Raw genomic sequence first — 288,358 nt, 5'->3', positions numbered from 1 at the left:
CCCCTCCATCCTAATAAACATGACTGATACTCTATAAATCCCCCCCATCCTAATAAACATGACTGATACTCTATAAATCCCCCCTCCATCCTAATAAACATGACTGATACTCTATAAATCCCCCCCCATCCTAATAAACATGACTGATACTCTATCAATCCCCCCCCATCCTAATAAACATGACTGATACTCTATAAATCCCCCCCCCATCCTAATAAACATGACTGATACTCTATAAATCCCCCCCCCCATCCTAATAAACATGACTGATACTCTATAAATCCCCCCCCCCATCCTAATAAACATAACTGATACTCTATAAATCCCCCTCCATCCTAATAAACATGACTGATACTCTATAAATCCCCCCCCCCCCATCCTAATAAACATGACTTATACTCTATAAATCCCCTCCATCCTAATAAACATAACTGATACTCTATAAATCCCCCTCCATCCTAATAAACATGACTGATACTCTATCAATCCCCCCCCCCATCCTAATAAACATGACTGATACTCTATAAATCCCCCTCCATCCTAATAAACATGACTGATACTCTATAAATCCCCCTCCATCCTAATAAACATGACTGATACTCTATAAATCCCCCTCCATCCTAATAAACATGACTGATACTCTATAAATCCCCCCCCCCCCATCCTAATAAACATGACTTATACTCTATAAATCCCCTCCATCCTAATAAACATGACTGATACTCTATAAATCCCCCCCCCCATCCTAATAAACATGACTTATACTCTATAAATCCCCTCCATCCTAATAAACATGACTGATACTCTATAAATCCCCCCCCCCATCCTAATAAACATGACTGATACTCTATAAATCCCCCCCATCCTAATAAACATGACTGATACTCTATAAATCCCCCCCCATCCTAATAAACATGACTGATACTCTATAAATCCCCCTCCCCCCATCCTAATAAACATGACTGATACTCTATAAATCCCCCTCCCCCCATCCTAATAAACATGACTGATACTCTATAAATCCCCCTCCCCCCATCCTAATAAACATGACTGATACTCTATAAATCCCCCCCCCCATCCTAATAAACATGACTGATACTCTATAAATCCCCCCCCCCATCCTAATAAACATGACTGATACTCTATAAATCCCCCCCCCCATCCTAATAAACATGACTGATACTCTATAAATCCCCCCTCCATCCTAATAAACATGACTGATACTCTATAAATCCCCCCCATCCTAATAAACATGACTGATACTCTATAAATCCCCCCTCCATCCTAATAAACATGACTGATACTCTATAAATCCCCCCCCATCCTAATAAACATGACTGATACTCTATCAATCCCCCCCATCCTAATAAACATGACTGATACTCTATAAATCCCCCCCCCCATCCTAATAAACATGACTGATACTCTATAAATCCCCCCCCCCATCCTAATAAACATGACTGATACTCTATAAATCCCCCCCCCCATCCTAATAAACATAACTGATACTCTATAAATCCCCCTCCATCCTAATAAACATGACTGATACTCTATAAATCCCCCCCCCCCCATCCTAATAAACATGACTTATACTCTATAAATCCCCTCCATCCTAATAAACATAACTGATACTCTATAAATCCCCCTCCATCCTAATAAACATGACTGATACTCTATCAATCCCCCCCCCCATCCTAATAAACATGACTGATACTCTATAAATCCCCCTCCATCCTAATAAACATGACTGATACTCTATAAATCCCCCTCCATCCTAATAAACATGACTGATACTCTATAAATCCCCCTCCATCCTAATAAACATGACTGATACTCTATAAATCCCCCTCCATCCTAATAAACATGACTGATACTCTATAAATCCCCCCCCCATCCTAATAAACATGACTTATACTCTATAAATCCCCTCCATCCTAATAAACATGACTGATACTCTATAAATCCCCCCCCCCCATCCTAATAAACATGACTTATACTCTATAAATCCCCTCCATCCTAATAAACATGACTGATACTCTATAAATCCCCCCCCCCCATCCTAATAAACATGACTGATACTCTATAAATCCCCCCCATCCTAATAAACATGACTGATACTCTATAAATCCCCCCCCATCCTAATAAACATGACTGATACTCTATAAATCCCCCTCCCCCCATCCTAATAAACATGACTGATACTCTATAAATCCCCCTCCCCCCATCCTAATAAACATGACTGATACTCTATAAATCCCCCTCCCCCCATCCTAATAAACATGACTGATACTCTATAAATCCCCCCCCCCCATCCTAATAAACATGACTGATACTCTATAAATTCCCCTCCCCCTCCATCCTTATAAATATGACTGATACTCTATAAATCCCCCTCCATCCTAATAAATATGACTGATACTCTATAAATCCCCCTCCATCCTAATAAATATGACTGATACTCTATAAATCCCCCCCATCCTAATAAATATGACTGATACTCTATAAATCCCCCCCATCCTAATAAATATGACTGATACTCTATAAATCCCCCTCCCCCCATCCTAATAAATATGACTGATACTCTATAAATCCCCCCCCCATCCTAATAAACATGACTGATACTATATAAATCCCCCCCATCCTAATAAACATTACTGATACTCTATAAATCCCCCCCCATCCTAATAAACATGACTGATACTCTATAAATCCCCCCCCATCCTAATAAACATGACTGATACTCTATAAATCCCCCCCATCCTAATAAACATGACTGATACTCTATAAATCCCCCTCCCCCCATCCTAATAAACATGACTGATACTCTATAAATCCCCCTCCCCCCATCCTAATAAACATGACTGATACTCTATAAATCCCCCCCATCCTAATAAACATGACTGATACTCTATAAATCCCCCTCTACCTCCATCCTAATAAATATGACTGATACTGTATAAATCCCCCTCCATCCTAATAAACATGACTGATACTCTATAAATCCCCCCCCATCCTAATAAACATGACTGATACTCTATCAATCCCCCTCTACCTCCATCCTAATAAATATGACTGATACTGTATAAATCCCCCTCCATCCTAATAAACATGACTGATACTCTATAAATCCCCCCCCATCCTAATAAACATGACTGATACTCTATCAATCCCCCCCCCCCCATCCTAATAAACATGACTGATACTCTATAAATCCCCCCCCCCATCCTAATAAACATGACTGATACTCTATAAATCCCCCCCCCCATCCTAATAAACATAACTGATACTCTATAAATCCCCCTCCATCCTAATAAATATGACTGATACTGTATAAATCCCCCTCCATCCTAATAAACATGACTGATACTCTATCAATCCCCCTCTACCTCCATCCTAATAAATATGACTGATACTGTATGAATCCCCCCCATCCTAATAAACATGACTGATACTCTATAAATCCCCCCCATCCTAATAAACATGACTGATACTCTATAAATCCCCCCCATCCTAATAAATATGACTGATACTCTATAAATCCCCTCCATCCTAATAAACATGACTGATACTCTATAAATCCCCCCCATCCTAATAAACATGACTGATACTCTATAAATCCCCCCCCCCATCCTAATAAACATGACTGATACTCTATAAATCCCCTCCATCCTAATAAACATGACTGATATTCTATAAATCCCCCCCCCCATCCTAATAAACATGACTTATACTCTATAAATCCCCCCCATCCTAATAAACATGACTGATACTCTATAAATCCCCTCCATCCTAATAAACATGACTGATATTCTATAAATCCCCCTCCATCCTAATAAACATGACTTATACTCTATAATTCCCCCCCCCCCCCCCCCCCCCCCATCCTAATAAACATGAATTAGCCTATCTTTCTAATGCCGCTTTGAACTTCTAATGCAGTAGTGATAATACACAACGTGGTTGGTGACACAACAGAGCAGCCGCTCACCGACTTGTCACCAGATACCAAGGATGTCAGCCAACGCAGGTTAATGCTTGATCTGATTTAATCGAGGATTAAAAAAAATTACAAAATAATTGTAAAATACTGAACATCCCCTTTAACATCACAGTCATTGGGGTTTATTCATCCTTTTGAAAAAAAAATAATTGAGTTGAAGGGTCAACAGGTCCAGGCGCTTTACATGATGCAGGTTTTATGCAAATGGTCATTTTCATCGTGTTGATTTAGTCTTAGTGGCTTACAATTCAATGTGTCCAACTTAGGTCGGTGATATCAAATCAAATCAAATCTTTATTTGTCACATAAACATGATTAGCAGGTGTTCATGCGAGTGTAGCGAAATGCTTGTGCTCCTAGTTCCCGACAGTGCAGTGACATCTAGCAATACATCTAACGAGTAAATCTAACAATTTCACAACGACTACCTCATATACACAAATGAAAAGGGATGGAATAAGAAGAGTGTGTACATATAAATACATGGGCGGGCGATGGCCGTGCGGCACAGATGGTTTGACATACAGTATGAGATGCGTAGGATATGTAAACATCATTAAAGTGGCATTATTTAAAGTGACTACTGATACCTTTTATTAAATAAATGTATCCATTAAAGTGGCTTGTGATTTGGATCTGTATGTTGGCAGCAGCCTCTCTGTGTTAGTGATGGCTGTTGAACAAAAGCTGTTTTTTCAGTCTCCCAGCTTTGACGCGCCTGTGCTAACCTCGACTTCGGGATGACGGCTCGGGTGGTTGTTGTCCTTCATGATCCTTCATGGCCTTCCTGTGACATCAGGTGCTGTACAACCACAGTCACATATAGCACAGTCACGTAGTACAGTCACGTAGTACAGTCACGTAGCACAGTCACGTAGTACAGTCACGTAGCACAGTCACATAGCACAGTCACATAGTACAGTCACGTAGCACAGTCACGTAGCACAGTCAAGTAGTACAGTCACGTAGCACAGTCACGTAGCACAGTCACGTAGCACAGTCACATAGTACAGTCACGTAGCACAGTCACATAGTACAGTCACGTAGCACAGTCACATAGCACAGTCACGTACCACAGTCACATAGCACAGTCACATAGCACAGTCACATAGTACAGTCACATAGCACAGTCACATAGCACAGTCACGTAGCACAGTCACATAGTACAGTCACGTAGCACAGTCACATAGCACAGTCACGTACCACAGTCACATAGCACAGTCACATAGCACAGTCACATAGTACAGTCACATAGCACAGTCACATAGCACAGTCACGTAGCACAGTCACATAGTACAGTCACATAGCACAGTCACGTAGCACAGTCACATAGTACAGTCACGTAGCACAGTCACATAGCACAGTCACGTAGTACAGTCACGTAGCACAGTCACATAGCACAGTCACATAGCACAGTCACATACCACAGTCATTGCAAGTGAAGCTTTCCTCAATAAAGCAGTTATTAAGAGTCTTTTGTAACCTTTAACCTTTGTTTAACTAGACAAGTTCTTAATTACAATGACGACCTGGGGGCAGAGCAACATGGGGCAGAACATCCGATTTTTTACCTTGTCAGCTCAGGGATTTCATCTAGCAACTCTTTTGGTTACGGGCCCAACGCTCTAACCACTAGGCTACCTGCCACACCCCGAGAAACCAAGTGTACGTGAGAAACCAAGTGTACGTGAGAAACCAAGTGCACGTGAGAAACCAAGTGCACGTGAGAAACCAAGTGCACGTGTTATTGCAAGAAAGACAAGTGAAGGCCATTAAGGTTGTTGGATTTAGATATTTATTAGCCCCAGAATTCATCTTGGAATTGTAGTTACTCATTTTGGACACCTACTGTGTATCAACAGGTTGTCATAAGGCAATGTATAACTGTGATGTTGTGTATTCAAATACATGTGGGGTAAAGTATGTTGATGCACATTATGCATTGATCCCTGCCTACTTTAATCAGCTCATTCTCACTGCCTTTGTTTGTTTGGGAGAACTGTATCAGGTCTCGCGCTTAGCTCCAAACCATTCAGTTTCTCTCAGCAAATATGAATGAGAGATTGGATTAGTTCAAGGTCAGACAGTCCAAATCTATGGGACTGAATTGTGTCACACGGTTGGAAAGCTGATAGACAGAATACAAGGTCTGTGCCATGAAAGGTTCACAAACCAAGAGACAGCTAAAATAATCAGTTACTCTCTCTCTCTCTCTCTCTCTCTCTCTCTGTCTTTCTCTGTCTTTCTCTCTCTCTCTCTCTGTCTTTCTCTCTCTCTCTCTCTCTCTCTATCTCTCTCTCTCTCTCTCTGTCTCTCTCTCTCTCTCTCTGTCTTTCTCTCTCTCTCTCTCTGTATCACACTCATTCTCTCTCTCTCTCATTCTCTCTCTCTCCACTATTTATTTCATTATTCTCATGGAACCAGCTAAAGTGCCTTCAGAAAGTATTCATACCCATTGACTTATTCAACATTTTATTGTGTTACAGCCTGAATACAAAATGGATTAGTAGGTTTTTATCTCAGCAATCTACACACAATTCCTTGTAATGACAAAGTGAAAACATGTTTTCAGAAATGTTTGCAAATTTATTGAAAATTAAATACAGAAATATATAGTTTACATAAGCATTCACACCCCGTATTCAATACACGTTAGTGTCACCTTTGGCAGCAATTACAGCTGTGAGTCTTTCCGGATAAGACACTAAAAACATTAACACACCTGGATTGTGCATCATATGCCCATTATTCTTTTCAAAATGGTGTTGATACACCATCTAAAGTGTAATTATTAACTTCACCATGCTGAAAGGGATGTTCAATGGCTGCTTAAAAAAACCTCCCTGTTTTTTTTGTGGTTGAATCTGTCTTTGAAATTCACTGCTCGACTGAGGGACCTTACAGATAATTGTATGTGTGGAGGTACAGAGATGAGGTAGTCATTCAAAAATCATGTTAAACACTATTATTGCACACAGAGTCCACGAAACATGTTATTTCACTTGTTAAGCAAATGTTTACGCCCGGACTTATTTAGGCTTGCCATAACAAAGGGGTTGAATACTTAAAGACAATTCAGCTTTTCATTTTTTAAATAATTGGTCTTAGAGACTGGTCTTAAAAGCCGTGTGTTGTACTACGGCCTCCAGATCACATGTCTAGGTCTCAGATCAAATTTTCTACTAGTTCAACTAGTAATTTAACTACATGTTGCAGTAGGTTGGTGGTAGTTGAACTAAATTCTAATCTAGGTAGTGTTTTCAATAGTTCATTACTTTCTTAGCCATGTAGCGGTCTAGCTAACTACACACTACTGTTTTACCATGTAGCGGTGTAGCTAACATTGACTGGTAGTCTATGGGTATCTGCTAGCATGCTACTTACTATACTATACTCATGTATAAATTGTCGATAAGTAGATATAATAAAGTAATGGAAGATTATTAGGGACAATCTGCAGTTCAAAACAATAACTGTTCTGGTCAAGGGATGAGGCTGGAGAAATGTAACCACTCTCAAATGCATAGACTACGCTATGGATGCTTGTGTGGCTGGCTCTTTTTGTTAAAGGAGATATCTTAATCCCAACGAGACTGACTGGGGGCGAAAAGGGGGAAAAAAAGATAACTAAAGTAAAAAACAGTCGGACTGAAGCCACGTTACCTGGACCCGTTACCAAGCAACAAGGGAACCAAGCAACTATTTCCAGAATTGAACGTGTCCTTGTGTTGTTATGAAGACGGCTCTGCTTGGGGAGGCCAGGAGTGCGTTCAATGAGGTTAAACGTTCAGAATGTAGCAGATACAACTTTTAACATGAATAATGCTGACACTGACAATTCAATACATTTTATTCATCTCTTGAGGGGGGGGGGGCACTTATTGTGCCTATGACAGCCAACTGTATCTGTATTACGTAATACATTTCTATAAGAACGTTCCGTAACGTTCCGTGGTCCGTTTTTGAACAGACCACCTGTTGGCTCATGGGACTCTCCCACAAGTTGTTCTCTGTAAACTTGGATCCCTTCTACCCGATGACTCTGGCATTGTTGGCAGCAGCAGCCATGCCCCTGTCCTTACGTGAGACTCAACAACACAACTGACTCTGTAGTGACCCTGGAGTTTAACAGTAACTGGGGAACTAAAACAGATGAGACGCAAGAGCTGCCAAAAGAAAGGTATATTACTGGAAACTTTTGAAGTTTACCGGTAAACTACCAGAATTTTGGTATCTTTCAAAGGACTTCTACTTCAGATTATCACAGGTGTCTGCTGTTATCTGTGGCCTTATCACATAAATATATGACATAATTAAGTAAGAAAATTAAAAAATTAGAATGACAAACCTATAAAACATTATCCTAAATATAAACCATCAACTTTGTGAACACCATTGGTGTTTAATGGGAGTGTTTCAGTACGTCACGTCCTTCATATTATTGCTTCGTTTACACACGTATTTATTACTTTATTTATTTTATAATATCATTATTGTTGTCAGTGTTTTGGCATCAAACTGGCAGCAGTTGTGAGGGGGGAAAAAAGTCACAGGTCTGAAGGAATTTTGCAGAGTTAATTTCAAATAATGCCATTGTTGGTTAGATTATTTTTTTCCCCTCATTAATTAGGACATTTGTTATTGAACCATATGGTTCCATCTACTACAGTAGAAACTCATGGACAAAGATATGAAAAATGAATACTATTATCACGTTTTAAGGTATGACCCAGGTGCAGACAGTGTTGAAGAAACAAAAGTGTATTCTTTAAACAGGGGAAGGCAAACGACAGGTCAAGGCAGGCAAACGACAGGTCAAGGCAGGCAAATAACAGGTCAAGGAAGGCAAACGACAGGTCAAGGCAGGCAAACGACAGGTCAAGGAAGGCAAACGACAGGTCAAGGCAGGCAAACGACAGGTCAAGCCAAGCAAATGACAGGTCAAGGCAGGCAAACGACAGATAAAGGAAGGCAAATGACAGGTCAAGGAAGGCAAACGACAGGTCAAGGCAGGCAAACGACAGGTCAAGGCAGGCAAACGACAGGTCAAGGCAGGCAAACGACAGGTCAAGGCAGGCAAACGACAGGTCAAGGCAGGCAAACGACAGGTCAGGGAAGGCAAACGACAGGTCAAGGCAGGCAAACGACAGGTCAAGGCAGGCAAACGACAGGTCAAGGCAGGCAAACGACAGATCAAGGAAAGGACACGACAGGTCAAGGCAGGCAAACGACAGGTCAATGCAGGCAAACGACAGGTCAAGGAAGGCAAACGACATGTCAAGGAAGGCAAATGACAGATCAAGGCAGGCAAACGACAGGTCAATGCAGGCAAACAACAGGTCATGGCAGGCAAACGACAGGTCAAGGAAGGGACACGACAGGTCAAGGCAGGCAAACGACAGGTCAAGGCAGGCAAACGACAGGTCAAGGCAGGCAAACGACAGGTCAAGGCAGGCAAACGACAGGTCAAGGAAGGCAAACGACAGGTCAGGGAAGGCAAACGACAGGTCAGGGAAGGCAAACAACAGGTCAAGGCAGGCAAATGACAGGTCAAGGCAGGCAAACAACAGGTCAAGGCATGCAAACGACAGGTCAGGGAAGGCAAACGACAGGTCAGGGAAGGCAAACGACAGGTCAAGGCAGGCAAATGACAGGTCAAGGCAGGCAAACGACAGGTCAGGGAAGGCAAACGACAGGTCAAGGCAGGGGTCAATAATCCAGAGACGGTGGAAAGCACCGGAACGGCAGTTAATTTCAAATAATGGTCTCAGGGTCAGGTCAGGCAAAGGTCAGTAATCAAGAGGAGTTGAGGCAGGCTCAGGGTCAGGTCAGGCAGAGGTCAGTAATCAAGAGGAGTTGAGGCAGGCTCAGGGTCAGGTCAGGCAATGGTTGGTAATCAAGAGGAGTTGAGGCAGGCTCAGGGTCAGGTCATGCAAAGGTCGGTAATCAAGAGGAGTTGAGGCAGGCTCAGGGTCAGGTCAGGCAAAGGTCGGTAATCAAGAGGAGTTGAGGCAGGCTCAGGGTAGGTCAGGCAAAGGTCGGTAATCAAGAGGAGTTGAGACAAGCTCAGAGTCAGGTCAGGCAAAGGTCGGTAATCAAGAGGAGTTGAGGCAGGCTCAGGTTCAGGTCAGGCAAAGGTCGGTAATCAAGAGGAGTTGAGGTAGGCTCAGGGTCAGGTGAAGACTTACAGAAAACGTTTGACCTCTGTCATTGCCAACAAAGGGTATATAACAAAGTATTGAGATAAACTTTTTTTATTGACCAAATAAGTATTTTCCACCATAATTTGCAAATAAATTCATTAAAATGTCCTTATTTTGTCTGTCATAGTTGAAGTGTACCTATGATGAAAATTACAGGCCTCACTCATCTTTTTAAGTGGGAGAACTTGCACAATTGGTGGCTGACTAAATACTTTTTTGCCCCACTGTATGCCTATTGCATCTACACCAAAGCCTGCCATTTATAAACAAACAATGAACCAGACTCAAATTATAGCTATGCTAGTCAGTGCACCAGACACATTTGAATCTGTTACCCAAAAGAGAAAGTGAATGCAGGGGTAGCTGTGTATAGTGTTCCCACTTCCCAGCAATTTTGTCTCCCTATTCTTATTACAATGTCCAATTAAAATTCACAGACAGATTATCTGACTCTTAGTACTGGGGGCCAATTCTCTGCTTCAGAAAAAAAACGGATGTTACTAAGATTGTCCTTAGCCCCTATTCTATTACAGACAAAATGAAAAGTTGCACTGAGGGTTTAACTCCCAAAATGTGCTGTAGCAAAGCATTTTGAAAAAAAAATACATTTTTTAAATGCCCCCAGAGAACTGTAGACTGTACTTTACCACTGTAGGTAAATGCTGACTCATACTCAGTGTGTTGGGGAGAGCTAAGTGTTCCTCCAGCTTCACTAAACATAAAGATATACTGTATACACAGCTAAAAAAAAGACTCAGAGAAGACTATGAGACGATTTGACTGACGAACACATGGCAAAAAAAAAAAAAAACTTTATTAACAGACTATTTGCTAAGTAAGTAAACGAGTATGATATTTATGATCAGATTTATTATGCTGCATAAGACTTGTCATGAGCATGTATGACCCACTATAACGCCTTATAGTCATGTCATAAGGATCCTAACAAATACCAGCCTTTTGGAGTCAGTTAATATGTTGATACATGTTACCTATTGAGCTCTAGTTTAACAAAGTTAACGCAATGGTAAATCTTGGTAGCGCTATAGGTTCGGGGGTGTGAATTTTTTTTGGGGGTGGGGGGGATATTTTCACAATCGGAATTATTGACACAGTAGCTGACGGTGACACGAAAGGGCTGGGTTTTAATGAACAAACAAGTTGTGGCAATTCAATCTGGAAGAACGAGAATAGAGACATGACCACGGTCTGAGGACCACGCCCCCCCCCCCCCCCCCCCCCCCCCCACCCCAAATCAAAAAGAGACATGAGGTTGTATTAAGTGTCACAGTAGAGTGCTGATTAGAATCAGTTTGAACCTTTTCAGATCACGATGAGAAAGGTAACATGGGCAGGGAAGATCTGATCCTTATATTCTGAAATGCTTGTGACATACGGCTCCTGGCGTTGACTAAAAGGAAATGTAGGGCACACTGTCGTTTTTCTTGGTGAGTCAGCTCATCCACAGACGCAATGTAAATAATTGTGGCCATGATGCTGCTGTATTTCCTGGTAGCTATGGAGACGCAGCGGTTGTCCTGAAAACATATCCGTAAAGGAACTGCTGAAGACATTATGTGGTTGAGCTCCTGGATATATTCAGCTCAAGATCCCTCTGAATAACCCCCCAGACTTCTTGTTTTGCTAAAAGAGACATAGAATTAGATTCAAATTACATTTGATCAAAATCGGTAAAAAAAAAAAACATAAACCGAATATACCGAAGATGTTGATAAATGAGGTCCATTGTTGGAGCTGAAACTGGGTAAAACTATGAATTGGAGCTGAAACTGGGTTCAGCCATGAATTGCTAACATGCACTAGTGGTACTGTACGGTGCCTTCAGAAAGTATTCATACCCCTCGACTTGTTCCTCAATTCAAAATGTATTAAATAGATGTTTTTCTCTTACCCATCTACACACAATAACCCGTAAAAAATGAGTCCATGCCGATGACAAGCACACCCAGAAAATGATGCAGCCACCACAATTCTTGAAAATATGAAGAGTGGTACTTAGTACTGTGTTGTGTTGGATTTGCCCCAAACATAACGCTTTGTATTCAGGATATAAAGTTAATTTCTGTCACACATTTTTTACTTTAGTGCCTTGTTGCAAACAGGATGCATGTTTTGGAATATTTGTATTCTGTACAGACTTCCTTTTTTTCACTCATTTAGGTTAATATTATGGAGTAACTACAGTGTTGTTGATCCATCAGTTTTCTCCCATCACAGCAACTCTGTCATTTAGGTTAATATTGTGGAGTAACTACTGTGTTATTGATCCATCAGTTTTCTCCCATCACAGCAACTCTGTAACTGTTTTAACATCACCATTGGCCTCTTGGTGAAATCTCTGAGCAGTTTCCTTCCTCTCCGGCAACTGAGTTAGGAAGGACGCCTGTATCTTTGTAGTGATTGGGTGTATTGATACACCATCCAAAGTGTAATTAATAACGTCACCAAAAAGATATTGCTTTTTTTTTTTTTTTTTTTTTTTACCCATATACCAATCTTCGTAAGGCATTGTAAAACCTCCCTGTTCTTTGTGGTTGTGGAGTCCATGCAACTTACGATGTGACTTGTTAAGCACATTTTTAATCCAGAACTTATACAGGCATGCCATAACAAAGGGGTTGAATACATATGAACTTTACTTTTTATTTTTTATTAATTTGTAAAAAAAAAAAAATAATAATAATTAAAAACATAATTACACTGACATTATGCGGTATTGTGTGTGTAAGCTGCGTAGGCTGTGACTGTAGGTATATCATCTCACTGTGTTATTGATCATCTATAAAGGTAGTTTGTACGGATGTGTGTTATGACACCATGTTTTTTTGAAAAAACCTTTTACACAACATTGTGGGAGCATCTTGGTCAGTGAAACTGACAAACAGTCACATGTTCACCATACGGACATGACAGCCAACATCCCCAACGCCTCACTATGCTGGAGGCAACAATGTCCAGTGACAAACCAGGTCTGATGGGTAACGGGTACGCCAAAATATGTTTTCCTTCTCCTCGCCATTGTTGCCGTGACAAACTGTTTTATTGCATCTGCCCCCCCCCCCCCCCCCCCCCCCCACACACACACACACACACACACACACAACCTGGGACACTGTAATTACAGCTTGTCACGCATATCTGACCACACAATAGCTTGTTCGTTGTCTTTGTTGTGGATGGTGTTACACACACACACACACACACACACTCACTGACAAATATACTCTCATTCACACACACACACACATTGACAAATATGCTCTCATTCACACACACAACACAAAACACACACAAACACTGACAAATATACTCTCATTCACACACACACACACACACACACACACACACACACACACACACACACACAGAGAGAGAGAGAGAGAGACAAAACACACTCACTAACACACTCAGTCTCCTTTCACACATACATTTACAGAACACACTCACACAGGGGACACACTCACACAGGGGACACACACTCTACCACATCAGAGGGGGAGGGCCCGGCTAGTGCAGCTCGCGGCCTGTGGGCCACATGCTAACTTACGCATGTTAATCTTTTCCCGGGTTGTCTCTCATCTCTGTGACTCAGATGCTGAACCACACACTCGCTCCAAATTCCCTTAGGTCTCCTTAATGAACATGTTTTGGTCAGTTCCAAGCCTGTAGCTTTAAAAGCCCCTGATAACTTTTTTTTGGTTTTTCACCCAATACAAAAAAAGTGTTGTCAAAAAGTTCAACCCTCATCTAGTATGGATTTTAACTTGGCTCGTTGTTCGATGGTTGTGCTATCTTACACAGTGGGGGAAACCAGTGTCTTCAGGCTAGTCGTCAGGCTTCAGGCTAGTCGTCAGGCTAGTTATATCCAGTCGGAGTCATCAGGCTAGTTATATCCAGTTAGAGTCGTCAGGCTAGTTATATCCAGTTTGAGTCGTCAGGCTAGTTATATCCCGTTGGAGTCGTCAGGCTAGTTATATCCAGTCGGAGTCGTCAGGCTAGTTATATCCAGTCGGAGTCGTCAGGCTAGTTATATCCAGTTTGAGTCGTCAGGCTAGTTATATCCAGCAATCTGAAACAAATGGAAAAGTTTAGGACTATGTGATTTCTAGATTTTGTGGTGATTATCTTTTCCATTCAGTCTAAAACCATGATGATGTGGTGATCCGGCGAGACTGTCCTTGTTTTTTCTTGAAGTCCGTAAAATAGTTTCAAACCAGCCAACTCATTGCTCTCTCTACTGTTTCGTGGTGAGTGGTCTTACCCAGTCAAGTCACTCTTTGAAGCAGGGTGTCACGAGGGACCTTCTCACAGCTGGAATCCCCTTTCAGGGTTTCATGTGGTTCTGTGATGTGGGAGACAGGTGTCAGAGAAGAAAGCATTAGTCTTTAGAGGGATTTAGTGGCAGCTGTGGGACCCACAGGCCTTGCGGCAGGGTAGCCTAGTGGTTAGAGCGTTGGACTAGTAACCGGAAGGTTGCAAGTTCAAACCCCCGAGCTGACAAGGTACAAAATCTGTCGTTCTGCCCCTGAACAGGCAGTTAACCCACTGTTCCTAGGCCGTCATTGAAAATAAGAATTTGTTCTTAACTGACTTGCCTAGTTAAATAAAGGTCAAATAAAAAAAATAAAAAAAAAACCTAGTATGACACGATAGGGAATGTTTGACAGGTCGTGTGGTAGCCAGTATTGTGGAGTAGTGAACTACTGTACATTTACAATTCAACTAATAATTTAATAACAAAGTTTCATCACGTTGTTAAGAGTCCATGTTACCGTAGAAACGGACTCAACCGAACGATTTCCCAGCGTCTCAAGTCAGCTGTTTGTTCCACACTAAACGTTACGAAACTCAGCAAAAAAAAAGAAACGTCCTCTCACTGTCAACCGCGTTGATTTTCAGCAAACTTAACATGTGTAAATATTTGTATGAACATAACAAGATTCAACCACTGAGACATAAACTGATCAGGTTCTACAGAAATGTGACTAACAGAAATGGAAGGGGGGGTCAAAATCAAAAGTAAAAGTCAGTATCTGATGTGGCCACCAGCTGCATTAAGTACTGCAGTGCATCTCCTCCTTATGGACTGCACCAGATTTGCCAGTTCTTGCTGTGAGATATTACCCCACTCTTCCACCAAGGCACCTGTAAGTTCCAAGACATTTCTGAGGGAATGGCCCTAGCCCTCACCCTCCGATCCAACAGGTCCCAGACGTGCTCAATGGGCTCTTCGCTAGCACTGGCAGAACACTGACATTCCTGTCTTGCAGGAAATCACGCACAGAATGAGCAGCATGGCTGATGGCATTGTCATGCTGGAGGGTCATGTCAGGATGAGCCTGCAGGAAGGGTACCACATGAGGGAGAAGGATGTCTTCCCTGTAACGCACAGCGTTGAGATTGCCTGCAATGACAACAAGCTCAGTCCGATGGTGCTGTGACACACCACCCCAGACCATGACGGACCCTCCCACCTCAATCCCGCTCCAGAGTACAGGCCTCTATGTAATGCTCATTCCTTCGACAACAAACGCAAATCCAACCATCACCCCTGGTGACACAAAACCGCAATTCGTCAGTGAAGAGCACTTTTTGCCAGTCCTGTCTGGTCCAGCAACGGTGGGTTTGTGCCCTTAGGCGACGTTGTTGCCGGTGATGTCTGGTGAGGACCTGCCTTACAACAGGCCTACAAGCCCTCAGTCCAGCCTCTCTCAGCCTATTGAGGACAGTCTGAGCACTGATGGAGGGATTGTGCGTTCCTGGTGTGACTCGGGCAGTTGTTGTTGCCATCCTGTACCTGTCCTGCAGCTGTGACGTTCCAATGTACCTATCCTGTGCAGGTGTTACACGTGGTCTGCCACTGCAAAGACGATCAGCAGTCCATCCTGTCTCCCTGTATTACTGTCTTAGGCGTCTTACAGTACGGACATTGCAATTTATTGCCCTGGCCACATCTGCAGCTCTCATGCCTCCTTGCAGCATGTCTAAGGCACATTCACGCAGATGAGCAGGGACCCTGGATTCTTCGGGTATTTTTCCAGAGTCAGCAGAAAGGCCTTTTTAGTGTCCTAAGTTTTCATAACTGACCTTAATTGCCTACCGTCTGTAAGCTGTTAGTGTCTTAACGACCGTTCCACAGGTGCATGTTCATGAATTGTTTATGGTTCATTGGACAAGCATAGGGAAACAGTGTTTAAACCCTTCACAATGAAGATCTGTGAAGTTGTTGTCAAATCAAATCAAATGTATTTATATAGCCCTTCGTACATCAGCTGATATCTCAAAGTGCTGTACAGAAACCCAGCCTAAAACCCCAAACAGCAAGCAATGCAGGTGTAGAAGCACGGTGGCTAGGAAAAACTCCCGAGACATGAATGAATTATCTTTGAAAGACAGTGTCCTGAAAAAGGGACGTTTCTTTTTTTGCTGAGTTTATATTTTCAGAGTAGCTTCCCCAACACGATAGCGAATGTTTGACAGGTTGTCCAGCCATTTGCACCACAGCACAATGAATCATCTGGGGATTTTGACTTTTGGATGTGTCACTGGTAAAGTCCCCCATAACCTCAAACGTATGGTGTACATTTTAGGACAGCCTGACCCCTTCTTGAGTCAATCAACAGCTGAGGATGTCCTAAAATGTACAACACACTAACCTGTGATCCGGCATGTCAATGCCGGGTGTGTGTGTGATGCTGCAGTTTGGTGTACAGCAGCCCCCAGAGGCAGCATCTGTGTTATGAGTGCCAACCATGGTTCTGACTCAAGGTTGTGGTTTTCTCACTCAGCCCCCTCACTGTGAAAACAAAGCCTGTTTAGTTCTCTGATCTTCTGACACCCTGGCCTCCTCGTGGTGGAGGACAGATGTACCCTGGGTCGTCTATTTGATCTCTCAGATGTACTGAGGAGCCTATCAACACTTTAACATTAGAATGTGGTGAAGTGCTGATAAATCATATTTTCTCACATTTGTCAGTTATGTGGTAGGCATTACCAGTAGCAAATAGCCTTTTGAAGTGTATGTTGCCTCACCAACCACATGTTGACTGATCCAGAGCAAAGTACAGGATAAATTAGGGTTAAGGACACAACAGAAAGTTGGTTTGGGTATTCGAACCAGCAACCTTTCAGCTACTGGCCCAACTGCTAGGCTACATGCTACAACAACAAAGATGTTTCTGGAAACAATAAATACTGTTTTTTTCACTCACACCCCTTACTGAAAAAATAGGCTCTGGCAAAAAGCTGTGGCAAACCTTTGGCATAAAATTTGCAGCAAGCTCATATTTTCACAATCAAATTCGTTGTGGCAATCTATTGTGGTAAATTTGCAGCACCTTGTGAACTTCTGGCAAACAATTATGGGAAACTTGTGACTAACATTCTGTTTGCTGCAAACTCAGTATGAATAGGCAAATTAAATTAGGTTTTTGGTTAAACAACATTGAAATATATCTACATTAACCAAATCAAATAGCTTTAAATGAACTTACTTCACAGAGGAAACTAAACACGCTATATGTAGTAAATATACTAAACATGTATTCAATGTCTTTAACAGATTAAAAAATATATTTATATATTTATACAACATGAAATCAGCATGGTAATGAAGAAAATGAAAGTCCTTCGTCCAACGCTTTGGCGCCCAGGAAGTAGTTGTTGTTGGTGGTTAACTGCCTTGCTCAAGTGCAAATTGGCAGATTTCTCTGGATTGCGGTCTCCCTTATGTACACCGCAACCTAGTTTTCCAGCCAGATGTTGTTCAGCCGCTTGGTCATCTAGGCTGCCCTTTCACATTTGACTCTGTTATGAGCACAAAGTATTCAATTAATTATAATTCCTTTTAACAATCAGTTTTCAAAATACACAACAAATCTTTCAACATGTACCTGGCAAGACCCGGCTACTGCTCAAGCTTGGTGTGTCCAGAGGACTTCCCCTTGTGTATAAAAAAAAGATGGCGTTTACAAGACACTCACTGCGTGTAAGTCGTTTATGTTCTTCTTTAACTTCAGGCTATAGTCAAGTCGTCCAAAAGCAAGAGTGTTTCCTGAACCATATCCTCCGCTGCAAAAATAGAGTACCTAATCAGTTACTCAACCGAATGCATTAAACTAAAATGTGTCTTCCGCATTTAACCTAACCCCTCTGAATCCGAGAGGTGGCGGGGCTGCCTTAATCCACATCAACGGCGCCAAGGAACCAGTTGTTGTTGGGGGTTAAATGCCTTCCTCAGGGGCAGATAAGGGCAGATTTCTACACCTTGCTGGCTCGGGGATTCAAACCAGTGACCTGTCAGTTACTGGCCCGACGCTCGTAACCACTAGGCTTCACTGCTACGGGGGGAGATTTTAAAGGATAGTTTCACCCTGACATTTCTAAATGAAATACTTTGAGGGAAGGGTTGATAAGGCAGATCAAATGGTTGAACAAAGGGAGGGGAGTGAGGGAAGAGCTAAATTAATGAATAGGGGCGGCAGTAGCGGTCCCGGTTAGAAAGAAAGGTCAATATTCGAACCCCCTGAGCTGCCTGCGAGGAAATCTGGAAATCTCCGTCAGCCAGAGAGTTACCAGCTACAATATCGCTGTATACTACCTACTGCTGTGGTGCCCTTGAGCTGCTCACAGCCTCTGATGTGTGTGTTGTGTGTCATGTTGGTCACTGTGACAGATTATCTGTGCGAATGACCCAATAAAGCAAGCTATGTTAAAAATGAAGGCCAGACTATCTCGTCCCAAAGTGGCTGCAAGAGGTGAAGTTAAGTCTTTCAAGTTTCCATTAAGGTTGTGAAAGACGTAGATGCTGTTTTACACACGGTCAATGAAAATCTGTGTTATTTCCCCCCCCTAACCCTAACCCTAACCATCTAACCCTAACCCTAACCCCTAACCCTAACCCCCCCCCAAAGCTCTGTCCCTAGTCTCAAAAAAGGAATGTCTCAGTTTTACCTACCCCAAAACTTTGGAATCAAAGAGACCATACAGGTTCCACTCAACATATATTTACAAAGTTGTCCATTCATTGGCCTTGACCTCTGCATTTAAGTACAGAAATAAAGACATTTTAGAAACATAGCTAGTAAGCTAAACTAACTTCGCTACATCAAATTTAAGGTAAACTCTAACGTTAGCTAGCTAACCCGAATTTGCGTCCATCCTCCTCAACGTCACAAGTCTGACTGAAGCTGCCATTTTCAGAAACCATTGAAAACCAATACAGTAACGCTAGCTAACTCAATAAATCCCCATGCAAGCATGAGTTAAGACTGCCCATTTTTTTTATTAACCCAGATGGAGAATAAGTCAAATCTAGCTATGGTAACGTAGCTAGCCAGCTAACTTAGCTAATGAGTAAAACAGTGTCCGTGACTTTAGCTAGCTACCGTTACAGACACTGACATAGTTAGCTAACCAAACGTTGACTAAAAACGTGCATTTAGTTATATTCTGCGACAGCACTTCAGTAAACTAGCATGGTTGCGAAGGCTAATGTTAGCTAGCTAGCTAACGTTACCACAGCCAGGGATATCAGCACAGAAATAACTAGCTAGCTAACGATCAAGCTAATGTTAGCTAGCTACCTAATTATGATCGCACAATGTATTTAACCTGAATGACCATCAAATTCATAATTCATAACGTTTGTTACTTACTGTTTTCACTGTTTTCAGTCAGCCAAAATACCCTTAGTCTGTCAAAATAACATTAGCCCAACCTTAATAATAACCCAGCACCAACAACTCAACCTCGCTGTATTTACAGAAAACAACCAAACTATTGACCGAATGCCTGTAACCCAGCAATTGGGTCATCCAAACAACCAAACATTTTTTTTTTGAGTGTAACTTACATCTCATGCATGCAAGAAGCCTTGATCTTTTCGTTGCACACATATTTCTGCTAGAAAAGAGAGAAGGAACATCACATGATGAAGATGAGCTAGCTACTAGTTTAAAGCAATGAAAGATCGATATTGTGACAAATAATTAATGTATGGACTACATTAATGAGAATAAGACATGCATTTACGTACTTTATCAATCTTGAATACAAAACACTCATTTATTAAATCTATTTATGTTTTATTGAACCTTTATTTAACTAGGCAAGTCATTTATCACTCAAAGTGTTATGAGTGAGGTCACCACAAACATATTTCCAGGGTGTCAATGCATCCTCCTCCCAATACAGCCTTTTCCAACACTACGGGTAGGGTAGGTTTTGCTCTGATGTGAAATCAACTCATATTTTTGCAAGCTAGCTACCTTAGCTGTGGTGCTAGCTAACATGTTACTGAACCGTGACACTAGCATATTGACAGGCATATTGGTATTAAAAGACAGCAACGTATTCACCTACCTAAGTGTTTTGGCAAATCATCAGTTAGCTAGCTAGCTACCAATCACATGAATTTTGGAAGAATATGTTAGCTACATTAGTCAGTCAGTGGCGCTGACCGATTGAAACTAGACATCATCACGCGGGATAGAACAGCAGAATGTACTGCAATATTTTTTTTTTTTTACCCACAATGCTCCACTCCGTTTCATCCACAAAACAAAAACAATAACAGTGGTGCTGGGGACGGACATTGGCACCTGTTCCACTAATGCAGATTCCACCCTTAAATGAACAATAACTTTTAAGCTTTATTGATTTAAATACTTCATAATCCCTTTTATAAAACCAGATTCTACAACAACAAAAAAAAATCATAACCAAATATCATCACAAGGGGTAGCAAAAGGGGTATGCCATATTTGGCAAAGCACCAGAGGAAGACATTTTGATATTTTTATTTAACTAGGCAAGTCAGTTAAGAACAAATTCTTATTTACAATGACGGCCCTAGGAACAGTGGGTTAACTGCCTGTTCAGGGGCAGAACAACAGATTGTCAGCTCGGGGGTTTGAACTTGCAACCTTCCGGTTTCTAGTCCAAAGCTCTAACCACTAGGCTACCCTGCATATTTTGCTTTATGTCGTATCACTTTGCTGATACAGTATTTTAAAGCATTTAAAGTGTCTGTAAAGACTTTAAGAACACTTTACAAAAGCGTTTATACGTTTCTGTACTTTTAACCAGTGGGTCTGGAAATAAAAGCCATGAATCAAAAAATCTCTCTGTAGTCTCATCACAACAGCGATGCCAAGTTAGACAGGATATCGCCCATTCACTGTCCCCGTAGGCCCTCACACATACTCACATTCTTAAATAGGCAGGATTCATCCAGCCATCCTGTTTCTCTGTGTGTTAAAGAGATTACGCATGCAGGGAGAGAATTACTATATTTGGCACTGGCTGCCAAGTAAGCTGTAAAAGATCACATGCGAGCTCCATGTGTCTGTAGGACGGTGGTGCGCCCCTCTCTCTCTCTCTCTCTCTCAATTCAATTCACTTTATTGGCATGACATAACAATGTACATATTGCCAAAGCTGTTTTTGGATATTTACAATATGAAAATAAATAAAACTGAGAATCAAAATTGTCAACGGGACAACAGTAACAACAATAACTAAGGGTCAAAAATAACCATACAATCAACAATAACAATAAGCATACAGTAGAGGACATGTGCAGGTTGACTGGTCTGTCAGACACTGTCCCTCAACTTATGGCAGGCAGCAATGTAGTGCGCTGCCAAACCACAGCTCTCTGCGTCCTCCCCCAACAGGACGGGTAGGCTAATCTCACCAGAGAGGTCTTTGAAACCTATAAGGGTTTCAAATTTGGGAAAATGACACTATTTGTTTTATATTTTTTACATTTTGTCAGGAAATGCAGCTCCGTCTCAGGTTCTGCTGTGGTGCAATGGTTGCACAGCCTTTCCTCTACAGGGAGCCAGGTTCTGCTGTGGTGCAGTGGCTGCACAGCCTTTCCTCTACAGGGAGCCAGGTTTTCCTGTGTCTACCCTTCTCAATGACAAGGCTGTGCTCACTGAGCCTGTAATTTGTCAACGTTTTTCTAAGGTTTTGATTCCTAACCATGGTCAAATATTGTGTTTCCCAATAAGCAAAATACAGTGGGGCAAAAAAGTATTTAGTCAGCCACCAATTGTGCAAGTTCTCCCACTTAAAAAGATGAGAGAGGCCTGTAATTTTCATCATAGGTACACTTCAACTATGACAGACAAAATGAGAAAAAAAATCCAGAAAATCACATTGTAGGATTTTTTATGAATTTATTTGCAAATTATGGTGGAAAATAAGTATTTGGTCACCTACAAACAATCAAGATTTTTGGCTCTCACAGACCTGTAACTTCTTCTTTAAGAGGCTCCTCTGTCCTCCACTCGTTACCTGTATTAATGGCACCTGTTTGAACTTGTTATCAGTATAAAATACACCTGTCCACAAACTCCAACAGTCACACTCCAAACTCCACAATGGCCAAGACCAAAGAGCTGTCAAAGGACATCAGAAACAAAATTGGAGACCTGCACCAGGCTGGGAGGACTGAATCTGCAATAGGGAAGCAGCTTGGTTTGAAGAAATCAACTGTGGGAGCAATTATTAGGAAATGGAAGACACACTGTTAATCTCCCTCGATCTGGGGCTCCACGCAAGATCTCACCCCGTGGGGTCAAAATGATCACAAGAATGGTGAGCAAAAATCCCAGAACCACACGGGGGGACCTAGTGAATGACCTGCAGAGAGCTGGGACCAAAGTAACAAAGCCTACCATCAGTAACACACAACGCCGCCAGGGACTCAAATCCTGCAGTGCCAGACATGTCCCCCTGCTTAAGCCAGTACATGTTTTTACCCATGAGCCCCTCATGTTTACCCATGAGCCCTACATATATCCCAATGAGCCCTACATTTTTACCCATGCTTATGTTTTGCCTTTCACTAATGTGAATGCACTGACTCAGTTTCTTCTGACATTGCATTGAGGAAATGTTTTCCTCCCCTGTCCACCATGTCAGTATATAGTAATCGTGGGCTTGTTGGAATAGTTTGAAAATGCATTACTGGTGTCCATAGGCTTTATTCACCGTAACATCAAACAGTGGGTACCACACAACTAAGACGTTACTGTGCTTAGTTGGCTCACTCACGCAGACAGACACCACACACACACTCGCCGTCTCTGATAGAACTGTCCACACCTCTCCGTCTGTCACCCTGTATGACCCATCCCTGCTATGAAGGAGATGCTGTGGATGAGGTGAGGTGAGGTTATAGGGGGGGGGGGGGGGTTATTCCTCCTGCGTCATCTACAACGTGGTTCTCTCTGCGTCGATTCCTTCTCTGTCCTCCGTCCAGTAGCCGTGAAAAAAAAGCTGCCCAGTGGGAGGTGTGTTACTCACAGCTCAAGTCATCTTCGGGGGGGGGGGGGGGGGGGGGGGTGTTGGAAATCGGGACACCAGGTGGCTACAATGTGAACTTTTTTCTGAGTTGAACCCACTGGTGTGGGTGTCTTCAAAGTCCTGTTAAAAAGAGAGGTGTAGGTTTGCAAACAAAGTAGCCCACTTTCATGTTTAATGTTGCAGCAGTACATTCTTGACTTTCTCCTTAAATGTGCTAATGATAATAATAATAATAATAATAATAATTAATAATAATAATAATGTTTTATTCACATTTTGAGCAAACCTGTGTTCTGGTGAAAATGTTATGAGTGGGAAAGTGTCTTGTTCTCCAAGCCTTGTAGATACAGTATACGGTTTCTTAGTTGAAAGACCAGTTTCTGTATGTTTAAAATGTTATTAAACAACAGCAGCTTTTAATATTATCTTTTTTTTTGGACTAATATCAGTAGCTTCAGTCCTGTCAGTTCAATTCCCACTTTGGTAGAAACCCAGAGGGTGATTTGACATGTTGGGGATTACTTCCCTGACGACTCAGTGCACCATTTGACATGATGGGACTCTACTTGCCTGACGACTCAGTGCACCATTTGACATGATGGGGATTACTTGCCTGACGACTCAGTGCACCATTTGACATGATGGGACTTTACTTGCCTGACGACTCAGTGCACCATTTGACATGATGGGGATTACTTGCCTGACGACTCAGTGCACCATTTGACATGATGGGACTTTACTTGCCTGACGACTCAGTGCACCATTTGACATGATGGGACTTTACTTGCCTGACGACTCAGTGCACCATTTGACATGATGGGACTTTACTTGCCTGACGACTCAGTGCACCATTTGACATGATGGGACTCTACTTGCCTGACGACTCAGTGCACCATTTGACATGATGGGACTTTACTTCCCTGACGACTCAGTGTACCATTTGACATGATGGGGATTACTTGCCTGACGACTCAGTGCACCATTTGACATGATGGGACTTTACTTGCCTGACGACTCAGTGCACCATTTGACATGTTGGGGATTACTTGCCTGACGACTCAGTGCACCATTTGACATGATGGGGCTCTACTTGACTGACGACTCAGTGCACCATTTGACATGATGGGGATTGCTTGCCTGACGACTCAGTGCACCATTTGACATGATGGGACTCTACTTGACTGACGACTCAGTGCACCATTTGACATGTTGGGGATTACTTGCCTGACGACTCAGTGCACCATTTGACATGATGGGACTCTACTTGCCTGACGACTCAGTGCACCATTTGACATGATGGGACTCTACTTCCCTGACGACTCAGTGCACCATTTGACATGATGGGACTTTACTTGCCTGACGACTCAGTGCACCATTTGACATGTTGGGGATTACTTGCCTGACGACTCAAACTGAATTATTTCCGCTGCTCTATGTTCGCTACAGACTTCAGTCTGAGACTGACATCATCAAAGTCAGTTTGTGGTGATGTCAAAATGAAGGGGATGTCGTACAAAACAAAGTATGTAGCTCAGTTGGTAGAGCATAGCGCTTGCAACGCCGAGAACGTGTATGTGTGCATGGCTGTAAGTCGCTTTGGCTAAAAGCATCTGCCAAATGGCATCTCTGGTCCAAACCCATCGGTTTCTGGGACCAATCAGAACGGTTAGAATGTGTTTGTGTTCTATAAATTGTTTTCCAGTATTGGGGAGGTATTCAGATCCAGACTCATTGCGGAGAAGAAGTGTTGTGGGCGTGGCGTTTGGCCAGGTAAGGGATTTACACCACAATAAGGATATTTTTTTGCACTTATTGGTGTTTTGACCGATCAGATCAGCTCTGAAAAATATCTGATGTGATAAGATCTTATGTGATTAGTGGGAAAAATATCAGAATTGGCCTGCCTGTTTAAACGCAGCCTATAGACCCATACACAATCAGCGTACAACAGTGAAAAAAGAAGAGACTCCTATCTCAATTTTCTTCATTACATAAGTATTCCTCCATTTTTGTAGAATGACAATATATATTGCCACAAATGGTACTACGCCCGAGATGTGCTGAACGTTTTCAAAATCTCAACATGTAGCCTATAGCCTGTTTCATCCTCACACAATCAAACACAGATGAATCCAAGCTGTCTAGACCATGAATTAACATCCACCTGTTTTCTATAAAACATTTCCTTACCACGTCGGAAAACGGGACTCCAACCTGAGGCTGCAGCTGACAGGGACGGCAATGGAGAACGGGACTCCAACCTGAGGATGAGGCTGACAGGGACGGCAATGGAGAACGGGACTCCAACCTGAGGATGAGGCTGACAGGGACGGCAATGGAGAACGGGACTCCAACCTGAGGATGAGGCTGCAGCTGACAGGGACGGCAATGGGGAACGGGACTCCAACCTGAGGATGAGGCTGCAGCTGACAGGGACGGCAATGGGGAACGGGACTCCAACCTGAGGATGAGGCTGACAGGGACGGCAATGGGGAACGGGACTCCAACCTGAGGATGAGGCTGACAGGGACGGCAATGGAGAACGGGACTCCAACCTGAGGATGAGGCTGCAGCAACATGTCATTACCACGTCGGAGAACGGGACTCCAACCTGAGGATGAGGCTGCAGCTGACAGGGACGGAAATGGAGAAACGGATCTCTGTGCTAATGGTACATTTCCACTAAAGCATTTAAGTATGTTATCCTCTGAGGCCTGACCCAAAACCAGTCAACGTACTTGGGTTGTGGGTTTAGTAGTGCTCCTATGGAAAAACACCTTTAAAGAGACATGGTTTCTGATTTGAGATTTGATCTTATTATAATAGTGTTTTCTTTTTTACATTAGTCTCTCATGTCCATTGTTGTTTTACTCTTTTGTCTCATTTTGAAAAATATGAATGTTTTTATTTTTCTCATCTTGTATTTTTTTTTTTTGATTTGTTAAGCACTTTGAAATGAATCCGCTGTAAGATATGTGCTCTAAAAAAATTACGTTGGATTTGATTTGATGTTTCTCCCGAAGACAAAAAATGCAGATTGCCGTTCCCATGATTTCATCCTTTGGAATGACATTCAGGATTACAGGTGTGGGTTTAGATGCTAATCCGTGTCAATAGACAAATACGTCTCACAGGTCCTCCACTGTAATCCTCCACTAATGTTTCCAGATGGACCCACGGTATGGTTACCTCATGAGCAACGGTGGAAAAAGTACTCAATTGTCATACTTGAGAAAAAGTAAAGATACCTTAATAGAAAATGACTCAAGTAAAACTGAAGGTCATCCGGTAAAATACTACTTGAGTAAAAGTCTAAAAGTATTTGGTTTTAAATACACTTAAATATCAAAATGTAAATAGAATTGCTAAAATGTACTTAAGTATAAACCATTTCAAATTCCTCATATTAAGCAAAGCAGATGGCATCTTTTTCTTTCTTTCTTTTTATTGGCGGATAGCCAGGGGCACATCATTTACAAACTAAGCCTTTGTCTTTAGTGAGTCCGCCCGATCAGAGGAAGTAGGGATGACCAGGGATGTTCTCTGTTTAGTGAGTCCTCCAGATCAGAGGCTGTAGGGATGACCAGGGAAGTTCTCTGTTTAGTGAGTCCTCCAGATCAGAGGGTATAGGGATGACCAGGGATGTTCTCTGTTTAGTTTCATAACATTTACATACCAATAAAAATAATACCTCAACCCATATACCCACCCCCTCAACCCATATACACACCACCCCACCATATTCCCACCACCTCAACCCATATGCCCACCACCTCAACCCATATACCCACCACCTCAACCCATATACCCACCACCTCAACCCATATACCCACCCCCTCAACCCATATACACACCACCCCACCATATTCCCACCACCTCAACCCATATGCCCACCACCTCAACCCATATACCCACCACCTCAACCCATATACCCACCACCTCAACCCATATACCCACCACCTCAACCCATATAACCCACCACCCCACCATATACCCACCCCCTCAACCCATATACACACCACCCCACCATATTCCCACCACCTCAACCCATATGCCCACCACCTCAACCCATATACAAACCACCTCCTCAACCCATATACCCACCACCTCAACCCATATACCCACCACCTCAACCCATATAACCCACCACCCCACCATATACCCACCACCTCAACCCATATACCCACCACTTCAACCCATATACCCACCACCTCAACCCATATACCCACCACCTCAACACATATACCCACCACCTCAACCCATATACCCACAACCTCAACCCATATGCCCACCACCTCAACCCTTATAACCCCCCACTCAACCATATACCCACCACCTCAACCCATATACACACCACCCCACCATATACCCACCACCCTTATATACCCACCACCTCAACCCATATACACACCACCCCACCATATACCCACCACCTCAACCAATATACCCACCACCTCAACCCATATACCCACCACCTCAACCCATATACCCACCACCTCAACCCATATACCCACCACCTCAGCCATATATTCACCACCCCACCATATACCCACCACCTCAACCCACATACCCACCACCTCAACCCATATACCCACCACCTCAACCCATATACCCACCACCTCAACCCATATACCCACCACCTCAACCCATATACCCACCACCCAACCATATACCCATCACCCAACCATATACCCACCACTTAACCATATACCCACCATCCAACCATATACCCACCACCTCAACCCATATACCCACAACCTCAACCCATATACCCACCACCTCAACCCATGTACCCACCACCTCAACCCATATACCCACCACCTCAACACATATACCCACCACCTCAACCCATATACCCACAACCTCAACCCATATGCCCACCACCTCAACCCTTATAACCCCCCACTCAACCATATACCCACCACCTCAACCCATATACACACCACCCCACCATATACCCACCACCCCTATATACCCACCACCTCAACCCATATACACACCACCCCACCATATACCCACCACCTCAACCCATATACCCACCACCTCAACCCATATACCCACCACCTCAACCCACATACCCACCACCTCAACCCACATACCCACCACCTCAGCCATATACCCACCACCTCAACCCATATACCCACCACCTTAACCCATATACCCACCACCTCAACCCATATACCCACCACCTCAACCCATATACCCACCACCCAACCATATACCCATCACCCAACCATATACCCACCACTCAACCATATACCCACCATCCAACCATATACCCACCACCTCAACCCATATACCCACAACCTCAACCCATATACCCACCACCTCAACCCATATAGCCACCACCTCAACCCATATACCCATCAGTGGGGGCTGCTGAGGGGAGGATGGCTCATATACACGTCTGGAATGGAGTCAATGCAATGGTATCAAACACATTAGAAATGTGGTTTCCATGTGGTTGATACCATTTCATTTACAGTCCTCCCCTCAGCAGCCTCCACTGATACCCACCACCCAGACCCCTATACCACCACCCTTATACCCACCACCCCTATACCCACCACCCAAACCCCTATACCCACCACCATTATACCCACCACCCCTATACCCAGACCCCTATACCCACCACCCTTATAACCACCACCCAGACCCCTATAACACCACCCTTATAAACACCACCCAGACCCCTATACCACCACCCTTATAACCACCACCCCAACCCCTATACCCACCACCCCTATACTCACCACCCCAAACCCTATGCCCACCACCCCTATACCCACCACCCCAACCCCTATTCCCACCACCACTATATCCACCACCCCTATACCCACCACCCAACCCCTATACCCACCACCCCTATACTCACCACCCCAAACACTATACCCACCACCCCTATACCCACCACCCCAACCCCTATACCCACCACCACTATACCCACCACCCCTATACCCGCCACCACTATACCCAACACCCCTATACCCACCACCACTATACCCACCACCCCTATACCCACCACCACTATACCCACCACCCCTATACCCACCACCCCTATACCCACCACCCCAACCCCTATACCCACCACGACTATACTCACCACCCCAACCCCTATACCCTCCACCCCTATACCCACCACCCCAACCCCTATACCCACCACCACTATACCCACCACCCCTATACCCACCACCCCAACCCCTATACCCACCACCACTATACCCAACACCCCTATACCCACCACCACTATACCCACCACCCCTATACCCACCACCACTATACCCACCACCCCTATACCCACCACCACTATACCCAACACCCCTATACCCACCACCACTATACCCACCACCCCTATACCCACCACCACTATACCCAACACCCCAACCCCTATACCCATAACCACTATACCCACCACCCCTATACCCACCACCCCAACCCCTATACCCACCACGACTATACTCACCACCCCAACCCCTATACCCTCCACCCCTATACCCACCACCCCAACCCCTATACCCACCACCACTATACCCACCACCCCTATACCCACCACCCCAACCCCTATACCCCCCACCCCTATACCCACCACCCCAACCCCTATACCCACCACCACTATACCCGCCACCACTATACCCAACACCCCTATACCCACCACCACTATACCCACCACCCCTATACCCACCACCCCTATACCCACCACCCCAACCCCTATACCCACCACGACTATACTCACCACCCCAACCCCTATACCCTCCACCCCTATACCCACCACCCCAACCCCTATACCCACCACCACTATACCCACCACCCCTATACCCACCACCCCAACCCCTATACCCACCACCACTATACCCAACACCCCTATACCCACCACCACTATACCCACCACCCCTATACCCACCACCACTATACCCACCACCCCTATACCCACCACCACTATACCCAACACCCCTATACCCACCACCACTATACCCACCACCCCTATACCCATCACCACTATACCCAACACCCCAACCCCTATACCCATAACCACTATACCCACCACCCCTATACCCACCACCCCAACCCCTATACCCACCACGACTATACTCACCACCCCAACCCCTATACCCTCCACCCCTATACCCACCACCCCAACCCCTATACCCACCACCACTATACCCACCACCCCTATACCCACCACCCCAACCCCTATACCCCCCACCCCTATACCCACCACCCCAACCCCTATACCCACCACCACTATACCCACCACCCCTATACCCACCACCCCTATACCCACCACCCCAACCCCTATTCCCACCACCCATATATCCACCACCCCAACCAGGCAGCGCTTTCAATCAAGGGCTCTTTTTCCCTCACGTCCTCCACTGACCTCTCAATGTTTAAGGTAGGCTAACTGCCCCCTTTGATCACAACAGAAATGAGTCCCAGTCCAAGGAAGAAGAAAGGGTCTGCACTTTCCCTAACAGCAGTGTTTCTCAGCTTTTTACCGTATAACTACAGGACCACAATCTCACCATGTACAGTGGGGTCAGAGGTCACCACAATCTCACCATGTACAGTGGGGTCTGAGGTCACCACAATCTCACCATGTACAGTGGGGTCAAAGGTCACCACAGTCTCACCATGTACAGTGGGGTCAGAGGTCACCACAATCTCACCATGTACAGTGGGGTCAGAGGTCACCACAATCTCACCATGTACAGTGGGGTCAGAGGTCACCACAATCTCACCATGTATGTATGATGCAAAAACACAACATCAGCTGGGTAATAGGCAAGGCAGTGAGAACATCTTGTTCCTCTGATATACTCAGAAGAGATCAACTGAAAATGCCTTTGTAACTGGTCTTCAGTACGGTGTACATTTTAGGGCACCCACAGCTTCAAGCCTCACCCTTCCTTGCTGAGGAGGTCCTAAAATGTACACCGTACGACAGACCTAGCATGCCTCGGACATCAGAGGTTCACATCTGGAAACCTTTGCTACTTATTAAACATTTCCCCATTAAGTGATTTCTCTCTGGTGGTTTTGCCTTTTTTCTTTCTTACTAAAACTTTTTTTTATTTTTTTTTACGACATATATTCATTTTCACAGCGTTTTTTTTTTTTTTTTCCACGGGGCAGATGTGAAAATTGTCCTGTTTTAAATCCACATATGTTTTGAGTCAAGTGAAAAGAGTTCACAGTGTGTTTCTTTTGAGTGTGTGTGTGTGTGTGTTAAAATCCTTTGTTTCCTTTGTTTCACCAGCATGATAAGGATAATGTCATTTTCAACCTTAAAAGGTTTCACCATCCCTACCACAGACAATACAGCTCCACTATATGAATTTGGCATCAGTGGGGGGAAACATCATTTCAGTACAGGGATGAGCAACTAGTCCTCGGGGTCCTGATTGATGTCACACTTTTTCCCCCAGCCCCAGCTAACACAGCTGACTTTAATAATCAACCTAAGTTTAGAATGCAATTTGTTTAACACGAGGACTGGCGCTGCCCATCCCTGCTTCAGTACTCATTTGTATTACTCTATCTGCAGGCTGTTTCATTTCTTTCCCTCTAGTGTTATACTATAATACAGGAGGTTGGTCCAAAACCCAGTACACTCAATGTGGACCCCTGGTTGGTATGACAGCATTCACATCTCACAAAATGGAGAGCTTGGGATATTCTGTGCCCAATCAAATGAATGGAATATTCACAAAAAGTGCAATCCCGTTCATCTGGCCTCCCAGACAACGCTGGACTCTGATGATCTGTTATTCGTTTTTCAGTTCAATTAACAAGTTTAATCTATACTCTTTAGTTGAAACAATAACAAAATGTCACCTGTTTTGGTAAAAAAAAAAAAGCTGAGGGATGGGCCTGGAGAAATGTAACCACTCTCAAATCTATAGACAGAGCTATGGATGCAAGGACTGACAATCCATGAAATCTAAATGATAGTTATAACCATGTTGAGGTTATACAGCGTTTGTTTATGTAGCACACGGGAGTGTGTGAAACGCATTCCTCAGCCTGAAGTGTCCCGTTTGTGTTGCCTCATTAGCTAGCTTGAAGTGGCGTGATCAGCTAGCTTGAAGTGGCGTGATCAGCTAAGGTGCTTAAGGAAGGACAGTCACTTGAGGCAGAGGGTCTCAAGTTCGTGCCAGCATGGGCTGAATCGGGAGGAAGTGGTACTTGCTAAGCGTGCAGTGTGATGTCCTTTACAGTGGTGCCGTGACCCCGGATCTACACATGCACTGGGGTCGCTGTTGAGTAAGTTTGAGGGGTCAATGTAACACATGGGGGGGGGGGGGGGGGGATGTGTGAAACGTATTCCTCAGCCTTTAGTGTCCCGCTTGCATCGTTCATCATTAGCTACCTTGGGATATTCTGTGCCTTATTATACAAACTATAAGCATGTACAGTTGCGGGTGTTTGAAAATTGTTGCAATTTGTGTCTGAAAAAAATTTGGATTCCCTTTTAATATGCATGGAGAAATCCTGGTTGGAGGATTCCGGATTTCTCTCCTGAGGAATGTATTGAATGTTCCCAGAATTTTGCAACCCTTGGCACACATAACTCACATTTTTAAATGACTGGATCCTAGTGACCTTATAAGGAGCTACCTACCGGAGGACACAAGACCGGAAATAAAACTGGCCAAGACCGCATTTGAGGGTAACAGTTTGGTTTTCAAATCTGCACACTGCTGAGAGTAAGAGGAGGCCTAAGCAGAAAACCGTGGGACAGTCATATCCTGTATGAAAACCTGGGGTCAAATAGTATTTGTTTCCATTCAAATACTTTCCGTGTTTGATCAAGCCTGCCTGGAGTGCTAGATGGGTGGGGTTTGAACCTTTGGGACTATTCCATTGGTTCTGTTACTCCAAGCTAGCTTTAGCAAGCAACGCTAAAGAAAACAAAGAAAAACTAATACTACTTAACCCCAGGTCTGATGAACACATGTGGAATCCAGAATGAAATGTAGAAAAACAGAGAGCATCCAAGAGATAGATGCTGATAAGAGCACTTGATGTGCTGCAGGTGCTGCTGTTGTCAATGAAGGGAGGAAGGCTGAATGGAAATCCCCCTACAGGCTTGACATATCTGTTGAAAGGAGAGCACATGCTTCTTACAAATGGGGAAAGATAATGTGTTCCTTCCCCAACAATCAGATCTGTTTGCGAAATATGTCCAGTTAGGTATGTTAACATAACATTTAAAGTTCAGGTTTTTCCATGAGATGAGAAGTGTTGAAATAACGACCCCCCCCAAAAAAAACACCCAGGTCGTGTTCATTAGGCCACAGACAGAAGAAAAAAGGTCAGACACTAAGTGAAACGGGAAGGTACGAGCTGAACATGTCAAATTAGAAAACACTTGTTTTTGTTTTCCATTGAAAAACATTTTGGTACAGTCTGCCCTAATGAACACGACCCAGTGCAGCAGACCTGAACTAAATTAGAATTCAATTTTCTTTCAGTGACATAAGCTCCACTCTATTGACCTATTGAGGACGGTCACTTGTGTTTGGGAGGCAGAGGTCCCGAGTTTGCACCAGGTATGGGCCGAATTAGGGAGGAAGTGGTTTTACATTTACAAATATTGGAGTAAAACAAGCTTGTATTTTGGTTTTAGTAGGGAACAGCAGTTGAACTAAGCTCACGAGGCATTTATAAGTTATATTCTGCAAGAATCAATGGGTATATATATTGAATTTATAAGTCCAAAAATGGATCGAGAAACTAAGGATTCTAGCTTTAAGGACAATCAATTAGTCTATAAGTCACTGTGATGGTCACATACTGTGCATCCTGCTCTATGTCCCAAAAAAATAAGTGAGAAATGGAGAGCGAACAAAGTGTTTTTTGACAACCACACACAAAGTCCACGGAAAAACACTTGCAAACGACGTGCATCACTGAATGAAGTGCTATGGGTGGGAGTGCTGAGACCAAAGGAAATCCTTATAGGAAGTTTCATCGGCTGACAGAAATGATTAGGCGCTCTCTCTTCACAGATGTCTGACCTGCGAAGTCACTCAGGTGCTTTTTTAAAGCAGGTTCAAGTTTCTATTTAATAAAAAAAAAACGATTAAATTATAATATTGTTTTAACGGCCTTTTTCCCGGGTGTCTCCCATGTGTTGCGGTATTCGGTCCAACTGTTTCCTGTGTAAATAACATAAACACACAAGGAGACTTAAGGGCTTGAGCTGTTTTAAGATGCGTTGGGTAACTAACTTCCTAAACAGATGCATGCTCTGTCCTTCCTTGTCCTCTCAAGAGTTGTGCAACAAACTCGAGGTCCATTTTCTTGCACAATCTATGGGAGAATCCCAATTGATTTTGGTCAGCTGCTCTCTTCCGTTGTTTTCCTCGACAAGGTAATCTCCCCCAAAATCATCAGGCTAGTGACGTCAACAGGGGTGCAACCCCCTCCTCCAAAAATCATCAGGCTAGTGACGTCAACAGGGGTGCAACCCCCTCCTCCAAAATCATCAGGCTAGTGACGTCAACAGGGGTGCAACCCCCCTCCCCCAAATTCATCAGGCTAGTGACGTCAACAGGGGTGCAACCCCCTCCCCCAAAATCATCAGGCTAGTGACGTCAACAGGGGTGCAACCCCCCTCCCCCAAATTCATCAGGCTAGTGACGTCAACAGGGGTGCAACCCCCTCCCCCAAAATCATCAGGCTAGTGCTGTCAACAGGGGTGCAACCCCCCTCCCCCAAAATCATCAGGCTAGTGACGTCAACAAGGGTGCAACCCCCCTTCCACGCTAGTGGCGCCGGAGGAGATGGCCGCCGTTTTACGGTCTCCTAACCAATTGTGCTATTATGTGTTTCTTTTCGCGATATTAGTAAATTATTTTGTACATAATGTTCTGAAACGGTATCTTATGGAAGAAAAGAGCTTCTGGATATCAGGACAGCGATCACTCACCTCGGATTAGACAAAGATTTCTTCAACAACAACAACAAGCAGGACTCATGCGATATTCTCCAAACACCCCACAGGGTAGACATCCCAATTATTTGCAAAAGGAAGCGACACAGAGGGTGAAGAGCCGGATGCCTCGTCCGGACCCGTAGAAGACAACTAGGAAAGCTGCCGTTACCGTCAATATTACTCGCCAACGTTCAAACATTGGACAATAAACTAGACGAGGTACGATCACGAATATCCTACCAACGGCACATCAAAAACTGTAATATCCTATGCTTCACGGAATCGTGGCTGAATGACAACATGGATATTCAGCTAGCGGGATACACGCTGCACCGGCAGGATAGAACACTCCGGTAAGAGCAGGGGGTGTGGTCTGTGCATATTTGTAAACAACAGCTGGTGCACAAAATCTAAGGAAGTCTCTAGATTTTGCTCACCTGAAGTAGAGTATATTGTGATAAACTGCAGGCCACACTACTTGACTAGAGAGTTCTCAGCTATACTTTTCGTGGCTGTTTATTTACCACCACAGACAGATGCTGGCACTAAGGCCGCACTCAGTCAGCTGTATAAGGAAATAAGAAAACAGGAAACCACTCACCCAGAGGTGGCGCTCTTAGTGGCTGGAGACTTTAATGCAGAGAAACTTAAATCAGTTCTACCAAATCTCTATCAACATGTTAAATGTGCAACCAGAGGGAAAACAATTCTAGATAACCTGTACTCCACACACAGAGACGAGTACAAAGCTCTCCCTCGCCCTCCATTTGGTAAATCCGACCACAACTCTATCCTCCTGATTCCTGCTTACAAGCAAAAGTGAAAGCAGGAAGCACCAGGGACTCGGTCTATAAAAAAATGGTCAGATGAAGCAGATGCTAAACTACAAGACTGCTTTGCTATCACAGACTGGAACATGTTCCAGGATTCTTCCGATGACATTGAGGAATACACCACATCAGTCACTGGCTTTATCAATAAGTGCATTGAGCACTTTGTCCCCACAGTGACTGTACGTACATACCCCAACCAGAAGCCAAGGATTACAGGCAACAGTCGCACTGAGCTAAAGGGTAGAGCTGCCGCTTTCAAAGTGTGGGACTCTAACCCGGAAGCTTACAAGAAATCCCGCTATGCCCTGCGACGGACCATCAAACAGGCAAAGCGTCAATACAGGGCTAAGATTGAATGCTACTACACCGGATCCGATGCTCGTCGGATTTGGCAGGGCTTGCAAACTATTACAGACTACAAAGGGAAGCACAGCCGCGAGCTGCCCAGTGACATGAGCCTACCAAATTAGCTAAATTAGCTTGAGGGTAGTGCGTACGGTCCAGTACATGACTGGGGCAAAACTGCCTGCCATCCAGAACCTCTACACCAGGCGGTGTCAGAGGAAGGCCCTAAAAATTGTCAAAGACCCCAGCCACCCCAGTCATAGACTGTTCTCTCTACTACCGCATGGCAAGCGGTACCGGAGTGCCAAGTCTAGGACAAAAAGGCTTCTCAACAGTTTTTACCCTCAAGCCATAAGACTCCTGAACAGGTAACCAAATGGTTACCTGAACTATTTGCATCGTGTGCCCACCCCTCTTTTACGCTGCTGCTACTCTCTGTTTATCTTATATGCATAGTCACTTTAGCTATACATTCATGTACATACTACCTCAATTGCCCCGACCAACCAGTGCTCCCGCTGGCTAACCGGGCTATCTGCATTTTGTCCCGCCACCCGCCAACCCCTCTTTTTACGCTTCTGCTACTCTCTGTTCATCATATACACATAGTCAGTTTAACGATACCTACATGTACATACTACCTCAATAAGCCTGACTAACAGGTGTCGGTATAGAGCCTTGCTACTCTTTTTTCAAATGTCTTTTTACTGTTGTTTTATTTCTTCACTTACCTACACACACACACACAAACTTGTTTTCCGCACCATTGGTTAAAGCCTGTAAGAAAGCATTTCACTGTAAGGTCTACACTTGTTGTATTCAGCATTTCACTGTAAGGTCTACACTTGTTGTATTCAGCATTTCACTGTGAGGTCTACACTTGTTGTATTCAGCATTTCACTGTAAGGTCTACACTTGTTGTATTCAGCATTTCACTGTGAGGTCTACACTTGTTGTATTCAGCATTTCACTGTAAGGTCTACACTTGTTGTATTCAGCATTTCACTGTGAGGTCTACACTTGTTGTATTCAGCATTTCACTGTAAGGTCTACACTTGTTGTATTTCGGCGCACGTGACAAATAAACTTTGATTTGATTTGATTTTGTGAAGTCAACAGGGGTGTAACCACCCCCCCCCCCCCCAACAACATCAAAAAAACATGTGTAAAGTGATCAAAACCAGTTAGTTCTGCAAGACATTTGCAGATGAAAGGCAGATGAAAGGATAGGTAGTGTATAGTTTCTCCTCTGAGAAAAACAGTTGATTTAAAGGGGGAGCTGTTAAGCCAAGAGATGATGAGGTTGCTAGCTATATGTTTACAGTATATGTTTACAGTATATGTTTACAGTATATGTTTACAGTATAAACAGAATTAAACAAGTATACAAAAAATACATTATAACACAAGCATCATTATACAAAAATGTCAATAGTCTATTACAGTGTATTAGACATAACATCTGCATTCAAAGTTGATAGCATTGTTGTCCTAGTCGTAGAACTGTATGTCCAGGATGACTTAGTGCCTCTCCATGGGAATATGTCTCAGTTTTCCTCTCCGCTGCTGTACCTGTAGAGGGGGAAAAAATGAACAGGGGGGGTGAGGAGAGAAGGAAGAATGGAGAAAAGCGCATTTAATGACCTCATAAATCTGTCTCCACATCGTTTGTAGCTGAGCTCTCCAGCCCAGAGGCTAAAGGCAGAGGCTAAAGGCAGAGGCTAAAGGCAGAGGCTAAAGGCAGAGGCTAAAGGCAGAGGCTAAAGGCAGAGGCTAAAGGCAGAGGCTAAAGGCAGAGGCTAAAGGCAGACGCTAAAGGCAGACGCTAAAGGCAGAGGCTAAAGGCAGAGGCTAAAGGCAGAGGCTAAAGGCAGAGGCTAAAGGCAGAGGCTAAAAGAGTATTGAGACTTTTAGTTTCACGTCTTTGAAATGTCAGATAAATGTATAAGGCATCCCTGGACAGTGCATCAAAAAAAGTAAAACATGTTTGACGTTTTGACCCACTACGGAAAAAACTAGTGGTCTGGTTTCAATATTTCCCTTTTACCTGACGTAAAAATCGAAATCTAATTTTATTTGGTAAACAACAGGCGTAGACTAACAGTGAAATGCTTCCATAACCTTGTTAATTGGTGTACACAATGGTTGGTGGGTGTACAGGCCTCCCTTTTGCACTGTATAAGACCATTGGAACCAGGGAGAGCATGAAATAACACGTGTATCTGCAATACACCTCTATTATGACATGGGTTTAGTCTTCGCCAGCCATATTCTATAAAGTGGGTAACTCTAAAGCTAGTCCTCTTTGTTAAAACGTCATATATTTAAAATTCTACATGTTAATTCCCCCCCCCAAATAGGCCAATGGAACCTATGCACTTGTGACAATTGGTACCTACCTATCCCCTATCACAGATCCCAATAGTGAATAGGGGGTAGGGTCTGGGGTTCGGTTTAGAATTAGGATTGGGCAAAAGTTGTTGCAGTTTATGCACATTGCTTGGAGTGCCATAGTTGTGGTCACAAACAAGACACTCTGGGAAGTCCTTATTTTTGAACGTTGATTGAGTGCTCATGGAGTTTTTAACCAGACAGTAACTCAGTGGTTCCCAAACTTGGGGTCAGGTCCCATGAAATAGAAATAGGGCCCCTTGAGAAAATCTGTAATCGTATCAAACACGTTAATAACTTGTTTCTCTTCTAATGGGTGGTAGAATACAACGTTTTAGAGTCAACTAAGGACACTAAAAACATATCTGTGTATATATGTACATAAGTATCAAATGAAAAATGTTACACTCTATATTAAACAAACCAGTTAGTGCCATCTACCATACTACTCAATATTACTCACAACAAAGTCTTTTTTTTTTTTTTTTAGTTCACCTTTATTTAACCAGGTAGGCAAGTTGAGAACAAGTTCTCATTTACAATTGCGACCTGGCCAAGATAAAGCAAAGCAGTTCGACACAACAACAGAGTTACACATGGAGTAAAACAAACATACAGTCAATAATACAGTAGAAACAAGTCTATATACGATGTGAGCAAATGAGGTGAGGTAAGGGAGGTAAAGGCAAAAAAAGGCCATGGTGGCAAAGTAAATACAATATAGCAAGTAAAACACTGGAATGGTAGATTTGCAGTGGAAGAATATGCAAAGTAGAAATAAAAATAATGGGGTACAAAGGAGCAAAATAAATAAATAAATATAATTAAATAAATAAAGTAGGGAAAGAGGTAGTTGTTCGGGCTGAATTATAGATGTACAGGTGCAGTGATCTGTGAGCTGCTCTGACAGCTGGTGTTTAAAGCTAGTGAGGGAGATAAGTGTTTCCAGTTTCAGAGATTTTTGTAGTTCGTTCCAGTCATTGGCAGCAGAGAACTGGAAGGAGAGACGGCCAAATAAATAATTGGTTTTGGGGGTGACCAGAGAGATACACCTGCTGGAGCGCGTGCTACAGGTGGGTGCTGCTATGGTGAACAGTGAGCTGAGATAAGGGGGGACTTTACCTAGCAGGGTCTTGTAGATGACATAGAGCCAGTGGTTTGGCGACGAGTATGAAGCGAGGGCCAGCCAACGAGAGCGTACAGGTCGCAATGGTGGGTAGTATATGGGGCTTTGGTAACAAAACGGATGGCACTGTGATAGACTGCATCCAATTTGTTGAGTAGGGTATTGGAGGCTATTTTGTAAATGACATCGCCGAAGTCGAGGATTGGTATGATGGTCAGTTTTACAAGCGTATGTTTGGCAGCATGAGTGAAGGATGCTTTGTTGCGAAATAGGTAGCCAATTCTAGATTTAACTTTGGATTGGAGATGTTTGATGTGAGTCTGGAAGGAGAGTTTACAGTTTAACCAGACACCTAGGTATTTGTAGTTGTCCACATATTCTAAGTCAGAGCCGTCCAGAGTAGTGATGTTGGACAGGCGGGCAGGTGCAGGCAGCGATCGGTTGAAGAGCATGCATTTAGTTTTACTTGTATTTAAGAGCAATTGGAGGCCACGGAAGGAGAGTTTTATGGCATTGAAGCTTGCCTGGAGGGTTGTTAACACAGTGTCCAAAGAAGGGCCAGATGTATACAGAATGGTGTTGTCTGCGTAGAGGTGGATCAGAGACTCACCAGCAGCAAGAGCGACATCATTGATGTATACAGAGAGTCGATCCAAGAATTGAACCCTGTGGCACCCCCATAGAGACTGCCAGAGGTTAGAGTTAGAGCCATCCACAATACTACTCAGTACTACTCAATACTACTCAATATTACTCTCAACAAACCAGTTAGTGCCATCCAAAATACTACTCTGTACTACTCAGTATTATTCTCAACAAACCCGTTAGAGCCATCCACAATACTACTTAATACTACTCAGTACTACAATACTACTCACCAGTACTACTCAGTACTACTCTCAACAAACCAGTTAGTGCCATCCACAATACTACGCAGTACTACTCAGTACTACTCTCAACAAACCAGTTAGTGCCATACACCACACTACTCAGTATTACTCTTAAACCTTTGGATGCCGTCTACCATAGCGGCCTCCACTTTAGAGGTGACAGTTTTAATACTCATCACTGAATACTGTATCAGAAGGTAGGATATACCTCATTACCTCCCGTCTTGTTCACAAAGCTCTGCTACACAAGCTTCCAACATACCCCATTTATATGAGAGACCAAACCCGTTTGCAGGGTTGGTTAACTCTTGAGGTCCCGTTTGTCTCCACATAGTTTGGTAAATCCACCCCTTGGTTTTAATGCACCACAGTAATGGAATACATTACAAAACAAATTCCACCTGGATTCCCTGCTGCCGATAGGGCAGTTTATAATATATATATATATATATATATATATATATATATATATATATATATATATATATAAATCTCTGTTGTTAAATGAGTTCACTGCAATTGTTTCAGTCAATTATTAGAACTTAAACTGTAAAAAATGGATGTTATGCATTCATAGCTGCCTTGTAGCTTTTATCATTTTGGTTGTTCTTGTTGTTGTTGTTGTTGTATTGATGGGTTTCTTTTTGTCCTCAGGGCACCATTGTAGGCACTGGTCTCAATTGGGTTTGAATAAATAAAAGTGAATGAGAAAAAAATAATTAAACTCTGAAACGCTGACCTCTGAATTAGAGTACATGTATCTCAATCTCAACATTGAACAAAGCTATGATGATAATGCTGCAAAAATATAATCAGTTAGTTATGTCTTTGAAATATAACCTAAGTAAGTTCTCTGGACAGAAACTAGAAACACCAAATCTGGAGGTTTACCAAAGGTAGCCTTCCGATTCTTTGATGTTGTTCATGAAGTGTTTTCCTACTGCCCTCAATATGTAGTATAACCTCGAGGATTTTGGGTCTGGCTATTACATTTCCTTTCAAAGTAGCTACATCTATTAATAGATAGGAAGCAAGAGCACTATTGGTCATGGATGAAATCACAAAATTGTACAGTGATATTAAAATGAACCATATGGGTTTTAGGAAATCTCTCAAACAGCTGGAAGTGGGTTTATACCTAGGCTGGTTAGAACTAGCAGTCGACAGATACAGTATCTATATTATAATACCGTAAGACACTTAACAGCGGGTGAATCTCCAACAATTTTGCGCCAGTTTCCTTCATTTTTCTGCTCAAAAGGAGCTCTTTATCCTGTTTTATACAACGGGTGGTTCTAATCCTGAATGCTGATTGGTTAAAGCCTCATTCCAGCCGGTGTCTATTTCACGTGTTACCACCGACTATGATGTTAAAATGCCTATTTACTCGGTTCCGTCTGACTGCGCAATCCACTGTCTCATCAGCCCACTCCACTGTCCCATCAGCCCAATCCACTGTCTCATCAGCCCAATCCACTGTCTCATCAGCCCAATCCACTGTCTCATCAGCCCAATCCACTGTCTCAGCCAGGCAAGTTATCAACTTGATCTCTACTATAAAAAAGCATCTAGATATTATCTCACATTTCTTTTAGACTAACATTTAGTTTTCAACAGTGTAGATGTATAAACCTTGTTGTCTGTCTCTCCATCATCTGCAACATTGTTTCAATGTCCAAATTCAATCTCCAGCTGTCCCATAGTAATGAACGTGTCAGGAGTCAGGACGAGATTGGCTGAGAAACGCTGCCTGCCAGTCTGTCTAAATCATGAATCAGCTGGTATCATTTTTATGGATATATACAAAGAAATGTCAATTGAAAAAAGTTAAATGAAATGAAGTTTCAACAAATTATTTTACTGTGCCTGGTCACATAGAGACTTTGATTTCCATATCTGATACTGGATATACAGTGGTTCCTCCTTTAAAAGTTGCGGCATACTACGGCACACCTTGCATGCTGCCGCAGAATTCTGTGGCATGTCATTAAATTGTCAGCCATTTTTTCTGTTATTGCAAGTGTTTGCTAGTGACCACCAGAGGGCATCTTTAAGAAGCATTTGAAAGTGTTTTGTATTGGCATAACCAGAGAAATTAAAACTTTTTTTTTGTAATAACATTGTATATGGGATTAATTAAGAAATTTGGCTTAATTAATTTGATTAATATTATGGTGTTTCTATTAAGAGAAAAACGAAACCCTCAGGATTTCCGTTAGGATGGAATGGAAAATATGGCGCTGTACAACTTGACGGTAGGGAGTAGGCTACTGGATTGGAGGAATCTAAATTGCATTCATTAGACAACTTTGTTCCAATATTTATGTAAATCAGTGATATTTATTCAAACAGTAATTCGTTATGGATATATCATTAAATCAACATCTGCAATTTTAAAGATAATCTTTTAATCATTATTTTATTAACAAAATGTGTTTATTTGTTTATTAGGCTACTGTGCACTCTACAATACGTACTGTTGTAAACATGGGAAAGTGCCTAATTCCTTACATAAGAGAGAGCAAATCAAATCAAATCCAAATCAAATTTTATTTGTCACATACACATGGTTAGCAGATGTTAATGCGAGTGTAGCGAAATGCTTGTGCTTCTAGTTCCGACAATGCAGTAATAACAAGTAATCTAACTAACAATTCCAAAGCTACTGTCTTGTACACAGTGTAAGGGGATAAAGAATATGTACATAAGGATATATGAATGAGTGATGGTACAGAGCAGCATAGGCAAGATACAGTAGATGGTATCGGGTACAGTATGTACAAATGAGATGAGTATGTAAACAAAGTGGCATAGTATAGTATAAAGTGGCTAGTGATACATGTATTACATAAGGATACCGTCGATGATATAGAGTACAGTATATACGTATGCATATGAGATGAATAATGTAGGGTAAGTAACATTTATATAAGGTAGCATTGTTTAAAGTGGCTAGTGATATATTTACATAATTTCCCATCAATTCCCATTATTAAAGTGGCTGGAGTTGAGTCAGTGTCAGTGTGTTGGCAGCAGCCACTCAGTGTTAGTGGTGGCTGTTTAACAGTCTGATGGCCTTGAGATAGAAGCTGTTTTTCAGTCTCTCGGTCCCAGCTTTGATGCACCTGTACTGACCTCGCCTTCTGGATGATAGCGGGGTGAACAGGCAGTGGCTCGGGTGGTTGATGTCCTTGATGATCTTTATGGCCTTCCTGTGACATCGGGTGGTGTAGGTGTCCTGGAGAGCAGGTAGTTTGCCCCCGGTGATGCGTTGTGCAGACCTCACTACCCTCTGGAGAGCCTTACGGTTGAGGGCGGTGCAGTTGCCATACCAGGCGGTGATACAGCCCGCCAGGATGCTCTCGATTGTGCATCTGTAGAAGTTTGTGAGTGCTTTTGGTGACAAGCCGAATTTCTTCAGCCTCCTGAGGTTGAAGAGGCGCTGCTGCGCCTTCTTCACGATGCTGTCTGTGTGAGTGGACCAATTCAGTTTGTCTGTGATGTGTATGCCGAGGAACTTAAAACTTGCTACCCTCTCCACTACTGTTCCATCGATGTGGATAGGGGGGTGTTCCCTCTGCTGTTTCCTGAAGTCCACAATCTCCTTAGTTTTATTGACGTTGAGTGTGAGGTTATTTTCCTGACACCACACTCCGAGGGCCCTCACCTCCTCCCTGTATGCCGTCTCATCGTTGTTGGTAATCAAGCCTACCACTGTTGTGTCGTCCGCAAACTTGATGATTGAGTTGGAGGCGTGCGTGGCCACGCAGTCGTGGGTGAACAGGGAGTACAGGAGAGGGCTCAGAACGCACCCTTGTGGGGCCCCAGTGTTGAGGATCAGCGGGGAGGAGATGTTGTTGCCTACCCTCACCACCTGGGGGCGGCCCGTCAGGAAGTCCAGTACCCAGTTGCACAGGGCGGGGTCGAGACCCAGGGTCTCGAGCTTGATGACGAGCTTGGAGGGTACTATGGTGTTGAATGCCGAGCTGTAGTCGATGAACAGCATTCTCACATAGGTATTCCTCTTGTCCAGATGGGTTAGGGCAGTGTGCAGTGTGGTTGAGATTGCATCGTCTGTGGACCTATTTGGGCGGTAAGCAAATTGGAGTGGGTCTAGGGTGTCAGGTAGGGTGGAGGTGATATGGTCCTTGACTAGTCTCTCAAAGCACTTCATGATGACGGATGTGAGTGCTACGGGGCGGTAGTCATTTAGCTCAGTTACCAGGCCATGTCTGTACTACAGATTGCGGGACATGCGGGACACCGGTGTTATTTCAAAGTTGTGATCCTGGAATGAGTAGGTGTCCCAACTTTTGATTGGTACTTGCTTAATTAATGACTAATAATATGGTGTGAAAAATGAAAAACCCTCAGGGTTTCCATTAAGATGGAACAGAAAATATGGCGCTGTACAACTTGATGAGATTGCTCTGAAATCGGTGTTGATAGCCAGAGCGAATTTACGAGAGCACCCGAATGTCCATTGAGAACGCACAATGACTATACCATTTAGCTAAGCTAAGAATGACGGGAATAATCAAGTCAATAACCGTTGGGTAGTTAGATAGTCTATAGTTAACATACTGGCAAGTTTGATGTATATCTACTAAAGTTTGGTAGCTAGCTAGCATACCGGTACATGCAGCTGTAATGGTATGCTATGTGGTTCGTGAGGACAGCATAGCTAACAAATTAGCTAATGTAAGGTAACTTATTTGAAAAGTCATTACTTTATTACATTGAGTAGCAAGCTACCCCTTGGTCGTTAGGGCAAATCTGGTCTGTGATAGGAGGGGGGGAGGGGGGGGGGGGGGTTCACACCTAGCTCGGCTATTAGACTATTCTTTAGTAAAGGTTGGATAGTCTATTGTTCAGCTATTAGCCCCCCTCCCCAACTTCCAACAAATGGTTGTTGTTACCATCTCATTCCTTTCCCTCTTCCATGCGTCATCATTCTGCGCCTGAGTGGCTCGCTTGTGGGCGTGCTGGCAGGATATGGCAGCATCTTCGGTTGTGCGTCAAGAATTCTGCACGTTTGTATGAAGGTGTGGTTATTCACGGGCAAATTGTTATATGCCTTGGAGGTACATTTGTGTCTTTTTGTCGAGAGCAAAACTTATTTTATTTTCAATCAAAAATAATTGTTCTGAAAGCAACTTTTTTCCGACACAAAGGAAGTCATAGCCGACACCTACGAAGAAGGACTGTGTGATGATGGCATCTCAGGTAAGCGGCACTGGGCGTTCTTCTGTCCAACTTTTACATAGCTAGTAGTTAGCTCCTACGATTCAGTGTCGGCTCATTACATTCTACTATATTACATACATACCGTAGAATGATGAATCATTATTCTCAAGCTAACCAAAAGCATTTAGCTACTAACGCCTGTTCTCGCCATTTTCAGTTGAATTAATTTAACTTTATTTCATGGCAACTCATGAGCAGGCCATGTCATATTTGTTTCATAGTCGATATATAATCATATTTCATTTCATGACAGTGTAACGGTTAGTTTTTTTTTACAGAAGGATGAAAGAACACAATATGTCTGTCACGAAGAGTTAGAGTCTGTGCAGCGTGTAGATGGTGCAGGAATCATATTTCCCTTCACCTAATGAACAGCCACAACACCAGTCTGGTGTTAATCTTTCTGTGCTGTATTGACGTATCCTGAAAATTAAATCTGCTGCTTTAGATTGAACGGTCATATCTGTTATTGTTTTCATATCTACAAAAAAAATAAGCTATTGTCTTTACTTTCAGAGTGCGAGCTGATCAAGGGGTCGAATATATACAGTGCCTTGCGAAAGTATTCGGCCCCCTTGAACTTTGCGACCTTTTGCCACATTTCAGGCTTCAAACAAAGATATAAAACTGTATTTTTTTGTGAAGAATCAACAACAAGTGGGACACAATCATGAAGTGGAACGACATTTATTGGATATTTCAAACTTTTTTAACAAATCAAAAACTGAAAAATTGGGCGTGCAAAATTATTCAGCCCCTTTACTTTCAGTGCAGCAAACTCTCCAGAAGTTCAGTGAGGATCTCTGAATGATCCAATGTTGACCTAAATGACTAATGATGATAAATACAATCCACCTGTGTGTAATCAAGTCTCCGTATAAATGCACCTGCACTGTGATAGTCTCAGAGGTCCGTTAAAAGCGCAGAGAACATCATGAAGAACAAGGAACACCAGGCAGGTCCGAGATACTGTTGTGAAGAAGTTTAAAGCTGGATTTGGATACAAAAAGATTTCCCAAGCTTTAAACATCCCAAGGAGCACTGTGCAAGCGATAATATTGAAATGGAAGGAGTATCAGACCACTGCAAATCTACCAAGACCTGGCCGTCCCTCTAAGCTTTCAGCTCATACAAGGAGAAGACTGATCAGAGATGCAGCCAAGAGGCCCATGATCACTCTGGATGAACTGCAGAGATCTACAGCTGAGGTGGGAGACTCTGTCCATAGGACAACAATCAGTCGTATATTGCACAAATCTGGCCTTTATGGAAGAGTGGCAAGAAGAAAGCCATTTCTTAAAGGTATCCATAAAAAGTGTCATTTAAAGTTTGCCACAAGCCACCTGGGAGACACACCAAACATGTGGAAGAAGGTGCTCTGGTCAGATGAAACCAAAATTGAACTTTTTGGCAACAATGCAAAACGTTATGTTTGGCGTAAAAGCAACACAGCTGAACACACCATCCCCACTGTCAAACATGGTGGTGGCAGCATCATGGTTTGGGCCTGCTTTTCTTCAGCAGGGACAGGGAAGATGGTTAAAATTGATGGGAAGATGGATTGAGCCAAATACAGGACCATTCTGGAAGAAAACCTGGAGTCTGCAAAAGACCTGAGACTGGGACGGAGATTTGTCTTCCAACAAGACAATGATCCAAAACATAAAGCAAAATCTACAATGGAATGGTTAAAAAATAAACATATCCAGGTGTTAGAATGGCCAAGTCAAAGTCCAGACCTGAATCCAATTGAGAATATGTGGAAAGAACTGAAAACTGCTGTTCACAAATGCTCTCCATCCAACCTCACTGAGCTCGAGCTGTTTTGCAAGGAGGATGTGCAAAACTGATAGAGACATGCCCCAAGCGACTTACAGCTGTAATCGCAGCAAAAGGTGGCGCTACAAAGTCTTAACTTAAGGGGGCTGAATAATTTTGCACGCCCAATTTTTCAGTTTTTGATTTATTAAAAAAAGTTTGAAATATCCAATAAATGTCGTTCCACTTCATGATTGTGTCCCACTTGTTGTTGATTCTTCACAAAAAAAAAATACAGTTTCATATCTTTATGTTTGAAGCCTGAAATGTGGCAAAAGGTCGCAAAGTTCAAGGGGGCCGAATACTTTCGCAAGGCACTGTAGATATTGCCAGATGTTCACTGTCTGAGGAACAGGCCGTGGAAGCTTTATTGCTGGCGAAAGTGTCCATAACCAGAGGTTATTAAACTGTTCTGTGTTCTTCATCTCTGCATGTCTTGTGGTACATGGAACCTGTCTCACATGCATTAATTAAAAACCCTTAAGATGTGTCAGCTGCAAATTTTCAGATTTACACCACATAAACACAGCCATTTTCACTGGACTATCTGTTGCTATCTGTTTCTGCCAAGTCATGATTTTCTTTGAGGGTTAGTCTTGCAATAACCAAGTGGTAAGACACATAGCCTTCTATATTTAAATGTTTCAGGTACACTCCGACAGGTGTCTGCATCACATACAGTATCTTCTATTGACATTATCTTCTAATATTTGTCCACATCTGTTTTTCAGCATAAAGTACTCTGTAGCCACTTAGTGTGGACACCAGGTGAGACCACACACACAGTAACAGTCTCTCTTCTTCACTTCATCCCTCTCCCCCTTCTCCCTAAATCCTCTAGGTTATATCAGCTGTTTTGGTGAACCCCTCCCGCATCTGAACTGGCTGATACAGGGGGCACAGAATGATCATAGGTGAGATGTCACTTGGTCAGGTCAACAGGAAGTATTATTAAAGATATGCTTTACATTGAAATACAGACAGAGATGTAGTAGTCCCAGAGTTAATGATCCAAGGTCAGTTTATATTATACAGGAAGTATTATTAAAGAGATGTAGTAGTCCCAGAGTTAATGATCCCAGGTCAGTTTATATTTTACAGGAAGTATTATTAAAGAGATGTAGTAGTCCCAGAGTTAATGATCCCAGGTCAGTTTATATTTTACAGGAAGTATTAAAGAGATGTAGTAGTCCCAGAGTTAATGATCCCAGGTCAGTTTATATTATACAGGAAGTATTATTAAAGAGATGTAGTAGTCCCAGAGTTAATGATCCCAGGTCAGTTTATATTTTACAGGAAGTATTAAAGAGATGTAGTAGTCCCAGAGTTAATGATCCCAGGTCAGTTTATATTATACAGGAATTATTACTAAAGAGATGTAGTAGTCCCAGAGTTAATGATCCCAGGTCAGTTTATATTATACAGGAAGTATTACTAAAGAGATGTAGTAGTCCCAGAGTTAATGATCCCAGGTCAGTTTATATTATACAGGAAGTATTATTAAAGAGATGTAGTAGTCCCAGAGTTAATGATCCCAGGTCAGTTTATATTTTACAGGAAGTATTATTAAAGAGATGTAGTAGTCCCAGAGTTAATGATCCCAGGTCAGTTTATATTATACAGGAAGTATTATTAAAGAGATGCTTTACATTGAAATACAGACAGATGTAGTAGTCCCAGAGTTAATGATCCCAGGTCAGTTTATATTTTACAGGAAGTATTAAAGAGATGTAGTAGTCCCAGAGTTAATGATCCGAGGTCAGTTTATATTATACAGGAAGTATTATTAAAGAGATGCTTTACATTGAAATACAGACAGATGTAGTAGTCCCAGAGTTAATGATCCAAGGTCAGTTTTGCATTTCACCTCCTGATGATTATGATTGACCGTGTTAGAATGAAAAAAAACAAGGCTTAATCATGTTCTCTCTCTATCCATCTGTCTCTCATCTGCAGGTATGTTTTCATGCTCTCTCTCTATCCATCTGTCTCTCGTCTGCAAGTATGTTTTGATGTGAGAGAGGATGCCAGTCCCGTCATTGCCACCTCACCCGCTCTTAAGATAACCTTTGGGCCAACTGGGGGCCCAAGGCTGGTTAGGAGACACCGCAATTGTGATGAACTGAGAGAATATTAGGGTAGCACTGTAATTCATGAATCATATACTGCCTGCCACTGTTCTCACCTCTCCACACCGTCTTTCTTCCTCGTTTTATAATGCACACCATATGTGCATTGAGGTACAGATTGAACTTCTATTTACAATATATTACAATTATCATAATCATAATGCATGTATTATGTATTTATAACACCTGGATAATGAACTTCTTTCAATAAATTGATCATTAGAAAACCATTTTGCAATTATGTTAGCACAAAAATAAAACTGGCCTTCTTTAGGTTGAGTATCTGGAGCATCAGCATTTGTGGGTTTGATTACAGGCTCAAAATGGCCAGAAACAAAGACCTTTCTTCTGAAACTCGTCAGTCTATTCTTGTTCTGAGAAAAGTAGGTTATTCCATGCAAGAAATTGCCAAGAAACTGAAGATCTTGATGAGATACAGCACCTTCAGAAAGTATTCACACTCCTTGACTTTTTCCCACATGTGTTACATCCTGAATTTAAAATGTATTACATTTACATTTTGTATCACAGACCTACACACAAAACCCCTTAATGTAAACGTGGAAATATGTTTAGAGATTTTTTACAAATTAATAAAAAATGAAAAGCTGAAATGTCTTGAGTCAATAATTATTCAACCACTTTGTTATGGCAAACCTAAATAAGTTCAGGAGTAAAACTATGCTTAACAAGTCACATAATACATTGTATGGACTCACTCTGTGTTCATTAGTGTTTAACATGATTTTTGAATGACTACTGTCAATCTTCTAGGTGAATGGAATAAGGCGGAGTCAGGCGCAGGACACGGGTATGAGTAAAGCCACGATATTTACTCAAATTCAACAATAATCCAACAAGGGTAAACAAACAAACCAGGACACGGAACCACTTGACAAAAACAATCACGTGCAAAATAACAGGGGAAGCCAGAGGGTTAAATAAGGAACACTGATTATGGAATGGAAACCAGGTGAGTATAATGAAGACAAAACGAAAATGAAACATGGATCGCTGGTGACTAGAAAGCCGGTGATGTCGACCGCCGAATGCCGCCTGAACAAGGAGAGGGACCAACTTCGGCGGAAGTCATGACAACTACCTCATCTCTGTGCACCACACATACAATTATCTGTAAGGTCCGTCAGTCAAGCAGTGAATGTCAAACACAGATTCAACCACAGAGGTGGGCACCTATTAGTAAATGGGTAAAAAATAAAAGCAGACATTGAATATCCCTTTGTGCATGGTTAAGTTTCTCATTAAACTTTGGATGGTGTATCAATACACCCAGTCACTACAAAGATACATGCGTCCTTCCTAACTCAGTTGCCGGAGAGGAAGGAAACTGCTCAGGAATTTCACCAAGAGGCCAATGGTGATGTTAAAACAGTTACAGAGTTGCTGTGATGGGAGAAAACTGATGGATCAACAACACAGTAGTTACTCCATAATACTAGCCTAAATGACAGAGTGAAAAAGTCTGTACAGAATACAAATATTCCAAAACATGCATCCTGATTGCATTAAGGCACTATAGTAAAACTACAAAAAATGAGGCAAAGAAATGAACTTTATGTCCTGAATATAAAGCGTTATATTTGGGGCAAATTCAACACAACACTTCAGTGTACCACTCTGCATAATTTCAAGCATGGTGGTGGCAGCGTCATGTTATGTGTATGCTTGTCATCAAGGACCAGGAAGTTTATGATAAAAAGAAACAGTAGAACGAATCATTGGCAAAATCATAGAGGAAAACTTGGTTCAGTCTGCTTTCCAACAGACACTGGGAGACAAATTCACCTTTCAGCAGAACAATAAACTAAATCATAAGGACAAATACCAAGACAACATTGAATGTTCCTGAGTGGCCTAGTTACAGTTTTGACTTAAATTGTATTGAAAATCTATGGCAAGACTTGAACATGGCTGTCTAGCAATGAGCAACAACCAACTTGACAGAGCTTGAATAAAAAAAATAAAAAGAATAGTGTGCAAATATTGTACAATCCAGTTGTGCAAAACTCTTAGAGACTTACCCAGAAAGACTCAGACGTAATCACTGCGAAAAGGAGATTCTTACAACTATTGACTCAGGGCTGTGAATACTTGTGTGAATGAGCTATTGCTGTATTTCATTATTAAATAGATTTGCAAATATTTCTAAAAACATGTTTTCACTTTGTCATTATGGGGTAATGAGTTTAGATGGGAGATAAAAAAAAATATATAAATTTAATCCATTTTGAATTCAGGCTGTAACAGCGAAATGTGGAATATACGTCAAGTGATATGAATATTGTCGACGGATTGGACTACTTTTGGGGTCTCAAAAACATCCGACAAATGTCTATTTTAGAGTTAGTGACCTTTAATTTTTGGTAGCCTTTAATGTCATCCGTTCTGTGCCGCTCCTCCCTGTTCTGCTCACAATCGTAAGGTTTGTCCTGTTACGAATCCCTTTTGGCCCGACAGTCTGGGGGGGGGTGGTAATGAGACGCGTAACAACTCATGCAAATTATAATTGTGACAAAGTAAAAGTGTGAACGAAATAACCAGGACAACTGAAATCTACCGTCAAACTCAAGGTTTATTTATAAAACACACGGTAATGGGGGGAGCAGGAAAAGGGGCTGAGCTGGACCCAAGGAAAGAAACAATACGTATTCAAAACACCCCTAAGCTAGACTACTTCAACAACAGCTAACTAACTAACCAAAAACACCCCTAAGCTAGACTACTTCAACAACAGCTAACTAACCAAAAACACCCCTAAGCTAGACTACTTCAACAACAGCTAACTAACTAACCAAAAACACCCCTAAGCTAGACTAGCCTACTTTAACAACAGCTAACTAACTAACCAAAAACACCCCTAAGCTAGACTAGCCTACTTTAACAACAGCTAACTAACCAAAAATACAGTGGGTGGTCCGCCCAGTTCTAACTAGTGTATTTAACAAAGTTACCTACGGGTAGTGTATGCCCATGGGCGACTTGTCTTGTTTTCCCCTTTTCCCACCAGCAACAAACAAACACCATAACCAAAAACAATACTCACAGGTGATGGCAAAGTGATATGGAGATGCTCAAACAAAAGGCGAGGTTAAGACACAGAGAGATCTACATACATGGCATTTACAGAGAGATTGAGCTCTAGAGCAAACAAATGATGAGGTTTTTAAACCATGGGGAAGGAACTGTGATAGGGTAGGAAACAGGAGGAGGTGTGTCTTCTGATTGATGATTGATTGTTGACTGATTGGGGAGTGATGATTTTCACCTGTGAGGGGAGAAGGAGAGAAAAGAAACACACAGGATACACACACACACACAGGATAACTGTATCCGTAACATCCTAATTGATGTGATTTAGACTCTACCATCTGCAGGTCTGCACGTCCTTGACCATTCTGTGGCAGGAAAGGGGAGTTGCCCCGACCATCTCTTACAGACTCAGATAAAAACCGGCAGACTGTGGCAGGAAAGGGGAGTTGCCCTAACAATCTCTTACAGACTCAGATAAAAAACACCAGACTTGTCCAAGGTAAATTGGGTGTTTCGTCAATGTAAACTTCCACAAGGAGGTGTGAATGTTATTCTTCACTGTTGGTCTGGATCGCTTTTCTTCCCCTCGCTCTCTTCCGGAGGGAGACACCCTCTCTGACACGGGGTGAGGGAAACTACGCTCATGTACATCTCTGTGATTACCAATAATGACTACATAGAATTAAATTTTTTTTTTTTTTACCTTTATTTAACTAGGCAAGTCAGTTAAGAACAAATTCTTATTTTCAATGATGGCCTAGGAACTACCTGTTCAGGGGCAGAATGACAGATTTGTACCTTGTCAGCTCGGGGGTTTGAACTTGCAACCTTCCGGTTACTAGTCCAACGCTCTAACCACTAGGCTACCCTGCCGCCCCACTTCATAGAACAAGGGAAGAAAAAAATGCCACATGATACTATTTTGCTGAAAATGTTGCATCATACACTTTGGTCATATAATGCATCCCAGTTATGTATTATACGGTTGTTATACCTGCCTATGAGTTGTTATGACGGCTTATAGCAAGTGTTATAATGCTCTATGAGGCATTATGTTTGTGCCTCGTAGAAAGTGTTAACTTTTTTGTTTTGTTTTATTGTCTTCCACGACAAGCTTTCTACTGCTAATAGTTGATAACGTTATTTAATAGGAAGCATTGTTTTTCAGTTAGGCAAAGAGAAGAAGAGCATCACTGTTAGAACAGCCGTGGGTATTACATAAAGCCACAGCCAGTACAGGATGGCAGTCAGTCAAGACCAAAGCTATCTCATTATGTAATGTTTACAGAGCTATTCTTTGCTAGCATCCAATTTAGCATCCTTTTGTTTTCAGGAATGTCTCTTCTTATGCCCCCCCCCCTCCCCCCCCTCCCTATGAGACAATGGGACACGCATCAGACCGGAATACCTTTTCAGTCATCGCTATTACCATACGACAAAGCCCGAGGGGATAAAATACGATCTATTCAGGACGTTTTGCCGATCCGTTTCTAAATAAGCCCACACTGATCAATGGGCTTCTCTGTACCACGTCGTTGTCATCCCCTTTCATATTAAAATAACTCAATAATACATTACACGTTTTACTGGAGGACTTGTGAACTATTGACCAAGCTCAGATGAAAACAACAAACTGAATGCATTAGCCAACTGTGGTTGAACACAAAGATTTATTAGTTTAAATGTGATTTGGATGATTTTTTTTATTTTTTTATGGGCAGGTTCATTTCTACACCTTTCTCAGGTGTATTCCCTCATCACAGTGTGTGTCAGATCTGACACCATAAGTACCAGAGCACGTGTGTAAGTCTTAGAGACGTTCCATATGTTTGACAGAAGAGAGCTCAATCCGGTTTCTTAAATTTGGACTACAACTAAAGTAAGACTATAATCCCCCAGTTTTACGGGAACGACCGATCTAGCAGAATCACACCGACGCCAGAGCTCTATTTTGAAAAGTTATATTATCTTAAAGTTGATTGCTGACATGCAAAACATTTTTGGGACTATATCAACAATGGACTAATGAAACAAATATCAAAATACAGTTTTTTTTTGGGGGGGGGGGGGGGGGGGGGGTAGAGTTTTCCTTTAAGGGAAAATGTAGATTTTTCCATTTGCTGTATTCTATTTATGTTGGTTTAACATCAGGGCCAGTTTAACATCAAGGCCAGTTTAACATCAAGGCCAGTTTAACATCAAGGCCAGTTTAACATCAGGGCCAGTTTAACATCAAGGCCAGTTTAACATCAGGGCCAGTTTAACATCAAGGCCAGTTTAACATCAGGGCCAGTTTAACATCAGGGCCAGTTTAACATCAAGGCCAGTTTAACATCAAGGCCAGTTTAACATCAGGGCCAGTTTAACATCAGGGCCAGTTTAACATCAGGGCCAGTTTAACATCAGGGCCAGTTTAACATCAGGGCCAGTTTAACATCAGGGCCAGTTTAACATCAGGGCCAGTTTAACATCAGTGCCAATTTAACATCAAGGCCCTGGAGCTCTGAATGACTTCGAAAGGCAGCCTTCATGTGCCCCTTCTACTTATCTAAGAAGGAAGCGGCAGGGCCGGCAGGGTAGCCTAGTGGTTAAACTGTTAGACTAGTAACCGGAAGGTTGCAAGTTCTAACCCCTGAGCTGACAAGGTACAAATCTGTTGTTCTGCCCCTGAACAGGCAGTTAACCCACTGTTCCTAGGCCGTCATTGAAAATAAGAATTAGTTCTTAACTGACTTGCCTGGTTAAATAAAGGTTTAAAAAAAAGGCCTGGTGAGAGTTATGCAGTGGAAACACTACCTTCACGTATCCAAATCACTTACTGAATTCACTTCAATGAATGCAACAATTACCCCTTCTCAATCCGCATGCGAAAGTTATAAAGTTATATAGCATATTGCGGCTGTCGTGTAGGCCTTGTACAAACCCACGGTGTTGGATGGCCATCCATCTTGTACGGTGTTTACTGCCTCTGTCTCAGGAGCACTTCTTGAGGCTGTCCTAATATGGATACCTTAATCCTGGGTTATACAAGCTTCACCAGGGGATTCAGAGTCTGCCAACATACAGTACTTTTCCAGAGGTACACAGAAGCACATTGCCTCATATACCCCAGTAACCGAAAGGTTGCTGGATCGAATCCCTGAGCTGACAAGGTAAAACATCTGTCGTTCTGCCCCCTGAACAAGGCAGCTCACCATCTGTGAAGACGTGGATGTCGATTAAGGCAGCCCTCTCTGATTCAGAGGGGTTGGGTTAAATGTGAAAGACACATTTCAGTTGACTAGGTACCATTCCCCCTTTCCCTTCACGGTGACTCATTAAATTGTGTCCAAGGTTCTGGGTCCCAATAGCATGTGAAGCCAGATGACTCCATTTTACTATTAGAGCACGTAACTGCTCTAGTGCTGAGACTCACCGCTTTAAATAAACGGTCTGTACTTTGGGGGGGGGGGGGGGGGGGGGGGCCAGACGGGGAGCATTCGCTCCATATTGGATCGTATCTGGGGTACAGACCGTTCAGTGATAAGACAAAGACAGTGATAGGACACACACACACACACACACACACACACACACACAGGGCACAGTGTACCAAATACCAGGAAGCCAAGCTGATGCCTTCAAATCGCTCCCTCTTTGAAACAAAGGCACCATCCTTCTGTTATGATCGAGTTTGACTGATGGCTGCACCGCTCACCTACTGACAAAATGGCGTAAACTTCATATGGCTAATTCCGATTATGTAGGCATTATGCCAAGCCACTTTCAGTTCCAGTTCAGTGGTACTGTAATGGTGGCCTGGTTAAACCAGACTGGACGCTGGTCTAAGTGATGTCAAACAATGGTGAGAGAAGTGATCAGTCTGGTTGAAACCACCAAAGCTACCATGACAACCTGGCTAACGCAATTACAGACACAAAGCTACCATGACAACCTGGCTAACGCAATTACAGACACAAAGCTACCATGACAACCTGGCTAACGCAATTACAGACACAAAGCTACCATGACAACCTGGCTAACGCAATTACAGACACAAAGCTACCATGACAACCTGGCTAACGCAATTACAGACACAAAGCTACCATGACAACCTGGCTAACGCAATTACAGACACAAAGCTACCATGACAACCTGGCTAACGCAATTACAGACACAAAGCTACCATGACAACCTGGCTAACGCAATTACAGACACAAAGCTACCATGACAACCTGGCTAACGCAATTACAGACACAAAGCTACCATAACAACCTGGCTAACGCAATACAGACAGGATGGAAATGGTTCCTGTGACCTCACAGTTCATCTTGTACGACCACAAATTAATATTATAGTCCCAATATGTAATTTCAACAGCCTGACCTTGAACACTGTGTTTGGCAAGTTGAGAAATGGGGCAAACGCTCTCAAAAATGTATTAATAGACAGAGCTACGGATGCAAGGGTTGACGGTCAATGAGATGGACATAATTCTAAGTCTATTTTGAAGCTATACATTGTGTACATACAGTGAGTGTACAAAACATTAAGAACACCTGCTCTTTCCATTACATTGACTGACCAGGTGAATCCAGGTGAAAGCTACGATCCCTTATTGATTTAACCTGTTAAATCCACTTCAATCAGTGTAGATGAAGGGGAGGAGACAGGTAAATATATATATATATATATATATATATATATTTAAGTCTTGGACTGTGTATGTGTGCCATTCAGAGGGTGAAGGGGCAAGACAAAAGATTTAAGTGCCTTTGAACAGGGTATGGTAGTAGGTGCCAGGTGCACTGGTTTGTGTGAAGAACTGCAACGCTGCTGGGGTTTCCCCCCTCAACAGTTTCCCATGTGTATCAAGAATGGTCCACCACCCAAAGGACATCCAACCAACTTGACACAACTGCGGGAAGCATCCCGTTGGACTGCTTTAGACACCTTGTAGAGTCCATGACCCGACGAGCTGAGGCTGTTGTGAGGGCGAAAGGGGGGGGGGGGGGGGGGGGGGGGGGGGATCAGTGCATACATTACATATTGTATACTTTACAAACACAAATTACAACAAAAAAAATCACTAACTAGAGTAATACAACCTTTGGCTTATGATGCGGGCTAAAATATTGACCCCACGTAGCTTGCCCACATCGGCACCATATGGGCCCGATGCAGGCTAAAATATTGACCCCACGTAGCTTGCCCACATCGGCACCATATGGGCTCGATGCAGGCTAAAATATTGACCCCACGTAGCTTGCCCACATCGGCACCATATGGGCTCGATGCAGGCTAAAATATTGACCCCACGTAGCTTGCCCACATCGGCACCATATGGGCTCGATGCAGGCTAAAATATTGACCCCACGTAGCTTGCCCACACATTGGTTGTGGAGAAAAGTAACTAATAAATGCCATCTAGCAGATGCTTTGTTCCAAAGCCAGTTAGACTTATTGGTGCGTGCATATAGTATGAACTGGGTGAAATGGGAATCTAAACCACAACCCTGTCATTGCAAGCGCCATGCTCTTACCAACGGAGCCACACAGGACCTACAGAGGCTTTGGGAAACCCAACCCTCGTTGGTTAGCCAATCAGGCGGGTTAGTTTGCCCTATAAAACATCCCGTTCGGTTGTTTTGTGACAGGAGGACAAAGGACAAAGGGGAGATTGCATGTGCCAGTCTGTTGTGTGTATGTTGTTTGCCCAGATCCGACAATGAGACTGCTATTAACCTTTGGCCCAGTAATGGGCTGTTTTTGTGGTTTCTCCTCAGGATTGGAAATCCAGTGTACTTTCTAATGAGAACAGCTTTGTTGTCGCGAAAGCAGTGTGAGTAATGCTGAACCTCAAAAGGATGAGATCTAGGTCACCTAAATAGGGAAATATTCCTAATTCCTTCCTAATTACAGCGTTGGAAGTGTTATATAAAGTTACAAGTGGTTCTGAAAATATGAAACGGTTAAAAAGTTAACTCCTTTATGACATCAGGCAAATGTATTCATGAACCAGATTAAACAGAGAGGGAAGACAGTGACTGTGTTGGAATATCCATACTAACATACGGTATACTACACACTTAATGAGTATTTACTACAGTTAGTGTGAGTATTCGAACACAGCTAGTGGTCTGTGTCCCAAACAACACCCTATTCCCTAAATGGTGCACTACTCTTGACTAGAGCCCTGGATAAAAAGTAATACACTATGTAGTGAATAGGGTGCCATTTTGGGAAGCGTCCAGTATTAGCCTGTTAAACTCAGACCCAGTACCCGGTCCAGGCCCCCCCGTAAAGGCCATAAATCTATGCACTATGCTCATTTGCATAGAGTATGCTCGATTTACCAAAAGTGCAAACATTTAGTATGCATGGACACCCTGACGGCCATTGTAAAACAATGCATTTACTTCTGCATCCATTTTACCTTGTACGCATCATCCACATGCGCCGTTTAGGTCATCGTTTACAACAGGAAAAGTGAATTGGAAAAGACTTTGGACGTTTCCTAAACCTGTCTGTTGTCTTATTTTTTTGTATATTTTTTTACTCCATAACTTAAACGCCGATTGCTGCGGTCACTTTAAGAGGTCAGGCTTGACAATTCCTTCAGCCGTTTTGGTACATTGACTCACTATCAAAACCAGACGCAACTGGTTTAAAGTGGCCAAGAGACAGTCATGTGATCTCCTACCGCTATCTAGTGGACAAACTGGGAATCGGACAGGAGATATATTTACATCAATGGACAGATAAGAGGCTTCACCTTTCTCCTCATATGTGTAGCATTCCTGTAAGAAGAAAAATAGCACGTTACACAAGCCCTGCGTTTTTTAAATGCTATGTTCCTATGGGAATTTGCACATTTAGAGAGCCACCAAAAAAAGATTGATCAAATGTTTTTTTCTTTATTTTTACTAAAAATATTTTTGGAACAGTAAATGCTGACATGTTATTTCAAATCTTGCCTTTTAAATCTCTTATTCTCCAACATGGGGACAAACGGTACATTTCTGGGGGGTTTTGGGCTCTGTAGTAATGACATTGTTTCGACACCTATATCAGAATCCCAGAATTTGTTGGCCGTATCGTTTTAAAACTGAAATGTACTTTATGAAAGTAGTATAAAATATGAATTGTTTAGAAAAATCCACCAGAGGGTGTCAGAGTTAAAGAGGTTTACTGTAGCTCAGTGTTCTGATGTGAGGTCAGAGTTAAAGAGGTTTACTGTAGCTCAGTGTTCTGATGTGAGGTCAGAGTTAACGAGGTTTACTGTAGCTCAGTGTTCTGATGTGAGGTCAGAGTTAAAGAGGTTTACTGTAGCTCAGTGTTCTGATGTGAGGTCAGAGTTAAAGAGGTTTACTGTAGCTCAGTGTTCTGATGTGAGGTCAGAGTTAAAGAGGTTTACTGTAGCAGAGGTTTACTGTAAAGAGGTTTATTGTTGCTCAGTGTTCTGATGTGAGGTCAGAGTTAAAGAGGTTTACTGTAGCTCAGTGTTCTGATGTGAGGTCAGACTTAAAGAGGTTTACTGTAGCTCAGTGTTCTGATGTGAGGTCAGAGTTAACGAGGTTTACTGTAGCTCAGTGTTCTGATGTGAGGTCAGAGTTAAAGAGGTTTACTGTAGCTCAGTGTTCTGATGTGAGGTCAGACTTAAAGAGGTTTACTGTAGCTCAGTGTTCTGATGTGAGGTCAGAGTTAACGAGGTTTACTGTAAAGAGGTTTATTGTTGCTCAGTGTTCTGATGTGAGGTCAGAGTTAAAGAGGTTTACTGTAGCTCAGTGTTCTGATGTGAGGTCAGAGTTAAAGAGGTTTACTGTAGCTCAGTGTTCTGATGTGAGGTCAGAGTTAAAGAGGTTTACTGTAGCTCAGTGTTCTGATGTGAGGTCAGAGTTAAAGAGGTTTACTGTAGCTCAGTGTTCTGATGTGAGGTCAGAGTTAAAGAGGTTTACTGTAGCTCAGTGTTCTGATGTGAGGTCAGAGTTAAAGAGGTTTACTGTAGCAGAGGTTTACTGTAAAGAGGTTTATTGTTGCTCAGTGTTCTGATGTGAGGTCAGAGTTAAAGAGGTTTACTGTAGCTCAGTGTTCTGATGTGAGGTCAGACTTAAAGAGGTTTACTGTAGCTCAGTGTTCCTGCCGAATCCACTGATTTGAAGGGGTGTCCACATACTTTTGTACACAGTGCATTCGGAAAGTTTTCAGATCCCTTGGACTTTTTCCACATTTTGTTAAGTTACACCGTTATTCTAATATTGATAGATTATTTATTTTTTTATCACCATCTACACACAATACCCCACAATAACAAAGTGAACGCAGGTTTTAAGATATTTTTGTAAATGTATTAAAATTTTAAAAAACAGATACCTTCTTTACATAAGTATTCAGACCCGTTGCTATGAGCCTCGAAATTGAGCTAAAAGTGCATCCTGTTTCCATTGATCTTCCTTAAGATGTTTCTACAACTTGGAGTCCACCTGTGGTAAATTCAAATGATTGGACATGATTTGGAAAGCCACACACTTGTCTATATAAAGGTCCCACAGTTGACAGTGCATTTCAGAGCAAAAACCAAGCCATGAGGTCGAAGGAATTGTTCGTAGAGCTCCAAGGCAGGATTGTGTCGGGGCCCAGATCTGGAGAAGGGTAACAAAACATTTCTGTAGCATTGAAGGTCCCCAAGAACACAATGGCCTCCGTCATTCTTAAATGGAAGAAGTTTGGAACTACGAAGACTCTTCCTAGAGCTGGCCGCCCTGCAGAACTGAGCAATCAAGGGAGAAGGGCCTTGGGCAGGGAGGTGACCAAGAACTCGATGGTCACCCTGACAGAGCTCCAGAGTTCCTCTGTGGAGATGGGAGATCTATCCAGAAGGACAGGCATCTCTGCAGCACTCCACCATTCAGGCCTTTGTAGTAGAGTGGCCAGACACAAACCACTCCTCAGTAAAAGTCACATGACAGCCAGCTTAGAGTTTGCCAAAAGACACCTAAAGGACTCAGACCATGAGAAACAAGATTCTCTAGTCTGATTAAACCAAGATTGAACTCTTTGGCCTGAATGCCAAGTGTCATGTCTGGAGGAAACTTGGCACCATCCCTACAGTGAAGCATGGTGGTGGCAGCATCATGCTGTCGGGATGTTTTTCAGCTGCAGGGACTGGGAGACTAGTCTGGATCGAGGGAAAGATGAACGGAGCAAAGTACAGAGAGATCCTTGATGAAAACCTGCACCAGAGCGCTCAGGACCTCAGACTGGGGCAAAGGTTCACCTTCCAGCAAGGACAACGAACCTAAGCACACAGCCAAGACAACGCAGGAGTGGCTTCGGGACAAGTCTTTAAATGTCCTTGAGTGGCCCAACCAGAGCCCGGACTTTAACCCGATCTAAAATCTCTGGAGGGACCTGAAAATAACTGTGCAGCAATGCTCCTCGTCCAACCTTACAGGGCTTGAGAGGATCTTCAGAAAATAATGGGAGAAACTCCCCAAATACAGGTGTGCCAAGCTTGTAGTGTCATACCCAAGATGACTTGAGGCTGTAATCGCTGCCAACGGTGTTTCAACGAAGTACAGAGTAAAGGGTCTCAATACTTATGTAAATGTAATATTTCTGGGGTTTTTTTTTTCTAAATTTGCACAAAAAAACTAAACACCTGTTTTTGCTTCGTCATTATTATTGTGTGTAGATTGATGAGTAAAAAACAACAATTTCATCAATTTTAGAATAAGGTTGTAACGTCACAAAATGTAGAAAAAGTCAAGGGGTCTGAATACTTTCCAAATGCACTGTCTATAGTGTATTAGTGTATGTGTCAATTTCCTCACTACACGCAAATACGAGTGTTTCTGAATCTCACCGGTGGTATTGGGCCAGCGACTGTCCATTGTAAGCAAACCACAACATCCAAAATTCAATAGGGATTTCAAGATGTGGAGGACCACCCCGTGGAGATGTGAGAAATATAAAAACACCACCCACTCGTCACTCATAATTATGTAGGGACACTGGAAAAAACACTACCCTCTCGTCACTCATAATTATGTAGGGACACTGGAAAAACACCCCAAATACTGTCTAGCGGTAGTTTTCCGAAACCTTTCCGAAGTGTAACCATTAGCAGGGGCTACTATGCATCTCAAATGGTACCCACCCATTGTCCTGCTGGAAAAAAATAATCCTCAGAGTTGGGGAACATTGTCAGAGCAGAGATCCTCACCGATCCTCCACCAAATGTCACAGTGGGTGGGAGACCTGGAGAGGCCTTACAAGCCACAGTGTCTCGCACCCTCTGTGAAATTTGGTGGAGGATCGATGATGATCTTGGGGGGTGCTTTCAGCAAGGTTGGAATCAGACAGATTTGTCTTTGTGAAGGACGCATGAATCAAGCCACGTACAAGGTTGTCATGGGAAGAAAAATTGCTTCCTTCTGCTCTGACAATGTTCCCCAATTCTGAGGATTATTTTTTTTCCAGCAGGACAATGCTCCATGCCACACAGCCAGGTCAGTCAAGGTGTGGATGGAGGACCACCAGATCAAGACCCTGTCATGTCCAGCCCAATCTCCAGACCTGAACCCCATTTAAAACCTCTGGAATGTGATCAAGAGGAAGATGGATGGACACAAGCCATCAAACAAAGCCGAGCTGCTTGAATTGTTGCACCAGGAGTGTCATAAAGTCACCCAACATCAATGTGAAAGACTGGTGGAGAGCAGGCCAAGACGCATGAAAGCTGTGATTGGAAATCAGTGTTATTCCACCACATATTGATTTCTGAACTCTTCATAAATTAAAACATTAGTATTGTGTTGTTTAAAAATGAATATGGACTTATTTTCTTTGCATTATTCAATGTCTGACAACAAAATTGACCAGTTGTCATTTTCTGCAAATAAATGCCCTAAATGACAATATTTTTATTTGGAATTTGGGAGAAATGTTGTCAGTAGTTTATAGAATAAAACAAAAAAGGTTAATTTTACCCAAACACAAACCTATAAATAGTAAAACCAGAGAAACTGATAATTTTGCAGTGGTCTCTTCATTTTTTTCCCAGAGCTGTACGTATGCAATATAACTTCCAATAAATAGCATCTGAGAAAATGCACATATCTGCTGAATCTGAGTACTCTTTTTGTCTTGTTCTTTACAGTTTGTCTTCCGTCTTCAGGCTCCAGACGATGCGAGGTAACCAAACCCAACTGGGAAATTCATCTTAACGTTATGTTTGAAATACGTATGGCTTGAAGATTGTACTGCAATGTATTTAAACCCATTCTCACAAAGTCTGCACTTCAGTAAAGATAGTCTACTAAGCTGGTTGGAAATACATATTCAGTTTGCATAATTTTACATTGACAACAAAGTGAACAATATATTGCTTCGGCAATGTCATTGAATATACAGGATATTCAAAATACACTGATTAAACTCTCAAATGTTGTTTTTTTTTTTTCTATCTCTGTACCCCACACATACAATAATCTGTAAGGTCCCTCAGCTGAGCAGTGAATTTCAAACACAGATTCAACCACAAAGACCAGGGAGGTTTTCTAATACCTCGCAAAGGAGGCCACCTATTGGTAGATGGGTAAGAAAAATGAAAAAGCAAACATGGAATATCTCTTTGAGCATGGTGAAGTTATTAATTACACTTTGGATGGTGTATCAATACACCCAGTCACTACAAAGACACATGCGTCCTTCCTAACTCAGTTGCAAGAGAGGAAGGAAACTGCTCAGGGATTTCATCATGAGGCCAATGGTGACTTTAAACCAGTTACAGAGTTTAATGGCTGTGATAGGAGAACACTGAGGATAGATCAACAACATTGTAGTTACTTCACAATACTAACCTAAATGACAGAGTGAAAAGAACAATGTCTGTACAGAATAAAACTATTTTAAAAAACAAACATCCTGTTTGCAATCAGGCACAAAAGTAAAACAACAAAGAGTGTGGCAAAGAAATGAACTTTATGTCCAGGAATAAAGAGCGTTATGTTTGGGGCAAATCCAACACAACACATGACTGAGTACCACCCTTCATATTTTTAAGCATGGTGGTGTCTGCATCTTGTTTTTCAGGATATAAAAAGAAACGGAATAGAGCTAAAGCTTAACCTTGGAAAAAAACCTGGTTCAGTCTGCTTTCCAACAGACACTGGGAGACAAATTCACCTTTCAATAGGCCAAACACAAGGACAGATATACACTGGAGTTGCTTACCAAGACGACATTGAATGTTCCTGAGTGGCCTAGTTACAGTTGTGACTTAAATCGGCTTGATAATCTATGGCAGGACTTGAAAATGGTTGTCTAGCAATGATCAACAACCAACTTGACAGGGCTTTAATAATTTTTTAAAGAATAATCTGCAAATATTGTACAATCCAGGTGTGCAAAGCTCTTAAGAGACTTAGAAAGATTCACAGCTGTAATTGCTGTCAAAGGTGATTCTAACGTGTTGACTCAGGGCCGTGAATACTTATGTAAATTACATATTTCTATAAATATGCAAACATTTCTAAAAACATGTTTTCACAATGTCATTATGGGGTGTTAAAAAAATCATATTTAATGCCTTTTGAATTCAGGCTGTAACATAACAAAATGTGGAATAAATCAATGGGTATGAATACTTTCTGAAGGCTTTGTATGATATTATAATAAATTATAATAATACATCAATTATTATAATAAAAATCCCCATCAAAATCCGTCAATTTAAACTAGAGATATCTGTTTATTGAATGGGTTGATTCTCAATCCACCACATCCGGCTGTGGCGCTCTTCCACATCTGCAGTGGAAGGTAGCCGAGCTACCTGTCTGTCAGATCATGAGAGTTCCCGAAAATCGGTTTTCACATGAAAACGCCTGTAGTGTCCTAACGGTTTGGCCTACAAACTAGTATGACCACTCTACGGACTCGTTAAAAAAATGAATGGAAGTATGGAGGTCGTTTTGTGCCTACCTCAAAAAAAGGGGCTAAATATGTGTACAAAATATATATAAATATGCTAGATGTAGGACAGATACTTCAAAAACGTATTCCTTATTATTTATTTTTTGTATGTGTTTTTGCCATTTATATATGTGTTATTCCCATGCATTTGTATGGGATATGGTATTAAAGGCCAAATTCAATATTTAATTATAATGTTTTATATATATTTGTATATATACCTAAAGGGCTCCAAAAATGCCAAATCAAATAGCTAAATGCTCCATGGTTTGACTGCCAATGTTTTTAACGAACGAAATAATTGCTTGATGACCTCTACTCGCTTTGGTTGCTTACTGTTGATCCCTTTCCACCTGAAGGTGGCAGAACACAAGTAATTGTTGATATTGTTTAAAACGCCAACGACGGAGAAGGATACGTTTTCCCTTCTTCCCGTTTATAGTATTTCCTGTTCCGGTTTTCTAAACGCGTAAACAGAGGTTTGAAAACATACATTTGGCATTTGCTTCCAAGAGAGCAAAGATAGTTTTTTTTCTCTTAGAAATAGCTTAGGTTTAGATTTTTGGAAATGTACAGACCGGATTTCAGACAACCCGGTCCGGGCGGAATGGGATCGCGAGGTGGTTTCAGAAGCCCGACAGGATTCGACAACAGCGCGGTGGGAATGCATCCTTCTCCACCGTGGGGATTTCGTGGTGGTCCCCCTCCGTCTTTTGGACCGCCTAGATTTGGCCAGTTTGATTCTCCAAATACTCCTCCAAGAGACTTTAGTGGTAACGGTAATAGGGGTTATCACAGTGGAAGTGGGGGTAAAGGAAGATTTAACAACGGCTCATCTCCAGCGTATACACCGCGTAGACAGAATCCGAGTCCTCGTGGCGCTTCGTACAGAAATTCTCCATACCACTCACAAAGTCCTGGACAACATATGGGTTATCAGGTAACTATTGAATGTTTTTTTTTGTTGCTTACTAAGTAACCCTTTTTGTTATAAGTTGTTATTTATTTTAGCGCCTCTGGTCTGTGTTCTCGTAGATCGGGTTTTGTTTCACCTGCTATTTCCCACTCGGACGCCTCCGAATTGACGCAGGCGCGGTGTAATTAACGTTACACATTTGATATAACAAATATATTTGTCTGTCCAACGATAACCTAAATGATTCGTGAGTAGAAGACGACGAAACGCCATTTTTACCATCATGATGATTTGAGTAGATAGTATGTTTTGGCGTTTGTCTCGTTTATTTTTAGTTTCGATACCACGGCGCTTCTGTTTCTCACACGTGTCTGTAATTGACCTCCCGACGCCTCCATCATTTTATTTAATCTAATTGGTTTATAGTTTCGATGTCTCATAACGTGATGGTTCTTTCCCCCTGAAGGGTTCCCCTCGGCATTCCACTCCGTTTGGGCCGCGTGGTGGCAGAGGCCAGGGGGCACAAGGTGGTGTGGAGAAGTTTTACAACGCTTCTATGCTGCAGGACCCATGGGCTAGCCTACAGCCAGTGCCGGTCACGAGCACAACCAGCTCCCAACAGCAAACCACACATACAGGCAGGCCAGGGAGATATTTCAACTAGGACTTTCCCCTTCAAACCATGCAGATGAGGCCTCAAACCTTTCCGTTTCATATTTGCCCTGTCCTTTTCTTTTGTTTCGGACTATTACCAAAAACCATTGAAGTGTGGTAAAAGTTGCCTATAACACAGACTATATAGTACAGCAGTCTTTGAAGATGTCAGAGGATTCACCAGCAATTGTTAGCGGACACACACTGTCCACTATCTGAAGCTCTTTTCCAGCACACCTTGTGATCACACCTTTACTTTTTAAACCTGATCGTGAGACTTTCTCAATTTCAGGGCAAATGGCAGCATACTAAAAACCAAACACAGGGAATCAATTATATTCAAAAAATTCTTTAGTGAATTTTGTTTTATCCATTTTTGCAGGCTAGTTTAATACCATATATGGTATGTCTGTGTACCTTTTTAATCATATGTTTCCCATTTTTAACATTGTGTCAGTATAAAGTGTTGATTAGTAAGGGGACTTTTTTTATTTACTTTTACCCCTCAGAAGGACAGCTGTGAATCTCTAGGTCTGTATCCACAAAGCATATCCCAGTGGGAATGCTGCTCTACAATCAGTGTTGCCTTGTTTTTAAAAAATAAATAAAACCATAGTGAATAAGATTACGTGGACAGATCCTAGATCAGCACTCCTACTCTGATGTTTTTGTGGATACGGGCCCTGATCTCCACAGGTTAGCATTGCGTTGGAAGAACTGATTGATTAGTTGGGTCTAGCCTGTTATGATGGACTGTATAAACCTCTAATTTGTTCTAGGCCTATTTCTAATGATATTACATGTGAAATGTATTTTACTGCTATTTCAAGATGGGCAATATAAACCAGTGACTTGTCACTGCCTCAGGTTTCTACATGTGTAAATATGTATTCTAAAGGATATGTGTTTTCTTATTGTCGAGAAATATAATTTGGACGTTTGGTGTAATTGTTTGTAGTAAATTCAAAAAAATGGTAAAAAACGGTTGTGATTAGTTTGACTTAAGACAATTGCCCGCAGCGTATCACCCTTTGCCCCGTGTAGGGTGCAGTCTTTTGGATGGGATGTTAAATGGTTGTCCTGACTGTCTGGTCATGAGGTGTTAACCCTGGTGTCCTGGCTAAATTCCCAACCTCGCCCCATTTCCATCAAGGCCACCTAATCACCCCCCCTTCATTTCTAATTGGCATATCACTCCTCACCTGATGGGCGGTGAGCGTTGGTCGCTATGCATCACCCAGGTGGGCGAGGTGATTGTTTTTTTTCTCCCTCGTACTATGTGAAGTGCTTTGAGTACCTCGGTTGGTAGTAAAGCGTTTAAATAGACCTGATCCATTTATTACTTCATTATGATTGGCCAAAGACTTAGGCCTACTCGATTATGTAAATGCATGAGTGGCGTCCTTATATAATCTGTGTAACTTTTAAGTCTCGATATATGATTTTACAAATTGACATGGTGCTTGTCCCTTATGCAACAGTACTACATACTTTTGTCTATGTATATACACACACACACACCCATCACTCACATGTGAAAATGTAGTTTACTCTGGTTTGAAATTTCTATTAAAGTTTGCTTTAACTTTTTATAGCTGTTCATCTTGTAAGGTTGTCCCAAGAAAAAGACGAAACATTGACATTGTAAGTTATTTAATTTCCCCTTTTCCTTAATTTTCCAGTCAATTTACACTATTCCACATGTTATGAGTTGAAAGGACCTCTGCTACCAGCGGCCAGCATTAGGGCAGCGGGCGGCACAGACTTAATGATAGCGTCATTGCTCCTAGATATCAAGCCTCGTACAAACAGAACAATAGCATGGGATACCAGGGGGCGTGTTCATTAGGGCACACAATGGAAATGTTTTTCAACGAGAAACGGGTCTTTTCTTATTTGAGAAGTTCATAGTTCCTCACCAGTTTCATTCCATTCGGTGCCTAATGAACGAGACCCAGGTTACAATAATTGTCTTGGTAAAAAAAAGAAAAGTATTGGACCAGAGCCTAAGATATTATTTGCGGTGTGCGACTGTTAACTTCATTTAAAAAAAAAAAAAAAACGTTGTCAGTTCTCACATTTTCAAACAGGACGGAACCTTAAGCATAATGGGCCATTGGTGCAATAGTTTCCCATTTCAGTGCGTCTCCTCAAGTTCATTGGTACATTCCATCCAAGGACTGGAGTAAACACCCATCTATATGACACCGCAGCACAGTTATTAACGTGGAAGATTCTCAACTAGGGATGTTCACGCCATCATTTTCTGAAATGCATTTTCCCGTGTTAACTGTCTTCATATCAAAAGTAGCTTATTTTGAAATTAAAAGGTGTCTATGTTAACTACTTAAGTGTGTGTATATTGTAAATGAGAGTACATGGAACAATCAGTCGGGGTTATTGGTCTGTATAGCCTTGCCTTGACTCTCAACGGCACGATAGACGTTTGTCTAGCAGCAAGGTTTTCGGGTTGTGAGAAAATCCCAATGCCTTAAGGCGTCTGCATAGTACGTTCAGTTTTGTCATCGCAGAACTCGGCGAGGGGGGGGGGGGGTTGTGCACAAACGGCAGAAAAAAACCCATGCCGAAAAACAAAACAAAAAGGTTATTTATCAGACTATACAGAGGACCTCTGTGATATAAGGTATGTTTTATTTTTACCTTAACTAGGCAAGTCAGTTGAGAACAAATTCTTATTTTCAATGACGGCCTAGGAACAGTGGGTTAACTGCCTGTTCAGGTGCAGGACGACAGATTTCGGTTCCGGTTACTAGTCCAACGCTCTAACCACTAGGCTACCCTGCCTATAGTTAAAGGGATACAGATGTGCCTCGGGATAGAAACCTAAATTACATTTTCCAATTGCATTTTCTACACACTGATAGTTGTGTTATGGAATACTCTGAGGTGTATGATGATACGTACAATTTCATTTAGATGGATCTTTTAAGGGGCCGGGTTGAGCTTTAAGTCCATAATCCACGGGATAGAAACTGCAATCAATGGAATGATTCCCATTTTCTGTTATATGGAGGGGCCTGCACATTCCCCCTGATATTTTATAGCAGGATCTAAACAAGTGGAATATGGACTCGGCCGTTACAGAATGTACTGGTGTCTTAAATGGTAATGTACTGAAGTAGCCAGTCATAACCATTTTCCAGGACACCGATTTGTGCTTACAGGCCTAATTTTATCACCTAATTTATTAGGGAGTCATTGGAAATTCCTCCTTTCTATTTTCAGTCTTGATTACCTAGGCCAGGCTGAAAGACAAAACAAGACACTGCCAATTTTCTAAAAACAACCTCCTTTGCTTATTAATGTAACTATGGTCACCAAAAGACTATCCTCTTAAATGAAGGCGACTATATCGGCCTGGTTTCCCAGACACCGATTAAGCTTAGTGCTGGACAATAAAGCAGGCTCAGTGTGAACTGAAAACCCATTTTTAGTGGCTAAGGATTCACATGTCCAGGAAAACAGCCTATTGTGTAATCTTTAGTACAATCCCCTCAACCACTGGCCTGTATAGTATAAGCCCCTCAACCATTGGCCTGTTAAGTATAAGCCCCTCTACCATTGGCCTGTATAGCACGATCCAAAGTGTCACATTTCACAGCAGACTAACCAGATGGCAGAGAGACATTCCAGTGCAAGAGAGTTTAAGTTTGACTGTGGGATCCCATTCAATATCTTTCAATTAAACACCCTTAGGTTTCATGTCTATTCTGTGTGAAGTGGAGTATCCTGGAGTGACATTGAATGTAGCAGCATTTGAAATTAGCCATGAGATATAATAAATGTGCCCTTTTTTTAGTAGACTCTTTTATCCATAGTGACTTGGTCATGCGTGCGTATGGGTGGTCCCGGGAACAAATCGAACCCACTACACTGGCGTAATAAGCGCCACGCTCTACCAACTGAGCTATACAAAATGGGACTATAGTGATTTACTATCACACTGCAAACATTGCGTGAGCGTTCCGATAGCATCTTTTGTTTGTGACTGCTACACCAGTGGCATACCTCAGATGTCAGAGCCAGCCACTCGTTTTAAGTTTTCCTAAATTGACTATATCTCAGAACGATAATTTAAGAGGGGTCATTACTGTTCTTGGGATAAAATATTACAATTGAAAGTAAATGTAAAGTCTTGTCATTTGTGGCCTCAAATTCCTTTTTTGGTTTCAGTTGTAGTCTTACCATTTTAGTGTTTACTATAATTGGATGACAAACTCCCCTTTAGTGAACTCATCTTTAAAAATAATAATAATAAATAAAAAATACAGGATTTTCTCTCCCTTGGCCATGGCTTCTGAGAGGGAAACCTGGGTAATGTTCATTACAGAACGCAACAGATATTTTAACTTCTTGCAACAGAAAGCTAAAATGAGCAATTGTTATTAGACAAGTCCAGGTAGTCCCTCCCTGTTTCAGTCCATTTTCTTCCATTTGGTACCAAATGAACACGACCCAGAGGAATGGGCAAGGTGGAGGAGGGCTCGGGAAGGAAGCCGATGAACAGAACGCCTCATGCCACTATAAAATACAGCATCGCTCTCTGATTCTCTTGGCCAGGCTCTTCCTCTTCTTCTTTCCGTTCTTCTCTTTGCCATCCTCCATTTTTCTGGCTCTGATCTCACGCATCAGGTCAAAAAATACCTGCAAGGAAGAGAATTTTCTTGGTCACTGATTATTTTGTATTTCTCTCTGCTGGGGGGGGGGGGGGGGTCGCCAAATACTGAATATAGCTTCATGAACAGATACAAAAACAGGCCTAGTTATGATGCTGTAAAATCCTTTCTGTGCAGAAGTTTATAGACAGCATTAACATTTCTTTGGTAGTTTGCCTCCCTCCTATACTCATTTATATGACCTCACCCACCACATATCACAAACAATTGTTATGGCCAAATTAACTAGCGTTTCCTACACTGTAAGCAGTCTAAGGACAAGGTTTGACAGCAATCCATAACCCCCCCCCCCCCCCGTACTGTTTTCAAATGCTAACGTTACGAAACTGAAACCAAAGCATGGATTGCTGTCATTATCCCTTCAATTAAAATCATTGACCTATTACAGGTCTATCTCACGGTCGTTGGATTGCATTGCTAAGAACAATCATGAGTTGTCAAACCACACCCCACTAATTAGCTGATTGATCCAACAGCGAATCCACAAATACAGGTGATCACGGCCACTTGACTATCCGCATGGACATTTAGGTGGAGAGGGTCAGGTGAGTGTTCTATTGAGGATCTTGTATTTGTCAGTAAGCTACTGACAAATAGAAGTTACTTCTTTTTTTTTGGTCATGTGCACAAGTACAGTGAAATGCCTCTTGCTAGCTATTTCCCTACAATGCAGTAATATCAGGAGTACTTTAAAGTAAAAAAAGGAACACTAGAGTAATTACACTATATACAGGGTCAGTTAATACCATACTATATACAGGGTCAGTTAATACCATACTATATACAGGGTCAGTTAATACCATACTATATACAGGGTCAGTTAATACCATACTATATACAGGGTCAGTTAATACCATACTATATACAGGGTCAGTTAATACCATACTATATACAGGGTCAGTTAATACCATACTATATACAGGGTCAGTTAATACCATACTATATACAGGGTCAGTTAATACCATACTATATACAGGGTCAGTTAATACCATACTATATACAGGGTCAGTTAATACCATACTATATACAGGGTACAGGGTCAGTTAATACCATACTATATACAGGGTCAGTTAATACCATACTATATACAGAGTCAGTTAATACCATACTATATACAGGGTACAGGGTCAGTTAATACCATACTATATACAGGGTCAGTTAATACCATACTATATACAGGGTCAGTTAATACCATACTATATACAGAGTCAGTTAATACCATACTATATACAGGGTCAGTTAATACCATACTATATACAGGGTCAGTTAATACCATACTATATACAGGGTCAGTTAATACCATACTATATACAGGGTCAGTTAATACCATACTATATACAGGGTCAGTTAATACCATACTATATACAGGGTCAGTTAATACCATACTATATACAGGGTCAGTTAATACCATACTATATACAGGGTCAGTTAATACCATACTATATACAGGGTCAGTTAATACCATACTATATACAGGGTCAGTTAATACCATACTATATACAGGGTACAGGGTCAGTTAAAACCATACTATATACAGGGTCAGTTAATACCATACTATATACAGGGTCAGTTAATACCATACTATATACAGGGTCAGTTAATACCACACTATATACAGGGTCAGTTAATACCACACTATATACAGGGTCAGTTAATACCATACTATATACAGGGTCAGTTAATACCATATTATATACAGAGTCAGTTAATACCATACTATATACAGGGTACAGGGTCAGTTAATACCATACTATATACAGGGTCAGTTAATACCATACTATATACAGGGTACAGGGTCAGTTAATACCATACTATATACAGGGTCAGTTAATACCATACTATATACAGGGTCAGTTAATACCATACTATATACAGGGTCAGTTAATACCATACTATATACAGGGTCAGTTAATACCATACTATATACAGGGTCAGTCAATACCATACTATATACAGGGTACAGGGTCAGTTAATACCATACTATATACAGGGTCAGTTAATACCACACTATATACAGGGTCAGTTAATACCACACTATATACAGGGTCAGTTAATACCATACTATTACAGGGTCAGTTAATACCACACTATATACAGGGTCAGTTAATACCACACTATATACAGGGTCAGTTAATACCACACTATATACAGGGTCAGTTAATACCACACTATATACAGGGTCAGTTAATACCATACTATATACAGGGTCAGTTAATACCATACTATATACAGGGTACAGGGTCAGTTAATACCATACTATATACAGGGTACAGGGTCAGTTAATACCATTCTATATACAGGGTCAGTTAATACCACACTATATACAGGGTCAATTAATACCATACTATGTACAGGGTCAGTTAAATACCACACTATATACAGGGTCAGTTAATACCACACTATATACAGGGTCAGTTAATACCACACTATATACAGGGTCAGTTAATACCATATTATATACAGGGTCAGTTAATACCACATTATATACAGGGTCAGTTAATACCACACTATATACAGGGTCAGTTAATACCATACTATATACAGGGTCAGTTAATACCATACTATATACAGGGTACAGGGTCAGTTAATACCATACTATATACAGGGTACAGGGTCAGTTAATACCATACTATATACAGGGTACAGGGTCAGTTAATACCATTCTATATACAGGGTCAGTTAATACCACACTATATACAGGGTCAGTTAATACCACACTATATACAGGGTCAGTTAATACCATATTATATACAGGGTCAGTTAATACCACATTATATACAGGGTCAGTTAATACCACACTATATACAGGGTCAGTTAATACCATAATATATACAGGGTCAGTTAATACCATACTATATACAGGGTCAGTTAATACCATACTATATACAGGGTCAGTTAATACCATACTATATACAGGGTCAGTTAATACCACACTATACAGGGTCAGTTAATACCACACTATATACAGGGTCAGTTAATACCATACTATATACAGGGTCAGTTAATACCATGCTATATACAGGGTCAGTTAATACCATACTATGTACAGGGTACAGGGTCAGTTAATACCACACTATATATACCTGGGTGTCTGGTTAGACTGTAAACTCTCCTTCCAGACTCCCATTAAGCATCTCCAATCCAACTGACCATCCTACCGATCCTTGACTTTGGTGATGTCATCTATAAAATAGCCTCCAACACTCTACTCAACCAACTGGATGCCGTCTATCACAGTGCCATCCGTTTTGTCACCAAAGCCCCATACAGTACCCACCATTGCGACCTGTACGCTCTCGTTGGTTGGCCCTCGCTTCATACTCGTCGCCAAACCCACTGGCTCCAGGTCATCTACAAGTCTCTGCTAGGTAAAGCCCCGCCTTATCTCAGCTCACTGGTCACCATAGCAGCACCCACCTGTAGCACACGCTCCAACAGGTATATCTCACTGGTCACCCCCAAAGCCAATTCCTCCTTTGGTCGTCTTTCCTTCCAGTTCTCTGCTGCCAATGACTGGAACGAACTACAAAAATCTCTGAAGCTGGAAACTCACATCTCCCTCACTAGCTTTATGCACCAGCTGTCAGAGCAGCTCACAGATCACTGCACCTGAATATAGCCCATCTATCTACCTACCTCATCCCCATACTGTATTTATTTATCTTGCTCCTTTGCAGTTGCAAATGAGAACTTGTTCTCAACTAGCCTACCTGGTTAAATAAAGGTGATATTTTTTTGTATATTTAAAAGATAAATAAACAGGGTCAGTTAATACCATACTATATACAGGGTCAGTTAATACCATACTATATACAGGGTCAGTTAATACCATACTATATACAGGGTCAGTTCCAGTACCATATTAACAATGTGCAGGGTTACTGGAGTGATGGAGGTAGATATGTAGGGGTAAGGTGACTAGGCATCATGATATATGATAAACAGCAGTGTGTGTGTGTGGAGGCAGTATGAATGTGTAGAGGTCTGAGAGTGCATAATCAGTCAATTAAATAGAAAAACCATTAGGCCAAGTCCTGGAATGAAATGGCTTTTTTGGCCTGGAATGAAGGGGCTTTTTTGGCCTGGAATGAAGGGGCTTTTTTGGCCTGGAATGAAGGGGCTTTTTTTGGCCTGGAATAGGCTTTGTGCCTGGAAAACCAAATAAAATACAATTTTATTGGTCACATACACACATGGTTGCAGATGTTAATGCCGGTGTAGCGAAATGCTTGTGCTTCTAGTTCCAACCGTGCAGTAATATCTAACAAGTCATCTAACAATTTCACAACCCCCCTTGTATGTAAAATAAATAAATAATTAAATAAAAGCCCCATCACCTTGTCAACATTTGCACGGGTCTTGGCGGAGGTCTCCACGTAGCTGACGCCCCACTGCTCGGCCCGGGCCTTGGCCTCCTCGCCGCTCACCTGCCTCCGCTCCTCCAGGTCTGACTTATTACCCACCAGGAGGAAGGGAACATTCTCATCCTCCTTCACTCGCAGGATTTGTTCTCTGAAGAGGAAAGAGGGAGATCATGTCATCCTATAGATCTCTGGAGAGGAAAGAGGGAGGTCATGTCATCCTATAGATCTCTGGAGAGGAAAGAGGGAGGTCATGTCATCCTATAGATCTCTGGAGAGGAAAGAGGGAGGTCATGTCATCCTATAGATCTCTGGAGAGGAGAGGGGTCATCATCCTATAGATCTCTGGAGAGGAGAGGGGTCATATCATCCTATAGATCTCTGGAGAGGAGAGGGGTCATATCATCCTATAGATCTCTGGAGAGGAGAGGGGGAGGTCATGTCATCCTATAGATCTCTGGAGAGGAAAGAGGGAGGTCATGTCATCCTATAGATCTCTGGAGAGGAGAGGGGTCATCATCCTATAGATCTCTGGAGAGGAGAGGGGTCATGTCATCCTATAGATCTCTGGAGAGGAAAGAGGGAGGTCATGTCATCCTATAGATCCTCTGGAGAGGAAAGAGGGAGGTCATGTCATCCTATAGATCTCTGGAGAGGAAAGAGGGAGGTCATGTCATCCTATAGATCTCTGGAGAGGAGAGGGGTCATCATCCTATAGATCTCTGGAGAGGAGAGGGGTCATATCATCCTATAGATCTCTGGAGAGGAGAGGGGTCATATCATCCTATAGATCTCTGGAGAGGAGAGGGGTCATATCATCCTATAGATCTCTGGAGAGGAGAGGGGTCATATCATCCTATAGATCTCTGGAGAGGAGAGGGGTCATATCATCCTATAGATCTCTGGAGAGCGAATGGAACTCATTCCTGAATTGACCTACCCCAAAACCTGGTCTCTCCTTTTCATTTCAAAGCCCACCCTTATTACCTGAAGTCAACGGTGGCGGCGAACGACTCGGCCTCGGTGATGGAGAAGACGCAGAGGAAGCCCTCACCGCTGCGGAAGTAGTTGTCTCGGATGGCGGCATAGTCCTCCTGGCCCGCTGTGTCCAAGATGTCGATCTGCACCTCCTCTCCGTCCAATACCACCTTCTTCCTGTAGCTGTCCGCCTTGGTGGGCTCGTAGTCCTCCACAAACTGATGGAGAGAAGTAGGAGAAAAATATGGGACATATTGAGGAAGAGTTTCTTTAGAAGTCCAGGTTTACGTCATAGCAAAATGTTTTGAAGATTAAACCACAATGTAATTTTGGCCCAAGCAGACCATCACCTGACAGAATTGAGGAAGAGAAAAGTCCTTTTGAGAGTGGACGATGGGGCCTTAGTGGGGAGTTTCCACAATTGATATCAGTGACCAGGAGTGTCCATTTTCATGGACATCTTGGCCCCGTTTTTGAATATTCTTAAAAAAAAAAGCATTCTTCTTTCCTTGAAGTAATCACTGATCTGACTGGCTTTGTGTATGCAAGATTTCCATTGCATTGATTTCACTGGTTATGTCGTGTCAGAACAGTGAATTTATTTCAAGGAAGGAAACAACACGATGATTATTGTAACAGGTGTGTGGAGACCGTTGATGACATCAGTGGCTCACCTCGTCATACATGAACTGTAGGGTGAGGGCCGACTTGCCCACTCCTCCGCTCCCCACCATGATCACCTTGTGGAGGGCCAGAGAGTTCTGCCCCTTGGGCTTGTTGGTCGTCATGACTGCTCACACACAGACTCACTCACAGGGAGGGGAAAGAAGAGAGGGAGAGGAGGAGGAGGAGGAGGGGGAGAGGGGAGACGGAACCGAGGCAAAAGGTTGGTTTGAAAGTCAGGGAATCGGGAGAGGGTGGTAATGTCTCAGCATTAAGGTCCAACAGTCCCTGTGAAGAAGACAATGAAATAAATAAATGGCACTGTTCAAAGTAGTAATCTTTAAGCTTTAAAACTTTCCCATCATATAAAAAATAAATCCCCAGACATACAGTAGGCCAATGTTGGCATAGATCATTTAGATTACCTGAACTTTAGAAAACAAAAGTTTTTAATTCACCCAGTGTTTCATTCATGTCCATCTAGCATTTTAAGATGCTACTCTTAACATTGACGTAGCATTTAGTCCGTGTCGAACACCTTTTCACACGACCACACGTGCATTCTAAAATCAGACGGTTGATGGTTGCTCAGTTCAAGGTAGGAAAAGGAAAAGTATTGTCTTGTGAAGTCTAGGCCTACCTGTAACAATTTTTTTTATTTTTAAATGGACGATAAGCCCTATTTCATTTGAGGATCTGTCATAAAAGATGTAAAAAGAGGCTCGTCGTTATTTACAACAACAACAACAAGCAGCTGCAAGGTCCTCTGCCTCCAAAAACTGGTCAATGTGTCCTGAGGCCAAACCAGTTCTCCTAGCCATTGATAGGCTTAAAGGGTTGGTATTGTTTATATGCAGTTGTTGGGTTTGTTTTAAGCAAACACTGTTTAAGTGCTACATCAGGACACAATAACTCTTTTCTAAAGCCAGAGAGTAGGCGGGAGAGAGCACAACAACACCCCCTTTTGTCTCAGCAGCTGGCCATTCCCTCATTAAATTTCACATGAGTCAGAAGTGTAGTTTTAGGGAGGGGGGGGGGGGGATGTTTTTTCATTGTCAATCATTCAATTTTGCCCATATTCTTGAATGTTAAGATCACAAAATAAACCTAATCTGCTAATAATTCATTTAAATATTGTGATTGTAGAAAAATAGGTAAATTATTTCAAAAATATAGGTTTGTTATTTCTACATGTTTGAGTCTTAGGTTCAGACTGGAGTTTTCTTTTATAATGTCAATACTAGCTACAGTGGTTAGCAAGCTCGAAGGAAGTCTTTATTTATTTTACTAGGCAAGTCAGTTAAGAACAAATTCTTATTTACATTAATCGCCTACCCCAACCAAACCCTAACCCGGATGACGCTGGACCAATTGTGCGCCGCCCTATGGTACTCCCAATCATTGTGATACAGCCTGGAATCGAACCAGGGTCTGTAGTGATGTGTCTAGCACTGAGATGCAGTGCCTTAGACCGCTGTGCCACTTGGGAGCCCCAATACTTATCAGTGGGGATAAGGGGATTGGGGATTGGGGATTGCTAGCTATGATCCCATAACCTATATTGCCTATGAAGCGTGACTGTCTCATGACATTTAACCGTGGATGTACGGAGAAAATGCCCTCTGTCTCTTGTCACCCCTGTTGACTCCCACATGTGGGGAGTTTGTGCTCTCCGATATGCTAAGTCAAGTGGTCGGCCAATGACGATCATTGTGATTCTACAAGTAGAAAACAATAGATTCATCGCTACCGGGTCGGGCACGCAGCAGGTACCGCTTTTGTTCAGGCAAGAGAAGGAAACGGCCTCCCAACTGCGACAAGTACTTATCGGCAACGAGACTCTGGGGAATGTTTTAACGCTTGAGGGTTTAGCGGCACCTTCTAACAATACAGTACAAGCGATTTAGGCTAGGCTTATATAGTATAGCGTAGTGTGGTATAGTAGTAGCTTGTAGTATCAGGTCACTGTCGACGGCAGCAGACCACGACCGGGTGGTCCAGCCTGGGGACTGGCATAACAGATGCCATGACATCACCCCATGTGGGTGATGGGTCCAAGTTCGGAGGCTCACATTTAGGACAAAAGGCCTACATTAGAATCTAAAGTACAGGATAAGTGTGACAATGGGCTGATTGATACCCTGGCAGTGGAAATGTCAGCCATCACATTATCTAGCCCTAGGCTGTGTTTCTGGTGGTGGGGCCAATGGCCAATTGATCAACCATAAGTCCTTTAATAATCCTAGTCAATACAATATCTACTAAAGACTTAAGCATACTGATATTGGTTGATCAAAAACCCTCTTAACCTGGGTAAGGGTTTAGTCACCTCAAACGAGGCCATAACGGTATTTTTAAGCTGCACTATACAGAAATCGTTCCTCCATTTCCTGGTTGCTAAAATATCAAATATTTAGCCTGATTTCAGTTTGTGACAAAACAAGCAGGTACAGTGCCTTTGGAAAGTATTCAGACCCTTTGACATTTTCCACATTTGTTAGGTTACGTCCTCAGTAATCTACACACAATACCCTATAACAACGAAGCGAAAAAAGGTTTTTAGATATTTTTTGCTAATGTATTAAAAATATATATACATTATTTACATAAGTATTCAGACCCTTTGCTATGAGAGTCGAAATTGAGCTCAGGTGCATCCTGTTTCCATTGATCATCCTTGAGATGTTTCTACAACTTGGGAGTCCACCTGTGGTAATTCAATTGATTGGACATGATTTGAAAAGACACACACCTGTCTATATAAGGTCCCACATGTCAGAGCAAAAACCAAGCCATGAGGTCGAAGGATTTGTCCGTAGAGCTCCGAGACAGGATTGTGTCAAGGCACCGATCTGGGGAAGGGCACCAAAACATTTATGCAGCTTTGAAGGTCCCCAAGAACACAGTGGCCTCCATCATTCTTAAATGGTAGAAGTTTAGAACCAAATGAGCAATCGGGGGAGAAGGGCCTTGGTCAGGGAGTTGACCAAAAACTTGATGGTCACTCTGACAGAGCTCAAGAGTTCCTCTGTTGAGATGGGTGAGCTTTCGAGAAGGACAACCATCACTGTAGCACTACACCAATCAGGCCTTTATGGTAGAATAGGCAGACAAAAGCCACTCTTCAGTAAAAGACACATGACAGCCCGCTTGGAGTTTAGACACCTCAAGACTCTCAGACCATGGGAAACAAGATTCTCTGGTCTGATGAAACCAAGATTGAACTCTTTCGCCTGAATGCCAAGCGTCACGTCTGGAGGAAACCTGGCACCATCCCTACGGTGAAGTATGGTAGTGGCATGGACTGGGAGACTAGTCAGGATCGAGGCAAAGTTGAACGGAGCAAAGTATAGAGAGATCCTTGATGAAAACCTGCTCCAGAGCGCTCAGGACCTCAGACTGGGGCAAAGGTTCACCTTCCAACAGAACAACGACCCTAAGCACACAGCCAAGACAAGTCTCTAAATGTCCTTGAGTGGCCCAGCCAGAGCCCGGACTTGAACCCGATCTCTGGAGAGACCTGAAAATAGCTGTGTGTCATACCCAAGAAGACTCGAAGCTGTAATTTCTGCCAAAGGTGCCTCAACTTTGTACTGAGTATAAACTAAAATCATACAAACCTGTTTTTGCTTTGTCATTATGGGGTGTGTAGATTTGATGGGGGGAAAAAAACAATTTAATCCATTTTAGAATAAGGCTGTAACGTAACAATGTGGAAAAAGTCAAGGGGTCTGAATATTTTCCGAAGGCACTGTATAGTGTAGAGAATCATCGTACCAGTTAAACTGCTGTGAAATATATTTATCCACAACCAAAAATACTGTATTTTCAGCTGTTCTGAAGTCGGCGTACAAAACCGGATGTAAGACGCAAAAAAACAGAAACTTAAGAACGGGAAGCATAGAAATAACGTGAATAGATCAGTTCATACTGCTTCTTAGACCTGCTTTCAATGAGTGACAGATCTATATCTTACATTTCTATGTGAATCTGGACAAGTCGGACAAAAAGTTACATATTCATGTTCGGTACGAAACGGCTGAAAACGTTCCCGAAACTGTAAAGTATTGGGCTATCTGTACATTTTAAGAAACGGATCGATTTCTGTTGCAAAACATTTTTGCCTAAATGAAATGACCCTGAACATTATTACAAAACAATGATAAAAGGCCATTTGGATCAACTGTGAAAAACTAGAGAGGTAGGCCTATTTCTTGAACTGGACCGAGTGGAACTAGGGTGTCAAATCACTAGCTCTAACATCATCGATGGAATTCCAGAATTTCCCTGAGTTTTTAAAGCTGGCCCTCGAAATATGCAAGGGAGTGCCAATATTGGCAATGCATGCTACACCGGTCTGCCTTTTTTAATAGCTAATCAAATGAAGAGAACAGCCTAGACAGTTATGTCATCTGCTCACCATGTCCGTAATAGACATTGGTCTATACAGCAGTGAGGGGAATGTCAAGCAGGAGGACAGGATCTGTGGTAGCTCCCACCATAGAATAGCAATAGTTGAATCAGGAGTTGGAATCTAGCAAGTACGTGGAAACGCAAGGGGTACAGAGGGAGGTCTCAAGGATCAGTTTAGGAGAAGGAAGAGGAAGTAGTATTCTTTCCTTGCTATCTGCTGGAAAATCAGAGCTCACTTTATTAGCTTTATACATCAGCCATTAAAGTTGTCCCTACACACTGATCCTGGGTCAATTTACCATTCACCCCCCCCCCCCCCCCCCCCCTAAAGGTTTACTGGGGAAGCTGATCCTAGATCTGCACCTAGTTGAATCCTCACAACGGAGAGGTGAGAAATAGGGATTCCTTTGATCACGAACCCTGAGGGCAGTGCATGGATCTCTGTCGGGCTGGATGATATATCGTGTATACCTGTATGGATTTTTACAATAGTCAATAGCGATAGTTTTGATTCAATGTTAAAATGTTCTACTTCACTGTCAGTTTTGTCCTAGTTTGGTTGAGTATAAAACCCATCAAAATGGAGAAAGCCCATTTAAAATTAAAATACATCATTTTTCTGCTATTCAAGAGTCACGCATTACTCAGAAAATGTAATTCTAATCGTTCATTATTCAGAAACATACAATACCTTCATACCGCCCCCCCCCCAAAAAAATAAATAAAATGGATATATTTTTGCCCATATCGCTCATCCCTACCCTGAGGGCAGTGAGTGTATCTCCGTCTGAACAACACTGCCAAACCCATATGGCAAACAAGCTCAACCAACTGACAGTCTGTCATTTGCCTATGTAACCTATATGCCAATGACATTTGTGTGATGTAAATTGGGTGGTGTCTCCACTCCCCAGCCCTTGTGAAGGCTCCCGAGTGGCGCAGTGGTCTAAAGAACTGCATCTCGGTGCGAGAGGTGTCACTACAGACCCTGGTTCGATTCCAGGCTGTATCACAACCGGCCGTGATTGGGAGTCCCATAGGGCGGTGCACAATTGGTCCAGTGGCGTCCGGGTTAGGGTTTGGCTGGGGTAGGCCGTCATTGAAAATCAGAATTTGTTCTTAAGCGGCTTGCCTGGTTAAATAAAAGGTTGAATAAATATATATATATTTTTTTCAGTCTTCCCTTCCTCCTCTTACTAAAACTACATATTGTGTACTAATCGTACTACGTACTGTTTTGAACGTACTGTTTAGTAAACGTATGCAGTTATAAATAAAACATACTAGGCTCACGTATACTAAATGTGTTATCCAATTGCGTTGATTCATTCGTCCATTTTGCACCTCCCCAATTTATCTGATTTATTAGCAACGTCAAACACGAGTGGGTCCGAAAATATCTCTTCCTCAGTAGCATGCAGCAAATTCGTACTAGACGAATAGCCGAAATAAATGACATTCTGACATTTGAAGCATTACTACTGTTTCTTTTTATATTTCACATTGTATAAAACGTTCTTATTGTCACGTACACAATTAGTGAATTGAATGCAAATCAGAAGGCAAGTACTAGTACCTATTCCAACACGGACAATGGTTTTCCCCGTTGTGTGTTTAATAAATTGTAGGCCAAAAGAAACACTAGCACCTTCCCTTACTAGCACCAATTTTGCTGATGGCTACTTTGAGGAACATTTGACTTAGTATGACTGGGATGTGGTTGTCTTGCCTAGCTATCTTTAGTGCATTCATCTTAACTATAAGTCACTCTGGATAACAGCGTCTGCTAGGCTAAATGACCTAAAATGTTTATGGCAGCTGTGGCCTCCAAGCTTCACTGTAAATGGCAGCTGTGGCCTCCAAGCTTCACTGTAAATGGCAGCTGTGGCCTCCAAGCTTCACTGTCAATGGCAGCTGTGGCCTCCAAGCTTCACTGTCAATGGCAGCTGTGGCCTCCAAGCTTCACTGTCAATGGCAGCTGTGGCCTCCAAGCTTCACTGTCAATGGCAGCTGTGGCCTCCAAGCTTCACTGTAAATGGCAGCTGTGGCCTCCAAGCTTCACTGTCAATGGCAGCTGTGGCCTCCAAGCTTCACTGTCAATGGTAGCTGTGGCCTCCAAGCTTCACTGTAAATGGCAGCTGTGGCCTCCAAGCTTCACTGTCAATGGCAGCTGTGGCCTCCAAGCTTCACTGTCAATGGCAGCTGTGGCCTCCAAGCTTCACTGTCAATGGCAGCTGTGGCCTCCAAGCTTCACTGTAAATGGCAGCTGTGGCCTCCAAGCTTCACTGTCAATGGCAGCTGTGGCCTCCAAGCTTCACTGTCAATGGTAGCTGTGGCCTCCAAGCTTCACTGTCAATGGCAGCTGTGGCCTCCAAGCTTCACTGTCAATGGCAGCTGTGGCCTCCAAGCTTCACTGTCAATGGCAGCTGTGGCCTCCAAGCTTCACTGTAAATGGCAGCTGTGGCCTCCAAGCTTCACTGTAAATGGCAGCTGTGGCCTCCAAGCTTCACTGTAAAACACGTCTAGTACTGACTGACATTCTTATAATTCCACAAGGTTGTGCGGGTACTTCTGTGGGCATTGTTAACAGTGATGAAAAGTCCAGATGCCCATCTGTTTTGTTATTTGAATGACTGCCGGAAGTAGTTAGCTAGCGGTTGTGTTTTTAGAAAATAGTGTAGTGGCTAAACATCCTGTTAGAAGAACTATCCAACTTTGAATCCCAAATGGCACCATATTCCCTACATAGTGCCCTCATAGCCCATAGGGCTCTGGTCTAAAGTAGTGCACTATAGAGGGAATAGGGTGCCATAGGGCTCTGGTCAAAACTAGTGCACTATAGAGGGAATAGGGCTCTGGTCTAAAGTAGTGCAGTATATAAGGAATAGAGTCCCATTTAAGTTTCCATATTGGGAATAGGACTCTCCCTGGCCAATTGTTTCCCACATGGCCAACACACCCAAAACCATGGCCACCAAGTTTCGATTTGTTTTCATGCTAACTTGCAAATTATTCATTTATTACCCTTTTACCAGGTAAGTTGACTGAGAACACATTTCTCATTTACAGCAATGACCTGGGGAATAGTTACAGGGGAGAGATAAATGAGCCAATTGGACACTGGCCATGATTAGGTGGCCATGATGGTATGAGGGCCATGGATTCTTAAGTGATCAGAGTCAGGACACCTGTTTTAATGTCCCATTTGAAAGACAGCACAAGGCAATGTCCAGAGGAAAGAGTGCCTCCTACTGACACTCCAACACTTCCAGCAGCGTCTGGTCTCCCATCCAGGGACTGACCAGGACCGGCCCTGCTTAGCTTCAAAGGCCAGCCAGCAGTGGGATACAGGGTGGTATGCTGCTGGCAATCAGTTCAGTGATCAACTCAAATTCACACAGACAAGTGAAACACTACCTTGAAGACTATTAGGCCTTATGACTCCACAAATTAAATGTTCTGTAAAATTATTCTGAAACCAAATCTTTCTCTATACACAGACATTCTCCGAAATAAACCCCGGTCACCTCAAAACCTGTGCCCTGTCTTGACATCTCGTAGCCCCAGTATCAATGTAGGACTGTTCTAGGCTCTGTGGTGACATTTTTTAAAACGTTTTTGTTGTTGTTGTAATTACAAGGTGCACATGTGCTACTAAATGTAACATTTTTTGGAGTGCATAATGAATCGGACCACAATGGAAAAACACGGCAATCGGCATTTGAAACAATAAAGCACCTCTCCGCCACTGTTTCGGTAAAAGATTGAAGGATAGCGCTGGGGAAATGTAACCACTCAAATTCATAGAGCTATGGAATGCAAGGACTGACAATCCATGGTATCAACATACAGCAGGGTTGCCCAATAGGTGGTACGTGGGCCAAACTTTGCCTTCGGGTGAATCTATATGCTCGCCCCCAAAATGTTCTGAGCAAAAATACCATTTTCGTTTGGACACAAGACTCAAAATCACCAAGGTAAGGAGGTCAAAGTGATTTGCAGTGGCCATGTTTTTATTACTAATATCAGCCTTGTGTTTTGCGATGCGGAGTTTCAATGCTTGTTTAGTTGGACAAATATAAGCAGACCAGCAGATGCATTTGAGCATGTTTATACCATTTGTGGTGCTATAATTAATGAAGCTTTGGCTTTCTTTACCTGTTCTCGGGTGGTAAAACAGAGTTGGTATTGGTTGTGTTGTCAAAATATATAGCGCATTTGGAAAGTATTCAGACCCCTTGATTTTGTTACGTTACAGCCTTATTCCAAAATTGATAAAAATCCCCCAATCTCCACACAATACCCCATAATGACAAAGCAAAAACAGGTTTAGAATTTTTGGCAAATTATAAAAATAAGAAAAACAGATATCACATTTACATAAGTATTCAGACAATTTACTCAGTACTTTGTTGAAGCACCTTTGGCAGCGATTACAGCCTCGAGTCTTCTTGGGTATGACGCTACACGCTTGGCACACCTGTATTCAGAGAATTGTCCCAAAACCACTCCTGCGTTGTCTTAGCTTGTGTGCTTAGGGTCGTTGTCCTGTTGGAAGGTGAACCGTCGTCCCAGTCTGAGGTCCTGAGTGCTCTGGAGCAGGTTTTCATCAAGGATCTCTCTGTACTTTGCTCCTTTCATCTTTCCCTCGATCCTGACAAGTCTCCCAGTCCCTGCCGCTGAAAAACATCCCTACAGCATGATGCTGCCACCACCTTGCTTCACCGTAGGGATGGTGCCAGGTTTCCTCCAGATGTGACGCTTGGCATTCAGACCCAAGAGTTCAATCTTGGTTTCATCAGACCAGAGAATCTTGTTTTTCATGGTCGGAGTCTTTTAGGTGCCTTTTGGCAAACTCCAAGTGGGCGGTCATGTGCCTTTCTTTTTTTTTTGTGGCTTCTGTCTGGCAACTACCATAAAGGCCTGATTGGTGGAGTGCTGCAGAGATGGTTGTCCTTCTGGAAGGTTCTCCAATCTCCACAGAAAAACTCTGGAGCTTTGTCAGTGACCATCGGGTTCTTGTTCCACCTCCCCGACCAAGGCCCTTCTCCCCCGATTGCTCAATTTGGCTGGGCGGCCAGCCCGAAGAAGAGCCTTGGTGGTTCCAAAATTCTTCCATGTAAGAATGATTGAGGCCACTGTGTTCTTGGGGACCTTCAATGTTGCAAAAAAATATTGGTGCCCTTCCCAGATCTGTGCCTTGACACAATCCTGTCTCTGAGCTCTACGGACAATTCCTTCGACCTCATGGCTTGGTTTTTGCTGAAATGCACTGTCAACTGTGGGACCTTATATAGACCGGCATGTGCCTTTCCAAATCATGTCCAATCAATAGAATGTACCACAGCTGGACTCCAATCAAGTTGTAGAAACATCAAGCGGGGCGGCAGGGTAGCCTAGTGGTTAGCGTGTTGGACTAGTAACCGGAAGGTTGCGAGTTCAAACCCCCAAGCTGACAAGGTACAAATCTGTCGTTCTGCCCCTGAACAGGCAGTTAACCCATTGAAAATAATAATTTGTTCTTAACTGACTTGCCTGGTTAAATAAAGGATAAATAAATAAAAGGATGATCAATAACAGGATGCACCTGAGCTCAATTTGAAGTCTCGTAGCAAAGGTACAAGGTATCTTTTTTTAATATAAATTTGCAAAAATGTCTACCTGTTTTGTCATTATGGGGTATTGTGTGTATATTGATAAGGGGGGGGGAAAAGTCAAGGGGTCTGAATACTTTCCGAAGGCACTGTACACAGTGGCCACGTCGTGTGATCGAGGCGTTAGGATAACAAATGCGAGGGGGCAATATTGTTAAATCTCATAGATTTTCAGCAGGTATATATATCTCTCTGGTCACCCCCAAAACCAATTCTTCCTTTAGCCGCCTCTCCTTCCAGCTCTCTGCTGCCAATCAATGACTGGAACGAACTACAAAAATCTCTGAAAATTGAAAACACTTATCTTCCTCACTAGCTTTAAGCACCAGCTGTCAGAGCAGCTCACAGATTACTGCACATAGCCCATCTATAATTCAGTCCAAACAACTACCTCTCCCCCTACTGTATTTATTTATTTTGCTCCTTTGCTCCCCATTATTTATCTCTCTACTTTTGCACATTCTTCCACTGCAAATCTACCATTCCAGTATTTTACTTGCTATATTGTATTTACTTCACATCTATGGCCTTTTTTTGCCTTTACCTCCCTTATCTCACCTCATCTGCTCACATCGTATATAGACTTGTTTCTACTGTATTGTTGACTGTATGTTTGTTTTACTCCATGTGTAACTCTGTGTCGTTGTGTCGAACTGCTTTGCTTTATCTTGGCCAGGTCGCAATTGTAAACGAGAACTGGTTCTCAACTAGCTTGTTAAATAAAGGTGAAATAAATACAAAATAAAAATTTAATTTTGATGACTTGAGGATGTTCCAGTGTTTCAAAAACAATGGATTTGTCACGACTGGCACATTGCCGTTTTGTCTTGGTTTCTACTAGTGTCATTGAGTAGGCTTTTAACTTTCAGTCTCTCCCCAGGCCTGTTTGATCACACCGACAGCATCAGTGCATTTTGGTACACCAGAAATACATTCATTTTGCAATGTAAGGCTGCGTTTCAGAGGCAGTTGCAGTGCGTTCTGTGTGATGCATACGTTGGATGTATCAAACGTACGCATCAGACTGTATGTGTAGATGGCTTGACAGAAATGGTAGCAGGAGGTGAATTTTGAACTGTTGTTGTTGCATACATATCCAGATGATGCTGCGGAATGACGCTGTCTGTGTGATCAAGGCATAACACTTACTGTATCGGGTTGCAGGAAACTGGTGCGCAAAATCATGACCTTTTACACTTAACCTCTGTCTGTATTACAGTTACCTCAAAGTCTTAGGAATTGACCCACCGGTATGTTCTGCTTAAGGTGGTTACTGACTGTAAAAGTGTATTCCTACTCTGCAGCTTGCGGGAAGATGGTTGACTCCAATTTGTTTTCTTTATTTTTATAGATTGTAAGATCCAAGACGTCTATCCCCCCCCCAAATGTATACATGCTGTGAATTTGAGATTGGGGTCAGATAAGTTCATAAGAAATTAAATCTGAGAGAAGAGCGTCAGTACCGTTCTATACCATGAGGATGCAACTTTGCCAAAGCTTGCCATTCTGGAAATACATATCTTTTTTTTGTGTGAACATAATAAAACAGTCTCCTCTGCGTCCCATAAATAAATTAGCATCGTTAGGCGTGAATGCAGCTCTCATCACTCTGTCCCCAGAGTCTGTTGGTGGAAACTGCCCGCATATTGGAAGGCATTTGATGCGAGGGCTTTTCAGTGAGAGACAGAATAAAGAACTAGAATAAGGTAAGATACCCTCCGGTCTAGTGTTGAGAGAGCGCTCGTAGTCCTGCGTCATGCAGGATAATAGAGTAGAATGTCAAGTGTAACCAAGTTGCTTTCAGTGTCGCATCTCTAGTTATTGATGATCTTAAGCACGGCCCCGGTATCTCCTTAAAAAAAAAAAAGCTTGCAATGCTGGCACAATTTTAGAGATGAAAAACAAATCTATATACTAAGATAGGGGTTCAATAGGGGTTACTTTTACCTGACACACGGACGTAAAATATGTTTTTCCATGCTTTAGATTATTTTTCGGGAAGCCATAAATTGATTGTATCCCAATGGGCTCCCGAGTGGCGCAGCGGTCTAAGGCACTGCATCTCAGTGCCAAGAGGCGTCACTACAGTCCCTGGTTCGAATCACATCCGGCTGAGATTGGAAGTCCCATAGGGCGACGCATAACTGGCCCAGTGTTGTCTGGGTTAGGGTTTGGCAGGGGTAGGCCAGTCATTGTAAATAAGAATTTGTTCTTAACTGAATTGCCTGGTTAAATAAAATAAAATCAAGGTTGGAAATGATTGTGTTCGTCAAATACTATCTGTGTTATTTAGAGTCTACATTCGGGCTATATGAATCCTAGCTACTTTTGAAGCTCATCTCGTGAACAAGCTCTTCCTTTTGCTTTTCATTCTGTTCCACCACATATTTGCATTCTACAGAGGCTGCCTGGACAGCGAAGAAATCATGACAACAATTATTACATTGGTGATTTGTTACTCTCCGTAAGGGGCACAGGTGCTCCCAAATTTAAAAAAAAGTCCAGGTAGTGCAGCATACACTGTTCTCATTTTCACGACAAACGTTAAGTCATTCATGTCCATGCACCTAGCCAGGTTTCAAACACCTTATCCATTATAAACCTGCCTCTTCAGTCGAATGGGTTTTAATACAAAGGTAAGAGAAAACAAAAAGGTGAATCTTATTCCACATAACCAAGTAGCTTCGATCCCCACTTGCGAGACATTTCGCTTACCACCACAATTAAATCATAGGAAGAGCGCACAACATCTTTGTCCTGAGCTTCACATACAACAAGTGTCAAATCAACAGCCATTAGTAAACAAGTTGGCATCATGTAACTTATGCGCATATAAAGGAATGGGTGTGGTTGGTATGTTTACCCAGTGTAAGAGACGGACGTGTCTAGGAGATGAATATTTAAATACTGAACCGATAATCAAGCCTGTCAACCAGTTTGTTGGTGCATGCATTCAACAATATGGTTAGAAATCAATACATTACAAGTTGTTACTGACCATAATAAGCTAAAGCCTCAATGTTACACCGTGTCGTAATTTCATCAAATAGATTAGAAAATTAGCCATCGACAAGTGCATTTGCTTACTAGTTACTAGCTAGCCATGGGCTAGTTGTTCAGGCCGTTGTCGGTGACCACATCGCCAGCTAATAAAAGCATCCATTCATTGGCTACATTTGAATAGCTAGCTAGCTATTACCGTGGTTAACTAGTAATATACACCTAGTGTTATGCTTGCCATAATTTATAAACATTTTCAACAAACTGCTTTTATGTAGCTAGCTGACTAGTTAGTTATAGCGAGGCACCTGCTTACCAGAATGAAGGTGTCGTGTACCGTGTAAACAAACTCACTTGCTGCTCGGCTAACAACGTTAGCCGAAGTTAGCCGACGTTAGCCGAAATTAGCCGACGTTAGTTAGCTACTGTAACTAACTGGATTATAGTAGTTGGTCGCAAAACAAAATATCAGGTCAAACGACGACACTGTACGCACCCGTAGCTATTATGAGATATGCTACGTTTGTACCGTAAATATATATGTTTACCGGCTCTCAAGGCTCGTCCAAGTTAGTTTTGATTAAAGAAGAAAGAAAGAAAAAAAACCTCTGTCAAGTCCATCATTATTTATCAAGCTTGCTTAGACATTTCGCCCCCGCCGGTGATGGTGATGCTGAAGGCGTGCGTTGTTCAAGCTGTCCACAAATGTCGAATAAATCAAAATGCCAATAAATCTAAATCACATAGGCTTATAACTTTTTTTTTTCTCCGTTCACCTTATTGACTATGATCATTCGGGTATTTCTTCCAAATTGCTTCTAAAAAATAAATAATAATCCTTTGCTCCTACGCAGACAGGTGTTTTTCGTGGAATAAATGACTGTAGGCGAGGGGTGTGGCTATGGTTTGTGAACATCACTAAAATCATTCACCATCAAAGTTCCTCCACAAAATATGATGATGCCAGTATACATCGCATGTAGCTAGTGTTTATTCAAATATTTTATAGCCTATATTGTTGTAAACAACCGGGAAAAATAGACGAATGCTAGCTTCTTGCCTCTCCCAACCAATTATTTATATATAGACTATTCGACTGACGGGGCGACGCTTTGAAGCCACCGTGCCTCCATCTTGGCACTCACCACTTTAAATACTATTTTGGAAACAATAAATGCATTTGTCTACATTTTATTTTTTGCCACGTTTATTATATGACAGACACGCGATGCATACTTTTAAATGATATATGTGAGCTAAAAAAAAAAAAAAGTTTACTTTAAAATATAATTTTATAAAGTACTGTTACAAAGAATACTTCAATACATGCTATTTTGTCCCTTAAACATTTGAAATACTGTATATAGTGCCTTCTATATAGCTTTAAAAAAATGGAAGTCAGAGCCTAAAATGTTCCCTGTACCCTGCAATCACACCTGCAACCCTGTGACTAGTAAACACTCAATCTGTAGAATATCATTATTTTTTTTACGGAGGACAGACTGTTTCTTCTGGGGAGTGTCAATATCACCGACCAGAGAATTCAAAGCATCTCATTGGCCAATACATAGCATCAGCAATCCAGGGTTTATATACGTCATTGCTCCCAACAACTAATGATGAGTTCAACATTTTACATGTTAGTCATTTAGCAGACGCACGAGCGTTTATCCAGAGTGATTTACAATAGTGAGTGCATACATTGTCATACTGGTCATCCGTGGGAATCGTACCCACAACCCAATTGCAAGCACCATGCTCTACTTTTTATTTTTAATTAACAAATATCAACAAACAAAAGAGGAATAGTCACATGCAAACATACAAACTATTTACATTGCCAGGAATCCTAAACAAACAAATTATATTCATTAATCATACAACAAGTTTTAATTGGCTTTTTGTTTTTCATTTTAGTTAAAGTAGTTCCATATTGTTTAAAATCATTTATAAAGTGAAAAAAGTTAGGTTTTGAATTAGACCATTGCATTTGTGAATATGAACTGTACCTAGTATTATTAGCAGTTGAATTAAATATACTACATCTTTATGTCAGAATTTCTGAAATAAATCATCATATCAAAACCATTAAATAGTACAACCGGCCCTAAATAAAAAATGTAAACAAAATTCTGTATGTCAATCCAATAAATTCTACTATAAATACAGGCAAAAAACAAATGCAAAATGGTCTCCTTCATTCCACAGAAATCACATTTATTAGTCTAATATTCAGTGCACCATGCTCTACCAACCGAGCCACACAGGACTGTGGTGATGTCAGATGTTTTGCTATACAACATGATGTCATACGGTAATTCTACGAGCTTAACGTAGCTACAGATAACAGTATGACCATTTGAGTATGACATCTTTTTCCTTGACTCTCCATATCATCATGTGAGAAGCAACATTTGCACAATGACAACGTGTGTGTGTGTGTGTGTGTGTGGTTCGGTTCCAACTTGGGCCTCTGGAAAGAGCTCAGACTTTTCGACCTGAAGATTACTGACGTCATGATTACACCTCGTATTTTTCCAGAGTTCCCAGTTGTTTTGAATGTGGCACAATTCCTTCCAAACGGACAAATTATAACCCAGATACTCATAACACTGTACACGTAGCCTTATCCCATTGGACAGTTGATCTAGCCTCATTTTACATCTCAGATGTGTATAGTGTAAAGCTGGATTTATGAGTTAGCCAGCGAACTTTGATTAACAACCAGAAAGCTAAACTTAGATGTGTTTTTTGGTTGTTGACTGAATTAGACCATTCCCGTTTCAAGCCATCTTTCCTAAATAAAATAAAAAAGTGTTATTACAGACCATTTAGGAAAGTTTGCTGGCTAACTGAAAGATCCCGTTTTGTTGTATACCCCTCAGCTGAACAAGCAAGCGATATTTCAATATTAGCACTTGACAATTTCAAAACGGACCTAAAAAGATACCACCTGGGAAAAATATGCCCCCTTTCCAAACATATCCCCCAAAATATAGACAAGACAAAACATGTCCTCCTGAAAGGCAAGTAGATCGAGGAGCATTCTGAAAGGATTCAGACCGCTTCACATTATTACATTACAGCCTTGTTCTAAAATTGATTAAATTGCACCCCCCCCCCCCCTTCAAATCTACACACAATACCCCTTAATGACATCACAATAACCCATAACGAACAAACCATTTTTTTTGTTTAAATATTTGGGTAAAATGTATTACAAATGTAAAAAAAAATAAGTAAACATAAGTATTCAGACCCTTCACTCAATACTTTGTTGAAGCACCTTTGGCAGCAATTACAGTCAAGTCTTCTTGGGTATGACGCCACAAGCTTGGCACACCTGTATTTGGGGAGTTTCTCCCATTCCTCTCTGCAGATCCTCTCAAGCCCTGTCAGGTTGGATGGGGAGCTTTGCTGCAGTTATTTTCAGGTCTCCCCAGAGATGTTCGATTGGTTACAAGTCCGGGCTCTGGCTGGGCCACCCAAGGACATTGAGATTTGTCCCAAAGCCACTCCTGTGTTGTCCTGTTGGAAGGTGAACCTTCGCCTCAGTCTGAGGTCCTGAGCGCTCTGGAGAAGGTTTTCATCAAGGATCTATCTTTTCCTCGATCCTTCCAGTCACTGTCGCTGAATAACATCCCCACAGCACCTGACCAAGGCCCTTCTCCCCAATTGCTCAGTTTGGCTGGCTGCCAGCTCTAGGAAGAGTCTTGGTGGTTCTAAACTTGATCCATTTAAGACATTTTTTGGTACAATTTCCCAGATCTGTGCCTCGACACAATGCTGTCTCTGAGCTTTACGGACAATTCCTTCAACCTCGTGGCTTGGTTTTTGCTCTGACATGCACTGTCAACTGTGGGACCTTATAAAGACAGGTGTGTGTCTTTCTAATCCATTGAATTTACCACAGGTGGACTCCAAACAAGTTGTAGAAACGTCAAGGATGATCAATGGAAACAGGAAGCACCTGAACTCAATTTCAAATCCCATAGAAAATGGTGTAAATAAAGCTATTTCTGTTTAATTTGCAAAAAGTCTAAACACCTGTTTTCACTTTGTCATTATGGGGCAGATTGATTTGGGGGGGGGGGGGGGGATAATAATTGAATTAATTTCAGAATAAGGCTGACTTAATGTGGAAAAAGTGAAGGAGTCTGAATACTTTCCGAATGCACTGTAGGTACTAAACTCAGCAAAGAAACGTTCCTTTTTCAGGACCCTGTCTTTCAAAGATAATTTGTAAAAATACAAATAACTTCACAGATCTTCATTGTAAAGGGTTTAAACACAGTTTCCCATGCTTGTTCACTGAACAATGAATGAACATGCACCTGTGGAACAGTCGTTAAGATTACAGACGGTAGACAATTAAGGTCACAGTTATGAAAACATAGGACACTAAAGAGGCCTTTCTACTGACTCTGAAAAACACCAAAAGAAAGATGCCCAGGGTCCCTGCTCATCTGCGTGACTGTGCCTTAGGCATGCTGCAAAGAGGCATGAGGACTGCAGATGTGGCCAGGGCAATACATTTTAATGTCCGTACTGAGACGCCTAAGACAGCGCTACTGTGAGACAGGACGGACAGCTGATCATCCTCGCAGTGACAGACCAGGTACCACGTCGGTACATCTGAACATCACACCTGCGGGACATGTACAGGATGGCAACAACAACTGCCCGAGTTACACCAGGCACGCACAATCCCTCCATCAGTGCTCAGACTGTCCACAATAGGCTGAGAGAGGCTGGACTGGCAGGTCCTCACCAGACATCACCGGCAACAACGTCGCCTAAGGGCACAAACCCACCGATGCTGGACCAGACATGACTGGCAAAAAGTGCTTTTCACTGACAAGTCGCGGTATTGTCTCACCAGGGGTGATGGTCGGATTCGCATTTATCGTCAAAGGAATGAGCGTTACACCGAGGCCTGTACTCTGGAGCGGGATCGAGTTGGAGGTGGAGGGTCCATCATGGTCTGGGGTGGTGAGTCACAGCATCATCGGACTGAGCTTGTTGTCATTGCAGGCAACCTCAACGCTGTGCATTACAGGGAAGACATCCTCCTCCCTCATGTGGTACCCTTCCTGCAGGCTCATTCTGACATGATCCTCCAGCATGACAATGCCACCAGCCATACTGCTCGTTCTGTGCGTGATTTCCTGCAAGACAGGAAATGTCAGTGTGCTGCCATGGCCAGAGAAGAGCCCGGATCTCAATCCCATTGAGCACATCTAGGATGTTGGATCAGAGGGCGAGTTCTCCCAGAAATGTCCAGGAACTTGCAGGTGCTTTGGTGGAAGAGTGGGGTAACATCTCACAGCAAGAACTGGCAAATCTGGTGCAGTCCATGAGATGCACTGCGGTACTTAATGCAGTTGGTGGCCAGATACTGTTGATACATCAGATACTGACTTTTGATTTTGACCCCCCCCCCCCCCCCCCCCCCCGCAATTCAGTTGACAGTGAGAGGATGTTTTTTTTGTTGCCGAGTTTATATTAACCAGTAGGCCGATGTGATTGGTAATAACGAGAGGTTAAGTATCCAACAGTTTTGTTTTCAAGCATACTGTCTTAAATTGTAGGCCGACACAATAATATAGTGTGATAGCTTTGCCTTGAAATGGTTCATTCGATTAAAAAGTACTGTAAATTCAGCACTGGTCTCACATGATTACAATGAAGCGCCGTGGTCATCGGAGCAGTTTAGAACCACACACAAAATGTTTAATGAAATAGCTTAATTCAATAAAATTGCATGTCTACATTTTTTTTTTTAGAGATGCTTTATTCACATGTAATTCAGACTTGCAATACAATAAAACAAAATATACTTCACCCTCAGCACATTGGGCCAAAGCTGTTTTTTTTATATTTTTTTTAAATTGCCCTAAAATACAATAAGCTGATATTTCATCATATCAATAACTATTTTTGCATATACGGTATAGGCTACACAACAACTATCACCAATGTCTGCAGTTGTTGCAAAAAGAATGCTCCTGTACCGACTGCGTGTTAAACTAAACCAGTAGTGGTTTTTCAACTGAGCACAATGCCTTTACATTTCAGTGACACATAGCAAAAAAAGCTGTGATATATATTTTGTCTCCCTCCCCTCCCCTCCCCGCCCCCCAAAAAAGAAAAAGAAGAGAGTTCACTGTTCTGGCAGTCACCCAACCCATTTAATTACTCTTCAGTGGTATATTCCACACCCCTTTAATTAATGTCTGTTCAGTGGTACATTCCACAAACATTGTCTCCTTCCTTAATTTTATCCTTCCTGTTCGCTGTCGGAGCCCTTCGCTCATCATCAGTCTTCTTCCTCCTGCCGCTGTGGGGGTGTTAGTTCTCCCTCTCTCATATGGGCGTGGCCCTCCACTCCTTGCCCTCCGTCAAGGCGCGCGGTTGGTGTATGAACACGCTATACCGCACGCCCTGATTGGCCGCCGCCCTCACAAAGCCACTGTTCGCCGTCATTGTGACTGCCCGTAGTGTGTCGCCCGTGCCGAAAATCATGAGCGAGCGGGGGTTCACCTTGGAGCTGGCAGTGAGGCGCTGGGTGCGCTCCGACGGCTGGTCGGGTACCACCCGTAGCCGCCTCAGCAGCTCATCGGCGCGCGCCTTCTCGCCGGGGCCGCCGAGCGTGTCCAGGATGACGCGGAAGTCGTTTACGGCCGACTGGCACGCGTACAGCTCCTTGCCCGCCATGAACTCCTGGAGGCGAGGGAGGACCTTGTCCTGACGCTCCTGGGCTGCCTGCTCAGTCAGCACCTGCTCCTTGAAGGCCAAGCGGCAGTGGCCGTGGCTCAGTGACGACACGTACGTGATGAGTGTAGTGATGTCCAGGTTGGCCCGCCGGCACACATCTACCTTGACCCCGGTGGGGAATGCCAGGCTGGCCACGATGGTGTCGCGGTCAACTCGCGTGTGCTCGACATCTTCTGCGTCGTCTTCTTCTTCGACAAAGTTTTCAACGTCTTCCTCATCTTCCGCTGCCTTGCCTTCTCGCTCTTCCTCTTCGTAGCAGCGTTCCATACCCTCCTTGTTTGCTCCCTCTCCCTCTTCCTCCTCGCTTCCTTCCTCCTCCGCCATCACCAAGTTTACCGCCACGATGTCCCCGCGCACCGAGATGCCAATCTCTCTCAGGCGGTCGGCCATTGGGCTGGAGACGCCATTGTAGAAGGCAAAGATAATGTGTGGGTTGCTGTACTGCACAGGCTGCTGGCGGCTGGCCTGCAGGAAGTCCTCAGCTTGCTCCACCACACTCTTGTCGCCGTACTGGCCCCGACCCTGCCAGATGTTGTGCAGTGCCTCTGCCTTGCGCCCAATAGCCTTGACCCAGGTGTGCCCGCCGTTGGCCACCACGTCCACCACCAGCGTCTGCTTGGTGCCGCCGGCGTCCTCGTAGGCGAACACATGCAGCACGCTCACCACCATCTCCAGTGACTCCGCCGACTCCACAATGGCCTGTTTTCATATAGATTTGACAGATTTACAAAAACAAATACAAGTTGATGTGAATACAACGATAGACAGTAAAAAACCAGTGAAGATTAAACCAAAAAAGTCAACCAACACATTTCCAATATGGTCCTCGTTGTCAGATGGGTAAAACAATGGACAGCTATAGAGCAAGACTAATTGTCCACTGGGCACTCTAAAAATAGAAACCGTTTCAACATAATTCAATTGGAAAATACATACAATATATAAACAAGACCCACCTTCAGGTGGGTGAGGTTGGTGCTCTGCAGGTGGGACTCCTTGATGAGCACCTTGCCCGCCTCCACCTTGGTCAGGAACTTGAGCTCGGCTCGCAGCTTGCTGCAGAGCTTGGCCCGGCCCTCCACATCGCGCACCTGCCTCGCACAGAGCTGGTCCACACGCTTGAGCAGCTCTTGGGCCACCTGGATACGCTCCTGCAGCATGGAGTGTGTGGCGGCCATCTTCGGTGCATTATTCCTGAAGAGACAGGCCAAGGATAGACTCACACATTAGGGTGGTTGCTTACACCACCAATAACATAACTTTTATGTTCTTAAGCATGCAGACTCTGCATTGATCTGTAAAATGTAGTAAATGTGAAAAACGAATACAACCATTGGATTTCAAAAACATGATACGAACAACTACACAATCATTTTTTGCGTATCAACACAAACTACAACGTCTAGCCTTACTCAACATTCAATTTAACCAAAGCGCCTGAATATACCGTTTCTTTCAGCATGGGATGGAACATTCAAATCAATCAACAAACTCCACATTGAGCTATGTCAATTTACGTAATAACACTAGTGAGTGTTAGAATCACACGTGGCACTTTCAGAACTTAATCGTAAACGAGCCAAGCAGAGACGGAATTCCAACTGGGCGAGTAAACATCAGTATCCAAACCGTATTATTATTATTATTAGTAATAATTATTTGTAAGAGAATACTTTACAGGGAGCAGCAGATTGCCAGTTGTCTTAGATAAAATGCCTTCAGAAAGTATTCAAATCAAATTTATTTATATAGCCCTTCGTACATCAGCTGATATCTCAAAGTGCTGTACAGAAACCCAGCCTAAAACCCCCAAAACAGCAAGCAATGCAGGTGTAGAAGCACAGTGGCTAGGAAAAACTCCCTAGAAAGCAATGCAGGTGTAGAAGCACGGTGAAGCAGGTGTAGAAGCATGGTGAAGCAGGTGTAGAAGCAGGTGTAGAAGCAAGTATTCACATCCTTTGACTTGTTCCACATTTTGGTGCCTGGATTCAAAATTTATTTAAAATCGATATTTTCTCACACACACACACACAAAGTGCAAACATGTTTAGAAATGTTTGCAAATCTATTGAGATAGAAACACAAATCTCCTTTACATAAGTATTCACACCCCTCAGTCAATACTTTAGAAAATAACCGTTGGCAACGATTACAGCTGTGAGTCTTTTGGGGTAAATCTGAGGTTCACACCTGGATTTTGCTACATTTACCCATCATTTCTTTCAGAAGTCTTCAAGCTGTCAAATTAATTGTTGATCATTGCTAGACAACCATTATCAGGTCTTTCCATATACTTTGTTCAAGTATATTTAAGTCAAAACTAACTCGGGGTCACTCAGGAACTTTCCCTGTCTTCTGTTTCTTTTTTTTATTTTTATCCTGAAACTCCAGTCCTTATCGATTACAAGCATACCCATAACACGATGCAGCCACCACTACGCTTGAAAATATGGAGTGGTACTCTGTGTAATGTGTTGTATTTGCCCCAAACATAACACTTTGTATTCAGGACAAAAAGTGAATTGCTTTGCCACATTTCTTTTGCAGTATTACTTTAGTGCCTTGTTGCAAACAGGATGCATGTTTTGGAATATTTGTCATTTAGTTTAGCATTGTTGAGTGACTACAATGTTCTTGATTCATCCTGTTTTCTCCCATCACAGCAATTTTAAACTAACTGGTTTTAAAAAGTCGCCATTGGCCTCATGGTGAAATCATTCCTCTCCGGCGACAGAGTTAGAAAGGACGCCTGTGTCTTTGTGGATGGTGTATCTATACACCCAGTCACTACAAAGTGTAATTAACTGCTCAAAAGGGATATTCAATTTCTCCTTTTAATTTTTACCCATCTACAGAGGCATTGGAAAACCTCCCTGGTCTTTGTGGTTGAATCTGTCTATGAAATTCACTGCTCGACTGAGGGACCTTACAATTATTTTTATGTGGTAGGGTGCAGAGATGGAGGTAGTCATTCAAAAATCATGTTAGACTATTATAGCACATAGTCCATGCAACTTTATTATGTGACTTGTTATGCACTTATTTAACTCCGGAACTGATTTATTTTTGCCATTAATAAAAAGGGGTTGAAAACAAACATAATTCCACTTTGACAATATAGGGAGCTGTGTGAAGGCAGTCACCACAAAAAAATAATGAATTAATTTAAAACATTTTCACATTCAGGCTGTTAACATAACACAAATGTGGAGAAAAAAAAAGGTGTCAATACTTTCTGAAAACACTGTAGTTTTAGGACTAGAGCACCAGTTGCTTGCGGAGTTCATTGTTCCTAGTTCTATACGGAATGTTTTCCCTGATGCACCGCCTGTGACACAGCTAACTTTGTAACAAATTAACATCAGTTGAGTAGAAGCCCGTTATTACAGGTCAGCTATGTGTTTTATCGACAAACAACAACAAAAAACGCCCTTACAACATGCTAACAATTAGTATCTCGTTCGTTTTTCCCGTTTACTAGTGGTTGTCGGTAGCTAACATATGGTTTCATTAACCAGCTAGCTAGCTAGCTATAGCTAAAGTTTGCTTACACTACCGACTGTAGTGTGACTGTCAAATTGAAATTATGTTTGGGTTTTAATTTTAACAAAACGAAACACCGCACAGTATGAAAATGTATCATAATTATTCAAAAACACTTACGGTCAAAAAAAGCCGGTAAATTACTATGCTGCGTTGCAGCTACCTTGATACGTGTACCCCGGGCCCGGTGACGGTGCTTGTCCGCCTCTCTCAGCTGTCTGGTCGGTGGTCGCGCTCTGCTCATATCAAGCAGAATGCAGTGAAACAGTGGGGAAAAAATACCTCTGTCGCCATCTACCTTGGAGTTGAAGTAGGTCTACTCTCACACCATTTAAAATAGGCTTACTTTATTTGAATCTACAAATCACAAGTGAACGCCTTTTCATCAATGTATGTGCTATTTCCACCGAAAATTCAGCCTCTCTTTGAAAATGAAAAAAATAAAAATAAATCACAACTACACAATTCAACACACAGCAGACAACTGGTTCCCTTCTAACCATGACCACAATTGAGAGTAATAGTAATGTTGTCTTTTTGTAGGCACTGACTCTGCCATGGTTCTGTTGAACAAACCCTTTGGAGAAACGAATTCAGTTTTTGTATGGGTTTTGGAAAAACGCTGAAAATAAGGTCTGCTGTAAACAGACTTAGAACAAAACATACAAGATCTCAGGACTATGACATAATCTTCATCAGCTAACATCACTTTTGTTGGGGGGGGGGGGGGGGGCTTGAAATTTGGAAGCATTTATGAACAAATATATAATAGCAACATGTAACGTTTTGCTCCCATGTTTCATGAGCTGAAATAAAAGATTTCCCCCCCAAAAAATCTATCCACACAAAAAGTTATTTTCTTCTCAAATGTTGAGCACAAATTTGTTTACATCCCCTTCAGTGAGCATCTCTCCTTTGCCAAAATAATCCTTCCACTTGACAGGTGTAGCAAATCAAGAAGCTGATTAAATGGCATGATCATTACGCAGGTGCACCTTGTGCTAGGGACAATAAAAGGCCACTCTAAAATGTGCAGAAATTGAATGTTCATTTTCCCATAAGCCTCCTACAACATTGTTTTAGAGAATTTGGCAGTCCGTCCAACCGCCCTCACAACCACACACCACATGTAAACACGCCAGCTCAGGACCTCCACAACCGGCTTCTTCACCTGCGGGATCGTCTGAAACCAGAAAATGTTTATAGGGTGTAATACAATACAATACAATACAATTACAATGGGTCATTCCACAAAAAGAGTGCCTCTTGCAATCCCTTTGATATTTTTGGTTAGAAATGATGAGCTGAGATTGAATTTTAAAAGCCTGTTATTAAATGAAGTGGCCATTTTTATTATAAATAAAGGCCTGCTAAAGTGCCGAAACCCAACGGAGGGACAGTCAACCCTTTGTCACTTCTAGGAAGATTTTAATCCAATTAATCCCTACATTTCTCCAAGTTTCACTATCATTATAAAGCCCCAGTTGCTTTGACAAAGTCATTTCTGAAGATAATTTATTTAATGTGATTCATATCAAATCAAATTGTATTTGTCACATGCGCCGAATACAACAAGTGTAGACCATACCGTGAAATGCTGAATACAACAGGTGTAGGTAGACCTTACAGTGAAATGCTGAATACAACAGGTGTAGTAGACCTTACAGTGAAATGCTGAATACAACAGGTGTAGGTAGACCTTACAGTGAAATGCTGAATACAACAGGTGTAGTAGACCTTACCGTGAAATGCTGAATACAACAGGTGTAGGTAGACCTTACCGTGAAATGCTGAATACAACAGGTGTAGTAGACCTTACCGTGAAATGCTGAATACAACAGGTGTAGGTAGACCTTACCGTGAAATGCTGAATACAACAGGTGTAGTAGACCTTACCGTGAAATGCTGAATACAACAGGTGTAGGTAGACCTTACTGTGAAATGCTGAATACAACAGGTGTAGTAGACCTTACAGTGAAATGCTGAATACAACAGGTGTAGTAGACCTTACCGTGAAATGCTGAATACAACAGGTGTAGGTAGACCTTACCGTGAAATGCTGAATACAACAGGTGTAGTAGACCTTACCGTGAAATGCTGAATACAACAAGTGTAGACCTTACCGTGAAATGCTGAATACAACAAGTGTAGTAGACCTGTCATGTATTGTCATGTTGTGTCTTGTTTCTGTTCTTTCCCTTCACCCTGTCTCCCTCTGCTGGTCGTTATTAGGTTACCTTTTCTCCCCCTCTTTCCCCCAGCTGTTCCTTGTCTCCTCCTAACTACCTCGTCACCCCTTTTCCCACCTGTTCCCTTTTTCCCTCTGATTAGTCCTCTATATCTCTCTCTGTTTTTGTTCCTGTCTTTGTCGGATTCTTGTTTGTGTTTTTCATGCCTGAACCAGACTATCGTCATGTTTGCTGCAACCTTGTCCTGTCCTGTCGGAATCTGCCGGTCCATCTGAGCCTACCTATGTTTTGTTATTAAAGAAGTTCTGTTTACGTTAATTCGCTTTTGGGTCCTCATTCATGCACCTTAACAGAAGAATCCGACCAAGAATGGACCCAGCGACTTCGGATCCTCTCCACTCAGCCGTCGAGATCCAGGGAGCGATGCTAGGCAGACACGAGCAGGAATTGTCTGCTGCTCGACATGCCGTTGAGACCCTGGCCACCCAAGTCTCCAACCTCACAGAACAGGTTCACCATCTCCGCCTCGATCCACCGGCCACTTCCAGGACTTTCGAATCTCCGGAGCCCAGAATCAATAACCCGCCGTGTTACTCTGGGGAGCCCACTGAATGCCGCTCGTTCCTCACCCAGTGTGATATTGTGTTTTCTCTCCAGCCCAACACTTACTCCAGGAGCACTGCTCGTGTCGCCTACGTCATATCTCTCCTTACTGGACGGGCTCGTGAGTGGGGCACGGCAATCTGGGAGGCAAGGGCTGAGTGTACTAACCAGTATCAGGACTTTAAGGAGGAGATGATACAGGTTTTTGATCGATCTGTTTTTGGGGAGGAGGCTTCCAGGGCCCTGTCTTCCCTATGTCAAGGTAATCGATCCATAACAGACTACTCTATTGAGTTTCGCACTCTTGCTGCCTCCAGTGGCTGGAACGAGCCGGCTTTGCTCGCTCGTTTTCTGGAGGGTCTCCGCGCAGAGGTAAAGGATGAGATTCTCTCCCGGGAGGTTCCTTCCAGCGTGGATTCCTTGATTGAACTCGCTATTCGCATTGAGCGACGGGTTGATCTTCGTCACCGAGCTCGTGGAAAGGAGCTCGCGTTCTCCGTTGCCCCCCTCTCCGCATCACTACCATCTTCCTCTGCCGGCTCGGGTGCTGAGCCTATGCAGCTGGGAGGTATCCGCATCTCGACTAAGGAGAGGGAACGGAGAATCACCAACCGCCTCTGTCTCTATTGCGGTTCTGCTGGTCATTTTGTCACTTCATGTCCAGTAAAAGCCAGAGCTCATCAGTAAGCGGAGGGCTACTGGTGAGCGCTACTACTCCTGTCTCTCCTTCAAGATCCTGCACTACCTTGTCGGTCCATCTACGCTGGACCGGTTCGTCAGCTTCCTGCAGTGCCTTAATAGACTCTGGGGCGGAGGGCTGTTTTATGGACGAGACCTGGGCTCGGGAACATGACATTCCTCTCAGACAGTTAAGGGAGTCCACGGCCTTGTTCGCCCTGGATGGTAGTCCTCTCCCCAGGATTCAGCGTGAGACGCTACCTTTAACCCTCACTGTTTCTGGTAATCATAGCGAAACCATTTATTTTTTAATTTTTCGTTCACCTTTTACACCTGTTGTTTTGGGCCATCCCTGGCTAGTTTGTCATAATCCTTCCATTAATTGGTCTAGTAATTCTATCCTCTCCTGGAACGTCTCTTGTCATGTGAAATGTTTAATGTCTGCTATCCCTCCTGTTTCCTCTGTCTCTTCTTCACAGGAGGAGCCTGGTGATTTGACAGGGGTGCCGGAGGAATATCACGATCTGCGCACGGTGTTCAGTCGGTCCAGGGCCACCTCTCTTCCCCCACACCGGTCGTATGATTGTAGTATTGATCTCCTTCCGGGAACCACTCCCCCCCGGGGTAGACTATACTCTCTGTCGGCTCCCGAACGTAAGGCTCTCGAAGATTATTTGTCTGTAGCTCTTGCCGCCGGTACCATAGTCCCCTCCTCCTCTCCCGCCGGAGCGGGGTTTTTTTTTGTTAAGAAGAAGGACGGGTCCCTGCGCCCCTGCATAGATTATCGAGGGCTGAATGACATAACAGTGAAGAATCGTTATCCGCTTCCTCTTATGTCTTCAGCCTTCGAGATCCTGCAGGGAGCCAGGTTTTTCACTAAGTTGGACCTTCGTAACGCTTACCATCTCGTGCGCATCAGGGAGGGGGACGAGTGGAAGACGGCGTTTAACACTCCGTTAGGGCACTTTGAATACCGGGTTCTTCCTTTCGGCCTCGCTAACGCTCCAGCTGTCTTTCAGGCATTAGTCAATGATGTCCTGAGAGACATGCTGAACATCTTTGTTTTCGTTTACCTTGACGATATCCTGATTTTTTTCACCGTCACTCCAGATTCATGTTCAGCACGTTCGACGTGTCCTCCAGCGCCTTTTAGAGAATTGTCTTTTTGTGAAGGCTGAGAAGTGCTCTTTTCATGCCTCCTCCGTCACATTTCTCGGTTCTGTTATTTCCGCTGAAGGCATTAAGATGGATCCCGCTAAGGTCCAAGCTGTCATTGATTGGCCCGTCCCTAAGTCACGCGTCGAGCTGCAGCGCTTTCTCGGCTTCGCGAACTTCTATCGTCGTTTCATCCGTAATTTCGGTCAGGTGGCAGCTCCTCTCACAGCCCTTACTTCTGTCAAGACGTGCTTTAAGTGGTCCGTTTCCGCCCAGGGAGCTTTTGATCTCCTCAAGAATCGTTTTACATCCGCACCTATCCTTGTTACACCTGACGTCACTAGACAGTTCGTTGTCGAGGTTGACGCGTCAGAGGTGGGCGTGGGAGCCATTCTTTCTCAGCGCTCCCTCTCTGACGACAAGGTCCACCCTTGCGCGTATTTTTCTCATCGCCTGTCGCCGTCGGAACGTAACTATGATGTGGGAAACCGCGAACTGCTCGCCATCCGCTTAGCCCTAGGCGAATGGCGACAGTGGTTGGAGGGGGCGACCGTTCCTTTTGTCGTTTGGACTGACCATAGGAACCTTGAGTACATCCGTTCTGCCAAACGACTTAATGCGCGTCAGGCGCGCTGGGCGCTGTTTTTCGCTCGTTTCGAGTTCGTGATTTCTTATCGTCCGGGCTCTAAGAACACCAAGCCTGATGCTTTATCTCGTCTCTTCAGTAGCCTCCACTGACCCCGAGGGGATTCTCCCTGAGGGGCGTGTTGTCGGGTTGACTGTCTGGGGAATTGAGAGGCAGGTAAAGCAAGCACTCACTCAAACTCCGTCGCCGCGCGCTTGTCCTAGGAACCTTCTTTTCATTCCCGTTCCTACTCGTCTGGCCGTTCTTCAGTGGGCTCACTCTGCCAAGTTAGCCGGCCATCCTGGCGTTCGGGGTACGCTTGCTTCCATTCGCCAGCGTTTTTGGTGGCCCACCCGGGAGCATGACACGCGTCGCTTCGTGGCTGCTTGTTCGGTCTGCGCGCAGACTAAGTCCGGTAACTCCCCTCCTGCCGGCCGTCTCAGGCCGCTTCCCATTCCCTCTCGACCGTGGTCTCACATCGCCTTAGACTTTGTCACCGGACTGCCTTCGTCAGCGGGGAAGACTGTTATTCTTACGGTTGTCGACAGGTTCTCTAAGGCGGCTCATTTTATTCCCCTTGCTAAGCTTCCTTCTGCTAAAGAGACGGCACAAATCATCATCGAGAATGTTTTCAGAATTCATGGCCTTCCGTCAGATGTCGTTTCGGACAGAGGTCCGCAATTCACGTCTCAATTTTGGAGGGAGTTTTTCCGTTTGATTGGGGCTTCCGTCAGTCTCTCTTCCGGCTTTCACCCCCAGTCTAACGGTCAAGCAGAACGGGCCAATCAGACTATTGGTCGCATCTTACGCAGTCTTTCTTTTCGCAACCCTGCGTCTTGGTCAGAACAGCTCCCCTGGGCAGAATACGCCCACAACTCGCTTCCTTCGTCTGCGACCGGGCTATCTCCTTTTCAGAGTAGCCTCGGGTACCAGCCTCCGCTGTTCTCATCTCAGTTCGCCGAGTCCAGCGTCCCCTCCGCTCAGGCTTTTGTCCAACGTTGCGAGCGCACCTGGAAGAGGGTCAGGTCTGCACTTTGCCGTTATAGGGCGCAGACTGTGAGAGCTGCTAATAAGCGTAGAACTAAGAGTCCTAGATATTGTCGCGGTCAGAGAGTTTGGCTCTCCACTCAGAACCTTCCCCTTAAGACCGCTTCTCGCAAGTTGACCCCGCGGTTCATTGGTCAGTTCCGTATTTCTCGGATCATTAATCCTGTCGCAGTGCGACTTCTTCTTCCGCGATATCTTCGTCGCGTCCACCCGGTCTTCCATGTCTCCTGTGTCAAGCCCGTTCTTCGCGCCCCCGCTCGAATTCCCCCCCCCCCCATCCTTGTCGAGGGCGCACCCATCTACAGGGTCCATAGGATTTTGGACATGCGTTCTCGGGGCCGTGGTCAACAGTACCTAGTAGATTGGGAGGGGTACGGTCCTGAGGAGAGGAGTTGGGTTCCCTCTCGGGACGTGCTGGACCGTGCGCTGATCGATGATTTCCTCCGTTGCCGCCAGGTTTCCTCCTCGAGTGCGCCAGGAGGCGCTCGGTGAGTGGGGGGGTACTGTCATGTATTGTCATGTTGTGTCTTGTTTCTGTCCTTTCCCTTCACCCTGTCTCCCTCTGCTGGTCGTTATTAGGTTACCTTTTCTCCCCCTCTTTCCCCCAGCTGTTCCTTGTCTCCTCCTAACTACCTCGTCACCCCTTTTCCCACCTGTTCCCTTTTTCCCTCTGATTAGTCCTCTATATCTCTCTCTGTTTTTGTTCCTGTCTTTGTCGGATTCTTGTTTGTGTTTTTCATGCCTGAACCAGACTATCGTCATGTTTGCTGCAACCTTGTCCTGTCCTGTCGGAATCTGCCGGTCCATCTGAGCCTACCTATGTTTTGTTATTAAAGAAGTTCTGTTTACGTTAATTCGCTTTTGGGTCCTCATTCACGCACCTTAACAAGACCTTACCGTGAAATGCTGAATACAACAAGTGTAGTAGACCTTACCGTGAAATGCTGAATACAACAGGTGTAGTAGACCTTACCGTGAAATGCTGAATACAACAGGTGTAGTAGACCTTACCGTGAAATGCTGAATACAACAAGTGTAGTAGACCTTACCGTGAAATGCTGAATACAACAGGTGTAGGTAGACCTTACAGTGAAATGCTTACTTATGAGCCCTTCACCAACAATGCAGAATATACAAAAAAGTAAGAAACATTTTCTTTATAAACTAAAGGAAAAATAGAAAAATACAATGACAACCATAAAGGCTATATACAAGGGGTACCGGTTACCGAGTCAATGTGCAGGGGTTACGGGTTAGTCAAGGTATTTGAGGGAATATGTACAATACCTTCAGAATGAATACCTTCATACCCCTTGACTTATTCCACATTTTGTCGTGCCCAGTCCCAGGGTCCTTAGCTTAGTGATGAGCTTGGAGGGCACTATGGTGTATTTGCGAGTACGTGCAATTTTTCTATGCTTCCAGTTCTTAAGTTTAGTTTTTGCATATTTTACTTTGGGTTTTGTACACCAGCTTCAAACAGCTGAAAATGCAATGTTATTGGTTATGGTAAATATATTTCACATCGGTTTAGATGGTATAATAATTCTCTACACTATACTTGCTTGTTTTGTCAAATAAAGTGAAATTAACCAAACTATTATAATTTTAGGAATCGGGAAATGGCAGAGAAATTTCTGCATAGTGCATCTTTTAAATATTATTTTCAAAAGATATGTTGAACATCTACTAGTCAAATCATAGAGTAAAAACAAGTGAGCTGGTTCTTGTGTGTGTGTGTGTTTGTGTGTGTGTGTGTGTGTGTGTGTGTGTGTGTGTGTGTGTGTGTGTGTGTGCGCGCATAGAGTCATTGCAAGAGTTGTGCATTAATTCATGCAGGGAAAGGGAATAGCCTAATAGCCTAGTACTCTGGAGTCCTAAAAACAATTTAATTCATTTATGTTATTTTGGCGGATTTCTCGGATTGGCTCTCCGGAACAATTATATGTGGGTGGATTGAGGAGAAATAATCTGTCCTGATGTGGGTATCGGGTGGGACTTGGAATTGATGTGGCTGGGGAGGCTCCAAAAAAACTGACCCGTACAGGACTCTACTCTGCACCAGATGATCAAGAGTTTTTTGTTGCTGTTGTTGTTGTTGTTGTGACCTCCAGGCAGGCCTGGTGCATGTAAATCAATCAGGAATCTCTGAACCATGTCAACCAGGAGGTCAGACAATGGTGTGGTGCCGTGGTGGCGCTATGACTGCATCTGAACTTGGAAATGATGCATCTGTGCGCGTGTTTAGATCAGCTGTCTCCTGGTACGTCACTCCATTGAATCAGACCCCTCTTTGGGTGGTGTTTCGTTCGTATCCATTCTACCCCGAGTAACATTTTGGTGTTTTTTACCATCGCACACAAAGCATCTAACCGTCCCTCTGATCTTCCTCCCTCTGTAGTCCAGATCTCTGCTAGGTCAGAAATGTCAGTCGGCCTCTTCAACCCACAGGTCAGTGTCAGGTCAGTGCCAGGTCAGTGTCAGGTCAGTGCCAGGTCAGTGCCAGGTCAGTGTCAGGTCAGTGCCATTGTAAAAAATAAATAAAAATAACAACAAAAAAGTAATCGGACTAAGCATGACCTCACAGATGACAGACCTCATCTTCCTGTGTGTCCAAGAGCTGCATTTCCTCTTCAGAGGGTTCTGACCTTGCATCTTCAGAGGTCAGCTCTGACAACCACAGGCTTACGGCCTCTTCAGAGGTCAGCTCTGACAACCACAGGTTTACGGCATCTTCGGGGCTCCCCTATGACAACCACAGGTTTACACCATCTTCAGAGGTCACCTCTGACAACCACAGGTTTACGGCATCTTCAGAGGTCAGCTCTGACAACCACAGGTTTACGGCCTCTTCAGAGGTCAGCTCTGACAACCACAGGTTTACGGCCTCTTCAGAGGTCAGCTCTGACAACCACAGGTTTACGGCCTCTTCAGAGGTCAGCTCTGACAACCACAGGTTTACGGCCTCTTCAGAGGTCAGCTCTGACAACCACAGGCTTACGACATCTTCGGGGCTCCCCTATGACAACCACAGGTTTACACCATCTTCAGAGGTCACCTCTGACAACCACAGGTTTACGGCATCTTCAGATGTCACCTCTGACAACCACAGGTTTTATAAGGGCACAAGGCGAGAACCAGATGCAGACACAGGAGGCAGATGTTTAGAGCTTTTGTAGTTTATATATAATCAAAAAGGAGTAGGCAAGAGAATGGTCGTGGACAGGCAAAAGGTCAAAACCAGATTCTGAGTCCAGGAGGTACAGAGTGGCAGACAGGCTCGATGTCAGGGCAGGAAGAAGGGTCAGGCAGGCGGGTACGGAGTCCAGAAAAAACAGGCATGGGTCAAAACCGGGAAGACTAGAAAAAGATACTAAAAAACAGGAGCATGGAAAAAACACGCTGGTTGGCTTGAAAACATACAAGACGAACTGGCACAGAGAGACAGGAAACACAGAGATAAATACACTGGGGAAAATAAGTGACACCTGGAGGAGGTGGAGACAATCACAAGGACAGGTGAAACAGACCAGGGTGTGACAGTACAACCATGACCTCTGCCTGAACCGATAGCGGGGAGCCAGAGTCCGTGGCGGTCTGCTTGTCAACGACACCTGGAGGTTGTCTTGAGAAGAGCTGCCCAGGCTCTTTTACAGGTACGCCGACAGTGACGGACGAACATCTTGGCTGAAGGTATGTTGACCTCCGCTTCTTGTTCTGGGAAGAGCGGGGGCTGATTTCCCATGGAGCATTCGAGGTAGTCCAGTAGCTGAGCAGGGGAGAGTGTTCCTGGAATATTCCACCCAGACCAGTTGCTGACTCCAGGTGGTGGGGTTACTGGCAACAAGACACTGGAGTTTCGTCTCCATATCTTGATTAGCTCACTCCGACTGGCCGTTGGACTGGGGATGAAATCCGGAGGACAGATTGGCCGACGACCCGATAAGGGTGCAGAACACCTTCCAGAAACGGGGCGAAAACTGAGGACCCCGATCCGAGACAATGTCGAACGGAGTCCATGGATTTGGAAGACGTGCTGCACCATGAACTGGGCTGTCTCCTTGGCTGAAGGTAATTTAGGAGGAGGGATGAAATGGGTGGCGTTGGAGAACCTGTCAATCACCGTCAGGATGGTGGTGTTGCCATCTAACGGAGGAAGCCCAGTGGCAAAATCCAGGGAAATATGAGACCAGGTGCGATAAGGAACAGGACGTGGCTGAAGGAGACCAGACTGAGCTTGCTGCGAAGTCTTGCTTTGGGCACACACCATGCATGTGGCGACGAAGGCCGAGACATCAGGAGCCATGGTGGGCCACAAGAAGCGCTGGCGGAGGAAAGCCAAGGTAATGCAAGCACCAGGATGACAGGTAAGCCTGGAGGAGTGAGCCCATTCCAGGACTTGGGACCGGACCGAATCGGGAACAAACATCCGGTAAGCCGGGACTCCCCCGGGGTCTGGCTGGGAAAGTTGTGCTTTGCGAACCAGAGCCTCAATACCCCAGACAACCACAGCCGGCAAATATGAGGCAGGGAGAATGGTCTCTGATTCCGAGGGTGTGGGAGCGGAACTGTACAGGCGGGAAAGGGTGTCCGGCTTCACATCTTTGGACCCTGGGCGGTAGGAGATGGTGAAATTAAACCTAGTGATTCACAGAGCCCACCGGGCCTGTCTAGAGTTAAGGCGCTTGGCTGTGTGGAGTTATTCCAAATTCCAAAAATGGATGTTGCACCCCTTCCAGCCAATGCCTCCACTCCTCCAGGGCCATCTTTACTGCTAAGAGTTCCCGGTTGCCAACGTCATAGATTCTCTCCACCTAGTTGAGACAATGGGACATGAAGGCACAGGGATGAAGCTTTTGTTCCTTTACGGATCGCTGGGAAAGAACGGCCCCTACTTCCACGCTGGAAGCGTCAACCTCCATCACAAACTGATGGGTCAGATCCGTATGGATGAGGATGAGGGCAGTGGTAAATCATTGCTTCAAATCCACAAAAGCCTTGTTTGTTTCTGGGGACCAAGTGAACGGTACCTTGGGAGAGGTGAGTGCAGAGAGGGGAGTCGCCAGGTTGCTGTAGCCCCGAAAGAAATGGCGGTAATAATGAGCAAACCCCCAGAAACCGCTGTAGCTGCACCCTGGATGGGGCCAATTCACCACTGCTCTCACTTTTTCCAGATCCCATCTGAACATTCCCTTCGGAAATGACGTATCCCAGAAAAGTGATTGTGGAGCGGTGGAACTCTCACTTCTCCGGCTTTAACAAACAACTGGTTCTCCTGAAGAACTTGTCACACATGGAGAACGTGTTCCTGGGCAGAATAGGAGAAAAACAGGATGTCATCGAAGGTACACAAAAAAACAAAACGATACAACATGTCCCCGAGCACATCGTTAACCAGAGCCTGGAAGACAGCAGGAGCGTTAGTGAGTCCAAACGGCATGACCAGGCACTCATAGTGTCCACTTGCTGTATTGAATGCACTCTTCCACTCGTCTCCTTCGCGTCTCCGAACAAAGTGGTAGGCATTTCGGAGGTCCAGTTTAGAAAATATGGTTGTCCCCTGGAGAGGTTCAAAAGCTGAGGAGAGGAGTGGTAGCGGGGAAAAGTTCTTGACTGTGATGTCATTGACACCCCGGGTAATCAGTACATGGACGCAGGGTCTTGTCCTTCTTTCCCACAAAGAAAAATCCTGCGCCGGCAGGAGAGGGCTAAGGGCGAATGCTTCCAGCCGCCAGAGAGTTATCAATGTACTCCTCCTCCGCCTTGGTCTCAGGGCCAGACAGTGAATAAATCCGTCCTGGAGGCGGTGTGGTGCCCAGGAGCAGGTAAAATCGCACAATCATAAGGACGATGTGGAGGAAGGGAGGTAGCACAAGCTTTACTGAAAACTTCCCGGAGGCACTGCATCATAGTGCTAGAGGCGCCTCTACAGACACCCTGGTTCGATTCCAAGCTGTATCACAATGGGCCGTGATTGGGAGTGCCATAGGGTGGTGCACAATTGGCCCAGCATCGTCCGAGTTTGGCCGGGGTAGGCCGTAATTGTAAATAAGAATTTGTTCTTAACTGACTTGCCTAGTAAAATGAAGGTTCAAATATTAAAAAAATATATGTAATAATAATAATAGATAAAAATATATATTTTTAAAATTATATATATATATATAATTAAAAATATATATATTTCTATATATTATTATCATATTTTATATATTTTATATATATAAGAGTACATCAGCTGACCGCACATGCAGGCTTTTCCTGATGTCCCACACCTGGCCCTCCCTATCACGTGGAGGGCCTCTATCCCTCGGGTTGTTCACACGGGCCCAGACAGTTTGACCACTGGTTCAGCTCTGCTGGTACTGGACCTTGGCCTGGATGTCTGGATCCCTGGATGAGAAACTGTCCACCAGGGGGAGCCGATCCCCACGATACCCCAGAATCTGTTACATACATACTTTTCTCTCATGTATGTCACACAGAGTATCTGCGCATGCACACACGGGTGCACTTCACTTTGCTACAACGTGTAATGAGTTGCAAGTAAGTTGCAGGCATTTTTTTTAAAGAGACAACCAATGATTGGGAGCAAACCCAAATGCAACTTTGTTGCAAGCAACTGTCCAAGTTGCTTCATGTGGTGCACCTCTGCAGCTACGCCAAAATCCCCAATGAATATTATAACAATCTTTGAGTTCATTTTCCAAGATCTTATTTAAGTATCTGGATAATATCAACGTAATCATGGGTTGTTACTTCTTTTTTGGTCCACTGTCTCTTTAAAACTGTAGCCTACCTCTCGTCATTCCTATGGTAGGCTATTGACACCGGGGAAAAGGGGGGGGTTACAGCAAATCGCCGTTGCCTCTCGCGGCCGCCGAAAGTATGTCTACATGGTAACGGTTTCATACTCGGCAGGAGTGGTGGCATTGCGTCTTGACGCAACAAGTTTCGGGTTTTGTTTATATCAAAAACTGGATGCGAATAAGTTTCCATTTGTAACACTCGGAGATAAAATACATTTTTAGCCTTCAACAGTCGTTGGAATCGTGCACTATTACCTGCACGTCTTGTAAGAATTTAGTTTAAAATCAAAATGTATTCAGTAAAAAAATATCTGTAATGACATGCTGACTATGTTTGGATTTATGGTTTGAGAAGAACGTTTTTTGGGGGACTATCTTCCGCTGGGGGAAAAAAAAGAGGATCCACGCGCATTTCTCCTCATATAACGCGCACGTTTTTGTAGGAATACTTTTTATTTGATGGATACCTCCGAGCTCTGTGAATAGATAATGCATTACACAGGATGGGTGCGAACAATGGGAAACAAAGTGGGAGTGAGGGTAAGTGCAACTGGAGAAAAGGAACGAGTTTTACAGTACGTTCTGAAGCCATACTTGTGGCAACGTCATACCATTTTGCAGGCTACATTGTTTCAGTAATATAATCATCCAGGCTACACAATTGACCTGATCTTTCTTTATACAGTGTCGCCAGTTATGTATAGCTATGAAATATTGCTATATCCCGAAAAAAAGCTGATTTGATCTGAAACTGTCTGTCCTAGATATGCCTATCTAAATTCGATTTACATTACATTTCATACAGTACATCACCGGGGCCAAGCTTCCTGCCATTTGATTTACATTGGGCCATTGGTAGCCTTGTCGTTGGTATATCTCAGGTATAACCGACTAAAAGTTCTATTCATTTTAAAGAGTTTGAATTATTGATTTAAAGAAAACAGATCACACCACAGCCCATAGAGCAGCATCTGAAAAGCTTAACCTTTCTCACCAGAACTCAGAAATGATCTGACCTGTTCTAGTGGTGGAAATGATCTGACCTGTTCTGGTGGTGGAAATGATCTGACCTGTTCTAGTGGTGGAAATGATCTGACCTGTTCTGGTGGTGGAAATGATCTGACCTGTTCTGGTGGTGGAAATGATCTGACCTGTTCTGGTGGTGGAAATGATCTGACCTGTTCTGGTGGTGGAAATTATCTGACCTGTTCTGGTGGTGGAAATGATCTGACCTGTTCTAGTGGTGGAAATGATCTGACCTGTTCTGGTGGTGGAAATGATCTGACCTGTTCTAGTGGTGGAAATGATCTGACCTGTTCTGGTGGTGGAAATGATCTGACCTGTTCTGGTGGTGGAAATGATCTGACCTGTTCTGGTGGTGGAAATGATCTGACCTGTTCTAGTGGTGGAAATGATCTGACCTGTTCTAGTGGTGGAAATGATCTGACCTGTTCTGGTGGTGGAAATGATCTGACCTGTTCTAGTGGTGGAAATGATCTGACCTGTTCTAGTGGTGGAAATGATCTGACCTGTTCTGGTGGTGGAAATGATCTGACCTGTTCTAGTGGTGGAAATGATCTGACCTGTTCTAGTGGTGGAAATGATCTGACCTGTTCTGGTGGTGGAAATGATCTGACCTGTTCTAGTGGTGGAAATTATCTGACCTGTTCTAGTGGTGGAAATGATCTGACCTGTTCTGGTGGTGGAAATGATCTGACCTGTTCTAGTGGTGGAAATGATCTGACCTGTTCTAGTGGTGGAAATGATCTGACCTGTTCTAGTGGTGGAAATGATCTGACCTGTTCTGGTGGTGGAAATGATCTGACCTGTTCTAGTGGTGGAAATGATCTGACTGTTCTAGTGGTGGAAATGATCTGACCTGTTCTAGTGGTGGAAATGATCACACCCGTTCTGGTGATGGACATCTTTTGACAGTTCAGCAAAGAATAGACACACAGATTCAGAAATACCCTTTGTATAAATTAAAGCATGAAGAATATACATGTTATCTTCAGGTTATCTTCTTGTTGGTCTTCTCGATGTGATTTGACTCTGTATGTAGCATTAGAAATTTCCCATAGAATGCATTTGGAAAGTATTCAGACCCCTTGACTTTTTCCACATCTTGTTAACGTTAGTCTTATTCTCAAATTGATTAAATAGTCGTCCCCCCCCCTCCCCCCATAAATCTACACACAATGCCCCATAATGGCAAAGCAAAAACAGGTTTATAGACATTTTTGCAAATGTGTAAATATATAAAAAAAATGGAAATATCACATTTACATAAGTATTAAGACCGTTTACTCAGTACTTTGTTGAAGCATCTTAGGCAGCAATTACAAGTCTTGAGTCTTCTTGGGTATGACGCTACAAGCTTGGCACACCTGTATTTGGGGAGTTTCTCCCATTCTTCTCTGCAGGTCCTCTCAAGTGCTGTCAGGTTGGATGGGGAGCGTCGCTGCACAGCTTTTTTCAGGTCTTTCCAGAGATGTTCGATTGTGCTCAAGTCCGGGCTCTGGCTGGGCCACTCAAGGACATTCAGAGACTTGTCCCGAAGCCACTCCTGTTGTGTGGGATCAACCCGATTCGATCCCAGGCTGTGTCACAGCCGGCCGTGATCGGGAGTCCCAGGAGGCGGTGCACAATTGGCCCAGCGTTGTCCAGGTTAGGGGAGGGTTTGGCCGGCTGGGATGTCCTTCTTCTATCTAGTGACTCCTTGTGGCGGGCCGGGCACTTGCAAGCTGACCTCGGTTGCCGTTTGTACGGCTTCCAGGTTAAGAGAGAAGTGTGTCAAGAAGCAGTTCGGCCTAGCAGGGTCGTGTTTCGGGGGACGCACGGTTCTCGACCTTCGCTTCTCCCGAGTCCGTACGGGAGTTGCAGCAATGGGACAGGATTGTGACTACCGATTAGAAAAATCCTGAGGAGAAATCAAAACAGGAAGTGAGATATCTTCACGATATTGGGGAGAAAAAGGGTTAAAAGTACCAAATAAATTTGATTAAAATATCTCTCAACTTTGCTCCGTTCGTCCATCCCTCGATCCTGACTAGTCTTCAGGCCCTGCCGCTGAAAAACATTCCTACAGCATGATGCTGCCACCACCATGTTTCACCGTAGGGATGGTGCCAAGTTTCCTCCAGACTTGAAGGTTGGCATTCATGCTAAATAGTTCAATCTTAGTATCATCAGACCAGAGAATCTTGTTTCTCATGGTCTGAGAGTCCTTTAGGTGCCTTTTTTTCCCAAGCGGGCTGTTCAAATCAAATCAAATTTATTTATATAGCCCTTCAAAGACCAGCCTAAAACCCCAAACAGCAAGCAATACAGGTGTTGAAGCACGTTGGCTAGGAAAAACTCCCTAGAAAGGACAAAACCTAGGAAGAAACCTAGAGAGGAACCAGGCTATGAGGGGTGGCCAGTCCTCTTCTGGCTGTGCCGGGGGGAGATTATAACAGAACATGGCCAAGATGTTCAAATGTTGGTCAATGGTTGTCAGCATAGTCAAATAATGGGTCTGGGACAGGTAGCACATCCGGTGAACAGGTCAGTATTGCATAGCCACAGGCAGAACAGTTGAAACTGGAGCAGCAGCACGGCCAGGTGGACTGGGGACAGCAAGGAGTCATCATGTCAGGTAGTCCTGAGGCATGGTCCTAGGGTTCAGGTCCTCCGAGAGAGAGAAATAAAGAGAGAATTAGAGAGAGCATACTTAAATTCACACAGGACACTGGATAAGACAGGAGAAGTACTCCAGATATAACAAACTGACCCTAGCCCCCCGACACATAAACTACTGCAGCATAAATACTGGAGGCTGAGACAGGAGGGGTCAGGAGACACTGTGGCCCCATCCAATGATACCCCCGGACAGGGCCAAACAGGAAGGATATAACCCCACCCACTTTGCCAAAGCACAGGCCCCACACCACTAGAGGGATATCTTCAACCACCAACTTACCATCCTGAGACAAGGCCGAGTATAGCCCACAAAGATCTCCGCCACGACACAACCCAAGGGGAGGCGCAAACCCAGACAGGAATATCACATCAGTGACTCAACCCACTCAAGTGACGCACCCCTCCTAGGGACGGCATGAAAGAGCACCAGTAAGCCAGTGACTCAGCCCCTGTAATAGGGTTAGAGGCAGAGAATCCCAGTGGATTCTATTATGTGCATTTTACTGAGGAGTAGCTTCGGTCTGGCCACTCTACCATAAAGACCTGATTGGTAGAGTGCTGCAGAGATGTTTGTCCTTCTGGGAGGTTCTTCCATCTCCACAGAAGAACTCTGGAGCTCTGTCAAAGTGACCATCGGTTGGTTATTGGTCACCTCCCTGACCATGGCCCTTCTCCACCGATTTCTCAGTTTGGCCTGGTGGCCAACTCTAAGAAGAGATTTGGTGGTTCCAAACTTATTTCATTTAAGAATGATGGAGGCCACTATGTTCTTTGGGACCTTCAATGCTGCAGAAATGTTTTGGTACCCTTCTCCGGATTTGTGCCTTGACACAATCCTTTCTCGACGCTCTACGGGCCATTCCTTTGACCTCATGGCTTGGTTTTTGCTCTGACATGCACTGTCAAATCTAGACAGGTGAGAGCCTTTCCAAGTCCTATCAATTAAATTTACCACAGGTGGTCCACAATCAAGTTGTACATACATCTCAAGGGTGATCAATGGAAACAGGATGCACGTGAACTCAATTTAGAGTCTTATAACAAAGGGTCTGAATAAGGCATTTCGGTTTAAAATCAGGTTTTTAGAATAAAATGTTTTCGCTTTGTCATTAAGGGGTATTGTGTGTAGATTTATCATTTAATCCATTTTAGAATAAGGCTATAACTTAACAAAATGTGGAAGAAGGGGAGGGATCTTATTACTTTACGAATGCACTGTATCTCACTTGCAACAAAATGTTACAGATTTTGCAGATCGCTGACAAGTGTTATGCTCAGTGGAAACTATCATTAATGATATCAACGAAATCCAAACTACTTTGGAGCTACTTTAAGGCCATGTTCCTGTTTTTATATGGTCTTCTTGGCTTCCATTATGTCAGGTCCTGTATACGGTAACGCTAACCAGAGGCTGCTGTAAGTAACTGAATTGCACAAATATGGAGAAATGGTCTGTTGTTTGACAACAGCAAAGTTAAAAGTGGAAAATCGTATAGGCCTACTTTTTTGTGGGGGGGCGAACTAACCCTCGTAGACAAAATTAGTGTTTCAAGTGGTTCTCATTCTACTTTTATGCAGGGAAACCCTAAAATAATAAATAAATAATAATAATAAATAAAAAAAAATAAAGAAATATGCTTCGTTGTTGTAAATATAAAAAATATATAATAATAATATAAAATAATAATATATAATAATAATAATATAATATAAAAATATATATTTTTTTACACTTTCAATGGCCTCATCTGTCATACCTTTTTAGGGGACTGGTTTTGACAGCTGTTTGAAATGAGTGGGATTCATGTGTGCTGATTTTTGCTTGGCGTCACACTGTAGCTGTGTCCGAATACTCACACTAACCGTACTAACGCTACTATTTGTGATGTAAGTTGAGTATGTAGCATGCTTATTGGTCATAAGGACAACAGTTAGTGTGCCAAAAGTTCCCCCGATTTCGTACTGACAGTGATGAACGCCATTCCGTACAAATTTGCGCAACCGCGACATTCAAACGAGGCTGCAATGAAATCCAATGGGACTGTAGCGACTGTGTTGACATCAGAATCTGGGGTGTGAACCAAGTTTCTATTCATGGTAATGGCTCTGTAGTATTGGAGAAAAGTAATTTTAAAAACGGACCTCTCCGATGCTGTACGCTACATCTTGACGTGTCACGTCGTAACGTACAGCACGCATAAAGCAACTCATTCTGTCTTAGTCTCCCTACACCAGGCACTTCTCTCATCGTTTAAAAACAAGAAAGGGACAGGGTAAGGGGGGGATACCTAGTCATTTTTTTGCATCGTCACTGCCATCATGACTCTCAAAGCCGCTGTTTACTTCTGAAGATCACTTTAGCACCGCCCTAAAAGCACGATTCAAATGCAACACAAACCTTCAAAAAAGGTAATGACACATTATATAAACCCTTTGTAGTGTTTTATTTAGATTTTTAGAGGTGAAAAGTTGGACAGATCGAGTGAAAAAAGCCGTTTCCCCACACGACATCTCTCTCTTCTCACGATCACGCAATAGGTTTCACACGCCATTTTTTTTAAAAAGACCCGACGGAGCTCATTGCCTTCTTGAATCACGCAGAGACGTGCATCATGAAGGTCTCGTCAATGCTTTTGTTGTAAAGGGGAGAATTTGTGCTTTACAATGGTATTGATATTACAGTTGATCTGGAAGTATTATGTTTTTTGGGGCGCTAAAATAAGGTCAATTGTACGAACCAGCGTGATGTACAAAAGTTAGTTCACATTACATTTGCGAAAATATGAAGTATACAAGCAGTGGACACTATTATCGTTGGTTTAGGGCCCATAATGCAATTCTTTGGAAAATGGGCGTGGCTTCACAACATTTTCAGATTTGAAGCAAACGGTGGAATAAATGCAGCCGAAATCCGACGAGAGCGGATTCAAATTCATTGCTTTAACTAATTATGAGAAATGTGAAAAAAAAATGTTGAGCAATGTAATAAAGTAACAAGTTAGCAAGAAGTTGCATAGCAACAGCCTCAACTTCCGGTAGACAGGTGAAGCTCTAGTACTCTCAACTGAAGGGATACCGTTCTTTTCCAGTATACAAAAAATGAACTACTAGTATATACTTTTTAAATATGTAGTATACAGTATGTTAGTATGGGTAGTTGAACACCGCTCATGAGAAAAGTGTGCTTAATGCTACATTTATTTAACCTTTATTTAACTAGGCAAGTCAGTTAAGAACAAATTATTATCTTCAATGACTGCCTAGGAACAGTGGGTTAACTGCCTTGTTCAGGGGCAGAACGACAGATTTGTACCTTGTCAGCTCGGGGATTCAAACTTGCAACCTTTCGGTTATTAGTCCAACAGCTCTAACCACTAGGCTACCCTGCCGCCCCACATATGCTGCCCTTACGGAAATAAAGATGCAACTGTAGTTATTCTGTAATAACAATAATTCTGTTATTCCAAAATACTACAGTTGAATGCGAAACTGCAATATTTTTTATATTTTTTATAAGGGTGATCAGCAAGTCAGCTACCTTTTTGTTTGTCCTAACACAAGGACAACATTCTTGGTACAAATAGCTTTGACAGCTGCATCACAAGCACAATGTCATTTTGGGTAGTGAGGAGGGCTTGACCCACGAACACAGTATAATGTCATGTTATAAAACCTCATACCGTTTTACTGGACAGTGGCTGTCGGCAACATTAATTGAGGTGTGAAAGAGAAAAATCGACAGCTGGTGACCAAAGTTGTTTTCCGTGTAATGAGGTGGGATAAAACACCAGCTTAAGTTGTCATTCCCTATTCCTGTACAGGCCATGTGGCCAAAATGCCACTCATACAGGAAGTGTTATTACCAGCCTCTTACGCAAGACTGTAGATACATTAGGAATGCCATAGAAATAGAGTTTCTAGAATATGCATCCCCGTTCAAATCAACATTCTGTAATTATATTTATATGGCACGGTAATATTTCATCCATTTTGTATGTGTTGGATATTACGAGACCTGGTTCACTACCCGGGATCGCAGCAGTAATGAGTCTGGTATAGTTGATGCTATGTTGGTGTATGTTCACCCCTTTGTGGAGTTCAACATTAACATGATTAGTTAGTGAATTAGACGAGAATAAGGATTTACAGTAGACTAGATTCTATTCTATATATATATAGATTCATATATAATAGATCCATTTCTTTGTTTAGTTTCTCATTTGTTGTCAAATGCAAAACTCAGAGCAGGGACTAATTTAAAAAATAGTTTTTATGCAATATGCCTCTGCCACATTCTTCTCCCGCTGAGTGACTTGTTGGCTGGAGTTTTAAACCTGCGGTAAGCAAACCAATAAACCAGCTCCTTCTTATAAGGTTACGTTTTGGGTCGTCCTCCCAACTGGCTCACGTTGATGACACCAGCAAATTTCCACTGGAGCAATAGCTTGAGGTATAAGATGCCCATAACCACAGATCTAGGATCAGATTAACTTCTTAACTTCTTAACATTAACCGTTTGGGTCATGAGAAACTATTGGACCTTGTATCAGTAGTAAGGGGCATAGAATTACACATAAAACTCCTTCCACCTCAACTAGACATGGATAATAAGGCCCAGTGTGGGTAATAGAATTAGCTACTTGAGTTCAAATGTGCTTTTCTTAGAGGCAAGATAAGTCATTCTAATTACTGTAAACTGGAAGGGAAACCGGGAGTAGAAAAAAATGGAGGGGGAGCAGATGTGGTAACAGAAATAACAAGTCAGATCTGAAACTTATCATCCAGATCACTGATCTACACCCGGCTCAAATGGTTCCAGATCACTGATCTACACCCGGGTCAAATGGTTCCAGATCACTGATCTACACCGGGTCAAATGGTTCCAGATCACTGATCTACACCGGGTCAAATGGTTCCAGATCACTGATCTACACCGGGTCAAATGGTTCCAGATCACCTATCATACTACTATGGCTGACCCTGTAAAACAACACCTATCATACTACTATTGCTGACCCTGTAAAACAACACCTATCATACTACTATGGCTGACCCTGTAAAACAACACCTATCGTACTACTATGGCTGACCCTGTAAAACAACACATTACACTGCACCTATCTGCTGTATGTGACAATATAACATCTTATCTTAGTACTTCAGTTGTATTTGTGCAGAGTTTGTGGGCCACTTCTTTATAGTTTGAGACAGACTGAGCACGTTTTTGATCTCCACAATGCAAAACCATACTGACTATTCTGATTAAACAAAACACTACGGACTATTCTGATAAAACAAAGTCATACGGACTATTCTGACAACAGGATGGACTGAGAAAGAGAGAGAAGGAGACAGGAATGTCACCTGGAAGTAATTCTGTGCAAAGGCCATTTCCTCATGTCCTCCTGTCTGTCGGTCTTTGACTTCTCCCATATGTGGATATGCCTTGAAGGTAGAAGAGGCCTTATAGCCATTATAGAAGCAATGTAATGTAGAAGAGGCCTTATAGCCATTATAGAAGCAATGTAATGTAGAAGAGGCCTTATAGCCATTATAGAAGCAATGTAATGTAATGTAGAAGAGGCCTTATAGCCATTATAGAAGCAATGCAATGTAGAAGGGGCCTTATAGCCATTATAGAAGCAATGTAATGTAGAAGGGGCCTTGTAGCCATTATAGAAGCAATGTAATGTAGAAGGGGCCTTATAGCCATTATAGAAGCAATGTAATGTAGAAGGGGCCTTATAGCCATTATAGAAGCAATGTAATGTAGAAGGGGCCTTGTAGCCATTATAGAAGCAATGTAATGTAATGTAATGTAGAAGAGGCCTTATAGCCATTATAGAAGCAATGTAATGTAGAAGGGGCCTTGTAGCCATTATAGAAGCAATGTAATGTAGAAGGGGCCTTATAGCCATTATAGAAGCAATGTAATGTAATGTAGAAGAGGCCTTATAGCCATTATAGAAGCAATGCAATGTAGAAGGGGCCTTATAGCCATTATAGAAGCAATGTAATGTAGAAGAGGCCTTATAGCCATTATAGAAGCAATGTAATGTAATGTAGAAGAGGCCTTATAGCCATTATAGAAGCAATGCAATGTAGAAGGGGCCTTATAGCCATTATAGAAGCAATGTAATGTAGAAGAGGCCTTATAGCCATTATAGAAGCAATGTAATGTAATGTAGAAGAGGCCTTATAGCCATTATAGAAGCAATGTAATGTAGAAGGGGCCTTATAGCCATTATAGAAGCAATGTAATGTAGAAGGGGCCTTGTAGCCATTATAGAAGCAATGTAATGTAATGTAGAAGCGGCCTTATAGCCATTATAGAAGCAATGTAATGTAGAAGGGGCCTTATAGCCATTATAGAGGCAATGTAATGTAGAAGAGGCCTTATAGCCATTATAGAAGCAATGTAATGTAATGTAGAAGAGGCCTTATAGCCATTATAGAAGCAATGCAATTTAGAAGGGGCCTTGTAGCCATTATAGCAGCAATGTAATGTAATGTAGAAGAGGCCTTATAGCCATTATAGAGGGAATGTAATGTAATGTAGAAGAGGCCTTATAGCCATTATAGAGGGAATGTAATGTAATGTAGAAGAGGCCTTATAGCCATTATAGAAGTAATGTAATGCCATGTAGAAGGGGCCTTGTAGCCATTATAGAAGCAATGTAATGTAGAAGAGGCCTTATAGCCATTAAAGAAGCAATACAATGTAGAAGAGGCCTTATAGCCATTAAAGAAGCAATGCAATGTAGAAGGGGCCTTATAGCCATTATAGAAGCACTGTAATGTAGAAGGGGCCTTATAGCCATTATAGAAGCAATGTAATGTAGAAGGGGCCTTGTAGCCATTATAGAAGCAATGTAATGTAGAAGGGGCCTTTAAGCCATTATAGAAGCAATGTAATGTAGAAGGGGCCTTGTAGCCATTATAGAAGCAATATAATGTAATGTAGAAGAGGCCTTATAGCCATTATAGAAGCAATGTAATGTAGAAGAGGCCTTATAGCCATTAAAGAAGCAATGCAATGTAGAAGGGGCCTTATAGCCATTATAGAAGCACTGTAATGTAGAAGGGGCCTTATAGCCATTATAGAGGCAATGTAATGTAATGTAGAAGGGGCCTTATAGCCCTTATAGAGGCAATGTAATGTAATGTAATGTAATGTAGAACATACCTTATAGCCATTATAGAAGCAATGCAATGTAGAAGGGGCCTTATAGCCATTATAGAAGCAATGTAATGGATTGTTTTATCATGTTAGCGGTGCAAGACTCTCACCTTTTATGGTGAAATGTAGCGAGGACTGTTTTGTTTGTGTTGTGAATGGGATTATAAACATGCTGCATAACTGACCTTAGATCCTGTAGTGTGTTTCAAATGGCACCGTGCTTTGAACCAGAGCCCACAAGGGGACTCGCCCTGTAGTGAATCCCAACCTGTCATCTTTGAACCAGAGCCCACAAGGTGGACTCGCCCTGCAGTGAATCCCAACCTGTCATCTTTGAACCAGAGCCCACAGGGGGACTCGCCCTGCATTGGATCCCAACCTGTCATCTTTGAACCAGAGCCCACAAGGGGGACTCGCCCTGCAGTGAATCCCAACCTGTCATCTTTGAACCAGAGCCCACAAGGGGACTCGCCCTGCATTGGATCCCAACCTGTCATCTTTGAACCAGAGCCCACAAGGGGGACTCGCCCTGCAGTGGATCCCATGACCTGTCATCTTTGAACCAGAGCCCACAAGGGGACTAGCCCTGCAGTGGATCCCAACCTGTCATCTTTGAACCAGAGCCCACAAGGGGGACTCGCCCTGCAGTGGATCCCATGACCTGTCATCTTTGAACCAGAGCCCACAAGGGGGACTCGCCCTGCAGTGGATCCCATGACCTGTCATCTTTGAACCAGAGCCCACAGGGGGACTCGCCCTGCATTGGATCCCAACCTGTCATCTTTGAACCAGAGCCCACAAGGGGGACTCGCCCTGCAGTGAATCCCAACCTGTCATCTTTGAACCAGAGCCCACAAGGGGGACTCGCCCTGCAGTGAATCCCAACCTGTCATCTTTGAACCAGAGCCCACAAGGGGACTCGCCCTGCATTGGATCCCAACCTGTCATCTTTGAACCAGAGCCCACAAGGGGGACTCGCCCTGCAGTGGATCCCATGACCTGTCATCTTTGAACCAGAGCCCACAAGGGGGACTCGCCCTGCAGTGGATCCCATGACCTGTCATCTTTGAACCAGAGCCCACAAGAGGGACTCGCCCTGCAGTGGATCCCATGACCTGTCATCTTTGAACCAGAGCCCACAGGGGGACTCGCCCTGCAGTGGATCCCAACCTGTCATCTCAGAGGGAAACAACAAAGAGTTTATTCTTTTAATGTTACAACTGTACCTGAACTGTCCACTACAATGCTTATGTATGGGTGTTAAAGTAATACCACATGATTTGACACATTGTTCCTTGTTATACTGAATGCCCCGTTATACTGAATGCCCCGTTATACTGAATGCCCCGTTATACTTGATTATGTTAATGTAAAGGTACAACCATCTATAGTGTCACTCGTTCAGACTTAAACGGGATTCAAAAGGGTTCTTAGGCTGTTCCCATAGTAGAAAGCCTTTTTGATTCCAGATATAACCCTCTGGAAAGGGTTCTTAGGCTGTTCCCATAGTAGAAAGCCTTTTTGATTCCAGATATAACCCCTCTGGAAAGGGTTCTTAGGCTGTTCCCATAGTAGAAAGCCTTTTTGATTCCAGATATAACCCCTCTGGAAAGGGTTCTTAGGCTGTTCCCATAGTAGAAAGCCTTTTTGATTCCAGATATAACCCCTCTGGAAAGGGTTCTTAGGCTGTTCCCATAGTAGAAAGCCTTTTTGATTCCAGATATAACCCCTCTGGAAAGGGTTCTTAGGCTGTTCCCATAGTAGAAAGCCTTTTTGATTCCAGATATAACCCCTCTGGAAAGGGTTCTTAGGCTGTTCCCATAGTAGAAAGCCTTTTTGATTCCAGATATAACCCCTCTGGAAAGGGTTCTTAGGCTGTTCCCATAGTAGAAAGCCTTTTTGATTCCAGATATAACCCCTCTGGAAAGGGTTCTTAGGCTGTTCCCATAGTAGAAAGCCTTTTTGATTCCAGATATAACCCCTCTGGAAAGGGTTCTTAGGCTGTTCCCATAGTAGAAAGCCCTGTTTGATTCCAGATATAACCCTCTGGAAAGGGTTCTTAGGCTGTTCCCATAGTAGAAAGCCCTTTTTGATTCCAGATATAACCCTCTGGAAAGGGTTCTTAGGCTGTTCCCATAGTAGAAAGCCTTTTTGATTCCAGATATAACCCCTCTGGAAAGGGTTCTTAGGCTGTTCCCATAGTAGAAAGCCATTTTGATTCCAGATATAACCCTCTGGAAAGGGTTCTTAGGCTGTTCCCATAGTATAAAGCCTTTTTGATTCCAGATATAACCCTCTGGAAAGGGTTCTTAGGCTGTTCCCATAGTAGAAAGCCTTTTTGATTCCAGATATAACCCTCTGGAAAGGGTTCTTAGGCTGTTCCCATAGTAGAAAGCCTTTTTGATTCCAGATATAACCCCTCTGGAAAGGGTTCTTAGGCTGTTCCCATAGTAGAAAGCCATTTTGATTCCAGATATAACCCTCTGGAAAGGGTTCAACCTGGAATCAAATAGGATGTTAGTGACTTTGGTTTAAAACTGCTGAAAAGACTACTTGGTGTACCCGTCCGCTGTTGATTTTCGTGGGATTTTTTGCCTGTCTGGTTGGCTTTTTCGTGGTGTGTTCCACTGTGATACGTCCCGTCCTGATTTGATCCTGTGTTCCTCTAGGTAAAGGCAGCTCCAGTATTTCCTCCGACCTGAGTTCAAGTACGGATCAGACGTCAACCAAAGCTCCCAAGAATGCAGCTACCAGCGAAGGTAGGGCATCTGGACCTCGTTAGCCCAAATCTGTTTACATGTTGTCTTTTTTCTCCCTCTCTTTTTCCTGCACTGTTGACTATTTTTGGACAAAACCAAGTTTTTTTTTGAGAGATACTTTGTTGGAAAACAAACTGCCATCACTGCTGTTGTGAGCTGTTCTCTTTTTCTGGTTTGTTAACAGTAAATTCTGGCCCTGCGGAGGGAGAATACTGACTCCAACTCTGTTGTTAACAGTAAATTCTGGCCCTGCGGAGGGAGAATACTGACTCCAACTCTGTTGTTAACAGTAAATTCTGGCCCTGCGGAGGGAGAATACTGACTCCAACTCTGCTGTTAACAGTAGAGTCTGGCCCTGCGGAGTGAGAATACTGACTCCAACTCTGTTGTTAACAGTAAAGTCTGGCCCTGCGGAGGGAGAATACTGACTCCAACTCTGTGGTGCTGCTTTGGAAAGAGAGAGAGAGTGTGTAGAGTGTGTGTACCAGCGTGTGTCTGTGGAAGGGAGGAGAGATGAGAACTGTTTCCCAAGATTAGAAGAGGCGTCTGCCTGTCTGCCTGAATGCCTGTATGCCTGTCTGCCTGTCTGCCTGTCTGTCTGCCTGTCTGCCTGTCTATTCTGCTTCAGCCCACACTCTCTCTCACACACACACTCTCTCTCTCTCTCTAACACACACACACACACACACACACACACACACACACACACACACACACACACACACACACACACACTGAACTTCCAGCCGCCAAAATAATAGCAGGGAGGGCTGTCCTCTCCTCTCTAAAATAACAATGGTGTAGCAAGGCCAAAACGGCCTGTATTCTAGAGAAGGCACCCTCAGCACTGACCCGTGGTGACTGTGGTCTTGGCCTGTGGCTCCAATTCAGCCACAAAATGGCGACTGTTGCAGGCTTGTAAGCTACTTACAACTGTAGCTATCAGGAATGGATTCCCAACGTGAAAAAAAAAAAAAAAAAAACTGGCTTAAATGAGGTCATAAAACCTTTTCTAACCAGTTTCCATTCGAACACTTTCGCCCCAGGATCAAATGGAGTAGCTAGCGAGATTTGGTTCCTTCACGAGATTAAAGTGGCTGTAGCTAATAGCGCTCTGCCAGGAGTAAATCAGCAGATAAACTATCATCCATCTCCACGAGCTAATATGGAACATTTTGCGGAATGTCAGCAACTGCAACATAGGCAATGTGTGACCTGATTAGAGCTCTCTGTGGGATAACATTGATGGGCTCTATTGAAATGGCCGTGTGTGACCTGGTTAGAGCTCTCTGTGAGATAACATTGATGGGCTCTATTGAATTGGCCGTGTGTGACCTGGTTAGAGTTCTCTGTGAGATAACATCGATGGGCTCTATTGAATTGGCCGTGTGTGACCTGGTTAGAGTTCTCTGTGAGATAACATCGATGGGCTCTATTGAAATGGCCGTGTGTGACCTGGTTAGAGCTCTCTGTGAGAGAACATTGATGAGTTCTATTGAAATGGCAGTGTGTGTGTAAAACAAGATCTAAAGTATGCAGAAAATATAATAGACATATATATTTTTCAATAACATCACATTTGAGAACTAACAATCACCAAAATAAAAGCTGGACAGTCAGAGAGAATCTCAAATTCCCAAAAATGATGCATTTTGGAGTATTTTTTGTCATGGCATGGGGCCCCCTTTGATTTTGTTATAATGTTGGAGTCACTCAGATAGCATAAGGCATGGCAGAAATGTGTAGAATTGCAGGAAATTAGCTTTAAAACAACAACAAAAAATTGGTGCCCATGGCCATGCCCCATCACCTACGCCTCGTTTTGATCCAGAAAAAAACTGTGATGGGCTCTGTGATGGCAGTGAAAACTGTGATGGCAGTGTGTGGCCTGGTTTGAGCACTCTGTGAGATAACATTGTTCCTAGTGGGGCCTCTCCTTTCACTGTTGCCCTTGTGATAAACCTCAAAGGATGTGTGTGTGTGTGTGTGTGTGTGTGTGTGTGTGTGTGTGTGTGTGTGTGTGTGTGTGTGTGTGTGTGTGTGTGTGTGTGTGTGTGTGTGTGTGTGTGTGTGTGTGTGTGTGTGTGTGTGTCTAGTTCGCAAACGATTCGTTCTTTTTGAACGATTCTTTTTACTGACTCGAGAGTCATGATTCGTTTTTTTCTGAGTGACTCATTCATTTTAGTTATTGGTTTGACCTGCTAGTGCTGGCCCAATGAGTCCTACAGCAGGATTCATACACACTCCTTCTGCTCAGTGGCTCCAGAGACTTGCTTCCAGGGCCCGGCCTGCCCAGTAGGCAGGATGAGGTGGCTGCCTATTGCGGCAGATTGACGAGGGTGGCATACACTCCCCTGTAAGGGCGGTAGTTCGCACAGCAGTTCGAAAACGATATTGAGCTTATCGCCATCACGGCAGTCAAGCAGTGTGTGTGTGTGTGTGTGTGTGTGTGTGTGCGTGTGCGTGTGCGTGTGCGTGTGCGCGTGCATGCGCGTGCATGAATGAGCCGTAATAAGCACATAAAATAGACCATCGGGATCGTGTGCGTGTGTTGTGCTATAGCAAGGAGGAACTTTCTAATTAGGTACTTTATATCTGTATCTATATCTTTTAATCTGTGTTTACCCTTATCCATCCTGGAAACTGTATTTAAGTCGCATTATGATCCTTGGGGACAGTGACATAGAAATATAAACTATTCAAACGTCGAATTCAACAACGTTATTGTTGTACTGGCTGTTGGTGGAAGAAGGTGAGGACCAAGGTGCAGCGTGTTCATCATTATTTAATAGAACAGAACACTGAATGACAAAACAACCAAGCGAAAACAGTTCTGTCTGGTGCTAAACACAAAAAAACAGAAAGCAACTACCCACCAACACTCAGGTGGGAAGAAAAAAAAAGGCTACCTAAGTATGGTTCTCAATCAGAGACAATGATAGACAGCTGCCTCTGATTGAGAACCACACCCGGGTCAAACAAAGATATCCAAAACATAGAAAATGAACATAGAATGCTCACCCTAGTCACACCCTGGCCTAACCAAAATAGAGAATAAAAGCCTCTCTATGGACAATTGGGATGTTGGAACTGTGTCAACTCGAGGAACATGTGTATTGAACAGTCAACCGGTAGCTTGTTCCAGGAAATGGGTCGTAGTAAAAATTTAAAAAAAAAGAGGTTGGCCGCAACTTGACCGTGCCTGTATGCTCACACCCAGACAGTGGCCAGCTCAGTGGTCAGTCCAGTTTTCTTATTTTCTGTGTGTTCAAATATTGTGACCTTACATCAGATTTGTACACTTGGCACAACTTCTCTCTGCACTTGAGTCTGTGTTCCAGTTCTCTGCTATGATTTCATTCACATTCCTCACATGCTTGTTCAGTATAGGAAGGAGTCAGAAATAGAGCCAATTTCCATCAAATGAGTCAATATCTTATGCTTATGTGCCTCGTGAACACCGCTAATATTGGCCACGTGGCATTTAAAGCCATTTGGAGTAACTTAACAAAATGGACAAGGCTCATTTAAGGTCATTCGGAGTAACGTAACACAATGGACTAGGCTCATTTAAGGTCATTCGGAGTAACGTAACACAATGGACTAGGCTCATTTAAGGTCATTCGGAGTAACGTAACACAATGGACTAGGCTCATTTATGGTCATTCGGAGTAACGTAACACAATGGACTAGGCTCATTTAAGGTCATTCGGAGTAACGTAACACAATGGACTAGGCTCATTTAAGGTCATTCGGAGTAACGTAACACAATGGACTAGGCTCATTGGCAGTTGTGCTGTAATAGTGAGGGATATTTTCTTTACAGTTTTTTGTGGGGGAACTGTGTGTTTTTGGGGGGAAACTGTGGTTTTTTGAGGGGGAACTGTGTGTTTTTGGGGGGGAACTGTATGTTTTTGGGGGGGAACTGTGTGTTTTTGGGGGGAAACTGTGGTTTTTTGAGGGGGAACTGTGTGTTTTTGGGGGGGAACTGTATGTTTTTGGGGGGGAACTGTGTGTTTTTTGAGGGGGAACTGTGTGTTTTTGGGGGGAAACTGTGGTTTTTTGAGGGGGAACTGTGTGTTTTTGGGGGGGAACTGTGTGTTTTTGGGGGGGAACTGTGTGTTTTTTGGGGGGGAACTGTGTTTTTTTGGGGGGAACTGATGTTTTTTAGGGGGAACTATGTGATATTTGGGGGAACTGTGTGTGGGGGGAACTGTGATTTTTTAGGGGGAACTATGTGATTTTTGGGGGAACTGTGTGGTTTTTTGGGGAGGAACTGTGTGGTTGATTTTGTGGAACAGTCAACGTACAACAGATAGCAGAAAATGCATTTGCCAAATGTAGAATGTAAAACCTGCAGGTACAGTGCAGTCAGAAAGTATTCAGACCTCACATTTTGTTATTTTACAGCCTTATTCTAAAATGGATTACATTTTCTTCCCCCCCCTCATCAATCTATACACAGTACCCCATAATGACAAAGCAAAAACAGGTTTTTATACATTTTATACAACATTTTATACAAATTTACTACAGATAAAAAATGGAAATATTACATTTACGTAAGTATTCAGACCCTTTACTCAGTACTTTGTTGAATCACCTTTGACAGCGATTACAGCCTCCAGTCTTCTTGGGTATGATGCTACAAGCGTATTAGGGGACACATTAGTGCACACCTGTATTTGGGGAGTTTCTCCCATCAATCTCTGCAGATCCTCTCAAGCTCTGTCTGGTTGGACGGGGAGCGTCGCTGCACAGCTCTTTTCAGGTTTCTCCAGAGATTAAAAAAAATGTATATATTTCACCTTTATTTAAAAAGGCCATGGTGGCGAAGTAAATACAATATAGCAAGTAAAACACTGGAATGATAGATTTGCAGTGGAAGAATGTGCTAAGTAGAGATGGAAATAATGGGGTGCAGAGGAGCAAAATAAATAAATACAGTAGGGGGAGAGGGAGTTGTTTGGGCTAAATTATAGATGGGCTATGTACAGGTTCAGTAATCTGTGAGCTGCTCTGACAGCGGGTGCTTAAAGCTAGTGAGGGAGATAAGTGTTTCCAGTTTCAGAGATTTTTCTAGTTCGTTCCAGTCATTGGCAGCAGAGAACTGGAAGGAGAGGCGGCCAAAGGAAGAATTGGTTTTGAGGGTGACCAGAGAGATATACCTGCTGGAGCGCGTGATACTGGTAGGTAGTGCTATGGTGACCAGCGAGCTGAGATAAGGGGGGACTTTACCTAGCAGGGTCTTGTAGATGACATAGAGCCAGTGGTTTGGCGACGAGTATGAAGCGAGAGCCAGCCAACGAGAGCTTACAGGTTGTAGTGGTGGGTAGTATATGGGGCTTTGGTGACAAAACGGATTGCACTGTGATAGACTGCATCCAATTTATTGAGTAGAGCATTGGAGGTTATTTTGTAAATGACATCGCCGAAGTCGAGGATCGGTAGGATGGTCAGTTTTACAAGGGTATGTTTGGCAGCATGAGTGAAGGATGCTTTGTTGCGAAATAGGAAGCCAATTCTAGATTTAACTTTGGATTGGAGATGTTTGATGTGACTCTGGAAGGAGAGTTTACAGTCTAACCAGACACCTAGGTATTTGTAGTTGTCCACGTATTCTAAGTCAGAACCGTCCAGAGTAGTGATGTTGGACGGGCGGCCAGGTGCAGGCAGCGATCGGTTGAAGAGCATGCATTTCGTTTTACTTTCATTTAAGAGCAATTGGAGGCCACGGAAGGAGAGTTGTATGGCATTGAAGCTCGTCTGGAGGGTTGTTAACACAGTGTCCAAAGAAGGGCCAGAAGTATACAGAATGGTGTCGTCTGCGTAGAGGTGGATCAGAGACTCACCAGCAGCAAGAGCGACATCATTGATGTATACAGAGAAGAGAGTCGGTCCAAGAATTGAACCCTGAGACACCCCCATAGAGACAGCCAGAGGCCGGTCAACAGGCCCTCTGATTTGACAAACTGAACCATCAGAAAAGGCATTTTTTTTTAAATAACCAGGCATCCTCTACTGACGTGATGAGGTCAATATCCTTCCAGGGTACCCCGGCCAGGTCAATTAGAAAGGCCTGCTTACTGAAGTGTTTCAGGGAGCGTTTGACAGTGATGAGTGGAGGTCGTTTGACCTCTGACCCATTACGGAAGCAGGCAATGATGCTGTGATCGCTAAGATCTTGGTTGAAAACAGCAGAGGTGTATTTAGAGGGCAAGTTGGTTAGGCTGATATCTATGAGGGTGCCCGCGTTTATGGCTTTGGGGAGGTACCTGGTAGGTACATTAATAATTTGTGTGAGATTGAGGGTATCAAGCTTAGATTGTAGGATGGCTGGGTTGTTAAGCATGTTCCAGTTTAGGTCGCCTAGCAGCACGAGCTCCGAAGATAGATGGGGGGCAATCAGTTCACATATGGTGTCCAGAGCACAGCTGTGGGCAGATGGTGGTCTATAACAGGCGGCAAAGGTGAGAGACTTGTTTTTAGAGAGGTGGATTTTTAAAAGTAGAAGTTCAAATTGTTTGGGTACAGACCTGGATAGTAGGACAGAACTCTGCAGGCTATCTCTGCAGTAGATTGCAACACCGCCCCCTTTGGCCGTTCTATCTTGTCTGAAAATGTTGTAGTTAGGGATGAAGATTTCAGTTTGAATCGGGTTCAAGTCCGGGCTCTGGCTGGGCCACTCAAGGAAATTCAGAGACTTGTCCCAAAGCCACTACTGCGTTGTCTTGACTGTGTGCTTAGAGTCGTTGTCCTGTTGGAAGGTGAACCTTTGCCCAGTCTGAGGTCCTGAGTGCTCTGGTGCAAGTTTTCATCAAGGATCTCTCTGTACTTTCCTCCCTTCATCTTTCCGTCGATCCTGACTAGTCTCCAAGTCCCTGCCGCTGAAAAACATCCCAACGGCATGATGCTGCCACCACCATGCTTCACAGTAGAGATGGTGCCAGGTTTCGCCCAGACTTGAAGCTTGGCAAAGAGTTCAATCTTGGTTTCATCAGACCAGAGAATCTTGTTTCTCATAGTCTGAGAGTCCTTTTGGTGCCTTTTGGCAAACTCCAAGCTGGCTGTCATGTGCCTTTTACTGAGGAGTGGCTTCCGTCTGGCCACTCTACCATAAAGGCCTGGTGGTGTGCTTCAGAGATGGTTGTCCTCCCTGTCACCTCCCTGACCAAGGCCCTTCTCCCCGTCCAAGGCCCTTCTCCCCGACCAAGGCCCTTCTCCCCTGACTGCTTGGTTTGGCCAGGCGGCCCGCACAATATAAATGTACTATCGCACAGGAATGCTTTATAAATCGACTTCGTAGGTCGCAAGGCCAAACGTAAACCTAATTTAACACCAGCCAACCAACCTCTGCAGGCCACATGGAAAGACGGTTAACAAACAGTCCCTTCAACCTGTAAACCTTATTCCCTACATAGTGCACTACTTCTGACCTGAGCCCTAATTTAACACCAGCCAACCAACCTCTGCAGGCCACTTGGAAAGACAGTTAACAAACAGTCCCTTCAACCTGTAATGTCCCCCACTCATTGCTTCATGTCTATGGTCTGTCCAAGAAACATATTCTACAGCTATAGCTGCATACCTTTGTGACATCAGCTGAAGGGTTTTATAAATACATTTGATTGATTGATTGATACCTCACATGTCATGGTTGTATCCCAAATGACACCCTATTTCCTATATAGTGCACTACTTTCGCCCGTAGCCCTATGGCACCCTATTCCCTACATAGTGCACTACTTCTGACCTGAGCCCTATGGCACCCTATTCCCTACAAAGTGCACTACTCTGACCTCTATGGCACTCTATTCCCTATATATAGTGCACTAGTTTTGACCAGAGCCCTATGACACTTTATATGAAATAGGTAGGGTGGCATTTGGGATACAATTCATATGATGGTTTTCAACAGAACTCCTGAGGCTTGTGGGGATGAGGGCTTAGTTACTATGGCAGCCACAAATTGCAGTATTTAGGATCTGAGAGTTTACTAAGCGTGTCAATTGTGTGCAAACTCTGTCCATAGGCCTTGAGGATTGTGAGCAGGTGTTAGTTCGGTCTCAACACTGAGAGACACCAAGGGACAGATTTCCTAAGCGCTTGCACTTTGTACTAAGAAAATAAAAAATAGGAAATAAAGATTATAACATCATTTCAATGTGATCAAGACAAAGGAGATGATTGTGGACTACAGGAAAAGGAGGACCGAGCACACCCCCATTCTCATCTACGGGGTTGTAGTGGAGCAGGGTGAGAGCTTCAAGTTCCTTGGCGTCCACATCACCAGCAAACTAACATGGTCCAAGCACACCAAGACAGTCGTGAAGAGGGCAGGAGACTGAAAAGATTTGGCATTGGTCCTCAGATCCTCAAAAGGTTTTACAGCTGCACCATCGAGAGCATCTTGACGGGTTGCATCACTGCCTGGTATGGCAACTGCTCGGCCTCCGACCGCAAGGCACTACAGAGGGTATTGCGAACGGCCCAGTACATCACCGGGGCCAAGCTTCCTGCCAACCAGGACCTCTATACCAGGCGGTGTCAGAGGAAGGCCTTAAAAATTGTCAAGGACTCCAGCCACCATAGTCACAGACTGTTCTCTCTGCTACCTCACGGCAAGCGGTACTGGAACACCAAGTCTAGGTCCAAGAGGCTTCTAAACAGCTTCTACCCCCTAGCCATAAGACTCCTGAATATCTAATCAAAAGGCTACCCAGACTATATTTGCATAGCCCCACCCCCTTCTACACAGCTGCTACTCCATGTTATTATCTATGCATATTCACTTTAATAACTCTACCTACATGTACATATTACCTCAATTACCTTGACTAACCGGTGCCCCCGCACATTGACTCTGTACCTGTACCCCCTGTATATAGCCTCCACATTGACTCTGTACCGGTACCCCCTGTATATAACCTCCACATTGACTCTGTACCGGTACCCCCTGTATATAGCCTCCACATTGACTCTGTACCGGTACCCCTGTATATAGCCTCCACATTGACTCTGTACCGGTACCCACTGTATATAGCCTCCACATTGACTCTGTACCATAATACCCTGTATATAGCCTCCACATTGACTCTGTACCATAATACCCTGTATATAGCCTCCACATTGACTCTGTACCAGTACCCCCTGTATATAGCCTCCACATTGACTCTGTACCATAATACCCTGTATATAGCCTCCACATTGACTCTGTACCATAATACCCTGTATATAGCCTCCACATTGACTCTGTACCATAATACCCTGTATATAGCCTCCACATTGACTCTGTACCGGTACCCACTGTATATAGCCTCCACATTGACTCTGTACCGGTACCCCCTGTATATAGCCTCCACATTGACTCTGTACCAGTACCCCCTGTATATAGCCTCCACATTGACTCTGTACCAGTACCCCTTGTATATAGCCTCCACATTGACTCTGTACCGGTACCCCCTGTATATAACCTCCACATTGACTCTGTACCGGTACCCCCTGTATATAGCCTCCACATTGACTCTGTACCGGTACCCCCTGTATATAGCCTCCACATTGACTCTGTACCAGTACCCCTTGTATATAGCCTCCACATTGACTCTGTACCAGTACCCCCTGTATATAACCTCCATATTGACTCTGTACCATAACACCCTGTATATAGCCTCCACATTGACTCTGTACCAGTACCCCTTGTATATAGCCTCCACATTGACTCTGTACCAGTACCCCCTGTATAGAACCTCCATATTGACTCTGTACCATAATACCCTGTATATAGCCTCCACATTGACTCTGTACCATAACACCCTGTATATAGCCTCCACATTGACTCTGTACCGGTACCCCCTGTATATAGCCTCCACATTGACTCTGTACCATAATACCCTGTATATAGCCTCCACATTGACTCTGTACCCTAACACCCTGTATATAGCCTCCACATTGACTCTGTACCAGTACCCCCTGTATATAGCCTCCACATTGACTCTGTACCCTAACACCCTGTATATAGCCTCCACATTGACTATATACCAGTACCCCCTGTATATAGCCTCCACATTGACTCTGTACCATAATACCCTGTATATAGCCTCCACATTGACTCTGTACCATAATACCCTGTATATAGCCTCCACATTGACTCTGTACCAGTACCCCCTGTATATAGCCTCCACATTGACTCTGTACCATAATACCCTGTATATAGCCTCCACATTGACTCTGTACCATAATACCCTGTATATAGCCTCCACATTGACTCTGTACCGTAACACCCTGTATATAGCCTCCACATTGACTCTGTACCGTAACACCCTGTATATAGCCTCCACATTGACTCTGTACCGTAACACCCTGTATATAGCCTCCACATTGACTCTGTACCGTAATACCCTGTATATAGCCTCCACATTGACTCTGTACCAGTACCCCCTGTATATAGCCTCCACATTGACTCTATACCGTAATACCCTGTATATAGCCGCCACATTGACTCTGTACCGTAACACCCTGTATATAGCCTCCACATTGACTCTGTACCGTAACACCCTGTATATAGCCTCCACATTGACTCTGTACCGTAATACTCTGTATATAGCCTCCACATTGACTCTGTACCGTAACACCCTGTATATAGCCTCCACTTTGACTCTGTACCGTAACACCCTGTATATAGCCTCCACATTGACTCTGTACCGTAACACCCTGTATATAGCCTCCACATTGACTCTGTACCGTAATACTCTGTATATAGCCTCCACATTGACTCTGTACCGTAACACCCTGTATATAGCCTCCACATTGACTCTGTACCGTAACACCCTGTACATAGCCTCCACATTGACTCTGTACCGTAATACTCTGTATATAGCCTCCACATTGACTGTACCGTAATACTCTGTATATAGCCTCCATATTGACTCTGTACCGTAACACCCTGTATATAGCCTCCACATTGACTCTGTACCGTAATACTCTGTATATAGCCTCCACATTGACTCTGTACCGTAACACCCTGTATATAGCCTCCACATTGACTCTGTACCGTAATACTCTGTATATATCCTCCACATTGACTCTGTACCGTAATACTCTGTATATAGCCTCCACATTGCCTCTGTACCGTAATACCCTGTATATAGCCTCCACATTGACTCTGTACCGTAATACCCTGTATATAGCCTCCACATTGACTCTGTACCGTAATACCCTGTATATAGCCTCCACATTGACTCTGTACCGTAATACCCTGTATATAGCCTCCACATTGCCTCGCTATTGTTATTTTACTGCTGCTCTTTAATGATTTGCTACTTTTATATCTTACTTTTTGGGGTATTTTCTTAAAACTGCATTGTTGGTTAAGGGATTGTAAATAAGCATTTCACTGTAAGGTCTACTACACCTGTTGTATTCGGCGCATGTGACAACATTTGATTTGATTTGATTCAAATGGTTTTATTCGCTCTGTATCAATCCAAATCCAGAGTTGTCTAAAAGGAGAGAAATGGTCCAAATGTAAAAGTATTTCTACAGTCTCTTCCTCTGTTATTACTTCAGGGGCTTCAGGTGAATAACCGTAGAGATATATGGACTTCAGGGGCTTCAGGTGAATAACCGTAGAGATATATGGACTTCAGGGGCTTCAGGTGAATAACCGTAGAGATATATGGACTTCAGGGGCTTCAGGTGAACAACCGTAGAGATATATGGACTTCAGGGGCTTCAGGTGAATAACCGTAGAGATATATGAACTTCAGGGGCTTCAGGTGAATAACCGTAGAGATATATGGACTTCAGGGGCTTCAGGTGAATAACCGTAGAGATATATGGACTTCAGGGGCTTCAGGTGAATAACTGTAGTGATATATGGACTTCAGGGGCTTCGGGTGAATAACTGTAGAGATATATGGACTTCAGGGGCTTCAGGTGAATAACTGTGGTGATATATGGACTTCAGGGGCTTCAGGTGAATAACTGTAGAGATATATGGACTTCAGGGGCTTCAGGTGAATAACTGTAGTGATATATGGACTTCAGGGGCTTCAGGTGAACAACTGTAGAGATATATGGACTTCAGGGGCTTCAGGTGAATAACCGTAGAGATATATGGGCTTCAGGTGAATAACCATAGAGATATATGGACTTCAGGTGTATAACCATAGAGATATATGGACTTCAGGTATATAACCATAGAGAAAAATGGACTTCAGGTGAATAACCGTAGAGATATATGGACTTCAGGTATATAACCATAGAGATATATGGACTTCAGGTATATAACCATAGAGATATTTGGACATCAGGTGAATAACCGTAGAGATATATGGACTTCAGGGGCTTCAGGTGAATAACCATAGAGATATATGGACTTCAGGTATATAACCATAGAGATATATGGACTTCAGGTATATAACCATAGAGATATATGGACTTCAGGTGAATAACCGTAGAGATATATGGACTTCAGGTATATAACCGTAGAGATATATGGACTTCAGGTGAATAACCATAGAGATATATGGACTTCAGGTGAATAACCGTAGAGATATATGGACTTCAGGGGCTTCAGGTGAATAACCATAGAGATATATGGACTTCAGGTATATAACCATAGAGATATATGGACTTCAGGTATATAACCATAGAGATATATGGACTTCAGGTATATAACCATAGAGATATATGGACTTCAGGTGAATAACCATAGAGATATATGGACTTCAGGTATATAACCATAGAGATATATGGACTTCAGGGGCTTCAGGTGAATAACCATAGAGATATATGGACTTCAGGTATATAACCATAGAGATATATGGACTTCAGGTATATAACCATAGAGATATATGGACTTCAAGTATATAACCATAGAGATATATGGACTTCAGGTATATAACCATAGAGATATATGGACTTCAGGTGAATAACCATAGAGATATATGGACTTCAGGTATATAACCATAGAGATATATGGACTTCAGGTATATAACCATAGAGATATATGGACTTCAGGTGAATAACCGTAGAGATATATGGACTTCAGGTATATAACCATAGAGATATATGGACTTCAGGGGCTTCAGGTGAATAACCATAGAGATATATGGACTTCAGGTATATAACCATAGAGATATATGGACTTCAGGTGAATAACCATAGAGATATATGGACTTCAGGTGAATAACCGTAGAGATATATGGACTTCAGGTATATAACCATATAGATATATGGACTTCAGGTATATAACCATAGAGATATATGGACTTCAGGTGAATAACCATAGAGATATATGGACTTCAGGTATATAACCATAGAGATATATGGACTTCAGGTATATAACCATAGAGATATATGGACTTCAGGTGAATAACCATAGAGATAAATGGACTTCAGGTGAATAACCGTAGAGATATATGGACTTCAGGTGAATAACCATAGAAATATATGGACTTCAGGTGAATAACCGTAGAGATATATGGACTTCAGGTATATAACCATAGAGATATATGGACTTCAGGTATATAACCATAGAGATATATGGACTTCAGGTATATAACCATAGAGATAAATGGACTTCAGGTGAATAACCATAGAGATATATGGACTTCAGGTATATAACCATAGAGATATATGGACTTCAGGTATATAACCATAGAGATATATGGACTTCAGGTATATAACCATAGAGATATATGGACTTCAGGTATATAACCATAGAGATATATGGACTTCAGGTGAATAACCATAGAGATAATGGACTTCAGGTGAATAACCATAGAGATATATGTACTTCAGGTATATAACCATAGAGATATATGGACTTCAGGTGAATAACCATAGAGATATATGGACTTCAGGTGAATAACCGTAGAGATATATGGACTTCAGGTGAATAACCGTAGAGATATATGGACTTCAGGTATATAACCATAGAGATATATGGACTTCAGGTATATAACCATAGAGATATATGGACTTCAGGTACATAACCATAGAGATATATGGACTTCAGGTGAATAACCGTAGAGATATATGGACTTCAGGTGAATAACCGTAGAGATATATGGACTTCAGGTATATAACCATAGAGATATATGGACTTCAGGTATATAACCATAGAGATATATGGACTTCAGGTATATAACCATAGAGATATATGGACTAAAGTGAACCATATTGACATGTTTATTTATTCATTTTTGTCGAAAGAACACAGCTGCTTTGTTGATGAAAAATGTACTATGACAGAGATATGTGGTTGTCCCACCTAGTGATCTTAAGCAGAATGGACTAACGGTAAGTCGCTCCGGATAAATGCTTCTGCTGAATGACTAAAATGTAAATGTTAAAATGCATTTCCTGTAAATCACAGAGAATCTTCGAGTGCTGAGAAACACAGTGTGTGTTACAGGCCTTGCTTATGTAAGTTTGAGCCAGGCCTTGGGGCGTAGATGGAGGAGCCTGTGTGGCTGCATTCTCCTCTGAGATGGGTGGGTGGCGGTAGCGTATATGGTGGCGTGTGTGTCTGTCGGTGAACTGTGGTTCACCTCCGACTATGCGCTGGGTCCAGCCCAGATTATGCGCTGGGTCCAACCCAGATTATGCGCTGGGTCCAGCCCAGGCTATGCACTTGGTCCACCTCCAACGTAGATCAGATTTCTCCTGCAGATTCTAGCAGGGAGGACCACGCAGAACACCAACCAGTGCTCTCTCTCCCACCTTGCCTTCTCTCTCCCACCCTGCCTTCTCTCTCCCACCCTGCCTTCTCTCTCCCACCCTGCCTTCTCTCTCCCACCTTGCCTTCTCTCTCCCACCCTCCCTTCTCTCTCCCACCTTGCCTTCTCTCTCCCACCCTCCCTTCTCTCTCCCACCTTGCCTTCTCTCTCCCACCCTCCCTTCTCTCTCCCACCCTCCTCTCTCCCACCCTCCCTTCTCTCTCCCATCTTGACTTCTCTCTCCCACCTTGCCTTCCCTCTCCCACCCTACCTTCTCTCTCCCACCTTGCCTTCTCTCTCCCACCCTGCCTTCTCTCTCCCCTCCCATCTTCCCTCCTCTCTCTCCCCTCTCCCCTCCCCTCTTCCCTCCTCTTTCTCCCCTCTCTCTCCCCTCCCCTCTTCCCTCCTCTCTCTTCCCTCCTCTCTCTCCCCTCCCCTCTTCCCTCCTCTCTCTCCCCTCTTCCCTCCTCTCTCTCCCCTCTTCCCTCCCCTCTTCCCTCCTCTCTCTCCCCTCTTCCCTCCTCTCTCTCCCCTCTTCCCTCCTCTCTCTCCCCTCTTCCCTCCTCTCTCTCCCCTCTCCCCTCCCCTCTTCCCTCCTCTCTCTCCCCTCCCCTCTTCCCTCCTCTCTCTCCCCTCTTCCCTCCTCTCTCTCCCCTCTTCCCTCCCCCCTTCCCTCCTCTCTCTCCCCTCTTCCCTCCTCTTTCTCCCCTCTTCCCTCCTCTATCTCCCCCCTCTTCCCTCCTCTATCTCCGCTCTTCCCTCCTCTCTCTCCCCTCTCCCCTCCCCTCCTCTCTCTCCCCTCTTCCCTCCCTTTGCTCTCCCACCCTCCCTTCGCTCTCCCACCCTGTGTGTGTTATAACTATCCATCAAATCACATTTATTTATATAGCCCTTCGTACATCAGCTGATATCTCAAAGTGCTGTACAGAAACCCAGCCTAAAACCCCAAACAGCAAGCAATGCAGGTGTAGAAGCACGGTGGCTAGGAAAAACTCCCTAGAAAGGCCAAAACCTAGGAAGAAACCTAGAGAGGAACCAGGCTATGTGGGGTGGCCAGTCCTCTTCTGGCTGTGCCGGGTGGAGATTATAACAGAACATGGCCAAGATGTTCAAATGTTCATAAATGACCAGCATGGTCGAATAATAATAAGGCAGAACAGTTGAAACTGGAGCAGCAGCACGGTCAGGTGGACTGGGGACAGCAAGGAGTCATCATGTCAGGTAGTCCTGGGGCATGGTCCTAGGGCTCAGGTCAGTTGAAACTGGAGCAGCAGCACGGCCAGGTGGACTGGGGACAGCAAGGAGTCATCATGTCAGGTAGTCCTGGGGCATGGTCCTAGGGCTCAGGTCCTCAGAGAGAGAGAAAGAAAGAGAGAAGGAGAGAATTAGAGAACGCACACTTAGATTCACACAGGACACCGAATAGGACAGGAGAAGTACTCCAGATATAACAAACTGACCCTAGCCCCCCGACACATAAACTACTGTAGCATAAATACTGGAGGCTGAGACAGGAGGGGTCAGGAGACACTGTGGCCCCATCCGAGGACACCCCCAGACAGGGCCAAACAGGAAGGATATAACCCCACCCACTTTGCCAAAGCACAGCCCCCACACCACTAGAGGGATATCTTCAACCACCAACTTACCATCCTGAGACAAGGCTGAGTATAGCCCACAAAGACCTCCGCCGCGGCACAACCCAAGGGGGGGGGGGCGCCAACCCAGACAGGATGACCACATCAGTGAATCAACCCACTCAGGTGACACACCCCCTCCAGGGACGGCATGAGAGAGCCCCAGTAAGCCAGTGACTCAGCCCCTGTAATACGGTTAGAGGCAGAGAATCCCAGTGGAAAGAGGGGAACCGGCCAGGCAGAGACAGCAAGGGCGGTTCGTTGCTCCAGAGCCTTTCCGTTCACCTTCCCACTCCTGGGCCAGACTACACTCAATCATATGACCCACTGAAGAGATGAGTCTTCAGTAAAGACTTAAAGGTTGAGACCGAGTTTGCGTCTCTGACATGGGTAGGCAGACCGTTCCATAAAAATGCAGCTCTATAGGAGAAAGCCCTGCCTCCAGCTGTTTGCTTAGAAATTCTAGGGACAATTAGGAGGCCTGCGTCTTGTGACCGTAGCGTACGTGTAGGTATGTACGGCAGGACCAAATCAGAGAGATAGGTAGGAGCAAGCCCATGTAATGCTTTGTAGGTTAGCAGTAAAACCTTGAAATCAGCCCTTGCTTTGACAGGAAGCCAGTGTAGGGAGGCTAGCACTGGAGTAATATGATCACATTTTTTGGTTCTAGTCAGGATTCTAGCAGCCGTATTTAGCACTAACTGAAGTTTATTTAGTGCTTTATCCGGGTAGCCGGAAAGTAGAGCATTGCAGTAGTCTAACCTAGAAGTGACAAAAGCATGGATAAATTTTTCTGCATCATTTTTGGACAGAAAGTTTCTGATTTTTGCAATGTTACGTAGATGGAAAAAAGCTTTCCTTGAAATGGTCTTGATATGTTCTTCAAAAGAGAGATCAGGATCCAGAGTAACGCCGAGGTCCTTCACAGTTTTATTTGAGACGACTGTACAACCATTAAGATTAATTGTCAGATTCAACAGAAGATCTCTTTGTTTCTTGGGACCTAGAACAAGCAAAACAAGCTGTTTTGTCCGAGTTTAAAAGTAGAAAGTTTGCAGCCATCCACTTCCTTATGTCTGAAACACATGCTTCTAGCAAGGGTTCTAAAACCAGACTGAAGCATTTCGTATACATTGTTTGTCTTCAGGAAGGCAGTGAGTTGCTGCGCAACAGCCTTTTCTAAAAATGTTGAGAGGAATGGAAGATTCGATATAGGCCGATAGTTTTGTAAATTGTCTGGGTCAAGGTTTGGCTTTTTCAAGAGAGGAGATTACTGCCACTTTTAGTGAATTTGGCACACATCCGGTGGATAGAGAGACGTTTATTATGTTCAACATAGGAGGGCCAAGCACAGGAAGCAGCTCTTTCAGTAGTTTAGTTGGAATAGGGTCCAGTATGCAGCTTCAAGGTTTAGAGGCCATGATTATTTTCATCATTGTGTCAAGAGATATAGTACTAAAACAGTTGAGCGTCTCTCTTGATCCTAGGTCCTGGCAGAGTTGTGCAGACTCAGGACAACTGAGCTTTGAAGGAATACGCAGATTTAAAGAGGAGTCCGTAATTTGCTTTCTAATAATCATAATCTTTTCCTCAAAGAAGTTCATGAATTTATCACTGCTAAAGTGAAAGTCATCCTCTCTTGGGGAATGCTGCTTTTTAGTTAGCTTTGCGACAGTATCAAAAGGGAATTTCGGATTGTTCTTATTTTCCTCAATTAAGTTAGAAAAATAGGATGATCGAGCAGCAGTAAGGGCTCTTCGGTACTGCACAGTACTGTCTTTCCAAGCTAGTCGGAAGACTTCCAGTTTGGTGTGGCGCCATTTCCGTTCCAATTTTCTGGAAGCTTGCTTCAGAGCTCGGGTATTTTCTGTTTACCAGGGAGCTAGTTTCTTATGAGAAATGTTTTTAATTTTTAGGGGTGCAACTGCATCTAGGGTATTGCGCAAGGTTAAATTGAGTTCCTCAGTTAGGTGGTTAACTGATTTTTGTCCTCTGGCGTCCTTGGGTAGACAGAGGGAATCTGGAAGGACATCAAGGAATCTTTGTGTTGTCTGTGAATTTATAGCACTACTTTTGATGTTCCCTGGTTGGGGTCTGATCAGATTATTTGTTGCAATTGCAAACGTAATAAAATGGTGGTCCGATAGTCCAGGATTATGAGGAAAAACATTAAGATCCACAACATTTATTCCATGGGACAAAACTAGGTCCAGCGTATGACTGTGACAGTGAGTGGGTCCAGAGACATGTTGGACAAAACCACTGAGTCGATGATGGCTCCGAAAGCCTTTTGGAGTGGGTCTGTGGACTTTTCCATGTGAATATTAAAGTCACCAAAGATTAGAATATTATCTGCTATGACTACAAGGTCCGATAGGAATTCAGGGAACTCAGTGAGGAACGCTGTATATGGCCCAGGAGGCCTGTAAACAGTAGCTATAAAAAGTGATTGAGTAGGCTGCATAGATTTCATGACTAGAAGCTCAAAAGACAAAAACGTCTTTTTTTTTTTGTAAATTGAAATTTGCTATCGTAAATGTTAGCAACACCTCCGCCTTTGCGGGATGCACGGGGGATATGGTCACTAGTGTAGCCAGGAGGTGAGGCCTCATTTAACACAGTAAATTCATCAGGCTTAAGCCATGTTTCAGTCAGGCCAATCACATCAAGATTATGATCAGTGATTAGTTCATTGACTATAATTGCCTTTGAAGTAAGGGATCTAACATTAAGTAGCCCTATTTTGAGATGTGAGGTATCATGATCTCGTTCAATAATGACAGGAATGGAGGTGGTCTTTATCCTAGTGAGATTGCTAAGGCGAACACCGCCATGTTTAGTTTTGCCCAACCTAGGTCGAGGCACAGACACGGTCTCAATGATGATAGCTGAGCTGACTACACTGACTGTGCTAGTGGCAGACTCCACTATGCTGGCAGGCTGGCTAACAGCCTGCTGCCTGGCCTGCACCCTATTTCATTGTGGAGCTAGAGGAGTTAGAGCCCTGTCTATGTTGGTAGATAAAATGAGAGCACCCCTCCAGCTAGGATGGAGTCCGTCACTCCTCAGCAGGTCAGGCTTGGTCCTGTTTGTGGGTGAGTCCCAGAAAGAGGGCCAATTATCTACAAATTCTATCTTTTGGGAGGGGCAGAAAACCGTTTTCAACCAGCGATTGAGTTGTGAGACTCTGCTGTAGAGCTCATCACTCCCCCTAACTGGGAGGGGGCCAGAGACAATTACTCGATGCCGACACATCTTTCTAGCTGATTTACACGCAGAAGCTATGTTGCGCTTGGTGATCTCTGACTGTTTCATCCTAACATCGTTGGTGCCGACGTGGATAACAATATCTCTATACTCTCTACACTCGCCAGTTTTAGCTTTAGCCATCAACATCTTCAGATTAGCCTTAACGTCGGTAGCCCTGCCCCCCGGTAAACAGTGTATGATCGCTGGATGATTCGTTTTAAGTCTAATACTGCGGGTAATGGAGTCGCCAATGACTAGAGTTTTCAATTTGTCAGAGCTAATTGTGGGAAGCTTCGGCGTCTCAGACCCCGTAACGGGAGGAGTAGAGACCAGAGAAGACTCGGCCTCTGACTCCGACCCTCTGACTCCATCTCTTGTGTAGAAATGTTAGAATTCTCCCATTAAATATCATGAGTAATTTCCCTATTCTGGCAATTTGCCTTTGACTTCCTTCATCTTCTTTGGACTCCCAAATACCTGACTGACCAGTCTACCATACTACCATTCTACCATACTACCATTCTACCATAATACCATTCTACCATTCTACCATTCTACCATTCTACCATTCTACCATACTACCATTCTACCATTCTACCATTCTACCATTCTATCATAATACCATAATACCATACTACCATTCTACCATTCTACCATTCTACCATAATACCATACTACCATTCTACCATTCTCAGAAATGTTGTGGGTTGGGGGTTTATGAAATGTGAACGACTGAGTATCAACAGTTGGAAGTGGTTAGCCGTTTGGGGCAATGCTTTTATTAATGAAAAGTGACTTTATAAATCAAATGTTATTTGTCACATGCACCAAATACAACAGGTATACAACTCACCTTACCCTGAAATGCTTACTTACAAGCCCTTAACTAACAATGCAGTTCAAGAAATAGAGTTGAGAAAATATTTACTAAATAAACTAAAGTAAAACATTTATATATTTTTTAATAATAATAAAGTAACACAATACAAAATGAGGTTATATACAGGGTATTACGGTACAGAGTCAATATACAGGGAATTACGGTACAGAGTCAATGTGGAGGCTATATACAGGGTATTACGGTACAGAGTCAATATACAGGGTATTACGGTACAGAGTCAATGTGGAGGCTATATATAGGGTGTTACGGTACAGAGTCAATGTGGAGGCTATATACAGGGGGTACCAGTACAGAGTCAATCTGAAGGCTATATACAGGGGGTACCGGTACAGAGTCAATGTGGAGGCTATATACAGGGTATTACGGTACAGAGTCAATATGGAGGCTATATACAGGGGGTACTGGTACGGAGTCAATGTGGAGGCTATATACAGGGGGTACCGGTACAGAGTCAATGTGGAGGCTATATACAGGGTATTACGGTACAGAGTCAATGTGAAGGCTATATACAGGGGGTACTGGTACGGAGTCAATGTGGAGGCTATATACAGGGGGTACCGGTACAGAGTCAATGTGGAGGCTATATACAGGGTGTAACGGTACTGAGTCAATGTGGAGGCTATATACAGGGGGTACCGGTACAGAGTCGATGTGGAGGCTATATACAGGGTATTACGGTACAGAGTCAATGTGGAGGCTATGTACAGGGGGTACCGGTACAGAGTCAATGTGGAGGCTATATACAGGGGTATTACGGTACAGAGTCAATGTGGAGGCTATATACAGGGGGTACCGGTACAGAGTCAATGTGGAGGCTATATACAGGGGGTACCGGTACAGAGTCAATGTGGAGGCTATATACAGGGGGTACCGGTACCAAGTCAATGTGCGGGGGCACAGGTTAGTTGAGTTAATTTGTAAACTGACTATGCATAGATATTAAACAGCGAGTAGCAGTAGTGTGAAAACAAAAGGGGGGTGGCGTCGTCAATGTAAGGGAATACCCCCCTGATTTGGACAAAAACAAATGGCGGTATATTGGCATTGGACAAACCATATACACGATGGTCAATACCACCCAATTTGGCGTTGATTCATGCAAAGTATATTGCAAATGCCATATGGCAATTGCCAATTGTAACACTTCAAAATTCCAATAGGGGGCGTGTGCGTTCCACCGGGGCATTTCATATTGCAAATGGCACCCAAGTCAACATCCAAAAGCCAAATTTTGAAAAATGACATTTTTTTAAAAAAACTTAAAAACCCTTAAAAAAGTGCTTTCTGGACCTTTTTTCGAAATTCTTTCGAGTTTTTTGTCAATTACACATGTGTAAGTACTGTATGAGTATACTTTTGTCATCATATATATATATTTTTTAAGTACATGCGCATAAGGCATATGTTTTGTCCATTTGCAATATGATTTCATAGGAAGTCAAAAGTCAAAAGTCAAAAATGTCAAAATTTGGTAAAAAACTTCACACATCCTTAAAAAAGTGCTTTCTGGACCTTTTTTCAAAATTCTTTCGATTTTTGTGTCAATTACACATGTATAAGAACTTTATCAACATACTTTAGTCATACTTTATTATCATATATATATATTTTTTTTTACTTGTGCATAAGGCATATGTTTTCTCCATTTGGAATATGATTTCATAGGAAGTCAAAAGTCAAAAGTCAAAAATGTCAAAATTTGGTAAAAAACTTCATACATCCTTAAAAAAGTGCTTTCTTGACCATTTTTCAAAATTCTTTCGATTTTTGTGTCAATAACACATGTATAAGAACTTTATCAACATACTTTAGTCATGCTTTATTATCATATTTTTTTTACTTGTGCATAAGGCATATGTTTTCTCCATTTGCAATATGATGTCATAGGAAGTCAAAAGTCAAAGTCAAAAGTAACGATTTTCCTCCGTGCAACTGATGATCTAAAATGTGCAACAAAATTTTTTTGATTTTTTTTGTTTATGTTTCCTTACTTTTTCAAAGTCACTGTGCATTTGCAATATGTTTTAATGGGCAGATACCATCACGAATTTGTCATGCTCAAAATTCAAACTTTACTTTGCTCAAACTATACCTTGGTCAACTTGTATTACATATTTCTTTTTGTTTTACTTGTGCATAAGGCATATGTTTTCTCCATTTGCAATATGATGTCATAGGAAGTCAAAAGTCAAAGTCAAAAGTAAATATTTTCCTCCGTGCACCTGGTGATCTGAAATGTGCACCTGGTGACCTGAAATGTGCACCTGGTGATCTAAAATATGCAACTGGTAACCCAAAAAAAAAATTTTGGGATGTTTTTTTGTTTATGTTTCCTTACTTTTTCAAAGTCACTGTACATTTGCAATATGTTTTAATGGGCAGGTACCATCACGAATTTGTCATGCTCAAAATTCAAACTTTACTTTGCTCAAACTATACCTTGGTCAACTTGTATTACATATTTCTTTTTGTTTTACTTGTGCATAAGGCATATGTTTTCTCCATTTGCAATATGATGTCATAGGAAGTCAAAAGTCAAAGTCAAAAGTAACGATTTTCCTCCGTGCAACTGATGATCTAAAATGTGCAACAAAATTTTTTTGATTTTTTTTGTTTATGTTTCCTTACTTTTTCAAAGTCACTGTGCATTTGCAATATGTTTTAATGGGCAGGTACCATCACGAATTTGTCATGCTCAAAATTCAAGCTTGTGATCTAAAATATGCAGCTGGTTACCCAACATTTTTTGGGATGTTTTTTTGTTTATGTTTCCTTACTTTTTCAAAGTCTCTGTGCATTTGCAATATGTTTTAATGGGCAGGTACCATCACGAATTTGTTTATCGAATTTGTTTATGTTTCCTTACTTTTTCAAAGTCACTGTGCATTTGCAATATGTTTCAATGGGCAGGTACCATCACGAATTTGTCATGCTCAAATTTTTTTAGATGTATTTTTTTTGGTTTCTTACTTTTTCAAAGTCACTGTGCATTTGGAATATGTTTTAATGGGCAGGTACCATCACGAATTTGTTTATCGAATTTGTTTATGTTTCCTTACTTTTTCAAAGTCACTGTGCATTTGCAATATGTTTCAATGGGCAGGTACCATCACGAATTTGTCATGCTCAAAATTTTTTAGACGTATTTTTTTTTGTTTCCTTACTTTTTCAAAGTCACTGTGCATTTGGAATATGTTTTAATGGGCAGGTAACATCACGAATTTGTTTATCGAATTTGTTTATGTTTCCTTACTTTTTCAAAGTCACTGTGCATTTGCAATATGTTTCAATGGGCAGGTACCATCACGAATTTGTCATGCTCAAAAAATTTTAGATGTATTTTTTTTTGTTTCTTACTTTTTCAAAGTCACTGTGCATTTGGAATATGTTTTAATGGGCAGGTACCATCACGAATTTGTTTATCGAATTTGTTTATGTTTCCTTACTTTTTCAAAGTCACTGTGCATTTGCAATATGTTTCAATGGGCAGGTACCATCACGAATTTGTCATGCTCAAAAAATTTTAGATGTATTTTTTTTTGTTTCTTACTTTTTCAAAGTCACTGTGCATTTGGAATATGTTTTAATGGGCAGGTACCATCACGAATTTGTTTATCGAATTTGTTTATGTTTCCTTACTTTTTCAAAGTCACTGTGCATTTGCAATATGTTTCAATGGGCAGGTACCATCACGAATTTGTCATGCTCAAAAAATTTTAGATGTATTTTTTTTTGTTTCTTACTTTTTCAAAGTCACTGTGCATTTGGAATATGTTTTAATGGGCAGGTACCATCACGAATTTGTTTATCGAATTTGTTTATGTTTCCTTACTTTTTCAAAGTCACTGTGCATTTGCAATATGTTTCAATGGGCAGGTACCATCACGAATTTGTCATGCTCAAAATTTTTTAGATGTATTTTTTTTGTTTCCTTACTTTTTCAAAGTCACTGTGCATTTGGAATATGTTTTAATGGGCAGGTACCATCACGAATTTGTTTATCGAATTTGTTTATGTTTCCTTACTTTTTCAAAGTCACTGTGCATTTGCAATATGTTTCAATGGGCAGGTACCATCACGAATTTGTCATGCTCAAAAAATTTTAGATGTATTTTTTTTTGTTTCTTACTTTTTCAAAGTCACTGTGCATTTGGAATATGTTTTAATGGGCAGGTACCATCACGAATTTGTTTATCGAATTTGTTTATGTTTCCTTACTTTTTCAAAGTCACTGTGCATTTGCAATATGTTTCAATGGGCAGGTACCATCACGAATTTGTCATGCTCAAAAAATTTTAGATGTATTTTTTTTTGTTTCTTACTTTTTCAAAGTCACTGTGCATTTGGAATATGTTTTAATGGGCAGGTACCATCACGAATTTGTTTATCGAATTTGTTTATGTTTCCTTACTTTTTCAAAGTCACTGTGCATTTGCAATATGTTTCAATGGGCAGGTACCATCACGAATTTGTCATGCTCAAAATTTTTTAGATGTATTTTTTTTTGTTTCCTTACTTTTTCAAAGTCACTGTGCATTTGGAATATGTTTTAATGGGCAGGTACCATCACGAATTTGTTTATCGAATTTGTTTATGTTTCCTTACTTTTTCAAAGTCACTGTGCATTTGCAATATGTTTCAATGGGCAGGTACCATCACGAATTTGTTTATCGAATTTGTTTATGTTTCCTTACTTTTTCAAAGTCACTGTGCATTTGCAATATGTTTCAATGGGCAGGTACCATCACGAATTTGTCATGCTCAAAAAATTTTAGATGTATTTTTTTTTGTTTCTTACTTTTTCAAAGTCACTGTGCATTTGGAATATGTTTTAATGGGCAGGTACCATCACGAATTTGTTTATCGAATTTGTTTATGTTTCCTTACTTTTTCAAAGTCACTGTGCATTTGCAATATGTTTCAATGGGCAGGTACCATCACGAATTTGTCATGCTCAAAAAATTTTAGATGTATTTTTTTTTGTTTCTTACTTTTTCAAAGTCACTGTGCATTTGGAATATGTTTTAATGGGCAGGTACCATCACGAATTTGTTTATCGAATTTGTTTATGTTTCCTTACTTTTTCAAAGTCACTGTGCATTTGCAATATGTTTCAATGGGCAGGTACCATCACGAATTTGTCATGCTCAAAATTTTTTAGATGTATTTTTTTTTGTTTCCTTACTTTTTCAAAGTCACTGTGCATTTGGAATATGTTTTAATGGGCAGGTACCATCACGAATTTGTTTATCGAATTTGTTTATGTTTCCTTACTTTTTCAAAGTCACTGTGCATTTGCAATATGTTTCAATGGGCAGGTACCATCACGAATTTGTTTATCGAATTTGTTTATGTTTCCTTACTTTTTCAAAGTCACTGTGCATTTGCAATATGTTTCAATGGGCAGGTACCATCACGAATTTGTTTATCGAATTTGTTTATGTTTCCTTACTTTTTCAAAGTCACTGTGCATTTGCAATATGTTTCAATGGGCAAGTACCATCACGAATTTGTCATGCTCAAAATTTTTTAGATGTATTATTTTTTTGTTTCTTACTTTTTCAAAGTCACTGTGCATTTGGAATATGTTTTAATGGGCAGGTACCATCACGAATTTGTTTATCGAATTTGTTTATGTTTCCTTACTTTTTCAAAGTCACTGTGCATTTGCAATATGTTTCAATGGGCAGGTACCATCACGAATTTGTCATGCTCAAAAAATTTTAGATGTATTTTTTTTTGTTTCTTACTTTTTCAAAGTCACTGTGCATTTGGAATATGTTTTAATGGGCAGGTACCATCACGAATTTGTTTATCGAATTTGTTTATGTTTCCTTACTTTTTCAAAGTCACTGTGCATTTGCAATATGTTTCAATGGGCAGGTACCATCACGAATTTGTCATGCTCAAAATTTTTTAGATGTATTTTTTTTTGTTTCCTTACTTTTTCAAAGTCACTGTGCATTTGGAATATGTTTTAATGGGCAGGTACCATCACGAATTTGTTTATCGAATTTGTTTATGTTTCCTTACTTTTTCAAAGTCACTGTGCATTTGCAATATGTTTCAATGGGCAGGTACCATCACGAATTTGTTTATCGAATTTGTTTATGTTTCCTTACTTTTTCAAAGTCACTGTGCATTTGCAATATGTTTCAATGGGCAGGTACCATCACGAATTTGTCATGCTCAAAAATTTTTAGATGTATTTTTTTTTGTTTCTTACTTTTTCAAAGTCACTGTGCATTTGGAATATGTTTTAATGGGCAGGTACCATCACGAATTTGTTTATCGAATTTGTTTATGTTTCCTTACTTTTTCAAAGTCACTGTGCATTTGCAATATGTTTCAATGGGCAGGTACCATCACGAATTTGTCATGCTATAAAAATCTTGCAGGAATGTGAAATTGACTGGCCCGATGAACTCGGGATGGCTTTGCAGTGATTCTGGGTCATCTCAATCGCTCGTTTGGGTTGATTTCAGAATGTCGCTTTTGGTGATGTTTTTTCACTATAGGATCATATTGCAAATGTACAAGAGTCAAGTGGACAAGAGTCCATCAGTCAATTAGATATCATTCTGACCACCAAACTGATACAAACTGACACCAAACCCACTTTTTCCAACTCGTTTAGTAGCCAACTATTACATACTTCAGAGCTGGCCCAAAATTCACAACGCCTTCGGTTCAAACCATAAAAAAAACATAAAACACGTAGTTACGTTCTAGCTGCGGGTCCATTTCTTATGTTATGTGTTGGCCTAGCTGAGGCGACCCCGAATCCCAAGTTTCGGCTCGATAGGTCATTTGGTGTCCGAGAAAAACCCTAATTGGTGCTGAAAATCCACTATTTTCCATGACTTGCTACGGGGTCCTTGAATGAGCTATCGGACTGAAACGTTGGGGTCTGTCTATATGGGCCGAGACGTTCGCAATGCACCTAGTCTTGCGACTCTGGGACATTTCTAAATGTCGTCATTTTCGTGATGCAAAAATGAATTGAAGTTATTTCAAATGTACGAGGCTGTTTCTCGGTCCGAGAACCGTCTAGAGCCACGTAACTCGCCACGCACCATGGCCCGGAGGTCTAGAACAGGTTTCTAAAGTTTCGGAACTCTAGGTCCGACGGTTCTTTTTTAGCTCCAACAAAGCTAACTATTGGAGCCACTGTCTGTCTCTACGCACCCCAATACGTCCCTCCATCCAAGTTGTGTTTTAGTGCAATTTTTTTTTCCTTTGATTTTTTTTGGGAAAAATGACTGATTTACAGTTCATGGGGGTTGCCTAATCACACATATGAAGTTTTGGAAAGATCAGACTTTTTTAACCCTTCGAAACAGCCCCTGAGACACCAATTATGGCACTTCCGGTTGGCACAGGAAGTTATAAATCAACACATATCCTCATTGGGGTATGCTGTTACAGAATCCTGAGTTTTAAGTCCTTACGTTAAGAATTGACTGATCTACACAGGGTTGAATGCACTATGTCTATCAAACTGCATGCAGTGTATGGGTAAACACTTTTAGGGGCATTTTAACCACTTCCGGTTGGTCCAGGAAGCTTAGAATCAACACAGGTAGACCTCATAGTGGCCTGATGGACTGGTACCGAAGACAGCTTCATACGGCATTCATAACCCACATAGGCCTCAGGTTGAAATTAGGGGTGCAGGCAATGTATTCCTATGGGGAGAGATGACACTGTAATCTGTGAGATCAAAAAACACTGTTTTACTGTGAAGGGTTAATGCCACACGGTCAAGGTTAGGCTTGTTCAGATCGGGAGGACCTTAGGAACATTCATGTGGTGGAATTTTTCTTCTCACTCTAACGGTTCTCTCACTGTCACCCAAAAGCAAATGACATTGTGGTGCAGGCTTCATATTGGGCCTACTATTGTAATGGTCGCTGCGCCTAGACCGAGCGAGCTACGGTCAAGCGGGATAGCTCGTTGAACTCAGAACAGTCTGGAGACTATGGTGATGCCATTTTTTGTGTTGATTTCAGAATGCCATTTTGGTGATGGTCCCTCTCCGTTTAAACATATTGCAAATGTACAAAAGTCAACTAGCAAGTCAGTGTCCATCAGTCAATTAGATGTCATTATGACACCAAATGGATATCAATTGACACCAAACCCACTTTTTCCTACTCATTTAGTAGCCAACTATCACATATGTCAGAGCAGTCCCATAATTCACAGCGCCTCTAGTTGAAAACATAATAAAAAGGTAAAACACATAGTTACGTTCTAGCTGCGGGTCCAGTTCAGACATTATGTGAAGTCCTATGTGAGGCGACCCCGAATCCCGAGTTTCGGCTCGATAGGTCATTTGGTGTCCGAGAAAAACCCTAATTGGTGCTGAAAATCCACTTATTTCCATGCCTTGCTACGGGGTCCTTAAACGAGCTATCGGACAGAAACTTTGGGGTCCGTCTCTATGGGCCGAGCCGGTTTCAACGCACCTAGCCTTGCGTCTCTGAGACTTTTCTAAACGTCGTCATTTTCGTGATGCAAAAATGAATTGAAGTTATTTCAAATGTACGAGGCTGTTTCTCGGTCCGAGAACCGTCTAGAGCCACGTAACTCGCCACGCACCATGGCCCGGAGGTCTAGAACAGGTTTCTAAAGTTTCGGAACTCTAGGTCCGACCGTTCTTTTTTAGCTCCAACAAAGCTAACTATTGCGGCCACTGTCTGTCTCTACGCACCCCAATACGTCCCTCTATCCAAGTTGTGTTTTAGTGCAATTTTTTTTTCCTTTGATTTTTTTGGGGAAAAATGACTGATTTACAGTTCATGGGGGTTGCCTAATCACATATATGAAGTTTTGGACAGATCTGACTTTTTTAACCCTTCGAAACAGCCCCTGAGACACCAATTATGGCACTTCCGGTTGGCACAGGAAGCTATAAATCACCACATGTCTTGATTGACATGGCCACTTACAGAATCCCGAGTTTTAAGTCTTTACGTTAAGAATTGACTGATCTACACAGGGTTGAATGCACTATGTCTATCAAACTGCATGCAATGTATGGGTAAACACTTTTAGGGTGATTTGAACCACTTCCGGTTGGCCCAGGAAGCTTAGAATCGACACAGGTAGACCTCATAGTGGCCTGATGGACTGGTACCGAAGACAGGTTCATACGGCATTCATAACCCACATAGGCCTCAGGTTGAATTTTGTGGTGCAGGCTATGTATTCCTATGGGGAGAGATGACACTGTAATCTGTGAGATCAAAAAACACTGTTTTACTGTTAAGGGTTAATGCCACACGGTCAAGGTTAGGCTTGTTCAGATCGGGAGGACCTTAGGAACATTCCTATGGTGGAATTTTTCTTCTCACCCTAACGGTTCTCTCACTGTCACTCAAAAGCAAATGACATTGTGGGGCAGGCTTCATTTTGGGCCTAATATTCTAATGGTTGCTGCGCCTAGACCGAGCGAGCTACGGTCAAGCGGGATAGCTCGTTGAACTCAGCACAGTCTGGAGACTATGGTGATGCCATTTTGTGTGTTGATTTCAGAATGCCATTTTGGTGATGGTCCCTCTCTGTTTAAACATATTGCAAATGTACAAAAGTCAACTAGCAAGTCAGTGTCCATCAGTCAATTAGATGTCATTATGACACCAAACCCACTGTTTCCTACTCATTTAGATGCCAACTATCATATATGTCAGAGCAGTCCCATAATTCACAGCGCCTCTAGTTTAAAACATAATAAAAAGGTAAAACACATAGTTACGTTCTAGCTGCGGGTCCAGTTCGGACATTATGTGAAGTCCTATGTGAGGCGACCCCGAATCCCGAGTTTCGGCTCGATAGGTCATTTGGTGTCCGAGAAAAACCCTAATTGGTGCTGAAAATCCACTTATTTCCATGCCTTGCTACGGGGTCCTTGAACGAGCTATCGGACAGAAACTTTGGGGTCCGTCTCTATGGGCCGAGCCGGTTTCAACGCACCTAGCCTTGCGTCTCTGAGACTTTTCTAAACGTCGTCATTTTCGTGATGCAAAAATGAATTGAAGTTATTGCGAATGTACGAGGCTGTTTCTCGGTCCGAGAACCGTCTAGAGCCACGTAACTCGCCACGCACCATGGCCCGGAGGTCTAGAACAGGTTTCTAAAGTTTCGGAACTCTAGGTCCGACCGTTCTTTTTTAGCTCGAACAAAGCTAACTATTGCGGCCACTGTCTGTCTCTACGCACCCCAATACGTCCCTCCATCCAAGTTGTGTTTTAGTGCAATTTTTTTTTCCTTTGATTTTTTTGGGGAAAAATGACTGATTTACAGTTCATGGGGGTTGCCTAATCACATATATGAAGTTTTGGACATATCTGAATTTTTTAACCCTTCGAAACAGCCCCTGAGACACCAATTATGGCACTTCCGGTTGGCACAGGAAGCTATAAGTCACCACATATCCTCATTGGGGTATGCTGTTACAGAATCCTGAGTTTTAAGTCCTTACGTTAAGAATTGACTGATCTACACAGGGTTGAATGCACTATGTCTATCAAACTGCATGCAGTGTATGGGTAAACACTTTTAGGGGCATTTTAACCACTTCCGGTTGGTCCAGGAAGCTTAGAATCGACACAGGTAGACCTCATAGTGGCCTGATGGACTGGTACCGAAGACAGGTTCATACGGCATTCATAACCCACATAGGCCTCAGGTTGAAATTAGGGGTGCAGGCAATGTATTCCTATGGGGAGAGATGACACTGTAATCTGTGAGATCAAAAAACCCTGTTTTACTGTGAAGGGTTAATGCCACACGGTCAAGGTTAGGCTTGTTGAGATCGGGAGGACCTTAGGAACATTCATGTGGTGGAATTTTTCTTCTCACCCTAACGGTTCTCTCACTGTCACTCAAAAGCAAATGACATTGTGGGGCAGGCTTCATTTTGGGCCTACTATTCTAATGGTCGGTTATTGTGTTATTTCAGAAAATCATAGAAAATCACAGAAATGTCGCAGAGCTCCGCAGCACACTTTAAAAAGATTCGTATGAACACCCTGCAACTGGATCTGTAACCGTTGAAAAAAAAAAAACGCCTATTTGTGACCATCACCAATTTGTCATTGTTCCGTTTCTCTTAAATGACGATAGATAAATGGCTGGTTCTTTTTTTATTGACACCGGAGGCTCCTTGGCTTTGACCCGAAGTGGAAAAATAATTTCTCTACTTCCATTTTAAGCCTTTAATCCCAGAAAAATGGCCGTAGCTCAAAAACCGTCGAGGCCTAGACGCCATCCCGTTCGGGGCCAACTGCCCCTTGAGCCAAACCTACGCTCGCCAAGTTTCGGCTTCGAAATATTTTCAGTTTTTGAGATAAGGCCCCGTCGCGATTCGTGATGTTTTGCCAAATTGCCATATGATTCCGTATGCCATCTGGTGGGAGTGTCCGGGACGGCGGAAAAAACGGTCCGAAACTTGTTTTTTTTTTTAAACGGGAACCGAAAGTCCGACAAAGTTCATTCGACGACTTCCCGGTAGGTCCGGCCCTACCGCACGTCCCGACGCCGACCGCGAATTTTACAAACGATTTCGGACGTCGGGTAAGGGACCGTACATTTGCAATATGGACTTTCTCACTGATCATACACGAAATGCCGAAATGTTCCCTTAAGGTATGTAAATAGTCCTGGTGGCCTTTTGATTAATTGTTCAGCGGTCTTACTGCTTGTGGGGCCAGTCTTACTGCTTGTGGGGCCAGTCTTACGGCTTGTGGGGCCAGTCTTACTGCTTGTGGGGCCAGTCTTACTGCTTGTGGGGCCAGTCTTACGGCTTGTGGGGCCAGTCTTACTGCTTGTGGGGCCAGTCTTAAGGCTTGTGGGGCCAGTCTTACTGCTTGTGGGTCCAGTCTTAAGGCTTGTGGGGCCAGTCTTACTGCTTGTGGGGCCAGTCTTACTGCTTGTGGGGCCAGTCTTACTGCTTGTGGGTCCAGTCTTACTGCTTGTGGGTCCAGTCTTACGGCTTGTGGGGCCAGTCTTACTGCTTGTGGGGCCAGTCTTACGGCTTGTGGGGCCAGTCTTACTGCTTGTGGGGCCAGTCTTAAGGCTTGTGGGGCCAGTCTTACTGCTTGTGGGGCCAGTCTTACGGCTTGTGGGGCCAGTCTTAAGGCTTGTGGGGCCAGTCTTAAGGCTTGTGGGGCCAGTCTTACGGCTTGTGGGGCCAGTCTTACTGCTTGTGGGGCCAGTCTTACTGCTTGTGGGTCCAGTCTTACGGCTTGTGGGGCCAGTCTTACTGCTTGGGGCCAGTCTTACTGCTTGGGGCCCAGTCTTACTGCTTGTGGAGCCAGTCTTACGGCTTGTGGGGCCAGTCTTACTGCTTGTGGGGCCAGTCTTACTGCTTGTGGGGCCAGTCTTACTGCTTGTGGGGCCAGTCTTACGGCTTGTGGGGCCAGTCTTACGGCTTGTGGGGCCAGTCTTACTGCTTGTGGGGCCAGTCTTACTGCTTGTGGGGCCAGTCTTACTGCTTGTGGGTCCAGTCTTACGGCTTGTGGGGCCAGTCTTACTGCTTGTGGGGCCAGTCTTACTGCTTGTGGGGCCAGTCTTACTGCTTGTGGGTCCAGTCTTAAGGCTTGTGGGGCCAGTCTTACTGCTTGTGGGGCCAGTCTTACTGCTTGTGGGGCCAGTCTTACTGCTTGGGGGCCAGTCTTAAGGCTTGGGGGCCAGTCTTATGGCTTGGGGGCCAGTCTTATGGCTTGGGGGCCAGTCTTAAGGCTTGGGGGCCAGTCTTAAGGCTTGGGGGCCAGTCTTACGGCTTGGGGGGCCAGTCTTACTGCTTGGGGGCCAGTCTTACTGCTTTGGGGCCAGTCTTACTGCTTTGGGGCCAGTCTTACGGCTTGTGGGGCCAGTCTTACTGCTTGTGGGGCCAGTCTTACTGCTTGTGGGGCCAGTCTTACTGCTTGTGGGGCCAGTCTTACTGCTTATGGGGTCAGTCTTACGGCTTGTGGGGCCAGTCTTAAGGCTTGTGGGGCCAGTCTTAAAGCTTGTGGGGACAGTCTTAAGGCTTGTGGGGCCAGTCTTAAGGCTTGTGGGGCCAGTCTTAAGGCTTGTGGGGCCAGTCTTAAGGCTTGTGGGGCCAGTCTTAAGGCTTGTGGGGCCAGTCTTAAGGCTTGTGGGGCCAGTCTTAAGGCTTGTGGGGCCAGTCTTAAGGCTTGTGGGGCCAGTCTTACGGCTTGTGGGGCCAGTCTTACTGCTTGTGGGGCCAGTCTTACTGCTTGTGGGTCCAGTCTTACGGCTTGTGGGGCCAGTCTTACTGCTTGGGGCCAGTCTTACTGCTTGGGGCCCAGTCTTACTGCTTGTGGAGCCAGTCTTACGGCTTGTGGGGCCAGTCTTACTGCTTGTGGGGCCAGTCTTACTGCTTGTGGGGCCAGTCTTACTGCTTGTGGGGCCAGTCTTACGGCTTGTGGGGCCAGTCTTACGGCTTGTGGGGCCAGTCTTACTGCTTGTGGGGCCAGTCTTACTGCTTGTGGGGCCAGTCTTACTGCTTGTGGGGCCAGTCTTACGGCTTGTGGGGCCAGTCTTACTGCTTGTGGGGCCAGTCTTACTGCTTGTGGGGCCAGTCTTACTGCTTGTGGGTCCAGTCTTAAGGCTTGTGGGGCCAGTCTTACTGCTTGTGGGGCCAGTCTTACTGCTTGTGGGGCCAGTCTTACTGCTTGGGGGCCAGTCTTAAGGCTTGGGGGCCAGTCTTATGGCTTGGGGGCCAGTCTTATGGCTTGGGGGCCAGTCTTAAGGCTTGGGGGCCAGTCTTAAGGCTTGGGGGCCAGTCTTACGGCTTGGGGGGCCAGTCTTACTGCTTGGGGGCCAGTCTTACTGCTTGGGGCCAGTCTTACTGCTTTGGGGCCAGTCTTACGGCTTGTGGGGCCAGTCTTACTGCTTGTGGGGCCAGTCTTACTGCTTGTGGGGCCAGTCTTACTGCTTGTGGGGCCAGTCTTACTGCTTATGGGGTCAGTCTTACGGCTTGTGGGGCCAGTCTTAAGGCTTGTGGGGCCAGTCTTAAAGCTTGTGGGGACAGTCTTAAGGCTTGTGGGGCCAGTCTTAAGGCTTGTGGGGCCAGTCTTAAGGCTTGTGGGGCCAGTCTTAAGGCTTGTGGGGCCAGTCTTAAGGCTTGTGGGGCCAGTCTTAAGGCTTGTGGGGCCAGTCTTAAGGCTTGTGGGGCCAGTCTTAAGGCTTGTGGGCCAGTCTTACTGCTTGTGGGGCCAGTCTTACTGCTTGTGGGGCCAGTCTTACTGCTTGTGGGGCCAGTCTTACTGCTTGTGGGGCCAGTCTTACTGCTTGTGGGGCCAGTCTTACTGCTTGTGGGGCCAGTCTTACTGCTTGTGGGGCCAGTTTTACTGCTTGGGGGCCAGTCTTACTGCTTGGTGGCCAGTCTTACAGCTTGGGGGCCAGTCTTACGGCTTGTGGGGCCAGTCTTAAGGCTTTGGGGCCAGTCTTACTGCTTTGGTGCCAGTCTTACGGCCTGGGTGCCAGTCTTACGGCTTGTGGGGCCAGTCTTACTGCTTGTGGGGCCAGTCTTACTGCTTGTGGGGCCAGTCTTACTGCTTGTGGGGCCAGTCTTACTGCTTGTGGGGCCAGTCTTACTGCTTGTGGGGCCAGTCTTACTGCTTGTGGGGCCAGTCTTAAGGCTTGTGGGGCCAGTCTTACTGCTTGGGGGCCAGTCTTAAGGCTTGTGGGGCCAGTCTTACTGCTTGGGGCCAGTCTTACTGCTTGGGGCCCAGTCTTACTGCTTGGGGCCAGTCTTACTGCTTGGGGCCAGTCTTACTGCTTGGGGCCCAGTCTTACTGCTTGTGGAGCCAGTCTTACTGCTTGTGGGGCCAGTCTTACTGCTTGTGGGGCCAGTCTTACTGCTTTTGGGGCCAGTCTTACTGCTTGTGGGGCCAGTCTTACTGCTTGTGGGGCCAGTCTTGAGGCTTGTTGGGCCAGTCTTACTGCTTGTGGGGCCAGTCTTACTGCTTGTGGGGCCAGTCTTACTGCTTGGGGTCCAGTCTTACTGCTTGTGGGGCCATTCTTACTGCTTGTGGGGCCAGTCTTAAGGCTTGTGGGGCAGAAGGTGGACTCCAAACCGTTATAAACGGTCCATAAGCTCATGGTAGTGAGTTTCAACCGATTATGAGTCAACTATGCTGTAAACATACAGTAGCTAAACCCGTGTACTGTGTGTATCTAGGTGAGTTTTCACTCTAACAGTATGTATCTAGGTGAGTTATTACTCTATCAGTATGAGAGAGAGAGAGAGAGAGAGAGAGAGAGAGAGAGAGAGAGAGAGAGAGAGAGAGAGAGAGAGAGAGAGAGAGAGAGAGAGAGAGAGAGAGAGAGAGAGAGAGAGAGAGAGAGAGAGAGAGAGCACTAGAGAGAGAGAGAGAGAGAGCACTAGAGAGAGAGAGAGAAAGAGCACTAGCGAGAGAGCGCAAGAGCACTAGCGAGAGAGCGCAAGAGCACTAGCGAGAGAGCGCGAGAGAGCACCAGAGAGAGAGAGAGCGAGAGAGCACCAGAGAGAGCGCGAGAGCACCAGAGAGAGCGCGAGAGCACCAGAGAGAGCGCGAGAGCACCAGAGAGAGCGCGAGAGCACCAGAGAGAGCGCGAGAGCACCAGAGAGAGCGCGAGAGCACCAGAGAGAGCGCGAGAGCACCAGAGAGAGAGCGAGAGAGCGCAAGAGCACCAGAGAGAGAGCGAGAGAGCGCAAGAGCACCAGAGAGAGAGCGAGAGAGCGCAAGAGCACCAGAGAGAGAGCGAGAGAGAGCAAGAGCACCAGAGAGAGAGAAACAAAAAGTATAAATATATATGACTTCTTCCATGTTGGACCACTGTACTAACAACCTGCACTGATGGGGAAACCGGCAAATTGGAAAAATAATCTTCTACACGCATTCTGAAACAATGCAAGCTGTTTTGACTTGATCAAAACACTTCGTTTGATTTCTATGGCTTTTCTGTAAGTCCTGTGTCAATGGCTCTAGAGTTGGCCTGGTAAAAGCTGAGTTTGTATGTATAAGGGGCTTAACACAGACAAGGCCAAGGCCATTTACGCTTTAAGGCAATCTGCTAGTTCCTTATAAACCTCTTGACAATGTGGTTTTAAGAGCTCATTGAGTTTAGCTAAAAAAGAGCGAGGCTCATTGTTTTCTAATGGGATGGGACAGGTCATAGCCTGGGCATAGGCCTCACAGGGAAACACTGCTGAAGTGCTTGGTTGTTTTCAGCAGGGGATTTACAGGGGAGAACATATGCTGCATTAAAGCTGTGAAAAGCATGAGAAAAATGATGACGTTCAGCAACGGGGTAGCATAGCCAACCTAGCCAATAACAACGGGGTAGCATAGCCAACCTAGCCAATAACAACGGGATAGCATAGCCAACCTAGCCAATAACAACGGGGTAGCATAGCCAACCTAGCCAATAACAACGGATTAGCAAAGCCAACCTAGCAATAACAACGGATTAGCAAAGACAACCTAGCCAATAACAACAGGGTTGAAAAGCCAACCTAGCCAATAACAACGGATTAGCAAAGCCAACCTAGCCAATAACAACGGATTAGCAAAGCCAACCTAGCCAATAACAACGGGGTAGCATAGCCAACCTAGCCAAAAACAACGGGGTAGCATAGCCAACCTAGCCAATAACAACGGATTAGCATAGCCAACCTAGCCAATAACAACGGATTAGCAAAGCCAACCTAGCCAATAACAACGGATTAGCAAAGCCAACCTAGCCAATAACAACGGGGTAGCAAAGCCAACCTAGCCAATAACAACGGAATAGCAAAGCCAACCTAGCCAAAAACAACGGGGTAGCATAGCCAACCTAGCCAATAACAACAGGGTAGAAAAGCCAACCTAGCCAATAACAAAGGGTTAGAAAAGCCAACCTATCCAATAACAACGGGGTAGCATAGCCAACCTAGCCAATAACAAAGGGTTAGAAAAGCCAACCTATCCAATAACAACGGGGTAGCATAGCCAACCTAGCCAATAACAACGGGGTAGCAAAGCCAACCTAGCCATAAACAACGGGGTAGAAAAGCCAACCTAGCCAATAACAATGGGGTAGCAAAGCCAACCTAGCCAATAATAACGGATTAGCAAAGCCAACCTAGCCAATAACAACGGGGTAGAAAAGCCAACCTAGCCAATAACAACGGGGTAGAAAAGCCAACCTGGCCAATAACAACGGGGTAGCATAGCCAACCTAGCCAATAACAACAGATTAGCATAGCCAACCTAGCCAATAACAACGGGGTAGCAAAGCCAACATAGATAATTACATCTGATAAAATCAGACCGACATTGCTTTGGCTTGTTCTCTCTGTCTCAAATTCAATTTAAGGGGCTTTATTGGCATGGGAAACATATGTTTACATGGCCTCCCTCTCTCCCTCTGTCCATCTGTCTGTCTCTCTCTCCCTCTGCCCGTCTGTCTCTCTCTCCCTCTGTCCATCTGTCTCTCCCTCTGCCTGTCTGTCTGTCTCTCCCTCTGCTTGTCTGTCGGTCTGTCTATCTGTCTCTGCATGTCTGTCTCTCTCTCCCTCTGTCCATCTGTTTCTCTCTCCCTCTGTCCGTCTGTCTGTCTCGCCCTCTGTCCGTCTGTCTGTCTCTCCCTCTGTCCGTCTGTCTGTCTCTCCCTCTGCCCGTCTGTCTCTCTCCCTCTGTCCGTCTGTCTGTCTCTCCCTCTGTCCGTCTGTCTGTCTCTCCCTCTGTCCATCTGTCTGTCTCTCCCTCTGTCCATCTGTCTGTCTCTCCCTCTGTCCGTCTGTCTGTCTCTCCCTCTGTCCGTCTGTCTGTCTCCCTCTGTCCGTCTGTCTGTCTCTCCCTCTGCCTGTCTGTCTCTCTCCCTCTGTCCGTCTCTGTCTGTCTCTCTCCCTCTGTCCGTCTCTGTCTGTCTCCCTCCCTCCCTCCCTCCCTCCCTCCCTCCCTCCCTCCCTCCCTCTGTCCGTCTGTCTGTCTCTCCCTCTGCCTGTCTGTCTCTCTCCCTCTGTCCGTCTGCCTGCCTCCCTCCCTCCCTCCCTCCCTCCCTCCCTCCCTCCCTCTGTCTGTCTCTCCTCCTTTTTGGAAGGCAGAAAAACAAACGACTAATGCGGACCACACAAACATACACGCGTACAAACATTAACAAGGCAAATTCCAACCCTAAAAACGAAAACATACACGTTCTGTTTCTCACTATCTATGTGTATGATTTACAGTGTGTGCTCATATTTTCACCAAACAAACACACGCCTCAATATTACCACAATACCCGTGGTAATACTCAGGCACCGCCAACGACGCCCCTACAAAAACAAAGCCAGACACGTGGTTTTCATGAAGTGTCACATTTTAAATTCAAATGTGTGATTTTATTTTTCTCCACACGTTTATTTTTCACATTATTATTTTGCACTACTTCCAGCTACATCTGGTCTCACATCCAGGGACCGACTAGGACCCTGCTTAGTTTCAGAGGAAAACCATCAATGGGGTGAAGGGTGCTTTTGTTTCTGGAATGAATGTGTCAAAACACAAATTAAATTGCCATTGGAGGTATTTTATTTATCATTCAAAAAAATGTACAAATATTTTTGCATCCATTTACAATTTCACACATGAAACTGCAAATTAGATTTTAACATGTGAATGTAAAATCACCGCAAATGTGATTTTCAAATGTGAATGTTTTTCACATGTAAAAATGCAATTCCATGGAATTTTAACATGTGGAGTTTTCTTACATGTTAATCTGCAAATCAGATGTTTTTTACGTGATTGATTTTCACGTGAACTTGCAATTTCACATGTGAAAGTGAGATTTTCACTTGGAGGTTTTTTTTGTGAAACTGCATATCCGATTCTCACATGTGAAACTTTAACATTTGAACTCTTTAATACAAGTGAAAACATGGTTTCACATGTGAAATTTAAGCTCAAACGTGTGAATATTTCTTTACTTTTAAGGACGTCTTTTGAACATCATGTGAATTTAAAACTAATATCTCTGCATTTTTTTTTTTTTTTTTTACTCATGTTCCACTCTGTCCTTGACTTTTCCAAAATAAGTATATTTAATACACTATACATATTTAGAATTTCAATATCACGAACAGAATGTGTTATAAGCAGTTTTAGGAGGACATTTTTTCCCCCCCTTGCCCCTTATTCACGACAGTTACCTGCCCAGCTGATAATAGCCCATCGAAACTACACCTAAACTATATCAAAAATAACTTCACACATATAATAGATGTAGCATAAATACACCATTTAATTGATAATAGTCTGACGGGTGACAATATTATAAATTGTGTGGGAAAGAGACTGATGAACAACAATTGAACAGGAGGAAATTTGCAGGTACAGCATAACCGACTCGAGCTAACATAAACGACATCGATATAAAAATCAGCAAAAAAATATTTGGTGATACTCTACTGTATAGATTTTGTCCATTGTCACTAAAACAAAATGGTGACAGTCCTGCTGAATGTTCTGACATTATAAAGGCTCAAACATACCCTTTGTCTTTCCACACATTTTTTTTCCACACCTTATTCTAAAATTGATTAAATAAAAAACCTTTTGCTCATCAATCTACGCACATATTGACAAATATTATTTTTTTAATGTCTGCAATAAAATAGAATAAAAACATGAATACCTTATTTACATAAGTATTCAGACCTTTTGCTTTGAGACTTGAAATTGAGCTCAGGTGCATCGTGTTTCCATTTTTAAAAACATTTAAAAATAAAAAAAATACATTTTAGATTAAGGCTGTGATGTAGCAAAATGTGGAAAAAGTCAAGGGGTCTGAATACTTTCCTAATGCACTGAGCTAGTTAGCTAGCATTCTGTCAAGTCAATTTCCTGACTTTAACAATGGTTTGTGGTCATGACAGTTTGCATTACTGAACAAAAATATAAACGCAACATGCAACAATTTCAAACATTTTACTGAGATACAGTTCATATAAGGAAATCATTCAATTCAAAATAAAGGAATTAGGCCCTAATCTATGGATTGCACATGACTGGGAATACAGATATGCATCTGTTGGTCACAGATACCTTAAAAAAAGTAAGGGTCTGGATCAGAAAACAAGTCAGTATCTGGTGTGACAAACCATTTGCCTCATGCAGCGCGACACATCCCCATCACATAAAGTTGATCAGGTAGTTCATTGTGGCGTGTGGAATGTTGTCCCACTCTTCAATAGCTGTGCAAAGTAGCTGGATATTGGCGGGAACTGGAACACGCTGTCGTACACGTCCATCCAGAGCATCCCAAACATGCTCAATGGGTGAAATGTCTGGTGAGCATGCAGGCCATGGAAGAACTGACATTGTCAGCTTTGTTTCATGACATGCAATTCTCTGGAAACAGTTCTGGTGGGCATTCCAACAGTCAGCATGCCAATTGCAATCTGTGGCATTGTGTTGTGTGACAAAACTGTACATTTTACGGTGGCCATTTATTTTCCCCAGCACAAGGTGAACCTATGTAATGATCATGCTGTTTAATCAGCTTGTTAATATGCCTTACCTGTCAGGTGGATGGATTGTCTTGGAAGAGGAGAAATGCTCACTAACATGGATACAAACCAATTTGTGCACATTTGAGAGAAATAAGCTTTTTGTGCCTATGGAACATTTCTGGGATCTTTTATTTCAACTCATGAAACACGGGACCAACACTTTACATGTTGCGTTTATATTTTTGTTCAGTGTTTAAGCAAATTGACAATAATACAATGAATGCACAAATGCCAGTTTCACTCGTTAATTCGAAACAAGACCGTCTTGGTTTTTCTTGAAACCTCATTGTAACGGCTGTCTCTCTGACGAGGAGGAGTAGTAAGGATCGGAGGACCAATGCGCAGCTCTTTATTAAAACAAGAGAACATTGAAACAAAACAATAAACCACAAGTGAAATAACAAAACCGAAACAGTTCCGTGTGGAACAAACAACTGACACGGAAATTAAACACCCACAAAACACAAGTGGGAAAAAGGCTGCCTAAGTATGATTCTCAATCAGAGACAACTAACAACACCTGCCTCTGATTGAGAAACATACCAGGCCAAACGCAAAAACACACAACATAGAAAACGGAACATAGACAAACCCACCCAACTCACGCCCTGACCTTACTAAAACAAAAGACGTAACAAAGGAACTAAGGTCAGAACGTGACACTCATAAGTAATGTTGACAGTTTGGTCCTAGAGAACATTAACATTACTGTAAGCAGTTTAACATTAAAGAAGACACAACTAAGGGAACATATTATGACCTGGAATCCATATGTAAAAAAGATGGAAAAGAAGCATTTGTACAATTCCTCCACAGCTGTTTGAGCCGTTGCCAAGTCATAATAGCACATCCGATGATACTGTGCTTTTTATTTCCTGTGTTTTCTATGGAGGTTAGGTCACATGTCTTTTCATCAAACACCTCATTGGTTCTGGCTGGAGATGTTCAGACTAATCTAGGCTATATCCCTCCTTTGTTTCTCTCTCCAAGACAGATGATACACATTCCAGCCTCCTGTGTTCTGGAAGACTTAGTCCCAGCCTCCTGTGTTCTGGAAGACCTAGTCCCAGCCGTTCCTAATGTGTTCTGGAAGACCTAGTCCCAGCCGTTACCCCTGTGTTCTGGAATACCGACTTCTAGTCCTGTTTTCTTTGGCAGCGAATGGGCAAGGTGTTAGACTGTGATTCCGAGAAGGGGAATGATAATGCTTCCAATGTGTGGATCTGTTCTATCTAGTTAAATGTCTGTTAAGGGTTAGAAGGGACATGAGAGAACCCAACGCAGGGTAATTGATCTATCTGTTAAGGGTTAGAAGTGTCTATACCCTCAGGACAATCTATACCCTCACGGCTATCTACACCTTCAGGACTATCTATACCCTCATTAGAGCTCTGTTACCCAACCTGGGCCTGTTTTTTCATCAATAACTATGGTATGGGCAGGGCTCGGGTATCACTAAATTGATCACTAACATTTTGAAGCTGAGCCCCGTGTGCACGCTCTGCAGCGTAGTACAGTCATATCTGACTGAGATCGTAACATGGAGTCAGAAGTGCTTCAACCTCGTTAAATTATAAGACAGGAGTGATTATTTCACCTAAAATAATAATGTTCCTTGAGTTTTGTGGGAGTTTAGAGTGACAAAAGTAGCCAACTGCTCTCTCATGTCTCTTCATTGATCAGAGCAGCCCAAGTGAAGCTGTTGCTATGGATACTCACAAACACAAAGAGCCACCATGAGCAGAGCGCATGCAGAGTGAGCTGCGCGCAAGGAGCGAGTGACAGACAGAGAGGAACAGCTAATTGATTTACTAACTGAGGAAGTTATTTCTGGTTTCAGAAAGGGGGTTTGCCTTAAATTTGGAAGAAGCAGTCAGGCCTAATAAGGGTAAGGCCTGAACGTTGTGGGCATGGGTAAGGCTCTGGCTTAAAATTCATACCAGTGCCATGGTGTCATGTAAAAATAGTTAGTTAGTTAGTTAGTTAGTTCCCAATCGTTCTGATTGCTAGCTTGCATTATTAGCTGCCAGCTGGTCAATGTGGCTTGTTCTCGGAGGTGTGCAGTTTTTGATTGTTTGTATAGCTACAGTGCCTTGCGAAAGTATTCGGCCCCCTTGAACTTTGCGACCTTTTGCCACATTTCAGGCTTCAAACATAAAGATAAAAGACTGTATTTTTTTGTGAAGAATCAACAACAAGTGGGGACACAATCATGAAGTGGAACTACATTTATTGGATATTTCAAACTGTTTTAACAAATCAAAAACTGAAAAATTGGGCGTGCAAAATTATTCAGCCCCCTTAAGTTAATACTTTGTAGCGCCACCTTTTGCTGCGATTACAGCTGTAAGTCGCTTGGGGTATGTCTCTATCAGTTTTGCACATCGAGAGACTGAAATTTTTTCCCATTCCTCCTTGCAAAACAGCTCGAGCTCAGTGAGGTTGGATGGAGAGCATTTGTGAACAGCAGTTTTCAGTTCTTTCCACAGATTCTCGATTGGATTCAGGTCTGGACTTTGACTTGGCCATTCTAACACGTGGATATGTTTATTTTTGAACCATTCCATTGTAGATTTTGCTTTATGTTTTGGATCATTGTCTTGTTGGAAGACAAATCTCCGTCCCAGTCTCAGGTCTTTTGCAGACTCCATCAGGTTTTCTTCCAGAATGGTCCTGTATTTGGCTCCATCCATCTTCCCATCAATTTTAACCATCTTCCCTGTCCCTGCTGAAGAAAAACAGGCCCAAACCATGATGCTGCCACCACCATGTTTGACAGTGGGGATGGTGTGTTCAGCTGTGTTGCTTTTACGCCAAACATAACGTTTTGCATTGTTGTCAAAAAGTTCAATTTTGGTTTCATCTGACCAGAGCACCTTCTTCCACATGTTTGGTGTGTCTCCCAGGTCTCCCAGGTGGCTTGTGGCAAACTTTAAACTACACTTTTTATGGATATCTTTAAGAAATGGCTTTCTTCTTGCCACTCTTCCATAAAGACCAGATTTGTGCAATATACGACTGATTGTTGTCCTATGGACAGAGTCTCCCACCTCAGCTGTAGATCTCTGCAGTTCATCCAGAGTGATCATGGGCCTCTTGGCTGCATCTCTGATCAGTCTTCTCCTTGTATGAGCTGAAAGTTTAGAGGGACGGCCAGGTCTTGGTAGATTTGCAGTGGTCTGATACTCCTTCCATTTCAATATTATCGCTTGCACAGTGCTCCTTGGGATGTTTAAAGCTTGGGAAATATTTTTTTAAACTTCTTCACAACAGTATCTCGGACCTGCCTGGTGTGTTCCTTGTTCTTCATGATGCTCTCTGCGCTTTTAACGGACCTCTGAGACTATCACAGTGCAGGTGCATTTATACGGAGACTTGATTACACACAGGTGGATTGTATTTGTCATCATTAGTCATTTAGGTCAACATTGGATCATTCAGAGATCATCACTGAACTTCTGGAGAGAGTTTGCTGCACTGAAAGTAAAGGGGCTGAATAATTGTGCACGCCCAATTTTTCAGTTTTGATTTGTTAAAAAAGTTTGAAATATCCAATAAATGTCGTTCCACTTCATAATTGTGTCCCACTTGTTGTTGATTCTTCACAAAAAAAATACAGTTTTATATCTTTATGTTTGAAGCCTGAAATGTGGCAAAAGGTCGCAAAGTTCAAGGGGGCCGAATACTTTCGCAAGGCACTGTAAATAAACAAACATGAAAGCTAGTTTTTAACCAAAGTATAAACAACTGTTTCATCTCCACCAGTTACTTTGACATCGTTCAAAGCTGTTATTTTGATAACCAAATGTATTGAGCTAGATACTGTGCATTCGGAAAGTATTCAGACCCCTTTCCTTTTTCCACATGTTGTTAAGTTACAGCCTTATTCTAACATTAATTAAATAAATAAAAACATCTCATAAATCTACACACAATACTCCATAATGACAAAGTGTAAACAGGTTTTTTATTTAAAAAAATTGCAAATGTATAAAACTAAAACAGAAATACCTTATTTACATAAGTATTCAGACCTTTTGCAACGAGACTCGAAATTGAGCTCAGGTGCATCCTGTTTCCTTTGATCATCCTTGAGATGTTTCTACAACTTGATTGGAGTCAGAGAACAACATCTATACGCTGTACTGAGTGAGTACGTATATAAAGAAGTGCAATGAAGATGTTGTACCCACTGTGACTATTAAAACCCTAACCAGAAACCGTGGATGGATGAGGTGCAACACTTTTAACCATGGAAAGAGGTCTGGTCTATATGACTGAATATAAACAGTGTAGTTATTCCCTCCGCAAGGCAGTCAAACAAGCGAAATGCCAGTACGGGGGACAAGATGGAGTCGCAATTCAACGGCTCAGACACGAAACGTATGTGGCATGGTCTACAGGAAATAAGGGACTACAAAAAAAGAAAACCAGCCACGTCACGGACACCGACGTCACTTTTCCAGACAAACGAAACACTTTCTTTGCCCGCTATCATCCAGAAGGCGAGGCCAGTACAGGTACATCAAAAGCTGGGACCGAGAGACCGAAAAACAGCTTCTATCTCAAGGCCATCAGACTGCTAAACATCCATCACTAACACAGAGAGGCTGCTGTCAACATTGAGACCCAATCACTGGACACTTCAATAAATGAATCACTAGTCACTTTAAATTATACCATTTTAATAATGTTTACAAAGCTTACATTACTCATATCACATGTAAATACTTGTATTTATACCATCTATTGCACCTTGCCTATGCCGTTCGGCCATCGCTCATCTATATATTTACAGTTGAAGTCAGGAGTTTACATACACATTAGAAAAATACATTTAATCTCAGTTTTTCACAATTCCTGACATTTAATCCTAGTAACAATTCCCTGTTTTAGGTCAGTTAGGATCACCACTTTATTTTAAGAATGTGAAATGTCAGAATAACAGTAGAGAGAATTATTTTTTCAAGCTTTTATTTCTTTCATCACATTCCCAGTGGGTCAGAAGTTTACATACACTTAATTAGTATTGGGTAGTATTGCCTTTAAATTGTTTAACTTGGGTCAAACGTTTCGGGTAGCCTTCTACAACCTTCCCACAATCAGTTGGGTGAATTTTTACCCATTCCTCATGACAGAGCTGGTGTAACTGAGTCAGGTTTGTAGGCCTCCTTGCTCGCACATGCTTTGTCAGTTCTGCACACACATTTTCTATGGGATTGAGGTCAGGGCTTTGTGATGGCCACTCCAATACCTTGACTTTGTTGTCCTTAAGCCATTTTGCCACAACTTTGGAAGTATGCTTGGGGTCATTGTCCATTTGGAAGAACCATTTGTGACCAAGCCTTAACTTCCTGACTGATGTCTTGAGATGTTGCTTCAATATATCCACATAATTTTCCTACCTCATGATGCCATCTATTTTGTGAAGTGCACCAGTCCCTCCTGCAGCAAAGCACCCCACAACATGATGCTGCCACCCCCACAACATGATGCTGCCACCCCCACAACATGATGCTGCCACCCCCACAACATGATGCTGCCACCCCCACAACATGATGCTGCCACCCCCACAACATGATGCTGCCACCCCCACAACATGATGCCGCCACCCCCACAACATGATACCGCCACCCCCACAATATATAGGGAAGGAACCAAAGGGAGAGACATATATAGGGATGGAACCAAAGGAAGTGACATATATATAGGGAAGGAACCAAAGGGAGTGACATATATAGGGAAGGAACCAAAGGGAGTGACATATATAGGGAAGGAACCAAAGGGAGTGACATATATAGGGAAGGAACCAAAGGGTGTGACATATATAGCCCAGTATGAGGTCATGAGCGCTCTGGAGCAGGTTTTCATCAAGGATCTCTCTGTACTTTGCTCCGTTCATCTGTCCCTCGATCCTGACTAGTCTCCAAGTCCCTGCCGCTGAAAAACATCCCCACAGTATGATGCTGCCACCATCATGCTTCACAGTAGGGATGGTTCCAGGTTTCCTCCAGACTTGAAGCTTGGCAGTCAGGCCAAAGAGTTCAATCTTGGATTCATCAGACCAGAAATGTATAAAAACATGTTTTTGCTTTGTCATTATGGGGTATTGTGTGAAGATTGATGAGAGAACAAAAATCATATTTAATCAATTTTAGAACAAGGCTGTAACAAAATGTGTAAAACGTCAAGGGGTCTGAATACTTTCCGAATGAACCGTATGTTTGCCTGAAGTGATTTGTGAAAGCCTAACACTGTAATCTAGTATTTTATAATTTAGCCAGCCATGTTGGCAATATAATAAGCTTTCAGATGATGCTCACCTGACCCAGATTGCAATTTCTAATGCACAGTAAACAGTGAACAGTGTAATGTTTGTATTCAATCTTGTGTCCGGTAAACTGTCCTCGCATTTTGGTTTGATAATTTCCCCATAATCTCTTGTGTTCTCTTTCAATTGCTACCATGGTCATGCATATACTTTTTATAGTTGTATCTGTTAGAAACATTTAAATGTGTCCCTATACATCTAGGCCCATTTCCACCAGTCTAAAGAGTTGTCCATCTAGGCCCATTTCCACCAGTCTAAAGAGTTGTACATCTAGGCCCATTTCCACCAGTCTAAAGAGTTGTCCATCTAGGCCCATTTCCACCAGTCTAAAGAGTTGTACATCTAGGCCCATTTCCACCAGTCTAAATTAGGCAAAGCAATACATGTAACAGATATGTGCTACATGACTATAGATTTATTATAGATTAAATATTAAATAAGTTTGAGACTAAGGGTAATTTTTTTTCATCATTTAACTTGCCATTAAGATGCGGGGATGTATTGTTTTAATGTACCTAAGTAATAAAAGTAGCCTAATAATTGCTTAACAAGTCTATGATCGCAGCTGTAGGACTGTCTTTTTTAGGGGGGGGGTTTGTTTGTTTGTTTGTTTGAGCCCCCCCACAAAAGATCTGTGCACGTTTGAGACTAAGGGTTATTTTAAGGGGGGGGGGGGGGGGGGGGGGGGGGGGGGGGGGGGGGGGGGGGGGCACGCCCTGACTGTGATTTCCATCGTAAACAGACTATCACGGTGACAGTACTTCATATGCCCTAAATCTGTTTTAACAAGGCTGCTGATCAGAAACTTGTTGGGTTTTTTTTGGAAGAGAAAATGTCATGCATGTGTTTGTATTGAGACCACTCCTTAGACACGTTGTTCATCCAACAAAACATTCCAAGCAGATTTACTTCGGTTCACAACAGGTTTATCATGCAACAAAAAAACATGCTAAAAGCTTTAACACATTCATGGCCATAGTGTTGTACCTATACACTATGGAACTGTACTATGCTAGTGTGTTTCTTGTCTTTTCCCTATTGTCCTTTCTAGCATGGTTCCAGTAGCTGTGGTGGGTGCAGCCCACAGCGCGACTCAGCTTTGGCTTGGCTTAGCACTGTGAACAGGGTTGGAACAATGTTGTGGAGTGAGGCTAACTGGAGGAAAAGAGGCCTGTTGTTCAAGAAAATAGGTTCATATACTGAAATAATGAACACGGCATTCCTGAAACTGAAATAATAATTTTGCCCATGGAATAGCAAAGCAAATTATCTTTTGTATTTTATTTATTTAACAAGGCAAGTCAGTTAAGAACACATTCTTATTTACAATGACAGCCTAGGAATAGTGGGTTAACTGCCTTGTTCAGGGGCAGAACGACAGATTTTTACCTTGTCAGCTCGGGAATTCGAGTAACCACTAGGCTACCTGCCTCTAACCACGAGACTACCTGTCTCTAACCACTAGGCTACCTGCCTCTAACCACTAGGCTACCTGCCTCTAACCACTAGGCTACCTGCCTCATCTAACCACTAGGCTACCTGCCTCTAACCACTAGGCTACCTGCCTCTAACCACTAGGCTACCTGCCTCCTCTAACCACTAGGCTACCTGCCTCTAACCACTAGGCTACCTGCCTCTAACCACTAGTCTACCTGCCTCTAACCACTAGGCTACCTGCCTCTAATCACTAGGCTACCTGCCTCTAACCTCTAGGCTACCTGCCTCTAACCACTAGGCTACCTGCCTCTAACCACTAGGCTACCTGCCTCCTCTAACCACTAGGCTACCTGCCTCTAACCACTAGGCTATCTGCCTCCTCTAACCACTAGGCTACCTGCCTCCTCTAACCACTAGGCTACCTGCCTCTAACCACAAGGCTACCTGCCTAATTTGAGCAATTAGCATTACAATATATATTTCATTGTAAGCTGTAAGCTTAGTTATGGAGTTATGGAGATGTGAAATTTTTTGGGGACAATCTTGAGCTACTTTCTAAGTAGACCAAACCAATCTTGGTGTATTTCTGGGTGGAAAACTCTGTGGTTTGCGGTTTTTTCTACCTTTTGGCTTTGAACGGAGTCGGGGAAAAACTTAAACCACACTGACTAAAAAAACAACACACCCTTTTGGAATCAACATTCGACATTTATATTGTAGTCATTTAGCAGACGCTCTCATTTAGATTGATATGTGGTTGTCTTCACCCAGCTCAGTCGTAGCAAGTATTCATTTTCCCTTATTAAAGTTGCATTTCATTTTAAGATTGATACGTGGTTGTCTTCACCCAGCTCAGTCGTAGCAAGTATTCATTTTCCCTTATTAAAGTAGTTATTAGCAAAGTCAGTGCTAGTAAGAAAAGACAAGATACAACTTTTTTTTTTCTTCTTTGTTTATTAATCAGTGACCATAGCATCTTTAGCCTAGCTGAGACCAATAGCTAGGATAAGCTTAACACTTGATCTGTGGATTTGTACTGTAGTCGAAGGGGCTGTTAATCTCCTTTTGCCCAATAGGTGACAGCGATGGGGGAAGTACACAGCATCAGCTAGTGCTGTTAATCACATCATTATGGTGTCTTGTAAAAGTTTTTCACCTATCAAGTATAATTGATTGAGTAATAGTTATGCTTCAAGTAAGATTAAGAATAGAAATATTGTGTTTTGTATTTATCAGTATTCTTTTTTTGGGGGGGTGGGGAATGAATCCTCTCTCTCTCTCTCTTTCTCTCTCTCACACACACACACACACACACACACACACACACACACACACACACACACACACACACACACACACACACACACACACACACACCATAGTGTCAGGCATTCATTGCAATTATACTGATTATTTTAAAGCACTTTCCTGTGAGCACAATGTGTTGTTGATCAGCAAGATGGTGACTAGTAAAGTGAGGTAAAACACTAAATTAACAGCGTCTATTGGATTGTTGCTCCTGTACATTGGGAGCTGGCATTAAAATCTGACTCTTAATAATATCAGGTGTTGTTGATGCCGTACATGGCTCTCTCGTCATAGTACTGTGGACTTAACAGTTGTTTTGTGTGACATACTGTACTGTTAAGCACATGGAATGGAAGGCCTACAGTATACTCTTATCTACCTCAACATAACGTTGAACTAACATATTTAGCCTAATAAACATAATTTAACTAACATATTTAGCCTAATAAACATAATTTAACTAACATATTTAGCCTAATGAACATAATTTAACTAACATATTTAGCCTAATGAACATAATTTAACTAGCATATTTTTCTTCAAATAATTGAACCAAGATATGTTTCTTAATAAACGTCATTGAACCAAGATATTTTTCTTAATAAACGTCATTGAACCAAGATATTTTTCTTAATAAACGTCATTGAACCAAGATATTTTTCTTAATAAACGTCATTGAACCAAGATATTTTTCTTAATAAACGTCATTGAACCAAGATATTTTTCTTAATAAACGTCATTGAACTAGCATATTTTTCATCAAACATTATCATCAAGGTGAGGGGAGCCAGTGGACAACATCAAAGCGTTATTATGACGTAATCCAGTTGTCTCTACAACCAGAAAGCCCGTATACATCAGACAACTTAATCAAAGACTACTGTTTCCAGGTGCTAAAATGACATCTAAAAATGTCCTTCCAAAACCAGTCCACAACATCACAAAAGTTGTCATAATGACATCATTGCAACCAATTTCGCCCACAAAGTGAAATAAGGCATTTTGTAAGAAATCCAGGAGCAATTAATACAAAATATATATATATATATTTTTGTACCCCATACTCTATGGTGTTTGGGTATAATTTGATTTATTCTGTTTTTATTGACAGGCAGCAGCCATTGTATTGGTCAACTACCCTACTATTCTGGAGTTTGGGGTTAGCGACACTGTTGACCACTTCTACCGGAGTCACTTCCTTTTCATTGAGCGGTCATGCATGTCCTTGAACTGCGTATCTAGTGTCCCCTTGACATTACATGGACAACACCAGTAGACTTTTACACCCCTAGAATTACAGGCTTTTGATTGGGGACTTTTACACCAATGGAAAACCTCAGAATACAGGCTTTTGATTGGGACTTTTACACCAATGGAAAACCTCAGAATTACAGGATTTTGATTGGGACTTTTACACCAATGGAAAACCTCAGAATTACAGGATTTTGATTGGGACTTTTACACCAATGGAAAACCTCAGAATTACAGGATTTTGATTGGGGACTTTTACACCAATGTAAAACCTCAGAATTACAGGATTTTGATTGGGACTTTTACACCAATGTAAAACCTCAGAATTACAGGCTTTTGATTGGGGACTTTTACATCAGTTTTATGTCTGTTTTTAAAGTGTGTGTGTGTGTGTGTGTGTGAGAGAGAGAGAGAGAGAGAGAGAGAGAGAGAGAGAGAGAGAGGACGGAGTCAGAATGGCCCCCCTTTTTTTTTGGACAAAATTTGCAACTCTGGCATTTTCAGAAATACTGTATGATTTCAATTCACGTGACCATAGTGGTTTACTGCTGGGGCCTAAAGTAGCATGTCTTCAGCCAGAACTCCTACTGCAGTAGTTGCTGAGAGACATGGGCGGTCACTGGTGTTCTTTGGTGTGTGTTCTTTGGTGTGTGTGTGTGTGTTGTTGTTAGGGCAAAGCACAAACATGGGGGGGGTGGGGGGGGGGGATCTGTGGGTGTAGATACACCATGTCACAGTGGTCCGTGGGATTATTGTGGCTCTGCGGGAAGGAGGACTTTAAACTGTAGTGTCAACTCGAAAGGGGATTCCGTCATCCTCCGATTTATGACAGTGTAAAAACTGACCCTAGTCACTGCTGGTGCCTTGGTCTGGCGCTAAACATGTTTCCATTGAGATGTGTGTTGTGTTCACTGGGCTGCAAATTAGACCTTTTCTTCCGTTGTAGAGATTAGTATACTTTAAGTTGATGCTGTAGTATAATAGGCTTTTGGCTCCAAGCTGCTCTGCTACCCGCGGTGAGCATCCACTCCACCCTCCATCTCTCTGGACCGGAGAGTGTAAATAACATGGTAGTAGCTCCAACTCTCCCTCTGATAGGGTTAGGGGTTCCCTCTACATGGTAGTAGCTCCAACTCTCCCTCTGATAGGGTTAGGGGTTCCCTCTACATGGTAGTAGCTACAACTCTCCCTCTGATAGGGTTAGGGGTTCCCTCTACATGGTAGTAGCTACAACTCTCCCTCTGATAGGGTTAGGGGTTCCCTCTACATGGTAGTAGCTCCAACTCTCCCACTGATAGGGTTAGGGGTTCCCTCTACATGGTAGTAGCTACAACTCTCCCTCTGATAGGGTTAGGGGTTCCCTCTACATGGTAGTAGCTACAACTCTCCCTCTGATAGGGTTAGGGGTTCCCTCTACATGGTAGTAGCTACAACTCTCCCTCTGATAGGGTTAGGGGTTCCCTCTACATGGTAGTAGCTCCAACTCTCCCTCTGATAGGGTTAAGGGTTCCCTCTACATGGTAGTAGCTCCAACTCTCCCTCTGATAGGGTTAGGGGTTCCCTCTACATGGTAGTAGCTACAACTCTCCCTCTGATAGGGTTAGGGGTTCCCTCTACATGGTAGTAGCTACAACTCTCCCTCTGATAGGGTTAGGGGTTCCCTCTACTGTAGATGGAATACTTGCCATATAGCTTATGGCTATCCACATATCTGCTCCTCTCAGATCTGCAGGTGTGCCCAGGTGGTACATTTTACATTTTAGTCATTTAGCAGAGAGGCATACAGTTCGTAAATTTTTTGGGATGAATGCACTAAGGTTGATGTCCGCGCTCTCGCGGAAATCTAACACAATAAAAAAATCACCATAAAAATCTGTCAGTTTAAGTTGGTCTCAATCCACTGTAACACTTCCGCATCAGTGGTGAAAGGAGAGAGAGAGAGAGGGAGAGAGCAGTGTTTGGCAGATCATGAGACATCCTGAAAGGTGACAGAGAGAGAGAGAGAGAGAGAGCAGTGTTTGGCAGATCATGAGACATCCTGAAAGGTGACAGAGAGAGAGAGAGAGAGAGAGAGAGCAGTGTTTGGCAGATCATGAGACATCCTGAAAGGTGACAGAGAGAGAGAGAGAGAGCAGTGTTTGGCAGATCATGAGACATCCTGAAAGGTGACAGAGAGAGAGAGAGAGAGCAGTGTTTGGCAGATCATGAGACATCCTGAAAGGTGACAGAGAGAGAGAGAGAGAGAGAGAGAGAGCAGTGTTTGGCAGATCATGAGACATCCTGAAAGGTGACAGAGAGAGAGAGAGAGAGCAGTGTTTGGCAGATCATGAGACATCCTGAAAGGTGACAGAGAGAGAGAGAGAGAGAGAGAGCAGTGTTTGCCAGATCATGAGACATCCTGAAAATCGGTCTTCTCGTTGGAAAAAGAGACTCTCACAAACACAAGGTGTTCTCCGTTTTGCTCTACGACTCCCACAAGAGTCTTGGGACTCGTCTGAAGTCGGTATAGCCCATCTGCCAACTTCTGTCTGTAGATTCCGAAGAATTTGGGCTACACACTAATATGACCCCTCTGTGTAAAGGTGATACTCTCACAAACACGTACATGTTTTGAATGTCCCCCAGTACCAGTCAAAAGTTTGGACACACCTACTCATTCAAGGGATTTTCTTTATTTGTACTATTTTCTACATTGTAGAATAATAGTGAAGGCATCAAAACTATGAAATAACACACATGGAACCATGTAGTAACCAAAAAAAGTGTTCAACAAATTCTTCAAAGTAGCCACCCATTGCCTTGATTATAGCTTTACACACTCTTGGCATTTTCTCAACCAGCTTCACCTGGAATGCTTTTCCAGCAGTCTTGAGGGAATTCCCACATATGCTGAACACTTGTTGGCTGCTGTTTCGCGGTGGGAACTATACATGAGGAGATCATCTACTCTGCGTCTCACAAAGACATGGCATCAGACCAAAGGATAGATTTCTACCGGTCTAATGTCCATTGCTCATGTTTCTTGGCCCAAGCAAGTCTTCTTCTTATTGGTGTCCTTTAGTAGTGGTTTCTTTGCAGCAATTTGACCATGAAGGCCTGATTCACGTAGTCTCCTCTGAACAGTTGATGTGTCTGTTACTTGAACTCTGTGAAGCATTTATTTGGGCTGCAATTTCTGAGGCTGGTAACTCTAATAAACGTATCCTCTGAAAGTCTGCAGTAGAGGTAGCTCTGGGTCTTCCTTTTCTGTGGCGGTCCTCATGAGAGCTAGTTTCATCATAGCGCTTAATGGTTTCTGCACTTGAAGACACTTTAGAAGTTCTTGAAATTTTCCATATTGACTGACGCTCATGTCTTAAAGTAATGATGGACTGTCGTTTCTCTTTGCTTATTTGAGCTGTTCTTTCCAGAATATGGTACTTTTACCAAATAGGGCTATCTTCTGTATACCTTGTCACAACACAAATGATTGGCTCAAATGATTGGCTCAAACGCATTAAGAAGGAAAGAAATTCCATAAATTAACTTTTAACAAGGCTCACCTGTTAATTGAAATACATTCCAGGTGACTACCTCGTGAAGCTGGTTGAGAGAATGCTAAGAGTGTGCAAATTTGTCATCAAAGCAAAGGGTGGTTACTTTGAAGAATCTCAAATATAAAATATATTCTGATTCGTTTAACACTTTTGGTTACTACATGAGTTCATATGTGTTATTTCATAGTTTTGATGTCTTCACTATTATTCTACAATGTAGAAAATAGTAAAAATAAAGAAAAACCTTGAATGAGTAGGTGTCCAAACTTTTGACTGGTAGTGTACATGGAGATTGTTTACTGACAAAAGTTCTTATTTACAATGACGGCCTACCCCGGCCAAACCCAGATGATGCTGGGCCAATTGTGCACCGCCCTATGGGGCTCCCAATCACGGCTGGTTGTGATACAGCCTGGAATCGAACCAGGGTCTGTGATGACGCCTCTAGCACTGAGATGCAGTGCCTTAGACCTCAAATTAGAAGGTGTCTTAAACTTCAAAGTCAAATAGCAAAGTTTTCCTTGGTATGACTTTCTAGAAACAATTATACATAGCTGAGTAGTACCAATATTTGTTTTGAATTAGGAGACAGCTGGCAATACTTCTGTGAAAGAGGACACACATTAGTCACTCAGCAGAATGCTTTTTTTCATCTTGGAACCATTTTGAAATGGACTACAGTTATTTTTATACCGTTCTGGAAGATTTCTTCTGTATTTTTCCATTCCAGTTAATTAAAATGGGGTTTATTAGAGCTGCACGCTTTCAGAGAGGAAAAATAACAAACATATGTATCTTCTCTTCTTTCAGACATCTCATTTCCACTAATGTCGATGCCAGTGGGTCTAGCTTTGTTCAGCGTGTCTGGGTCTGTTTGTGTTGGAGTGGAGGATCTCCCCTAACACACAGCGTCTCAGAACACTTCTCCAGATCCTCTCTGCTTTACAGACCACTAGCAAGGCTCCATCTTTCAAAGGGGGGGGGGGGGGGGGGGGGGGGGGGGGGGGGGGGGGGGGGGGGGGGGGGAGAGAAAGTCATCTGAAGTGGTTTCTCTTTTCTCTTCCCCTCTGCTGTGGCAAAGTCAGTGTTTTCAGACCAGATGTTTAAATATTTTTTTATATTTTTTTATGATGTTTTTTGGATTTCATAAAGAACCCCAATGCCTCTATAGGAAGAAAGGCTTTAGGGGTTAGCCAGAACAGGATGACTCAATAAGGACAGCCGCAAATAAATCAGACCCTTTCAAAGGAATAGTTCACATACAAATGTACCTCATAATGTGGCTACCTAGTCTCTCACTTTCCCATGGTCTAATGGCCCTTTGCTCTTCCTCTCTGTCTCATAATGCTTTATGAAAGTTTAGTACCTTTTGTAGGCCTAACTCACTGGTTTATTCCACAGTCTGCCATGTCCTATCTACTTTGCACTGGAAACAAATCCTAAGCAAAGATACCTTTGGCACAGTTTCACTCGGAATCGTCGATCTCAAGCAGAGTTCACTCTGTGTTCTTCTTTCTATGTGAGGTAAACTTTTTAAGGGAGTCACCCATTTGCTTTCAATAGACAACTGAGTTTTGCACAAGAGATCGTCCCAGTAAGATTTATGAAAGCAGTAGGGTGTTCCTGGGTTTTTCCAGAAATCCAGGATAAAGGATTTCCTCCTTATCTATTCCCTTATGATTCTGGGGATCCTCCGACTGTGACTTCTAAAAAATCAGGGAAGTATTCTGTATCTTGCAGCTGTAGGTGGAATCATCAGACACAGGTCAGCACACAGAGACCCCTTTCCTCAAGGACAGGAGCAAAATAGGATGTATCCTCTTAACAGGGCCCGAGAGTGTAAGAAATAGGAGATGGAGAGAGAGAGAGAGAGAGAGAGAGAGAGGATTTTGGGAGCAGCTGCCTTGTTGATCGAGGTAGATTCATATGGGTTTTCATTCAGTAGCCCATTCCAACCTGCAGTGGCTGGCTTGTGAGAGGAGCAACAATGTAAAAGAAAGATAACAATATGGTATGAAAACAATTTAAAAAGTGTGAGGCTAAAAACAGTGCTTTCACCATGTGACCCACCCAAAGTGTAGGCTGCTCCAGCCCACCATACTCACTCAGAAAAGGGCAAGTTCAAAAAAAATAAAAAATAAACTTTGCTTTCAAACATTGCATTTTTAATGAACATCAATTGACAAAAGTGAATATTCGGGGGGTCTCTTCCCAACAAATCAAGAGGCAGACATGCCAGAACGTTAGGATTCAAAACTAGTGTTTGCAGGCAAAACCTTTTGCAGTTGTTTTAGTGAAGATAGTTGATGTAAACTAGCCACTAGTGAAATGCACTCATCTTGCTAGCTCCTATTTAGTATTTTTTGGGGGGGACGGCAGGTATTTATTTGGGGGCGGCAGTGACATAGGCACTGACGTAGTTCCTCCTGCTACTCAGAGATCCAGTCTCCTCGGATGGCTTTTCGCTCTGTCCTGTTGCGCTCATTCATTCATCCATCCGTCCTCCCTCTTCTCATTCATCCATCCCCACTTCCCCCTTCGCATTCATCCATCCCCACTTCCCCCTTCTCATTCATTCATCCCCACTTCCCCCTTTGCATTAATCCATCCCCACTCCCCCCTTCTCATTCATTCATCCCCACTTCCCCCTTTGCATTAATCCATCCCCACTTCCCCCTTCTCATTCATTCATCCCCACTTCCCCCTTTGCATTAATCCACCCCCCCACCCCCTTCCCTTTCTCCCATTCCCCCTCCCCCTTCCCTTTCTCCCATCCCCCCTCCCCCCTCCCTCTCCCCTTTCTCCCATCCCACCTCCCTCTCCCCTTTCTCCCATCCCCCCTCCCCCTTCCCTTTCTCCCATCCCCCCTCCCCCCTTCCCTTTCTCCCATCCCCCCTCCCCTTTCTCCCATCCCCCCTCTCCCCTTTCTCCCACCCCCCTCTCCCCTTTCTCCCATCCCCCCTCTCCCCTTTCTCCCATCCCCCCTCTCCCCTTTCTCCCATCCCCCCTCCCTCTCCCCTTTCTCCCATCCCCCCTCCCCCTTCTCCCCTCCCCCCTCTCCCCCCTCCCTCTCCCCTTTCTCCCATTCCCCCTACCTCTTCCCTTTCTCCCATCCCCCCTCCCTCTCCCCTTTCTCCCATCCCCCCTCCCTCTCCCCTTTCTCCCATCCCCCCTCCCATCCCCCCTCCCTCTTCTCTTTCTCCCATCCCCCCTCCCTCTCCCCTTTCTCCCATCCCCCCTCCCCCTTCCTCCCATCCCCCCTACCCCTTCCTCCCATCCCCCCTACCTCTTCCTTTTCTCCCATCCCCCCTCCCCCTTCCATTTCTCCCATCCCCCTCCCTCTCCCCTTTCTTCCATCCCCCCTCCCTCTCCCCTTCCTCCCATCCCCCCTCCCCCTTCCCTTTCTCCCATCCCCCCCTTTCTCCCATCACCCCTTTTCTCCCATCCCCCCTCCCTCTTCCCTTTCTCCCATCCCCCCTCCCCCCCATTCCCCCTCCCTTTCTCCCATCCCCCCTCCCCCTTTCCTTTCTCCCATCCCCCCTCCCTCTCCCTTTTCTCCCATCCCCCCTCCCTCTCCCCTTTCTCCCATCCTCCCTCCCTCTCCCCTTTCTCACATCCTCCCTCCCTCTCCCCTTTCTCCCATCCCCCCTCCCTCTCCCCTTTCTCCCTTCCCCCCTCCCTCTCCCCTTTCTCCCTTCCCCCCTCCCTCTCCCCTTTCTCCCATCCCCCCTCCCTCTCCCCTTTCGCCCATCCCCCCTCCCGCTCCCCTTTCTCCCATCTCCCCTCCCTCTCCCCTTTCTCCCATCTCCCCTCCCTCTTCCCTTTCTCCCATCCCCCCTCCCTCTCCCCTTTCTCCCATCCCCCTTCCCTCTCCCCTTTCTCCCATCCCCCTTCCCTCTCCCCTTTCTTACATCCCCCTCCCTCTTCCCTTTCTCCCATCCCCCCTCCCTCTTCCCTTTCTCCCATCCCCCCTCCCTCTTCCCTTTCTTCCATCCCCCCTCCCTCTCCCCTTTCTTCCATCCCCCCTCCCTCTTCCCTTTCTCCCATCCCCCCTCCCTCTTCCCTTTCTTCCATCTCCCCTCCCTCTCCCCTTTCTTCCACCCCCCCTCCCTCTTCCCTTTCTCCCATCCCCCCTCCCTCTCCCCTTTCTCCCATCCCTCTTCCCTTTCTCCCATCCCGCTCCCTCTTCCCTTTCTCCCATCCCCCCTCCCTCTCCCCTTTCTTCCATCCTCCCTCCCTCTCCCCTTTCTCCCATCCCCCTCTCCCAGACAAACTAGCAGCTAGCTGGCAGGCCCTTCGTCTTTCTTCAGCGAGCCTGCCGGGGCTGCTGCCATTTGCTGTGTGGCCGCCAGCGGGGCACCTTGCTCTAATTAAAATGCCTTCTGTGCTTCTCATGCGAGGCAGGCCGGTCCTCGCCGGCTGCCGGAGCTCTTGGGGTTCTTCTTGCAATGCTCTCTCTCTCTCTGTGTGTGTGTGTGTGTGTGTGTGTGTGTGTGTGCAAGGAAGAAGCCATAGTGACTGATCTGAAACACTGTAGACATCGACACGAGTTCCAGTTCACCAACTTGCTACCTGGATTGCATTCACTCTGCCCTGGTTCACTCTCCCTACTGGATCAAACTCTGCCCTGGTTCACTCCCCCTACTGGATCAAACTCTGCCCTGGTTCACTCCCCCTACTGGATCAAACTCTGCCCTGGTTCACTCTCCCTACTGGATCAAACTCTGCCCTGGTTCACTCCCCCTACTGGATCAAACTCTGCCCTGGTTCACTCTCCCTACTGGATCAAACTCTGCCCTGGTTCACTCCCCCTACTGGATCAAACTCTGCCCTGGTTCACTCCCCCTACTGTACTAATGTACAGAATGTATTATACAAAATTCACAAATTCAACAGCACAAAGGCAGAGTCATGTCTTAAGTGTAAAACTAACAATGACTCAATGATTCATGCCTTCTGGGAGTGCTATGAAGTCCTAAAGTTATGGGCAGAGTTAGAAAGATGGCTGTCAGATGTTTTACACTGTAAGTTTAATTTTAATCTGCATATTTCAAGGGTACGGTGATATACCCAAAGGGTTGGACCATACTTTTCTCACCAATCAATTAAAGAGAAAAAATACTTAATTGGAAATCAAATTTATCCTCCATCATTAACTTCTTATGGGCAGGTGGGACATCCGGTGAAATTGCAGAGTGCGAAATTTAAACTACAGAATTATATTTAACTTTCATAAAATCACAAGTGCAATACATCAAAATAAGGCTTAACTTCTTGTTAATTCAGCCGCTGTGTCAGATTTCAAAAAGGCTTTACGGCGAAAGCACACCATGCGATTATCTGAGGACAGCGCCCTGCATACAAAAGCATGAAAAACATATTTCAACCATGCAGGTGTTCCTTGAAAGTCAGAAATAGCGATATAATGAATGCCTTGCCTTTGATCTTCTTCTGTTGGCACTCCAAAAGGTCCCACATACATCACAAATGGTCCTTTTGTTCGATAATGTCCTTCTTTATATCCATAAAAACACAGTTTAGCTGGCGCTTCAGTCAATAATCCACCCAGTTTCCCTCCATCAAAATGCATACAAAATTAATCCCAAACGTTACTAATAAAGTTTTCCAAACAAGTCAAACAACATTTATAATCAAACCTTAGGTACCTTAATACGGAAATAAACGATACAATTTAAGACTGAGAAACGTTATTGTCTTTACCGGAGAAAAATACCAAAGAACGCCCTTGGAAACACTACAGCCAAAATGGGAGCCACCTAGAAAAACTACAATTTCTGGCTCATTTTTCCAAAAACCAGCATGAAACTCTTTCTAAAGACTGTTGCCATCTAGTGGAAGCCCTAGGAACTGCAATCTGGGAGGACTTCGCCTTATATTGAAAGTGACAGCCATTGAAAACAGTAGTAGGCTGAATTTTTGTTTTGCGAGAGGGATGGTTTGTCCTCAGGGTTTCGCCTGCAATATCAGTTCTGTTATACTCACATACATACTTTTAACAGTTTTTAGAAACTTTAGAGTGTTTTCTATCCAAATATTCCAATTATATGCATATTCATCCTAGCTTCTGGGCAGTTTACTTTTTTTATGTTAAAGGTTGGGCATTAAGTACCCGCCAACGTCATGTTTAGTTTAGTGCACGTGTCAAACTTATTCCACAGAGGGATGAGTGTCTGCGGGTTTAAACACAACTTTTTTATTGATGAATTAAGGTCGCTAGTTGGTTGCCTAGGTCTTATTTGAAAGGAAAAACCAAAAACCCGGCAGACACTAGGCCCTCCACGGAATGACTGAGGAATGTTAAGTTGTTTGTTTTCTTTGTATACAGATATGTTTTGTTCTGTCTGAAAACCAAAATAAAAGTACATAACGCTTAGTGTACTTTAAAAAAAAGTAAGAGGAAAAGCTGAAGGCAGGGCAATTGCATGTTGAGAACAGGATAAAAGAAATCAGACGTCACTTCTGAGACGGGTCATTTCCCTCCAAGCGCTTGCTTTTCCATTGTGACACCACCAAACAGTCAATTCGTTTCTTATGAGAACAGTATGTTTCTAGGATACAGTTCTCTCCTACTAGCCTGTTAGCCTTGGTGCTGTGGTGAGTCTCCTACTAGCCTGTTAGCCTTGTTGCTGTGGTGAGTCTCCTACTAGCCTGTTAGCCTTGGTGCTGTGGTGAGTTTCCTACTAGCCTGTTAGCCTTGGTGCTGTGGTGAGTCTCCTACTAGCCTGTTAGCCTTGGTGCTGTGGTGAGTTTCCTACTAGCCTGTTAGCCTTGGTGCTGTGGTGAGTTTCCTACTAGCCTGTTAGCCTTGGTGCCGTGGTGAGTCTCCTACTAGCCTGTTAGCCTTGGTGCTGTGGTGAGTCTCCTACTAGCCTGTTAGCCCGGGTGTGGTGGTGAGTCAGGTTACCATAGAAACCAATGGGTCAAGCCTGTGTGAATAACGACCTGTGAAATCACTGTCTGTTTCTCTTTATGCAAAACATATGAAGCATTTCTAGTGAAACTCAATAGGCTATTAGGCCTCTGAATTTCTTTTTAGAGTTGCAGAGGAAAGTGATCATGATTGTCAGGGCTGGAGGTATGAATTTTGTTCAAAGACACCAGAGAGAGAGGAGAGAGAGAGATATAGAAACAGAGATGAAGTGAGTGAGAGAGAGCAAGAGAGGGGGAGACGCCAAACATACGAGGACTATTCCGTTATGGATAGGCCTACCCTTTTAGAAATTATAAAGCACCAAACAGAGGGAACAATATGGGGCGGCAGGTAGGCCTAGTGATTAACGCATTGGACTAGTAACCGAAAGGTTGCAAGTTCAAATCCCCGAGCTGACAAGGTACAAATCTGTCGTTCTGCCCCTGAACAGGCAGTTAACCTGTTAATTGAAAATAAGAATTTGTTCTTAACTGACTTGCCTTGTTAAATAATGGTAAAAAAAAATGTGTTTTAGTTCCTATATACACTGTAGTAGGTCTAAAGTTAGTGTGACGTCCTAGGTCTGTAGGAATGACATGTCCTGCGTGCCAATTCTCTGTCCGTTCTCCCTAAATGCACACTTCTTCATCTCCTTTTGTGGATTAAAGGATTAACCCTAAAGGAAACGTCTGTCGGAAGAAAGGAATGAAAAAACTCCCTCTATAGCCCATGCTCACACCCATCCAATGCTTTGACTATAACTTCTGCTGACCACACACCTCCATGGAAACTTGTTGAAAGTCAACAACAGGCTTGACCTCTTCTTAACTCACCTTCACGACAGGACTCGAGGAGCCCACCGAATAATTGTGTAGCTTTGGCCCCGCGCTCAAGACATCTCATTTTCGACTTTCAAAGAGGGGGAAAGATTCTTTCCAGACTTCAACAATGGGTTCAGTATGTGAGATAAACTTGCAATCTCAGTTGCTTCTCGTATTTTGGAGTAATTACTGTTAATGCTCTCGTGAGATGAAAGAGTCCATATTTCTTTGCTACATTTTCATTGAGTGCTCTAATTGCAATGTTGTAGATATATCACATGACATGCATGATATTGTCCTTTATTTCTCAATCTTCAAGAGACGGTTGGTCAACAGATGTATCGTTCTTACTTTTTAATGAGCTCAGAAGTACCTTCTTTTTTTTTGTGTCATATGTTTTGCTCTGTGAGCAACAACTTGGCTGACGCTCGTTGAAGGCTTTTCACAAGCACAGATCTAGGATATATGCTACCTTACCCTCTAACCAGATCCTGAACTTGACTATTGAGGGTTATAATGATGAATGGTGAAAGGGCCACCGTGTAGCTAAAGGGCCACAGTCAACACACAGTGAAAGGGCCACAGTCAACACACAGTGAAAGGGCCACAGTCATCACACAGTGAACGGGCCACAGTGATCACACAGTGTAGCTACAAACTGTCTATACGGGGACAATGGTCGACTAGCCTTAGATTAAGTTGAGTGTTTGCAGGACTCCCACACCTTCCGTGCTGGTTGAGAAAATGACATTCTTTGCATTCACAACTCACGGTCTTTTGAGATCAGTAAAACTGGTTATTGTTTTTAGTTTTTTAAATGCGGTTATATCTCAAAGGAGACACCTTTTTCTCAAAATCACCTTTGGAGTATTCAAACCAATTGGGTTTGAGAAGGTCCAGTCCCGTTCTTGTCTTTAGCTGCCCCTATAAGCTCTGCTTGCGTCAAATGAGACCAAATAAAAACTCACTAATACTTAATAGGACCAAAACAATAGACGTGCGCCACAATATTTCTTCTGTCAAAGTAGAACATGTACAGTAGCTTATGTGTGTTTGATCTAGTTTTGTTTTGTTTCTCCACAATGATTGATTAAGACGATCCTCCTGGTCCGTTGCACCTCAATGACCTGTCCAGTCCACCCCCTACTACGTCCTCTATTCATGATCAAAATGAAAGGACTGAAACAATGCATGTAACTGTTGGTTACATTGTTGTTTCGGGTCATTTACTGAACTAACACAAAAGACTGTATCGCAGCGCTACACGGCACTTCTTGTTCGGCGTGGAATGCTTGGCCTGGTTCAAGGAGAAGGTCACGCCAGTTCATCGGAGTATTCTTGTTCTATATATGCAACGATTCTGGTGTTGGATTTGGTAGAATGAATCTTTATTCTAGATTGCAAAAAAGATAGTTGTTGGTCTAATTGGAGAAAGAAAAAAACATGTTGCTACTGAGGCCATTTTGTTTAGTTTCAGTCTGGAGGAACTTGACATTTCGAGGCCATTTTGTTTAGTTTCAGTCTGGAGGAACTTGACATTTCGAGGGCATTTTGTCAGACGTTGTGCCTGTGTTCTTCATCAGAGTGTGGGGATAAACCTCAGAAGGGTCTGGAATACTAATCTCCAAGACAAAATGAAAAAGAGGGAAGATTTTGGTTCTTACTGCTGTGGCTATAATAGTATATTCACATAAATGGACCTTGAACTTGTTTTGAGGCTGGTGAACACCATGGTGTGTTTATGGTTGGTGAACACCATGGTGTGTTTATGGTTGGTGAACACCATGGTGTGTTTATGGCTGGTGAACACCATGGTGTGTTTATGGTTGGTGAACACCATGGTGTGTTTATGGTTGGTGAACACCATGGTGTGTTTATGGTTGGTGAACACCATGGTGTGTTTATGGCTGGTGAACACCATGGTGTGTTTATGGTTGGTGAACACCATGGTGTGTTTATGGCTGGTGAACACCATGGTGTGTTTATGGTTGGTGAACACCATGGTGTGTTTATGGTTGGTGAACACCATGGTGTGTTTATGGTTGGTGAACACCATGGTGTGTTTATGGCTGGTGAACACCATGGTGTGTTTATGGTTGGTGAACACCATGGTGTGTTTATGGTTGGTGAACACCATGGTGTGTTTATGGTTGGTGAACACCATGGTGTGTTTATGGTTGGTGAACACCATGGTGTGTTTATGGTTGGTGAACACCATGGTGTGTTTATGGCTGGTGAACACCATGGTGTGTTTATGGTTGGTGAACACCATGGTGTGTTTATGGTTGGTGAACACCATGGTGTGTTTATGGTTGGTGAACACCATGGTGTGTTTATGGTTTGGTGAACACCATGGTGTGTTGAGAATGGCTTGAGGATAGCCTACCCCAATATCAAAAATAGCAAGTGGTCAAATTTCATGTACCTGCAGAAACACATCCACCAAACGTGACACGTAGAAAAAGTCCATGTGAGTGAAAACACTTTGTGCTTTCGCTAAACCCCTCGAAACACAACTTGGTTGAGTTAATGTATTAGAAAGACATACTGACTGACAGATAGAAAAGACAGACCGACAGACAGTAATTATAGTACCTCAATCAGACAGACAGACAGTAATTATAGTACCTCAATCAGACAGACAGACAGTAATTATAGTACCTCAATCAGACAGACAGACAGTAATTATAGTACCTCAATCAGACAGACAGACAGTAATTATAGTACCTCAATCAGACAGACAGACAGACAGTAATTATAGTACCTCAATCAGACAGACAGACAGTAATTATAGTACCTCAATCAGACAGACAGACAGACTGTAATTATAGTACCTCAATCAGACAGACAGACAGACTGACAGTAATTATAGTACCTCAATCAGACAAACACAGACTGTAATTATAGTACCTCAATCATACACAGACAGACAGTAATTATAGTACCTCAGTCAGACAAACAGACAGACTGTAATTATAGTACCTCAGACAGACAGACAGACAGACAGACAGATATACATACAGTAATTATAGTACCTCAATCAGACAGACAGACAGACAGACAGTAATTATAGTACCTCAATCAGACAGACAGACAGACAGTAATTATAGTACCTCAATCAGACAGACAGACAGACTGTAATTATAGTACCTCAATCAGACAGACAGTAATTATAGTAACTCAATGAGACAGACAGACATACTGTAATTATAGTACCTCAAGCAGACAGACGAGGGGGGGGGGGGGGGGGGGGGGGGGGGCTATGCAAATAGTCTGGGAAGCCATTTGATTAGCTGTTCAGGAGTCTTATGGCTTAGGGGTAGAAGCTATTTAGGAGCCTCTTGGACCTAGACTTGGTGCTCCGGTACCGCTTGCCGTGCGGTAGCAGAGAGAACAGTCTATGACTAGGGTGGCTGGAGCCTTTGACGTTTTTTAAACCTTTCCTCTGACACCACCTGGTATAGAGGTCCTGGATGGCAGGAAGCTTGGCCCCGGTAATGTACTGGGCCGTACGCACTACCCTCTGTAATGCCTTGCGGTCGGAGGCCGAGCAGTTGCCATACCAGGGAGTAATGCAACCCGTCAGGATGCTCTGTGCAGCTGTAAAACCTTTTGAGGGTCTGAGGACCCATGCCAAATCTTTTCAGTCTCCTGATGGGGAATATGTTTTGTCGTGCCCTCTTCACGACTGTCTTGGTATGCTTGGACCATGTTAGTTTGTTGGTGATGTGGACGACAAGGAACTTGAAGCTCTCAACCTGCTCCACTACAGCCCCCGTTGATTAGAATGGGGGTGTGCTTGGTCCTAATTTTCTTGTAGTCCACAATCATCTCCTTTGTCTTGATCACGTTGAGGGAGAGGTTGTTGTCCTGGCACCACACGGTCAGGTCTCTGACCTCTTCCCTATAGGCTGTCTCATCGTTGTTGGTGATCAGGCCTACCACTGTTGTGTCATCAGCAAACTTAATGATGGTTTTAGTTGTGCCTGGCCGTGTAGTCACGAGTGAACAGGGAGTACAGGAGGGGACTGAGCACGCACCCCTGAGGGGCCCCAGTGTTGAGGATCACTGTGGCGGATGTGTTGTTACCTACCCATACCACCTGGGGCGGCCTGTCAGGATGTCCAGGATCCAGTTGCAGAGGGAGGTGTTTAGTCCCAGGGTCTTTATCTTATTGATGAGGGCACTTTGAGGGCACTATGGTATTGAACGCTGAGCTGTAGTCAATGAACAGCATTCTCACATAGGTGTTCCTTTTGTCCAGGTGGGGAAGGGCAGTGTGGAGTGCGATTGAGAGGGCATCATCTGTGGATCTGTTGGTACGGTATTCAAATTGGAGTGGGTCTAGGGTTTCTGGGATAATGGTGTTGATGTGAGCCATGACCAGCCTTACAAAGCAGTTCATGGCTACAGACTATGGGTCAGTAGTCATTTAGGCAGGTTAACTTAGTGTTCTTGGGCACAGGGAATATGGTGGTCTGCTTGAAACATGTTGGTTTTACAGACTCAGACAGGGAGAGGTTGAAAATGTCAGTGAAGACACTTGCCAGTTGGTCAGCGCATGCTCCGGATACACGTCCTGGTAATCCGTCTGGCCCTGCGGCCTTGTGAATGTTGAGCTGTTTGAAATTCTTACTCACATCGGCTGCGGAGACCATGATCACAGTCTTCCAGAACAGCTGGTGCTCTCATGCATGTTTCAGTGTTACTAATTATAGTACCACAGACAGACAGACAGACAGACAGACAGACTGTAATTATAGTACCTCAATCAGACAGACAGACAGAAAATTCTGATTTATAGACATCTTTGGCATGACCATTTAAACAATGTATACCTAACCTAATTAATTAGACATAACTCATCATTGAAGTCATTAGAGTTATGTAAGTGATCATTGGGGGAAAAGTACTTGCAAGGATGTCTTGTAACAGAGATAGACATGACTGTTGAAGGAACGCTGCAGAGTTCAGGCCCACGGCCATAATAGACGGGACCTGTCTGTTTTTATACCTAATTTCCTCTGTAGAGCAAATTACCCAAACATGGTTTAAAAATGTAGAAAATAATTCATTTTGATTCATGGTTCGTAGGAAATAATTCATTTTGATTCATGGTTCGTAGGATATAATTCATTTTGATTCATGGTTCGTAGGAAATAATTCATTTTGATTCATGGTTCGTAGGAAATAATTCATTTTGATTCATGGTTCGCAGGAAATCATTCATTTTGATTCATGGTTCGTAGGATATAATTCATTTTGATTCATGGTTCGTAGGAAATAATTCATTTTGATTCATGGTTTGTAGGATCTAATTCATTTTGATTCATGGTTCGTAGGAAATAATTCATTTTGATTCATGGTTCGCAGGAAATAATTCATTTTGATTCATGGTTCGCAGAAAATAATTCATTTTGATTCATGGTTCGCAGGAAGTAATTCATTTTGATTCATGGCTCGTAGGAAATAATTCATTTTGATTCATGGTTGGCAGGAAATAATTCATTTTGATTCATGGTTCGTAGGAAATAATTCATTTTGATTCATGGTTCGCAGGAAATAATTCATTTTGATTCATGGTTCGTAGGAAATAATTCATTTTGATTCATGGTTCGCAGGAAATAATTAATTTTGATTCATGGTTCGTAGGAAATAATTCATTTTGATTCATGGTTCGTAGGAAATAATTCATTTTGATTCATGGTTCGCAGGAAATCATTCATTTTGATTCATGGTTCGTAGGATATAATTCATTTTGATTCATGGTTCGTAGGAAATAATTCATTTTGATTCATGGTTTGTAGGATCTAATTCATTTTGATTCATGGTTCGTAGGAAATAATTCATTTTGATTCATGGTTCGCAGGAAATAATTCATTTTGATTCATGGTTCGCAGAAAATAATTCATTTTGATTCATGGTTCGCAGGAAGTAATTCATTTTGATTCATGGCTCGTAGGAAATAATTCATTTTGATTCATGGTTGGCAGGAAATAATTCATTTTGATTCATGGTTCGTAGGAAATAATTCATTTTGATTCATGGTTCGCAGGAAATAATTCATTTTGATTCATGGTTCGTAGGAAATAATTCATTTTGATTCATGGTTCGCAGGAAATAATTAATTTTGATTCATGGTTCGTAGGAAATAATTCATTTTGATTCATGATTCACGTGGTCTACAGTGGTTATCTGGGTACAATGGATACAGACAGCAGCCATCCCTGATGTAATCAGTGATTACGCATTATGGGTGATTATTTAGTTTATTTGATGGTTGCTGTATGTTTTTTCTAACTAAAGTCAGCCCTGCTGTCGAGGTCAACTCAGGGTGAGCACTGAAGAATTTGATGCCACCGAGAACAAAGAGAGTCATTCCTATTGGTCACCTGACGGTATGTTGTTTCACACACAGAGGCAACAATTAACCCACTCTCTCGCTCTCTCTCTCTCTCTTTCTTTCTCTCCTTCGCTCCCACCCAGATTCGGACCTGAGCATGCGGACATTGAGCACCCCCAGCCCTGCTCTCATCCTTCCTCCTCACCCTCACCCTCTCTCTCCTCTCCTCCCCCTGTCGGCCCCCTTCAACAGCTCCTCCTCCACCTCCTCCTCTGAGACGGTTGCCATGGTGCACGCCACCTCCCCTCCCCCTTTCTTCTCCGCCACCCACTCACGCCGCCGCGCCACCCGGGACCACCACCAGGGGGCATCGGTGCCCATCGACCTCTTGCCGGACCAGATCTTCCTGGACGTCTTTGCCCGCCTGCCCACCAACCAGCTGTGCCGTTGCGCCCGCGTCTGCCGCCGCTGGTACAACCTGGCGTGGGATCCCCGGCTGTGGCGGAGCATCCGGCTGACGGGGGACGTGCTGCACGTCGACCGGGCGTTGCGGGTACTGACGCGGCGCCTCTGCCAGGACACGCCCAACGTGTGCCTGATGCTGGAGACCCTTGTGGCGAGCGGGTGCCGGAGGTTGACGGACCGCGGTCTGCTCACGGTGGCCCAGTGCTGCCCCGAGCTGCGCCGCCTGGAGGTGGCGGGCTGCTATAACGTGTCCAATGACGCCGTGTTCGAGGTGGTGTCGCGCTGCCCCAACCTGGAGCATCTAGACGTTTCAGGTAAACATCTACATTGAACATTTTAATCATTTAGCAGACTTAATGTCAAGTGTATTCACTAGGTTCAGTAGGGGAAAAAACCCTCACCACATATCACAGTTATCACAAGTAGACCAATACCCGCAGTCATTTAGAATCAGTGCCACAAAGAAAAAACTGTGTGTGAAAGAAAGAAAAGTACACTTAGCCTCCTCCTGCCTTAAATAAATAAATAAAAACTGCTGCTCAGAGATATTATGGTGACTAATGTATCAACTCTCCTCTTGGAGAGGTAGTCTCCCATACAGAAATCATTATGGTGACTAATGTATCTAAGGTGCCAACTCTCCTCTTGGAGAGGTATTCTCCCATACAGAAATCATTATGGTGTCTAATGTATCAACTCTCCTCTTGGAGAGGTAGTCTCCCATACAGAAATCATTATGGTGACTAATGTATCAACTCTCCTCTTGGAGAGGTAGTCTCCCATACAGAAATCATTATGGTGTCTAATGTATCTAAGGTGCCAACTCTCCTCTTGGAGAGGTAGTCTCCCATACAGAAATCATTATGGTGACTAATGTATCAACTCTCCTCTTGGAGAGGTAGTCTCCCATACAGAAATCATTATGGTGACTAATGTATCTAAGGTGCCAACTCTCCTCTTGGAGAGGTAGTCTCCCATACAGAAATCATTATGGTGACTAATGTATCAACTCTCCTCTTGGAGAGGTAGTCTCCCATACAGAAATCATTATGGTGACTAATGTATCAACTCTCCTCTTGGAGAGGTAGTCTCCCATACAGAAATCATTATGGTGACTAATGTATCAACTCTCCTCTTGGAGAGGTAGTCTCCCATACAGAAATCATTATGGTGACTAATGTATCTAAGGTGCCAACTCTCCTCTTGGAGAGGTAGTCTCCCATACAGAAATCATTATGGTGTCTAATGTATCTAAGGTGCCAACTCTCCTCTTGGAGAGGTAGTCTCCCATACAGAAATCATTATGGTGACTAATGTATCTAAGGTGCCAACTCTCCTCTTGGAGAGGTAGTCTCCCATACAGAAATCATTATGGTGTCTAATGCATCTAAGGTGTCAACTCTCCTCTTGGAGAGGTAGTCTCCCATACAGAAATCATTATGGTGACTAATGTCTCTAAGGTGTCAACTCTCCTCTTGGAGAGGTAGTCTCCCATACAGAAATCATTATGGTGACTAATGTATCTAAGGTGTCAACTCTCCTCTTGGAGAGGTAGTCTCCCATACAGAAATCATTATGGTGTCTAATGCATCTAAGGTGCCAACTCTCCTCTTGGAGAGGTAGTCTCCCATACAGAAATCATTATGGTGACTAATGTATCTAAGGTGCCAACTCTCCTCTTGGAGAGGTAGTCTCCCATACAGAAATCATTATGGTGTCTAATGTCTCTAAGGTGCCAACTCTCCTCTTGGAGAGGTAGTCTCCCATACAGAAATCATTATGGTGTCTAATGTATCTAAGGTGCCAACTCTCCTCTTGGAGAGGTAGTCTCCCATACAGAAATCATTATGGTGACTAATGTCTCTAAGGTGCCAACTCTCCTCTTGGAGAGGTAGTCTCCCATACAGAAATCATTATGGTGTCTAATGTATCTAAGGTGCCAACTCTCCTCTTGGAGAGGTAGTCTCCCATACAGAAATCATTATGGTGTCTAATGTATCTAAGGTGCCAACTCTCCTCTTGGAGAGGTAGTCTCCCATACAGAAATCATTATGGTGACTAATGTCTCTAAGGTGCCAACTCTCCTCTTGGAGAGGTAGTCTCCCATACAGAAATCATTATGGTGTCTAATGTATCAACTCTCCTCTTGGAGAGGTATTCTCCCATACAGCAAGGCCACCTCTATGCACTAATTTCCCGGGTACAGAAGGGAATACATTGAAACGACTTGTGAGTTGTTATTTTAAAGAAGACAAACCAGAGCAACCTTGTCTAAGTAAGGTGGTACATTCCTAAAGTATGACCTATGACCTAGCTCTCCTGTTCTTCAGGAACCGGGGGCCCGGCAGTAATGAATACCACTTCTGACTGTCCCTCCCACTCCCAGGAACCCCCCACGGCGGTATCTCTGTTTACATTGCAACATGTCGGACTTACAGGATCACAATGTTCCGGAATGTTCTTCTCTCATCTCTTCAAAGACCTACTCTTCGAATAATGCGTTCAGACGTTAGTATTATTTCCCATGCTGAAAACCTGACATGAGTCAAATGACTAATCTATGAAAGATTAGTCAAAATGCAACCCTAATTTGACTAGCACTGTGAAAAAAAGGGCCTCTGAGTTAACGCCATGTCCAAGTCAACCCGGCTTTGCAGACCTACGGGAAATACCATACTGTGTGTCGAATGTCACTATTTAATACTTTCAATCACGTGTTTCCCTGGCACAATGGAACGAACCAATGGAATAGTCCTAAAAGTGCAAATCTCAAGATAAGTGCACCACAAATGTTACATGTATACCAGTATGCATTTGATCCTGCTGAGACAACCTAACAAACTTCCTATGTTCTCTGTGGTACAAACTGTCCAGAGCCCAGTGTTGTTTGCCACAGTATTTCTCTCTCTACACTCTCACTGCATACTGAATGGAATGCGACTTCAGTCTCTTTCCTGGTGTTTTATTTCCCACTTCCTGTGCCCTTCTTCCTGCCGGAGTAGATTGTTGCCGTCCCGGTGCGTGTCATAGGTCTGCTGGAGTTCCCTCTGTTGAAGGAATCTGGGTTCTGTTCATTAGGCCTCAAATGGAAGAAAAATGTTCAGAAACAAAGTGGAGTAACACATCTCAGATGTTTCCCCTAGATGCAAAACCATTCCATCCACTTCATAGCTTTCATAAACTCCCCGAAAGGCAAGACCATCAACTAACCTATTTGGCAGCTCAGCACTTTCCCGAATCGTTCTTCTTGCTATCTCAGAGCTGTCGTACCTTGCTTCCTTTTCCTCTCAACTGGGCATCCCACGTTTCAGTCTGAGAGGTTATAGGAGGAAGGAAAGAGAAGCCTTATAAAGGTGCTCAACTCAACATCATGTTTTTCAGGAAGGGGTGGCCTGGTGAAAGAAGAAAGGCTGTGGCCAGTCACAATTAAAAACATCCGGCATGTTTTCGTGAAAAAATAAAAAGTGTGGAACTAGAAAATCCAGACGTGTCCCCTACTATCCATTGTGTTTTTACATTGAATTCGCCCCCCCCCCCACCCCCCCCCTTAAGATGGAGCGCCGTGCTGCTTTCCATTTGTAGATCAGTAGCAGATCTCAATGCTCATGACTTCTGGTTTTAATATCGCTCTGGGAATTAAAACAAACAGGAGTAGAATGGTCAGGACATGGAATTCCATAAAATGTAATTAGTGGGCCTTAAGAAAGTAGCTATGCTCTGAATGTTGGGACTGTTTTTAAAAAAAGGGTTCTGTGGTCAACTGTATTTCACTTTTGTTTTGTTTGTTGTCGGTAGTTTTGATACGCTCTCTAAATCCTGAATACACCTAAATACTATATTCTCTCTCTCTCTCTCTCTCTCTCGCTCTCTCTCGCTCTCTCTCTCTCTCTCTAGGCTGTTCCAAGGTGACCTGCATCAGTCTGACGCAGGAGGTCTCCCTTAAACTATCGCCAATGCATGGCCAGCAGATCTCCATCCGCTACCTGGACATGACTGACTGCTTGGCCCTGGAGGACGAAGGCCTGCACACCATCGCCGCCCACTGCACCCAGCTTACCCACCTCTACCTGCGGCGCTGCATGCGCCTCACCGACGAGGGCCTTCGTTACCTGGTCATCTACTGCCCCGCCGTGCGCGAGCTCAGCGTCAGCGACTGCCGCTACGTCAGCGACTTCGGCCTGCGCGAGATCGCCAAGCTCGAAGGCCGGTTGCGCTACTTGAGCGTGGCGCATTGTGGAAAGATCACTGACGTCGGGGTTCGGTATGTCGCTAAGTATTGCTCACGGCTGCGATACCTGAACGCGCGGGGCTGCGAGGGCCTCACGGACCACGGCCTGGAGTACCTGGCCAAGAGTTGCCCCAAGCTGAAGTCGCTGGACATCGGAAAGTGTCCGCTGGTGTCGGATGCAGGCCTGGAACTGCTGGCGCTCAACTGCTTCAATCTGAAGCGGCTGAGCCTCAAGTCGTGCGAGAGCATCACGGGCCGCGGGCTGCAAGTGGTGGCGGCCAACTGCTTCGACCTGCAGCTGCTCAACGTGCAGGACTGCGACGCGCCACTGGACGCACTGCGATTCGTGAAGCGCCACTGCAAGCGCTGCGTCATCGAGCACACAAACCCGGCCTTTTTCTGAGGGGGGGGGGGGGGGGGGGGGGGTGTGCTTCAAACCCGGCCTTTTTCTGAGGGGGGGGGGGGGGGGGGGGGATGGGCTACAAACTGAAGCCTGTATCCCACACCTACACGTAATGTAATGTGCACATGACAATCTATCATAGTTGTTATTATAGCACTCATAAGACTGTTTTTAAGTTATTTTTCCCCCTCCCTATTCCCTCACTACAAGCTGTTTCTCAACTTTCAAAAAAATGTATGTTGTTCAGAACATATTTTAATTCTAAAAGGGATCCGTTTTTAAGCAGATGACTGCTGTATGTAATAAAACACTAGTGTATATTCATTTGAAAGGAACAACTATAATAGCATGAAAAAAACTCAACTCCTAGTGCTTTCTCAGTATCTTTGTCAGGCCAAGAATTTGAAATGGAATGCAATTTAATTATGAGTAATGATTATCTTATTTGTGTCAAAGGTTCACGTGTGACAATCCACTGAAGAGGTCTCCTTTTCAGTTGGCAGTGCTGGGTCCAGTAACTCCCAGTCATTCCACATTGCTTAAAGAGGCTGTACAGTACATACGATAGAACGTTAGTCCATTTCGTAACTCATGAAACCACATAAAACCCTTAGTTTTAATTAACAATATGCTTCTACCCGTGCCGTGGAGAGGCGTGCACCTTTCCTGTCCAATCAGGTGATCGATGAGCAATATTTCTGTACATTTAAGGGGACCCCATTTGGCCCCAGAGGCAAACGTTCTGTATTTCCTTTTAAAAACCTTTAGATTATTTTTTTCATTTTTATGTTGGCTTTTCAACTAGAACTATCTGCTCTTATTCACGGTTTACATGTCATTCTTCTGCAGTTTTTAAATGCTAGACAATCCTACCATCATGTCCGTGGTTAGTGAAGTGTGGGGTTGTTTTTTTGGGGGAATTCAATGTCCAGTTCCATTTTGTTAAAGAATTGTGTACACTAACTATGCTCAGACAATCACTAGAACAAGTGTGTTCACTTCTCTATTTTTTATTGACATAATAGTGGAATAAAATAATGTCCTAAATGAGGATGGCCTCTGAGCCATGTATGTCTCAAAATTATTATTATAGAACTAGTACGCAATCAAACAGAGACGCTACTTAATGTTAAAATGAATATGTGCAATTATCAGGAATTAATTATTTTTCTGCCCTCAGACATTGAGGTGTAAGATTTATTCTATGTAAACAAGGGTCAAACCCGCACCTCAGTCAAGGTTGGTCATCTGTCATAATACGTTTTAGTTTGTATTTTCATGGCAGAATGAATTACTGTTATGTGTATAATAATTGATTTCCTGATTTGTCTGTGCTGATCACATCCATATTGGGTTTTTACACAAATAACATATATTTTTTATCTTTAAACATTTCAGGAAATGGTCCATGCAAAACATTGCTTGTGATTACAAACTAATGAGACACTAAGGAGCTCGCCATGCAACTCTGTCTGGAACGGTGACTTCCATTCATAGGTGTGTTTATGCCCCTTGGCTGCTCTACAGATCATATCGTTATTATTCCCCCTGGCTGCTCTACAGATCATATCATTATTATGCCCCCTGGCTGCTCTACAGATCATATCGTTATTATGCCCCCTGGCTGCTCTACAGATCATATCGTTATTATGCCCCCTGGCTGCTCTACAGATCATATCGTTATTATGCCCCCTGGCTGCTCTACAGATCATATCGTTATTATGCCCCCTGGCTGCTCTACAGATCATATCGTTATTATGCCCCCTGGCTGCTCTACAGATCATATCGTTATTATGCCCCCTGGCTGCTCTACAGATCATATCGTTATTATGCCCCCTGGCTGCTCTACAGATCATATCGTTATTATGCCCCCTGGCTGCTCTACAGATCATATCGTTATTATGCCCCCTGGCTGCTCTACAGATCATATCGTTATTATGCCCCCTGGCTAATCTACAGATCATATCGTTATTATGCCCCCTGGCTGCTCTACAGATCATATCGTTATTATGCCCCCTGGCTGCTCTACAGATCATATCGTTATTATGCCCAATGGCTGCTCTACAGATCATATCGTTATTATGCCCCCTGGCTGCTCTACAGATCATATCGTTATTATGCCCCCTGGCTGCTCTACAGATCATATCGTTATTATGCCCCCTGGCTGCTCTACAGATCATATCGTTATTATTATTCCCCCTGGCTGCTCTACAGATCATATCGTTATTATGCCCCCTGGCTGCTCTACAGATCATATCGTTATTATTATTCCCCCTGGCTGCTCTACATATCATATCGTTATTATGCCCCCTGGCTGCTCTACAGATCATATCGTTATTATTATTCCCCCTGGCTGCTCTACAGATCATATCGTTATTATGCCCCCTGGCTGCTCTACAGATCATATCGTTATTATTATTCCCCCTGGCTGCTCTACATATCATATCGTTATTATGCCCCCTGGCTGCTCTACAGATCATATCGTTATTATGCCCCCTGGCTGCTCTACAGATCATATCGTTATTATTATTCCCCCTGGCTGCTCTACATATCATTGAGTTATTATTATTCCCCCTGGCTGCTCTACAGATCATATTGTTATTATTATTCCCCCTGGCTGCTCTACAGATCATTGAGTTATTATTATTCCCCCTGGCTGCTCTACAGATCATTGAGTTATTATTATTCCCCCTGGCTGCTCTACAGATCATTGAGTTATTATTATTCCCCCTGGCCAATCTACAGATCATTGAGTTATTATTATGCCCCTTGGCTGCTCTACAGATCATATTGTTGAAAACATTCAAGTCACTTTGCATGCTGGAATTAGTTACAGTAAGAGATTAAACATTCAGTCACGTTCTCACACCATTTAACACTACTATTGTGTGGGTAGTTGTATTAAATGGTGGCATACATCAGACGGTATTGCTGTGACTGGAACACATTGGTAGATTGAACTGAATCAAACAACCCAGATCAAAGAATATGGTCTCCTGCTTCCATTCTCGGAATGACATCGACCACCACATGCCCACAAATAATCTAATCTTTGTGTTTTATTTTATATATGTATTTTATTTAATTTTCCCTGTTTAATGTCAACATTATGAATAAGTACAATCACATTCCTGAACTTTATATAACCCATCGCCTTTGTTCTACCTGAAACCTGTCAAATTCTGCCACGTAGTGGTGAATGTGCTAACTACATCCAATGGGATGTTGGCTATCAACAACAAGGCAACTCCTATGACTAATTGGGAATGGGACGCAAGCGTAGGATTGATCACCCTGTCGCTGGCCGCCTTTGGGGAGGGTGTATAGTGTGAAAGGCCGAAACAACATTAACTCTTGGAAGTGCTTGCACAAAGGATAGTAACATCTCATCCTGTGTTCTTGGAATCTGAATCTAGCATGGCAGTGAGATTTCAGGTGTGCAATTATTAGTCAAAACAGTTTAAACGTTTTGCAACTAAAACAAAAGTTTCTATAGGACAAATAAAGGTAGCTCCCGCCCAATTGTTCTTCTGTTTAAGAAACGTTTAGCAACAGCATTGGTGTGATGGATATGATATGGAACACTGCGTTTGCCTTGCGGCATTGCGTTGGAGAGGCAGTTGCACTGCGTTCTGCATACGTTGGATTTATCGAAGTTAAGCGTCAAAATGTATGCGTAGACGGCTTGACAGAAATGGTAGCGGAAGGTGAATGTTGAACATTTGTTGCACACATATCCAAATGATGCTGCGTCCGATTTTGCGTAAACACATACTATCGGTGTGATTAAGGCGTTTGTGTACAACATCCTGTTCTTGTTTTATTGTTGGCACTAAAAAAAAATTACAAATAGACCATTCTGAGGGGCAATACAGTTATATTCTAAATATATTCGAGTCTGGCTAATTTATAGCCATATTCTAGCCAATACATTTCACGATATAGCCAATGTTGACTTTGCAGCTTGGCCATAGCGGCAAATGATATCGCTCAGTTGGGAACCGTTTTCAAGGAGCTATGTTCGGAAGTGTTACGCAACCGTTGTTCCCAGAAAACTTCCTGTGCGAATGTAAACCAACAGCTAAAGAACGTCTAAAAAAGAGCTACCTGCTAGAATTAGGCTAGTAATATGAGGACATTAAGGGCCATGTAGAGAGTAAAAAGCTTTGGACAATCATGTTCGCTGGTGGGGTGTTCCCGATTGACAGAAATTAAAAGTGTATAGATTTTCCCAAAGGATCAGCACAACGAGATGCATGGATACTTGCTGTAAAACGAGGTGGTTGGACGCCAGCGTCAAAAATACAAATGGGTATTTAGCGCAAACTTCATTATTGGTAAGTTTAACAAGTTAACATAACCTACAACAAAAAGTCAGGTAAACAACACTTTCCTGCAGATACCCAATCTCCTCCAACCTACCATCAAATGGACCAACAGCATGTGCAACAGGTCAAGTAAGTGTAAATATAATTTTAGTCAACATTCTGCCTCGTAGAGACTTTTTTTTTTTGACACTTATTTCAGGGTAAACATGGTAACAGTCTGACGTTTAGGCAAGCATCCGTCCGGAAGTGTCATGTAAAAAAATACTCAGAGCGTGAAATAGTTTCCATAGACACCCCTTTTCTATCGTACTGCAATCTCGTTAGCTAAATTGTCACTTGTATTTTCAATCTCCTGACCCATGCAGGTGATGCACAATATGTAAATAGACAAATGTAACCGAAGGCAGCTGACCAAAGCGTTTCCTCGCAATCAGCTGGAAGTGTTTGTGAAATTTGCCAGCTGATTGAGTGTGACAACATTCAGTCTGTTGTTCGGTTAGGCTCGGCCATATTATGCAAGTGTTTTGTCGTGTGCGAATTGTGTCATTATTGAAAATAAATGCGGAGATATACAGACCAGCAGAGGTGTGGATTCGAGTCACATGACTTGGACTTGAGTCAGACATGAGTCACAAATATGATGACTTGCAACTCGACTTCGACTTTAACATAAGGTGACCAGATTTCTGGAATGAGAACCGGGGACATTGCCAGTTCGGCGGTCAATATATAATTAAAATATCCAATGTTATTATCTAGGATTTTTTTTTAAAAAATGGACAATTCCGGTTTCATGTGTTTCGTCTTAACAGGCACATTGTGATAGAGAAAACAACTATACTACAGAAACACTATAGACAAGACAGAACTGTCCAATCTGAACAGCCATTCAGTGGTCCTGGTAGTCTGGGTAGAATAAGAACAGAAGAGAACATGAGCTAAATTGAAAAAAAGAGACAATAGTATATATGAAATACTTAACATAATAAAGAAATAAGATGCTGATGAGATTGGTAACTACATAATATACTTATACCAACCGAATCTGTATATTTCTCAGAATAATGTATTTTCTTCAGGATTGCTCTGTCTTTGGCCAGCTTCTCCATGAACTCCTGGCAGGGGAGGTTGAAGTTTGTCTTCACAATAAGAATGGACTTGATGGTAGGATCAGTGAACCTATTTCTTGCTGCTGTCCATATATTATTAGTTTGGGAGAATACTCTCTCGACTGGTGCATTACTTCCAGGTAAACACATGACAACAGACGCTAATCTAGCCAGGTTAGTGTGTGGGATGTCGTTCTCTTTGAAGTGGGTAACCACCGTGCTCCATCTCTGACTAAGAGGTGTCTCAGATGTTTTCCATTCTTCAAGCGATCCCCCCTTTATGGAACTCTTGCAGGCCAGTATCCTCGTCACACAATGCATCCTCATTGATGGTCACATTGGGGCATTTTTCCTGCAGTGTGCCTGCTGCCTTCTGGATCTCTTCACGCTGAGGTTGTCTTTTTAAAAGGAGACCATGTAAATATTTTAGATGATCTGTGTGCCTGCAAGTAGTTCACAGCCGTAGTGAAGAACGATTGGGATGTTTTGAGAAAGCTCTCTTTAGACATGTCTCCATTGTCCTCCAGCTCTCTCAGAAGTCCTCTGACCAAAACTGGAATGAAGTTGTCATCACGTCTTGCAGTCAATTTTGCCTCAACGTTTCTCAGAATAGCAGCGGACTCCACAACACAGTGGTCCTGGCCTCCAAGCATCTTGATCGTGTCACGGAATTCGTGTCAAGTTTCCATGGACAAAGGCCAGCCAAAGTTCAGTCAGTGGATCTTCGAACATTGTTCGCAAGGACAACAGGGCATTTGTCTTCAGAAATAAAAAAAGATTTCAATGGCACATTTTCAGCACTCTTTCTAGAACAGGGAGCATGGACATCCTGCGAACATGGCTGTGCCCTAAAATGTTATGGTTCTTCCTGGCCAACAAACTCACAAAAGTCCTTCAGTCGTTCTACTCTGACGGTAAAAAATATGAACATATCCAAATATCTTTGTGAGCAGGTACTCATATCCAAAGCTGTTCTGGCCGTGTTATGAATGACGTGGGCAGGACAACCTCAGCCAATCACCTCCCGCGGCAGAGCATTTTTAACTTTGGTATGGACATTGACCCTCCCCCAGCCTATTCAGTCCTCCAAAGAAGGTATTTGTGTTGTGGGCAGAGAATATTTTCCAGGTTACATTTTTTGGATGACCATCAGGACCTCAGCTGCAAGGTCCTCTGCTGTTTCTCCATTCAATTCAACAAAATCAAGCAGTTTTGTTTCCACAGATGTGTTGCCATCATATATCTTACAATATCTGACCACTATTGGCAGCAGCTTTACATGTCCATGATTGGACACATCAATGGCCAGGGACACAAATTCAACCTGGTCTAGGTCCTGTGTTAGCAATATGGGCAACTACTTTGGTAACACGTTACTCACTATGGCTTCACATTTTGTCCTAGCACATGTAAACGTTGGCTCATAAAGCTTCCGTGTCAGTTGTGCTGTGCAGTCCATAGATCTGTAACTATGATTGTGTCACATAGTGTGGTATGCAAAGACACCCCCCTGCACAGATAAACCATATTCTTCTTGGGAAGTCTCTACCTTCTTGAAGAATGTGGTGACAGAGGGCATACCAACACGGCCAATCAGAGAGGCTTCATGCTTTTTTTGTCTGCTGATGTTCTGCCGTTCTTCTCCGGCTGCCAATTGAAAGAGAGGAATTACAAAGGGTGCAGTGAACCATTCTATTGTCTTGACCTGAGCGTATAAATGGAAATTCTCTCATGTCTGTTATAAAAAGTGCATTTCCGTTTCTTGGAAAGAGTCATTGTGTCTGTTCTTCACTCTCCTTGTGTCACTCTACTTACTCTCTTCACTTTTTCTTCTCCTCCAATCTTTCTCCTCCTCTTTTCTTCCTGTCCTTCTCTTCACCTTTCCACCTCACTCTTCTACACTCTCCTTGCTTCACTATTTTTTACTCCTTTAATTTTTCCTTCTCCTTCCTCTCCAATCTGTGTTAATAAATAGCATACTATTAGATAAAATACTTTGGTTAATAGATTCTGATTGCTTGCCATTGTTTGCCTCATTTGTATTTATTTTTTCATAAACATTGTTTGGAAAAATGAATTGGCAGGCTCTGTCACCATATCTTGACCTTTCCTCTTCTATCTCCTTCACTCTTCTTCCTATCCAGTCTTCCTCCTCTCCACTGCTAATGTTATCCATGAACATTTCTCAATGTATTTCCACACTACTTATAATGCCAAACCATTAAAATTGTTATCTACAAAAAATATTCTCAGAATTAATTGCGTTAATTTAATAGAATCATATTTTCAAAATAGCCCGTCCACTGCATGTTTACATGTGAACGTTTTTTAACCTAGCTACCATAACAGTAGCTAGCTAACTTAGTCTACATAGCTAACATTAGCTAGCATAGCCCATTTAAAACCTTATAGAACAGATCCATCTATCTATATGATAAATTGTGACATTATAACACCACTAGCTAGTATCTCAAACGATTGTAACTTACGTGGCTTGAAAAGACATTTGTGGTAATGTTGTGGATTCGCTTGCTTCTGGCCCGAGTTTTCCACAGCAGTTTTCTCTAAAACTATCGCGAGCAAGTAGTTAGTAGAAGAAGAAGAGTGAATGAAGCTGCTATAGCGAGCAGCCCCCTCTGCTGGACGAAATGAAGCGCGTTCACTAGTTGCAGACGAAATGTCAAAAAGTTCTGTTACAGTCCGTAGAAACTTGTCAAACGATGTATGGAATCAACCTTTAGAATGTTTTTAACATAAATCTTCAATAATATTCCAACTGGAGAATTCCTTTGTCTTCAGAAAAGCAAAATAACGGGAGATACCTCTCATGTGAAATGCGCGTGACCAGCGCGTGACGGCTGGCAGACCTCTGACTCATTCCCCTCTCATTCAGCCTCCCTTCATAGTAGAAGCATCAAACAAGTTTCTAGAGATGGTTGACATCTAGTGGAAGCCTTGGGAAGTGCAACATGAACAATCTCCCACTGCATCTTCAATAGGGGCTGAGTTGAATATCGACCAACCTCAGATTTCCCACTTCCAGGTTGGTTTTTGCCTGCCATATGAGTTCTGTTATACTCACAGACATCATTCAAACAGTTTTAGAAACGTCAGTGGTTTTTATCCAAATATACTAATCATATGCATATATTAGCAACTGGGACTGAGGAGCAGGCAGTTTACTCTGGGCACCTTATTCATCCAAGCTACTCAATACTTCCCCCCCAGCCATAAGAAGTTTTAACACCAATGACTCGTGACTTGACTTGGACACCCTCCCCAAGCCCAAATATGAAAAATGATGCTCTTAAAAAGTGTGCAGCGCATAAACTCTTCATTTAACGGATTACAGTTTGAATCGGACAGCAGCCAATCAAATTGTGCCAGCTGAGAAAAAGTTGTGCGTGCGTGTCAGTGCAGAGGAACATCGGCGGGTGAGTTCAGATGGAGCCCTTGGAAAGATGATACCCCAAATGATAAATATATAAATAAAAAATGTTGGATATAAAGACGACGCTGTATCAACAACAAAAATGGATTGCAACCTGCAAAACATGCGAGAAGAAAATAAGAGGAAGGCGCAACAATTTCCAACTTTGTTCGACATTTTGAAGATGCTGTTCTGATTGGTGTTAGTAATGATTAATGATACCTGTATTACCAGACCTGGCCATGGGGGGGGGGCAGGGTGTCTCTACTGCTGTTCTCGGCAGTGAGGACCCACCATCGGCAGTGAGGACCCACCATCGGCAGTGAGGACCCACCATCGGCAGTGAGGACCCACCATCGGCAGTGAGGACCCACCATCGGCAGTGAGGACCCACCATCGGCAGTGAGGACCCACCATCGGCAGTGAGGACCCACCATCGGCAGTGAGGACCCACCATCGGCAGTGAGGACCCACCATCGGCAGTGAGGACCCACCATCGGCAGTGAGGACCCACCATCGGCAGTGAGGACCCACCAGGCAGTGAGGACCCACCATCGGCAGTGAGGACCCACCATCGGCAGTGAGGACCCACCATCGGCAGTGAGGACCCACCATCGGCAGTGAGGACCCACCATCGGCAGTGAGGACCCACCATCGGCAGTGAGGACCCACCATCGGCAGTGAGGACCCACCATCGGCAGTGAGGACCCACCATCGGCAGTGAGGACCCACCATCGGCAGTGAGGACCCACTAGGCAGTGAGGACCCACTAGGCAGTATGTAGCCTAAATCCTGCCTGATGTTACTGCTGTTCCTAAAACCATTGACATACGTTAGCCTACTGTAACCACACAAAGAGAGTGTATGTGTAACGGCTGTTGGTGGAAGAAGGTGAGGACCAAGGTGCAGCGTGGTATCTGTTCATCCTTCTATTAATGGAACTGAACACTGATTAACAAAACAACAACGAGAACAACCGAAACAGTTTTGTCTGGTGCAGACACAAAAACAGAAAGCAACTACCCACAAAAACACAGTGGGAAAAAGTTACCTAAGTATGGCTCTCAATCAGAGACAACAACAGACAGCTGCCTCTGATTGAGAACCACACCCGTGCAAACAACAAAGAAATACAAAACATAGAAAATGAACATGGAATGCCCACCCTAGTCCCACCCTGGCCTAACCAAAATAGAGAATAAAAGCCTCTCTATGGCCAGGGCGTGACAGTGTGTGTGTTAAGGTTGGGCGATTGTGTACAAGCCTACATCGCCCGATGGCGCCCCATAGCGATTCTCGACAGTCGATCACTATTGGAGTGTCTTTCTCATGGCTACCCATGTATTTCCATGGAAATATAAAATGTATATGGAAAGTAATAAATATATAGAGATTTTTTTTAAGCATTCATGATTTGCGTAAATGTAATATACTAACTATTACTCTTGTTAAAAATATGAAATGGTATTACATTTGGTGAAGAGCACATTATGACTTGTTTAGGACTCGAAACACAAAGTTTAGGACTTGATACTTGAGATGGTCTTGACTCGGACTTGGGACTTGACTTGGGACTTGGGACTTGTAAAACAATGACTTGGTCCCACTTCTCCAGACCATAATTCACTGTAGTAATCATTCACCTTTGGTCTCTAGACTGAGTTTGGGATCATCTACAGCCATGTGGAGGACAAACTCTACTGTGCTCAGAAGGGCAAAGGGGCTTTCCTAAACGGTGTGCCTCTATTTATTTTATCTTTATTTAACTAGGCAAGTCAGACACTACGTTGCAATTTAGACAGTTATAAGTTCCCAAATGTGCCATTTTTCAACCCAATAATACCGGTATGATTTTCAAAGGGCTCAGCATACATTAGACATTTTTTTTTAAATGAAACATGCAGGTAAGGTAGTAGGAACTCAGGTGTGTTCAGAAACGCATAGCGCTATATAACACTGTTAGCCATATCTTTTGGACATCAATGTCAGTTGTGAAGATGTTCAGAAGTCTCCATGTTGTATCCACTGAAGTGTTACTCCTCTTCATACCATCAGGCACTGAGTTTGACATGATGTCAAGGAAGGTTATTGCAGCGAGCAGCTCGGCCGTAGCCAATCAAAACGCGCAAGTGGTCCAGGCCTTCCCCTGTACCCATGACAACGAGGATCCTAAAGCCAAGTAAGTGCGCCTGTGCCTAGCAACGGGACACAGCGTTCAAAACGGGACATTAGGCACGGCACAGCGTTCTACTTGTTTAGCCATTTGAACAATGAACCGCCATTGCTTTGGAGAGGTACGTCTTCGTGAAATAAAGACCAATTTAATTGAATACACAAATGTGTGGATTCTCATCGTTGAGGTTATGCTGCCACCTACTGTTTGTGTGTTCTACCTACATGTCTTTTACCATTGACATAGTGAAACGAAATGGTTATAATAATGATGCGCAATTCAGTTAAATCTCCATTACATTTATACAGTAATGCCATATAATGTCAATCCCATATTGGTCAAATAAAATCACAAAATGGTTTTGGGTACAGTAAAAATCTGCTATCATATTCAGGTAGATTTAAAAAAAAAAAAAAAATCAGAATAAACAGACACTGTTATAACGTTTAGGCTACACATTGAATTCTCATCTTGGTTTTCTTTTTGGTGAGGCCACCATTTCATTTAATGAATGCCTTGATGCCTGCCTATATCAGATGGATGCCGATTCTGGTATCATTACATAAGACAGAGGGTTAATTAAGGCATAAAAAAAATGAAAGTAGGGTGGTTGGTCAGGGTGGATGGATGGGCGTATAATGCAAACGTCTAGTAACCTTTTGCCTGTTCAAATCTCCACATGGACAACTTGAACATTTTAGCTAATTAGCAACTACTTACGACCTTTTAGCTACTTTAAAATGACTTAGCATGTTAGCTAACCCTTTAACCTAACGCTTAACCCTAACCTTAAACTCTAACCCCAACCCCTAGCCTAGCTAATGTTAACCACCTATCTAACATTAGCGTTAGACACCTAGCTAACATTAGCCACCTAGCTAACATTAGCGTTAGCCACCTAGCTAAAATTAGCAACAACCAAGTGCAATCGGAAACGTACATTCAACCATCAAGCCTGGCTAATATTTCAAAACAATTATTTTATTTATGCCAGACAAGCCCATCAAGACATTCAAATCTGGAGGACCCCTTTCCTCAGCGTAAGAGATGCAGTATTTGAGCCAATAGGGTCAGTTACTGCAGCCACAACATTGAAACAGAATCCTACTTTAACCAATGACCAGCCAGCATTGGAAAGCATGGACGGTTTCGGAAGTTGGAACTGCATGGAGTGAAATGCCTTTAAAAGCCTCATTGCCACCTGTCCAGAGCACTAAGCTATGCATTGTATCCCACCAAACAGTGATTGACAATCATCTTGAAATGTAGAAAGCATTGTCCCCTGTTATCACAAGTTGAAATATTGACTTTGCCATGTTATTACATCTTGATCAATATTTCTCATGATCATGTGATTTTGTAAAGGGGTTATTTGGTCATTAAAAAAACTAGGAGGAACAAGGCACTCTTCATATAACTAAAATGTCATTAGAGCATGTTCAATGGAACAAAGTTTGAAAAACTCTTGACGTGTTTCCCAAATTATTATTTTCCCAAATAAGAGATATGATTATGGATATGATAAAATAATACAACTGCTTCAAATGCGCTCCTACTCTCCATTGTGATAGTGAGAGAGGTGTCAATGTGTTCAAACAGCTGAACTGTGAATAGCATTGTGGTTTCCTCCTCTAAACTTGTGACCTATAGCTTTACCTTAACCTTTTGTGATGTAGAGCAAATAGGTTTATTATGGATAATGTATGGTGATAATGGAGGGGGGTTATGGATCATGTATGGGGATTATGGATAATGGAGGGGGATAATGTATGGTGATTATGGATAATGGAGGGGGGGTTATGGATAATGGATGGGGATTATGGATAATGGAGAGGGGTTATGGATCATGTATGGGGATTATGGATAATGGAGGGGGATAATGTATGGTGATTATGGATAATGGAGGGGGGTTATGGATAATGGATGGGGATTATGGATAATGGAGAGGGGTTATGGATCATGTATGGGGGTTATGGATAATGGAGGGGGTTATGGATAATGTATGGCGATTATGGATATTGGAGGGGGATTATGGATAATGGGGTTATGGATAATGGAGAGGGATTATGGATAACAGGCATATTGGAGAGGGATTATGGATAATGGAGTCTATGGATAATGGGGGTGGATATTGGAGGGGGTTATGGATAATGGATCACCTGTGGAACTCCGTTTAGGGATACTAAACGAAGCATGGAATGCTGTCATACCTTGTAATTTACATAAAATGCTTACAACTGTCCATGCATGGAATTCTTACATGGAATTCTTACATAGAATGCTTACAGGGTCCTTTTGCAATTTGGGTGAACTATCCCTTGAACTATTAAAATGGTGGAAGCCCTCAATGGCAATGTCCATGCTACAAGGGGTTATATACATCTAGAATACCTATTTCTATGGCATCAAATAACTGCTACAGTTCCTACTTTTCAGTAAAGTGTTAGAAATTACTCCAATTGAGACTGTTTGTATTAATGGGTTGTTCATATCAACCTGACTGAGGATTGATTGCCTGTAAAACGTTTTTAAAATACACTGAACACGCGGTTTGTTGATGTCAACGTTGTGAACAGAGTCCATCATGTTGGTGGTGTGGTTATGGTATAGACAGGCATAAGCTACGGACAATGAATACAATTGTATTTTAACGATGGCAACTTGAACGCACAGAAATACCGTAACGAGATCCTGAGGCCCATTGTCGCGCCATTCACCCGCCACCATCACCTCATGTTTCAGCATGATAATGCACGGCCCGATGTCGCAAGGATCTGTACACAATTCCTGGAAGCTGAAAATGTCCCCGTTCTTCCATGACCTGCGTACTCACCAGACATGTCACTCTTTGAGCATATTTGAGATGCTCTGGATCGATGTGTACTACAACGTGTTCCGGCCAATATCCAGCAACTTCGCATAGCTTGAAGAGGAGCGGGACAACATTCCCAAGGCCACAACCTTTAGCCTGATCAACTGTATGCGAAGGAGATGTGTCGCGCTGCGTAAGGCAAATGGTTTGTCACACCAGATACTGACTGGTTTTCTGATCCACGCACCTACCTTTCCTTTCTTTTTTTTCAAATGTATCTGTATCCTTTTTATTTTATTTTTTTAAACGTCTGTGACCAACTGATGCATATCTACATTCCCAGTCATGGTGAAATCCATAGAATAGGGCGTAATGCATTTATTTCAATTGACTGATTTCCTTTTATGAACTACTGTAACTCAGTTAAATCTTTGAAATTGTTACATGTTGCGTTTAAAAGTTTTGTTCAGTATTGCTAATGGCGTGCAGTGGCGCAACACTGGCCAGTAAGCGGCAGCACATACCCGTCATTCGTCTTGTTGGGCAAAATAGCCAAGAAGAAGACGATTCTATGCGGAAGTTTACAAAAAAATTGGTTCTATGCGGAAGTGGTGGCTTATTGACTTTTCCCAACTCGATCTACTATCGGTGAGATTTTAGTCTCTTTTTTTTCTCGATCATTCGTATGCTAGTTACAGTCTCTTATTTCCTATTCTGTGCACAGACTAGCTCGATAACGTGTTGTGTGTTACATTTTAAGATGGAATGGTTATAAATCCTCGCATATAGCTCGAGAACTGTTAGGCTAAACCAATCTCGGATCAGTACTGTAAATCGTTTTTTAAATGGATAAACAAGACTTTATCTGAAAACATTTGCAATGCAAACAGTTTTATTATAGAATATCGCTATTTGTTTTAATTAAATGATTATACCATAATTTGTCAATGTACTTTCACATTCTTCCCATCAGTATAGGAGCAATCAGTCGTTCTTCCCTCTAGGGTTGCTATTTTTACAAAGGTCATGCTCTTGGAAAATGGAAATTACAGGAGGATTTGCCTCAGGTTTCATAAAGCTCTTATTCTGATGGAATTGACAGCATTTTCAGCTCCATTGCTACAAGCACATACTGGACCCAGTATTGGGGTAGCTAGTTTATTTGCAAATTTCTCCAACATAACCATAGTATGATCGATAAACTTTGAGGTGTTATTTTATCAATGTTTTATGTATTAAGTAAAACCTTTTCACTGTCTGTTCCACAGCATCCTTTTAAGGACATAGTTCTTACATCAAGGCACCATACCATGACTGACCTTTGGCAGAATGCCATGGACCATGCTGTGGCTCTGGCCAGGAAAGCAGGCTCGGTGAGTGCCTCTGTCTGTCTGTGTCTGTTTTTGTGTCTGTCTTTCCTTTCTGTCTGTTTTTGTGTTTGTCTGACTGTCTCTGTCTGACTGTCTCTGTCTGACTGAGTTTGTGTCTGAATTTGTGTCCTGTCTGTCTGTCTTTTTGTCTGTTTTTGTGTTTGACTGTCTCTGTCTGACTGTCTCTGTCTGACTGAGTTTGTGTCTGAATTTGTGAATTTGACTGACTGACTGACTGACTGACTGACTGACTGACTGACTGACTGACTGACTGACTGACGGACTGACTGACTTTGTGTCTGTCAGAGCGTGTGGTGGTGCTGCTTGTCTTGTGGTTTTCTTCACTGACCTTTTGGCTTCAGACAGAAGTTCCAGTATTCAACTGTGTATCTATCTGCTGCAGCTTGTAAGGGATGCAGTACAGAATGACATGAAGGTTATGTTGAAGAGTTCTTCTGTGGACCTGGTGACTAAAACTGACCAAAAGGTGGAGCAACTCATTATAGACTCTGTGAAGGAGAAATTCCCCACGCACAGGTACAATAACTTACTGTGGCTTTGCTTATATAAAGACATATCCTGAGACACACACACACACACACACACACAGGCACACTTCTTATAGCCCAAGAAAAGGAGAAGGATTTTTACAGGTATATTACAGAACCTCCCGATCAGTATCTGTTGGTGTTCAATCAGACATTATAAAGGTGATATTATACATGGTGTTTCTAGAGGATGCAGACATTATAAAGGTGTTAATACACATGGATGCAGATGGGGCGGCAGAGTAGCCTGGTGGTTAGAGCGTTGGACTAGTAACCGAAAGGTTGCAAGTTCGAATCCCCGAGCTGACAAGGTACAAATCTGTCATTCTGCCCCTGAACAGGCTGTTCCTAGGCCGTCATTGAAAATAAGAATTTGTTCTTAACTGACTTGCCTAGTTAAATAAAGGTAAATAAAATTTAAAAAATGATGCCGACATTATAAAGGTGTTTCTAGATGATGCAGACATTATAAAGGTGTTTATAGATGATGCAGACATTATAAAGGTATAAATAATAGATGATGCAGACAAATATGATGCAGACATTATAAAGGTGTTTGGTGTTTCTAGATGATGCAGACATTATAAAGGTATAAATAATAGATGATGCAGACATAGATGATGCAGACATTATAAAGGTGTTTATAGATGATGCAGACATTATAAAGGTATAAATAATAGATGATGCAGACATAGATGATGCAGACATTATAAAGGTGTTTATAGATGATGCAGACATTATAAAGGTATAAATAATAGATGATGCAGACAAATATGATGCAGACATTATAAAGGTGTTTGGTGTTTCTAGATGATGCAGACATTATAAAGGTGTTTATAGATGATGCAGACATAGATGATGCAGACATTATAAAGGTGTTTATAGATGATGCAGACATTATAAAGGTGTTTCTAGATGATGCAGACATTATAAAGGTGTTTCTAGATGATGCAGACATTAGAAAGGTGTTTCTAGATGATGCAGACATTATAAATGTGTTTGGTGTTTCTAAATGATGCAGACATTATAAAGGTGTTTCTAGATGATGCAGACATTATAAAGGTGTTTCTAGATGATGCAGACATTAGAAAGGTGTTTCTAGATGATGCAGACATTATAAAGGTGTTTCTAGATGATGCAGACATTATAAAGGTGTTTGGTGTTTCTAAATGATGCAGACATTATAAAGGTGTTTCTAGATGATGCAGACATTATAAAGGTGTTTCTAAATGATGCAGACATTATAAAGGTGTTTCTAGATGATGCAGACATTATAAAGGTGTTTCTAGATGATGCAGACATTATAAAGGTGTTTGGTGTTTCTAAATGATGCAGACATTATAAAGGTGTTTGGTGTTTCTAAATGATGCAGACTATATGGACTTTAATGGCGATCGTTTAGTAGGTCGTTTTACGGAGAGGGGGCGATCTAGACTTGTCCAATAAGAAAACATTGTGCTACGGAAAATGAAAATGAGCATTTCAGATTGTCCCTCTCTGTTGCAGTCTGTTTCCTTTAGTGCCTTAATGATGTTGCACACAGAGAGAGAGCTGAAAACACAGGCGAAGCCGCCTCTGGCTTTACATAGAAACAAATGGAGGTCGACTGGGTTGTTCTTTTCCTGTGTGCGTTTAAGCAGCTTTGTGAACATGACCTTGTTCTCCTTGTGTTGCAGTTTCATAGGCGAGGAGTCGGTGGCTGCTGGAGAGCCCTGTGTTCTAACTGACAACCCAACCTGGATTGTCGACCCGGTAGACGGAACCACTAACTTTGTCCACGGGTAATTTATTAAATTATTGTTATTTTCTCAAATAAAATGTGGTAATCGTTTTGTGTCGATTTAAAATATCTTATCAAAAACCTGATTTCCATGTAATCCTGTCATTATGTAGCATGCACATTTGCTCATCTTACCGTAGCACTGGTTATCTTATTTAACACCGTCTTTCTGAAATCCATGGCTTCCAACAGATATCCATTTGTTGCCGTGTCTATTGGCTTTGCAGTCGACAGAAAGGCAAGATTTCCTATTAATCATTCAGAGTTTTTCTGAGCCTAGAGAACTCGTGAGACATTTCATTGTTCATTCTTCATTTTAAAATTGCAAAGTTTTGCACCTACAAGAGTTAAATCTGCAACATAATTGTTGCAGTTGAGTGAGTGTCTCTGTCTGTCTGTCTGTGTCTGTCTTTGTCTGTTTTTGTGTCTGTCTTTCCTTTCTGTCTGTTTTTGTGTTTGTCTGACTGTCTCTGTCTGACTGTCTCTCTTTTTTACAGCATTCTGTGTTTCATAAATTAGATTTTTTTTAAATGGTCAACTGACCGGGAAGATCATCTATGTTTAAACCAGTATAATGTATATTCATCACCAGTCATTAAAGGGGCTGTAAAAGTCAAAAATTTTATTGAATTTAGATTTCTCTTTTTGGTTTTTGGAATTGTGGTCGATTGTGTACCCTAACCTCTTTCACTGTGTATAGGGGGGTAGTGAATCCCTGTTCAGATTGCCACCGCAACAGACATTCATTCCTCTCTTGTTTCTCTCAGCTGGAGTTTGGAGTGGTGTACAGCTGCATAGAAGACAAGATGTACACAGCCAGGAAAGGGAAGGGGGCCTTCTGCAATGGACAGATCCTTAATGTGTCAGACCAGAAAGGTTCAGTAGTTAGTTCAACCAGTGCATCTATAGTGCTGTATAATACTAGTATTACTATGTCTCTCTGAGTTCACTACTATTCATATTTTACTTTACTATAGACCAGTGTTTCCCAATCTTTTATTAGGTGAGAAGCCACATATTTACATTTCCTTACTCCGTTTGAGTCCAGATTTACATTGTAGCGCTGCATTTAAACTAGTATTTCATTTTTGTTAAAATAAGCATTACAATTCACAAGCATTACAATTCACGAGCATTGCAATTCACAAGCATTACAATTCACGAGCATTACAATTCACAAGTATTACAATTCATGAGCATTACAATTCACGAGCATTACAATTCACGAGCATTACAATTCACGAGCATTACAATTCACGAGCATTACAATTCATGAGCATTACAATTCATGAGCATTGCAATTCACGAGCATTTGCAACATCTTTAGTACTTAACACAAATTGGTAATCCTTTATACACATCATCATTCAGTTCTGACCTACTTCCCTCCTCACACTCCCCTGCTAACCTTCCCTCCCTGTCTCTCTTACCCTGTCTATCCAAAAAACCTGAAATAGGAATGTCACTGAAGTGCTGAACTTTCTCATTACAGAAATCAGCCAGTCTATCATTGCTACTGAGTTTGGTTCCAACAGAGACACAGAGGTGGTTGACAAAATCTTCTCCAGCATGAGGAAGATCCTGTGTTTACCCATCCACGGGTAAGAATGCCCTGGCCACGTTTAGAATTATATCCACGGGTAAGAATGCCCTGGCCACGTTTAGAATTACATCCACGGGTAAGAATGCCCTGGCCACGTTTAGAATTATATCCACGGGTAAGATTGCCCTGGCCACGTTTAGAATGTCATCCACGGGTAAGAATGCCCTGGCCACGTTTAGAATTATATCCACGGGTAAGAATGCCCTGGCCACGTTTAGAATGTCGTCCACGGGTAAGAATGCCCTGGCCACGTTTAGAATGTTATCCACGGGTAAGAATGCCCTGGCCACGTTTAGAATGTCATCCACGGGTAAGAATGCCCTGGCCACGTTTAGAATGTTATCCACAGGTAAGAATGCCCTGGCCACGTTTAGAATGTCATCCACGGGTAAGAATGCCCTGGCCACGTTTAGAATTATATCCACGGGTAAGAATGCCCTGGCCACATTTAGAATTATATCCACGGGTAAGAATGCCCTGGCCACGTTTAGAATGTTATCCACGGGTAAGAATGCCCTGGCCACGTTTAGAATTATATCCACGGGTAAGAATGCCCTGGCCACATTTAGAATTATATCCACGGGTAAGAATGCCCTGGCCACGTTTAGAATGTTATCCACGGGTAAGAATGCCCTGGCCACGTTTAGAATTATATCCACGGGTAAGAATGCCCTGGCCACGTTTAGAATTATATCCACGGGTAAGAATGCCCTGGCCACGTTTAGAATTATATCCACGGGTAAGAATGCCCTGGCCACGTTTAGAATGTCATCCATGGGTAAGAATGCCCTGGCCACGTTTAGAATGTCATCCACGGGTAAGAATGCCCTGGCCACGTTTAGAATGTCATCCACGGGTAAGAATGCCCTGGCCACGTTTAGAATGTTATCCACGGGTAAGAATGCCCTGGCCACGTTTAGAATGTCATCCACGGGTAAGAATGCCCTGGCCACGTTTAGAATTATATCCACGGGTAAGAATGCCCTGGCCACGTTTAGAATTATATCCACGGGTAAGAATGCCCTGGCCACGTTTAGAATTATATCCACGGGTAAGAATGCCCTGGCCACGTTTAGAATGTCATCCACGGGTAAGAATGCCCTGGCCACGTTTAGAATGTTATCCACGGGTAAGAATGCCCTGGCCACGTTTAGAATGTCATCCACGGGTAAGAATGCTCTGGCCACGTTTAGAATTATATCCACGGGTAAGAATGCCCTGGCCACGTTTAGAATTATATCCACGGGTAAGAATGCCCTGGCCACGTTTAGAATGTCGTCCACGGGTAAGAATGCCCTGGCCACGTTTAGAATGTCATCCACGGGTAAGAATGCCCTGGCCACATTTAGAATTACATCCACGGGTAAGAATGCCCTGGCCACGTTTAGAATGTCATCCACGGGTAAGAATGCCCTGGCCACGTTTAGAATGTCATCCACGGGTAAGAATGCCCTGGCCACGTTTAGAATGTCATCCACGGGTAAGAATGCCCTGGCCACGTTCCCAAATGGCATACTTCCATACTACTTATTAGACATTGCGTGGAGGCCATGTATTTAAATGTTTTCTTGAAAGACTAGGATGGCATACTACATTAGCTGAGAAATGAGTATGGGACCACTCTGCATACTATTCAGGAAGTTTTTTTCACATTTGATATCCCAGAACTTATCCTATTGCTAGCGGGAAAACCTTCGTACCATCAGATAAGACTCTGCTTTGTGTGGGTAACTTGATGACATTAACCCTAACTCTGACGCTGGAAAAGCTTTGTGCAAGCAATAGTCTTGTCCAATAAGAAATGCCAGTTTTAGTTGTCTGTTGTAAAACATTTTGTTATGGTAATGAACACAACCTCTCTCTGTCCCATCTTCCTAGGATTCGAGGTGTGGGCACAGCGGCCACAAACATGTGTCTGGTGGCGTCGGGCTGCGTGGAGGCCTACTACGAGATAGGGATTCACTGCTGGGACATCGCTGCCGGGGCCATCATAGTCACAGAGGCAGGGGGCGTCCTCATGGATGTAGATGGTACGTCACTGTATATCCCAGATAGCACATAGACCTCCGCCCCACATTTGGCTCCTGAGTGGCGCAGGCGGTCTAAGACACTGCATCTCAGTGCTAGAGGCGTCACTACAGACCCTGGTTCAGCGGTCTAAGACACTGCATCTCAGTGCTAGAGGCGTCACTACAGACCCTGGTTCAGCGGTCTAAGACACTGCATCTCAGTGCTAGAGGCGTCACTACAGACCCTGGTTCAGCGGTCTAAGACACTGCATCTCAGTGCTAGAGGCGTCACTACAGACCCTGGTTCAGAGGTCTAAGGCACTGCATCTCAGTGCTAGAGGCGTCACTACAGACCCTGGTTCGATTCCAGGCTGTATCACATCCGGCCGTGATTGGAAGTCCCATAGGGCGGTGCGCAATTTGCCCAGCATCGTCCGGGTTAGGGTTTGGCCAGTGTAGGCCGTCATTGTAAATAAGAATGTGTTTTTAACTGACTTGCCTAATTAAATAAAGGCACCATGAACACATTATTTGTTACTTTTATATTTTTTATATATTCTTTTTACTTCTCTATTATTTACTTAACAATCATTTTTCTTAAAACTACATGGTTGGTTAAGGGCTTGTAAGTAAAGCATTTCACTGTAAAGTGCATGTGGCAAATACAATTCTGATTCTGATACCTTGGGAAGATGCAGTGGTGACATCAGAACGAATGGCTACTTTCTATGTTGTACAGATCTACGTTGCCAGGCAACGACGTTCTATTGTGATGTCGCGGCAGCGTCCTCTTCACAATGTGTAAAACGCCTCTCCCTACTACATATTCCCAGCCCATTTTGATGCGTCGGCCAAATGGGTGTTGCGTGTTCACTCGTAAAAATGGGTGGTACCGTGTGGCTCTAACAACGTCCAAGGTTGTGGGTTCAATTCCTGCAGGGATAAAACGCGCATACACTTACTGTACTGTGTGTCGCTTTGTATGGAAGTATCTGCTAAGTGGTACTAATCACAGTATATAGTACTATTATGCACAATAGCACTCAAGATCCAATCACAGATCAGCATAGACTTCAATTAATCCTCAATAACAATCGATTACCCAGATGCTGAGATTTGATCAGTTTGTAAAAATGACAGTATTTTTGTTGCTGTTGTAATTTAGCAGTTGTATTTTCATTAACAATTAATTAATGAACAATTCCTGCAGGGAATACTTTAACTAGTTTTACTTTCATTATCAATAGTTAATAAGATATAACTTTCTTTACAGCTATAAAAAATAATATTACAACATGAATTGTTCATTTTTCTAGGTGGACCATTGGATCTCATGTCCAGAAGGGTTGTTGCTGCAAATAACAAGATAATCGCTGAGAGGATTGTCAAAGAGATTGACGCGTTTACCCCTCTGCGAGATGATGCGTCTACAGAGACAGAAGACTGAACAAAGAAAAATTGCTATGTTTTAAGTCATATTCTTAGGGATAAAAAAATTGTGTTTTGTAAGCTTGTTTTATTTTTTTTTCCCAAAAGATATCACTGTTCTTGAACAATTCTGGTCATTTAAAACCAAACTTTTTTGTCCTAGCATTTTGTGTTTTATACGTTTTTAATTAGTTTTGAAATATTATAATTGTTTTATGTCAACTGACCAAGGAAGATCATTTATGTTTTAAGACATAGATCAGTACTGTATATGTGTCTCCAGTCATGTATGTAAAAAAATAAATATTTTATTTTATTGAGTTTAGATTTTTCTTTGGTTTTTGAAGTGTACAACATAGTGAACTGATGAGTAAAGAAATGGTCCCACGTTGCTCAGTTGGTAGAGCACGGCGCCTACGACGCCAGGGTTGTGGATTCGATTCCTAAAAGTATGATAATGTCTGGACTCACTACTTACTTACTTGTAAGTCGCTCTGGATAAGAGCATCAGCTAAATGACTGAAATGTTAAAACTCAGTCAATTCAAGGTTTAATGCAGCTGAAAAAGGGGCTCTTATCCAGGAGTGTGAAAGGTCCGGATAGAACTATGTCCACTTAATGTTGCACCCTACTGGTTTGCATTTTCATTTGAAATGCGCTGTTAAATTATATTAATTTAGTTCTGCACTTACTTAAAGCCTACAGTTTTATATATTTTTTTTTAAATGACTTTTTAAAATCATGAATGAGCTTTCATGATGTCTTTATGTTAAGTCTCCCTTTATAGCCACGTTTTATACCTGCTACTGACATGCGTCCTCCTTTGTCCTGACTGTGTCCACATCCTGTTTGTAGACGGATGTAGATGATTAAAAGACACGTTGTGATCAGATCCTCCGGAGGTGGTCGGACACGCGTTGTGTCTGGATATCTTACAAGTGAGGACGGATCTGGACAGCGAAACCATTTAAATCGTCGTTATCCCCACCTTTTTTTTTTTAACAAGTGGCACCATTGACTCATTGACTTATTGACATTAATATGTGTCTTAAAATAATATGAACGTAATTATTTTTTTTTTAGGGAATATCTGTAAAATAATTTGAATACAGGGAGGGACCATGGAAATCTGGTCACACTGCAGACACAGTGGACGGATGAGAGACACACTTTAATAACATGTGTGAGCACAATCATAATATGGACAAGTTCAGGAACAAGGACGCATGTTAGCGCCAGGTGTCAACAGCTTGCTCAGTTACCTGGGGGTGGCAAGTACCCTAATGGTTAGATCGTTGGCCCAGTAACCGAAAGATTCCTGGATCAAATCACCGAGTTGACATGGTAAAAATCTGTTGTTCAGGTGGCAGAACAACAGATTTTTACCAAGGCAGTTAACCCACTGTTCCCTGGTAGAATGTCATTGTAAATAATAATTTGTTCTTAACTGACTTGCCTAGTTAAATTAAGGTTACATTATATATATATATATATATAAAAAGAGCAGCAGCTAGCAACTCAGCTCCTCAAAGGCCAACATGTTCTTATGTTCCCAGTCGGCTGTAGACTGTTTATGGCCTTATGTCTTTATTAGTACAGTTGTTATTTTGGAAAACTACAAACTCTGTTTCTCATTGGACAAGACCAGGTAGTCCCGCCCCCAGTTTCACTTAATTTCAAAACGTTTTCTCCCTACTGAACCCCACCCTGGGTGGTATTCACTATTTACCAGACAACCCTGGGTGGTGTCACTAGACACCAGGCAAACATGGGTGGTATTCACTAGACACCAGACAACCCTGGGTGGTATTCACTAGACACCATACAACCCTGGGTGGTATTTACTAGACACCATACAACCCTGGGTGGTATTCACTAGACACCAGACAACCCTGGGTGGTATTCACTAGACACCATACAATCCTGGGTGATATTCACTAGAAAACAGACAACCCTGGGTGGTATTCACAAAGCACTAGACAAACCTGGGTGGTATTCACTAGACAACCATGGGTGGTATTCACAAAGCACTAGACAGCCATGAGAGGTATTCATTAGACACTAGATAACCATGGTTGGTTTTCACTAGACAATCATGGGTGGTATTCACTAGACACCAGACAACCCTAGGTGGTATTCACTAGACAACCCTGTGTGGTATTCACTAGACAACCCTAGGTGGTATTTACTAGCCAACCCTGTGTGGTATTCACTAGGCACCATACAACCCTGGGTGGTATTCACTAGACAACCCTGGTGGTATTCACTAGACACCAGACCACAATGGGTGGTATTCACTAGACACCAGACAACCCTGGGTGGTATTCACTAGACAACCCTGGGTGGCATTCACTAGACAACCCTGGTTGGTAGTCACTAGACACCCCTGGGTGGTATTCACTAGACAACCCTGGGTGGTATTCACTAGACAACCCTGGGTAGTATTCACTAGACAACCCTGGGTGGTATTCACTAGACAACCCTGAGTGGTATTCACTAGACAACCCTGGGTGGCATTCACTAGACAACCCTGGGTGGTATTCACTAGACAACCCTGGGTGGTATTCACTAGACAACCCTGGGTGGTATTCACTAGACAACCCTGAGTGGTATTCACTAGACAACCCTGGGTGGTATTCACTAGACAACCCTGGGTGGTCTTCACTAGACAACCCTGGGTGGTCTTCACTAGACAAACCTGGGTGGTCTTCACTAGACAACCCTGGGTGGTATTCACTAGGCAACCCTGGGTGGTCTTCACTAGACAACTCTGGGTGATATTCACTAGACAACCCTGGGTGGTATTCACTAGACAACCCTGGGTGGTATTCACTAGACAACCCTGGGTGGTATTCACTAGGCAACCCTGAGTGGTCTTCACTAGACAACCCTGGGTGGTATTAACTTGCTTCCTCATGGCTCTGGGGATATTGTATGTGTTACCCGCTTGGACAACACATTATTTTCATGGATCATGAAAGGGCTGAATTAGGGAGAGTGGTGAAGATGTTGTCAAAGTGGCAAGTTACTAAACAAACCAGTTAGCCCATTATGATGCCAGGGTGGTTACTGTCATGTGGAACTGAAACGGTACCAGCCAAATAAACCTACTCCTTATTTTCCTTGTTGGGGGAAACCTGTGGTTGAGACAGAAATATAAGATTCTGAATCATTTGAGTGCCTAAGGCAGACACAGGACACTCAAGCTGTGAAAAAAAAAGAAGATCTGATTCAGAAACAAACCCTAGTACAACAGCAATCTGCCCACAGGTATTTTCTGAGCATGAGAACCTCTTTCAGCAAACCTTTTTAATCCACTTTTACTGGTGACCTCAATGTAGGAGTTATGACCACTAAACAAATGATGACCTTACAACAGTAGTGCCACGACAACAAAACATATATTTTTTTATGTATACAGGACCAGTCAAAAGTTTGGATACACCTTCTCATTCCAGGGTTTTTCTTAATTGCTACTATTTTCCACATTGTAAAATAATAGTGAAGACATCAAAACTATGAAATAACATATATGGAATTAGTCCTGGGAATACAAATATTTTCTAAAGAAATTTCCCTTTTTCAGGACCCTGTCTTTCAAAGATAATTTGAAAAAATCCCCCAAACTTCACAGATCTTCATTGTAAAGGGTTTAAACACTGTTTCCCATGCTTGTTCAATGAACCATAAACAATGAATGAACATGCACCTGTGGAACGGTCGTTAAGACACTAACAGCTTACAGACGGTAGGCAATTAAGGTCACAGTTATGAAAACTTAGGACACTAAAGAGGCCTTTCTACTGACTCTGAAAAGCACCAAAATAAAGATGCCCAGGGTCCCTGCTCATCTGTGTGAACATGCCTTAGGCATGCTGCAAGGAGGCATGAGGACTGCAGATGTGGCCAGGATATTAAATTGCAATGTCCTTACTGTGAGACGCCTAAAACAGTGCTACAGGGAGACAGGGTGGACAGCTGATCGTCCTCGCAGTGGCAGACCACGTGTAACAACACCTGCACAGGATCGGTACATCCGAACATCACACCTGCGGGACAGCTACAGGATGGCAACAACAACTGCCCAAGTTACACCAGGAACGCACAATCCTTCCATCAGTGCTCAGACTGTCCACAATAGGCTGAGAGAGGCTGGACTGAGGGCTTGTAGGTCTGTTGTAAGGCAGGTTCTCACCAGACATCACCAGCAACAACATCGCCTATGGGCACAAACTCACCGTCGCTGGACCAGACAGGATTGGCAAAAAGTGCTCTTTACTGACGAGTTGTGGTTTTTGTCTCACATGGGGTGATGGTCGGATTTGCGTTTATCGTCGAAGGAATGAGCGTTACACCGAGTCCTGTACTCTGGAGCAGGATCGATTTGGCGGTGGAGGATCCGTCATTGTCTGGGGCAGTGTGTCAAAGCAGCCACCATTCCAAACATCAGTCTGTTGTTCCTCGTAGGAGAACAGTCCGAATAGCCAGAAAGTTCTGGGTCAGGTTCAATGGCCTTGGTTCATATACCTTTAAATACCAATCAAAGACAAATATCCCCGGAAATTGTGAAGTAGGGGGCAGAGCCCAAAAATTATGAGTTGATGAACCCTCCGAGGCTTTACATTTGCCACACAGTGTGGAGACCTGGTCGGTGAACTCTATGTCCTTTGGTTTTGGAGTAATGAAGTCTATGCATGATTTTGTATCGTTTCCATTGATATCTGGCATTGATGCAATAAGAGTGAATTGTAGACAGGGCTTCTCCCCATGGATTATCTGAGATCTCAATATTTAACTCTTTAAACCAGGTCTCCTTGAGATGACTAGTAGAGCCCTCTGTATAGTTTTTTATTTAACCTTAATTTAACTAGGCAAGTCAGTTAAGAAAAATATCTTATTTACAATGACAGCCTAGAAACAGTGAGGAACAGCCTTGTTCAGGGGCATAATGACAGATTTTTACCTTGTCAACTCAGGGATTTGATCAAGCAGGGGCGGCAGGGTAGCCTAGTGGTTAGAGTTTTGGACTAGTAACCGGAAGGTTGCAAGTTCAAACCCCCGAGCTGACAAGGTACAAGTATGCTGTTTTGCCCCTGAACAGGCAGTTAACCCACATCATTGAAAATACAAATTTGTTCTTAACTGACTTGCCTAGTTAAATAAAGGTAAAATAATTAAAAGCAACCTTTCAGTTACTGGCCTGACGCGCTAACCACAAGGTTACCTGCTATAGTTGGAGAAAAGGAGACAGACAAACTGTGAGACTAGGTGTTTTGAGTTAGGAGGGCTGCCGTAGCAGATAATAAAAACTGTGTTACTAGGTGTTTTGAATTAGGAGGGCTGCCGTAGCAGATCATAACACTGTGAGACTAGGTGTTTTGAGTTAGGAGGGCTGCAGTAGCAGATCATAAATCTGTGAGACTATGTGTTTTGAGTTAGGAGGGCTGCCGTAGCAGATCATAACACTGTGAGACTAGGTGTTTTGAGCTAGGAGGGCTGCCGTAGCAGATCATAACACTGTGAGACTAGGTGTTTTGAGTTAGGAGGGCTGCTGTAGCAGATCATAACACTGTGAGACTAGGTGTTTTAAGTTAGGAGGGCTGCCGTAGCAGATCATAACACTGTGAGACTAGGTGTTTTAAGTTAGGAGGGCTGCCGTAGCAGATCATAACACTGTGTTACTAGGTGTTTTGAGTTAGGAGGGCTGCCGTAGCAGATCATACCACTGTGTTACTAGGTGTTTTGAGTTAGGAGGGAGCTGTAGAAGATCATAAAACTGTAAGACTAGGTGTTTTGAGTTAGGAGGGCTGCAGTAGCAGATCATAACACTGTGAGACTAGGTGTTTTGAGTTAGGAGGGCTGCCGTAGCAGATCGTAACACTGTGAGACTAGGCGTTTTGAGTTAGGAGGGCTGCCGTAGCAGATCATAACACTGTGAAACTAGGTGTTTTGAGTTAGGAGGGCTGCCGTAGCAGATCATAACACTGTGTTACTAGGTGTTTTGAGTTAGGAGGGCTGCCGTAGCAGATCATAACACTGTGAGACTAGGTGTTTTGAGTTAGGAGGGCTGCCGTAGCAGATCATAACACTGTGAGACTAGGTGTTTTGAGTTAGGAGGGCTGCTGTAGCAGATCATAAAATGAATGTTGTACAGGTAGGGTTTCAACATTTTGAATTTCAACATTTTGTTCTTTAAATTGGAGAGATCTTCAATTGTGGCCAGTCCCTTCTCCCTCCACTCAACAAAATACTTATCAGACCGAGATGGAACAAAAAAAGAATGATTAAAGCATATCGGGGATATTTATATATATATACAGAGATATCAGGCACCTTATAAACATGCTTAGTCTGGTTTAGATATCTTAAAGAATTTCTCAAAACAACGTTGTTGCCTGTCAGACTGTTTGGAAACTCTGCTTTAGAGGAAAGCATCGCTGGAGCAGAACAATGTGTTCCAGTATTGACTTCCATATTTATCCACAGGGGGGCGCCCTTGTCCAATTTATCTGTGAAACCCAGACGCTAGTCTGTTAATGCCCTGGCATTTGCAGCACAGTAATACTGTTTAAAGACGGGTAAGTCTACTCCACCATTTCCCTTGGGCTTTTGCAAGTGGCCTTCACAACTACAATGGGCTTTGTAACCTCAGACAAATGGAATGATTGTCGAGTCCAATGTTTTTTTTAAAATGAAGACGTAAGACAAATTGGGAGATTCTGGCAAAGATTGAGTAACCCGGGAAGAGAAAACATTTTTATGGCATTAATGTTCCCCATCATAGAAAGAGGCAATATTCTCCAGTTCTCTATGTTTTGTTTTAGCTTTGCAACCAGCACACTAGTTAACCTTGAGGATGAGCACCAGCACACACTGTAGTTAACCTTGAGGATGAGCACCAGCACCCTAGTTAACCTTGAGGATGAGCACCAGCACACTGTAGTTAACCTTGAGGATGAGCACCAGAACACTGTAGTTAACCTTGAGGATGAGCCACAGCACACTGTAGTTAACCTTGAGGATGAGCACCAGCACACTGTAGATAACCTTGAGGATGAGCACCATCACACACTAGTTAACCTTGAGGATGAGCACCAGCACACACTGTAGTTAACCTTGAGGATGAGCACCAGCACACACTAGTTAACCTTGAGGATGAGCACCAGCACCCTGTAGTTAACCTTGAGGATGAGCACCAGCACACTGTAGTTAACCTTGAGGATGAGCACCAGCACACTGTAGATAACCTTGAGGATGAGCACCATCACACACTAGTTAACCTTGAGGATGAGCACCAGCACACACTGTAGTTAACCTTGAGGATGAGCACCAGCACACACTAGTTAACCTTGAGGATGAGCACCAGCACACACTAGATAACCTTGAGGATGAGCACCAGCACACACTAGTTATCCTTGAGGATGAGCACCAGCACACACTAGTAAACCTTGAGGATGAGCACCAGCACCCTGTAGTTAACCTTGAGGATGAGCACCAGCACACTGTAGTTAACCTTGAGGATGAGCACCAGCACACTGTAGTTAACCTTGAGGATGAGCACCAGCACACTGTAGTTAACCTTGAGGATGAGCACCAGCACCCTAGTTAACCTTGAGGATGAGCACCAGCACACAGTAGTTAACCTTGAGGATGAGCACCAGCACACACTAGTTAACCTTGAGGATGAGCACCAGCACACACTGTAGTTAACCTTGAGGATGAGCACCAGCACACACTAGTTAACCTTGAGGATGAGCACCAGCACACACTAGTTAACCTTGAGAATTAGCATCAGCACCCTGTAGTTAACCTTGAGAATGAGCATCAGCACACTGTAGTTGAGCTTGAGGATGAGCACCAGCACACTGTAGTTGAGCTTGAGGATGAGCATCAGAACACTGTAGTTAACCTTGAGGATGAGCACCAGCACACACTGTAGTTGAGCTTGAGGATGAGCACCAGCACACTGTAGTTAACCTTGAGAATGAGCATCAGCACCCTGTAGTTAACCTTGAGAATGAGCATCAGCACACTGTAGTTGAGCTTGAGGATGAGCACCAGCACACTGTAGTTGAGCTTGAGGATGAGCATCAGAACACTGTAGTTAACCTTGAGGATGAGCACCAGCACACACTGTAGTTGAGCTTGAGGATGAGCACCAGCACCCTGTAGTTGAGCTTGAGGATGAGCACCAGCACACACTGTAGTTGAGCTTGAGGATGAGCACCAGCACACACTGTAGTTGAGCTTGAGGATGAGCACCAGCACCCTGTAGTTAACCTTGAGGATGAGCTTTGGGTTTCTAGGGATTTTTTTGTCCCAGGTAAGTTAAGTGGTCATGCACCATGTCCCAGGTAAGTTAAGTGGTCATGCACCATGTCCCAGGTAAGTTAAGTGGTCATGCACCATGTCCCAGGTAAGTTAAGTGGTCATGCACCATGTCCCAGGTAAGTTAAGTGGTCATGCACCATGTCCCAGGTAAGTTAAGTGGTCATGCACCATGTCCCAGGTAAGTTAAGTGGTCGTATCCTCTCTAGCTCACTTGCTGTAATATTGCCTGAGAGACATATGAGATCACTTTTGCCCCAATTTAATTCTATAGCCAGATAGATTGACAAATGAATTGATTAGCTGTAATAGACTACGGACAGAAGCTACTGGGTCTGAGAGGCGCATCATCTGCATATAACAAAATGCGGCTTTCTATGTGTCCTACCTTAAGACCTATATATTAGGATAAACCTTATTTTTATCTCTAGGGGTTTGAAGGGCGACAGTGAAGAACTCAAGACTGAGTGGGCAACCCTGCAGGACAAATCTATGTAGTTCAATGGGACTGGATTTGTCGCCATCGGTCAGAATAGAGGATGTTGGGCAAGCATAGAGCATATTTTGGGCAAGCATAGAGTATATTTTGGGCAAGCATAGAGCATATTTTGGGCAAGCATAGAGCATATTTTGACCACGGTTGCAAATGAGTCATCTAAATCAAAACCTAGTGAGTGCTTCGAACATGTATGACCCTTCTATTCGGTCAAATGTTTTTTTGAGCGTCAATGTCTTTTTGAGCGACATGATAGCAACCTTGGAGACTTCACCATGATTTTGCATACAGGATGTTATTGTTAAGCAGCCTGCGTACATTAGAAAAAAGAGAACCTGTCTGGGATAAAACCCTGTCTGACCCGGATGAATAATGGCTGTTACATGTTTGTTCAACCTGTTAGCAAGCACTTTGGTGATTCACTTTTTTTTTTTAAAACGAAATTGAGCAGGTGCTATTGGTCTATAATTTGCAGGATCTTTTCCCTCTCTGTCTTTTAAAAACAGAAGGCAGAGACTGTTATTTTTGAACTGTTATTTCCTGTTGAGTCAGTGATCCTCCTGAGTAAGAGGGGGGACCATTAGAGGCCTGCAGCCTTTCCAGGTGGGAGAGTTTTTTTATTGCCTCCATTTTTTTCCACCTCTGTTGTGAAATTTGAGTCCAATTCCTTTTTCTCTTTTGGCGCTATCATCAAGTTTTGGCAGGCTGATGGAATCAAAAGAAGGCTGATAAATCAGAACTAGAAGCATCGGATCTGGAACAGTATAGCTCGGAGTAAAACCTCTTGGAGGCAGTTGTTTATCTCTTTAGGATCTGTCAGCAACATGTCCAACCCAGACCGGATTTTATGGATTGGTCTATTAGCTTGTGCACCCTTTAGTTGTCTAGCCAACAAACCTTTCCAGTTTTGTCCCTTAGTTCAAATTGTTTGTTTTTTGTCTCAGCTTTAACAGGAGGTTACTGATCCGAGAACCAAGAAAATAGTTGTATTCATATTTTACTTTAAAAAAAATGTGTTGTAGTCGACCCGAGAGAGTGAAGTTCTGAATGCCTCTAAAAAAGCTGTTTTTTCATCCAGTCACAAAAAATAATATGACCTCTCATAACCACTTTAAAAGTTTCCCATAGTTTAGAATCAGAAACCACTCCTGTGTCATTAGTCTCGAGGAACTCAAGGATGATCAATGAAACAGAATGCGCCTGAGCTGAATTTCGAGTCTCACAGCAAAGGGTCTGAATACTTATATAAATAAGGTATTTATGTTGTTGTTGTTCTCAATAATTAAAAAACATTATTATGTGGTTATTAAATGTTATGAATGCAATGTATATCATTTCAAATAAAACATCTCAAACATGTACGAATGAAAATAAAACGTTAAACAGACCTAATACTAAGCTAGCAACATTCAAACTTAACAGCCCTCTCCGTTGTTTTTGGTAAACAAATGAATACGTTACCGTTTATGAATAAACGTAAAAATCCACTGTTTGCTCAGGCAATATCCCAAAACATTTGTGACGAGTGTTTTCACCCTTTCAGGGGGTCATTTTGACACTTAGCTTGCAGCCTCCTCAGGCTCCGTGAAGACTCCTGTCGTGCATTTGTGATGGACATGTAGCTTGGCTGAAAAATGCAGACTGTACATCCTGAATTGCAGGCTGCAGATGCTATTGTAATAAACTGCACGCTTTCCCAGTCGTAGTGGGAGGACCATACATCATACTATATCAAAGTGTGACTCCAAGTGTCACGCCCTGACCTTAGTTATCTTAGTTATCTGCGGTAAGACGTACTTGATGTGGTGATGTTTGTTTTGCGGTAAGACGTACTTGATGTGGTGATGTTTGTTTTGCGGTAAGACGTACTTGATGTGGTGATGTTTGTTTTGCGGTAAGACGTACTTGATGTGGTGATGTTTGTTTTGCAGTAAGACGTACTTGATGTGGTGATGTTTGTTTTGCGGTAAGACGTACTTGATGTGGTGATGTTTGTTTTGCGGTAAGACGTACTTGATGTGGTGATGTTTGTTTTGCGGTAAGACGTACTTGATGTGGTGATGTTTGTTTTGCGGTAAGACGTACTTGATGTGGTGATGTTTGTTTTGCGGTAAGACGTACTTGATGTGGTGATGTTTGTTTTGCGGTAAGACCTACTTGATGTGGTGATGTTTGTTTTGCGGTAAGACCTACTTGATGTGGTGATGTTTGTTTTGCGGTAAGACGTACTTGATGTGGTGATGTTTGTTTTGCGGTAAGACGTACTTGATGTGGTGATGTTTGTTTTGCGGTAAGACCTACTTGATGTGGTGATGTTTGTTTTGCGGTAAGACGTACTTGATGTGGTGATGTTTGTTTTGCGGTAAGACGTACTTGATGTGGTGATGTTTGTTTTGCGGTAAGACGTACTTGATGTGGTGATGTTTGTTTTGCGGTAAGACGTACTTGATGTGGTGATGTTTGTTTTGCGGTAAGACCTACTTGATGTGGTGATGTTTGTTTTGCGGTAAGACCTACTTGATGTGGTGATGTTTGTTTTGCGGTAAGACGTACTTGATGTGGTGATGTTTGTTTTGCGGTAAGACCTACTTGATGTGGTGATGTTTGTTTTGCGGTAAGACGTACTTGATGTGGTGATGTTTGTTTTGCGGTAAGACCTACTTGATGTGGTGATGTTTGTTTTGCGGTAAGACGTACTTGATGTGGTGATGTTTGTTTTGCGGTAAGACGTACTTGATGTGGTGATGTTTGTTTTGCGGTAAGACGTACTTGATGTGGTGATGTTTGTTTTGCGGTAAGACGTACTTGATGTGGTGATGTTTGTTTTGCGGTAAGACGTACTTGATGTGGTGATGTTTGTTTTGCGGTAAGACCTACTTGATGTGGTGATGTTTGTTTTGCGGTAAGACCTACTTGATGTGGTGATGTTTGTTTTGCGGTAAGACGTACTTGATGTGGTGATGTTTGTTTTGCGGTAAGACCTACTTGATGTGGTGATGTTTGTTTTGCGGTAAGACGTACTTGATGTGGTGATGTTTGTTTTGCGGTAAGACGTACTTGATGTGGTGATGTTTGTTTTGCGTTAGACGTGTTTGATGTAGTGATGCATGTTGTTGATTGATGATCATTTTTATAACGAATATTTGTGCCCGATATTTTTAATTACAATAATAATAATACAATTTAAATAGACAGGAAGAGTAGCTAGTTCCCTCTTCTGTGAGGTTTTATGGCGAACTACACTCAAAAAGGTGTATTGCCGCCACCAATTGAATACGGGTGGAAAACTCACAAACAGTAATTTCCATTACGGGGAAGGGAAAATTATCTTAGGCCCCACAAACTAAAAAAATTATTAACAAAATTAAATAAATAATATAAATTCCCACTCCTTCAGTCATTTGAAAACTGCAATATCCTGCTCAGGACTCATCACTTTTAAAACACATGGTCCTTTCAACATCTTGGACATCTTGGCTTCTCCCTTCTCTGTAGACACATGAAACATGCCTGAAATGCTCTGTCTCTGTAGTTTTTATACCTCAACTGCACTTGAGTAGGGAGAGACTCCATATCAAAAAAACTAAAGAACAGAGTCTTCTCTTTTCTTCATTCACCACACCATTCTTCCAACGTGCATCAATCACTCCAGGAATATTTTTCATCTCTGCAACATCGACTTCCCATGAGACGCCAGATATCACCCCCTTGAGGGGCGCCCTGTTCCAAAGAGACACACAGGAAGCAACACGTTCCTTCTGATCCTTAGAAAAAAGAAGAAAGAAAAAACCTCTCGTGATCCTCACAGCCTTAACTTTACCCAGCTTTCTCCACCAGTTTGGATATCTCAAATGGATTCTTCAGCGTTGGTAATCCGATCAGTGGTTCATCATCAACAAACTGTACCGCTACAAGATACGAAGGGCCATTCTCAGCGCTGCACGCTACTTTCCTCTGTTTTCCATTCTTTTGGACAATAGTCAAATTTTCCTTAATTCCACTACCATTAAATTCAAGATCCTCAACAGTTTCTGAACTGCGATCTTTTTCCGGTTCGGTCCATACTGCCTGAGTAGCTAGTTTGCTGACTGCCAAGGATCACTTCTTTTTCTATTTCTTTGAGGTTTATTGGCAGCTCCCCCCCGCCCCCCCCCCCCCCCCCCCCCCCCCAAAAAAAAAAAAACTCATACAAAATAGACACACTCATCTGAGACTGCTCTTCTCTGTGTAATGGAGGCTTACTGCACTGCCAAAGCTGACTCTCTCTCCTCTGTTCTCATCCTATCCACTGCCTTCCGACAACGTGAACCATCAGATCCTCCTCTTCACCCTCTCAGGGCTGGACGTCTCAGGCTCTATCAGATCCTCCTCTTCACCCTCTCAGGGCTTGGCGTCTCAGACTCTGCACACTGTTGGATTGCATCCTACCTGGCAGGCCTCTCCTACCAGGTGACGTGGAGAGGACGTGGAGAGGATCTGTGTCTGCACCACATATTCTCACTACTGGTGTCCCCCAGGGCATGGTTCTAGTCCCTCTCCTCTTCTCTCTATACATCAAGCCACTCGGCTCCGTCATATCCTCACATGGTCTCTCCTATCATTGCTGTGCGGATGACACTCAGCTACTTTTCTCCTTCCCGCCTTCTGACACCCAGGTGGCGACACGCATCTCTGCGTGCCTGACAGACATCTCAGCTATCTCAACCTCAACAATACAGAGCTGCTCTTCCTCCATGGGAAGGACTTCCCGCTCAAAGATATCTCCATCAAGGTTGATAACTCCACAGTGTCGCCCTCCCATAGTGCAAAGAACCTTGGCGTGACCCTGGATAACACCCTGTCGTTCTCTTTAAACATCAAAGCAGTGACTCGCTCCTGTAGGTTCATGCTCTACACCATTCATAGAGTACAACCCTACCTCACACAGGAAGCGGTGCAGGTCCTAATCCAGGCACTTATCCTCTTCTGTCTGGACTACTGTATCTCGCTGTTGGCCGGGGTCCTCCCGCGTCATCAGAACCCTGCAACTCATTCAGAACGCTGCAGTCCACCTGGTGTTCAACCTTCCCAAATTCTCCCATGTCACTCTGCTCCTCCGCACCTCCACTCGCATCCACTACTAGGCCATGGTGCTTACCTACGGAACAGCAAGAGGAACTGCCTCTCCTTACCTTTAGGCTATGCTCAAACCCTACACTCCACCTCATGTCTCTTTGCCCTACCACCCCTACGGGAGGGCATCTCCCGCTCAGCCCAGTTCAAGCTCTTCTCTGTCCTGGCACCCCAATGGTGGAACCAGCTTCCCCCCCGAAGGTAGGACAGCAGAGTCACTGCACATCTTCCGAAAACATCTGTAACCCTACCTCTTCAAGCAGTATGTTAAATAATCCTCTCCTCACCTCGACCCCCCCCCCCCCCCCCCAGCTCTGACTACTGACTACTGAGGATAAATGTACTTTCTATCCCTGTGATATGTGGTTGTCCCACTTAGCTATCTTAAGATGAATGCACTAACTGTAAGTCGCTGTGGATAAGAGCATCTGCTAAATGACTAACATGTCAAAAAATAACATCCCATTCCTTCAGTTCAGTTCAAATCACCTACAGGTTCAGGGGCCTGTGAGAGCAGAACATTCTTTGACAGGATTCCTTGCAAGGCCTCGCCTCCCCCAAAAAGCTGCACTCACAATGATGCCGATTTTCTCAGATTTCTTCTCTGTTTGCGCTGTGCAGTTTATTTACATTTGCAATAAATGTAATCGGCTATCGGGATTCCCTCGGTAGCCGCGAAAATATTCACTGGTGCAGGCTCTACTACCATTGCATCTTCCAGACTACTCACTCCTTCCAATCTGCTCACCGCTTCCAGATAGGATACAAGCTGGCCCTCAGCCCTCACGCTGGCCACTATTGCCACCTCTGTCTCCTTCACCCTAACAGCTTAACTTTACATGATACGTGAGAGACTCTTCGTAAAATGTTTAAAAAAAAAAGTTCACTCTATCCACCATTCGGGTCAATAGACGTGAACCGACCACTCCTTCCACCATACGGTCAATAGAAGTGAACCGACCACTCCTTCCACCATTCGGGTCAATAGAAGTGAACCGACCACTCCTTCCACCATTCGGGTCAATAGACGTGAACCGACCACTCCTTCCACCATAAGGGTCAGTCGACGTGCACAGACCACTCCTTCCACCATAAGGGTCAATAGACGTGAACCGACCACTCCATCCACCATACGGGTCAGTCGACATGCACCGACCACTCCACCTACTTCCTTAGGTATTGCATCTGCACACACTTCAGGCGCTTACCTCAGAGATAACCCACTTGATAGGTGCTCTGCTTCCAAGATCCACACACAAAAAAATATACTCTGATATCTTCTTGAGGCCAAAAGAAGGCTTCTTCTGCTCCACAGATACACAAAAACATCTGAATAAGACCTCTTCTTGTGACTCTGACCGACGCCACATTATCCTCCAACGCATCCCAAAATGTCCTCATCAAACAGATAACGTTGGTCATGGGTTCCCCAACAATTTCCAATCATCCTCTATACGCCTTGTAACCTCAATTGTCCCGTCATAATTCATCCGACACATTCCCATTCTTATTTTTCGACACTAGATGTCAGTATGGCATCTCAAAATCTATCTCAATTTTTGGCTATCAATCTTAAATCTATCTTCCTGTTACGCTGACTGTACCGAATAGTTTATTTAGGCGGCAGAATGCACAAGCATTACATATTTTCTGAAGGCCAACATAGATCGTATGAAAATAGTTTCATATTTCATTGTCACTTGTTCACATCGGGAGTAAAACAGTACAGTGAAATGCTTAACTTGCCAACTCTTTCCCAATAATGCACAATAGAAGTGGTAGTATAGATCAGAGAATGCAAGAGAAACACGAGAATGCAGTTATATAGTTATATAGTCTGATATACAAATAAAATCAAATGTTATTGGTCACGTACACACGGTTAGCAGATGTTATTGGTCACATGGTTAGCAGATGTTATTGGTCACGTACACATGGTTAGCAGATGTTATTGGTCACATACACATGGTTAGCAGATGTTATTGGTCACATGGTTAGCAGATGTTATTGGTCACATACACATGGTTAGCAGATGTTATTGGTCACATGGTTAGCAGATGTTATTGGTCACATGGTTAGCAGATGTTATTGGTCACATGGTTAGCAGATGTTATTGGCCATGTACACATGGTTAGCAGATGTTATTGGTCACGTACACATGGTTAGCAGATGTTATTGGCCATGTACACATGGTTAGCAGATGTTATTGGTCACATACACATGTTTAGTAGATGTTATTGGTCACATACACATGGTTAGCAGATGTTATTGGTCACGTACACATGGTTAGCAGATGTTATTGGTCACATACACATGGTTAGCAGATGTTATTGGTCACATACACACGGTTAGCAGATGTTATTGGTCACATACACATGGTTAGCAGATGTTATTGGCCACGTACACACGGTTAGCAGATGTTATTGCGAGTGTAGCGAAATGCTCGCGCTTCTAGTTTCCCGACAGTGCCGCGATATCTAACAAATAATATCTAACAATTCCACAACAAATACCCAATAGACACAAATCTAAGTAAAGGAATTGAATAAGAATATATAAATATATGGATGAGCAATGACAGAGCGGCATAGACTAAGATACAATAGATAGTATAGAATATAGTATTTACATATGAGATGAGTAATGCAAGATACGTAAATATTTTTTAAGTGACATTATTAAAGTGACCAGTGATCCATTTATTTAAGTGGCCAATGATTTCAAGTCTGTATGTAGGCAGCAGCCTCTCTGTGTAAGTCATGGCAATTTAACAGTCCTTGAGATAGAAGCTGTTTTTCAGTCTCTCGGTCCCAGCTTTGATGCACCTGTACTGACCTCGCCTTCTGGATGATAGCGGGGTGAACAGGCAGTGGCTCGGGTGGTTGTTGTCCTTGATGATCTTTATGGCCTTCCTGTGACATCGGGTGCTGTAGGTGTCCTGGAGGGCAGGTAGTTTGTCCCCGGTGATGCGTTGTGCAGACTTCACTACCCTCTGGGGAGCCTTACGGTTGAGGGTGGTGCAGTTGCCGTACCAGGCGGTGATACAGCCTGACAGGATCCTCTCAATTGTGCATCTGTAGATGTTAGTGAGGGTTTTGGGTGACAAACCACATTTCTTCAGCCTTCTGAGGTTGAAGAGGCGCTGTTGCGCCTTCTTCACGATGCTGTCTGTGTGAGTGGACCAATTCAGTTTGTCAGTGATATGTACGCCGAGGACCTTAAAACTTTCCACCTTCTCCACAGCTGTCCCTTCGATGTGGATAGGGGGGTGCTCCCTCTGCTATTTCCTGAAGTCCACGATCATCTCCTTTGTTGACTTTGATTGAGAGGTTATTTTCCTGACACCACACTCCAAGAGCCCTCACCTCCTCCCTGTAGGCCGTCTCGTCGTTGTTGGTAATCAAGCCCACTAATGTTGTGTCATCTGCAAACTTGATGATTGAGTTGGAGGCGTGCATGGCCACGCGGTCATGGGTGAACAGGGAGTACAGGAGGGGGCTGAGCATGCACCCTTGTGGGGCCCCAGTGTTGATATACAGGTCTAATATACAGGTCAGTGCAGTGCCAGAACCCTTATTCCAATGTGCAGGGTACTGGAGTGATTGAGGAAGGAATGTACATGTAAACAGAGGTAAAAGTGTCTGGTTGCAGGATAAACACTAATAATATAGCAGCAACGAATGTTAATCACTATAATCAATCAATCAATTATGGCAACAGCATATGTGGAGCGCGCACTGAAATGAGTGAGTATGAGTATCTGTGAGGTGTCAGCATTGAGTGTGGTGAGCGTGTGTGTGTGTATGCATGAATGTGAAGAGTGTCCATGTAGGTAGGCGTGTGTGTGTGTGTGTGTGTGTGTGTGTGTGTGTGTGTGTTTGTGTGTGTGTGTGTGTGGTAGAGACCTGAGGATGGGCATAGACAGTATACATGACAGCATACTTGTTAGAGTTGTGTTGTAATATTTAAAAACTGTTCAAAAACAGCAATTTTCAGTAAAATGGAGAAGGTCAATCTTTGCTACAAGATCTTGACTGTGAGGCAACTGTGAGGAATTCAAAATGAATGGGCATTAATATGGAGTTGGTCCCCCCCATGCTGCTATAACAGCCTCCACTCTTCTGGGAAGGCTTTCCACTAGATATTGGAACATTGCTGCGGGGACTTGCTTCCATTGAGCCACGAGCATTTGTCAGGCACTGATGTTGGGCGATTAGGCCTGGCTCGCAGTCTTGTGTTCCAATTCATCCCAAAGGTGTTCAATGGGGTTGAGGTCAGGGCAAGTCAACTCTGTGCAGGCAAGTTCATCCACACCGATCTCAACAAATCATTTTTGTATGGACCTCACTTTGTGCATGGGGGCATTGTCATGCTGAAACAGGAAAGGGCGCTCCCCAAACTGTTTCGACAAAGTTGGAAGCACAGAATCGTCTATAATGTATGCTGTAGTGTTAAGATTTCCCTTCTCCGGAACTAGCCCGAATTTTTTTTTATTTTACCTTTATTTAACCAGGCAAGTCAGTTAAGAACAAATTCTTATTTTCAATGACGGCCTGGGAACAGTGGGTTAACTGCCTGTTCAGGGGCAGAACGACAGATTTGTACCTTGTCAGCTCGGGGGTTTGAACTCGCAACCTTCCGGTTACTAGTCCAACGCTCTAACCACTAGGCTACCCTGCCGCCCATGAAAATAGTCAGAGAAAATGTTTCCTACTCCACCAAACGTTACAGTTAACTATGCATTCGGGCAGGTAGCGTTCTCCTGGCATCCGCCAAGCCCAGATTCATCCACCGGACTACCAGACGGTGAAGCGTGATTCATCACTCCAGAGAACGTGCTCCAGAGTCCAATGGTGGCGAGCTTTACACCATTCCAGTCGACGCTTGGCATTGCACACGGTGAAAGACATTTTCGTCTTTTGAGCTTCTAATCAAGAAATCTATGCAGCCTACTTTAATCACTTTTTATAGCTACTGTTTACAGGCCTCCTGGGCCATATACAGCGTTCCTCATTGTTTTCCCTGAATTCCTATTGGACCTTGTAGTCATAGCAGATAATATTCTAATTTTTGTTGACTTTAATTTAATATTCACATGGAAAAGTCCACAGACCCACTCCAAAAGGCTTTCGGAGCCATCATCGACTCAGTGGTTTTGTCCAACATGTCTCTGGACCCACTCACTGTCACAGTCATACTCTGGACCTAATTTTGTCCCATGGAATAAATGTTGTGGGTCTTAATGTTTTTCCTCATAATCCTGGACTATCGGACCACCATTTTATTACGTTTGTAATTGCAACACGTAATCTGATCAGACCCCAACCAAGGAACATCAAAAGTCATGCTATAAATTCACAGACAACACAAAGATTCCTTGATGCCCTTCCAGACTCCCTCTGCCTACCCAAGGACGTCAGAGGACAAAAATCAGTTAACCACCTAACTGAGGAACTCAATTTAACCTTGCACAATACCCTAGATGCAGTTACACCCCTAAAAACTAAAAACATTTCTCATAAGAAACGAGCTCCCTGGTATACAGAAAATACCCGAGCTCTGAAGCAAGCTTCCAGAAAATTGGAACGGAAATGGCGCCACACCAAACTGGAAGTCTTCCGACTAGCTTGGACAGACAGTACCATGTAGTATCGAAGAGCCCTCACTGCTGTTCGATCATCCTATTTTTCCAACTTAATTGAAGAAAATAAGAACAATCCAAAATTTATTTTGATACTGTCGCAAAGCTAACTAAAAAGCAGCATTCCCCAAGTGAGGATGGCTTTCACTTCAGCAGTAATGAATTCATGAACTTCTTTGAGGAAAAGATCATGATTATTTGTCACGGTTTTCAGTATGTGAAGGAGAGTCGGACCAAAATGCAGCGTGTCTATTGCGATCCATGTTTAATGAAGAAACACACTAAACACTACCAAAACAATAAACGTAACGAAAACCGAAACAGCCTGTACTGTACAGGGCATTAGGACACTAAGGACAATCACCCACGACAAACTCAAAGAATATGGCTGCCTAAATATGGTTCCCAATCAGAGACAACGATAAACACCTGCCTCTGATTGAGAACCACTCCAGACAGCCATAGACTTTGCTAGACCCCACAAGCTACAATCCCAATATATATATACAATATATATATATACATATACAAAAACCCCATGCCACACCCACACCCTGGCCTGACCCAATACATTAAGAAAAACACAAAATACTTAGACCAGGGCGTGACATTATTAGAAAGCAAATTACGGACTCCTCTTTAAATCTGCGTATTCCTTTGAAGCTCAGTTGTCCTGAGTCTGCACAACTCAAGTGTTTTAGTACTATATCTCTTGACACAATGATTAAAATAATCATGGCCTCTACACCTTCAAGCTGCATACTGGACCCTATTCCAACTAAACTACTGAAAGAGCTGCTTCCTGTGCTTGGCCCTCCTATGTTGAACATAATAAACGGCTCTCTATCCATCGGATGTGTACCAAACTCACTAAAAGTGGCAGTAATAAAGCCCCTCTTGAAAAAGCCAAACCTTGACCCAGAAAATATAAAAAACTATCGGCCTATATCGAATCTTCCATTCCTCTCAACATTTTTAGAAAAGGCTGTTGCGCAGCAACTCACTGCCTTCCTGAAGACAAACAATGTATACGAAATGCTTCAGTCTGGTTTTAGACCCCATCATAACACTGAGACTGCACGTGTGAAGTTGGTAATTACCTTTTAATTTCATCAGACCGAGGCTCTGCATCTGTCCTCGTGCTTCTAGACCTTAGTGCTGCTTTTGATGTCATCGATCACCACATTCTTTTGGAGAGATTGGAAACCCAAATTGGTCTACACGGACAAGTTCTGGCCTGGTTTAGATCTTATCTGTCGGAAAGATGTCAGTTTGTCTCTGTGAATGGTTTGTCCTCTGACAGATCAACTGTAAATCTTGGTGTTCCTCAAGGTTCTGTTTTAGGACCACTATTGTTTTCACTATATATTTTACCTCTTGAGGATGTCATTCAAAAACATAATGTTAACTTTCACTGCTGTGCGGATGGCACAAAGCTGTACATTTCAATGAAACATGGTGAAGCCCCAAAATTGCCCTTGCTAGAAGTCTGTATTTCAGACATAAGGAAGTGGATGGCTGCAAACTTTCAATTTTTAAACAAGGACAAAATAGAGATGCTTGTTCTAGGTCCCAAGAAACAAAGATATCTTCTGCTGAATCTGACAATTAATCTTAATGGTTGTACAGTTGTCTCAAATAAAACTGTTAAGGACCTCGGCGTTACTCTGGACCCTGATCTCTCTTTTGACGAACATATCAAGACTGTTTCAAGGACAGCTTTTTTCCATCTTTGTAACATTGCAAAAATCAGAAACTTTCTGTCCAAAAATGATGCAGAAAAATGAATCCATGCTTTTGTTACTTCTAGATTAGACTACTGCAATGCTCTACTTTCCGGCTACCCAGATAAAGCACTAAATAAACTTCAGTTAGTGCTAAATACGGCTGCTATAATCCTGACTAGAACCCCACAATTTGATCATATTACTCCAGTGCTAGCCTCCCTACACTGGCTTCCTGTCAAGGCAAGGGCTGATTTCAAGGTTTCACTGCTAACCTACAAAGCATTACATGGGCTTGCTCCTACTTATCTCTCTGATTTGGTCCTGCCGTACATACCTACACGTACACTACGGTCACAAGACGCAGGCCTCCGAATTGTCCCTAGAATTTCTAAGCAAACAGCTGGAGGCAGGGCATTCTCCTATAGAGCTCCATTTTTATGGAATGGTCTGCCTACCCATGTGAGAGACGCAGACTTGGTCTTAACCTTTAAGTCTTTACTGAAGACTCATCTCTTCAGTGGGTCATATGATTGAGTGTAGTCTGGCCCAGGAGTGTGAAGGTGAACGGAAAGGCTCTGGAGCAACGAACCACCCTTGCTGTCTCTGCCTGGCCGGTTCCCCTCTTTCCACTGGGATTCTCTGCCTCTAACCCTATTACAGGGTCTGAGTCACTGGCTTACTGGTGCTCTTTCATGCCATCCCTAGGGGTGCGTCATTTGAGTGGGTTGAGTCACTGATGTGATCTTCCTGTCTGGGTTGGCGCCCCCCCTTGGGTTGTGCCGTGGCGGAGATCTTTGTGGGCTATACTCGGCCTTGTCTCAGGATGGTAAGGCTAGTGGTGTGGGGGCTGTGCTTTGGCAAAGTGGGTGGGGTTATATCCTTCCTGTTTGGCCCTGTCCGGGGGTATCATCGGATGGGGCCACAGTGTCTCCTGACCCCTCCTGTCTCAGCCTCCAGTATTTATGCTGCAGTAGTTTATGTGTCGGGGGGCTAGGGTCAGTTTGTTATATCTGGAGTACTTCTCCTGTCCTATCCGGTGTCCTATGTGAATTTAAGTATGCTCTCTCTAATTATCTCTTTCCCTCTTTCTTTCTCTCTCACGGAGGACCTGAGCCCTAGGACCATGCCTCAGGACTACCTGGCATGAGGACATCTTGCTGTCCCCAGTCCACCTGGCCGTGCTGCTGCTCCAGTTTCAACTGTTCTGCCTGCGGCTATGGAATCCTGACCTGTTCACCGGACTTGCTACCTGTCCCAGACATGCTGTTTTCAACTCTCTAGAGACAGCAGGAGTGGTAGAGATACTCTTACTCATCGGCTATGAAAAGCCAACTGACATTTACTCCTTGGGTGCTGACTTGCTGCACCCTCGACAACTACTCTGATTATTATTATTTGACCATGCTGGTCATTTATGAACATTTGAACATCTTGGCCATGTTCTGTTATAATCTCCACCCGGCAGAGCCAGAAGAGGACTGGCCACCCCTCATAGCATGGTTCCTCTCTAGGTTTCTTCATAGTTTTTGGTCTTTCTAGGGAGTTTTTCCTAGCCACCGTGCTTCTACACCTGCATTGCTTGCTGTTTGGGGTTTTAGGCTGGGTTTCTGTACAGCACTTTGAGATATCAGCTGATGTACGAAGGGCTATATAAATACATTTGATTTGATTTGAATTTAGACTTGTGTTGCAGCTGCTCGGCCATGGAAACCCATTTCATGAAGCTCCCGAAGGAACAGTTCTTGTGCTGACGTTGGTTCCAAAAACAGTTTGGAACTAGGTAGTGAGTGTTTCAACCGAGGACAGCCAATTTTTCCGCGCTTCATCACTCGGTGGTCCCGTTCTTTGAGCTTGTTCAGTAAGGCCATTCTACTGCCAATGTTTGTCTGTGGAGATTGCATGGCTGTGTGCTCGATTTAATACACCTGTCAGCAACTGGTGTGGCTTAAATAGCCAAATCAACTCATTTGAAGGGGTGTCCACATACTTTTGTATAAATAGTGTATGACACATCTCATCTGATCGACGCAGGAATGTCCCATAGAGAGAGTGTCGAGAAAGAAAAGAAAGAGAAAGAGAGAGATAGAGAGACGGACCATGAGGAGAATGATTGGAAGAATATGAGAGAGATATAGAGACGGGGACAGAGTCGATAGAGACGGTAGTGAAACAAATGCATTGTTCACACAGTTGTTAGAGCCCAGATTTGGTGGATCGAGAGAAGCCTGTGTCTACTGCTGATGATACTATCTGCTCAGTTGAGTGGGATTAGGATTTTTAGTGTGAAGGTGACTCCCCAAGCCCAGGATTACGTCACAAATGGCACCCTCTTAACCACGTATGACCTTGGTCAAAAGTAGTGCACTATTTAGGAAATAGGGTGCCATAGGGCTCTGGTCAAAAGTAGTGCACTATGTAGGGAATAGGGTGCTATTTAGGACACAACCCAGATATAGAGGGTGAGTTCTGGGTGAGATTCCAGACATGAGGATACAGCGAGCAATCCCCAGTAAGCCACAGCTTTGAGAGAAGTCATTTTATCGATCAAATCATGGACAATTGGTGTAATAAAATAACTAATAAAAATCCTAGAATGGTTCTGACCAGTGAGCGGTGTGTCCCTTTAACCTGGATTCATCCTCTGAAAACCTTACAGAAAAAAGTCCAGCGATCTTTTCCTGTCACTAGACTTTCAATTTATTTGTTCCTTAATCATACAGTGGGGAGAACAAGTATTTGACACACTGACGATTTTGCAGGTTTTCCTACTTACAAAGCATGTAGAGGTCTGTAATTTTTATCATAGGTACACTTCAACTGTGAGAGACGGAATCTAAAACAAAAATCCAGAAAATCTTAAGTAATTTTAAGTAATTAATTTGCATTTTATTGCATGACATAAGTATTTGATACATCAGAAAAGCAGAACTTAATATTTGGTACAGAAACCTTTGTTTGCAATTACAAAGATCATACGTTTCTTGACCAGGTTTGCACACACTGCAGCAGGGATTTTGGCCCACTCCCCTTCAGGTTTCGGGGCTGTCGCTGGGCAATACGGACTTTCAGCTCCCTCCAAAGATTTTCTATTGGGTTCAGGTCTGGAGACTGGCTAGGCCACTCCAGGACCTTGAGATGCTTCTTACGGAGCCACTCCTTAGTTGCCCTGGCTGTGTGTTTCGGGTTGTTGTCATGCTGGAAGACCCAGGTTTCTTTTATACAGGTAACGAGTTCAAACAGGTGCAGTTAATACAGGTAATGAGTGGAGAACAGGAAGGATTCTTCAAGAAAAACTGTGAGGTCTGTGAGAGCCAGAATTCTTACTTGTTGGTAGGTGATTAAAAACTTATGTCATGCAATAAAATGCAAATGTATTACTTAAAAATCATACAATGTGATTTTCTGGATTTTTCTTTTAGATTCCGTCTCTCACAGTTGAAGTGTACCTATGATAACAATTACAGACCTCTACATGCTTTGTATGTAGGAAAACCTGCAAAATCAGCAGTGTATCAAATACTTGTTCTCCCCACTGTATATACTGAGGGTATCAAACATTAGAAACAATTGCTCTTTCCATGACATAGACCGACTAGGTGAATCCACGTGAAAGCTTTTGATCCCTTATTGATGTCTCTTGTTAAATCCACTTCAATCATTGTAGATGAAGGGGAGCAGACAGCTTAGAGAAGGATTTTTAAGCCTTGAGACAATTGGGACATGGATTGTGTATCTGTGCCATTCAGAGGGTGAATGGGAAAGACAACAAATTTAAGTGCCTTTGGAACAGGGTATGGTAGTAGATGCCAGACGCACCGGTTTGAGTCAAGAACTGCAACACTGCTGGGTTTTTCAAGCTCAACAGTTTCCAGTATGTATCAAGAATGGTCCAGCACCCGAAGGACATCCAACCAACTTGACACAACTATGGGAAGCATTAGAGTCAACGTGAGCCAGCATCCCCGTGGAAAGCTTTCGACATTTTGTAGAGTCCGAGCCCCGACTAATTGAGGCTGTTCTGAGGGAAAAGGGTTGCACCTCAATATTAGGAAGGTGTTCCTAATGTTTTCTTCTCTCAGATGTAGACGTAGGATCAATATTACACTCATTATTCATCAGTTGAGTCCTCCACTTTCCACAAGTAACAAATATTGTGTTGATCTGCTATAATGGAGTCTTTATTTACCACAACGGTACTGAAGACAATACAGAACCGTCGGTGTGTATTGGAGTGAAATGGGGCTAATGTGGTAGACACTCCGCTTGGTGCACTGGCAACTAGTACAAATAGGGTTAACCCACTTTGCAGTGGTTTGTAATGTGCATAGCAAATGCCTTGGGACAGGACCTCACTGCCGAACTGTCAGTCCGATATCTCAACCATTACGCCAAAAGGTGGCTGCAGAATTCACATCTGAGAAGCACTGCAGACTAGTGTGCATGGCGACAGGATCAAATTCGATTGTAATACATTAAATTCGGGAGAAGTGCCAGTGGTTTTCAATTAGGATTTTTACGAATAGGAATTCGGGATAGGAATTCTGAATTGCAATGGGATTGACCTCTCTCAGACACTGTTGAGCTCTCACTAATCCCAAACATTACTGTATTGGCTTATGTAAGTAAACAGTACTGTATTGGCTTATGTAAGTAAACATTACTGTATTGGCTTATGTAAGTAAACATTACTGTATTGGCTTATGTAAGTAAACATTACTGTATTGGCTTATGTAAGTAAACATTACTGTATTGGCTTATGTAAGTAAACATTACTGTATTGGCTTATGTAAGTAAACAGTACTGTATTGGCTTATGTAAGTAAACAGTACTGTATTGGCTTATGTAAGTAAACATTACTGTATTGGCTTATGTAAGTAAACAGTACTGTATTGGCTTATGTAAGTAAACATTACTGTATTGGCTTATGTAAGTAAACAGTACTGTATTGGCTTATGTAAGTAAACAGTACTGTATTGGCTTATGTAAGTAAACAGTACTGTATTGGCTTATGTAAGTAAACAGTACTGTATTGGCGTATGTAAGTAAACAGTACTGTATTGGCTTATGTAAGTAAACAGTACTGTATTGGCTTATGTAAGTAAACAGTACTGTATTGGCTTACGTAAGTAAACAGTACTGTATTGGCTTACGTAAGTAAACATTACTGTATTGGCTCATGTAAGTAAACAGTACTGTATTGGCTTACGTAAGTAAACAGTACTGTATTGGCTCATGTAAGTAAACAGTACTGTATTGGCTTACGTAAGTAAACAGTACTGTATTGGCTTATGTAAGTAAACAGTACTGTATTGGCTTACGTAAGTAAACAGTACTGTATTGGCGTATGTAAGTAAACAGTACTGTATTGGCGTATGTAAGTAAACAGTACTGTATTGGCTTATGTAAGTAAACAGTACTGTATTGGCTTATGTAAGTAAACAGTACTGTATTGGCTTATGTAAGTAAACAGTACTGTATTGGCTTATGTAAGTAAACAGTACTGTATTGGCTTATGTAAGTAAACAGTACTGTATTGGCTTATGTAAGTAAACAGTACTGTATTGGCGTATGTAAGTAAACAGTACTGTATTGGCTTATGTAAGTAAACAGTACTGTATTGGCTTATGTAAGTAAACAGTACTGTATTGGCTTATGTAAGTAAACAGTACTGTATTGGCTTATGTAAGTAAACAGTACTGTATTGGCTTATGTAAGTAAACATTACTGTATTGGCTTATGTAAGTAAACAGTACTGTATTGGCTTATGTAAGTAAACAGTACTGTATTGGCTTACGTAAGTAAACAGTACTGTATTGGCTTATGTAAGTAAACAGTACTGTATTGGCTTATGTAAGTAAACAGTACTGTATTGGCTTATGTAAGTAAACAGTACTGTATTGGCTTATGTAAGTAAACAGTACTGTATTGGCTTACGTAAGTAAACAGTACTGTATTGGCTTATGTAAGTAAACAGTACTGTATTGGCTTACGTAAGTAAACAGTACTGTATTGGCTTACGTAAGTAAACAGTACTGTATTGGCTTACGTAAGTAAACAGTACTGTATTGGCTTACGTAAGTAAACAGTACTGTATTGGCTTACGTAAGTAAACAGTACTGTATTGGCTTATGTAAGTAAACAGTACTGTATTGGCTTATGTAAGTAAACAGTACTGTATTGGCTTACGTAAGTAAACATTACTGTATTGGCTTACGTAAGTAAACAGTACTGTATTGGCTTACGTAAGTAAACAGTACTGTATTGGCTTACGTAAGTAAACAGTACTGTATTGGCTTACGTAAGTAAACAGTACTGTATTGGCTTATGTAAGTAAACAGTACTGTATTGGCTTACGTAAGTAAACAGTACTGTATTGGCTTATGTAAGTAAACAGTACTGTATTGGCTTACGTAAGTAAACAGTACTGTATTGGCTTATGTAAGTAAACAGTACTGTATTGGCTTATGTAAGTAAACAGTACTGTATTGGCTTACGTAAGTAAACAGTACTGTATTGGCTTATGTAAGTAAACAGTACTGTATTGGCTTATGTAAGTAAACAGTACTGTATTGGCTTATGTAAGTAAACAGTACTGTATTGGCTTATGTAAGTAAACAGTACTGTATTGGCTTATGTAAGTATACATTACTGTATTGGCTTACGTAAGTAAACATTACTGTATTGGCTTATGTAAGTAAACATTACTGTATTGGCTTATGTAAGTAAACAGTACTGTATTGGCTTATGTAAGTAAACAGTACTGTATTGGCTTATGTAAGTAAACATTACTGTATTGGCTTATGTAAGTAAACAGTACTGTATTGGCTTATGTAAGTAAACAGTACTGTTTTGGCTTATGTAAGTAAACAGTACTGTATTGGCTTATGTAAGTAAACAGTACTGTATTGGCTTATGTAAGTAAACAGTACTGTATTGGCTTATGTAAGTAAACAGTACTGTATTGGCTTATGTAAGTAAACAGTACTGTATTGGCTTATGTAAGTAAACAGTACTGTATTGGCGTATGTAAGTAAACAGTACTGTATTGGCTTATGTAAGTAAACAGTACTGTATTGGCTTATGTAAGTAAACAGTACTGTATTGGCTTATGTAAGTAAACAGTACTGTATTGGCTTATGTAAGTAAACAGTACTGTATTGGCTTATGTAAGTAAACAGTACTGTATTGGCTTATGTAAGTAAACAGTACTGTATTGGCTTATGTAAGTAAACAGTACTGTATTGGCTTATGTAAGTAAACAGTACTGTATTGGCTTATGTAAGTAAACAGTACTGTATTGGCTTATGTAAGTAAACAGTACTGTATTGGCTTATGTAAGTAAACAGTACTGTATTGGCTTATGTAAGTAAACAGTACTGTATTGGCTTATGTAAGTAAACAGTACTGTATTGGCTTACGTAAGTAAACAGTACTGTATTGGCTTATGTAAGTAAACAGTACTGTATTGGCTTACGTAAGTAAACAGTACTGTATTGGCTTACGTAAGTAAACAGTACTGTATTGGCTTACGTAAGTAAACATTACTGTATTGGCTTACGTAAGTAAACAGTACTGTATTGGCTTACGTAAGTAAACATTACTGTATTGGCTTACGTAAGTAAACAGTACTGTATTGGCTCATGTAAGTAAACAGTACTGTATTGGCTCATGTAAGTAAACAGTACTGTATTGGCTCATGTAAATAAACAGTACTGTATTGGCTCATGTAAGTAAACAGTACTGTATTGGCTCATGTAAATAAACAGTACTGTATTGGCTTATGTAAGTAAACAGTACTGTATTGGCTTATGTAAGTAAACAGTACTGTATTGGCTTATGTAAATAAACAGTACTGTATTGGCTTATGTAAATAAACAGTACTGTATTGGCTTATGTAAATAAACATTACTGTATTGGCTTATGTAAGTAAACAGTACTGTATTGGCTCATGTAAGTAAACAGTACTGTATTGGCTTATGTAAGTAAACAGTACTGTATTGGCTTATGTAAGTAAACAGTACTGTATTGGCTTATGTAAATAAACAGTACTGTATTGGCTTATGTAAGTAAACAGTACTGTATTGGCTTATGTAAGTAAACAGTACTGTATTGGCTTATGTAAATAAACATTACTGTATTGGCTTATGTAAGTAAACAGTACTGTATTGGCTTATGTAAATAAACAGTACTGTATTGGCTTATGTAAATAAACAGTACTGTATTGGCTTATGTAAGTAAACAGTACTGTATTGGCTTATGTAAGTAAACAGTACTGTATTGGCTTATGTAAGTAAACAGTACTGTATTGGCTTATGTAAGTAAACAGTACTGTATTGGCTTACGTAAGTAAACAGTACTGTATTGGCTTATGTAAGTAAACAGTACTGTATTGGCTTATGTAAGTAAACAGTACTGTATTGGCTTATGTAAGTAAACAGTACTGTATTGGCTTACGTAAGTAAACAGTACTGTATTGGCTTATGTAAGTAAACAGTACTGTATTGGCTTACGTAAATAAACAGTACTGTATTGGCTTATGTAAGTAAACAGTACTGTATTGGCTTACGTAAGTAAACAGTACTGTATTGGCTTATGTAAGTAAACAGTACTGTATTGGCTTACGTAAGTAAACAGTACTGTATTGGCTTATGTAAGTAAACAGTACTGTATTGGCTTATGTAAGTAAACAGTACTGTATTGGCTTATGTAAGTAAACAGTACTGTATTGGCTTATGTAAGTAAACAGTACTGTATTGGCTTATGTAAGTAAACAGTACTGTATTGGCTTATGTAAATAAACAGTACTGTATTGGCTTATGTAAGTAAACAGTACTGTATTGGCTTATGTAAGTAAACAGTACTGTATTGGCTTATGTAAGTAAACAGTACTGTATTGGCTTATGTAAGTAAACAGTACTGTATTGGCTTATGTAAGTAAACAGTACTGTATTGGCTTATGTAAGTAAACAGTACTGTATTGGCTTACGTAAGTAAACAGTACTGTATTGGCTTATGTAAGTAAACAGTACTGTATTGGCTTACGTAAGTAAACAGTACTGTATTGGCTTACGTAAGTAAACAGTACTGTATTGGCTTACGTAAGTAAACATTACTGTATTGGCTTACGTAAGTAAACAGTACTGTATTGGCTTACGTAAGTAAACATTACTGTATTGGCTTACGTAAGTAAACAGTACTGTATTGGCTTACGTAAGTAAACATTACTGTATTGGCTTACGTAAGTAAACAGTACTGTATTGGCTCATGTAAGTAAACAGTACTGTATTGGCTCATGTAAGTAAACAGTACTGTATTGGCTCATGTAAATAAACAGTACTGTATTGGCTTATGTAAGTAAACAGTACTGTATTGGCTTATGTAAGTAAACAGTACTGTATTGGCTTATGTAAATAAACAGTACTGTATTGGCTTATGTAAATAAACAGTACTGTATTGGCTTATGTAAATAAACATTACTGTATTGGCTTATGTAAGTAAACAGTACTGTATTGGCTCATGTAAGTAAACAGTACTGTATTGGCTTATGTAAGTAAACAGTACTGTATTGGCTCATGTAAGTAAACAGTACTGTATTGGCTTATGTAAATAAACAGTACTGTATTGGCTTATGTAAGTAAACAGTACTGTATTGGCTTATGTAAGTAAACAGTACTGTATTGGCTTATGTAAATAAACATTACTGTATTGGCTTATGTAAGTAAACAGTACTGTATTGGCTTATGTAAATAAACAGTACTGTATTGGCTTATGTAAATAAACAGTACTGTATTGGCTTATGTAAGTAAACAGTACTGTATTGGCTTATGTAAGTAAACAGTACTGTATTGGCTTATGTAAGTAAACAGTACTGTATTGGCTTATGTAAGTAAACAGTACTGTATTGGCTTACGTAAGTAAACAGTACTGTATTGGCTTATGTAAGTAAACAGTACTGTATTGGCTTATGTAAGTAAACAGTACTGTATTGGCTTATGTAAGTAAACAGTACTGTATTGGCTTACGTAAGTAAACAGTACTGTATTGGCTTATGTAAGTAAACAGTACTGTATTGGCTTACGTAAATAAACAGTACTGTATTGGCTTATGTAAGTAAACAGTACTGTATTGGCTTACGTAAGTAAACAGTACTGTATTGGCTTATGTAAGTAAACAGTACTGTATTGGCTTACGTAAGTAAACAGTACTGTATTGGCTTATGTAAGTAAACAGTACTGTATTGGCTTACGTAAGTAAACAGTACTGTATTGGCTTATGTAAGTAAACAGTACTGTATTGGCTTATGTAAGTAAACAGTACTGTATTGGCTTATGTAAGTAAACAGTACTGTATTGGCTTATGTAAATAAACAGTACTGTATTGGCTTATGTAAGTAAACAGTACTGTATTGGCTTATGTAAGTAAACAGTACTGTATTGGCTTATGTAAGTAAACAGTACTGTATTGGCTTATGTAAGTAAACAGTACTGTATTGGCTTATGTAAGTAAACAGTACTGTATTGGCTTACGTAAGTAAACAGTACTGTATTGGCTTATGTAAGTAAACAGTACTGTATTGGCTTACGTAAGTAAACAGTACTGTATTGGCTTATGTAAGTAAACAGTACTGTATTGGCTTATGTAAGTAAACAGTACTGTATTGGCTTATGTAAGTAAACAGTACTGTATTGGCTTATGTAAGTAAACAGTACTGTATTGGCTTATGTAAGTAAACAGTACTGTATTGGCTTACGTAAGTAAACAGTACTGTATTGGCTTATGTAAGTAAACAGTACTGTATTGGCTTACGTAAGTAAACAGTACTGTATTGGCTTACGTAAGTAAACAGTACTGTATTGGCTTACGTAAGTAAACATTACTGTATTGGCTTACGTAAGTAAACAGTACTGTATTGGCTTACGTAAGTAAACATTACTGTATTGGCTTACGTAAGTAAACAGTACTGTATTGGCTCATGTAAGTAAACAGTACTGTATTGGCTCATGTAAGTAAACAGTACTGTATTGGCTCATGTAAATAAACAGTACTGTATTGGCTTATGTAAGTAAACAGTACTGTATTGGCTTATGTAAGTAAACAGTACTGTATTGGCTTATGTAAATAAACAGTACTGTATTGGCTTATGTAAATAAACAGTACTGTATTGGCTTATGTAAATAAACATTACTGTATTGGCTTATGTAAGTAAACAGTACTGTATTGGCTCATGTAAGTAAACAGTACTGTATTGGCTTATGTAAGTAAACAGTACTGTATTGGCTCATGTAAGTAAACAGTACTGTATTGGCTTATGTAAGTAAACAGTACTGTATTGGCTTATGTAAGTAAACAGTACTGTATTGGCTTATGTAAGTAAACAGTACTGTATTGGCTTATGTAAATAAACATTACTGTATTGGCTTATGTAAGTAAACAGTACTGTATTGGCTTATGTAAATAAACATTACTGTATTGGCTTATGTAAGTAAACAGTACTGTATTGGCTTATGTAAATAAACAGTACTGTATTGGCTTATGTAAATAAACAGTACTGTATTGGCTTATGTAAGTAAACAGTACTGTATTGGCTTATGTAAGTAAACAGTACTGTATTGGCTTATGTAAGTAAACAGTACTGTATTGGCTTATGTAAGTAAACAGTACTGTTTTGGCTTATGTAAGTAAACAGTACTGTATTGGCTTATGTAAGTAAACAGTACTGTATTGGCTTATGTAAGTAAACAGTACTGTATTGGCTTATGTAAGTAAACAGTACTGTATTGGCTTATGTAAGTAAACAGTACTGTATTGGCTTATGTAAGTAAACAGTACTGTATTGGCGTATGTAAGTAAACAGTACTGTATTGGCTTATGTAAGTAAACAGTACTGTATTGGCTTATGTAAGTAAACAGTACTGTATTGGCTTATGTAAGTAAACAGTACTGTATTGGCTTATGTAAGTAAACAGTACTGTATTGGCTTATGTAAGTAAACAGTACTGTATTGGCTTATGTAAGTAAACAGTACTGTATTGGCTTATGTAAGTAAACAGTACTGTATTGGCTTATGTAAGTAAACAGTACTGTATTGGCTTATGTAAGTAAACAGTACTGTATTGGCTTATGTAAATAAACAGTACTGTATTGGCTTATGTAAGTAAACAGTACTGTATTGGCTTATGTAAGTAAACAGTACTGTATTGGCTTATGTAAGTAAACAGTACTGTATTGGCTTATGTAAGTAAACAGTACTGTATTGGCTTATGTAAGTAAACAGTACTGTATTGGCTTATGTAAGTAAACAGTACTGTATTGGCTTATGTAAGTAAACAGTACTGTATTGGCTTATGTAAGTAAACAGTACTGTATTGGCTTATGTAAATAAACAGTACTGTATTGGCTTATGTAAGTAAACAGTACTGTATTGGCTTATGTAAGTAAACAGTACTGTATTGGCTTATGTAAGTAAACAGTACTGTATTGGCTTATGTAAGTAAACAGTACTGTATTGGCTTATGTAAGTAAACAGTACTGTATTGGCTTATGTAAGTAAACAGTACTGTATTGGCTTATGTAAGTAAACAGTACTGTATTGGCTTATGTAAGTAAACAGTACTGTATTGGCTTATGTAAGTAAACAGTACTGTATTGGCTTATGTAAGTAAACAGTACTGTATTGGCTTATGTAAGTAAACAGTACTGTATTGGCTTATGTAAGTAAACATTACTGTATTGGCTTATGTAAGTAAACAGTACTGTATTGGCTTATGTAAGTAAACAGTACTGTATTGGCTTATGTAAGTAAACAGTACTGTATTGGCTTATGTAAGTAAACAGTACTGTATTGGCTTATGTAAGTAAACAGTACTGTATTGGCTTATGTAAGTAAACATTACTGTATTGGCTTATGTAAGTAAACAGTACTGTATTGGCTTATGTAAGTAAACAGTACTGTATTGGCTTATGTAAGTAAACAGTACTGTATTGGCTTATGTAAGTAAACAGTACTGTATTGGCTTATGTAAGTAAACAGTACTGTATTGGCTTATGTAAGTAAACAGTACTGTATTGGCTTATGTAAGTAAACAGTACTGTATTGGCTTATGTAAGTAAACAGTACTGTATTGGCTTATGTAAGTAAACAGTACTGTATTGGCTTATGTAAGTAAACAGTACTGTATTGGCTTACGTAAGTAAACAGTACTGTATTGGCTTACGTAAGTAAACAGTACTGTATTGGCTTACGTAAGTAAACAGTACTGTATTGGCTTACGTAAGTAAACAGTACTGTATTGGCTTACGTAAGTAAACAGTACTGTATTGGCTTACGTAAGTAAACATTACTGTATTGGCTTACGTAAGTAAACAGTACTGTATTGGCTTACGTAAGTAAACATTACTGTATTGGCTTACGTAAGTAAACAGTACTGTATTGGCTCACGTAAGTAAACAGTACTGTATTGGCTCATGTAAGTAAACAGTACTGTATTGGCTCATGTAAATAAACAGTACTGTATTGGCTTATGTAAGTAAACAGTACTGTATTGGCTCATGTAAGTAAACAGTACTGTATTGGCTTATGTAAGTAAACAGTACTGTATTGGCTTATGTAAGTAAACAGTACTGTATTGGCTTATGTAAATAAACAGTACTGTATTGGCTTATGTAAATAAACAGTACTGTATTGGCTTATGTAAATAAACATTACTGTATTGGCTTATGTAAGTAAACAGTACTGTATTGGCTCATGTAAGTAAACAGTACTGTATTGGCTTATGTAAGTAAACAGTACTGTATTGGCTTATGTAAGTAAACAGTACTGTATTGGCTTATGTAAATAAACAGTACTGTATTGGCTTATGTAAGTAAACAGTACTGTATTGGCTTATGTAAGTAAACAGTACTGTATTGGCTTATGTAAATAAACATTACTGTATTGGCTTATGTAAGTAAACAGTACTGTATTGGCTTATGTAAATAAACAGTACTGTATTGGCTTATGAAAATAAACAGTACTGTATTGGCTTATGTAAGTAAACAGTACTGTATTGGCTTATGTAAGTAAACAGTACTGTATTGGCTTATGTAAGTAAACAGTACTGTATTGGCTTATGTAAGTAAACAGTACTGTATTGGCTTACGTAAGTAAACAGTACTGTATTGGCTTATGTAAGTAAACAGTACTGTATTGGCTTATGTAAGTAAACAGTACTGTATTGGCTTATGTAAGTAAACAGTACTGTATTGGCTTACGTAAGTAAACAGTACTGTATTGGCTTATGTAAGTAAACAGTACTGTATTGGCTTACGTAAGTAAACAGTACTGTATTGGCTTATGTAAGTAAACAGTACTGTATTGGCTTACGTAAGTAAACAGTACTGTATTGGCTTATGTAAGTAAACAGTACTGTATTGGCTTACGTAAGTAAACAGTACTGTATTGGCTTATGTAAGTAAACAGTACTGTATTGGCTTACGTAAGTAAACAGTACTGTATTGGCTTATGTAAGTAAACAGTACTGTATTGGCTTATGTAAGTAAACAGTACTGTATTGGCTTATGTAAATAAACAGTACTGTATTGGCTTATGTAAGTAAACAGTACTGTATTGGCTTATGTAAGTAAACAGTACTGTATTGGCTTATGTAAGTAAACAGTACTGTATTGGCTTATGTAAGTAAACAGTACTGTATTGGCTTATGTAAGTAAACAGTACTGTATTGGCTTATGTAAGTAAACAGTACTGTATTGGCTTACGTAAGTAAACAGTACTGTATTGGCTTATGTAAGTAAACAGTACTGTATTGGCTTACGTAAGTAAACAGTACTGTATTGGCTTATGTAAGTAAACAGTACTGTATTGGCTTATGTAAGTAAACAGTACTGTATTGGCTTATGTAAGTATACATTACTGTATTGGCTTACGTAAGTAAACATTACTGTATTGGCTTATGTAAGTAAACATTACTGTATTGGCTTATGTAAGTAAACAGTACTGTATTGGTTTATGTAAGTAAACAGTACTGTATTGGCTTATGTAAGTAAACATTACTGTATTGGCTTATGTAAGTAAACAGTACTGTATTGGCTTATGTAAGTAAACAGTACTGTTTTGGCTTATGTAAGTAAACAGTACTGTATTGGCTTATGTAAGTAAACAGTACTGTATTGGCTTATGTAAGTAAACAGTACTGTATTGGCTTATGTAAGTAAACAGTACTGTATTGGCTTATGTAAGTAAACAGTACTGTATTGGCTTATGTAAGTAAACAGTACTGTATTGGCGTATGTAAGTAAACAGTACTGTATTGGCTTATGTAAGTAAACAGTACTGTATTGGCTTATGTAAGTAAACAGTACTGTATTGGCTTATGTAAGTAAACAGTACTGTATTGGCTTATGTAAGTAAACAGTACTGTATTGGCTTATGTAAGTAAACAGTACTGTATTGGCTTATGTAAGTAAACAGTACTGTATTGGCTTATGTAAGTAAACAGTACTGTATTGGCTTATGTAAGTAAACAGTACTGTATTGGCTTATGTAAGTAAACAGTACTGTATTGGCTTATGTAAGTAAACAGTACTGTATTGGCTTATGTAAGTAAACAGTACTGTATTGGCTTATGTAAGTAAACAGTACTGTATTGGCTTATGTAAGTAAACAGTACTGTATTGGCTTACGTAAGTAAACAGTACTGTATTGGCTTATGTAAGTAAACAGTACTGTATTGGCTTATGTAAGTAAACAGTACTGTATTGGCTTACGTAAGTAAACAGTACTGTATTGGCTTACGTAAGTAAACATTACTGTATTGGCTTACGTAAGTAAACAGTACTGTATTGGCTTACGTAAGTAAACATTACTGTATTGGCTTACGTAAGTAAACAGTACTGTATTGGCTCATGTAAGTAAACAGTACTGTATTGGCTCATGTAAGTAAACAGTACTGTATTGGCTCATGTAAATAAACAGTACTGTATTGGCTTATGTAAGTAAACAGTACTGTATTGGCTTATGTAAGTAAACAGTACTGTATTGGCTTATGTAAGTAAACAGTACTGTATTGGCTTATGTAAGTAAACAGTACTGTATTGGCTTATGTAAATAAACAGTACTGTATTGGCTTATGTAAATAAACAGTACTGTATTGGCTTATGTAAATAAACATTACTGTATTGGCTTATGTAAGTAAACAGTACTGTATTGGCTCATGTAAGTAAACAGTACTGTATTGGCTTATGTAAGTAAACAGTACTGTAAAGGCTTATGTAAGTAAACAGTACTGTATTGGCTGATGTAAATAAACAGTACTGTATTGGCTTATGTAAGTAAACAGTACTGTATTGGCTTATGTAAGTAAACAGTACTGTATTGGCTTATGTAAATAAACAGTACTGTATTGGCTTATGTAAGTAAACAGTACTGTATTGGCTTATGTAAATAAACAGTACTGTATTGGCTTATGTAAATAAACAGTACTGTATTGGCTTATGTAAGTAAACAGTACTGTATTGGCTTATGTAAGTAAACAGTACTGTATTGGCTTATGTAAGTAAACAGTACTGTATTGGCTTATGTAAGTAAACAGTACTGTATTGGCTTACGTAAGTAAACAGTACTGTATTGGCTTATGTAAGTAAACAGTACTGTATTGGCTTATGTAAGTAAACAGTACTGTATTGGCTTATGTAAGTAAACAGTACTGTATTGGCTTACGTAAGTAAACAGTACTGTATTGGCTTATGTAAGTAAACAGTACTGTATTGGCTTACGTAAATAAACAGTACTGTATTGGCTTATGTAAGTAAACAGTACTGTATTGGCTTACGTAAGTAAACAGTACTGTATTGGCTTATGTAAGTAAACAGTACTGTATTGGCTTACGTAAGTAAACAGTACTGTATTGGCTTATGTAAGTAAACAGTACTGTATTGGCTTATGTAAGTAAACAGTACTGTATTGGCTTATGTAAGTAAACAGTACTGTATTGGCTTATGTAAGTAAACAGTACTGTATTGGCTTATGTAAGTAAACAGTACTGTATTGGCTTATGTAAATAAACAGTACTGTATTGGCTTATGTAAGTAAACAGTACTGTATTGGCTTATGTAAGTAAACAGTACTGTATTGGCTTATGTAAGTAAACAGTACTGTATTGGCTTATGTAAGTAAACAGTACTGTATTGGCTTATGTAAGTAAACAGTACTGTATTGGCTTATGTAAGTAAACAGTACTGTATTGGCTTATGTAAGTAAACAGTACTGTATTGGCTTATGTAAATAAACAGTACTGTATTGGCTTATGTAAGTAAACAGTACTGTATTGGCTTATGTAAGTAAACAGTACTATATTGGCTTATGTAAGTAAACAGTACTGTATTGGCTTATGTAAGTAAACAGTACTGTATTGGCTTATGTAAGTAAACAGTACTGTATTGGCTTATGTAAGTAAACAGTACTGTATTGGCTTATGTAAGTAAACAGTACTGTATTGGCTTATGTAAGTAAACAGTACTGTATTGGCTTATGTAAGTAAACAGTACTGTATTGGCTTATGTAAGTAAACATTACTGTATTGGCTTATGTAAGTAAACAGTACTGTATTGGCTTATGTAAGTAAACAGTACTGTATTGGCTTATGTAAGTAAACAGTACTGTATTGGCTTATGTAAGTAAACATTACTGTATTGGCTTATGTAAGTAAACAGTACTGTATTGGCTTATGTAAGTAAACATTACTGTATTGGCTTATGTAAGTAAACAGTACTGTATTGGCTTATGTAAGTAAACAGTACTGTATTGGCTTATGTAAGTAAACAGTACTGTATTGGCTTATGTAAGTAAACAGTACTGTATTGGCTTATGTAAGTAAACAGTACTGTATTGGCTTATGTAAGTAAACAGTACTGTATTGGCTTATGTAAGTAAACAGTACTGTATTGGCTTATGTAAATAAACAGTACTGTATTGGCTTACGTAAGTAAACAGTACTGTATTGGCTTATGTAAGTAAACAGTACTGTATTGGCTTATGTAAATAAACATTACTGTATTGGCTTATGTAAGTAAACAGTACTGTATTGGCTTATGTAAGTAAACAGTACTGTATTGGCTTATGTAAATAAACAGTACTGTATTGGCTTATGTAAGTAAACAGTACTGTATTGGCTTATGTAAGTAAACAGTACTGTATTGGCTTATGTAAGTAAACAGTACTGTATTGGCTTATGTAAATAAACAGTACTGTATTGGCTTATGTAAGTAAACAGTACTGTATTGGCTTACGTAAGTAAACAGTACTGTATTGGCTTATGTAAGTAAACAGTACTGTATTGGCTTATGTAAGTAAACAGTACTGTATTGGCTTATGTAAATAAACAGTACTGTATTGGCTTATGTAAGTAAACAGTACTGTATTGGCTTATGTAAGTAAACAGTACTGTATTGGCTTATGTAAGTAAACAGTACTGTATTGGCTTATGTAAGTAAACAGTACTGTATTGGCTTATGTAAATAAACAGTACTGTATTGGCTTATGTAAGTAAACAGTACTGTATTGGCTTATGTAAGTAAACAGTACTGTATTGGCTTATGTAAGTAAACAGTACTGTATTGGCTTATGTAAGTAAACAGTACTGTATTGGCTTATGTAAGTAAACAGTACTGTATTGGCTTATGTAAGTAAACAGTACTGTATTGGCTTATGTAAGTAAACAGTACTGTATTGGCTTATGTAAGTAAACAGTACTGTATTGGCTTATGTAAGTAAACAGTACTGTATTGGCTTATGTAAATAAACAGTACTGTATTGGCTTACGTAAGTAAACAGTACTGTATTGGCTTATGTAAGTAAACAGTACTGTATTGGCTTATGTAAATAAACATTACTGTATTGGCTTATGTAAGTAAACAGTACTGTATTGGCTTATGTAAGTAAACAGTACTGTATTGGCTTATGTAAATAAACAGTACTGTATTGGCTTATGTAAGTAAACAGTACTGTATTGTCTTATGTAAGTAAACTGTACTGTATTGGCTTATGTAAGTAAACAGTACTGTATTGGCTTATGTAAATAAACAGTACTGTATTGGCTTATGTAAGTAAACAGTACTGTATTGGCTTACGTAAGTAAACAGTACTGTATTGGCTTATGTAAGTAAACAGTACTGTATTGGCTTATGTAAGTAAACAGTACTGTATTGGCTTATGTAAGTAAACAGTACTGTATTGGCTTATGTAAATAAACAGTACTGTATTGGCTTATGTAAGTAAACAGTACTGTATTGGCTTATGTAAGTAAACAGTACTGTATTGGCTTATGTAAGTAAATAGTACTGTATTGGCTTATGTAAGTAAACAGTACTGTATTGGCTTATGTAAATAAACAGTACTGTATTGGCTTATGTAAGTAAACAGTACTGTATTGGCTTATGTAAGTAAACAGTACTGTATTGGCTTATGTAAGTAAACAGTACTGTATTGGCTTATGTAAGTAAACAGTACTGTATTGGCTTATGTAAGTAAACAGTACTGTATTGGCTTATGTAAGTAAACAGTACTGTATTGGCTTATGTAAGTAAACAGTACTGTATTGGCTTATGTAAGTAAACAATACTGTATTGGCTTATGTAAGTAAACAGTACTGTATTGGCTTATGTAAGTAAACAGTACTGTATTGGCTTATGTAAGTAAACAGTACTGTATTGGCTTACGTAAGTAAACAGTACTGTACCTCTTATTCACATCTTTTTTTATTTGATTTATTAGGATCCCAATTAGCCGACCCAAATGGCCTTTGGCATCAAAGCAGTGTTGCATGGTCCCTCGTCAGACCTCCCTGCATGCCGAGTGAGCTCCGTATCCCTCACTGCTTTTGGAAGTGAATCATCAGCCTGTCATGACTTTTTAAAATGTATTTATTTATTTGAACTTTTATTTAACTAGGCAAGTCAGTCTTTAAGAAAGAAATTCTTATTTACAATGACGGCCTACAAAAAGGTAAAAGGCCTCCTGCGGGGACGGGGGTCTGGGATTAACAATTAAAAATTGAAGAAATGCAACATTACATAAAGAGAGACCAAAGACAACAACATAGCAAGGCAGCAACGCATGAAACCACAGCATGGTAGCACCACAACATGACAACAACATGGTAGCATCACATCATGATGACAATATGGTAGCAACACAAAATGACAACAACATGGTAGCATCACATCATGATGACAACATGGTAGCAACGCAACATGACAACAACATGGTAGCATCACATCATGATGACAACATGGTAGCAACGCAACATGACAACAACATGGTAGCATCACATCATGATGACAACATGGTAGCAACGCAAAATGACAACAACATGGTAGCATCACATCATGATGACAACATGGTAGCAACACAACCTGACAACAGCATGGTAGCAACACAACATGACAACAACATGGTAGCAACACAACCTGACAACAACATGGTAGCAACACAACATGGCAGCAGCATGACGGGGCTCCACTCTATCCATCTCCCAGGTCCAGGGTCCCAGTCCACACTCTATTCCCTATACAGTGCACTGTACGTTTGATCCAAAGTATATAGGACATTTAGGACTCATACCTCATTGTACCACTGACCTAGTTCAAGACAATGAAGAACACCCTCCTCTACACTAACGCTTCTGAGAGGGAAACAGGGACCCCACCACAGTGCCCCCCCACCTCCACCATAGTGCTCTCTCCATCCACCACAGTGCCCTCTCCCTCCACCACAGTGCCTCCCACCTCCACCACAGTACCCCTCCTCCACCACAGTGCCCTCTCCCTCCACCACAGTGCCCCCCCCTTCACCACAGTGCCCTCTCCCTCCACCACAGTGCCCTCTCCCTCCACCAGAGTGCCCTCTCCCTCCACCACAGTGCCCTCTCCCTCCGCCACAGTGCCCCCCTCCACCACAGTGCCCCCCCTTCACCAGAGTGCCCGCCCTCCACCACAGTGCCCCCCACCTCCACCACAGTACCCCTCCTCCACCACAGTGCCCTCTCCCTCCACGACAGTGCCCTCTCCCTCCACCGCAGTGCCCTCTCCCTCCACCGCAGTGCCCTCTCCCTCCACCACAGTGCCCTCTCCCTCCACCACAGTGCCCTCTCCCTCCACCACAGTGCCCTCTCCCTCCACCACAGTGCCCTCTCCCTCCACCACAGTGCCCCCCCTCCACCACAGTGCACTCTCCCTCCACCGCAGTGCCCTCTCCCTCCACCACAGTGCCCTCTCCCTCCACCACAGTGCCCCCCACCTCCACCACAGTACCCCTCCTCCACCACAGTGCCCTCTCCCGCCACCACAGTGCCCTCTCCCTCCACCACAGTGCACCCCCTCCACCACAGTGCCCTCTCCCTCCACCACAGTGCCCCCCTCCACCACAGTGCCCTCTCCCTCCACCACAGTGCCCTCTCTCCCTCTACATTGCCAAACAGTACTGTATTGGCTTATGTAAGTAAACAGTACTGTATTGGCTTATGTAAATAAACAGTACTGTATTGGCTTATGTAAGTAAACAGTACTGTATTGGCTTATGTAAGTAAACAGTACTGTATTGGCTTATGTAAGTAAACAGTACTGTATTGGCTTATGTAAGTAAACAGTACTGTATTGGCTTATGTAAATAAACAGTACTGTATTGGCTTATGTAAGTAAACAGTACTGTATTGGCTTATGTAAGTAAACAGTACTGTATTGGCTTATGTAAGTAAACAGTACTGTATTGGCTTATGTAAGTAAACAGTACTGTATTGGCTTATGTAAGTAAACAGTACTGTATTGGCTTATGTAAGTAAACAGTACTGTATTGGCTTATGTAAGTAAACAGTACTGTATTGGCTTATGTAAGTAAACAGTACTGTATTGGCTTATGTAAGTAAACAGTACTGTATTGGCTTATGTAAATAAACAGTACTGTATTGGCTTACGTAAGTAAACAGTACTGTATTGGCTTATGTAAGTAAACAGTACTGTATTGGCTTATGTAAATAAACATTACTGTATTGGCTTATGTAAGTAAACAGTACTGTATTGGCTTATGTAAGTAAACAGTACTGTATTGGCTTATGTAAATAAACAGTACTGTATTGGCTTATGTAAGTAAACAGTACTGTATTGTCTTATGTAAGTAAACAGTACTGTATTGGCTTATGTAAGTAAACAGTACTGTATTGGCTTATGTAAATAAACAGTACTGTATTGGCTTATGTAAGTAAACAGTACTGTATTGGCTTACGTAAGTAAACAGTACTGTATTGGCTTACGTAAGTAAACAGTACTGTATTGGCTTATGTAAGTAAACAGTACTGTATTGGCTTATGTAAGTAAACAGTACTGTATTGGCTTATGTAAATAAACAGTACTGTATTGGCTTATGTAAGTAAACAGTACTGTATTGGCTTATGTAAGTAAACAGTACTGTATTGGCTTATGTAAGTAAATAGTACTGTATTGGCTTATGTAAGTAAACAGTACTGTATTGGCTTATGTAAATAAACAGTACTGTATTGGCTTATGTAAGTAAACAGTACTGTATTGGCTTATGTAAGTAAACAGTACTGTATTGGCTTATGTAAGTAAACAGTACTGTATTGGCTTATGTAAGTAAACAGTACTGTATTGGCTTATGTAAGTAAACAGTACTGTATTGGCTTATGTAAGTAAACAGTACTGTATTGGCTTATGTAAGTAAACAGTACTGTATTGGCTTATGTAAGTAAACAATACTGTATTGGCTTATGTAAGTAAACAGTACTGTATTGGCTTATGTAAGTAAACAGTACTGTATTGGCTTATGTAAGTAAACAGTACTGTATTGGCTTACGTAAGTAAACAGTACTGTACCTCTTATTCACATCTTTTTTTATTTGATTTATTAGGATCCCAATTAGCCGACCCAAATGGCCTTTGGCATCAAAGCAGTGTTGCATGGTCCCTCGTCAGACCTCCCTGCATGCCGAGTGAGCTCCGTATCCCTCACTGCTTTTGGAAGTGAATCATCAGCCTGTCATGACTTTTTAAAATGTATTTATTTATTTGAACTTTTATTTAACTAGGCAAGTCAGTCTTTAAGAAAGAAATTCTTATTTACAATGACGGCCTACAAAAAGGTAAAAGGCCTCCTGCGGGGACGGGGGTCTGGGATTAACAATTAAAAATTGAAGAAATGCAACATTACATAAAGAGAGACCAAAGACAACAACATAGCAAGGCAGCAACGCATGAAACCACAGCATGGTAGCACCACAACATGACAACAACATGGTAGCATCACATCATGATGACAATATGGTAGCAACACAAAATGACAACAACATGGTAGCATCACATCATGATGACAACATGGTAGCAACGCAACATGACAACAACATGGTAGCATCACATCATGATGACAACATGGTAGCAACGCAACATGACAACAACATGGTAGCATCACATCATGATGACAACATGGTAGCAACGCAAAATGACAACAACATGGTAGCATCACATCATGATGACAACATGGTAGCAACACAACCTGACAACAGCATGGTAGCAACACAACATGACAACAACATGGTAGCAACACAACCTGACAACAACATGGTAGCAACACAACATGGCAGCAGCATGACGGGGCTCCACTCTATCCATCTCCCAGGTCCAGGGTCCCAGTCCACACTCTATTCCCTATACAGTGCACTGTACGTTTGATCCAAAGTATATAGGACATTTAGGACTCATACCTCATTGTACCACTGACCTAGTTCAAGACAATGAAGAACACCCTCCTCTACACTAACGCTTCTGAGAGGGAAACAGGGACCCCACCACAGTGCCCCCCCACCTCCACCATAGTGCTCTCTCCATCCACCACAGTGCCCTCTCCCTCCACCACAGTGCCTCCCACCTCCACCACAGTACCCCTCCTCCACCACAGTGCCCTCTCCCTCCACCACAGTGCCCCCCCCTTCACCACAGTGCCCTCTCCCTCCACCACAGTGCCCTCTCCCTCCACCAGAGTGCCCTCTCCCTCCACCACAGTGCCCTCTCCCTCCGCCACAGTGCCCCCCTCCACCACAGTGCCCCCCCTTCACCAGAGTGCCCGCCCTCCACCACAGTGCCCCCCACCTCCACCACAGTACCCCTCCTCCACCACAGTGCCCTCTCCCTCCACGACAGTGCCCTCTCCCTCCACCGCAGTGCCCTCTCCCTCCACCGCAGTGCCCTCTCCCTCCACCACAGTGCCCTCTCCCTCCACCACAGTGCCCTCTCCCTCCACCACAGTGCCCTCTCCCTCCACCACAGTGCCCTCTCCCTCCACCACAGTGCCCCCCCTCCACCACAGTGCACTCTCCCTCCACCGCAGTGCCCTCTCCCTCCACCACAGTGCCCTCTCCCTCCACCACAGTGCCCCCCACCTCCACCACAGTACCCCTCCTCCACCACAGTGCCCTCTCCCGCCACCACAGTGCCCTCTCCCTCCACCACAGTGCACCCCCTCCACCACAGTGCCCTCTCCCTCCACCACAGTGCCCCCCTCCACCACAGTGCCCTCTCCCTCCACCACAGTGCCCTCTCTCCCTCTACATTGCCAAACAGTACTGTATTGGCTTATGTAAGTAAACAGTACTGTATTGGCTTATGTAAATAAACAGTACTGTATTGGCTTATGTAAGTAAACAGTACTGTATTGGCTTATGTAAGTAAACAGTACTGTATTGGCTTATGTAAGTAAACAGTACTGTATTGGCTTATGTAAGTAAACAGTACTGTATTGGCTTATGTAAATAAACAGTACTGTATTGGCTTATGTAAGTAAACAGTACTGTATTGGCTTATGTAAGTAAACAGTACTGTATTGGCTTATGTAAGTAAACAGTACTGTATTGGCTTATGTAAGTAAACAGTACTGTATTGGCTTATGTAAGTAAACAGTACTGTATTGGCTTATGTAAGTAAACAGTACTGTATTGGCTTATGTAAGTAAACAGTACTGTATTGGCTTATGTAAGTAAACAGTACTGTATTGGCTTATGTAAATAAACAGTACTGTATTGGCTTACGTAAGTAAACAGTACTGTATTGGCTTATGTAAGTAAACAGTACTGTATTGGCTTATGTAAATAAACATTACTGTATTGGCTTATGTAAGTAAACAGTACTGTATTGGCTTATGTAAGTAAACAGTACTGTATTGGCTTATGTAAATAAACAGTACTGTATTGGCTTATGTAAGTAAACAGTACTGTATTGTCTTATGTAAGTAAACAGTACTGTATTGGCTTATGTAAGTAAACAGTACTGTATTGGCTTATGTAAATAAACAGTACTGTATTGGCTTACGTAAGTAAACAGTACTGTACCTCTTATTCACATCTTTTTTTATTTGATTTATTAGGATCCCAATTAGCCGACCCAAATGGCCTTTGGCATCAAAGCAGTGTTGCATGGTCCCTCGTCAGACCTCCCTGCATGCCGAGTGAGCTCCGTATCCCTCACTGCTTTTGGAAGTGAATCATCAGCCTGTCATGACTTTTTAAAATGTATTTATTTATTTGAACTTTTATTTAACTAGGCAAGTCAGTCTTTAAGAAAGAAATTCTTATTTACAATGACGGCCTACAAAAAGGTAAAAGGCCTCCTGCGGGGACGGGGGTCTGGGATTAACAATTAAAAATTGAAGAAATGCAACATTACATAAAGAGAGACCAAAGACAACAACATAGCAAGGCAGCAACGCATGAAACCACAGCATGGTAGCACCACAACATGACAACAACATGGTAGCATCACATCATGATGACAATATGGTAGCAACACAAAATGACAACAACATGGTAGCATCACATCATGATGACAACATGGTAGCAACGCAACATGACAACAACATGGTAGCATCACATCATGATGACAACATGGTAGCAACGCAACATGACAACAACATGGTAGCATCACATCATGATGACAACATGGTAGCAACGCAAAATGACAACAACATGGTAGCATCACATCATGATGACAACATGGTAGCAACACAACCTGACAACAGCATGGTAGCAACACAACATGACAACAACATGGTAGCAACACAACCTGACAACAACATGGTAGCAACACAACATGGCAGCAGCATGACGGGGCTCCACTCTATCCATCTCCCAGGTCCAGGGTCCCAGTCCACACTCTATTCCCTATACAGTGCACTGTACGTTTGATCCAAAGTATATAGGACATTTAGGACTCATACCTCATTGTACCACTGACCTAGTTCAAGACAATGAAGAACACCCTCCTCTACACTAACGCTTCTGAGAGGGAAACAGGGACCCCACCACAGTGCCCCCCCACCTCCACCATAGTGCTCTCTCCATCCACCACAGTGCCCTCTCCCTCCACCACAGTGCCTCCCACCTCCACCACAGTACCCCTCCTCCACCACAGTGCCCTCTCCCTCCACCACAGTGCCCCCCCCTTCACCACAGTGCCCTCTCCCTCCACCACAGTGCCCTCTCCCTCCACCAGAGTGCCCTCTCCCTCCACCACAGTGCCCTCTCCCTCCGCCACAGTGCCCCCCTCCACCACAGTGCCCCCCCTTCACCAGAGTGCCCGCCCTCCACCACAGTGCCCCCCACCTCCACCACAGTACCCCTCCTCCACCACAGTGCCCTCTCCCTCCACGACAGTGCCCTCTCCCTCCACCGCAGTGCCCTCTCCCTCCACCGCAGTGCCCTCTCCCTCCACCACAGTGCCCTCTCCCTCCACCACAGTGCCCTCTCCCTCCACCACAGTGCCCTCTCCCTCCACCACAGTGCCCTCTCCCTCCACCACAGTGCCCCCCCTCCACCACAGTGCACTCTCCCTCCACCGCAGTGCCCTCTCCCTCCACCACAGTGCCCTCTCCCTCCACCACAGTGCCCCCCACCTCCACCACAGTACCCCTCCTCCACCACAGTGCCCTCTCCCGCCACCACAGTGCCCTCTCCCTCCACCACAGTGCACCCCCTCCACCACAGTGCCCTCTCCCTCCACCACAGTGCCCCCCTCCACCACAGTGCCCTCTCCCTCCACCACAGTGCCCTCTCCCTCCACCGCAGTGCCCTCTCCCTCCACCGCAGTGCCCTCTCCCTCCACCACAGTGCCCTGTCCCTCCACCACAGTGCCCTCTCCCTCCACCACAGTGCCCCCACTCCACCACAGTGCCCTCTCCCTCCACCACAGTGCCCCCCTCCACCACAGTGCCCTCTCCCTCCACCACATTGCCCTCTCCCTCCACCGCAGTACCCTCTCCCTCCACCGCAGTGCCCTCTCCCTCCACCACAGTGCCCTCTCCCTCCACCACAGTGCCCTCTCCCTCCACCACAGTGCCCCCCCTCCACCACAGTGCACTCTCCCTCCACCGCAGTGCCCTCTCCCTCCACTACAGTGCCCTCTCCCTCCACCACAGTGCCTTCCCCCCTGTTAAAACACAGATTGTCCCTGGAGTAAATTTACCCAGCTGTGCATTAGCCACCGCACTCCACTCGTTCACCCACACACATACAGCACACACTTGAAAACACTTAGGAGCGACACACACACATGCATACAGAGAGACAGAGAGAGATAGAGGCACACAAATCACTCATCTCTATGTGACCACACAGAAAAAACACACACACATTGACTGGTCTCAGTTTCGGCATGCAGCGAACTGGGCCACAGCTGCATGCGTACACTCAATGGCAGGTTTAAACAGCCTGTGGTCCCCTTTGAAAAGCGTGGCGGTGGCGGAGCCCGAAATCAGAAGTGATGAGGTCCCTTTGTAACACTTATTGGTTCCCCCCACATGAGAGACCTCACCATGCTAGAGCACTCCACCCCAATGGACTGAGACTGAGAGGGGGAGGGAGGGAGGGAGGGAGAGAGAGAGAGAGAGAGAGCGAGAGAGAGAGAGAGAGAGAGAGAGAGAGAGAGAGAGAGAGAGAGAGCTCTGAAAATTCTCACATCTTCAAGGGGTCCTTTTAAATTAGCCAGTGACTAAGAGCTTAGATGCATGGGGCTTGTTATGTTACTGGAGATGTTCCCTGGGCCAACCCAAAGTGAGGTAATTATAGTGTGATACTGGGTATAGAGACTGTGGCTAATGGGGTGTGGACTGGAAGCCCAGCTGAACTGATGAAGGGCTGGGACTGGAAGCTTATTGAGTGTGTGAGCATGCAAATGTACATTTACATTCAAAGATGCATGTGTACACACACAGACTCATGTAGGCCACACACACACTCATACAGACACACACACACAGTCCTGGTCCAGGAGGCTCCACTGTGTATGCTGAATAATTGACATGCGGTACAATTATAACTGAATGCCAGCTAGGGTCATCGCAACAGCTGTCACCATTCAAATGGAATCAAATTATTTCTAATAGACGATAGAAAACCCATAGACCCGTTCTGTATGACTGACTTCCACTCTGAAGTTAAAGATTGTACTTAACAGAAGCTCTAAATGCAGCATATAAATGCAAATATTACATCTTATTTTAGGCTATTTTTAGTACTGGGATAATTGGTCGAATTAGCAGGAAAGAGTTTCTACAAGGAAGTGAGAAAGTTGCTGTTGCCCAGTACTGCTCCTAGTGGCCGGGAACTTTAATGCAGAGAAACTTAAATCCGTTTGACCAAATTTCCACCAGCATGTTAAATGTGCAACCAGAGGGGGGAAAAAACTCTAGACCACCTTTACTCCACACACAGAGATGTGTTCATAGCTCTCCCTCACCCTCAATTTGGCAAATTTGACCATAATTCTATCCTCCCGATCCCCGCTTACAAGCACAAAAATTTAAGCAGGAAGCACCAGTGACTCGGTCAATAAAAAAGTGGTCAGATGAAGCAGATGCTACACTACAAGACTGTTTTGCTGTCACAGACTGGAACATGTTCTGGGATTCTTCGGAGGGCATTGAGAAGTACGCCACATAAGTCACTGGTTTCATCAATAAATGCATCGATGATGTCGTCACCACAGTGACTGTACGTACATACCACAACCAGAAGCCATGGATTACAGGCAACATCCACACTGAGCTAAAGGGTAGAGCTGCCGCTTTCAAGGAGCAGGACTCTAACACGGAAGCTTATAAGAAATCCTGTTATGTCCTCCGACGAACCATCAAACAGGTAAAGCAACAATACAGGAGTAAGATCGATTCGTACTGCACCGGCTCTGACGCTCGTCGGATGTGGCAGGGCTTGCAAACTATTACAGACTCCAAAGGGAAGCACAGCCGAGAGCTGCCCAGTGACACGAGCCTAACAGACGAGCTAAATTACTTCTATGCTCACTGCGAGGCAAGTAACTCTGAAACATGAATGAGAGCACCAGCTGTTCCGGAAGACTGTGATCCCGCTCTCCATAGCCAATGTGAGTCAGACCTTTAGACAGGTCAACATTCATAAGGCCGCAGGGCCAGACGAGTTACCAGGACGTGTACTCAGAGCATGCGCTGACCAACTGGCAATGTCTTCACTGACATTTTTAACCTCTCCCTGTCCGAGTCTGTAATACCAACACGTTTCAAGCAGACCACCATAGTCCTGGGCCCAAGGGACTATGGTGGTAACCTGCCTAAATGACCACCAATGTCAGTAGCCATAAAGTGCTTTGAAAGGCTGGTCATGGCTTACATCAGCACCATTATCCCAGAAACCCTAGACCCACTCCAATTTGCATACTGCCCTAACAGATCCACAGATGATACAATCTCTATTGCACTCCACACTGCCCTTTCTCACCTGGACTAAAGGAACACCTATGTGAGAATGCTATTTATTGACTACAGCTCAGCGTTCAACACCATAGTGCCCTCAAAGCTCATCCATAAGTTTGCTGATGACACAACAGTGGTAGGCCTGATCATTGACAACAATGAGACAGCCTATAGGGAGGAGGTCAGACATCTGAAGCCCAGCTTCAGACGCAATCGCTAGGCAAGGGTCATTTCAGTGTAGGAAAGGATGAAACAGCGTCTGTGCCACCAGTAAGTACAGATAGTAGTATAAATCCCCTGGCACAGTCCCCGCAGCCGGACAACTTTCTCACGGTTTCTGGAAGGAAATGCTGTAGGAACGCTCAACCGGTGTCGCTCATTCAGCCGACAGAAACTTTCAACCGGTTTTCCCCATTAAGCAGCGGGTCGGAGTCAGAGGCCGAGTCTTCTCTGGTCTCTACTCCTCCCGTTACGGGGTCTGAGACGCCGAAGCTTCCCACCATTAGCTCTGACAAATTGAAAACTCTAGTCATTGGCGACTCCATTACCCGCAGTATTAGACTTGAGAATCATCCAGCGATCATACACTGTTTACCGGGGGGCAGGGCTACCGACGTTAAGGCTAATCTGAAGATGTTGATGGCTAAAGCTAAAACTGGCGAGTGTAGAGAGTATAGAGATATTGTTATCCACGTCGGCACCAACGATGTTAGGATGAAACAGTCAGAGATCACCAAGCGCAACATAGCTTCTGCGTGTAAATCAGCTAGAAAGATGTGTCGGCATCGAGTAATTGTCTCTGGCCCCCTCCCAGTTAGGGGGAGTGATGAGCTCTACAGCAGAGTCTCACAACTCAATCGCTGGTTGAAAACTGTTTTCTGCCCCTCCCAAAAGATAGAATTTGTAGATAATTGGCCCTCTTTCTGGGACTCGCCCACAAACAGGACCAAGCCTGACCTGCTGAGGAGTGACGGACTCCATCCTAGCTGGAGGGGTGCTCTCATTTTATCTACCAACATAGACAGGGCTCTAACTCCTCTAGCTCCACAATGAAATAGGGTGCAGGCCAGGCAGCAGGCTGTTAGCCAGCCTGCCAGCATAGTGGAGTCTGCCACTAGCACAGTCAGTGTAGTCAGCTCAGCTATCACCATTGAGACCGTGTCTGTGCCTCGACCTAGGTTGGGCAAAACTAAACATGGCGGTGTTCGCCTTAGCAATCTCACTAGGATAAAGACCACCTCCATTCCTGTCATTATTGAAAGAGATCATGATACCTCACATCTCAAAATAGGGCTACTTAATGTTAGATCCCTTACTTCAAAGGCAATTATAGTCAATGAACTAATCACTGATCATAATCTTGATGTGATTGGCCTGACTGAAACATGGCTTAAGCCTGATGAATTTACTGTGTTAAATGAGGCCTCACCTCCTGGCTACACTAGTGACCATATCCCCCGTGCATCCCGCAAAGGCGGAGGTGTTGCTAACATTTACGATAGCAAATTTCAATTTACAAAAAAAAAAATGACGTTTTCGTCTTTTGAGCTTCTAGTCATGAAATCTATGCAGCCTACTCAATCACTTTTTATAGCTACTGTTTACAGGCCTCCTGGGCCATATACAGCGTTCCTCACTGAGTTCCCTGAATTCCTATCGGACCTTGTAGTCATAGCGGATAATATTCTAATCTTTGGTGACTTTAATATTCACATGGAAAAGTCCACAGACCCACTCCAAAAGGCTTTCGGAGCCATCATCGACTCAGTGGGTTTTGTCCAACATGTCTCTGGACCCACTAACTGTCACAGTCATACGCTGGACCTAGTTTTGTCCCATGGAATAAATGTTGTGGATCTTAATGTTTTTCCTCATAATCCTGGACTATCGGACCACCATTTTATTACGTTTGCAATTGCAACAAATAATCTGCTCAGACCCCAACCAAGGATCATCAAAAGTCGTGCTATAAATTCACAGACAACACAAAGATTCCTTGATGTCCTTCCAGACTCCTTCTGCCTACCCAAGGACGCCAGAGGACAAAAATCAGTTAACCACCTAACTGAGGAACTCAACTTAACCTTGCGCAATACCCTAGATGCAGTTGCACCCCTAAAAACTAAAAACATTTCTCATAAGAAACTAGCTCCCTGGTACACAGAAAATACCCGAGCTCTGAAGCAAGCTTCCAGAAAATTGGAACGGAAATGGCGCCACACCAAACTGGAAGTCTTCCGACTAGCTTGGAAAGACAGTACTGTGCAGTACCGAAGAGCCCTTACTGCTGCTCGATCATCCTATTTTTCTAACTTAATTGAGGAAAATAAGAACAATCCGAAATTCCTTTTTGATACTGTCGCAAAGCTAACTAAAAAGCAGCATTCCCCAAGAGAGGATGACTTTCACTTTAGCAGTGATAAATTCATGAACTTCTTTGAGGAAAAGATTATGATTATTAGAAAGCAAATTACGGACTCTTCCTTAAATCTGCGTATTCCTTCAAAGCTCAGTTGTCCTGAGTCTGCACAACTCTGCCAGGACCTAGGATCAAGAGAGACACTCAAGTGTTTTAGTACTATATCTCTTGACACAATGATGAAAATAATCATGGCCTCTAAACCTTCAAGCTGCATACTGGACCCTATTCCAACTAAACTACTGAAAGAGCTGCTTCCTGTGCTTGGCCCTACTATGTTGAACATAATAAACGGCTCTCTATCCACCGGATGTGTACCAAACTCACTAAAAGTGGCAGTAATAAAGCCTCTCTTGAAAAAGCCAAACCTTGACCCAGAAAATATAAAAAACTATCGGCCTATATCGAATCTTCCATTCCTCTCAAAAATTTTAGAAAAGGCTGTTGCGCAACAACTCACTGCCTTCCTGAAGACAAACAATGTATACGAAATGCTTCAGTCTGGTTTTAGACCCCATCATAGCACTGAGACGGCACTTGTGAAGGTGGTAAATGACATTTTAATGGCATCGGACCGAGGCTCTGCATCTGTCCTCGTGCTCCTAGACCTTAGTGCTGCTTTTGATACCATCGATCACCACATTCTTTTGGAGAGATTGGAAACCCAAATTGGTCTACACGGACAAGTTCTGGCCTGGTTTAGATCTTATCTGTCGGAAAGATATCACTTTGTCTCTGTGAATGGTCTGTCCTCTGACAAATCAACTGTAAATTTCGGTGTTCCTCAAGGTTCCGTTTTAGGACCACTATTGTTTTCACTATATATTTTACCTCTTGGGGATGTTATTCGAAAACATAATGTTAACTTTCACTGCTATGCAGATGACACACAGCTGTACATTTCAATTAAACATGGTGAAGCCCCAAAATTGCCCTTGCTAGAAGAATGTGTTTCAGACATAAGGAAGTGGATGGCTGCAAACTTTCTACTTTTAAACTCGGACAAAACAGAGATGCTTGTTCTAGGTCCCAAGAAACAAAGAGATCTTCTGTTGAATCTGACAATTAATCTTAATGGTTGTACAGTCGTCTCAAATAAAACTGTGAAGGACCTCGGCGTTACTCTGGACCCTGATCTCTCTTTTGAAGAACATATCAAGACTGTTTCAAGGACAGCTTTTTTCCATCTACGTAACATTGCAAAAATCAGGAACTTTCTGTCCAAAAATGATGCAGAAAAATTAATCCATGCTTTTGTCACTTCCAGGTTAGACTACTGCAATGCTCTACTTTCCGGCTACCCGGATAAAGCACTAAATAAACTTCAGTTAGTGCTAAATACGGCTGCTAGAATCCTGACTAGAACCAAAAAATTTGATCATATTACTCCAGTGCTAGCCTCTCTACACTGGCTTCCTGTCAAAGCAAGGGCTGATTTCAAGGTTTTACTGCTAACCTACAAAGCATTACATGGGCTTGCTCCTATCTATCTCTCTGATTTGGTCCTGCCGTACATACCTACACGTACGCTACGGTCACAAGACGCAGGCCTCCTAATTGTCCCTAGAATTTTTAAGCAAACAGCTGGAGGCAGGGCTTTCTCCTATAGAGCTCCATTTTTATGGAACGGTCTGCCTACCCATGTCAGAGACGCAAACTCGGTCTCAACCTTTAAGTCTCTACTGAAGACTCATCTCTTCAGTGGGTCATATGATTGAGTGTAGTCTGGCCCAGGAGTGGGAGGGTGAACGGAAAGGCTCTGGAGCAACGAACCACCCTTGCTGTCTCTGCCTGGCCGGTTCCCCTCTTTCCACTGGGATTCTCTGCCTCTAACCCTATTACAGGGGCTGAGTCACTGGCTTTACTGGGGCTCTCTCATGCCGTCCCTGGAGGAGGTGCGTCACCTGAGTGGGTTGAGTCACTGATGTGGTCATCCTGTCTGGGTTGGCGCCCCCCCCCCCCCCCCCCCCCCTTAAGTTGTGCCGTGGCGGAGGTCTTTGTGGGCTATACTCAGCCTTGTCTCAGGATGGTAAGTTGGTGGTTGAAGATATCCCTCTAGTGGTGTGGGGGCTGTGCTTTGGCAAAGTGGGTGGGGTTATATCCTTCCTGCTTGGCCCTGTCCGGGGGTGTCCTCGGAGTGGGCCACAGTGTCTCCTGACCCCTCCTGTCTCAGCCTCCAGTATTTATGCTGCAGTAGTTTATGTGTCGGGGGGCTAGGGTCAGTTTGTTATATCTGGAGTACTTCTCCTGTCCTATTCGGTGTCCTGTGTGAATCTAAGTGTGTGTTCTCTAATTCTCTCCTTCTCTCTTTCTCTCTCTCGGAGGACCTGAGCCCTAGGACCATGCCCCAGGACTACCTGACATGATGACTCCTTGCTGTCCCCAGTCCACCTGGCTGTGCTGCTGCTCCAGTTTCAACTGTTCTGCCTTATTATTATTCGACCATGCTGATCATTTATGAACATTTGAACATCTTGGCCATGTTCTGTTATAATCTCCACCCGGCACAGCCAGAAGAGGACTGGCCATCCCACATATGCTCTCTCTAATTCTCTCTTTCTTTCTCTCTCTCGGAGGACCTGAGCCCTAGGACCATGCCCCAGGAATACCTGACATGATGACTCCTTGCTGTCCCCAGTCCACCTGACTGTGCTGCTGCTCCAGTTTCAACTATTCTGCCTTATTATTATTCGACCATGCTGGTCATTTATGAACATTTGAACATCTTGACCATGTTTTGTTATAATCTCCACCCGGCACAGCCAGAAGAGGACTGGCCACCCCACATAGCCTGGTTCCTCTCTAGGTTTCTTCCTAGGTTTTGGCCTTTCTAGGGAGTTTTTCCTAGCCACCGTGCTTCTTCACCTGCATTGCTTGCTGTTTGGGGTTTTAGGCTGGGTTTCTGTACAGCACTTTGAGATATCAGCTGATGTACGAAGGGCTATATAAAAAAATAAATTTGAAATAATCTAATAGAAGTTCATTTTTTTTCTCATTTATTAACGTTAAGACTGTCTTTGATCTGATTTGATTACGCATATCAATGCACAAACACGTTTTTTCCCACCTATCAGATACATTTTTTTTATATAGTCATACAGAAGTTTTACTGTGTCCAAAATGTCATATGCATTCTTCCATAACTAAATGTGTAACGTGATAGATATTTTACTATGACTATTTTTTAACAACGAAAAAACATTTGATTAATAAAAGTATTTAATCAGTTCGTCGTCCTCAAATGAATGATCTTTGCGAGAGAGAGGAAGGGAATCTGATTTCATTGGTCCACATCTCATGGCTCAGTCATTTCATTCAGGGTAAGTGGAGTTAGCACTGAGTTAGCCTGCCCTGGAGCAGGTTGAATCTGAAGGATTTGTTGCCGTAGAAACGTGCCTGGCTAAAAAGGTGAGCCACTTTCGTATGACCGGTTATACCGAGTTTAACTCAGAATTGACCAAAGTTACCTCGCTAACTGCTAAAACCTGGTTCGTAGTATAGGGCTCTGGTTTAACATGAGTGTGTTGCTATATGTGTTTTTATTGGAGTTGGTGGGTTTGCTGGTGCATTCCATGGTGATGTGGGTAAGGGCTAAAGTGAGCTTGTCAGATCCACTCCGGGCCTGTGGAGTAAAACTCCTAATGGGCTTTGTCATATGCTAATGAAAGCCCACAGCCAGGGCAGGCCCTACCCACAGCCGCTGCACTCTGACTGGGAGGATCAGGACGGGAGGGGTCTCCCTTTGCCTCTCATCACTCAGCCTGCGTTCCAAGTCGCACCCTATATTTAGTCTATTTAGTGCACTGCCCAATATGGGTGAAAAGCAGTGAACAATGTAGGGAATAGGGTGGCATCTGGGATGGCCTCCACTGGTGGACAGGAAGAAAGGATTTTTATCTTACCTTCATTTTTACTAGTCAGTTCAGAACAAATTATTATTTTACAATGACGGTCTACCTCGGCCAAACCCTCTCTTAACCCGGATGGCGCTGTCACAATTTTGCACCGCCATATGGGTCTCCCAATCACTGCTGGTTGTGACACAGCCCGGGATTAAAACCAGGGTCTGTAGTGATGCCTCTAGCACTGAGATGCAGTCCCTTAGACCACTGCGCCACTTAGGAGCACTTGACGGCTCCGTGATGATTAGTCCTTGTCATTTATTGACGGCCGATTGGCATCCCTCCTGATCGTGGCGATGTGTCTCTGTCCGCAGACAAAAAGAGTAGTCAGTCCAGACTTCACCTTCATAAACACTCCCTCATTCTGGACTACACACATTACGCCTTCAAGTGTACAGGGTACAGAGCAGATTATCTCTGCTGAAATGAGATCTTGTCTTCTTTTGAATATTGATGCCAGCACAGAGCAAAACTACGTTTCCAGAAATAAAAAACACTGGTATCTTCTTGTCTAATAGATGGTAAACTGACTGGTATCTTCTTGTCTAATAGATGGTAAACTGACTGGTATCTTCTTGTCTAATAGATGGTAAACTGACTGGTATCTTCTTGTCTAATCGATGGTAAACTGACTAGTATCTTCTCGTCTAATAGATTTTTACTTTCCATTACACCTGTGATCTGCCCATTAATGCATTCAACTGTGTAAAGATGGCTGGTTGAAATGAACACTCCATCTTATGAACACTCCATCTTATGAACACTCCCCCTTACGAACACTCCCCCTTATGAACACTCCCCCTTATGAACACATCCTCCTTATGAACACTCCTCTATATGAACACTCCCCCTTATGAACACTTCTCTGTATGAACACTCCATCTTATGAACACTCCCCTTTATGAACACTCCCCCTTATGAACACATCCTCCTTATGAACACTCCTCCGTATGAACACTCCATCTTATGAACACTCCCCCTTATGAACCCTCCCCCTTATGAACACATCCTCCTTATGAATACTCCTTCTTATGAACACATCCATATGAACACTCCTCCTTATGAACACATCCTAATGAACACTCCTCTTTATGAACACTTCCCCTCATGAACACATTCTTATGAACACATCCTAAAGAATACTCCTTAATATGAACACATCCATATGAACACTCCTCCTTTTGAACACATCCTAATGAACACTCCTCCTTATGAACACATCCTAATGAACACTCCTCTGTATGAACACTCCTTCTTATGAATACTCCTTCTTATAAACACATCCTTATGAACACATCCTAAAGAATACTCCTTCTTATAAACACATCGTAATGAACACTCCTCCTTGTGAACACATCCTAATGAACACTCCTCCTAATGGGTGGCAGGTAGCCTAGGGGTTAAGAGCATTGGGCAAATAACTGAAAGGTTGTTGGTTCGAAACCCAGAGCTGTCTAGGTAATACAACTGTCAATGTGCCTTTGAGCAAGACACTTACCCCTAATTATGAATGAAATGTAACATGAGCGTACTTTTGTATGTATCATACTGACTATTCTGTGTGTGGTGTGTTTTTAATCTAGACAACGTTTATGTGATGTGTATGTTTTTATTGATTCTATGGAGCCCAGGACTCTGACAGCACTGACAGCATTTACCTTGCATCACACCAGACTTAAAGAGATAGTGAACTTAAAAAAAAGGTGACCTATCTCTTTAAATCTTCTATTGTACCCTTTCTCTTTGTGGTATGTTGAGTTGTCACTTTGAAGGCACTGAAACCTAAGCTGTCTGAAAGAGGCTTGAACACCACAGCTTGAGGCCTAGGTATTATCCAGTGCAATAGGAAATTAAAACATGGCAGCTTCTTCTGAGTCTACACAATAGGCCTGGATCTTCTTCTGAGTGTAAACCATAGGCCTAGTTCTTCTTCTTAGTGTAAAAAATAGGTTTAGATTTTCTTCTTAGTGTGAACAATATACCTATATCTTCTTCTTAGTGTAAACAATAGGCATATATATTTTTCTTAATGTAAACAATAGGCATATATCTTATTTTTAGTGTAAAAATAGGCCAATATCTTCTTCTGAGTGTAAACAATAGGCCTATATCTTCTCACAATACAGATCCTCTGACTCAGTAGTTTCAGGGTCATGTTCAGTAGTGCATATCGTAGCAAAACCTTTTAACAAGGTTCTTATTGGACAGCTCCAGGTACTCCCTCTCTTCTTCAGTCAGTTTCTTCTTCTCAGTGACCGAACACAATCCAGGTGTCTGTTCAACTAGCCTTTTGAGTCAGTGAGCCAGGAAATTGGTGTTGTTGTCTGACTGCAACTCTAAACGGCACTTTTCAATGCTTTCTTATAAAAGCCTTTTGAGGTCCAGGTACTTGCATTTGCAAGTTATATGTTTTATTTCACCTTTATTTAACCAGGTAGGCCAGATCACCTTTATTTAACCAGGTAGGCCAGATCACCTTTATTTAACCAGGTAGGCCAGATCACCTTTATTTAACCAGGTAGGCCAGATCACCTTTATTTAACCAGGTAGGCCAGATCACCTTTATTTAACCAGGTAGGCCAGATCACCTTTATTTAACCAGGTAGGCCAGTTGAGAACAAGTTCTCATTTACAACTGCGACCTGGCCAAGATAAAGCAAAGCAGTGTGATAAAAACAACAACACAGAATTACACATGGAATAAACAAAACATACAGTCAATAACACAATAGAAAAATCTATGTACAGTGTGTGCAAATGTAGTAAGATTAGAACAAACACATACAAACAAACATTACTAGTTTAAACAACACTGTCTCGCTCTCTCTCCGTGGAGACTCTGTCAATATGAAATCTCTCTCGGGTTCCATTCCGGAACGTGCTTTGTCTTCTGTGGTCAATTCCATTCAGAGATCCACCACAACAAATTTCAGTCATAAATACCCGAAAACCAAATGAATTCAAAAACTCAATAGTTTCATGAGTTATTCACATTATTTATAAATGATAGAAATCCACAAAGGCATATTCAACAATGCAGTCTATCTGAAAACTAACCTCACGTCCAGCCGGTGTGTCTCAACTGCACATTAAATCCACCCCCCCCCCCCCCCCCCCCCCCCCCACCCCACACACACACACACCTCCGCAAAATGAAAGCTATGGTCAATCCATTCTCCTTGGACAGGGTTGCGGGGTGAATTGATTTAGTAATCCATTTTAATTGGAGACGCTCTCCCTCTTCATGCTTGGCTTGCACGGCCTCGCGCTCTATCTCCCATTTTTTAACAGCCGCGAAAGCATGGGAGACGAGAGGTTAAACAGATGCTTTATAAATCCGGTGGATTTTAAAGCATTTCTATCAATCAAACTGGTGTTGGTGGAGCCAGGTGGTGGTTGTGTTCACATTATGTGATCATACAGCAGGATACCAAAGGGGAAAATGGACTGAAACAGAGAGGGGCTACCTGGGGCATGTTCAGCTGGACGCAACCTTTTGGAGCATTCAGATAGAAATAGGCTATGTAGAACAACCATGACTCTCTCAAATGTCGAAAAAGGAATCACATCTGCTCTATTCATGGGATTTCTATCTGCATCGTTCGACAACGTTTGGCAACTGAAAGTGGCCCTGGACCAATAAGAAACACACAATTTTGTTTTCCGTTGTGAAATGTTTTAAAAAACGTTTTCCAAATGAATATGACACCACTGAAGGGTATTAGTAAGGCCTCTTGTTGTTTTGTAGAGAGCGTTGAAGTGCCTCACTGCTTAACAGTCTGACCCAGAACAGAGTGGAAGGAGCCCATTTCATCATTCATTTAATCATTTCAATTAGAATCAATGACAAGCGATACACTTCTTGGTAATTGAGTGGACACAAGAGTGCCTATCAAGTCATACCACTTCAGCAGACTTAATGTTTTCCCTTTTGAGCTTATATCCCACACTAACACATGCTGAACATGTGCTCCTGGCAGTGTTACCTGCTAGACTTTGACTCCAAATATCGATTTGTAAACATGAACATTTACAGAAAGGTTGACTACGATTTTTTTTTATTTTCTAGGTAGTGTTAGCTGGCGCAAGTTGGTTATACCTGCGCCAAAACTCAGGTATTTTTCGTCCTTCGGCTTGTTCTCATCTTTAAAGCTTGTGGGTCGTTCCATTTGATTTGAACGGAACCTTCCATCCATTATTTTCCCCGTTGGTAGAAGAGCTCAGAAAGTTACTTTTATTGGACCTGAATGACAAAATATTTAGGAGATAGAGGTGCTCAAAGTTGACCCATTTTTGCATATCTTACCCTACCATGAGACACATGACTTGACCATTTGTGGAGGTGACAAAAGTGGAGGGACAGTCTCACACTTTTCAATAATGATTTGGCAGACTGTTTATTTGTTCAACAGTGTGAACAGTGGGTGACCAGTAGGTTATATATAGACCGCCATGGTCATTTCTTACTTTTCTAATTTCTCACTTTGATTGATCACCGTTCATCAAGGCCAGGGGCAACTATCATGTATATGACTTGATCCTCGTGACCTCTCTCCTTAAAATGTCATAGGGAAGGCAAAAAGAGGAAATAACTAGGAAAGGAGACAACAAGGAAAGAGGATGCAAGAAAGGTAGGAGAATGGACTATTGACATTCACCCCAGGTAAGATGCTTTCACCTTTCCAGTCCTTCTTGATCAACACTCAACTCATGTTGCTGATCAGAAATCACTACTCTCTCCTCTTCTATCCTATCATCTCTCCCTTCTGCTAAATCCTTGTCCTTCCTGTCTCATGATTCTGCCTCTTTCGACCCTACTCTCCTCCCTTTCCACATCCTATGACTTGCACTGTCCCCTTTCCTCCCGGCCCGGCTCGGCCCTCCCCTCCTGCTCTGTGGCTGAGAGACTCATTGAGAGCTTACAGAACAGGGATGCGGGCAGCTGAGCAAAAATGAAGGAAAGCTAAACTTCCGGAGGACCTATCATCCTTTCACTCCCTCCTCTCTACCTTCTCTTCTTCTGTATCTGCTGCTAAAGCACTTTTAATCACTATAAATGTCAAGCTTCTTCTTCTAAATCCTAAGAAACTCTTTTCCACCTTCTCTCTCTCCTTAATCCTCCACCATTCCCCCTCCCTCCTCCCTCCTCCCTCTCTGCGGACTTTGTCAACCACTTTGAAAAGAAGGTCGACGACATCCGCTCCTCCTTCACTCAGCCTATTGAGTCCACTGGTCCCACTCACATAGAACTACCTTACGCCTTGACCGCTTTCTCCCCTTTCTCTCCAGATGACATCCTACGACTAGTGAGGTCTGGCCGCCTGGCAACCTGCCCGCTCGACCCCATCCCCTCCACCCTTCTTCAGACAACCTCTGGAGACCTTCTGACATTCCTCACTTCCCTCATCAACTCATCCCTGACCACTGGCTGCGTCACCCTCTGACTTCAAAAATGGCCCGAGTCTCTCCACTCCTCAAATCAAAATCAAATCAAATGTATTTATATAGCCCTTCGTACATCAGCTGATATCTTAAAGTGCTGTACAGAAACCCAGCCTAAAACCCCAAACAGCAAGCAATGCAGGTGAAGTACTCCAGATATAACAAACTGACCCTAGCCCC

At 42.8% G+C, this 288,358-nt stretch overlaps 5 protein-coding genes across 13 annotated transcripts; 3 read left to right on the top strand and 2 right to left on the bottom strand.

Annotated features, from left to right (window-relative positions):
* The first annotated feature begins 66,725 nt into the window (after positions 1-66,725).
* Positions 66,726-68,818, top strand: LOC110509120 (M-phase specific PLK1 interacting protein). The gene is made up of 2 exons (XM_021590091.2): positions 66,726-67,206; positions 67,649-68,818. The coding sequence occupies exons 1-2, from the start codon at positions 66,835-66,837 to the stop codon at positions 67,844-67,846; spliced, it is 570 nt and encodes a 189-aa protein (XP_021445766.2). The 5' UTR covers positions 66,726-66,834; the 3' UTR covers positions 67,847-68,818.
* Positions 68,819-69,429: 611 nt separating this feature from the next.
* Positions 69,430-202,749, top strand: fbxl7 (F-box and leucine-rich repeat protein 7). 2 transcript variants are annotated; one of them, XM_036966595.1, is made up of 4 exons: positions 69,430-69,480; positions 128,559-128,648; positions 197,796-198,431; positions 202,012-202,749. In XM_036966595.1, the coding sequence occupies exons 3-4, from the start codon at positions 197,810-197,812 to the stop codon at positions 202,746-202,748; spliced, it is 1,359 nt and encodes a 452-aa protein (XP_036822490.1). In that variant the 5' UTR covers positions 69,430-69,480; positions 128,559-128,648; positions 197,796-197,809; the 3' UTR covers position 202,749. The 2 variants fall into 2 exon arrangements, with proteins under 2 accessions (XP_036822490.1, XP_021445762.2); XM_021590087.2 differs by lacking the exon at positions 69,430-69,480 and adding an exon at positions 115,079-115,568.
* On the bottom strand, positions 69,473-92,535 carry LOC110509119 (ras-related protein Ral-A). Of its 4 annotated transcripts, none has more exons than XM_036966597.1 (5): positions 92,379-92,535; positions 78,547-78,823; positions 77,882-78,090; positions 76,871-77,045; positions 69,473-72,501 (listed from the first exon to the last, which is right to left on the bottom strand). In XM_036966597.1, the coding sequence occupies exons 2-5, from the start codon at positions 78,658-78,660 to the stop codon at positions 72,379-72,381; spliced, it is 621 nt and encodes a 206-aa protein (XP_036822492.1). In that variant the 5' UTR covers positions 78,661-78,823; positions 92,379-92,535; the 3' UTR covers positions 69,473-72,378. The 4 variants fall into 4 exon arrangements, with proteins under 4 accessions (XP_036822492.1, XP_036822493.1, XP_036822494.1 ...); XM_036966598.1 differs by lacking the exon at positions 92,379-92,535 and adding an exon at positions 92,151-92,347; XM_036966599.1 differs by lacking the exon at positions 92,379-92,535 and adding an exon at positions 92,209-92,347.
* c28h7orf25 (chromosome 28 C7orf25 homolog) lies at positions 97,376-102,242 on the bottom strand. 2 transcript variants are annotated; one of them, XM_021590089.2, is made up of 3 exons: positions 102,086-102,242; positions 99,336-99,573; positions 97,376-99,078 (listed from the first exon to the last, which is right to left on the bottom strand). In XM_021590089.2, exons 2-3 carry the CDS (start codon positions 99,555-99,557, stop codon positions 97,969-97,971), a joined length of 1,332 nt encoding a protein of 443 aa, XP_021445764.2. In that variant the 5' UTR covers positions 99,558-99,573; positions 102,086-102,242; the 3' UTR covers positions 97,376-97,968. The 2 variants fall into 2 exon arrangements, with proteins under 2 accessions (XP_021445764.2, XP_021445763.2); XM_021590088.2 differs by having other exon boundaries at positions 102,043-102,208.
* A 4,036-nt stretch (positions 202,750-206,785) lies between the features above and the next one.
* impa1 (inositol(myo)-1(or 4)-monophosphatase 1) lies at positions 206,786-225,663 on the top strand. 4 transcript variants are annotated; one of them, XM_036965880.1, is made up of 10 exons: positions 206,786-207,085; positions 213,671-213,794; positions 217,869-217,973; positions 218,374-218,507; positions 220,195-220,299; positions 220,491-220,536; positions 221,066-221,174; positions 221,791-221,899; positions 223,780-223,931; positions 225,227-225,663. In XM_036965880.1, exons 3-10 carry the CDS (start codon positions 217,911-217,913, stop codon positions 225,355-225,357), a joined length of 849 nt encoding a protein of 282 aa, XP_036821775.1. In that variant the 5' UTR covers positions 206,786-207,085; positions 213,671-213,794; positions 217,869-217,910; the 3' UTR covers positions 225,358-225,663.
* Positions 225,664-288,358: the final 62,695 nt, after the last annotated feature.

Source organism: Oncorhynchus mykiss, chromosome 28 (genome assembly GCF_013265735.2).
Source record: "Oncorhynchus mykiss isolate Arlee chromosome 28, USDA_OmykA_1.1, whole genome shotgun sequence".
NCBI lineage: Eukaryota > Metazoa > Chordata > Actinopteri > Salmoniformes > Salmonidae > Oncorhynchus > Oncorhynchus mykiss.
This window is presented reverse-complemented; position numbering and strand designations above follow the sequence as displayed.

Coding starts and splice junctions, on each gene's coding strand:
- LOC110509120 (XM_021590091.2), top strand. CDS start 66,835: ATGTACAGACCGGATTTCAGACAACCCGGTCCGGGCGGAATGGGATCG. Junction 67,207..67,648: donor GACAACATATGGGTTATCAG/GTAACTATTGAA, acceptor TTCCCCCTGAAG/GGTTCCCCTCGGCATTCCAC.
- impa1 (XM_036965878.1), top strand. CDS start 207,005: ATGGATACTTGCTGTAAAACGAGGTGGTTGGACGCCAGCGTCAAAAAT. Junction 217,974..218,373: donor TGGCCAGGAAAGCAGGCTCG/GTGAGTGCCTCT, acceptor TATCTGCTGCAG/CTTGTAAGGGATGCAGTACA. Junction 220,537..221,065: donor GCTTTGCAGTCGACAGAAAG/GCAAGATTTCCT, acceptor TGTTTCTCTCAG/CTGGAGTTTGGAGTGGTGTA.
- fbxl7 (XM_021590087.2), top strand. CDS start 115,532: ATGGGTGCGAACAATGGGAAACAAAGTGGGAGTGAGG. Junction 115,569..128,558: donor GAAACAAAGTGGGAGTGAGG/GTAAGTGCAACT, acceptor GTGTTCCTCTAG/GTAAAGGCAGCTCCAGTATT. Junction 198,432..202,011: donor GGAGCATCTAGACGTTTCAG/GTAAACATCTAC, acceptor CTCTCTCTCTAG/GCTGTTCCAAGGTGACCTGC.
- LOC110509119 (XM_036966597.1), bottom strand. CDS start 78,660: ATGACGACCAACAAGCCCAAGGGGCAGAACTCTCTGGCCCTCCACAAG. Junction 78,091..78,546: donor TACAGTTCATGTATGACGAG/GTGAGCCACTGA, acceptor TCTCTCCATCAG/TTTGTGGAGGACTACGAGCC. Junction 77,046..77,881: donor GCCGCCACCGTTGACTTCAG/GTAATAAGGGTG, acceptor TTTCCTCTTCAG/AGAACAAATCCTGCGAGTGA.
- c28h7orf25 (XM_021590089.2), bottom strand. CDS start 99,557: ATGGCCGCCACACACTCCATGCTGCAGGAGCGTATCCAGGTGGCCCAA. Junction 99,079..99,335: donor CCAACCTCACCCACCTGAAG/GTGGGTCTTGTT, acceptor ATATGAAAACAG/GCCATTGTGGAGTCGGCGGA.